General features: G+C 31.9%; 3 protein-coding genes across 19 annotated transcripts; 1 reads left to right on the top strand and 2 right to left on the bottom strand.

The window, feature by feature from the left end:
* Nucleotides 1–23359: 23359 nt before the first annotated feature.
* LOC118183590 (uncharacterized) lies at nt 23360–106632 on the bottom strand. 6 transcript variants are annotated; one of them, XM_085820374.1, is made up of 8 exons: nt 104589–106632; nt 95824–96496; nt 94986–95107; nt 80073–80185; nt 51519–51629; nt 33757–37515; nt 30185–30557; nt 23360–25723 (listed from the first exon to the last, which is right to left on the bottom strand). In XM_085820374.1, the coding sequence occupies exons 6-8, from the start codon at nt 34061–34063 to the stop codon at nt 25696–25698; spliced, it is 708 nt and encodes a 235-aa protein (XP_085676500.1). In that variant the 5' UTR covers nt 34064–37515; nt 51519–51629; nt 80073–80185; nt 94986–95107; nt 95824–96496; nt 104589–106632; the 3' UTR covers nt 23360–25695. The 6 variants fall into 6 exon arrangements, with proteins under 6 accessions (XP_085676500.1, XP_085676499.1, XP_085676501.1 ...); XM_085820373.1 differs by lacking the exons at nt 80073–80185; nt 94986–95107; nt 95824–96496; nt 104589–106632 and adding an exon at nt 76661–79677; XM_085820375.1 differs by lacking the exons at nt 80073–80185; nt 94986–95107; nt 95824–96496; nt 104589–106632 and adding an exon at nt 54608–54932.
* Nucleotides 106633–108118: 1486 nt separating this feature from the next.
* On the bottom strand, nt 108119–154975 carry LOC118183591 (zinc finger protein 131-like). Of its 7 annotated transcripts, none has more exons than XR_015042101.1 (5): nt 154377–154675; nt 146314–146521; nt 125577–125963; nt 121497–121646; nt 108119–108606 (listed from the first exon to the last, which is right to left on the bottom strand). XR_015042101.1 is itself a non-coding variant. In XM_085820381.1 (5 exons), exons 3-5 carry the CDS (start codon nt 146504–146506, stop codon nt 108523–108525), a joined length of 549 nt encoding a protein of 182 aa, XP_085676507.1. In that variant the 5' UTR covers nt 146507–146521; nt 151597–151799; nt 153487–154675; the 3' UTR covers nt 108119–108522. The 7 variants fall into 7 exon arrangements, 5 of the variants coding, with proteins under 5 accessions (XP_085676507.1, XP_085676506.1, XP_085676504.1 ...); XM_085820381.1 differs by lacking the exon at nt 121497–121646 and adding an exon at nt 151597–151799 and having other exon boundaries at nt 125692–125963; nt 153487–154675; XM_085820380.1 differs by lacking the exon at nt 121497–121646 and adding an exon at nt 153487–153670 and having other exon boundaries at nt 125692–125963; nt 154377–154667.
* Nucleotides 154976–174606: 19631 nt separating this feature from the next.
* LOC118179910 (uncharacterized) lies at nt 174607–242512 on the top strand. Of its 6 annotated transcripts, XM_035349076.2 has the most exons (5): nt 202083–202327; nt 203689–203836; nt 203950–204036; nt 227612–227734; nt 238960–242512. In XM_035349076.2, exons 3-5 carry the CDS (start codon nt 203967–203969, stop codon nt 239334–239336), a joined length of 570 nt encoding a protein of 189 aa, XP_035204967.1. In that variant the 5' UTR covers nt 202083–202327; nt 203689–203836; nt 203950–203966; the 3' UTR covers nt 239337–242512. The 6 variants fall into 6 exon arrangements, with proteins under 6 accessions (XP_085676511.1, XP_085676512.1, XP_085676510.1 ...); XM_085820385.1 differs by lacking the exon at nt 202083–202327 and adding an exon at nt 174607–174700 and having other exon boundaries at nt 203689–204036; XM_085820386.1 differs by lacking the exons at nt 202083–202327; nt 203689–203836 and adding an exon at nt 201755–202076.
* The last annotated feature ends 1281 nt before the right edge of the window (nt 242513–243793 follow it).

Here is a 243793-nt window from a genome sequence, read left to right on the forward strand (position 1 = left end):
CGAGGCAGCACCGGTCGTCTAATGCACCTACCAGTCGCTTGGGCGAGCCCGTCGCAGCGGGACATTACCAGCGACCCCGGGTTACTAGAACCACGCCGCGCTAGGACGTGCCAGACTCCGGGGCCGGCCAATAAGTGACCTTTCCCAGAGCCTTCAGAACCACCAAGTTCATAAATTTTATACCCCCGTGGCCGAGACTGCCTAGGTACAGATCCTAACCAGTAGCTTCGCAGAGTTCTCTACGTCGACCCCCGGGGGGGACCTTGGTTAAGAGGAAAACACCACCTACAACGTATCGCAGTAGAAATTATACATCAAGGAAAGCGCTCCCAGGGCCAGAGAGTCAGGTGCAAGCAAGGCCGCCGTTCCGGAAACTGAAACGGCAGCAGGAGGAACGAAAATACCAAAAACAACAGAAGAAATTCAAGAAGGACTCCAGACCGGAGGACGTCAAGACCAGCCGTCCAATGGAAAAACGAAAACGACAACAACCCGACGATTACTCCGCCAAGAGGCCAGCATGCAGAGGACGCAAAAGAAAAACTAATGTGGACGACACTCGGAGGTCAGTAAGGAGAAGATTGACGTCCATGAAACCTATAACATGGGAACAATTTTGACAGAAAAGAATGACGGAGTTTCAATCATCGAAAACTCAAAGATAAGTTAAAATCTTCTATAATTTTTTTTTCTTTTGTTCCGAAATGTTATGGATAAGTACGAAGTTCTATGTTTTGACGAAAGTCAGTATGTCTCGGTTGAGACTTAGTTTTGTTTTACTTTATTTAGCTAAGGCAAAAGTATTATTTTCTTTAAGTATAAAAGCTAAGAACAAGCATTTTCTGTTGGTCGAAAGACTAATTCTGTTATGTTAAAGCCAAAATTTGGCCGAAGATAAAAATAACTTCGTATTCTTGTATTAATAAGAATTTTAGTTTCAGTGCCGCCAGCTTGGCGAAGAATGAGTAAAGTAAAAATTTATTTTCTCTTATTCATTTTATGGTAAATTGTAAAAATCATATGTATTAAAATTTTGTAAATGTACGTAAATACTTGAATGTTATGTAAAAGTAGAATTTAGTCTAGAAGCATAAAATTTTAGATGCTAAAAGTAAAATGCTGAAAAGCAATGAATTCAGAATTTAAGTATTAAACTGTAGATAAAATCATGCTTTAGAGCGAAAGCCTGCATGTTTAAAGATGAATGAGGGGGAAGTTAGAATGAATGTGTTTTGTAGGGTTCTCCACCTACACTTGAATTTCTAAGAATGTTAAAGTAGCTCATCGTGTTGTAGAATGTCGAGTAAGGTGTGTCTATTTGGTCGTTGAATTCTAACAAATCATGGTGGTTAGGGGAAGTGTTGTAAGACTAAAACACGAATATTCCCGTTTGACACCACACATGGTGGAGAGCCAGGGTAAAGTTAAATTAATGCTTGAAAAATTGAATGAATGTGAATTAAGCAATAACTAAGGAAAACGAATCGTTTAAAAACAAAAATTTATTCAGTGTCATGAAAGTGTAAATTATAATGTATTTAGAAAGATACTGATACTTATTCCTTCCAAATGCTGGAAGGAAAAGAACAAGATTGATTGATGAAGTCCAGGAAAAGAAGAGAGATTTATAAGTATCAAGAGAAATTTAGTATACAATTTTTTTTTTTTTTTTTTTTTTTTTTTTTTTTTTTTGTAAACGAGGCTCTTGAGAATTAGTTCAGATTTATAGAAACTTTTCAACAGGTCGTTTGTAGGACCTGCTTTCAAGTTTTTCAAATTCTGGCAGCGGCAAATGTAGGGTTTATATTTATTTTAACTAACATTTATTTTAAGTTTAAACTATCTTTCCTATCAAGCCTTACTTTCCCCTGGAACTGCCAATGCCAGAGTATGCAAATTTTAGTAGAACGCGCAAGGATTCAAATTATCAGCGGAAGTATTCTGTTAAATAAGGAAACGAGTTCGAAGTGTGCTGTTCTTACTTCACGAGCGCGGAGATAGTTAGCCAGAAATTGAAGAACCCAGCGTTTCCGCCTGTATGCTTGCCTTGGAGAATTGTTAATCGTTCAACGTGATATTCAAAGTTTGCTGAATTAGCAGCGGTATTGTAAAACGCGGTGAGGTTAGTTACTTTTAGAGAGCCTCGTAGTTAGAGTCTTGTTATTATTTTCTTTTCAGGTTCTTATTTTTAATTTACCACCGGGTCGGCGTACTTTGTGAGCGTCAAGAGCACGCAATTGTAATTTATTAAGTTGAATAAAAAGGGACTTAAACCCTTAGCAAGACTCTGTCTGTTTTCCAGTTTCAACAGTCACCTCTTGGTTGCGTGCAAGTTGGAGGCGCGCAACTCTACAAGTTAGAGTTCGATCACAGGAAATTTCTATCAGTTATTCTTTTTCTTCACGAGATTTTTAAATTTAATAGGGAAAAATGCTTTGTTTCTTTGCGTATCACCTATTTTTCTCTTGCATACCACTGGTTGAGAAGCTATTCGACCTTGAATTATTAATTCGGCTGCTAAACTATAATAATCAAATAATAAGTCACATCAAAAGAAATTAATATTACGGATATATATTTGGCTCGACTCCTGATATAGCTCATCGAGAAAAAATGTCGCAAGTCTTTAAGTATGAAGATATTGATTTTATCAGCAGAAAAGTTTCTATCAAAGGATCTTTTGGAGATTTATTGAAGTACATGCTAAAGATGCAGCCTCGTTGAAAATCTGATTTAGAAAAATTAAATTTCGATCAGATTTCATTAACGAATGTTACAATGGAAATTAAAAACTGTATTACAGAAAATTGTTAAATATGAATCTGCAACACAATAGAGTGCCAGAGCACAAGCAATTAGTGTTACTGTCGATGAGCTGGAAGCATTAGTAGAACTATTAGAAAATTAGCACAGGACAATTCTGCCCATGTGACACCAGAAGTGAAGCTACAATTTTATTGCAAAATATACTGAACTTTAATTTCATAATTTAAGTCTATTCCTGGCGTGAAATCTTGAGGAGAATTAATCATGTGCAACTCAGATTACAAGATCCTGAAATGGATTTTAGCCGAAGCATTGCATGATCATCAGCAACTAAACTTGCAGAAATACAAGACAAGATCTGTAAAAAGATAATGTCTCTGCGAAAAATCAGATAGCGAAACAGCAATCAGTGTTAGAAGACGCCGAAAAATGATAGAATTGGCTATTCATATTGTTGGCCTTTCCACAGAAAGTGAAATTCTTCGCTCTATGAAAAGCCCTCCTGATCATCTGCAGCACGAAATAAGTATACGATTTACACGACTAAGTTATCTTAATTCCTAATTTGGATATTTATTGAACGCTGAAAATTTATTAAACAAGAATAAAATTGATAATTATCTTGAAAAGAGTTATAAAAACTTGAGTGAATTATATAATACAAACTTTGGATAGGACAGAACTCTATGTCGAAATATTTTGGCTCGAAACAGTTAGGGGATATTATGATTTTGGATATAACTGTGTATGAGGAAATGTTTTGGTGAGTGATATATGGTGTATAGGTGTTATCTACCTATAAGACATAAGAAAAGAAAGTGGAGCAATGAACAAAGAATAATTAAATTTTTTTTGGAAGAAATGTGTCAGTAAACAAAAAATGTGCACTGCGCAAAACAAAAAAGAGAGGACAGTTCTATATCTCCCGTTCTACTGGGCCGATTGACAAAATTCAAATTGCGTTTTTCATGTCCCAAAAGCGCGATTTAGGATATATATTAGATATATATATATTATAAATCGCGCTAGAACAATGCTGTATATATATATATATGTAGCATTGTTCTAACACATGTATTTTACGCAAAATCGGACTTTTTCTGATACAACTGTAACAGCTTTAATATCGTTATTAATCTCTCGTGCATTTGAAATAGATGAATAATAAATAATGTACAGATTACTGGCAATATTGAAATGCAGGCTCGAGAGCTGCATGCATTTTCTCCACGAAGCATGTAATTATTTTTTTTAAAAATAAGTTTATAGAATATGTTTTATCTTCTTGTTTGTATGTCGCCATTTTGGAGTGTTAAATAAAAGTTATTGCTGTGTTCCATCATTGGAGTTGCTTCATATCGCCAAAGAAGCATTACACAACGTACCAATTTTTTCCATATTTCGATTCAACGACTCAAATTATGCCTAGATATTAAATTTTGTAAAATGTGGTGCGAAATTTACGGAGAAATTCAAAAATTTATCTTGGCGCAATTTGTTCAGTTTCCGCCAAGAATAATTCACTTGGCGAATTTCTTAATATATGGAAATCAATTTTCCTTTCCCTTCCATTATGCCGGAGCGGAAAAAAAGGACTACTTTCCTAACTTTCTACATTGCGCATGAGCGGGGGAAAAAGTCCCATCGTTCTTACTTTCAGATAATTTTTAAAAAAAGTGGCTAAACCACATTTGATGTTTTATCGCTTTTAACAACAACGGCAATTTTCAAAACGCGCCAATATATAAATTCACGTATATCTTCGGAAATTTTGAAAAAAAAACTGTAATTTTTTGCAGATATGCTTAGAAATACGTCTACTTGAGATGAGGGTAAAATATTATAATTCAAAATTGTTTTTGAAAAATTTATAAAAATTATTAAAAAAATACAAATTTAAAAAATAAATTATAAAAATTGGGTGAATTTTATTTGAAATGAACATGAATTTCGAAATATGAAAGGAAGAATTAAAAAAATTCAATTAAAAAAGAGAGATTAATAAATATATATCAACTCAATTAACATTGAGGAGCAAAATTTTGAGAGCTAATTTTTTTAAAAACTACTCGTGCGATTTTTACAAAACCTGGTAGTTTGGCGAAATTGAGTCGTAGAAAAAAAAAAAAAAAAAAAAAAAAAAAAGTCATTTCAGAAAAAGTCTGATTTTGTGTCAAAATATCTATATTAGAACAATGCTATATATATAAATCTAATACATATCCTAAGTCGCGCTTTCAAGACATGAAAAACGCAAGTTGAATTTCGTCAATCGGCCCAGTAGAACTGTCCTCCCTGCCCCTTTTTTATGCGCAGTGTACAATTTATACATATTATACAAATAAACAACAACAACAAAAAAAAAAAAAAGTGTTTTCTCGGATACAAATGAGTTACAATAAGGGGTATGGTTTCCCTGACCAAAAGCAATGTCGCTCACCTACGAGGCATGGAATGAATTACATTATCGATGAAAGACTGGAGTATTCTCTTCCACTCCTGTGGAAGACAGTTTTTTAACTGTTGAATTATTTCTGGAGGTGATAAGCAACTAGAAACACTTCTCCCTAGAATGTCCCAACAAGTTCCATTGGATTCATCATTGAGAAATATACTGGCCCATCCATTCGAAGGATACTTTGGTCGAAAAAAAAATTATTCACTAGCTGAGCTGGATGGAGGCTGGCGTTATCGTTCATGAGAATGAATTCATCCCTGAATGCTGCAGCGTAAAGGAGCACAATTGATCTGAGAATCTCGTTCCTATTATCGCTGAGTCGTTAATGCTCCCTTCCTGATAATGCGCAGGTCGGTACGGCCATTGACAGAAATATCGGCCCAGATCATCACTTTGTCTCAGCCAAATAGAACACTTTCATACACAAATGGAGGAGTATTACGTACGAGGTTCTCTCTAGATGAGAATCCGATTATTTTGAGGTTGTACACTAAAGTGGGACTCGTCCTTGAGCACGTTGCTTCGCTAATCTCGTCCCCATATGACATGCTACTGTGCCCACCTTCTACCGATAGCACGATGGACCTGTGTCAACGAAACACAAACCATATGTCTGCGAGCATACAAACCACATGGTGGAAACGATTTCGAATAGATTGAGTCGAAACTCTGGTACCAGTAGCCCTCTGAAGGTACTTTTGCTAAAAATTGGAGTTCATAGTGTAGTTTCTTCTGGCCGTTAGTGCTAAATACCGATCTTCGTTTTGTGCTGTTGCAAGCATACGATCTTTTCCCGACCTTCGGCAAACATTTCCAGGTTCAAAACTCGATTCCATAGGCTGGAAATGACATTTTGAGAAACTCCTAACGTTTCCGCTACAATGGATTGCGTTTGACTCTCTTGTAAACAACCGATGGCCTTCCAGGCTACCGATTCAACTAAGTCATCTTGCTGAGATATCGTATTCACTGCCATAAAACATTCATTGCTTGTCACTTGTTTTTAATCTCTTACTACAAAAGGAATGCTGTAGATCGCTTTTTACTCTTTATCTAAAACGCATAGTTTTCGACGTCACAGACAAAATTTGCATATTCCCAACTTTGTAAATGTTATAATTTTCTTTTATAACCTCTTTTGTTTCCTTTTGTTAAAAAAGTTGTCGATTATAAGGTTTTTCATACCGAACTCACAATATCCCTTAATTGTTTTGAACTGTGTATGCAGGCGGGTAGCCGAGAGTGGAGGCTTTAGGCGCACGGGCACCCTTCCGATACACCACAACCTATGCTTAAAAAATGCTAAATAGTTTTTAATAGAAAAGACTTAAGTTTTTAAAATATTGCCTTCGAACTTCACAAAAATTTCATGTGATTAACAAAGAATGAACGGAATGTCTACGATTTTCCATTTAGAAGTAAGATCAGGATCCTTCCCCAGCAAACAAGTGGCAGAAAATACTTCGAAAGTTGTGACACTTTCAAGTCGTAAACCTTTTGTTCTTTTACAGCTTTGAATAGTCATCCGTATCTAGTCCCACTTTCCCTCTAGCTCCAGTTTAATGTCAGTAAACAAGAAAAACCCTTTCATTTCGGACCAAGTATGTAAAAGCATAAGGGTTAAAAGAAAATAAGTGTTTTTTTTTTTTTCCAAAGAAGAAGAAAGAAAATATTAAGTTAGGTATTTAATTTTAAGATTTGCTAATTATTGTTTAAATATTGTGCACGAAAGAGGGAAGGAAACACAGTAAAATAATTTCGAGTGATTGTTTTTAAGTGAATTTCAGTTAAATCAATAAATATGGCAAAAACATTAGACACTTTTTTGGGGGGGGATAATATGAAGAGCATGTCAACTTCGATGCTTTCAATACAATGAATTTTATTTTTTTAGTCATCTAGCAATTTGAAGTCTTGTTATCTAAAATTACTTAATAGGACAATTGTTAAATACGCAAATAGTTCATTCACTGTCAAGTATTTTATTTTAGTTCATTAGTTTTATTTTACTTTATATTTATTTTCTGTGCGTCTGTGTTTGGGACAAATAATCACATAATTACCGATTAAAAAGAAGTATAAAATAAGATAATTTAATAGAATGAAAAATGTACATAGCCCATTAGTGGGCAAAAAGTATAAGATTGCTGAACAGTGCTAGTTCGACATAGGTTAGAATATCAGCGAACAAGCTGAATGAGCTTTTATGGTTTTCCTTATGTATAGGTAAGTAAAAACCAATTTCCCTTAGAAAGTTCTCCACGAATGGGATGGCACCCCTTCCCAATACATGTCTACGGTTGTAGACAAAGATTATCTGTCAATGCGAAGGCATCCCTTCCATAGACGGATAACCTTTATATGGTTTGCCATACTGATTTAAACAAACAGTAACAAGTATATATGAAATACTAATTATAATGATAAAAATTTGATGTAAGTGTGAGATTATATATATCGTCGACATCAAGCCGAAACCATGAATAACCTCCTTTTCCGAGAGAAATGATTTTATTAGCATAGGCCTTTATTTTTCAAAAATCGATGTTCTACACTATACTTCTAATATGTTTATCAAAAACAAATTCAGTCTACTTATTTATCATAATGCAAAGCAGAAAAATAACAGAAAAAAATTCAATATGGATATCAAAAAGGATAAAAGGATTGGATTAAAGGGTATCCCGTTGTGCTCGGACGGGAATGCGAATATATTGTTTTTTTTTTTTTTTTTTTTTTTTTTTCCCTGCTTCGTTTGCGTCATAGAATAGTTTAGATTCATGGCCTAAAATTTTAAAATGATAGTTATTTATTTTTCAATTCCATGGCGTAGAACATCGATTTTTGCAAAATACTTAAAACTTCTCTTTTGCAGTTTTAGAGCTTCTATTCCTTTTTAAGCAAAAAAGTAAACATATAAAAATAACAAAAAATGTAGGCGTATACTCTTTGCACTCTTTTTCTGTTTATAAACAAAATAATGCTTTAACTTATGTTGAGTTAATGTAAATCACTTAATATGGGTTGCCCTGAAGAAGAAACCAAATTAGAAAAAAGCGTAAAAAATTTAGAGGTTCTCTTCTTCAAAATCGTGTACATTTTCTAACGAAGTGAACTTTACCAGAAGCATTTCTAATCTGGTAAAAGGTAAGCAATCTTCCCTGCCCCCTCATTTGAAAATTCTGGCTATTATATAATTATGACTATTATAATAATAGATAGAATTATAATAAATAAATAAACTTTTATGTCATTTAAAATTCATGCAGAATGTGCAATTCTGTATTTAAAAAGTACTTATGTAAACAGAAAATTTTGGTATGCTTGTTCAATTATTAATTACCTGCGGTTATGAGAATTGTAATCGGAACATTAGGTTCATTTGCAATACCTTAATTTTATTTAACTATACTATCCAGAGAAAATATTATATAGATAGTTAAAACTTCCATGTTGTGCAGTTAGAGGAAATAAGGAAAATTATTTCTTTAATGTACGATATTAATGACGGCACAGTTAATTTTAATTCTTATTTAAAGCTTTTCTTCAAAGAGCAAAACTAATCGCAAAGGAATGACTAGGTTAAAATTTTCTAATAATGTCTCAACTTCGCCGATTTTGTAGAGCTGTAAAAGGAAAATGTCTTACATTTATCCAGTATGGTGTTACATATTCATTGCTCCTATATCCAAGAGTTGAATTGATTAATCTCTTATAGCCTACTAAAAATTCTAAGACATGTGAGAATCATTCATTTAGTAACGGAAGAAAGAGTACAAAGGCCTCTTTCTAACTCTTTTACATTGAAGAATCAACTGTAAATAAGTTAATCTGTGCTGATTCTGTCAATTAAAAAAGACCAAGTCGATATGTAATTTGACTTATTGCTGATGAAAAAATTTAAATGTGATCGAGCATATCTAAAATGTTACTGATGCTTTCATAAAATCCTAATCCATAAACTAATAAACTCAGAATTAAAACAAAAGTTTAAAAATAATTTTATACTAAAATGATAAATCGAATGACGTAAAAGAAAATTAATAAAAAATAATAGAAGGCAATCATTTCTTTTGTAAGATATCATTATTGTTTCCAGCTAATCCACATATTCGAATATTGCTTATCAAGGGGAAAATATATATTCTACTTTCTGTTTTTAAAACAAATTAAATATAAAGAACTCTCTTCTGGTAACCATCTTCCGTATAAGACCATCCCTCTATAAAAGTGTTCGTACTTCTGAGATCAACGACTAGTGTTTTCTCAGAAGATCAAAATTGTCTGCAATAAACGATTGTCGCTTTTAAAAAAAGACTATCGTTTTTAAAGCATTCAAATTTTACAAAGTTAAAACAGTTGAATAATGTACAGACAAAATAATTAAATTTTATATTCAAGTTATAAATTCCAATAAATGTTTTAAATGAAGATTTCTAAGAGAAAAATTGTAAATCCTTCAGGGTGTTGACTAGAACAGGGGTTCTCAACCGGTGGTACGCAAGAGAAAAATAGGTGGTACGCAAAGAAGCAAATTATTTTTAATTCTTAAATTCAAAAATTAGAACCCCAACATCCTGATTGAGGTTTTTCTATAACACTCGTAAATTTATGCGATCTGAGCTTTGTACAAGAGTGGTGGTGGTAGTAGTACTATGTAGTGATGGTACTAAATGTTTTCAATTTTTGTTTAGACGGTACGCGTTAGTCAAAAGATTGAGAACCGCTGGACTAGAACATAAAAAGCGCAAAATCGCATTCTGTACTGCATAGCAGTCATTAACACTTATCTTGCGGATAAAGCATTGCCTGAAATCTATTTTTATTTGAATTCAAATTATTTTTTAAATTAAAAATATTATTTCTTATTTTGAGATAAAAATTATGAAATGAATATATCATACGATAAGTTTTAAACAGTGTTTTTAGTATTCTTATGCTGTTATGAGTGTATTTGCTCTTCTGTGTAATATTATTAAACGGCTAAGTTTAACTATGAGTCTATTTTCACCTAATAGTGTTTTACTTTTTGATGCTAATAAATTTGCACTTTTGGTTACATTAAGTCTATATTTCGAGTCACCCCATATGATTAAGGTTGACGCAAAGTAATATTATCACCATGTATTTTTAGAAACATTTCGTCTCAATAGGAAAAGAGGGAAGAGTTTATTATAAGACGACATTTCCAAGATTGTATGACTCATTACCAATTTTTAGAACCATGTCATCTCAATAGGAAAAGAAGGAATAGTTCATTTTAATGACAACATTAAAATAAACAAAAAGAAAGAGGGTTTTTTTTTTATTTATTCTAATTCAGATATTTTTTCTGAGAGATTTCCCTAACAGATAAAAACTTTCTCCCATTTTATTTTTTAAAGAATGACCAAGCTATATAAACGTTCCAAATTTCCTTCAAATCACTCGGTGCTGTTGAAGAATTCAATATTAGAACATGGTCCTCTAATCCGAATTCTATTTTAACGGAAAAGCCCCCCCACACACACTTTCTTTCACTTCAAATTACAAGATTTCCAAGAACTCTTCTAAGAACCAAAAGAAAATAATTTCTCAATGCTCTATCCAAGATTGGGTAAAGGAAGTTATAAAAAAAAATGGGTCGGGTAAAAAGGAAAAAGCACGTTGGAAAAGAGGATCCTCTTTTCGAATGTACCGGTTACTTTCACCAGCCCCATTTTTTTTATGAAAAAGGGGAAAAGTAGGAGGAGGTATATTTCTTTTTCCTATCCTATCATTTGGATCACTCGTATAGATGTAGAATTCTCCAGAATACAATTTGATACTTCCCCCGTTTTCTACAGAAAATGACGTCAGATTATCATTATAGTACACGATAAAAAAAAAAAAAAAAAAAAAAAAAAAAGTCCATTATAGATGGGAGGGAAGACTTTATACAAGTATTATAAAGTTAAACAAAACTGGATTGAAGAAGTTTTCAAAAATGGATTATCAAAAAAGGAAAAGAGTGCATTTGGACAAAAGAGATTTATCCTCTTTTTTACCAAATGTACCCATTTGCTTCCAGACCTATTTCATTTTCCTCCTCTTAAGAACCAAGCATAAGAGGTTTGTTTCCCAAAGAATTTGGAGAGGGATCAAATCTTTTTTTGTTTCCTCTCTCCTTTTCCAGATTACGGATGCAGTTCATCCATCGTGATGTTATACAGAAAGAGTTCCCTCATATTTTTCAAAAAGATACTTTGGGCGGATCGATCAAAGCTCATCTCCAGCACTTTCATTCCTTTTTCATTTTTTACCGTTTTCTCGTAGTGAGTTGATGTATAGTTGATGAATCTCTCATATAGTTGATGAAATTATAAATAGTTGTATTCAGTTTCGGCATCACGTATAAAACTTGTTCCAAGACTGTTTTGAACTCCATCTTCCTCTTTAGAAATATCTTTCCATTCCAACAGCTTAAGAAAATGAACTTTGAGGATATCCAGCGTTTCAGTCAACTGACTCTTGTTCATCATCATCATCAGATGTATAAGAGAGCACAAGTTGAAATAAATTCGAACCTCAATTCCAACATCTTCAATAAACGTAATATAGTAGTGCATGGCTCGTTCTGAAAGGAGATTTATAAAAAACTGATGCGACGGATCCTTTTATGTATACACCTGTCTTTTGGAACACTTCCTCCTCCCTCCCCTTACATAAAACAAGGTTAGCTTTACAGGATGACCTGTATATGACTTGAATAACAGCCCGTCCATAAACAAGTGTATTTAGAGGTCATGACATAACCTTTTCCCACGACCCTCACATATTTTTTAGACTATGAGTCAACTTTTCTTTAACAAGATTAGCTTTACAAGGTGACCTTTATATAACTTGAATAACAGCGTATCCATAAACAAGTGTATTTAAAGATCCCACGACCCTCGCCTAAATTTCTTTCATAAAACAAGACTGACTTTACAAGACTTGAATAACAGCTTATTCATAAACAAGGGTCCCAAGACCTTTATATGTTTTTTTAGATTCCAACAACGAAATTTCTTTTTTTGTTCTTTTTAATGTGTAGTCGTGTTATCAAAAGATATCTTTCATTTAACAAGGACAAAGTGTCATAAACAATATTTTTTATCAAAGCGTTTTTTTTCATCGTGATCCTTTTATTTTTTTCCTGATGAAAGTAAGTTTATTCGGCTAGAATAACTTTACTCCTATTCAAAAGAACGGGATCAACGAAATCAGATTAACCTCACTTCGGATGAAGTTGTCTATATCGCACAGAAGGTATTTCACAACGACTTTCTCTTTCCGTAGATATGCCATACATATCTTTACAGATCCTTTAACCAAGGTGATCGAGGACGGCGAAACTTTCATTTCATTAACCTTTTACATGCCACACTATGCTCTAGAAATAAAAGTCACAACTAAGTCATTAAATTCTCATTAGAATATACCCATAAAGACTATAAAAAAAACTTTGCCGTAAAAAAATTTCTGTCTATGCTTTCCCAGATGTTCAATTATCAAGACTTGTATTTTTCTTAATCTGCTTGCCAAACATGACGTGTCTTGACTAGACAGTGCGTTTGACTACAAACTATGTCCTATGGAGAGAAGGAGAGACGACAAGATGAGAAGGGTTTAATTACCCTTTATTTTCCACGAAATTATAGGAGCTTCCGCACTTCGGGATACAAAGACCAACCACTTGTGGTCTGAACGCAAAAATATGCAAACTACTAACTAACTAATAATAAGTGAAAACTTTACACAAGTGACTAACACTAAGACTGGCCTTTTAAATTATTACGTATGTAGTACGCAAACTGCGAAAAACTACAGTACGTCTTTAGCTTTCAAGAGGACTAAAACCTCTGGCCTTAAAGGCGGACAGCAGCTGATTGCAAGCTCGCGTTGAGTATAGTGGCAAGAAGGCTCACTCTCTTCCCATGTAACTCTGCTCTTGGCAAAAAGCCACAACTTAAACATCTAAGCGTTAGCGTTAGCAAGTACAATTTGCATAAACAATTTTACGCGTTTATTACGGCCGGAAGTGGAAAATAAGAGATGATTGTAAAGTTTTAAAATAAAATAAACGTTAGTAAAACTTAATATCCTTACACCATTTTTGAAACATTAGCATGTAATACTATCTTTTCGCTTTTTTTAATTAAATTTTATGCTGTGATAATGGTTTACCGAACAATTTGATGTAAAATTATTAAAATTTAAGTAAAACTCATTAAAAAATGTACATAATTTTTGATTAGCGTACTATTTTATAAGAAATGCAATAAAAAAAGTGTAAAGAAACAATAAAAACAAATTCACACTTACACAAGCTTAATTAACAATACACATAATACGAATAAATGCGATTTTAAAAATGTAAAATACATACCTTATTAATAAGAAATAAAATATTTTATCCTTTAGAAGGCACGTGGGATTTCAACCAGTAGGACAAAAAACGTAAAGCATCCTAAAACACTAGTTTTTTGTAATCCTTTTTAGTACTTTCTCAGTGTCCATTATATTGCGGGAAGCAATGTACAAATGTCAAAATACATGTTTGTAGCGTTTTTTTGCCACACTACACAACGCCCTTGTGATGATTTAATTTAATAATGTGCATCTGATTTTCTTGCAGATGTCGACTGACGGGCACGCAGTCTAGGTATAATGCGAATTTTATTTTTCGCTTGAAGCAAATTCAAAGTAATTTCTCTTCTAAAATTCACATGAGTCATTTCTAATGTGGTACTTTCGTGTAAATCAGTGTGCAAGGTCCGCCCAGCAGCCACAATCATATTCAGTGCGTTGATAAATAAGTTTCAGTACTATTTTTTGCTGCGAAATTTTGGTCCGTAACTCCAAGAAGTCGGTGCAACAGGTCTGCTCCACCCATTCCTTTAATATATAATTTTATAATGTAAGGTTGGAGAACATGAACCTTCTTTTTTTAAGCTCAGACACATTTTTTTGCTATTCCTCGCGAAAATTTTGATGCAATAGTTAAAACAGAATTGTCTTCCCAACGGCACATACAAACTTCTCCATCCCATCGGTAATCAAATTCTCCATGTTGAAATTTCGACATCTCTTTTGAAGTTCTGCTGTTTGCATCTCTTTTGCTTGTTACTGTGCCAATTGCCTTAAAGCCTTTGTTACCGAAATCTGTCAGCAGACTGTCCGTTGAAAAAATGTTATCAAAAAATACTCTGGATTGTCAGTAAAAGATAATTGTTTAGAGAAAATTTTCCTGTAAACGGCAAATTTTCATTTTTCGAACTTTTTGAAAGACCTAATATAAACAATGAAGCAGATGTGGTCATTTCTAACAAGCAGATATCGGAGCTCAAGACAAGGAAATACAGCTGAAACCAATTATCACCCCCCACTTGGTGAAAGCGGTCGTAACTCCTCCTTTCTACAGAAATAAACGACACACTATTAATGCCTCTAAAAAGGGCATGTTTACGAGATATGAGCACTGAATGCATTTAAAATCTAATAAAGAAAATATACGTGTGCTATCACTGATTTTGTATATCGTTACATGCCAATGTTCCTTTTTTGGAATATGTTCCAATGTTCCTTCTGTTATTAACTCATTAAAGTTGTCCTTCGCAAGTACGATGGGGAAATGTTTGGGTGGATTTGAATTTTTAGGAATTTTATAGAATTTTTTTCCTTAAGTACTGTAAAAATCGTAAAAATGCCGATTTTTAGAAATTTTTCTACGCTGAAAAATTCAAATTTGAAAAATAAATGTTATGTCAAAAATCAATTACTCCTTCTGTAATAAAAGGTAATTTTTTTCAAACTGACAGATATGACAATTTATTTTTTAAAAAAATATTAAACACAATGTTCCAGAAAAGGAACATTGGCATGTAAAAGGTTAAGAGACTCTACTGACGACATGGAAAGAAGAAGAAGTCCCGTCTTCTTCATAAGCCATTTCGGGTCCACTACATCCTCGAAAGAGTCAAACAGCAACAAGAATTAGGTGATACTGATGATGAGCAATACTCTTCTGTGGGACTGGTGAAATGGAAATGTTCTCCTCTTTCCCTATTTAAAATTCTGGAGAATTTGATTAAAAAAAAGGGGGGAGGTCTTGGAAGGAATGAGTGCATTTCTAAATGCATTCTATTCCTCCTCAGACCCATTTTTTTGGGGGGGGGGTTCCTCTCTCATCCAGTCTTGGAGAAAAACTTTTTCCCGGATTTAATCATATAAAGTTTTGGCATGAAAAGTAGAAATTGGGAAAGATCCAAAGCTATTCTTGGAGAAATCAATTTCTGCATCTCAGAAGAATCGAGGTGATTCCCTCCCTCCCTCTAAATGCAAGGGGAAACAAATTCAGTTGGGTGAGGCAAATTTCCTTTTCTAAGAGTTGGAAAGATATTTCTGTCAGAGAAAATATCTGAATGGTAAACAAGTAAACAAAACGGTAAACAAAGTAAAGAAAAGGGGAGAAAGTTTTTATCGGCTGGAAAAATCTCTCAGAGCTCAGAGAAAATATCTAAATGGTAAACAAGTAGACAAAACGGTAAACAAAGTAAACAAAATTTGAGAAAGGGAGTTATAAAACTATATAATAGCCATCACAGTTGTAACAACTTCCCTTTACGTTAACGCCGCAAAGGCTTCCAAGGGAGTTGTGAAACTTTATAATAGTAATCAAAACTCCAACCCCCCCCTTTACGTTAACACCGCAAGGTTTCCAAGGGAGTCATAATAAATATCATAATATACCTTTTCCAACTCCCCTTTACGCTAACACCGCAAGGTTTCCAAGGGAGTCATAAAATATATAATAAATATCATAACATATCTTTTCCAACTCCCCTTTACGTTAACACCGCCAGATTTCTGAGGGAGTCATAAAATACATTTTTTTGCAAAAATATCGAAGCACCAAGAAGGACTTTTGCGATCATGACGAAATTTGGTATGCAAAAACATCTTGATCGAACATGCAAATGTTCAAAGTTACAAGGCAAATGAACAGGAATTGCGATCATAGCCCGCATTTCTAGTGCGCAATTTGCAAAGTATAAAACTAGTAACAGAGGCGGAAAATTTATCTCTTTTGTTGCTGCCATTGTTATTCCGTAAAGAAGCAACTAAAGATGCCATTACGACGATATCGAAGACCTTGCAGACAACTAAACGACTTCGAACACGGTCGCATTGTAGGGTTGCGTGAAGCTGGGTGGTCATACCGAGCAATAGGCCACCACCTGCAGCGTACAGACACTGCTGTGCAAAGATGTTGGCAGCAATGGTTGCTACAAGGAAATTGTCGACGAAATGAAGGCTCTGGAATGCCAAGGAGCACAAATGCGAGGAAAGATAGGATGATTGTTTGCCAGGCTCGAACCGCCCCAACGGTATCATTGTCGACTATCCAAAGCACCACATCCACGTCTATACCTCCCGTGGTACCGTCGAACATCTCACGGCGCTTGTCTGCGGCGGGGTTACACTGAGAGAAGTCTTTAAGATGTTTGTTTGCCTTTGACCCCACAACATTGGCGGAGTCGTCTAGAGTGGTGTCGCAGCCGATCGTCATATCTGCCATCAGACTGGCATCGTATAGTGTTCAGCGATGAATTTAGCTGCACTCTTGAAGCATATGACAAACGTGTTCGAGTCTGGAGATAACGGGGCCAGCGGTCCCAATCAGCCTTTGTTTTACAAAGGCATACATCCATAACCCCTAGTGTGATGATGTGGGGCGCTATTTCTCATGACAGCAGGTCATCTTTAGTCATCCTCCGTACAGCTTTAACAGCCCAACGATATGTTGACATGTAGGGTAATGCAACCTGCGGCCGGTTGCATTACCCTACATGGCACATCATCCTGGGGCCATTTTCCAACAAGATAATGCCAGGCCACATACCGCTGTCATATCACTAGACTGTCTCCGTGTGGTCGATATTCTTCTTTGGCAAGGTCACCAGTCGAGCATGTCTGGGACATAGTAGGCCGCCAGATTCGGGCACCACAAAATATCGCAGATCTGGAGCGACAACTGATGGATGCCTGGCAGAATGTGTCGCAGGATGACACTAGGAACCTCTACCACTCCTTGCCTCGACCAATTCAAGCATATAATGCCGCCAGGGGCGGTTCGACCAACTACTAATTTGAACACTCAATGGGTGATTGTGAGCCGTGAACTGGTTTATGAACTTGATTTTTTAATCATTTTATTATCTGTGTATGAGCTATACTCATATTCAATTTCATCAAAAACAACCACTTCCTTCATGGTGCTTCGATTGTTTTGCAAAAGAGTGTGTATAATAAATATCAAAAGAGTGTATATAATAAATAACTTAACATATCTTTTCCAACTCCCCTGTACTTTAACACCGCAGCGTTTCCCAGGTGAGTCGTAAAATTATATAATGGTTACCAAAATTGTAACTCCCCTTTATGTTAATACCGTAAGGGGGATTTATAAAATATATAATAGCAGTCAAAATTCCAAAGTTGTAACATGAACCATGTTGAAGAGTATAGACATATACTTTGAAAGGAAACAATAGAAACCATTCATAAAAATCTTATCTGCTATGATGAAGCTTTTATCCAGGTTGGAGGACCATGTGTTTCAAGGTAATCATAAAATATATAATGGCAATCAAAATTCCAAAGTTGTAACACGAATCATGTTGAAGAGTATATATATTCTCTGAGAGGAAACAATAGAAACCATTCACGAACATCTTTTCTGCTATGAGGAAGCTTTTATCCAGGTTGGAGGATGTTGAATCTTCAACAGTACGCACTGATCTGAAGTGAAACAAGGACTGTTTATATAGATAAGAGATTCAGTCTTAAAATGAAAATGGTAAAGTCAAATAGGCTGGAGAAATCTCAAATACAAATTTAAAAAAAAAAAATCATTCATTTATAATGAAGACAACGTTATAAATGAACAAAAAGAAAGATTTCTTTTTCTTTTTGTTAAATTTGGATTTGAGATTTTCTCTTAGCTCTGAGAGAAATGTTTGCAGCCGACTTGATCGACGAGTCGTTAAAATTTTTGCAAAGAATGAACTCATTGTTATCTATATAAGCATTCCAAGTTTTCACTTCACTTCAACGCGTGTTGTTCAAGATTGAATACAATATAGTCGTCTCCCCCCAGTATGGATTTTTTTCCCACAGAAATGGGGCTAACATATTCTTTCCTTTTCAAATTTTTGCTTTCAAGAGGGTAAGATCAACTGAGATGTGACAGATTAATCTATAAAATCAAAACTTGATACGAATTTTTACCATCATGTTTCACGATTGTGTTGGGACTTTGGTTTTTCATTTTGAACTGAAATAGGGATCGTTCTTGCGTACTCGCAAATGATGAGGAAGGGGGGTGTAGAAGAAATTATGGTTAACTACTCAGGATTCTGGAGTCGTATATAAATAAATGAATGTCCTTTCAAACATCAAGTGAATAAAGCTCCCCCTATCCAGTTTGGTATTTCTTAGCGATTTCACTGTAGGGATACATTTTTCTAAATAAAACTGCAGCATGATCGGATGCATTCAGTCACAAGTTGTTCTCTTGTAAAAAGGCAGAGAACAGGCCATCTGCATTAATAACTTTTTGGTCCTTTGTTTCCCCAGAAATTTTTTTCTTTTCAATGGAAACGTTGTCCTTGTGTTTATGTGTATGCACACGCTTAACATCGGCCCTTCCACCCGGAGCGAAATCGAAAAATAGCAATGACAAACGGTACACATCGCAAATATATCACATTTCTTTCGGGAAATAATAGAAGGAAAGTCATTTGTTTACAATTTTTTAAAATTAAAATTTTTAATTGAGTAATTTTACCTTTCTCTCAGAGATAACAAAAGATCGTAATTTCTTAAACTATTTCTCGAAACCATGTGCACTCACACCACTCAGCGACATGATGAACGATATAACAACCTCGATCTTGTTTCGTGCTCGGTTAATATATGCCAGATGACAGGCAATAGCGCTCGATGCTTACTGGAGAAAACACGACGTTTTCGGACGCATGTGTTCTCACTCACAAAGCAGAAGCGCCCCATAATTTCTCATTGATGAAAAACTTTGGTTTTCTTTTATACGTAATCTAGAGAAAAAAACCAACTGCTTTCAGACCCATCATATGACTTTTTTTGACGCAAATAACAAAGTATTCAGCGAAGCTAAATGAAAATCGTGAGAAATTTTAAGAGTAAGAGAAAGTCGGGAGAAACATTTTGTAAATCGGGTTGGCGGGAGAACGGTCGGAAATCGGGAGTCTCCCCCCTAAATCGGGAGAGGCAACCCAGGCATAACAATCTTCACTCCGAAGCACATGGTCGTGCTCAGCGAGTCATGAAATCGGGCGAGCAAAAGAACTGTATCTGGTGGCACGCGCAATCTCTTCGACGTCCTACCTACTCCGTATCCCCATTACGAATGATGTGTAGATGCTATACACAGCCTTTGATTCGCATTAAACGCATTTTTACATTTCATTGCACCAATCGACATGAGCCTTCTTTTGAGCATTTGTCAGATTATCTGGGATCAAACGTGAAAAAATCTTCTTTACGGCCGAATGTTCAAGTAATATCTCATTGATTATTATCACACTAATGTCTAATTTTGTCCCACTAATACCCAAAGATGCCTCAGTCTCCCGGTATGTCACATGACGATCTTGTTTTGTCAGTTCACGCACATAATCGATATTTTATATTTTTGGCACAACTACCGATTTTAGAGACCTTCACAGAATTTGACCTGGAACTAACGTTGACCATGATTGAATTCGTTATACCAGTTTTTCTTACAGTGCAGTAGGATGATGCTTTATCCCTGTATAAAGAATTAAGTTTATAGAAGCATTCTTGTCTTGATAATCCACATAAAAAATTATGAAAAATTATTGCACGAAAATGTTCCATGTTTTGGGCCGAGATGAATTTTTTCAATTTACTGTAAACAACACAAAGCACTCTAAAAGGGCAAAATATTCTAAAGAAGTTATTGTTAAAAAAATATCAAACTTCCGATTAGAATTGTCTGCGGTCGCCTAGCAACACTTACTGTTGCCAAGGCCAGAAATATAAATAGCAACTTTCGAAGCGTTGCATGCGTCTCAAAAATGCGCACGGGGAATGATGATTTACGCCAAAGAACTGATTTCGCCTGTCTCAAAAGTGTTTTCTATCATCCCAACATTCTATTACAAAATCTTTTTATCTGGCTCCCTACTACTTGCCTTTACATTTTTTAAAATCACCCTGTACATCACACATATAACTAGAACTCCTTTCCACACCATAAAATTTCCACACCACAATAATTGCAACACTTCTGTATTTAGTTCTAAAAATATAATAACAAATATTTTATTATTTTCGTAATAATGATAAACGGGAATTAAAATATAGAATATTAATTTTTCAGTACTTTTTTTATTTACACTGGTTAGATATTTACAGACTTTTATCATTATTAGAGTGCAACTGCATCAAAAATAAGAAAAAATGCAATATGAAGACGACTAATTTTGAAAGAAAAGTCTTTCCATTTAGAACTTTAACTCATTAGCTGAAAATTCCATTAATCTAATTTTAAAATGGAGGAACTGTATTGCTGTAATGCTACCTTCTGAATACAAAATATTACAGCAAACAAACAAACAAACAAACAAACACACACACACACACAAAAAAAAAAAAAAAAAAAAAAAAAAAAAAAAAAATGAGAAACTTAAACTTTTTTCAGTGCTTTAATCTCTTGACTATAAGACATTTTTTTTGTTAAGTCAGGAATATACATGCATAGTGTAGCTGACTTTTACTGTTGAAATTTTAATTGATTAATTTAAAAATTAATTTAGCATAAGTAATGATATAAACTGTGAGAAACTTTACATATGTAAATATTTTAGGCAATAGTTTATAATTATACAGAGAAAAATTAATGATTATTATTAGACAAAAATATTATTTTGGACACAAAACTAATATTAGTATATAAGCAAAATACAGAATAATGCAGTAAAGCCTACATTATATATACAAATAAATTAATGCATGTAACATACTTAATACACAAGAAGCAAATGCATTATAGATTGAGGTTACATATAAATGTACTGAACTATACACCAATTCTCTTAGTTTATACAAATCAGGCTAAGCAAATGCCATTTTCATACATAACAAGGAAAAATAAAATATAGAGTTCATGATAAATATATTTATACGTGAAAAGAGAAATAATGCTCGTGCTTAAGACACAGGGGCGTAGCTAGAGGGGGGCAAGGGGGCATCTGTCCCCGGGCGCAGAATCCAAGGGGCGCCAAACTGATGTTACGACATTTTAGAATTAAATGTTTTCCATCCTTGGCAAGCACTAGGGGGCGCGAAATTTTCAGTTGTCCTTGAGCGCTGAAAACCCTAGCTACGACTCTGTTAAGACGTGCTCGTTCAGATGTCGGCGTAAACGGCATAGAGGCGTAGTCATAAGGGCATAAAATACGGGAATTCCGTTCACACTTGCAAAAACGGGGTGTAATCCGTGGCCAATGGGAGAAGCTAAATTTGCGTTTGCGTGGATGTGTCTACAACTTCCCCCGCGCTGTTCTCCTGCTCGATTGACTTCCCGCGTTCGCTCTGCTTGTTTTCTGACAGCGAAATCTTCTGTACAACGCCACTTCGTTTTAGTTTCGCTCTGATTGGTCGACGCTTATCCCAAACTCGGCGTAAAGTTGAAAACTTTGAACCCTATGCCACGAGCCTTAAACCAGATTTTGTGACGTAGCACAGACTGGTTGCCTTGGCAACGGAGCTCGGCTTTAACAACTTATGCCCTTTACGCCCCCGCCTGAACGAAGCTTAAGAGTATAAAACTGACAGGCCAAAGCATAATGACTATCCCCACATTTTACAATTAACTCGTGTGGATGACGTGAAGGGCATGTGATTAAATGAGAATGGTATTTAACTGTTGTTGGAGAAGGTAAGCAATCATTTTTGAGCTCACTTTTGCGAATGACGGAAAAGGCTACTGATTTAAGTGAATCTGGTAAAGCTCACATCATAATGGCCTGAAGACTTGGATTGAGTATCTCTATAACTGCATGATTGGTAGGGTGTTAACGATCTGCCTTTGTTAGTATTCATGCAAAATGGATAAATCATGGTGAAACCAGCAGTAGACGCCAAAGTCCACGGGCCATCAAAGAAAAAGGACGTCGGAGACTGTCCCACTTGGTATAGCAAAATCAGCGCCAGATAGTGGCCGAGCTAACAGCTCAATACAATGCAGGTCCAAGTGCAAGTGTTTTGGAACACACAGTTCAGCAGACACTGTTGGATATTGGTCTGAGCAGCAGACGTCCCACTCGTGTGCCTCTGTTGACCAAGCGTCACTGTCAACTATGCATACAGTGGGCCCAGGAATATCGCGACTGGACCATGGATAAGTGGTAGACAGTTGCTTGGCCGCGTGAATCACGATTTTTCATTCATCAGTCGATGGTCGTGTCAGGGTACGCCATCTTCCAGGCGAACAGTTCCTCCCCCTGCACAGCAGGTCAAACACAGACTAGTGGTGGCGGTTCTATGCTCTGGGGGGAGTGATCTCAAGGACAGCTCTGGGAACCTTAGTTGTGGCACAACAGACCATGAAAGCTGTTGACTATGCGAACGTAACTGCGAATCAGTTGTACTCTTACATCGCTCATTGAAAATGGAATCTTCCAGCAGGACAACGCCCCATGTTACAAGGCTCAAACTGTGATGGAGTGGTTCGAGAAGCATAAGGATGAATTCCAATTAATGTCCTGGCCACCTAACTCACTGGATCTTAACCCGACAGAGCATATTTGGGATGTTATGGAATGGCAGCTCAGAGCTCAAATAAACTATGTCAGAATATCTCGACTTTGCATGACTGCTGCTTACACATTTCGTACAACCTGTCTCTAGTAATCTACCAAGAACTTGCAGCATTCATGCCAAGGTGAGTTGCAGTTGTTCTGTAGGCGAAAGGTCTGCAATTATTGAGTAGGTGGTCTGGTCATAATGTTTTGGCTCTTCAGTGTATTTCACTGTGGTTTATAAAACACTATACTCCTTGCTGTCAACTTTTCATTAAAGTGACATTTATTTATTATTACAAGTTCATTTTGTTCACAATAAAATGTGACAATGAATGAATGTGATGTGTTTTAACGGATTATTTAGTTTTATTTCATAAAAGTTAGAGGAAAGAGCTGCTCCAAATTTTATTTATTACATAAATCTTCTAAAACCAGAGGTGGCCAGGTTTTTTCTGAATTTCATAGACATATTTTAATAGGGGTTGCACATTTTATTTGTTATATAAATGGATTATAACAACTAGTGAATTTTTATGAAAGTAGCATGTCTATTCAGTTTTCAAATATATTTAAATCAAAGCAAAATTCAACTTTCAAATGATCTCTCTTGAAATGCATTTTTCTGCTATTGTATGTCAGGCTAAGGTTGAATTTTGTTTTAATTTAAACTAGTCAAATCTCTACAAAACAGAAAAATATACATCACCATAATGTTTTTACTTGAAGCTTTAAATGAAAATAATCATTTAAATATTATGAATTATAAAGAGAAAAGTTATACAAACTGAGTGTCTTATTTATTTAAGATAAGGAAAAAGTCAATCTTAGACTGAAGTTTTCTTATAGAGCCTCAGTCAGTCTGTCTAAGGAACAGTCTACCAAGTTTTTAAAATCTAATATTAGTTTGTATCTCATCTAAACATTCTACATTTTTGTTGTCCCATGCATTTAACTTAACAAACGTCAGAGAAGTGTATCAGTTTAATATTTGATAGCAAATGCTATATAAGTAACTTTTTTCATGAAGTATTAAACTGATAATTTACTTCAAAAATAATACTAGATAATTAATAACATATTTTGTTAAATTATTAACAACAAATAGTCATTATTTATTCAACATTAATTTGAAAATAAACTGAAAAAAATAATCTGAAAGCTTTCAGATTTTACATCGCCTAAAGGAACTTGTGTGTTACTTTTATTTATTAAATGTCATGTTCTTCACACTTAAATCATAAAATTAAGTTCAACAGCAATATCGCGAAATAATTTTAAAATTAGCATATCTTTAGAATATCCAATATATGAAATAGATAATAAAACAAATTCCAGATTCAAAATTTGGGCTTCCAGATGCCCATATTTGGGTGGAAATGTACATTATTCAAAATTTGATGGCTCTAGATACCTTTGTTTTATCATAATGTGAGAAACATACTACATACATTTATGCAGATTCTTCATTATTTAATTTCTTTAAATATAATGCAGGGCTCTAATATTTGGTGGCAACAATTTGAAAAGTGAACCCACAATTATCCTGAACCAAGGCAAAATGCCAAAACGAAATTAATAGTCCATCTGGACAAATTGCCCTTTTGGACTAAAAATAAAAACTTCTATTTGAATTCATGAGGTTGGTTGTTCTTTAATTTAAATATATGATTATCTGATCCATTCCATTTCTTAGCTTAAGAAGTTTAACACAGTTATTCTTCATTTGAAAATATATTAAGCTGCTAGCAGATGAACTTAATATAGAATGAACAGCCAATTTTCAGGAAATTTTCTCTGAGATGTGTTGATGATTCATTCATTAATTTGATAATTACTAAAATATTTAGAAGGCCTAAGAACAAATATGCTTGCCATTTAAGTATTTTAACAATGAGCTAATTATGAACATCAATAATAATAAACAAATCAAGATTTTCTCTACATAAAGGTTGTAGATAGGAGTGACCACTTTAACTACCTAATGCATTTTTTGATCATTACATTTTCATAATTTCAGAATCACTATAGGTGAAAAGAGATATGATGCACTTTTTTAAAGTTTTCCGATTACAAAGAAAAATTGAAAAAAATTTGTCCCCTTTACATTTTTTACATATATTTTTATTTTTAAATCTCTTAGAATTCTACAAAAGTATAATATTAAACAATAAGTTGATTCCATTGTTTGGAAAAACACATTGTCAAAGAACAAGGAAACAAAATCCATATGATTTAAAAACAATAAATATTCTAAATTTATTTTTGAAATAAAACTAAAACCAAGCACAGAAATGGCAACTGACAATTACCTGTACATAGTTAAAGAGGTAATGTTATGCATGGTTAATATAATGAAGCCTAAGACTGTAATTTGAGACAAATTTCTTTCCACAAACTTTACACTGAAATGGACGTTCACCTGAATGTCTCTTCATATGAGTCTTCAAATTTTCTTTTTGGCTAAAACGTTTGTTACAAATTGTACATGAATGTGGCTTTTCACCACTGTGAATTAAGACATGTTTTACTAAGTTACATTTATATCTTGTAGAGTAGGTACAAACAGAACATGAGTAATAAATAATTTGACTGCATAAATTAGATGCAATGATTCCACCAGCATGTTCTGTAAATACAAGAAAAAGTTTATATTAAAAATCTTCAGAATATCAACATATATTTCACTGTACTGTAAAAGAAAATAGAGCTAATAAACAGGTGTCTGTTTGTACATCTTAAAATTTTCAAGAAAATTCTAACATTCACCAGTATCAGGTAGTACAGTAAAATAATAATTGTGATTTGGCAGTAAAATTATTGAAATTTATTCTGTAAATTAGAAAACTTTCAAAATAAATATTTTTAACTTAAATTTCATAGAATAATAGATACAATTAGATTCATCAGGAATAACTAGCAAATCCTTATTCAACAGACTTGACAACTTAGTATGTGAATATATTGCTAAATATCTTAGACGAACAAAATTTTACATAGTTAATGTTTGTACTTTTATTAAGGTTAATCAGCAAATCTTTATATTTGCAGATAATAACAAGGCCTATTTCAGGCCCATTAAGCAGTAGAACTACCACCTTACTACCTGAAATAACTTAAAATATAATAAACAACTAAAATATGAACTTAAAGTCTAGAAGCTGGTGAGATTTACCAGCTACACCAACAAAAGCACATTATTACATACTTTGTAAAATATAACACGTTACTTGCAAAACTGAATATAAAATTAGTACTTTCAGTTTTTCCAAAGAAATTCATGCTTCAAATCATGCAACACAAAAAAGTAACAATAACTTTTATTAAATCATTATGCACATGAATTTTTTTATTAGGTTAATATCTAACTATTCTAATATTTGTTTTCATGTGGAGTATTTGAATATATGTGTAAATATAAGTAATTTTTTTAATTTGTTCTCACATGGCTGTTTTGAAAAAACAAAGCAATAAACAAGATAAATTTAGTTAGCTTGCTTAATACATAAACTTTAAAATGAACAGCTCTAGCACAATTTAAATATAAACTCCATTTTATTTACACATTTAACACTGTAAAATTTAATCCGTTTTTCCAATAAAAATGTTTGAATTATGATTAACGACAAAATGAAAAATTATCCAGATTTAAGGTTATTTCTAAATAATTTAGATAATCCGGATTTGAAGTTATTTAAGAAAAAACTAATCCAAATGTTAAGAATGTTACTTGTTAAGAATGTCTTGGTAAAATCTCAAAATGTTGCAGATGTCAAATAATTCTTTTTCCCTTTAAAATTGATGCAGATTTGCAGAAGTGCTTTCAGTGATTCAACACTGTCACCCCATTTAATTGCAACTAAATGAGCACAACAGAAGGTCAAATTGACGAATTTTCACAACATACTAGCAACTAATGACGAATATGTTACTAACAACTCTAATGAAGGTGGAAAGGGAAATAAAAAGAACAAATGATGTTGTTCTCTAGGAAAAGAAACTGTAATCCATACTTATGGGTGGTATAAAGAGACTAGAATTTTGGGCACTGACCAATGCAGAAAGAATACTATCGATATGGAAAGTCTCCAGGAAATCTAATTCACCAAGTGAATATTTTTTTAATTGAATTTTTTTGCATAATTGTTGAGCTGAAAATCAAATTATTGATTTTGAAGTAAAGACTTCCTTTGACAGTTTGAAATCCTTGTTGAAAAGAAAAAGTTCGACTCTATGGCAAAGTGGAATGACCCAGATTCTAAAGGAAAATTCACTTATAAATTAATCTCAATTGTAAGTGAGAAAAGATGCCTAAGTGACAAGTATCTAAACCAAGCTTTAACTAATCATGGACACTTTCCCTTTTATTATAATAGGTTTTCGATTAAAAATTGTGCCTGTTCATGTGGCATGAGTAATGTCAATATTGAAAAATATTGTTCTAAGACTTAAATTTAATACCCTAAAGGATCTAAGTAAAAATACTGTGACTAAATTGAAATTGTCAAATTGCATAAAGTATATATCTTTAAATGAAATGAATTTATATATTGATTGTGTTTAAAATTTCCCTGTCTGTTTAAAGGAAAACTAGAATGTTTATGATATTCTGTTATTTAATTTCTTTGTATATGTAAATAACATATTTTTATGCATGCAAGTAACGTGTTATATTTTACAAAGTATGTAATAATGTGCTTTTGTTGGTGTAGCTGGTAAATCTCACCAGCTTCTAGACTTTAAGTTCATATTTTAGTTGTTTATTATATTTTAAGTTATTTCAGGTAGTAAGGTGGTAGTTCTACTGCTTAATGGGCCTGAAATAGGCCTTGTTTTAGTTTTCAATGTTTCTTTAATTAAATAGCTCCACTAAGCCCTGTTAAGCCTCTAATGGCGGTACAGGAAGTTCAACCAGTCATATAAAGTCACAGATGAATGAGGATGCGGAAAGATATATAAAAATTAAAAATCTTAAAATACTCAAAACTTCTGCAGCATCATAAAAGTAGTTATATAATGATGTAATACATACATATATATAACACTGAAAAAAATCTGAGAAATATTTTTCATTTGTGAAATCTAATACACTTTATGGCTACAAAAGAATATGCTAGAATTCCATTCCAAAACTGAATATAAAATTAGTACTTTCAGTTTTTCCAAAGAAATTCATGCTTCAAATCATGCAACACAAAAAAGTAACAATAACTTTTATTAAATCATTATGCACATGAATTTTTTTATTAGGTTAATATCTAACTATTCTAATATTTGTTTTCATGTGGAGTATTTGAATATATGTGTAAATATAAGTAATTTTTTTAATTTGTTCTCACATGGCTGTTTTGGAAAAACAAAGCAATAAACAAGATAAATTTAGTTAGCTTGCTTAATACATAAACTTTAAAATGAACAGCTCTAGCACAATTTAAATATAAACTCCATTTTATTTACACATTTAACACTGTAAAATTTAATCCGTTTTTTCAATAAAAATGTTTGAATTATGATTAACAACAAAATGAAAAATTATCCAGATTTAAGGTTATTTCTAAATAATTTAGATAATCCAGATTTGAAGTTATTTAAGAAAAAACTGATCCAAATGTTAAGAATGTCACTTCAAGTCTTTATTTTTTAAACAACAAAAAATATTAGTTTAGAGACATGAAAGCTATTATTACAAGCTAGAAACAGTTAAATTCTTAAATAAATTTTAAAAACTGTTATTTTCTCACTAGAAGATAAAATACCTGAAATTCTTCTTAAAATGTAGAATGATTTTCGGATATAAGAAGAATATTCACAGAATACACAGCAGAACTACATCAGTTTTTATGCAGTTATGACTTCAGGTAATAAAATTACTAACTGATTATCAAACATTCAGTATTTTATTTACATAAACTTAAAAACAAATGTTTAATTATAAGAATTAAATATATTTCTTAGCTAAATCAGATAATTTTTTTAATGCATAAATTTAAAAACTGTCACAGACTGAGCAGGGGACTTAATTTTTTTTCATTACTTATTTTATGTTATTTTTTAAATGGCAGATCAGTTAAATAATGGAACTTCTAAACTGAAGCACCATGGGGGAAACCATCATAGAAGTAATTACGACTACTAGCAAATCAACCAAACTACACTTTTCGAACTCAAATTTAAGCAACAGATCACAGTTAACAAGAAATAATTTTAAATTTATATTGTAATAACATATAGTTATTACAATATAAATATAAAATTTAAAAGAGAATAGCAAGAACTACAAAAAAGAAGAAAAAAAACTTTGAACCTCATAAGAAAATTTAAAAATTGAAAATAATTTAAAACTATTTTTGATCTCTGATTTTAATGTAGAAAATGCAATCATAAGATTACATAAAAATGCCTGCTGCAACTAGTTGCAACAAACAACTTTCCATTTGACTAAGAAAATTCAGCTATAGATTTAAACCTTTCAACTCATTAAGGTTTTTTAATATCATTAAAAAAATCATATTTGAAAGGAAAAAATTTAGGAATTTCAGAAGAAATTTGTTGATGAAATACTCAGATTAAAAAGAATAATTTTATACACAAACTTTCTATGAGAAGGTGCATTGGAATCTTTAGATTCTTTATCTACTTATTGGCAGACACACATCTAGAGGCATGACAATAATTTCATTTGTTAAGAATTACTACAGTATCACCACTAATCACATTCTGAAATTTCCACCGACTTGCAATATTGATTTTGAACAATGCATATTTTTTTCACTATAAATTTATACAAGGGAAAAAAAACACGCACTTTTCAGGCATTAATAAAAAAATTTGTTATATCTACAAGCGAGTTTTATTTACAGGAAAACAGAGGTTTCTTCTAAATTAAACTTTTACTAAAAGTCATGAAACTAAAAACAAAATATTAACATGTAACAACTAATAAAAATTATTACACAAATTTTTAAATAGTCAATCATTCTACATATAGCATATAATAGAGAGCTGCTTTCTAGCAAAATTCACAAATTAAAAAAAAATTATCTCCATATAGCACAGATTCATAATAATCACTCAGTGCATTAGTAATTACTTCATATGGGTAATTTGATGGTAACGAAGAGCTGCATCTTGTCTGAATTTCTTGCCACAAATGTGACATATGTAAGGACGCAATCCAGTATGTATTCTAAAATGACTTTGCAGATTTTGTTTCAAAGTAAACCCTTTATTGCATACATTACAAACAAATGGACGTTCTCCAGTGTGAATCTTTAGATGCCTATTTAAACTGCTTCTTTGACTGAAAGCTTTACAGCACAAGCCACAGGTATAAGAACTATTATCAAGCACTTGGGATTTCTGTACAGCAAGGGGAACACATACAGATGGTGAATAGCTGGAGCAAGAATACTGCACATTTTTACCACACATAACTTGAACTTCCTTTACTTCTCTTATTATAACTGAGAAGAAAAGAGAATACATTAATACTATTAGCTACAAATTTAGAACAATTTTAAATACAACACATGAATAAATTGCATTAAAAAATAACTAATCCAGAAATAATTTATTTTGAAACAGAGATTAAAGTAATAAAAATTTTCATCAATGATTGATTGACTTCCTTAATTTAAAAAGTATCAAACAGCAAATAAATCAGATAAAGGTATTAATAATTTTAACAATTCCTGTTTTGTCACTCCTACGAGTTTTTTTCAGAAAATTTTTGTTAGATGTATCAAATTATATGCAAGATCAAATACATGTCATTTCAATTAAAGTCATTAACAATGACATACCAAGCATGAACAGATAATTGAAATGTGATAACATTTCAATGACAACTGCAGCAAGACATTCATAACAGTGACTAATATAATGGCTATAACTATTGGTCTAAATTCATTTTTCAATGATAGCAAAAAGTAATTAGTACCTTTTAAAAAATAAATAAACATTAAAGTTTACCTCCTTCAAATTAAAATAAATAAAGCATAAAATTTTTCATTAAACTAAAAACATTTCATTTTAAAGTGTATGCTTCTACTCTCCAGTTCTTTCACATACGTGTAGAGTTGGTTATTTTCCAAAATCCTTCCAAATTAGCCCAATTCGTAAGCAGCACTGATAATTATAATTATTCCACAAAGGAATTTTTGCATAATTGTTTTGCATGTTTTTGTGAAAAACTTAATTTAAAAAAAATTTTTTTTAAAGTTTTATAAAGAAGCTTTTCGTCTATAAGATTTCTGAAAACTATGGTTTTCAGCAATATTTATATTCTTAAAGGTATAGTGACATTTGAAAAAGAAAATGGAAAAAAGAAGCGCATGCCATATAGCTATTGGATACTTTTCCATTTCGCCGGCGCAAATCTCGCCAAGCAGTCTTTATTGGCGACAACATACAGTACACACATAAAAAATGTTAACAAATGTTAGTTCTAAAAATTTTTTATTTTGAAGGCATAAACATTTTAACATCGTTTAAAATTCTGTAAAAAGCCAATAAATAAAGACAGTAAATTTGTAAAAAGACATTAATTTAAGAATTTACTATGCTTTCATGGTTCAGCATCCTGATTTGGTGGTTCTGATCAAAGTGATCTTATCTCACGTTAACTACACTACAAAAATCAAAGTCTTTCAGTAATTATCTACATTAATTTCAAGTTAAATCATAATTTTAAATAAAAATTTAAATGCAAGAATTATTTCAATTTGTATTATTACTCAGAAATTATGTAAAACTGCAGTGCTTTACTTCGCTACAGCATTCTCATTAGAATTGATGAATTTAATCTTTAACTTTGCCTTTTCTATATTCTCTCAGTAGAATTGATGAATTTAACCCTTGACTTTGCCTTCAGGTGAGCGGTGTGATTGCATCCTAATTGACTTAAGTACCGCGAATGGCCTTAACACTTTATGTCTCAAATTATGATATATTTAGAAAACTTGTGCAATATATTTTTTATGCTCAATTTAACTGTAGAAAGACACACAAAAATTGAGATTCATTTACAAGAATTATTTTTTATTGTAATAACACAGAATATTACACAGGACTTTAAAGTCCCGTCGGGATTTATGTTTATTACATTGCCGTTACTTCCATTAGTATGAAGAAGAGAAAATATTAAATATAAATGAAAAGTAATATATTTTTACACAATTAATTATGGTATTGATAAAAGCAGTTCTTTTTTTCATTAACACAAAGAAATACTTTGCATAATATGCACTGAGAATGTGGTCGTGACTCAATTTTTTTCGAAGTACAAAACTCGCACCGTTTCTATTTTTTACAAATACTGGCCAATGTGCACCTTTGTTTTGTTGTCTTATGTCATCAAAAACAGAAAAATTTGCTGTCTTGCGTTTTATTTGGGGGTGCTAATTTACTTATCTCACCAGCATCTCATCTAGGTCTTTCTCTTTTCCTCGAAGGCCCTTTTGACATTGTTATTAGACCTGGTGTTACCCTTCGTTTGTATTCTAGAAGGGGTATTTTATACTGTATGTCACAGTAGCAAATGTATGAGTTTACCATTGCAATTTCTATAATAATAATAATAATAAATAAATAAATAAATAAAAGACGATGTCACCACTTTTTGGCCTTTCTAGCTCTACCATATAGTGATTTTAGCATGTCACTTTTATCCACACCTCCCATATGACTGTTATAATCTCTTACTATTGTAGGAGCTGGTATATCCATAACTGAACCATCTTTTTATTTTCTTTGAATTTTACAATTTCAGTTCCATGGCAATTGGACAAGAAAAAAAACACAGCAATTGTCTTTCCATTTGAAGTATGAAATTCCTTGGTCTGTTATGCGACAGTCAAAATCACCCCTTTTCAAAGCTTTGTCTACTGCAAGAGACGGTAAACCTTTACGATTACTTTGTACAGTTCCACATGCATATATACCAACAGATTTTAAATATTCATACGATTCCACAGAGGGAAAAAAGTTATCCATCATTATGATGTGATTTTTATTTACAAGAGACTTGGTTAATTTCTGAACTATACTCCCTCCTAGACCAAATCTTTTAAATTCTGAATCATCTTTTCCCTGATATACTTCAAATTCATACATATAACCTGACATATCTGAACACACCATAGTTTGTATCCTCTTTTTATTGGTTTTTTAGGATTGTACTGCTTGAGCGTGGAGCGTCCTTTGAATAAAATCATGCTTTTGTCTATACTTTGTGTTTGATGAAGCATTCTCAGTGATTGAAAATTTTTATTTAGTTTATCCATAAGTGGTCTAATTTTATACAGTCTATCAGTATTTTGCTTTGGTATTACTTCATTGTCATTTACATGCAAGTTACCTAATATCTGGAAATATATTAGTTACATATTTCGTGAAAGAGTATCAGGAACAACAGGTACAGTATAATCTATATCATTGCTCCAATAATTTCGTACTCGAGGTAAACGGTGGTAGCTAAATAGCATATTTAGTAGGATTTTATATATGCTAAATAGCATATTAAAATCCATAAAATTCCTCTTTAAAAATAGGCTTTATATTCCTTTGTTTTTGATTTGAATAGAGGTTTGTTTGAAATACAATATTACTTATAATTTCATCATCTAAAAATGTTTTAAAAAAAATCGGTACGCAATGTTTTACCTTCGAAAGCTGATGCACATGCTCCATGGGATAAGCTAAATATAGGGACAGTTGATGTACAATCTCTTTTCTTCCAAATTCTTTTTGGTGTCATTTCTTCACTTTCAGTGTCTTCACTTGAATCGCTTTCAGAGTCTGAAATTTTATGAATGTTTGTCGTATTTAAACTTTGATTATTTGTTTTATTTTGCTCTGGTGAATCTTCGTCAGAACTACTGTCCTCTTCTGATGTTTCAACATCAGATGGTAATTCATGCCAGATAATTTTAATTTCTTCCTGCGTCAAGCCTTTTCTTCGTCTATACATTATTCTAAAAAAAAAAAAAAAAAAAAAACAGAAATCGAAAGTATTTTGTAAAAGGGAGAAAAACTATTTTATTTAAATTTAGATACCATATTTTATACAATAATGGATTTATACATAAAAGTAGTAGAACATAGAATTAACCTATTAGTGGGCAATTGTTATGTGAAACAATCACTGTTAATTACCACTACCGTATATACGGTACCTATCGTAAAATATGAACATGAAATAAATCGTAACATTTCTATCTAGCTAACAGTTTCTACAATTAGTGATTAATAGTAAATGTCTTTATTCACTGTTTTCATCACTGGAATCCTCGCAGCTCTTTTCGTCAGACGCAGATTCATTTCTTCTTTCCTCCTCATCATCATCGTCATCCTCGGCGTTCTAGAGCTCGTCATCTTCACTGCCATTCAATGAATTTGAAATGCAGCATTTCTTGAAAGATTTCACAATCTTTGGTGCTTCGATGCTTTTCCAGACAACAGAAATTCAGTGCAACAATGTGCGATGCAGCACGCTTAATTTTTCCTGTTGGGGTCAATTCGCTGTCATCGGCGAACTTTGCACTCAAATCTAATGCGCACCCCAATTTTGAATACTACATTTGGCCGAAAACGATGCGCATTAGATTCGCGTAAATACGGTATTCAACAAAACACAGCACAAAATCTGAGATCAGGAACTGCTGGAAATCTAAACAATTTCGGATTTTAGATAATTTAAACCCAGCAAGATAATATGAAAATTTATAAAATTAAAATCATGAAATAATTTTCTACGAAGCAATAAGCATTAAGGGAATCAAAATTTACCAAAAAAAATCAATATCTACATGTTCGTTTTATTAAACATTCTTTCAATGTAGTTTTTTAAGCTTCTTCCTTTTTTTTTTTTTTTGTGTGTATTCATACCTTCTTTTTAATTTTGCAGATAAACACAATTTCTTGTTCAATTATAAAAGTCCACTGTTCAGTACTGGAATTGTCATGCCTTGAATTCCACTAAACTGTCAACGGAAAACTTTTCATTTCCTAAAACCTTTCTGTCACTTTCTTCACTCTCAGTAGTGATATTTTCTGGATTTAAAAACCATATGACAGATCTTGCCATCCTTTGATTGACTGATAATCGGTGTACTGTCATTGCAATGGGAAATTTCTGTTTTATCATCTTAATTTATAATCACTTCTCCACAATTCTTAAAAATTCCCATAAACTGGAGAATTTTGCCTTCTAGGGCGTTTAAAATCTATGTCAAAATAACTTTAAAATTTACATCAAAATAATATAATTTTGATTAATTTTGAAAACGTAATTTAAGCCCAAATAGCACTGCAGCTCCTACAGAAAGCTAGTACCAAACATGCTTCCGCTCAGCAGATCCTACCTACTACAGCTCCAAAATTAGAATATCTTTTCATCATAAACGAAAACTTTAATAGATTTAACAATACTAGCTGGCAAAAAATAATAATCTGGGTCAAATTAGGAAGTTAAGGAAGAGCACAATTTGCTTTGCTAACTGAACTGAAGTTCTTCAGAATCTGATTCTTTCTTTTCTTCTCACTACTTTCTTAAAAAATGACAATCCTTTTTAGCATCTTCTTAAAAAATTACTATATCTTAGGATTTCGCATTTTGTTTAGGTCAAACAGTAAAATGTTCTCTACAGGAAGTGTAGTCGTAGCTAACATTAATCAATATATAACTCCTTAAACGAAAGCGAAATGCAAAGCTGCTACACAAGTGGCATTATCTGATGACCTTCAATATATTAAAAATAAAGGAGTAATTATTCAAATATTGGCCTTTACTCACAAAATTGGACTCACCACCTTATTGCTTCATGGACTTTCCTCAATTTTATATTACTGCTTACTAAATAATATCTAAGCTTTGTGTTGCTTTTCCCCAAGATTATGTACCCAAGGCTCTCTCCAGAAGCCACATCCACCAAATCTGGTTGCTGGCCTCTCTCTCCAACCGAACTTTACTCCTGACCAGTGTTGGTGGTCTAGATGTCCAGATATGAGATCAACCCAGATACTGGATGTCCGAATTTCAGACTTTGTGCTGTACTTCACAGTATTAAAATATTTAAAAAACACTACACATTGACAAAAAAATTAACAAAAAAATCTAAATACACTTTCATTAAAAAAAATATATTCACACATAAAAAATAGCAATACAAAAAGGGGAAAAAAATTATTTTTATTTTAAATGCAATTTTCTAATTAATGAGCATTTTACAGTGATATAATATTCCAAAACACAAATTTCATTTTGCATTTTTTTTTTTTATTTTTTTTAGAAAACTAGTCAATACATTTTAATATTAAGAAACGAAATAAGATCTGGTTGTAGGTTTAACAAGTCCTTAATTCTATGGCCATTAAGATTTATAGATAAATCACCAAAAAGCACACACGGGAACTCAATAAACTTATGTTTTTGCCAGGAAAGAAAATACACACATTTCAGAAAATAGATATAAAAAGATTACTCATTATCAAAACCATCTAATAATTAGAAGGGTTGGGGTTAAAAAAAAGTAAAACTTTTATTCCAAAACAATTTTCTTATCAAATATTTCAAAATACTGAAAAATCAACTTTCATGCTGAACTATTATAATAATCAAATATCAACTGCATCTTCGTATACAGCTTTCATATAAGAAAATAATCACTTCAAAAGCAAACTATTCAAAATGAATGTTCAGTGAATTTTGAATAGTCAGGCTGCTATGTAGACAGAAGAAATTGCATTAGAAATTTTGTGTTTACAGAAATATTTTAGGATTCAAAATGATGAAAATTTTCTGATTTTATTTTAATCATTTTTTTTTATCTACCTGGCATAAAATGTAATTATTTTGCTTTTTTATTTGTTACCACTATCAATACACTTTTACTATTAAAAAGAAATATATTTCACAGTTGACTTCTGAAATTCCTACTCTGCTTTACTTTAACAGAGCATGCCAGTTATTCACAACTTATAATTACAGTAAAATCTTACTTGACCAAAATGGTAAACAGAAACAACCATATTCATGATGGTGCTATTTTGAGTGTATAATTAAATGCATTTTTAAACCCTGTTTCAAAGTAAAACTTTTATTACATATACTACACACATATGGACGTTTTCCTTCATGAAATCTCATATGAGTTCTGAGGTTATCCTCCCTTATAAAGCCTTTACTACATACAGTGCATGAAAATGCACGTTCTCCAGTATGGATTTTTAAATGTCTGTGCAAATTTCCTTTCAGACTAAAGATTTTCTGGCACACTTGACAGGTATACGCATGACTACCAGGATGCTGAACTTGCTGCAGCAGATGATGATCATCAGATGATAGAAAAGTCTTATTAGAGTAGGAGAAGGATATTCTTTCACCATACATCATTTTAAGATTATTTCTTTCTTTTAGAAGTTCTAAAGAGAAAAATAAATGAAATAAAATTAAAACAAAAAGTCCTTTTAACCTATAATGTGTAATCAGGGTGAAAAACAGTAACAAATATATTAATAAACATCACTACTTTGGAAGTACCTTTTCCTCAGATAATAATAATAATACTCATAATTTTAACTACAACTTTAATCTGCATGAAAGAAGTAATTAATAACAATAATGAATTCTTAACAATAACAAAGCCTTTTAATGATGGATGATGGAAATGATAAGCAGGTTAAACAGAGTGACTGTTTTATAAGATGAGAAAAGCAAAGCAAAAAATCAAAACTTTTCACTCAATTGAAATAATTTATTTATTAACAATTATAGACATTAATTTCAATATATACTAAAATGACTTCATTCTGCCAATTTTTTATTCCACATGTAAAATATCCTTGCTAAAAATTAATATTTAATTTTAAAAAACTTGTAATTTTAACAAATAACTAATTCCATTCTATAGAATGATAAAGACAAGAAATTCTGATGCTTATAATGTTATGCATATTAGAACTGAAAATACACACATTTAAAGTAAAATCTGTAAATCTAGACAAATCAACTAAGTTCTCACAATGCTTTTTACTGTTACCGTAACATTAAAAACAATTATCAATTTTTGGAATATGCAAATACAGATTAAAATAAAAAAGCTTTACATCCACAGATCTGACTCATATTCACAAAGCTTTCTCTTTTCCATTTTATTTGTCAGTGGAAAAAATGAATAAAATTAAACTCAAGTTTGTACTCATCAAAAGGAAAAAGCTATAAAAAAATGTTTAATTTAAAAGAAGTTTCCCTATAATGCTAAAAAAATCAGCAGTTCTTTAGATGGTAGGGATACTTACCTTAAGCTGATTTATAAGCCAAATTTTAAGCCTTGATACTGAAGGTTTGTTAGATATCTATGAATTGGCTTGCAATATTTCCATAAATTACACGCATGCAGTAAACTTACCTGCATGCAGTTTGACTTGGAGTTTTTAAGATGTGTCATGCATGGCCATCATATATGATGGAGGTTGAGCAGCATACAATCAGGGAGATGCCTCTGAGCCATTCAAAATAGTTTGTCAATGTCCTTTCATAAAAACACGATTGAATAAAAAGAAATTAAATTTTATAATCTTTAGATTTTAGTTGATTACTAAAATATGCACTTTCAAACTCTTGCAAATAGCAGTTAGAAGAATTAGAGTACTAAAAATATCCACTGTTTGTATTAATTTGTAAATCAATTCTTTCTATAACTTTAAAATTTTAAATCAAAGCTGAAATCAAATTTAACTATAATGATAAAAATGTGAATACCTACAAATAAGGAACAAAAAACTACTACTATTTTATCAAGTTGCAGTAGAAATTGATAGGTACAGTACAAAGTCCGAAATCCGGACTCGTCGGGACTTTGGTGATTCCGGACTTGGGGTTTTCCTGATATTAGATCATCAGTTTAAATCTAGTAAGATCTAGTAAAATGGTATGTAGAAATTATAAAACTAAAAATATGAAATCATCATTTATGAAATAATGAAGTATTTATGATATAATGGTATCAAAATTTACAAAAAAAAAAAAAAAAAAAAAAAAAAAAAAAAAAGCTTAACATTTATTTGTTTACCTTATTAAACATTTCTTTCAATACAAGTTGTTTCGTTTTTTGTGCTAATACTTTCTCTTTAATTCTGTAGATAGACATAATCTCTTGTTCAGTTACATTGTTGAAGTCCTGTAACTGCTGTTTCGAGAATTCCGACCGACTTGTCAATCGAAATTTTCTTGTTTTCAGTAACTTCTCTGTCACTTTCTTCACTATCGGCAGCAGTACTTTCTGGATCTACAACCATACTACAGATTTCGCCATTCATTAATTGATTGATGATTGAGAAGAATTGTCCTCACAATGAAAAATTTCTTTCATATCATCTTCATTTATTACCGCTTCTCCACATTTCTTCACAAAATCCGTTAATTGGAAAATTCACCTTTGCTTTGCGATATCCAAAAACATTTAAAATTAGCAGCTATCATCATCAAATTTAGCTATCTTTCACTATACATATTTGGCTATGCATCATGAGCTTGGCGACTAATGACAAGTTGTTTCGTTAAATTTTATCTTGCTTCTATTGTGCACTGAGGCAATTAAGCCTGAATTGTATCAGTTTAGTTATTTATTATACTTACGCCTATTTCTTGCACATGCTTTAGTCTTATCAGAGTTCTGAATACATAAATTCAAACATATATTTAAGTCTAATTGAAGACCGGCACTAGATATCTTACCACCTGATGCAGTCTCTGCGAGTTTTAAATTCTGTGACTCGGTGCGGCCATATGAGCTCTGGCACTGGTTCTGGGTTTATGTGAATAACAAATCAATTATTCTCAATTAAAATAGCCCTAAATGTAATCTTTGGGTGTATGAATATCATCAACAAAATCTATTTTTAGCATATAGAAAGAAATTTTTGGTAATTTTTTCATCATCAGCATTTTTTAGCACATTTAACTTAAATCTGTAATCATCGCCAAGCATAATGTCAACATAAAAGGTTACCATACTCCTTTATTATTCAATTACTAACATAAAAAATTGTTTAGGCATCGCTACTTGAGTCATTACTCAAGTTGTCATGCTTTGATAAACATGTGGTGATAAAAGGAAAGTACAATAAATAATGATTCGACAGGTTGGTGTCAAATCAACGATGTATCTATGTGGAATGTTTCAGTTTGAGATATGTGCCAAGCAGATATGCAGCAAGAGAGCCAAATTACTGATCATAAAAATTTATGCTAAAAATGATTGTTTCTTCAATAACAAGGTATTTTATTGTGTCGAAATGAAACTAAGAATCAGAACTCTCTAGATGTTTTATTATGCACAGATAGGGGAATCAAATGTGCATACGCAAAGCCTACGAGAAAAACAGTGTTGGTGATTTTGAAGTCCAGATTTTAGATCATTCCAGATAACGGACGGCCAGATTTCAGACTTTGTACTGTATTATTAAAAATTTTAAACTTAAAACTTATCTCATATTGAACCTTTGCTCTTTTGAAATACAGTTTACCTCACATCATCTGCATATATATATATATTTTAATTCTCATATGGCTTATTTAGCTTTCTAAGCCATTTTGCATGCAAACTAATTCTATTTGATCAGTCTTGTTCACATCAAAAGTGTTGTTACGAAGAACACAGAAAATATATAAATCAAATATATTTAAAACAGTTCGTTCAGTTGCGGGCCTGCCTCTACCCGAGGCTGGGTGCATTATGAATAAAGACAAAAAAATTCTTAATAAATCATTCTTTATTTCCATCAAAACAGTATCACTCTTCCGAGATCAGCTTTCGTTCGTCCACACGCAAAACCATTCGAAAACACTCTTACCTGAATTCTCAAGACTTAATAAGAGATTAAAGTATAGAACTAAATTGTTAAATGATCTGAGACAACGATTTAGAAAAGAATACCTTAGTCAACTGGTTCAAATGCATAATGAAAAGCGATCTCGGGAACCTGTAGTAGGAGAAATAGTACTGATGGGGGATGATAACAAAAAACGTTTATTTTGGCCTTTAGCCCGAATTACAGAATTGATCCCTGGACGTGATGGAAAGATTCGTACGGTTAAACTTAAGACCCGGCATGGAATAGTTATACGACCAATACAACGCATCTTTCCTCTGGAGATACAGTCCAATGATAGAAACATAATTCCTGATAAGAAACTGGGTGCAGAGGAGTCTAATTCTAGTGCTGGGTGTACGTTAAAAAGGGGAATTGCACCTGATAAAATGGTGATGCAACAATATTCCTCCTCTGGACGACTTGTAAAAGTTCCAAAAAGACTTGATCTTTTAAATAATGTTTGTTATGAGTTTGAGACTCAACCTGAGTCTCAAGGGGCCGAGGATGTTGTGAAATGAACTGAAGTAATAACCGGCGCGAGGCGCTGCTGTTTTGTGACGTCAGCCTGCGTGCTGAATGTTTTCGAATCTTTTTGAGTGTGGACGAACGAAATCTGAGCTCGGAAGAGTGATACTGTTTTGATGGAAATAAAGAATGATTTATTAAGAATTTTTTTGTCTTTATTCATAATGCACCCAGCCTCGGGTAGAGGCAGGCCCGCAACTGAACGAACTGTTTTAAATATATTTGATTTATATATTTTCTGTGTTCTTCGTAACATAGTGGTACCCTCGGCGGGACCGGGTGCTTTGAATTAGAATTTTCCGATTGAACTTTTGATATTGAATTTCGATTTTGAATATACTTTGAAGATGGATTTGATCGCTTTAAAGGCCCAAAGAAAAGGACTTAGAATTGCGTTTACGCAAACCTCAAGAAAAACCGAAAGTGAATTAACTAAAGAAGTAAGAGATTTAAAAATACTTTCGATTTTGAAGTGTCAACTTTGTGATAAATTCCAGAGACTTGACGTATGCCAGAGTGCTATATCGCAGCAAATTCTGCAGACTGAAGATGGAGAAAAATTATTTAGTGATGATTTTCAAGAAGCGGAGAATTATCGAGATAAGTTTCTAGAACAGTGTGCTCAAATAGATGCGGAAATACAAGCCTCTTCTCCTTCAAATAATTCCGAATCTAGGAAATTTAAATTGCCTAAAATTGAGCTTAAAAAATTCAGTGGTGAAGCTAAAGATTACCTGACTTTTTGGAGTCAGTTCCAGAAAATCCACGATGACAAAAGTATCGCCGATGAAGATAAAATGCAGTATTTATTGCAGGCCATGGAACCCAAATCGAAAGCAGAACGCCTAGTCCTTAGCTTCCCGGCAGTTAATTATCCTAAAGCCATCGAACAACTAAAAGAGCGCTTTGGACGCGAAGATTTACTTGTGCAAATCTATGTGAGAGACTTGTTAAGCCTAGTGATGAAGAACGCTGTAACCGGAAGAGCAAAAACGGATCTACCCTCCCTGTATGATGAACTAGAAGGAAAATTGCGAGCGTTGGAAAGTTTGGGAAGAACCCAAGAAAAATATGGGGATTTTTTGACCCCCTTAGTGGAAAGTTGCTTACCAGAAGAAGTACTGATGGCATGGGAAAGAAGCAGAAATCACGACTCCGTTGAAACTAAAGGGAATCGATCTTTGAAATATTTAATGAATTTCTTAAAACAGGAAGTTAAGGGGGAAGAGATGGTTCTCCTCGCAAGAACTGGTTTCGCTTCCCAACAGAACCATCGAAAGAAAGATTATAACCACGAACAGGTAAAGCAAAATGATCCCGTAACAGCATCAGCTCTAGTAAGTCTTGAGAATTCAGGTAAGAGTGTTCCGAACTGCAATTTTTGTGAAAAGAAACATTTTAGTGAAAAATGTTACTCTGCAAAAAAAATGACTTTAGCTGAAAAACAACAATTGTTGAAAAAAGGTGCTTGTTTTTCTTGTCTGAAAAGAGCGAGTCATATTAGTAAATTTTGTCCTTTCAAAGGTAAGTTAAGTTGTTCTATTTGCAAAAGTTGTAATCATTTTGATGTAATGTGAAATCAAAAGCTAAAAAATAATGATCAGATAAATGTTTCAAAAGAGAGTTCTCTTTCTAACTGTAGCAGAAGCGAAACTGTATTTTTGCAAACGCTTTGCGTTCGAATTCGGTGTCAAGGTCGCGAGAAAATTATTCGCTGCATAATTGATAGCGGAAGCCAAAGTAGCTACGTTAGTGAAAATATGATGAGTCAGCTTAAAGCATCTCCACTTCGGGAGGAGACAGTTATACATGCACTGTTTGGGGGGGGGACGAAACGAAACCTAAACAGCATGAAGTGTTTTCGGTCGAGGTCAGCAATTTAAAAGGAACATTCGCATGTAGTTTTGAGGCATTATCGGAAAAAAAGATTTGCGGTTTTATTCCTAAGGTTAAAGATAAAGAGATTTTGAATGAATTAAAAGAAAAAGAAATCGAATTTTCTGATCCATTGCGAAAGGAAATTGAAATTAACCTTTTTTAATCGGAGCAGATGTTATAGGAAAGTTATTGACGGGAAATTCTATTGAATTACAGTCCGGGGTAACGGCTGTCGAAACGAAACTTGGGTGGACGGTATTTGGCAAACGAAATTCGGGTGAAAAGGATAATATTTTGAAAACATTTTCAATGCATGTCAGGAGAATTCCTCTGAATGAGTTATGGGAACTTGAAAAAATAGGAATATGCGCTCCAAACGAAACTGTTAAAATGAATGAAAGTTTTAATTTATCTGAATTTGAGAACAAAATGAAAATTCTTCCAGATGGAAGATATGAAGTAGAACTTCCGTGGAAATGTGATACGACACATTTAACCGATAATAAAGAATTATCCTGGAAAAGGTATCAAAAGATGATCTATAAACTCAGATGTAGTAAATTTTTCGATGATTATCAAAATGTGTTCAAGGAATGGGAAAGGTTGAATATTATTGAACGCGTACCAGAAAACGAATTGAATAATGAATGTCATTATTTGCCGCATAGGCCTGTAATCAAATTAGGAAGTGAAACCACGAAAATTCATCCTGTTTTTGACGCTTCTGCATCTGAGAAAGGGAGACTCTCTTTGAACGAATGTTTGTGTAAAGGAATAAATCTTATTGAATTAATACCTGATATTATAGATCGTTTTAGAATGTATCCGATTGGTATTAGTGCCGATATTGAAAGGGCTTTTTTAATGTTATCCGTCGCATCTAAAGATAGAGATTTTCTCAGATTTTTTTTCCCATGCAATGAAGAGCAATTAATTTATAGGCATTGCAGAGTTGTGTTTGGAGTTTCTTCGAGCCCCTACTTGTTGAACGCATCTATAATGCATCTATTAGAAAACTGTCCACGTCAATATAGTGAAGTTGCTCAAAAATTGAAATCGTCATTTTATGTGGATAATTGTTTATCTAGTGTTTTTAGTATTGATGAACAGTTTACGTTTATTGAACATTCCAAATTAATCATGTCAAATGGATGTTTTAACTTGCGCGGTTTTGAAAGCAATGTGGCTGGTACAAATGTTGACAAACATTCAGGGGATACTTCCGTTTTGGGGGTAATTTGGAATTTGGATAATGATACGCTGAGGTGCTGCACAGACACAGATACATTGACCTGTGATACAAAAATCACAAAGAGGACAATTTTGGCAATTGTGCAGACAATTTTTGACCCTATTGGTTTATTAACGCCAACTACATTGCTTCCAAAACTGTTGTTGCAAAAATTGTGGAAAGTGAAAATTGCATGGGATGATGAATTGTCTCCGAATGATGTAAATATATTTTTGAACTGGTTTAAAGAACTTAATGTTTTGAAAGATGTTACTTTGCCTCGATACTTGTTTATCAATGACACGTCTGAACTACATGTATTTGTGGATGCTTGCAAGGGGGCGTATGCAGCGTGCATCTTTGTTCGATCAATATTTAATTCTGAAGTAAAAATAAATCTCGTACGGGCGAAGTCTAGAGTATCGCCTTTGAAATCTTTAAGCATTCCTCGCTTAGAATTAATGGCCTGTTGTATAGGTTCTAGACTTGCAAATTCTATTATCAAAGCTCTCAGTTTGCCCGATTTAAAAGTTACCTTCTGGTCTGATTCAACCACTGCCTTTTGGTGGATAACAGAGCAAGGAAATTGGTTCGTTTTCGTCGAAAATAGGGTTAAAGAGATTCGAGAGTTGACGCGAGGTCATTCATGGAGACATATCCCAGGGAAACTAAATATTGCCGACTTGTTGTCGCGCGGATGTTTTGCGAAGCAAATGCTTCGGTCTAGATGGTGGGAAGGCCCCTTGTGGTTACGAGAAAGCCCTGAAAACTGGCCCACTGGTGAGATTATTTATTTGCATGAAGAAGTAGAATTGGAGAGAAAAAAGATAAAAAGAGTGAATATTGATCTATCAAAAGACGCACCCCCTTGGCATCGAATCAGTGTATCCAATTATGATAAAATGATTAGAGTATTTGCATGGATATTTAGATTTGTAAATAATTGTAAAGGTGGTTCTGAAAAGAATGGAAAGATTGAACTTTCACAGTATGAAATTGAAAATTCTGAGAAAAATTTAATTCGTTTGGTTCAAAATTATTATCTGACTGATAAGAAATCTTATAATTTTATTGAAACGCTCATTGATGATGATGGTATTCTAAGAGTTAAAACGAGAATACTAAATAGAGATGACTGTGAATCTTTTCTGTATCCAATACTGTTACCAGAAAATGTGATTTTACTAAGTTATTAATCAGAAATGTGCATAATAAGAACTGTCATGCTGGTCTTCAGATGATGCAATGCATATTACGAGAAAGATTTTGGATAGTCAGAGCTAGAAAGGCCATTAAAAATGTCCTCTTTAACTGTATCGTTTGTAAAAGATTTAAAACTAAGGCCATGTCAAGCGAACCGACACCTCTGCCGCCAGACCGAGTTACGGATTGTGCGCCATTTGAAATCATAGGGATTGATTTGGCCGGACCGCTGTTTTTAAAAAATGGAGGAAAGGTGTGGATCGCGCTGTTCACCTGCGCTGTGTACCGTGCCATTCACCTTGAACTCGTAAATTCTCTTTCTACTGATGCGTTTCTCCTGGCGCTTCGACGATTTGTTGCTAGGCGCGGACGCCCTAGAATAATCTATAGTGATAACGGGACAAATTTTCGGGGTGCGTCTAATGATTTATCAAAACTAAATTGGACTAAAGTAGTAAAGGAAACGGGAACTGAAAGTATAATCTGGAAATTTATTCCACCTACTGCAGCTTGGTGGGGTGGCTGGTGGGAGAGGTTGGTTCGTACAGTAAAAGAATTGTTAAAACGTACTTTAGGTAAATCAGTGTTATCATCTGAAGAACTTTATACTATTATTTGTGATTGTGAAACTATAATTAATTCTAGACCCTTAACTTATGTTTCTGAAGATCCGCAAGAATTAGTACCTCTGACACCCGCCATGTTTCTTATCGAGAACAGAAATTCCAATGTTGAAGATCTTGATGAATTAAATTCGTCAAGTCTTAATAAGATATTAAAGTATAGAACTAAATTGTTAAATGATCTGAGACAACGATTTAGAAAAGAATACCTTAGTCAACTGGTTCAAAAGCATAATGAAAAGCGATCTCGGGAACCTGTAGTAGGAGAAATAGTACTGATGGGGGATGATAACAAAAAACGTTTATTTTGGCCTTTAGCCCGAATTACAGAATTGATCCCTGGACGTGATGGAAAGATTCGTACGGTTAAACTTAAGACCCGGCATGGAATAGTTATACGACCAATACAACGCATCTTTCCTCTGGAGATACAGTCCAATGATAGAAACATAATTCCTGATAAGAAACTGGGTGCAGAGGAATCTAATTCTAGTGCTGGGTGTACGTTAAAAAGGGGAATTGCACCTGATAAAATGGTGATGCAACAATATTCCTCCTCTGGACGACTTGTAAAAGTTCCAAAAAGACTTGATCTTTTAAATAATGTTTGTTATGAGTTTGAGACTCAACCTGAGTCTCAAGGGGGGGGAGGATGTTGTGAAATGAACTGAAGTAATAACCGGCGCGAGGCGCTGCTGTTTTGTGACGTCAGCCTGCGTGCTGAATGTTTTCAAATCTTTTTGAGTGTGGACGAACGAAAGCTGAGCTCGGAAGAGTGATACTGTTTTGATGGAAATAAAGAATGATTTATTAAGAATTTTTTTGTCTTTATTCATAATGCACCCAGCCTCGGGTAGAGGCAGGCCCGCAACTGAACGAACTGTTTTAAATATATTTGATTTATATATTTTCTGTGTTCTTCGTAACAAGTGTATTGTTATACCCTTAAAAGACTCACTGTAGTGCATTATTTCATATTATTTAGTAATAAATGAATTAATATTGCTATATATTTCTATCTATAGCATTTTAGAACTATATGACCAGTTCCTTATGATTACATATTTTACAATCTTTATAATCCTATCTCTTTGGAAAACTTATTTTCACAATCAATTACATATTTTAGCAAAATGAAGTAAAACAGTTCTTCAATACACATACATATCTTTATTGAGATGCCCAAATAATATGAATAAAAAAGGTTTTCAGTTTGTTTATGTAAGTTGAATTACACATAATCACTTACAGAAGTAACGTAAAATAATTTTATTATTATTTTCATTATTTAAAACTCATTAAATAACTTATTATAATGGCAGATAAAGACTGAGATACTACATGACAAGGGTGATATTTTGATATTTAAGTATTATATAAGTAGTGCAGTAATTTATATACATTTTAATTTAATATTTAGCATTTTCCCGCTAACAACAATTATAAATTTTAAATTTGTAATATCTCTACCATATCATTCACTCAGCTCCATAATTCATAACAGTATAATACTTTTGTTTCTAATATTTACTTTTTTATAATGATTAATTCTATAGAGTTTTAATGTGATATTACAGATATATTTAAAACTTTATATAATCAAAATATGTCATAATTTTTTTTAACATGATAACAATTAGTGAAATAACTATTCTTTTGCATTTTAAGAATTTAAGAAGCAAGTACATAGACTACAGTCAAAAGTCGTTAATTCGGACACCCGTAATTCGGAATGATCTATAATCCGGACCTCAAAGCTAAAAACTTTCTGCGCATGTGCCGCGTTGACACATGCGCATAGGCGTTTACGCGTGCGCGTAAGACCTTTTATGACTGCGCATATGAGCGTGCGCAAGTGCAGAATACGTTTTCGCGTGCGCGTTTTATGTATAATGGACGTATAAGCTAAAATTATCTAATTATCTATTTCAGTTAATGTTGATGATTGCGTTGTTCCTTAATGTTCGAATTGGATTCGGCTTATTATTTTTTGCAGACTGTTACAGCAATTTTATAAAAGTAAGCTTAAACTTTCGATTATGTCAAATAGAATTTCTGATAGAAATTTACTAATATGTAAAGGAAGTATATTTCTACAAATAAGTCCATTAAACAAAAAGTGTAATTGCTGCAAAAAATGGATAAAGGCATATCCTTTGTTTATCTAAACTTTAACATTTGTTTATCTAAACTTTGTTTATCTTTAACGCCGTGGCGCACAACGAATTGGAAGTTGATCAGTCAGCACTATCCTTACCTTCAGGGCATATGTTTTTATTTTATTTGGCTTATAATTCCTTATTAAATGTAGTATTTCCGTCTTTGATATGATTTAAATCAAATTCCTCGTCATTATAATTCGCTTCCAATGGCGAAGAAAATGACAGAGGTTATTGAAAACGAAAAAAATTTTGATTGACAAATTAGTCGGTATTCTCGACACAGCAATTAAAGGACTTGAACAGCGGAACTTTGTAACTGAACAAGAAATTATGTCTGTTTAATAGAATTAAAGAGAAAGTATTATCACATGAAACGAAGCAAAACTTAAACAACTTACATTGAAAGAAATGTTTAATAAAGTAAACAAATAAATATTAAGCTTTTTCTTTTTGCAAATTTTGATACCCTTTAGATCATAATTGTTCTTTATTTCATAAATTACGGTTTCATATTTTTAATTTTAGAATTTCTGCATGCCATTTCCGAGATTTAAACTGATGATCTATAATCCGAAAAAATCGATAATCCGGAATCGCCGAAGTCCTGACGAGTCCAGATTAACGACTTTTGACTGTATATAAGATCCACACCATAACTTCAACAGCAACAAGTGAACACTTTTGAATTATTATCGATCACTGGCTAAGATAAATGAGCTACATATAGAAGTTCATACTGCAAAAAGGAATACCTAAAATGCATTTCTAGCATACTCTGGCTCAATGCCTATTATGTTTACACAGTTTAAAAAGTTAAAGGAAATGGCACATACAATTTGATAATGAGAAAAATGATGTTATTATAGCTACTGAATGCACAGACATACATTTCAGTGCAATTTAAAAATAAAAATCATTGAATCACCCAATAAAAAGACTTTTCACATCGTTCATTTCCTTTTTAAATGTAATATGAGTCATGACTTGAAATAATACAGAACTTAAAAAAATTATAAACAGTTATTCTAAATTTATTAACATTAAGCATCAATGACACATTAATTATAGAATTCTATAGTTCTCTTTAAAATCCAAGAAAAATTTTATGAATTTAAAATTTCATATTATCCATTAGGCACAGTAACAGATTTTTCTAAGTGATACTATATTCTGTAGAACAATGTTTTTAAAGCATCTTTTTTTTTTTTTTTTTTTTTTTAATTTAGGAAGCTAAAAATTAAATCAACTATGCTCCCCTTCACAGTGTCTTCGTGAGCACAAGTGATGTTCTGAATCATATTTCTTTGCAATTTTGAAAATTAAAAATTAAACTAATTAAGCCTAATTAAAATTGCTTTTATAATCTGATTTAAAGAATACTCTGACAAATTGTTTTAGTTAGCTGTGTACAGACCAGATGTTATAAACAGAATCTATAATAAAGAATTTCTGAATACTGAAATGCACTGTAGATTATACACAATTCAGACCAAAGCCTTGAAGGTAGAAATCTTAAATCTTTGGGTAAATAAAATTTTGAAATACTAGGAAAAACACTTGAAAAAGAATCTAAAAAATAAAAAAGCACTTGAAAAAGATTCATTTACACAAATTACTCCATCAAATTTATTATATGATAAAGAAATAAAAAGGTGACTGGCCTTTTCTTCAGGTAGAAAAGATATACATCCTTCTAGTTTTCATGATTTAGAAAATTAAAAATCAGACTAATTAGAATCAACAAAATAAGTAAAAAAAAAAAAAAAAAAAAAAAAAAAAAAAAAAAACACTAGCAAATGTATAAATACACTTATTATCTAAATGTTTAACAGATTAGTTAACTAATCATAATAAAGTATGCACGAACAATCTACCTGATGTCAGGGATACCATAAAGAAGGATGTAAGAAAAACTACGAAAGTCATATGCACTCAGTATGTTTGCTAACAATTTAACTCAAATGAGAAAAAAGAGAGTAAAAGAGGAAGAACTACAGTTCAATATTTTTTACAGTCTGACCATTCGTGATGGGCTTCTCTTACATAACAGTATCCATATTTTCAATCATTTTACATGCATTATTTGTTCTTGAAATAATTCCAGAAAGACAATTTTTCCTTCAATGCTTTGAAACTTTAGTAAGTGTAAAGCGTAGATAAATGGGTAAGCTAAATGACATTTCCTTGAAATATCATATAAAGACATTTGAAAGGTATGCCATATATAATCTATAATTTATTTACAAAAGTAAGTTATATAGCTAGTACACTGTGTTTTTTAAAATGTACATTCTAAATTTACATATATAACTACAATAGCTAAACAGTTAAAAGAAATTTGATGAAAATATCAGCAATGGATATTTAATGATTATTTGAATTAAAAAAAACTGGAAGATTTATTAACAGTTACCTTTACTTAATGTTAATACATACACCCTTACACACAGATTTGTAATAAAAGAGCTAATAATGTAAACAGGTGCAAAGGTTGAAAGAAAACATTATGCTTAAAAACACATTTCTGGGATACTCAGCGATCAAAATTTTCTTCATTATGCAGAAATTTTATAATTATTTAACAATTTAGACAAGTTTAAAACTACAATAGTTTATAAACATATAAATTCTTGCCTTTCAGTTTCCATAACTCAAATGACTTGTAAAATAAACATTTGTCTAAATAAATTTTTAAATGACTTTGAAGGTTTCCTTTCTGAATAAATTTTCCTGCCATAGACATCACACTTACATGGATGTAGTCCAGTAGGCATTTTCAAATGAGTCTCCAGGTTTTGCTTTAAAGCAAAACCTTTATTGCAAACCTGATATACAAATGAGAAGATTCCTAATGAAATAAATGCCTTTTCAAATTTCTTTTATATCTAAAACATTTACATACTTCACAACTGTATGAATAATTTTTACCAATAAATGTGGTTTGTGGAAGGAAAAATGAATCCCTTTCAGCAGAAAGATAATTCAAAAACATACAGTTTATGTCTTCATTCTCTGCAGATTCCTTTTCTACCAGAAAACCTATAAAAAAGTGTAGAATATTTTAAAATACTGATAGGATGCACAAATCTAAATGAAAGTATAATAGTTGGAGACAAGTGCATGGAAGTGAAAACTTTCAGTTTTAGTCCATTATAAATGACATGTTTAATAAATAAAAGTTAAAAGGCAGATTTTTCAAAGAAGGATTTTTGTTAAGAAACAGTATAATTACATGAAAATATGCTCGTTTCAATTTTAAGAGGCCCACAAGAAAAAAACTTATGCAGATTTCGAGAAAAACTAATTAAATATTAATTTTTGTTAATGCAAACTGAGAAATGTTCTTCCTTAAAAAAGACACAAAATTAGCACTAATTCCAATATGCAGTAAAATAAAAGAGGAAAAGAAATTAATAATAAACGATTATCAGATTGGAAGAAAAATATTCAAAAAGCATTTATTAGCCAAAACACATTATTTAGCAATAAAGGCAGAATAAAAACAAAATTTTAGTAAATAATATTATATTTTTTTTCTCAGTACGGATTAAGATAATACTTTAAAAATGGTCAAGGAAGGAATTTATATGTAAGATTTTCCCCATATCAGCTTTTTGAGGATACGTAACTGAATACAGGAGAATATAAGAAAAATGGTGAAACTTGCAGAGTATTTAATACATTAAGTTTTGCCAAGAGAGATATAGCTGATATTGAAAAGCTTATAATAAAACTACTGAAGAAACTATGAAAGGAAAACGCATTTTTCAATAGAAATTCAGAAAACTCTTTAGAATATCAGATTAGATTTGTAATTAAGCAAATGATGATGCGGACTATCAGCTTTCTTTGAGGAGACTCACTTTCCTGCTTGGTCTAAAAGAAACTGATGCGGAATGGGAATATATGCGCTTATACTAAGCATGACCACGCAATCAGTCTACCATTTAGGGAAACAAACCCTACGAGAAATTTACTTGGGAATTCATGGGCATACTTTTGAGAGGAAGCCAGAGAACTTCTTTATATTTTACACTACTGAATGAGGATCACCCTTTGAAATCTTATTTATGCAAAGAAAAGAAAAACTGCAGCAACAGAAGCCACTGTTGCTCAAGTGCAGTTCCAGGCTGAATATTTTTAATACAAGGTAACCAATAAAAGTTCTTGCCATTTTGGACAGTCAGAAAGACAAAGTCATAAAACAAATAATAATGAACGCTAATCCTCAGAGTAATCACCATCAGCATTCAGTGCCTTTTGCCAATGAGTGGCTAGATATGCGGTGAAACTGGGGCTCTTGGACGCATAGAAGTCCGTAAAGGCCTTTTCAAGGTCTGATTGGTTGTTGAAGGATTTCCCATGAAAATGGTTGTCGGGGGAATGGAAAAAGTCATAGTCTGTTGGTACAAAGTTTGGGGAGTATAGTGGATGGGGCAGTGTCTCCCAGGCCAGTCGCTGGATGGTGTCTCTGGCCTTCTGAGCCATATGTGGCCACACATTGTCACGGAGTACACCCTTACGATTGACAGATTGATTTCTTAATGCATCAGTGCCTGACGCACACATTCCAACTGCTACAAGTACAGACCTGCTGTGATGGTTTGGCTCACTGGCAGGAGCTCATAGTGCACTACTTGGCAACTAGTCACCAGATACAGAGCATCATCTTGTGTGGGTGGAGAGAAGGTCTCGCAGTGCGAAGCAGAGAGTCCCATGGTGACAACCAATGTCTGGAATACATGGGTGTATCATGCTGGACCCACTTTTCGTCACTGGTGAGTACTCGATCAACTATGGATGCAGTGCAGTGACACGTAAGCAATGACAAACAATCAGCAACGTACTGATTGCATTGGACACTTCGTGCTGATTGTTTGTTTGCATTGGACAGTGAGTATGATACCCACTTGCTCAGCTTGTATGCCTTTCCTATGCTGTGCAACTGCAGTCTGATCTTTCATCAGATACCTGGAAGTGTGCAGCAAGCTCACCACATGTTTGGCTATTGTCACTCTCTATGGCTATACATAGGGCCTCATCGGCCAGTGCTTGTGGCTGATCGCTGTGTGGTGCATCACTAAGAGACATATTCCCTGACCTGAACTTCTGGAACCATTGCCTAGCAGTTTGTACGTTAACGACATCATTCCTTAAGGCCTGGCGAATTCGCCGATTTGATTCTGCTGCTAACAGGCCCACTTTAAAATCAAACAGCAAACAACTCAGAATGAGCAACTTTGACATGTCCATTTCAATCGGTCACTGTGTGTGTTATGTTTGAAGTACCAATGCAATGTGATATACTCTTGGTCAATGTCTGTACTCCCATCCTATCCACTTCATCGCTGGGTCTGGCATCTATTTTTATGTTGGGGTTCACTCTTTTAATGTCATATCAGAAACGGGAAGAACATTTTTGGTTACCTTCTACAATCTGCAATGTTAAGCAAAATATATCAGTTGCAGAATAAAAATGCAAATGTACACAAGATTAATGTATGAGGTATTTGATGTAAAACTATTTTGAAGTAAAGTCTAAAAAATATTGACATTGGTTTTTATTGTGTAAATATGTTCACAGAAATATAATATAAATTACAAAGTTATGTAAAAGAAGGTACAGAATTTTATGAAATCAATTAACATTTTCAAGGAATTAAAGAAATACAAAATTTGCATTTTTATATGCCCCCCCAATACAGAAAAATTCTCAATATATATAATTTATAATTAGAAAATTTTTTATATACCATCTCCAAGAAACAGGAATTTAATTAAAACCATGAATTATTATATTTAAAAAATTTTTTTAGTCAGTTCATATATATTGTAGTGTCAAATGTATTTTTAGCATTAGCTTTTAAACATTCCTCTTGCTTATAAATATATATATATATATATGATGATTTTGGTAGGCAGGCACAGAATTTTCTTTTAGACGAAATTCTCCAATATTACATATTCAATGGTGATTTAAACTAAATAAGATTAACTTTAAATTTACTGCGTCATACTTTTCGAACAAAGGGAGACAGATAGGAAGAGCGGCAGATAAAAGGTCTGATGGCAGCAGGAGGAGAAAGCAGTCTGACAAGAAATGGCGTGAACTTTGTATTTATACTAGCTGTTACATAACATGCCAGGAAGTTCTCGAAAGTACTGGTCTAGGGTGAAGATCCTGAAATTGCGGAAAGTTAATTAATGGTTGCCCGTTCGCGTACAGAAAGTCCATCATATTTTACATATATAAATGTATACACATATTATTATTATTATTATAAGAGCACAGCCCCGATCCTCCTAGCCGGCCATATGATCAAAAAATGGGATTGGCCATACATATATATGTGTGTGTGTGTGTATACAGTGGTGGCCAAAATTGTGGACACTTTTGGAAATTTTTATGTTTTTGAACTTTGTATGCTTATAGAAAACGTTACGTGTCACAAAATACAAACTTTTATATTTATTACTAAATTCAATACAAAACACAAAATTCAATTATTTGAAATACAAAAAAAGTTAAACGATAATAGTTATCGATATACATTAGATAGTGATGATTGCAGTGAGTTATCAGTACTTAGTAAGGTATCCTTTATTTTTGATTACAGATTCACATCGACGTTTCATTGAGCTGACAAGAGTTTTAAGCTCTTCTTTCGTTATTATATGATGCCAGGAAACAATTATAGCCTCAATTAGTTTCCTTTTATTTGATGGGCGCCTCATTCGGACAAGAGTTTTCAAGCGCTGCCCCAAATTTTCGATAAGATTGAGGTCAAGACTGTTTCCTGGCCATGACAACAATTTAATGCTCTTTGTACGAAACCAATCTTTCAATATTTTGGCCGTGTGGCAAGGAGCAGAATCCTGCTTAAAAATAAGTAAAGCATTGTTGGGAAAGAGATTTCTGATGGAAGGTAGAAGTTTTGGTTCTAGAATAGTGCCAATGTATTTTCTGGCATTCAGTGTCCCATCGATGACATGAAGGCGACCAATACCATCTGCTGACATGCATGACCAAATCATAACACTAACTGGGATTTTCACAGTTGCTTGAATGCAGTCAGGATGTAGCTCTTCTCCTATTCTATATCTTACATATTTTCGCCCATCACTACCGAATAATGATATCTTAGTTTCATCACTCCATATAACTTGTGACCACTGATCATCTGTCCAATTAATGTGTTCCTTTGCCCACTGCAGTCTTTGTTTTCGCTGCTGAAAATTAAGATAAGGCTTTTTTCGTGGAATTCTACCTCTGAGTCCAACATCTGTTAATCTTCTCCTGATTCTTCTTGAACTGACAGAAACACCAGCATCATTCAGATCACTTCTGATGGCCGCTGATGACTTTTTCTATGTTCGAGACTGAGTTTTTTTATTCTTCTGTCATCAATAGATGTGGTGCATCTTTTTCGGGCTTTTCCTTCTTTGTTTTTTATTGAATTTGTCTCCTGATATCGTAAACAAAACTTTCGGACTCCAGATGTAGTCACTGAACCACCCACCTGCCTTGCAATTTCAGCATAGGAAAGACCACTTTCTCGTAACACAATAATATTACATCTCTTTCTAGGTGTCCAATCTACTCTTTTATTCGATGTCATTGCTTCTTGACTAAATATTAAAAATTTTTACAAAAATTCTTACTTGTAATTGCAGTGTATAAGAAACAGGTCCTCCTTCAACAGAACAAAGCAAAATAATTAATTGTTTCAAGTGTAAACATGATGTCAGCTTCTACTGGCAGTTACTAACATTTGATTGTTCTCAGAACAAGAACAGTGATTGGCCAGGAAAGCTAGACATTACAAACCACTTCATAACTGTGTTTTTTATTTATATTAAAGTACATATAACTTTTTTTGTATTGCAAATAATTGGATTTTGTGTTTTGTATTGAATTCAGTAATAAATTCTCTTTAAAATGATATATACAAGTTTGCATTTTGCGAAACATAACATTTTCTATAAGAATAGAAAGTGGAAAAACATAAAAATTTTTAAAAAGTGTCCACAATTTTGGCCACCACTGTATACACTGGTTTCCAAAAATTAAGGGAAAAATTACAAAAATAGCAATAACTCAGTCAAAAATAAGCCAATCTGTATAAAATTTAATTATGTTGCCAAATAAGAGTTGCTGAGTAAAACTGCAGCATACAAATTAGTGGCAGTGCAATCGGAATATGTCATTTGCGAGGAGCATAAAACTGCATGTTTCAGAGCATGCCTGCAAATTTTGCTGTGATACTGAGATAAAAAAAATCTGATGTGTACACCACATGACTTCCTTGCATGGAATATTAAATTATACGCATTTTTTTCTTGCATTTCATTTAAACGTATTGGATTGAACTAAATCTACTTCGCCGACAGCGCATAAACCACAGTAGAATAAATGTATTCTTTAAAATTCATTCTATTTGTTTATCATAGCGACATTCTGGCGCTAGGTTCACTTAACAGTATTATATTTCTTTCATATTATGACTCAGAATGCACAAAATTTACATAATTTAAAGAATTATCTAATTGTTGCCACATGTTCTATTCAAATACTATAATAAAGCTAGAACGAAGTATAAAAGAAATTAAGCAAACAAAACAAAAAGAAACAGTTTTTCACAGACGATTGAGTATTTCTCATTCAATTAATTCAGTTCTCACTTCGAGACAAGGCAAAAATACATGAAAACGCAAAATATCTGTATTAAAAATTACGAAGTAAATCTTAAACACTAATTTCCTCAAAAAATTCCAGAAAGGATTAAGCATGATTTAATTTGCAATAATAAATGAAGGCGTTATCTTTGTTGTTGTGAAACTAAGTTTCTCTAGTGTGGCAACAAATCTACCTATCCTGCTGTTTCTAATGTAAACAAGCAATGGCTGCCATCAAGAAAATTATTAGGCTTAGCGGCACTTAAACAACTTTAAAATTGTTCATAATTCTAAAAATATTCCATAGAGATTTACTAAAGGCATCAAAACCTTAACCGGAAGATAAAAACAACATATTTCAATCATTTTTAAAGCGAAAAATGTACAATTTGCAAACATATAAGAGTAAAGAAACTGAGATCACTGAGCCGGATAACAGAGTGGATATATATATAAATATATTTATATATGTTTGGTGCGGCCGATTGCAACCAAAATACTAGGTGCACATCTACATGTTATAGCAATCCTATATACAAAATTTCAATGTTCTGAGGCTACTCGTTTTTGAGTTATGCGAGATACGTACGTATATACGTACATACGTTCGTACATACGTACATACGTTCGTACATACGTACATACGTTCGTACAGACGCCATGAAAAATTATCTTCAGAATTCATTTTAAAGCAATTTTATAATTTTTTTGAAGGAAAAGAGTATTTTATTCTGTCCTTACATACAGATATCACGCAAAAACATCGTTAAATTGCATTCGATAGCAGTCAAAATGGATATTTTCATTGAAATATGCGGCCTGAAACTTCGCGATTACAATACTTCCTCTTTACTTCGTACAAGGAAGTAAAAATACAGTATAGCCAATTTGCAACAATGACCTCAAGGCGTCATCTGAACGAAGAATTACAATAGAGAGCTACTAGAAATTAGAGGCTGGGCAAAGTCAGATGGAAGACTAAATGTGTGTCCTCCTGTAGTTAATACACTTTGGTAACAATTTCTAAACACAGATTTGGCATCCAGGAGGTTCAGCGCAAAACGAACAACCACTACCACGAGTGCTGATAAACGATATTTGTTGTTATGCACACAAAGGAACAGAATGGCAATTTTGACTCAATTCAGGTCCTCCTTTGTCAAAGCCACCAGAAAGTTGGCCATCAGTGTCGGTAAGCAAGGCTACCAGCCATTTATATGCTGCTCATGTCATGCCATAGAAATGATCGTTTGAGTTGGGCACATCAACATATCCACTGGACGGCTGTTCTTTTTATGGATGAGTCCAGGTTTACCCTCCAAAGCCATAGTAGGTATTATTTGATTGGGAGAGAACCTGGAACCTGTTATCATCCCTCAAACATCCATGATAGAGATGCACATGGAAGCAGTGTCTGTGTTTGGGGCGGTATCCCTTTGAGTAGATGCACAGACCTCCCTGTCTATACATGTGGAATCGTGAATGCTTACGCCTATACAGATGATATCCTTGATACTTCTGTGCGCACTTAAACCAGGGCAATAGGTGATGATTTCCTGTTACAGGGCAACAACTATAGACCACACAAGGCTCACTCAGTGCATGGAGTGGTTAGCTCAGTCTCGGACTTAAATCCTATCGAGCATGTTTGTTATGCTCTAGGAAGAAGTATAGCTGCTCTCAATACTCCTTTTCAGATCCTTGCCAAGCCTACAACTGTTAACAGTTACAAGAGCAATGGTTCTCCCTTCCAACAGAAAATCATTTATGATAGACCATAAAATTAACAGCATCAAACATGATTGTATTGTTTCTAAAGTAGATCATATTTCATATTTAAGGTAATTTTCTCATAACAAACTGATACATCCCATTTATCCATTTCATACATATGCTAATTTCTATAACACCATAATTGTCTAGTAATTTGTTTTTGTGTTATTTTATACCTTGCTATCTGTTGTATACTGTGGGTTAGTTTCATTAAATTGTACATGTAACTTTTTCAGAAATCATCATTTTTGTTATTTTTTCTTAATTAACGGTAACCAGTGTATATAAATATGCATGTACACACAAATAAACTGATAGCCAGATAAACTCAAGAAGTTTTTTTTTTTTCTCCAGAAGATCACAAATCACTCCATAGATGGCAGTATCTGAGAAAATTTACCCTAACTGAAGAAAATAGCAAATCCACAAGAGAATGCTCAAGATGAATGCTGGTTTCTGGAAACAAAACTGATGCTAAAAATGCACAAAAACTTAACAGCAGATTACAAGAAATATCGTCCTTCTAAAACAATATCCTACACTGGCCAAAAAAAGGAAAAAAAGGTTTTACATTTAGGGAGCATTTTAGATCACATTTTTTTATCTCTGGGAATATAAAATACATGAGTTTGGTTTGATTTATTTGATTATGACAAAGAACATGAGGGTTATCTGCTTATGGGAAGGGATGCCTTCAAGGAAAACTTTTTAAGGGAAATGGCTCATAATCGCACATAAGGAAAACCATGAAAACGCCCATGCACCTGGAACTGAACTCAGGTTGAACTACCAGTGCTCAGTGACTTTATCATTTAGCCGAGTGAGCCTTACAATACACGGAAGACACTGTTTTACAAAACAAAAGTGGTAAATGTTGATGATAAAAGCTAGAATAACCAATGCAATAATTACTGTAGATATTGACATGCTGAACAGCATGTATCAAGAACGCATTGTCTTAACATTCTTCGTGCCATGAAAGGAGCACATCTAGAAGTGTTTTGATTCAAGACACAAAACTTTTTGAGTTTATATGTCAGCTTATTTGTATCTAGAATAGTTCCTGGTATGTCAATAATTTAAATTCACCAAAGATTTTGTGTGCACCCTGAAAACAATAAGATTCAGAACAAATTCCAATACATCATACTAGCAAAGAGGTGGATAACAAAGTCTTTAAATGAAAGTATGCTGATTTTTGATCAATTTCAATATTACTAATTCAGAAAATTCTCGAATATTAATTATTGCACAAATTAAATGCTAATAGTAAAGACTGGTCATGGATGACACAAAACAAAATATGACTCCTAGAACTACGCAAAATGTTGATGCATTGCAATGAGTCATTGATAACATCTTCATCTAGTAAACTCTCAGCAGGAGCACTCTTTAATTTGAAAAAACTCCAGGAGCAGAAACAGTACAGTTATTGTTTATTAGGTCCACTGTAGACTGCAATTCATTTCTATTTTGAATTATAGTTTTCTATAATCTAGTAAATAGAAATCATGTAAAAGTTTTATTTAAATTTAAAATATTTCAAAAATATTTTTTTCTACTGCCGAGATTTAAAATGCCTTGCAAAGGGCTAGACATAACTGATGCATTAGCTTTACTTGAAGAATTACCTTCAGATCAGGGCTTAATTTCTAAAATTAGAGCTGCCGGAGCCTTATGGAAGACAGTGAGGAAAGAAAGAAAAAATTAAACAAATGAAATAGCTAAAATTAAAATAATTAAATTAAGATTAATTTTAATTTATTTAATCATTTAAATAGTTAAGTAATTAAATTAATTAAATAATAAATTCTAAATTATTAATTTTAAATAATAAATAGGAAAAAAAAGTATCAAACCTTGTCTTATTTGGAACATTGGCTGGAATTACAATTCCACTTAGAGGCTAAGAAGCAGCTCAGTTGAGTTTAAGCCCTGATTATACCTATAATGTACTATTCCACGAGATGATGGGTAGTACTCCTTTTTTTTTTTTTTTTTTGGCAGCACAAGGAGAATACCGAAAATTCTAAAAACAGTATAAGGATATGGAAAAAAAATTAATGGCAAAGTGTAGCTTTGAAAATAAAGAGGCGAGAGTTTAAGAATTTCTGATTGCGATGCGCTATCGATATGATTCTAGACATCAAGCAGAAATTTTCCCTGAATATTTTTTCTGAATACAACATGCTACTAAACAAAAGACTTATCTGTGCAAGTGAAACATAAGACTTATCTGTACAAGTAACAGCAGTGGTTCCCCCCCCGTTTGGTTACATCATTCAGAAAGTCTACAGGAGCTCTGCAGTAAGAAGTAACTAGTGTGGAACGTGCACAACCAGGGTGTCACTTTTAGTTCTTTGAGAAATACAAAATTTACCCACTTTCATAATATCATTGCACATCCTGGATAATAAGCCTTTGACATATGATTGGGGAGGCTTTTTTTTCTTTAAAAGTCTCAACCTCTGCGCAAGGCTGAGTGCGAGGGAAATACAGGCCTGCATTCAGAAGATAGAATTGATCTTTAAGGCATGTTTACTATTTTAAAAAAAAATATGCGCTAAAATTGTGGTTCCTTTATATATAATAAGTGCCGAAACCCTTTTATTTAGGGCTCTGCTGCGCTCCAGCTGAATCATAATTCATTTCGAAAACTGAGAAGTTCCGGAGTCGAACTCCAGTAGGCTCCTGCACAATTTAAGCTCTGCTTCAGATCCAGAATCAATGGTCTCTGAGGATGTAAGTGATGAGAAAGAAATACCCTATTAATCCCTTTCCCTCCATCTTATGGAAATGTAGAAGATTAAAGAAATGATCAGTCAGAAAAAGATTTACCAGGTCACCATTATAAACACCTTCATTATATATCAAATGCTTCTGAAAGTGATTCCAGTTTAAAAATACACAAGTCATTCAGAATGGCTGTAATCAACAGTATGATACCAATAGGAAACGAAGGATTTGTACCAAAGCAAAAAAGACCAAGCCCCCTTATTAATTTACATACTTCATGTGCCAGATGAAAACAGACTGATGTTGGTCTATATCTGTGCATGTACCAAACAGACAAAAACCTGCATCTAGGCATGTACCAAAAAGAAAAACGTGCTTTGAATAGTTTCACAAGAAAATAATAATAATAATAATAATAACTTTGTTCTTTGACATAAAAAAAAACTGAGCTTTTTTTAATCCTTGCTTTATTGATTTTTTTTTTTTTTTTTTTTTTTTTTTTTTTATGTATCTGTCTGAACGTCCTTATTATGTATGTTCTTAGGTTTTCACTGCTACAGAAAAATTACATGTTTGTTTTTAAAATTTTTCGGACAATTTACTTTGTAAGATAATGTAAAAAATTTCCATATAATGCAATTTTTAAATAAAATATTTTAAAATTCACAAATTTCATTATTTACTGGAAATGCACATGAAAAGGTAAGTTTTTTTACCCTACTTCCCAAGTTTCAAAGTCCTAGACATGTGAGGTTTCACAGTGATGTTTAAAAAATCGTTTGCTTTATTCTTTGCTTGCTGTTATATTTTATTTAATATTTAAAAGTGATTCTTAGTCATCAAGAAACAATGGATAGCATTTGAAAATTGATAATTTTTCATCACAAGGTGGAAAATCAATCCAGAATAGTGTAAATTAGTAAATTTATCCCATTCTAAGGTGTAGTATGTGATAAAACTTTTTTAAAAAAGAAAATTGGAACGAAAATAATGAAGAGATAATCCAACAAAGTTAACTCAATGTGGCCAGTGATTTATAGTTAGAAAATTTGTGAAAAATCCACATTTGAGCACTGTAAAGATTTCCATAGAATTTACTGAAAAGTTTTTAACTTCACTTTTACCTGAAACTGCTCAATGAGTACTGATCAGCTGGACTGCATGTGCACTCTTCTAGAAGAGAATTTTCTGTAATGCAAAAAATAGAAAGCTTAGGATTTCCATTGTAAAGTCAATAGTAAATAAGCCTGAAGCGTACTGGAATCATATCTTATTTGCAGATAAAGCAAATTTAACATTTTCGTTTTCGATGGATTTATAATTGTATGGAGAAGGAAAAATGAGGAACTTAATCCCAAGACCTTGGTTGGAACAGAAAAGCATGGCATTGGAGGTGTCCTTGTGTGGAGATGTATGTCAGCATCAGGATTAGGTGATTCAGCATTTATTGATGGCATTATGAACCATGTTCTTTAGTTAATATTTTAAAAGATAATTTAAACTTATCAGCCCAAAATTTGGGTATTGGAAAGAAACTTTTTGATCAGGATAGCAATTAGAGGTTAGAATACAAAGACTCAACATTAAAATGAAACAGAACTAAAAACAGTAATGATGGAAGAACGGAGAAACATTGATGCAGATATTATAGTGAAATCTATATTCACATGTTTGAAAGCTATTATAGATGTGACAGGACAAAATATTAACTGAAAGAAATACTACAATATTTACTAATGTGCGTAGATTTCTTTAAACTATACGAAGACTTTTATGAGGCAACTTTTCTGTTACTTTTTTATTATTGATTTTCAAAAAAAGTTTTATCATGTTCATAAAATAATTAATGCAGTTTTTCTAAGAGAACTTCAGAGATATTATTAAAAATTTCTCATTCTCAACGACTAATTTTTATTAATGAATAAAGTAATATTTCACTGAAACTCGTAAGTGCATAAACACTTTTGGGAGCTACTGCATATTATTTGTCTCTAGGATCATAATAATGTATTTCTAGAGTTTTTTAAGAAAACATTATAAAAATAATATAATGCTCATCAAAGTGTTTATTAAGGGCTTCCTATTATAAAATGATCAAAATACGATGAAATTTGCATAAAAAGATTAAACAGCAAACAAATATTTTAGTCTTAAAATAATGAAATGTAAATTATATTTCAAGACATGATAATATTTTTGGATTTATGAGCAATCAAATTCTAAAGTCAACCATAAAAAAGCTGGAGAAAATCTGGCATAAAATTTGAAACTGCATGCAAAATAAAAACAAATATGTCTTTTTTCTTTGTGTCTTTAAAGTATTAATAATATGTTTAAACATGCCTTTCTTTTGTGAAGGTGATACCACATGAATTCAGCCACATAAGAATCTAAGTGGTATTGCCCAATGTTACGTTTTATTCTGCTATTTGGCTGGATCCTACAATCACTCAATGCTATATGCATGTACTCCAGCATCCAGATCTACAAAGTTACACCTATGATTAATTTTGAAATGCTTGAAATTAGCAGCTCTTATTTCGTCACTTTAATAAGCTTTCCATTAGTTCCAGTATATTGTAGAAACTTCTTCAGTGTTATCTTTTACTTCTCTTAACTATTCCAATCGATAACAGTCTTCAATCAATTCTAATTCTTCTTTACCCCCATTGAATACTATAGTTAATTCTCTACGCCAGCTGTAAAAAAATCTTAGAGCAGTCAGAAATGAAATGATTGAACTCTCAAACTATGTTTCTTTCCAAATGAGTATTAGGTTCTGACAAGTCTTAATATTACAATGCCACTGAATATGCATTTTAAATTACAGTGCCACATCATAGACACTAACACAATTTGTGAATGACAGTAAGTTTCCGTACCATTAAAAGAATTCAATGGCTTCTTCTTTGCAATACTTTGCAAGTCCCAAATTTTAAACATTTTCTAAATGCAGTGCTATGACGAAATTTTAAAACAACAGTTTAACTGCAAAAATTAGAAAGAAATTCTTATTAAGATCCTACTGACTGACTGGTGTGGTATAGCCGAGAATACCGCACAAGAGTGCAGTGCGTCCGGCTCAACTAATAATGGTGCAAGGGCACATCATGTGTACCTATCTGCATGTGGAATTCCAAAGGGGAATGGAGAAGGTAGGAAAGGATGGAGATTATTACATTGCTAGGCATGTGAAATTATCAGGTTCAATGTTCCGTCTTACTTTCTTCGGGAACATGCAAGGACCTGACTCGGAACAGAGAGCTTACTAAAGCTATGTTCAATAACTGTGGGAAGTAGACAGGATACACAAGAAGGGTATACAAAACCCTTTATTTTTCTCTATTTACAATAACTTCCGTACTTCGGAATACAAAGACCCACTACTTGTGGTCTAAACGTAAGAATATAAAAATATAACTAAACTCTTAACTTTGAAATAATAAACGTGGAAGATTGGCCTTATAATAACAGGAAGCCGTATGTAGTACAGAGAACTGTGAACACTACAATACGTTTAAAGTTATCAAGAGGATTAAACCTCTGGCCTGGAAGGCAACCAGCAACTGAGTAAAACTTCTAAGGTAAGCGGCCTGCTTCCACTAACTGCTTTCTCTCTCTCGCTTGGCAAAAAGCCACAACTTAAATACTTGGCGTTCGCCAGACAAACTTTGCATAAATACGTTAACGCTTATAATTCTGGCCGGAAATAGAAAATAAGAAGTGATAGTAAAGATTTAAAATAAAATAAACGTTAGTAAAACTTAAGATCCTTACATACTTCCCGCCAGAGTTAATTAGTTTGAAACTGAGGTCTAAAACGACCTTGTCGAAAACTTTTAGCTCTAGAATCTAACGCGAGGCCAATCTTTTACAAACATTTTTCGCTAGAAACTAGAAATTTAAAAGAAAGAAATTTGTTTTTACAATAGCAGCTCCCAGGACATGCAATTTTTCATCTGTACTGCATCTAAACAGGAGCTTTTATTCAAATCTGGTTCCTTCCAGAGATCTGGAAGGAAAACTAGTTTAATGAAATGTTACACAATGAAATGGCAAGTAACATGTATAATTATATTTCTCTTAACATTCTTATTTCATTCATGACTATTTTAATTATCTCTCCCCGTGCTCTCTGACATGTGTTGTAAAAGAACACCAAACACGAATGTGTTTGTGTCTACGTGTTCAACACTTCCTCCTACAATCAAAGCACTAACGTGTTAAAAATTCAACATACCAAGACCTCGTAACACACCCTAACTTCAACTCTAAACCCTGAGGTACTATTCTGAAAGTGGCTAACTCTGAAGTGTAGCGCCAGAGAGCATAACTACATTCATTCAACCTTTAACACATATTCACCATGATTTGGTCTTTTTACAGTCACACGAATAACAAATTTTTAACATTGCTTTCACTTTTACCATATCACGGTATTTCTTAACATTTGAAATAACAGTTCACATTGTATATAAGAACATATTAACATGCCGTTAATTTTACGCATTTGACAACATACATTAGTAGTACATTGTTAACTTCTATTCTTTTCAAAGCAAGTGCCAATTCTTTCTACATTGAAATACTACATTTCAAAAAGTCTTTCAGACTAAAACTTCTTTCTTGCCAGAAAGTTTTAAAATAAAATTTATACAATAACTTTTACAATATTTAAGTATTTACACATCGCTATTATACATCAACTTTAGTTTTACACGCGAGTAATTGCAAAACATAATACCAAAATCGGTCACAACTCATTTCTCGCCCTTTTGGCGATAAAGGTAGACCTCGCATGAGGTAAAACTTCTTGAAATCTGCCACTTGCAGTAAGAATGAAAGATTAACTTAAGTTTGCAAAGTAACATAAAATTTTACTTATCTTTGTGATATTCGGACATTCTTTTCTGAGCCCAGTCCTGGAAAGTAGCATAGATTCTTGTTTGATTTATCCTCCTTCGTGTGCGGGCTCGCCCTTCAGTGCCTTCCTCTAGAAGCTTTCTTTTTTTTCCAGTTCGGTCACCCTTGAAATACCTTCTTTTTCGCCTCTGCCTGTGGTCTTGGCCGTTTGATGGCAGCTGGTCTTGGCGGAACTGGGAAACTTCTTTCGTGTTCCTGCTTGGACTTCGTTGCTGGCCGTTCAAATTTTCCTTGTAAATTTTCCTCCGCCGCTGGTGGCCCTTCCGCAGTTTGGCGACATTTGCTGCGGAGAGTCCTGTCGGATGAGTAGATCTTCCGTTTTAGTGCCGGGTTATAGTTGCCGTTATTTCTCCTGGCTCTCTTTGCATACGTCGTCCTTCTCCCTTCTTCATTCTGGGGGTGTTCGTGAGCTCTCTTTTCTGGACGGTGGAACGGCTTCTTTTTCTTGCTACCTTCAATTTTCCCGCGGGGAAACTTTCTTTTCACTTGCTCCTGCCTCTTAATGGCTTGCCCTTGTACTTGTCGTTGTTCCACCTCTGGAGCTTGTGCCTGCAGTGTCTGCCGTGCTGGATCCTGCAAAAGATCTTTGAAAATTTGCATTTTATTACGATCATAGTAGGGTTTGATTTGATCAATGTTTGCGGAGCAGGTTTCCCCATTTCTGGCTTTTAACACTACTACAGCGTGGGTTATTTTTTCTATGACATATGGTCCTCCAAATTGTGGAAAAAATTTGGCAGTTTTATCTTCTGGTGCTGAAGAAAGTGAATGCTTAATTTTTAATACTTCATTCCCTACTTTATAAGTTACTCCCCGTCGTTTCAAGTCGTAATACAGTTTTTTTTTTTCTCTGTGCTACTTCCGTATTCTTTTTTTGCTTCTTTAATTAGTTTTTCTATATCACCCATTTTAAATTCTGGGGCTCTTTGTTGCACATAAAATAATTTATCTAACGGCGTTATAATCTTTCTGCCTAAAAATAACTCAGCAGGAGTTTTGCCCGTTGTATCATGTTTTGTGGTCCTAAGGGCGAAAGCAAATTCATTGACATAGTTATCCCAGCTTTTATGAAAATTTTTAACATAACTACGGATAATTTTCACTATATTTCTATTGATCCGTTCCGCTATATTTGATTGCGGCCGATACGGGACCATTTTTAAATGACGTATGCCCAGTTTTTGGCACATGTCTTCAAATACATTACTTACAAATTGAGGACCATTATCCGATATAACTTTTAGGGGCGCCCCGTGTTTTAAAATATATTTATTTAAAATAGAATCAGTAACTTTGCGGAGGCTCGTTTTAAGGGAACAATTTCGGTCCACTTACTAAAATGATCAACCATAACAAGGAGATAGCGACTTTTATTTAACTGACTTTTTGGGAAAGGGCCCAATAAATCGATGCCAATTACTTCATTTGGAAATTCGGATTTAATATTATTTAGAAACCCGGCTGGGCGGAAATTAATATAATTAACTGCTTGACATGTTGGGCAGGACTGGACATACGCCCTTGTTAACTTTTGCAGTTCAGGAAAATAGACTGCCTTGCGTACGCGTTGGATAGTTTTTCGAATACCAGTATGAGAAGCTAAAGGGCTGTCATGGAGCTCCTGCAGGATATTTAATCTAAGACTAGCTGGGATAACAGGTCGAAATTCGTTGTTGGAATTCGTAGTTTTTGTATAGAATAATAGACCATCTATTAGTTCGTAATGGGCCGCCCTATTTCTTATTGCCACAATACCTTAGTGGCTAAAATTTTCAGGATCCTTTAAATACTCATAAATGCTTCCAAACTCAGGATCCTTACCTAGTTCGGTTATTACAGTTTCTCGGGAATTTATTGTACATGCTGTGATCATTGCCACCTTTACGGTATTACCTTCTTCATCTATTTTAATTCTGGATAGGGCATCTGCTACGATATTTTCCTTTCCGGGGGTATGCTTGATTACCAGATTATATTCTTGTAGCTTGAGTGCCCATCTTATTAACCTTGGGGATAAGTTTTTCCCTGAGTACAATCTAGTTACCGCCGCATGATCAGAGTATACTGTTATTGGAGCCTTTCCAAAATAGACTCGGAACTTTTGCACTGCTAACAGAACTGCAAGTGCCTCTCTCTCGGTCGCGGAATAGTTTCTTTGTGTTTGATTTAAAGTTCGGCTAAAAAATGCCACGGGCTGTTGATTTTGCGAAAGTACCGCTCCTACCGCATAATCCGAAGCAACCGCTGAAATTTCTAAATTCTCATCCTTTTCAGGAAATTTCAACACAGGGGCTTGCGTTAATGCTTGTTTTAATTTTTCGAAAGCACTATTGGCTTCGGCCGTCCACGAGAATCTTGCCTTTTTCCTTTTTAATTTTAACAATGGCTCAGCAATAGCTGCAAAATCTTTTATAAAGGACCTATAATATGAACAAAGTCCTAGAAAAGAAGAGAGCTTCTTCGCTGTGTTTGGAGTCGGATACTTTTGTACAGCGATTATTTTTGATTCGTCTGTCTCAATTCCTTTCTGAGATATTTTCTAACCTAAATATTTTAATTCAGGGGCTGCAAATTTGCACTTTTCGACATTAACTTTTAGACCGGCCTCATTTAATAAAGAAAACACCTGTCTTAAATCCTGTACATGTTGGTCGAGATTATCACTAGTAATAATGATATCGTCTAAATAGATAAATGTGGACTTTCCAAGAACAGGCCTTAACACAATGTCCATATATCGCTGAAATGTTGCCGGTGCCCCTGAAAGGCCAAACGGCATACGCAAAAATGCATAAGTGCCAGACTTGGTTATAAAAGCAGTCTTAGGCACGTCCTCAGGCCTAACCCCAATTTGAAAATAACCAGTCGTTAAGTCTAAAGTCGTCATAAATTTGGTTGATTTTATGTTCCTTAGAATTTCTTCAATGATCGGTAACGGATATACCGGATATTTAGTTATGGAGTTTAATTTTAATTTACGGTAGTCAATTGCGAATCTCCACCTTTTTGGATGTGTCAAAGGATAGTCATTATTTTTCTTACATAAAACCACCGGGCTAGCATAACTACTTGAGATGGGCGTTATGATCTTTTTACGTAGCATATCGGTGATATGCCATTCTATAATTTTTTCCTTATTCTTATCATACCGGTATGCTTTGGGGCGAACTGGCATTGAATCTCCGGTGTCAATACTATGGTTAGTAACCTGAGTAAATCCTGGAATATCACTAAATAACAAAGCAAATTCACTTACCACTTGTCGGATTCTTCGTTGCTCGTCATTAGGCAGGTGGTCAAGATTTAACATCGGCGGTTCAGCCTTGCATAAGTGCCAGACTTGGTTATAAAAGCAGTCTTAGGCACGTCCTCAGGCCTAACCCCTATTTGAAAATAACCAGTCGTTAAGTCTAAAGTCGTCATAAATTTGGTTGATTTTATGTTCCTTAGAATTTCTTCAATGATCGGTAACGGATATACCGGATATTTAGTTATGGAGTTTAATTTTAATTTACGGTAGTCAATTGCGAATCTCCACCTTTTTGGATGTGTCAAAGGATAGTCATTATTTTTCTTACATAAAACCACCGGGCTAGCATAACTACTTGAGATGGGCGTTATGATCTTTTTACGTAGCATATCGGTGATATGCCATTCTATAATTTTTTCCTTATTCTTATCATACCGGTATGCTTTGGGGCGAACTGGCATTGAATCTCCGGTGTCAATACTATGGTTAGTAACCTGAGTAAATCCTGGAATATCACTAAATAACAAAGCAAATTCACTTACCACTTGTCGGATTCTTCGTTGCTCGTCATTAGGCAGGTGGTCAAGATTTAACATCGGCGGTTCAGCCTTGCATAAGTGCATAAGTGCCAGACTTGGTTATAAAAGCAGTCTTAGGCACGTCCTCAGGCCTAACCCCTATTTGAAAATAACCAGTCGTTAAGTCTAAAGTCGTCATAAATTTGGTTGATTTTATGTTCCTTAGAATTTCTTCAATGATCGGTAACGGATATACCGGATATTTAGTTATGGAGTTTAATTTTAATTTACGGTAGTCAATTGCGAATCTCCACCTTTTTGGATGTGTCAAAGGATAGTCATTATTTTTCTTACATAAAACCACCGGGCTAGCATAACTACTTGAGATGGGCGTTATGATCTTTTTACGTAGCATATCGGTGATATGCCATTCTATAATTTTTTCCTTATTCTTATCATACCGGTACTATGGTTAGTACCGGTCAATACTATGGTTAGTAACCTGAGTAAATCCTGGAATATCACTAAATAACAAAGCAAATTCACTTACCACTTGTCGGATTCTTCGTTGCTCGTCATTAGGCAGGTGGTCAAGATTTAACATCGACGGTTCAGCCTTGCATAAATGCATAAGTGCCAGACTTGGTTATAAAAGCAGTCTTAGGCACGTCCTCAGGCCTAACCCCTATTTGAAAATAACCAGTCGTTAAGTCTAAAGTCGTCATAAATTTGGTTGATTTTATGTTCCTTAGAATTTCTTCAATGATCGGTAACGGATATACCGGATATTTAGTTATGGAGTTTAATTTTAATTTACGGTAGTCAATTGCGAATCTCCACCTTTTTGGATGTGTCAAAGGATAGTCATTATTTTTCTTACATAAAACCACCGGGCTAGCATAACTACTTGAGATGGGCGTTATGATCTTTTTACGTAGCATATCGGTGATATGCCATTCTATAATTTTTTCCTTATTCTTATCATACCGGTACTATGGTTAGTACCGGTCAATACTATGGTTAGTAACCTGAGTAAATCCTGGAATATCACTAAATAACAAAGCAAATTCACTTACCACTTGTCGGATTCTTCGTTGCTCGTCATTAGGCAGGTGGTCAAGATTTAACATCGACGGTTCAGCCTTGCATAAATGCATAAGTGCCAGACTTGGTTATAAAAGCAGTCTTAGGCACGTCCTCAGGCCTAACCCCTATTTGAAAATAACCAGTCGTTAAGTCTAAAGTCGTCATAAATTTGGTTGATTTTCGTTGCTCGTCATTAGGCAGGTGGTCAAGATTTAACATCGGCGGTTCAGCCTTGCATAAGTGCATAAGTGCCAGACTTGGTTATAAAAGCAGTCTTAGGCACGTCCTCAGGCCTAACCCCTATCATAAATTTGGTTGATTTTCGTTGCTCGTCATTAGGCAGGTGGTCAAGATTTAACATCGGCGGTTCAGCCTTGCATAAATGCATAAGTGCCAGACTTGGTTATAAAAGCAGTCTTAGGCACGTCCTCAGGCCTAACCCCTATTTGAAAATAACCAGTCGTTAAGTCTAAAGTCGTCATAAATTTGGTTGATTTTCGTTGCTCGTCATTAGGCAGGTGGTCAAGATTTAACATCGGCGGTTCAGCCTTGCATAAGTGCATAAGTGCCAGACTTGGTTATAAAAGCAGTCTTAGGCACGTCCTCAGGCCTAACCCCTATTTGAAAATAACCAGTCGTTAAGTCTAAAGTCGTCATAAATTTGGTTGATTTTATGTTCCTTAGAATTTCTTCAATGATCGGTAACGGATATACCGGATATTTAGTTATGGAGTTTAATTTTAATTTACGGTAGTCAATTGCGAATCTCCACCTTTTTGGATGTGTCAAAGGATAGTCATTATTTTTCTTACATAAAACCACCGGGCTAGCATAACTACTTGAGATGGGCGTTATGATCTTTTTACGTAGCATATCGGTGATATGCCATTCTATAATTTTTTCCTTATTCTTATCATACCGGTACTATGGTTAGTACCGGTCAATACTATGGTTAGTAACCTGAGTAAATCCTGGAATATCATTAAATAACAAAGCAAATTCACTTACCACTTGTCGGATTCTTCGTTGCTCGTCATTAGGCAGGTGGTCAAGATTTAACATTGGCGGTTCAGCCTTGCATAAATGCATAAGTGCCAGACTTGGTTATAAAAGCAGTCTTAGGCACGTCCTCAGGCCTAACCCCTATTTGAAAATAACCAGTCGTTAAGTCTAAAGTCGTCATAAATTTGGTTGATTTTATGTTCCTTAGAATTTCTTCAATGATCGGTAACGGATATACCGGATATTTAGTTATGGAGTTTAATTTTAATTTACGGTAGTCAATTGCGAATCTCCACCTTTTTGGATGTGTCAAAGGATAGTCATTATTTTTCTTACATAAAACCACCGGGCTAGCATAACTACTTGAGATGGGCGTTATGATCTTTTTACGTAGCATATCGGTGATATGCCATTCTATAATTTTTTCCTTATTCTTATCATACCGGTATGCTTTGTGGCGAACTGGCATTGAATCTCCGGTGTCAATACTATGGTTAGTAACCTGAGTAAATCCTGGAATATCACTAAATAACAAAGCAAATTCACTTACCACTTGTCGGATTCTTCGTTGCTCGTCATTAGGCAGGTGGTCAAGATTTAACATCGGCGGTTCAGCCTTTTCTCCACGAACTGGTTTCATCGTCAGCTTAAGGGACGTTGCCCACTGATTCGCTTTGCTTCCGTAGCTGTGTGCTTGAGTTTGCTGTAGTCTTGGCGCACCAAATTGGTTTCGCTGTTGATATTGGCGTCTTCTTTCAATGTCCGCCGTTCTTCTACTTTCAAACTGGATTGCTAGCTCAAATAACTTTTCCAGTGTAGTCGGATTTCTTAATTCAATAAAGTCTTGCACTTGGGGCAGTAACCTCGGCAAAATCACTTGAATTATCTCAGGATCCGGACGGTTTCCATACAAGAGTTTGAAGACGTGAATTTTTCTTAAAATAAAGCTTGAGAGATTTTCGATTTTTTGCTGATATATACTAAAAAGTTCCGTTTCTAATTTCGCACGATCCCTTACAACAGGGAAGGCTTTTACTAGGACAGTCTTGAAATTCTCGTAAGTATAGGTGGGACTTCCTGCTTGACCCAAGAGACTTCTGCCTATACACTTGAACCAGTTAAGTGCTTGGCCCCTCAAAGCGCTGGTAGCTAAGGTAACTTTTTGAAATTCGTGCCCAGGGTAGAGCATGAAGTGGTCATCCAATTTTTCCAAAAAACTGGTTACCGGTGAGTTTCCATTAAATGTTGCTTCTGGTTTCATCGAAGCGCGCATGGTCTGGACGATGTAACCAAATCCTTCCAGGGCGGCAGCTGGCATTTCTGGATTTTGAGCCGCTTCTGCACGCAGCACAGGTTCTTCTTGAAACTTGGCCATGGTTATTCTTCTTCATTGGGCGCCACTATCAGGTTCAATGTTCCGTCTTACTTTCTTCGGGAACATGCAAGGACCTGACTCGGAACAGAGAGCTTACTAAAGCTATGTTCAATAACTGTGGGAAGTAGACAGGATACACAAGAAGGGTATACAAAACCCTTTATTTTTCTCTATTTACAATAACTTCCGTACTTCGGAATACAAAGACCCACTACTTGTGGTCTAAACGTAAGAATATAAAAATATAACTAAACTCTAATTTAACTTTAAAATAATAAATGTGGAAGATTGGCCTTATAATAACAGGAAGCCGTATGTAGTACAGAGAACTGTGAACACTACAATACGTTTAAAGTTATCAAGAGGATTAAACCTCTGGCCTGGAAGGCAACCAGCAACTGAGTAAAACTTCTAAGGTAAGCGGCCTGCTTCCACTAACTGCTTCCTCTCTCTCGCTTGGCAAAAAGCCACAACTTAAATACTTGGCGTTCGCCGGACAAACTTTGCATAAATACGTTAACGCTTATAATTCTGGCCGGAAGTAGAAAATAAGAAGTGATAGTAAAGATTTAAAATAAAATAAACGTTAGTAAAACTTAAGATCCTTACAAAATCATGAGGAATGGATAGGTAAGCCTAGATACAGTAGTGTTGTTTGTGATAGGAAGATCACTTTGCAAAAGCATAAGGAAATTAAAACTTAATATACAAATAAGAAAAATCACATATGGCACATTACATCATCATTGGCTAAAACTGAATAATGTGTTGCAGGTTCTATCATTATTACAAAAAAATAGTCTCTTGGCACTATTGCTTTTATTTGCAAAAAAAATTACCAACTGAATTTCCCATAAGTGCTCTTTTTATAATGATATTGCCATATATGTGCATACAACCTAATGTTGAATATATCAATCCATCAAGATGCTGGACTTTTGTTCTTGATAGACATAGCACCCATTAATCATCAACAGTTTTACAATAAAAGAGGCACACAGAAAATTTTTATGCATGTCTAATAATGACGATTCCAGATACTCATTAACTTTTAATTTAAAAAAGAGTATCATAGTATGAGGGGTTAACATAAATAATAACAGTTAAACTGTATACAATAGCTGAATAGCATTTAAGTAAATGGGTCTTTTTATTAGGGCTTTTTTTTAGAACTAGAAATAATTGTTGCATCTATTTGCTATACATGCTCCTTTAATATAATCTTTAAAATGAAAATACCTTTGTAATAGTTAAGAGAAGAAACTATAAATATTAAATTATATAACAAATGCGAGAACACAGTTTGAACTGATATTCATAATAAAAATCGTGAACGAAACTCAAATCTTAAAAATGTGGAACATCAGAAGATATTTTCAGAAATTAAGGTATTAGTTAATGCCTCTTTTACTATTTTAAATGAAATAAATTTTTGAATTCAAGATATACCATATTTTTTTTAATTTAACAAACATTGCAACCCCCCAATTAGAAACATTAAAAACATGGTTATTTTAGAATGAAGATCATCTTAGGATAATTTATGATTAAAAAATATTTCTAACATGTATTTTATTTTATTTATTTGGAGTCAAAATCTTTTTCTCTTTTGGTGGTATTGAAATTAATTCTAAGGTAGGGTTCACCTTAAAATCAAAGAAATAAAGTAATAAATATTTACATACAAAAACTGCTCAAAACAGAATTTTAATTTCTGAATAGAAAATGCACAACCTATGGTTTAAACTACTGCAGAGCAAAATTATGTATTTTGTATAGAACTCGATATGTTCCTTAAAACAGACTTCTAATAAAAAGCATTTTTACTTTTTAAACAATAAAACTTTAGTATACATAGCAATATCAGATTTGAAAATAATACATTAAGCTACATAATAGTAATAATACATAAAATTCACAACATTCATATTTTCCACAGATAAGGAAATGCACAAGATGATACTAAAAAGAGATGCATTAAGTTTCTTGCATTTCAAGTTTACTTTGAAGATAAATATGCTTTAGAAAATGGAATTTTATGACAATAAAATACATAACCAAGTTATTCTTAGTTAAGTCTAAAATTCCTTTGGGACTTACTAGGAATAACTGTGAATTAATATAATATCAATATGGAGAATACTGTTTATTGCATCAATGTGTAAATTATATCCCAAATATAAAAATATACAACATTAAATGAAAATATACAATAAATAAAAAGCGTAAATTCGGTTTAATTTTTATTACAGCTACATACTTAAATTAAGAAATATTCTTCTACGCAAATGCATAAAAATAATTTTTATTTGCATAATACAGAATTACACAGACCAAGAAATGATGGCCACAATATTAACTTTTTGCAACATGATAAGTAAGCAATTTAGAAAAAATATATAAACTTTGCAAATAAAATTATAACAAAAATGCACTAAAGAGGGGGGAAGAAGCTACAATGAAACCTTGTTTCATGAGCTTAAATTGTTTCTATTTGTCAACCAAAACAATTTTCCCCACTGGTGTTATGGTGTTAATGTGAAATGGAATTATTTGTTCCTGACCACATATGATTACTTACTTAAACTTCACAAAAAATAGTATCTGTAAATCCTAAGTTTTTTTTTCACAAGAATATAACCCAAGATCCATGGAAATTAAGTATACAAAAAATGTAAACAAAATATTAAACAGACAAAACAGATGAAAACATAATTTAATTTTACTGTACCTGTGCAAAGGAGAGCATATGAAGAAGACAGCATAAGCAGAAAATGATGAAGAATGTGTCATTGTTTGGATCTGAAATTTTCTACCATGTAAACATCAGATACTATCTTTTGGAAGGCCTTTTGTTTCACCTTTTTTTTCGGGGGGGAGGGGGGTTTCCAACCACTACTCGACTCTGCTTGAGACTCACTGGGCTGCTTTTTCACCCCAAATTTGTCCAACGTGATTTGTTGTGTGCATTTAAAAATGTTTCTAAAGTGAGATAAGACATTATCATCATTTAAAATGCTTATTTTTTTTTACAGCTGCTTTCTTAGGGTGATAGGATTATGAGAAAAATTTGCTTCTTACCCTATTTTTCACAAATTTTGTTGAACTAATTTATTTTCATTTCTTCTTCTTCTGATGACATTTTTTTTCTACAAAAGCTCTTTTTTGCTGCTTCAAAAGTTGTTTTAATTCATTCACATTAAACTCATTTTTATGGTCCTCTAGTAACTTCTCCACATCTTAATTTTTAACTCCTTAGCAAATGGTTTTATCCAGAAATGCAATATCATAGATAACCAACAGCATTCTAAGTGTCAAAGTTTCTGTTTGCTACGAAATCTGGTCATAATTTCTTCTAGGTTGAAGTTATGTTTTTAAATGTCTCTTGCTACCATGCTTTGTAAATAAGAGTCCAGCAACAGAAATTATTGAAATGATTTTTACAAAAAGCTCTGTATGTTAATTATGCAGCACAGGTTACCTCAAGCATATTTTGCCGATTTGAGAGTTTGCAACTCGAGAGACACCATTCATCATTCAAGGCACTTTTATGTTCAGAAAATTCGTTGAGCTGAATGTTTCATGATTCAAGGTTCTACTGCATTTTAAAAGTGAACAGTCATTATCAACAATCACAAAGAATTATTATCATTATTTTTAAAAGGGGAATATAGATGGCCTCATTCACTAAAAACTGCCTTTTATCAAAATTTCTATATAAATTTTCAAAAACAAAAAGTAATGTATTTGAAAGAATCAGCAGATTTATTTACTTAATAAATGGTACTGATCCTTGCACTGATGATAATTTGCTAATAAATTATCTATCTCAGTGCAGTATTTATGGAAAACTCTTTGGATTTCAATTTATTTTAATCCTCTCCCATTTTCAAAAAATTTTTCTTTTAGCTTTTTAATTATGAGTTCCCAAGACTTGTTAAATAATTATACGGCAAGTACTAGCATATTCCTCATGTACGGTCTTGAAAATTAATTAAATAAGTTATTAAAAAATAAAGTTTTCAAAATTTCTTCTATCATAAGAAATAAGAACAAAAGAATTTAAACAGATTAATTTTTCAGTCTCAAAACATATTTCATGAATACTTATGATGATCATTAACTAATGATTAACATACAGTATACAGATTATTTGATTTCAATTAATTGTTCATACAATAATTATCAGTGATTTAAAACTGAGTAAATAAAATTGCTCAAATTTTCCTTTAAAAAAATCATTCAAATAATCATAATGAATAATCGTAATATCACCATGCTACCATTTAAATTATGCATAGTATCCATTAAAAAGTTAAGAAACCATTTTTAAATATAATTCACATTTGTCATATTCAGAATTACCCTATTTACAATGTAAAATGTAAACAGTATTTTCAATACAAAAGTGACCACATTGTACTGTCATCCATAATATGTGTCTGTACAAAACTTGAGCTCAATGGCTTTTTCTAGGAGTAGTCTGCTATCCATTTTTAAAGTTTTGATCATAGTAACAAACACCATGAGCAAGTTAAATAAACAAAAACACAACTATTTTTAAAAAGTTCCAGACAGGCACCCATTTATTATTTTCTTTTCAGATGTTAGAATTTTAAAGTCCCCCCCCCTTCCTCAAAATAATATAATATAATATACCACAATACAACCATGAAAAATAAATCTTAAAATGAAATATTGAGAAAAATGTGCAGAAACTTATGAAATGGGAAAAATTAAAAATAGCATAGTGGAATTCATAGCAAATAATTGTAAACACAAATAAATATTGTGGTTTTTGAGATTTAAAAAAAATGAATAAAATGTAAATGCAAAATCTTTCTATAAAAATATATGTTATATATATATATATAATGACAGGTAACTTAAAGCAATCTTTTCTAGCAAGATGAATGTAAGTAATATATAAATATAAAAACATCAGTTTTAGAGAAATCTCTACAAAAGCATGAAAAATAGTGTGATGTAATGACATCATAACTTTGAAACTGAATAGAAATACTTCCCCTCCTGTTTCATAGAGCATATATATTTTTTAAGCAGGAAATTATCAAATTTAGATTTTTCTTATCATTCTTGTCCTATGAGGAAAAAAAATACTATTTCAATTGAAACATTTTTTCCTGCTGTATCTGATGCTGCAAACAGTATTTTTCTGAGATGGAGAATTTGTTCATCAAGTGAAGAAAGGTGGGAAAAATCATTTTAATATTAAATTAAAAATTAAAAGTCTAAATCGATTTTTGGAAAAAAAAAAAAAAATCATTTTTCCACATTTTATTGTCATCCACAAAAAGTGTATGTACAAAACCTGAACTCAATAACTTATTAGGAAGTTACTTAAAAATCACTGACAATGTTTTGAACATAGCAAAACACACTATTATCACACAAGTATTGTATTATGTGCCAGCTAAATGAAACCTAGCAAAAAGTGATAGCTAAATGAAAGCTAGCATAGCATGGTTATAAGCTAGATAAATGAAAGCTTATAATCACATTAGCTTAATTTAAACTTAAGTATTGGTTAAAATTTTCAAGCAGGACTACAGAAAAATTCAAAAGGTAATATTTTCATGAATGATTAACAATACAAATATCCACTAACAATTTTTTTAATGAACATGTATTTAAGGAATAGAGTTTATTTTATATAATAAATTAACAAAAAGAAAAAGATACAACTATATTTAACTTAATTACAAATAAAATGAAGAATTTAGCAACTTCTCTTGCATAGCAAGGATGTACTGATCAAAATGCAATTTTAAAAAAGTTAAAAGTATTTTTATGAAAAAAAAATTAAGGCATGATAAAGCATGATAGGGAATATCGATTTAAAAAAAATCTAAAATAAAATGAAAAACATTTTTTTTAATGATTCTCATTTTATAAATTGCAAATTACAGGAAAGACACAAAATTTGATATTCTATGATGTGCAAATGAAATTTATGTACTAAAACAATCTATCTGGCAATAAATCAGAATGAGGGAGCTCAATGAAATTGCAAATTAGTAATTTATTGAATGAATCTTCAAATGTCTTTTCAAATTTTGCTTTTGATTGAAACATTTGCTGCAAACTGAACAAATATATGGCTTTTCACCAGTATGAATTACCATGTGCTTCTGCAAATTCCATTTATACCGTGATGAATAGGAACATACTGAGCAAGAATAATCAACATTCCAACAATCAAACTTGGAAGAAAGTACATCTTGATGTTCATTTACTATAATAAAAAGATATATATTTTAAATTAGTTCAGTTTATAAAAATACAGATATTTCAGCATGATTTTTAAACTTTCTTGGAATGAAAGTTTTAAAAAGAACTTTTAACATCTTACTACTGAAAGAGAATAGTAAAAATAAAATCAAGCAATCTTTCAAACATTATGAAATAAATAAAATAAAACTGATACTGATAAAAGACTACATTTGACAACATATTTCAATTATTTACATCAGAGGGAAGGGATAGCATTTAATGCAATAAATCAAATAAATAAATACAGTCTCTTTATACACTAACTTTAAAACTTTTACTTAATGACAAACAAAATCCAATTCTGTATTTGAAATTTCATTAACATCATTAAAAATAGAGGCCTAAAATTATTTATTTAATAAGCTTTTTTTTTTCCATTTTAATATAGATAATGATTACAATAGGAAATTCAACTAAAATATCTTTATCATACTATACATTTTGATGTAGCTGCATTCATCAAAAACAATATGGTATGAGAATACCTGTTGTCCTTGTTTTAGTCACAGCAGTTAGTACTGGAAAACGAAACACTTGCATAAATTTGTAAAATATTATAAATCAACTACGACAAAAAATTTTAATTTTCATAAGATCTTCAGGCAAAGTCTTCATAACTATGAATCATATTTTAAATGCATTTGCCTGAAAAAATTAAGTGTCAATACATAACTGATTTTTTAATACTTAACCATTGCACTTAAGCTACAAAATTATTACACATTTTTTGTCACATTTTAACCATTTAAACTTATAATTTTCAATGATAGAAATACATATGATGTAAAAGATACATTTATTAATTAATCCACTGTTATCTCTTCATTGCAGTTCTAAGATTAATCATATTTAAAAAATATGCTATTTCTAAAATAACCCTTCTTTTAATTTAAAAAACTTTCTTATTTTATACCTTCAAAAATATTTTTAACATTAAACAGCATTTAAAAGATTCTGCAACATGTTGTTCTGTGGTAAACAATGCAATACATGCAAAATGCTGCATTGTATAAATGTTTAAAACAATATAATGACAAACTACGATGTATAATATTTCGGAAAAATAATTAATATTTATTCAAAATGAACAGAGCTATTAAAAACTATTTTATATGTAATATTTAATTCAGATTTATAGAAAGCAAATGCAAACATTTCTACTTTAGAAATTTTGTACAAAACCATAAAAAGTTCCCCCCCCCCAAAAAAAAATCCTTCATGCAATTAACATAAATAATAGTAACTGCAATATCTCAGCTATACAGAGCAATATCTAAGCCAGTCCTAATTATAAAGTGAGAAGTAAGAGGTAATGAGAAAGGATTCAATTACTGTTACATCTTAAAAATACAAGAAAGCTTCAATATAAAGGGAAAGAAAAACAAAGAAATATTATGTTACATAGATACCTTTCGTTTTGGTCCGAAAAGTGAAATCATAAAGAAAATAATTTAAATAATCTATTTTGCCACAAAGTTAACAAAGATGAACATAATTCACACATGTAGCATTATTTTACTTATAAATTCTACAACATTCTGCTCCATCACTTATCCCTACTTTAAAACATAAATGATAGAACACTGTGTAAATTGCAATCCAATTATTAAAAATTAATGAAATCATAAACATCTGTATCAGTTATTATAAATATATTAAAAGTAGTATCATCATTAGAATAAAAGCTGTTATTTTCTTTCTTCCACCATATAAAGTTATCTATTTCATCTTCAAGAATGGTAAGCAGAAGGAAGATTTTGGTAACCACTTTATTATAAGACTTATACTCGACTCTCTTGAAATTTCAAATTTTCTGCATAAATTTAGTACCTAAAACAGAATGTTATGCATTATCAGAACTAGAGAACAAAGTTTGCTGGCAATTATTTTTTCACTTACTGTAAGCAATTAGCTGCTCTATTCACAAAGACTTTTCCCTAATCAATAATTCTGCTTAACAACAGCAAGACTATTAGCAAGATTTTCACAGCTCCTTAAATTATAATTTGCTCATTATGAGTCATCTGCATTAATTATGCATTCATAAAAATATAATAAAGATCAAGTATATGAATACTATTCACTATGGCTGATAATAGTATTCTTAACATTCAGGAAAAGCCATTTTCTGCCAGACAAATAGGATGCCAACCTATTTGTTAATGAATTCAAATTTTATTCCAATAGTGATAAAAGTAAATGACTACCAATAACAGAGATTAATGAACATCAGCCCTTCTTATGGCATTATTTTCAGCTAAACAGCATTTTCTATGATAAAAAAATTATTTATCTATCAGATGCACCATCAGGGACCACCACAGGAAAGGACATGTTTACTAATACATCCTTTAAAAGTAACCTAAAGCTACATTAAAATAAATGCAATCAGAGTTCGTTGTAAAATAAAGTTAATATTCCAAGTTTTATTTCACATGGACAGGGAAGACTTTAAATACTTGCAAAAGAATTTACTGTGGAATAAATGCATTTATACAATTATTATTATTTGTAATACAACATTCTAAAAAATAAATTTAAAATAAATTTAGAATAATTTTAGGCACATATAAGTGATTTATGAATAATGAAGTAACACTTTCATTGCCATTATTAACAAACAGTGAATATTAATTTATTAAAGACTTTATAAAAATTGCAATTAGTACTAAGTTAAAAAAAAATACTTAGAAGGCTTTAAAGGTAAATAATTTATGGAAGAAAACATATCCAGTTCATGATGATTCTAAAGAAAATTTTTATTACTATATGTTATAAAATTTTTATGATTACAACAGGATTAATTTTTTTGGAGGTCATAGGATTTTTTTTTTTTTTTTTTTTTTTTTTTTTTTTTTTTTTTTGTTGCAGTGGGTAGGTGATTTAATGACTTTATGATTTAATGAATGTTTATGTTGACTCTTCATGACCATTTGCACTGATGTGATATCATATAAGCTTTAAACGAAAATATGAAAACTCTCTGTCTCTCCCGCATGTGCACATACACAGAAGAAAAAACAAATCTGAAAAATATAAGATCTTAATGGTTGTCCAAGAGGATTTATTTGTTACGACTTTTTATGCTCTCACTGAACTCGCAGTCTAACAGTCTGCTTCTATACTCTCTCCTACTATTTTTTTTTTAGATATACATTTTTTTTAGTATAATTTTTTTGCACTTATGCCATACAATTTAACAGCAAAATTACTAAAATTTTAAAAGCAGCATAGCATTATAGGTTTAGAACTCCCAATGCATTAACATTATTAAATGTCGGCATATAGTTTTTCTGTTTTTTTCAGTCATTTCTCAGTTCATCATATCAATATTCAGTTTTCTTTGCCTTTTTATTATTAACAGTTTGTATGTTAACTTCATTTATTTATTTAATATCCCATGCTTGGTGCTTATGCCACATAAAATCAATTCAACAGCAAAATTACAAGATATTTAAAAACAGCAACTCTTGAGAATTTTTGATAGGCAGTCTCATGCACTGGAGATAAAAATGTTTTATTACATACTGTGTTGCTAGTGCTCTCTTTGAAACTGTTAAGCTTGTTAATCAAAAATTCATTAAGTTTTACATAATATGAAAGAGATAATAAAACAAATTCGAAATTGAAAATTCGGGCTTCCAGGTTCGCATGTTCGGGTGGAGGACTACATTATTCATAATTTGATGGCTTATGGTACTGTTGTTTTTTCACAATGTAAGAAACATAACATACATCCATGCAGATTCTTCATTATTTAATTTCATTAAATATAATACAGCGCAATAATACTTGCTGGCAACGATTTGAAAAGTGATACAATGCATTTATGTGTTTCAACACAAAATGCCATTTTGAGATTAACATCCCATTCAGGACTACTCTAGTAATTCAGGACTACTCATTTATGTAATAACTAGTAATAGTTATTACATAAATGTCGAACAGCACTTATTAAAATAAGGCACAACAATCAAAATTTAGATATTTGACTGAATTAGTTAGGTTCTAAAATAGTTGACGTACACCTATCATGCAAAGTTTTGAATAAATTTAAAATGAGATTTTTCGTTCACTTCTACACACTTGATACTTGTATTTTTAAATTTATTTTCAGACTTGAATATTGGTTAAATAATTTGTTACATACCAAAGGGTCATAAGCATCTCTATCAATAATTAGATGTTTTTTAGATGTCATTTCTGAGCAAAATGCTTATACTGTGAATTGGATGAAGTGAAGAAGAGTAAGTTCATGTTTTAGACAACAGAAGAATAATTCAGATTCTTCCATCTTTTAAAAACGACACTAAATAAAAATGAAAATATTACACTGACTTAAGATAATTTGATCTACTTTATGACATACATTTTCAAGTTCAAGGATGCAGACTTCCTTGAAATTAAAATATATATATATATATATATATATATATTTGATTTTTAATTTAATATAAAATAATTTCAAACATTGGTACTTTTCTGTTCCAGAATATAGCAGCAAAAATGAGTACAATTTTTTGGCACAGTTTTGTGATTTAAGGTTGTAAGCATGCAAAACAACCTTAACTGTGCCAAAAATTATTAGGCACATTAACCCCTCACCGTAGATTTTCAGTGGACAATGACAAAAGCAAAAGAGTGTTTTCTTGTCATTCCTGATTGTTCAGATAAAATTTTAATGACTGAGATTACAGAGAACATCACAGATGGAAGTATATTTTCAGATGCATATAAGTTAGATGAACTGCAAGACTCCAGATATGAACATTTCATTGTAAATCACATATCCAATTCCATTTACCCTACTATAGGGCAGCATATTAAAACAGCTGAAAGATTATGGGCAAATACAAAATGGCATAACAAATGCCAGGACACACATAGTAACACAAAAATAACGTGTTAGTTAAAATGAATCATATAAAGACGAAAGCATACAATTCAAACTAGTATGTTCTGTGCAACATACATATTTTTATCTATTCTGTATTAAAAAGCAGTTTATCTATGTAGATTATTTTACTTTGAAACAGAAAATAGATTGAAAGCAGAGAATATGCATTCACGTTAAAAAGTTATATGTCTTAAACTTTATTGGAGCCATTTTTTTCCAATACATATTAAAGGAAATTATTACAGTCAAAAGTCGTTAATTCGGACACCCATAATCCAGAATGATCTATAATCCGGACCTCAAAGCTACAAACTTTCTGCACATGCGTCGCGTTTACGCATGCTCACAGGTGTTTACGAGTGCGCGTAAGACCTTTATGGCTGCGAATATGTTTGTGCGCATGCGCGTTTAATGTGTAACGGACGGTATAAGCTAAGCTAAAATTATTTAATTCAGTTAATGTTGCAGATTGCATTGGTCCTTAATCTTCGAATTGGATCCGACTTATTATTTTTTGCAGACTGTTAGAGCAATTTCATAAAAGTAAGCTTGAACTTTCGATTATGTCAAATAGAATTTCTGATATATATTTACTAATATGTAATTTATATCTATAAAGCGAAAGTATGGTTTGAAATCCGAAATCTGTTTATCAATTTCACACCCCCGATTGGAAGTTGATCTGTCAGCACTATCCTTATCTTCAGGGCAGATGTTTTTATTTTATTTGGCTTATAATTCCTTACTAAGTGTAGTATTTCATCTCGATGTACTCCGTCTTTGATATGATTTAAATCAAGTTCCTCGTCATTATAATTCGCTTCCAATAGTGAAGAAAGTGACCCAGAGGTTATTGAAAATGAAAACATTTCGATTGACAAATTAGTCGGTATTCTCAACACAGCAATTATAGGACTTGAACAGCGGAACATCTGAAACAGCTCTTGAACACATTTCAGAATATTAGTATTGCTGCTACTAATACTACCAAAAAATTTATATGTATGTGTATGTGTATATATATAATATATATATAAATTCAAGAAAAAACTACTTAAATCAATAAAGGTGTAAACTGAACTAAAGGGAAAATATAAATCAAAATTGAAACACACACTAAACAACATAATAAAATAACAGATAACTCAAAATTCTTTGGTCTTTCTCAAGAGTAGCCAAAAAATTTTCAACAACACATTTATGAATTATATATGGATGATTACGTAAATACAATAAATTAAAAAGTGAGTGTTAAAAATAAACAGATTTAATGCAATTTAAAATAATAATGCAAGGTCCCAAACAATTTTATAATATAGTATTGTAAGGCCATTAAAGAATGTCAATAAAATTAATATTGAACATTTTTTAATCAATCATCAAGATACAATCTGCACTGGTGTGATCCTAAACAAATCATACCATATAAAAATTAAACAATGTAAAATTATAACTTCTGAAATCAGAAACTAGAAAAGAAATTTTGTAAATTAATAAACCTCCAAGAAATGTACACTTAATCAAATTATTTCTTTTTTTGTTGATGAGCCAAATTGCTTTTCTAGTTTTTTTATTTTGGGACATTTACTTTTACTGTTTACTACTGTTGTTACGTCTAGTTACTAGCATACTGTTTATTTCATTTTGTATGATTTGTTTAGGGATACACTAGAGCAGATCATATCTTAATAACGAAGTAAAAAAAAAAATTATCTCAAATTTTATTAGCTTCTTTCAAAAAAATATTTTATATTTTGTATATCACAATATCATTTAAATTACAGTAATTTTTTTTATTGTTAACAATTACTATTTGATTTATTTTAGTAATCATTCAGACATAACTCAAAAATGTTGCTCTAGTGAATTTTTTTTTTTTTTTTTTTTTTTGCTGCTGCTTGAAAACAATTATAAAACTTTCAATCGTGTCACTTTATTATGTTGATTTTGATTTATATTCTTCCTATTTGTCAGTTTGCCACCGTTATTCATTTAATTATTTCAATTATCTCTTGATTACTTAACTAATTTTACAGCATACTGTGTGATATTAATAATCATAATTTTGTAACTTCTAAACTCCTGATTATATATATATATATACTTACTTTTGATAATAAAAAAAAGTTTTTGCATTTCTCTGCTTAATATGACCCAATTTAAAATTACAAATTAATAATATTTTCTTTACTTTCCTAATTAAAAAACAAGTACAGTACAAAGTCTGTAATCAGGACGTCCATTATCCGGAATGATCTATAATCCGAACCTCAAAGCAGAGGGGTAGCCAGGGTTTTCAGCGCCCGGGGACAACTGAAGATTTTGCGCCCCATTCTCTGCGCTAAGAACGGAAAACATTTCATTCTAAAATTTCATTAACATCAATTTGGCGCCCCCTGAATGCTGTGCCCGGGGACAGATGCCCCCCTTCCCCCACCCTAGCTACGCCACTGCCTCAAAGCCACAAACTTTACGCATGCACGTAGAGAATGCGCATACATTACGGATGCACATAGAGAACGCGCATACATTACGTGCCATAATGTATGCTTTACACATGCGCCCGTTGAAAGAAATGTTTAATAAAGTAAACAAATATTAAGCTTTTTTTTTTGTAAAATTTGATACCCTTTAGATCATAATCGCTCTTTATTTTATAAATTACGTGCTACTTTGGTAGACAGTTGTATGGATTTTTGGCAATTTACATTGCTGCAATAATTGGTGTGCTTTTTACAATCATCAGCCATCTTGAAAAACGGTGTTTTTACGTATTTTACGCATAGTAAAGTATTCATAACTTTAAAAAAATTAATACTGTTAAAAATAATGGATTAATTTTTTGTTGAAAATGTCGTTTTTTAAGATGGCAGGCAAATTTAAATAAATACATTTACTAGAGTATAAAATGCTAAAGTAAAGTTAAATTATTACTTTCATATAGCAAAGAAATAGAATAAAAACATTGCGTCAACGTTTAATTTGATTAAAATATTACTTAAATTGAATATCGAATTTAAAACATCATACCAAAAAGAATAAAAATATTACTTAAATTGAATATCGAATTAAAAACATCATACCAATGTTTAAAAGAATTAAAATATTACTTAAATTCAAATCCTTTAAAATATGTTTTATAGGATATAATTATTTAACATTAAAACACATGTGACAATAAATATCTCAGCAATTTTTGAAAACAGTGTATTAATTTTTTAATAAAAACTGAAGTATACAAGTATATAGTAAAAGAAAAATATGTACTACTTATATTTTTTTTAGTATTTAACCTGTCGTATATTGATAAGTACCACAAAAAAGAATCAGAATCATAATTTAGATATCAATGAAAAAAATTTGAAAAATGTAATCTAAGGAATTCGAAGAGATGAATAATAAAATTTTAAAATGGCGCAGTAAAGCACAAATATTCAGTAACCAATCAGGGAGCTGACTACAACTCGTTAATGCACAAATATTCTGTAACCAATCAGGGAACTGATTACATCACAAATAGAATTAAAATTATTTAAATAATCATACATAATAAAATCATTTTTAAAAAATGCAAAATTACATTGTATTTTAATATTTAACAGCCATAAATAATGTTTAAAACATTAGATTAAATTTATACATATTAAAACCAATTACTTTTAAAGTAATGTGATGTCATTCATTACATCATCCACAACATAAAATTCCATAAAATATCATAAACAATAAAAAAAAAATCAAATAAAAATGCAAAATTAAATTGATTTTTAATATTTAGAAGCCACAAATAATATTTAAAACACGGAATTTATGCGTAATAAAATGCATTATTTTTTAAATAAAATGACAACAAAGTATTGGTTACCATAAATAACTTGTCTAGCAATGGGTTTACCATAAGTCGTATCGCTCGCCAAAAAACAAATTGCCAAAATCCGTGCAACCGTCTACCAAAGTAGCACCAATTACGGTTTCATATATTTAATTGTATAATTTTTGCATGCCATCTTACCAGATTTAAATTGATGATCTATAATCCAGAAAAACCCCTAATCCGGAATCGCCAAAAGTGCCGACGAGTCCGGATTACGGACTTTGTACTGTATTATTTTTCAATTTTATTAAAGCAGCATTTCTGCTCTTGACATGGGTCTTTCCAACAATACACTCAACTTTTGTTTCTCACTTGGTAATTTCTTCTACACTCATGTAGTTAAGAATGTTGAATGCTGGTAGTTGAACTGAGATTAGAATGCAGGCAAACGGACTGGCCACACAGATGGTTTTTCCCATGCAGAACACGAATAAGAACCAGTTTCCATTGGAAAGTCTTCCACAAAGGCATCCTTTGTCTTAGGCAAGTAGCTCTCATGAGCTTAGCCATATTCAAATAATCTAACCTTTTACACTCACGCTGCAGTTTTTTGCTTAAAATCCAACTTAGGATTTTAGGACATAAGGTTTCTTTCTCTTATTTTAATTTTTGTCTGTTTTTGAAAATGTATTTTTAGAAACTTTTTTCTTAAATTCTAAGATATAGCATTCTGATAATTACTTTTTAGCTATTTCTGTTTATTTTGAAACTTCAGTTTTACAGATATTTTTTACAAAGCTTAGACAATTTTGATTTTTCCAATTGTGTTATCATTAGTAATTTACACATTTTATCACTCTGGTATTACAAGTTACAAATTTTTTAAATTAAAAATAATTTTACTATTATTTCAAAATTCTGACTTAACTGCCTTTCTTCTATTATTATTTTTTTGCATATTATGCTCAGATTTAAATTCAAATCCCGTCAGGACAGGATGTATCTCAATGGCAGCCTTTTAAAATTTCTTAAAATAATTCCTTAAAAGACAACTTTATATTTTGTATATTCTTATTTAATTACTTTTAAATTTAAAAAAGATCTACTTTGATTATTTTCTTTGAATTTACTGAGTACAAATAATACAAAAAAATAAATTTAAAAAAATGATTTTTTAAGGCAGGGAAAATTAAGACTGCTGATTAAAATACAGTCAAAAGTCGTTAATCCGGACTCGTCGGGACTTCGGCGATTCCGGATTATCGATTTTTCCGGATTATAGATCATCAGTTTAAATCTCGTAAGATGGCATGCAGAAATTCTAAAATTAAAAATATGAAACCGTAATTTATGAAATAAAGAACAATTATGATCTAAAGGGTATCAAAATTTGCAAAAAGGAAAAGCTTAATATTTATTTGTTTACTTTATTAAACATTTCTTTCAATGTAAGTTTTTAAAGTTTTGCTTCGTTTCATGTGATAATACTTTCTCTTTAATTCTATTAAACATACATAATTTCTTGTTCAGTTACAAAGTTCTGCTGTTCAAGTCCTATAATTGCTGCTGTGTCAAGAACACCGACTAATTTGTCAATCGAAATTTTTTCGTTTTCAATTACCTCACTTTTCTTCGCTATCGGAAGCGAATTATAATGACGAGGAACTTGTTTTAAATGATATCAAAGACGGAGCATATCGAGATAAAATACTACATTTGGTAAGGAATCATAAGCCAAATAAAATAAAAACATCTGCGCTGAAGATAAGGATAGTGCTAACAGATCAACTTCCAATTCATTACGCGCCCGCCGCGGCGTTCCCCCCACCGAGCAGCGTGAAATTGATAAACAGATTTCGGATTTCAAAACATACTTTCGCTTTAGATCCTTTACATATTAACAAATATATATCGGAAATTCTATTTGATATAATCGAAAGTTTAAGCTTACTTTTATAAAATTGCTCTTACAGTCTGCAAAAATAATAAGCCGGATTCAATTCGAAAATTAAGGAACAATGCAATCATCAACATTAACTGAAATAGATAATTAGATAATTTTAGCTTATACGTCCATTATACATAAAACGCGCACGCGAAAATGTATTCTGCACTTGCGCACACTCATATGCGCAGTCGTAAAAGGTCTTACGCGCACGCGTAAACGCCTATGCGCATGTGTCAACGTGGCGCATGCGCAGAAAGTTTTTAGTTTTGAGGTCCGGATTATAGATCATTCTGAATACGGGTGTCCGAATTAACGACTTTTGACTGTATTACGAATATTTTTATGCCATCAAACAAAATTCCATTTTTTAATCTTTCATTAATTCTACATTTTTATTAAAAAAAATTTAACATAAAAATATATACAAGTGGTCTGTTAAAACATCCCTGTTGCAGTAGCCTGGTACAGTAGCTACTAAAGTAGTGCTGACAGTAGAAAAAAGGACAGCTCATTAATCAGTCGACTATTATCAAGCTGTATCATTAATGAAACCAAAAGGTTAAATAATGCGGTAATCTTCATCACACTATTGGGGGGGGGTAAAAATCTTTGCCACATCCCCAAATAATTCTAATTGAACAGATATTTTGTAATTAAAAAAATTACTGGACAGCCCATGGACTAATCGCTTAAGCACTAATGTTTGGCATTCATAAAATAAATAAATAAGTGTAATTTAAAAAACAGTCACATTTTAAAATTTTTGTGCACTCTTCTTAAATATGGATCATTTATGCAAATGCACTTTGTTTGTTCCAGACTTCAATTATATATCATTCATACTTTAACGTTATTTAAATTCATTACTGTTGTGTAACTAAAATTACTTTTTCTGTACTTGATACGAATACTGAATAGTATATTGAAAAAAATTCATTATTATTTTTCCATGCATTACAATTATTAATAAATATATAACATTTTGAATGCTGATATACAGACAGTCTATTAAAACTGTCATCACAAATGTTTCATATGGAATTATTACATATTTAATTCCTCCTAAATGCTACTTTCATAAAATTTTATGTACTAATATAAATAATATTTAGAGAGCTTTTCTGAAAAATCTAGTACTCGACATTTAATCTGATATTTAAATAAACTACAACATGGTAAACATAAATAAATATCTTGGAGTATACTGCAATTATACGTTCTGAAAGAACTACAAAAGATACATAGCTGATGTTTCAAAATGTATCACTCATCTTATCAAATTTATGCACTGGTATAAACATTTTAGCAAACATAATTTAATATACAAATAAACTGAACAATTTTACATCATACAAAAATCTGTTTCAACTTTATACAAAATGTTAAATAAAACTGGAACTGTAATACTACTATACCTAAATTCTGAATACAGTGAACAACATTCATCATAATACAGGGAATTCTCTTTAATATACAAAATTAGTATTACAACAACCTTGAGTTTGGATTAGATTTATGTCAAGATCTCAATCGATTTTGAGGGCAAGTAGGTACAGGTCCCTCTTTGCCAGGAGCAAAGAAATATGCAAGACTGGAAAGCAGTGCATGCAAAGGTCATATTTATACTCCAAAGTAAAGTGAACAAGAAGGTAGCAACTTCTAGCGGGGAAAATATTAACAAAATTGAAATATTAAGTTAATAGAATTTTAAAAGCATTAGAAAGGGCTGGATTAGACTTAAAAGTCATTAACTAAACAAGATAAATCATTGTGAATATGAAAAGCTTCAAGAAAATCCAACTCATCAATTGAAGAAATTTTTGAATGATTTTTGCAGACTCAAAGTAAAATTATGATTAAATTTCTGACAATAATTAGCCACCGCAGATTTGTTAATTTTGCTTTTTCAGATATACGATACGTATTCCTTGATACAAAAGTTTAACGTTTGTGTATGCTTTAATCTAGTATAAAGTGACTAATATCTAATATACCTAATTTAACTCTAAAAAATCATATGTATTTAATAAATCAATTATTTTAATTTCTAGTTCTTACTATTTAAGTTATAAAGAAACTCTCTTTAAATGATTCATTGCATTAAAAGGCTATTTACATTATTATTACTATTATTTCTTTTCACTTCTTGCCTGCACAAGAGATAAAATTAATAGCAAATCAATGTTCAAGATGTGCCACAGCAACTCATTTCTGGTTACTGACATTATTACAATTGGTTGTGTTTATTTGAAACTGACAACTTATTTTCATAAATCTTAAGTGGTTAATTTTAGATTAACATGTTAGCAAAACAAAAAAATAAAAGCATTGAATTTAGTTAAGTTACTGAGACACTGCAGGTAGTCTATGGCAAAGGTAGTTAACACATTGTAATGCATTACTATTTTAATAAATGATAGATATATTTGATATTATTAAACACAATTTACAAATTAAGATTATAATATTTATTTCTTTCCATATTTTAAATATTATTCACAATATTTTAGAGAATTTATTGCAAGAAAAATTTTTCTTAATTTTTTGCTCTATATAAATAGCTATATATTTTTGTAATTAATTCACAATTTCATTTATACGATAATATTAACAAACAATACACCATACATGTGTATTTTTTCTTTAAGAGCATTGAATAGAGTAAATCACAAAATGCAGTTGCCAACAGTCATCTTCTCTAAAACAACCATTTCTACAGTATAGCAAAATTGTTTGAAACTTATAAAGAGGGTCCACTGCATATTTACACAAAAAGAAATATCTCTAAAAAACTAAATCAAATTACAATTTTGGAACTTTCAAAAAAAAATCAGCAACTAAATAAAAAAATTCCTTTTAAACATTCTAGATATTTTAAACAAATACCAAAAGAAATTATTTCATATAAATTTTAAGTATACCATATTATTATGCATAAAGTCAATAAAATGAAGTTTATTATAAACACAACACTGCAAAAACTTGTTTAATATTTGATTTCAATATAAAAAGAAAACTGAAAATTGAACAGGCAATTATAGTAAATCTTTTTGGTACTTACACATTTTCCTGTCAACTGTGAATGCTGGTTCCCATAGACTATGAAGGTTGGCAAAGATCCTGCTGAACTTATACCAACTCATTTTGAAGGAACAGTTATTTGGTTAGATAATCATAGATAACTCTTATTTAATTATATTATCAACAGATACAAATTAGTAATACAACATGCAAAAAATATAAACAGAATCTCAAGTTTTTAGATTATCTGACAAACTAATTCATTAAAACTTAAGCCAATCATTCTGGTGACTAAAAATTCCTAATGGTCTAATGACATTTAAAATAACAACAAAATAATCATTATTTTTGTTTACTTGGAACCACAGGTTTTTTTTTTAAGTATTAATCTAAATTTTGTTGGGGTGTTTTTATTCTGCCAATTTGCTGAGTTGCAGAGTTTTTTGCATATTTTGAGTATGATAACAAGATTAGGTAGCTTTGCAAATACTGCATGCTATTCTGTAGAATGCAGCATGCAATTTCATTCATTTTAATCATTTTCTTAGAATGCAAGAGAAAAGCTGAGAACCAGCAGTTAATTTAGTCATCATTAACACACACACACACATACATACACACAAACTGGTTTATTGAGAATTAACCACAATTAATAAAACCAAAACAAGGATCTTATAAGTGTGTTGTGATGTCACTCTTATCAATTACTGGTACTAAATTACACTGTTTAGTGACCATTTTTTGACAAAATAATTGACAGAAAAATATGTAAGTACCATCTTTTCTTGCTGATCTTTAGAATACAGCTCTACTTTCAAAAACACACACACACAATTTCGAAATCAAAATGATTTCATATGAGTGATATAGTGAGACCGGAGTGTTGTATCTTGTTTAAATCTTTTGCCACAATATTTGCATTCATATGGACGGTGTCCAGTGTGCACTCTGAAATGTCTTTCAAGATTTTGCTTTAATGTAAATCCTCTGTTGCATACACGGCACACAAACGGACGTGCTCCAGTATGAAATTTCAAATGCCTATTCAAATTTCCTTTTTGTGTGAACGGTTTATTACATACTTCACAAATATATGGAGAACTAGAAGCATATTTTTGTGACTGTGAAAGATGAGTAGAATCACCTGAACCACTTGCACATGTATACGTCATTCCAAATTCCTTCATGTCCTTTATCAAAACTTCTAGAAAAAATAATATGTGATAATTTAATTTGATAAAAATATATAAAGTTTTAAATTTTACAACTTATAAAATACTTCCTTTTTACTTCGTACAAGGAAATAAAAAGGGCACAAGTACAAAGTTATACATAAAAAAATTATATACAGTACAAAATCTGTAATCCGAACTCATCGGGACTTCGGCGATTCTGGATTATAGATCATCAATTTAAATCTGGTAAGTTGGCATGCGGAAATTATACTATTAAAAATATGAAACCGTAATTTATGAAATAAAAAGCAACTATGATCTAAAGGGTATCAAATTTACAAAAAAAAGCTTAATATTTATTTGTTTACTTCATCAAACATTTCTTTCAATGCGCGCACATGTAAATCATATGCGCGTAATGTATGCGCCATCTCTACGTGCATGCGTAAAGTTTGCGGCTTTGAGGTCCGGATTATAGATCATTCCGGATAATGGACATTCAAATTACGGACTTTGTACTGCATATAATAAAATAATAATCCAAATAAAAACAAAAAGCTGAGATTATATTTTTATATTATTCCCAATCAATTAAAAAGATAAAAATCACAATAATGATTTTCCGAGTCCAAATTATTTTTATTATATAACTTCAAAATACAGAAAAATTTTCATGCAAACAACTTTATACCAAAATGCATAAGTGAAAATACAAACAGAATTGAAAGATCATATATGCACATACTCTCTGAAATTATTTTGATACTTTCCAGTTTCCCACATCCTCATCAAAAAGGAGCATTAAATAATAATGAGACTATGCTCCACATCAAAGTATTTATGTGGGAAGCCAGGTATTGCATGCAGCATCCTCTTAGATGGCTTTTCCCTTCTCCAGATAATTTCATTAGTCTGATTCCAAATTATGATCTCTCCTACAGGAATTTCAGCATTTTTGCATACTGCAGTTACCATCATCGTTGTGAAATCTTGGACTTTGCTTTCTGCATGCATATAATATAATTTTTCTTGCTTAAACACATCATCCACATTTTTTCCATCTCATTTTACAATTTTGATACCAAGATTGTGCATGGTGCTATATTTTTGAAGTTTCCTATTTTTTTTTTTTTTTTTTTTTTTTTTTTTAGCAAAAACAGATCGTTGTGTACATGGGGAGAATAACAGGACAAAAAATCAAGAAGTATGCATTCTATATGGAAAAGAATGTAAAAAACAAGAAAAAGGAACACTGGATGTATTGTTGAAATAGACAATAAAGATACTTAAAGTTTTTGCCACCGAGTTCATGAATGCTCTCCAAAGTTGGTAACGGTTTCACAACTTTTCAGTGGGGATGCCGATAATCAGGAAGTACCATTATTTCAACAGAATGGTACACAGGAACTCATTGGTCACTGAAATATATTCAGTCTCAGCTTTTTATAGAAATCAACATTAAAAAAAAAAAAAAAAAAAAAAACTCAAAGCAGTTTATTATATAGTTTATGAGTATTTTTTTTTTAATCTAATAAATATATACATCAACTGAATTCAGTTCTTCATGCTTTTTTTTTTTCTGTACTTTGTTTTAAAATACACGACATTTAATAAATTATCTTCCTTTAAATAATTTCCAAATTCAGCGTTTATGTAATAACATTTTTTTCAAGGAAAATTTAATAAAATGTTTATCACTGACTACAGTTAAAAAAAGCTTTCAAATTTAAAAAGCAGCTTTTTGACCTTTTCTTTAATTCAAAGACATTTACAAATTAAATTGAGAATAATTATGTGTCTGCACCTTTTATTTATTTCATGAAATATTAAACATAAATTAAACACACAGTATTACAATTCTAAAAATACATTAAATACATATAATATCATTTAATCAAAATGACCTTTCATTAAATCATGCCCAATATACAAAAGATGTAAATGCATCTAAGAAATGACAAAAAAAGCAATTTTATGAAAATTTAACAAAAATTTTCTGAACACCTATGTGCTCACATTTATCAAAAAACAAATGTACGATAAAATCTCTCACAGTAACCACATCTGAGTAATCAGTACTGCTGTAAACATAATTAAATAACTATACTGAATATCACTAACAGTTATATTTTCTAAGGTATTCACTGCCACACATGGTCAAAATCATCTGGAACATGAAACATTTTAGCCAGAAGGCCACATTGGCTCTTTCACAAAGCTTCGAGAGCCAAGATCCAATTAATTCATCATATCACAGCGATGCAATTATAATAAATAGCATGAACATTTTTAAATGTGGCAGTGAGAATTTTGTAATTGGATCCATATGCTATGATCTTACGAAAAGCCTTGCTTTTTAGACTTCCATGCAGTTTCACTTACCATAAATTTCTTAAAAGCTATTTTTAAACATATTTTTGTCCCAGAATATTAGAGATTTCTTCGGTTTAGTATGTACTTTACTTTTCAATGGATTTCCCTGTTGTCAGAATTTATCAGTGCAATTTTTACATTTTGATCAGATGCAAACTTTCACTCATAAGTATTTCATACTTTGTGCAAGTTTTGCATGGAAAGAAAAATCTTCAAAATTAAAATATATTACAACATATACAGGCAAAAATTAAGGTTTTAAATAAAATCCCTACTGAAAATTTCTATGAACCAACCTAGAATACTACTATAAATGTAGGTAAGATAACACAAAAAACCTTTATTCTTGGTAAAAGTACGATGAGAATTTTTTAATTTCTTGTACAAAGTAAAGGAAGTAATCACGAAAAATGTTGGAAATCCATATTTCAACTAAAATATTTTTTCACATCTGTACATACAGATGGAATAAAGGACTCTTTTATCCAAAATGGCTTGTAAAGTGGATTTAAGAGAGAATTTTTCGTAATGTCTGTACTTATATATGTATCTGGTGTAACTCAAAAATGAGTAGTCTCAAAATGTTGAAATTTTGAATGTGGGACTGCTATAACATGTAGTTGTGCACCCTCTTTTTGCTGCAATCGGCTGTATCAAAAGTATATACATATATATATATGTTCATAAAAGTTGAGATCAATAACCTAATAGCTGTAAGAATATTTGGACTCTAGTAGGTAGAGTTCAAATATTCTTACAGCTACGTTAGGTTATTGATCTCGACTTTTACATTCATTTAAAAATTAAGAAGCACTGGGAGCTAATTTTGAACTTGTTAGTTCTTTTATATCTGTGTAAATTGAACTTTCACTATATCCCTTTTTCTTAGTATATGTGTGTGTGTGTGTAAGATAAAAAATATGTATATCAAAATTATAATTTAAACTAACCTTTAATTCTTTTTAATTCTCCCTCTCTGTTCTAAAAATCGTAATAACTTCTCTGGATTGTGTAATTTCTAGATCATTTCATTTTGCATGGCCTGCGCAGCGCTGATGACGTAATAATTGGGAACTGAAACTTTTAATTCAAAACAAAACCTTTCTTTTCGTGTGCTTTTATATTGGATAACTATACACTTTAGCTTCTGTCTATGCGGTGCTTGTAGGCAATTTCGCTGGGCTTGCTTCTTATCGCAATAAAATCAAAAATGTAAGTGTTCTTGAATAGGCACGACTAGAAAGCCAAGCAAACTGTGGCTACAAATGTCAGTTGCAAATAAAAATGGAATTAAAACTGCCTCAATTGCCAAGTTTCTCAGATATTACAAAGTCAACATATTAACATACTGCACAATCAGATTTCTTCCTCTTCAATATGGATCTACGTTGTATAATATCTAGGTATTACACATCGATGCTGCTTTTGTTTCTTGTTTTCATTGCATTAAAAAAAAAAGTAATAACAAGGAAAAGATGGAGCAGTGCTGATGTATAATAGTTATATAGTATAGATTGTAGATCCATATTGAAGAAGAAGAAATCTGACTGCACAGTATGTTAATATGTTGACTTTGAAATATCTGAGAAACTTGGCAATTGAGGCAGTTTTAATTCCATTTTTATTTGCAACTGACATTTGTAGCCACAGTTTGCTTGGCTTTCTAGTTGTGCCTATTCAAGAACACTTACATTTTTGATATTATTGTGCTATAAACCCACCCTGTGAAATTGCCTACAACCACTGCCCAGACAGAAGCTAAAATGCATAGTTATCCAATACAGAAGCAAACAAAGAGAAAGGTTTCGATCTGAGTTAAAAATTTCAGTTCCCAATTATTATGTCAGCAGCGCTGCACAGGCTATGCAAAATGGAATTATCCAGAAATGATGCAATCCAGAAAAGTTATTATGAGTTTTAGAACAGAGAGGGAGAATTAAAGGGAATTACGGGTTAGTTTAAATTATAATTTTGATTTACATATTTTTTTATCTTACATATATATATATAACTATTCTTATATTTTGGTGAATTGAGCATTTTTTGCTTTAGAAATAATTGAATTATGTTGTTCTTATGTTCTGGTTAATGTTTCTATGACTTTAATACACAAGCAATAGTTGTAGAATTATCAACAATTTAAAAGTTGTTTCAGTATTACTAGGCCAAACAAAGTTTAAATTCTTTTAAATTCTTTAAACGTTTTAAATTCTTGTTTTGTTTGAAAATGTTTTGAGTTTTTATGTCTTGCCGTGAAGTAAGAACTTAACAGATTGAATGAGAAATATATCTCTAATGAAACTGGAAGAAATAGGTTTACCTGAAGTGTGGCAAAAAATGTATGTAATTTAATAGAACGTATGAGGAAGTCATGTGTGTTTATATAAGATTTGTTATATAGAGTGTTCATTCATTGCAAATTTAGAAACGGTTGTATCATGTTTATAATATGTTTTATAAAAAACGTGCATGACAGGAAACACATTTCTAGATTGGCTGTTACATAAAATAGTTAAATAGTTAATGCGTTGTTACTTTAAATTTTATAATATTATTATAAAGAAACTCCTGGAGGGCAGGATTGCTTTTGGGCCAGGTTCTGGCCTCAGGCTGTAGTTTGGAGACCCCTGATCTAGAACTGTAAGTCATTTTCTTAAGGAGGTTTCACTAGAATATGTTTACAAGAAGGAATGAAACTAAAACATGATGTAGACAAAACTTGATAAACATTAGATAGCACGGGAAAAAACTAAATATTCAAAAATGAGAGTTAATTAGACTTTTAAGAAACTAAGCTTGAAAATATTTATGATTCCAATGAATATAAATAGATTTAACAATAAAAGATGTAAATTATTATATACATTAATTGCAATAAAAATTTTGAATCATAAAATAAAAAGCTTAAAAACCAAAATTAAGAAAACAGAATTTTCACTCAGAAATGCGAAGAAAATAATTACTGTTCTCTTCAAAAGAAGTGCTTAACATGTAAAATATTTCAACTAAGAAAGTTAAAGAGATTTGATTTATCAAGAAAAATTATCATCGATACATTTCATTGGGGAAGGGTAAGATTTGACATATCAGTATGTAATTTGATATATCAAAAATTTCATATCATTGAAACTCAAGTAATCAAAATTCTACTACACAACAGATTTCCAATTATCAGATCAGCCAACATAAAACTATTGATAGTTTTCACATTTCAAGCTATTTATGCAGTGACAAGCAATAGAAAAGTTAAAGAACTCAATCCTTATTATATAATAATAATAAAAATACTTGATACTCTTCACTATAAAGATCTGCATATTTGCTGTTATAAAAAACTAATTTTTAATTTAGAAAATTAAAAATTACTGATTAGAGAATTTTTTGAGTGCACATATGACACTGCCACTGTTTACACATACAAGAAAAAGAGTGCTCAGAAAAACGAAAACTGTATTATGAATAATGCTTCCACTAGGCAGTTAAGAAATCTTGAGTTAAAAAACTTATAATCAACTCTTCTGAGTTATTAAAAAACATAGTTAAGTCTGAATTTAATTCTAGATTTATTAATTGGAATCACAATTTTTACTTTAGCAAAAAGCACCGCCCAGGTGGTATGGTGATTAGAGGACCTAATTATGATACCAAAAGGCCCGGGTTCAAATCCTGGAGAAGGCATGGCTGTAACTGTCTGTCCTTTCATAGGAGGTAAAGGTGGCCCACCTATTAGGTGCCTCCATAATAAAGTGACCACCACTTCTGGCCTTAGTAGTGGCCATGGCGAAGTCGGCTGAGGGCCTGCCATTGGGGGGGGGGAGGAAACACTTTAACAAAACGGTTATATGACATACCAAATACTACAGAAACAATGATTGTTATTTTAAATCTATAACAGATATAAGTATCTGGGTACTTTTAAATTATATGCATTTCCCATGTAACTTAGTGAACAGTCAAAAAACATTTGTTTGGCTCATAAATACTGTTCTCCTCATAAATAATAATAAAAGGAAGCATTTTATAAGAAACAAGAAATTTTCTACGAAAAATCTATATAGCTGATACACTTATCTTCACAGTGGCAGATACTATTCAGCACAATGATTATTAACTATAAAGTGTGTAAATCCATGTGTACTCAAATAAGCATGGGTTAGCTATTGCTGCTTATAATACTCGAAAATATACCTAAAGCATGGAACTATAAAATTTTATGGAATTGCACGTATTACATTAAGAACACTTCTCTACAATGAACATTTAATTCAAGATAATAACATTATTGATTAAACTCAGCAAACTATCATCATTGATAAACATTTAATTTAGGAGACTATCATCATTAATTAACTTATCTACTTGAACTGAAATACAACACAAAAACCAAAATTGAGATGTCTAATAACCAGAATGATTTATAATCCAGGCATCCCATAAAAACTTCCCAAAATACTTTTTTAGCAAAAGGCAGGTATGGATAATGATACTAGAAAAAAAAAGTGTGCTGTAAATAGATTTTTGTTACTGTTAGCTGCAAAAGACCATTGCCCACTTTAGTTTTGAACCATCTTGAATAGTTTCATTTTTAAACAACCTGCTTTCCGGCAAACCACATTTAAATTTTTTATGCTTGAACGGAAGGCCCGGGGTGTGGAAGAAGCAGCACCTTTCTGTCTTATCTAGCCCTGTATGCAATAAGTGAAGCTTGAAGACCAATGTTTGGAATGAACATATTGGTTTTCTTTTGCAGAAAAGAAAAAAAAAGGAATAAAACTGCGATTAAGTTCAGCAGTACTTGATTTGGTATTTTGTTCAGTCTATTATCCCTCCCATCTTATTAAAAATTAAAGTTGTAGCAAAAGATTACTTTTCGACTTCCTTGAAAATGTACATTTATGAATAAGGCAATAGGTATCATAATTTCTCTATCTTGAAATCCATGTATAATAAGTAGCCTTTTTTAAATCAATGCAGCAGTAAGTCCATCCAAGAATTCTTAAAATATTTTAATATAAAATCTACAATGTGGAACATTGCAAGGCCACGACAGGACATATTTGCATATATTTTTAAAACTAACTCTCATTTTTGGATAACAATACAAGTAAAAAGCAAAATTTTCAGAATAGATGGAGTAATGAATATGTTTCAAATTAAGTCTGCCACTGCAATGATGCTCCAATCATTAATCAGCTACTCTTTAAATCATCCCAAAATCAGCAAAATCTATAGTGAGTCTAAATTGGGGGGGTCACTTCAGCTTAAAGTTACATTTTGATTTCATGAGATGATAATTAAAATACAGTCCTTTTTATGTGCAAAATACTTCTTCCTTTAAGAAAAATGATAACTAGTTATTCATTTCTTTGCAAACCTCAAATCATAAAAAATACATTTTCATGGGAAGGGAGCACTCTGATTAGATGAAAAATGGGGTTGCATCAGGAAAGAAGCAAAATGAAACTGGTGATGCATAATGCCAAGAAAAACATGCACACACTGGAGGGAGGGTAAGACAAATTTTCCAATTGATGGAATATATGTAAATGCTAAATGAAGATGATATAACTGAAGTCTTCATTGCGAAGACAATGCCCTAAACATCAATCACTTAACCAATGGGAAAATCTGTAAAATCCAAAAAAATTGTCATCAATAATGAAGAAACTTATAAAGCAATTATTGAAAATGATACGATTTTAACTGATTATTTAATGGGAATTCTCAACATGGCAAATACAGGATATCAGCAATGGAACTTTGTAACTTAACAAAATATTATATCTTTATATAAAATTTTACAGAAAGGTCTTAATGATAAAAATAAAATTTTTAAATAACTTATATTGCCAGAATGGTTTAATAAATCAAAATAAGGTAACAAAAGAAAAACAACTATTTTATATTTTTTATTTTATATTTTCTACAGTTATTTTATTAGACTTCAATTAATGATCTAAAATCCAGAAATTTTTTAATCTGAAATCACTGAGCTGCCAATAATTCTGGATTTCAGACTCCACTTGCATTGTAGATAATTGGACATTTGACTGGAATACTGTGTAAACAATAACATTAGAAAAGAAGTTTTTCATTTCAGGAGAAAGTCTACAATAAATAGTTCCAAAGATTAATATTCATAAATATTGGAAGCACAAATAAATTATTTTAAATATTTTCATGGTGAATGGTACAGGAACTTTAATTTTCAATTTTCAAAAGATAATAAAATTCTTTTCAATGCTAATTCTTCTCTTCTTGGATGATAAATAAACTTAATACATTTAAGAAAGTGTAATACGAGAGCTTAAGAAACCAACTGCAGCTACAAAACATTTCGGAATTTTGGAAAGCTAATCATAATAAGAGGACACATATATAATAGAATCTAAATAAAGATTTAACACCAACATACACTATAAAAATAGCATACATACAGAATACTCAGAAGGGTATGAAGAAAGATTTAAAAAAAATGAATAAATATTAATAGTCCTTCCTGTATTTCTTTCGAATAGTTGAATGGATTTGCTGCACAAATTTTGATTTTCCTCATATTTAATGTAAATACAGAACAAGATCCTTGATGTAGGTTTCTTTCCTCATAGGCAATCTGCATAATTGAATGTTGCCATAATTACATAATACCCACTCCAAGTATTTATGAAGGGATAACAATAAATTTTCCACTCTTTGATTTAAAATAACTAAAAGTACGACTGATAATGTTCAAAGAAAGTTAAACATAATGAATATTTATATAAGCATAATAAAAAAATTGCTCTATTATGAATATTCTACATTCTTTATATACTCACTTTTATTTTCTATACTCTATGTAGTTATTTAGGAATTAACTTTATCCACTGATCAATCCAATTAAGGTTAATCAAAGAACAGAGAACAGCAGTTTAAACTTTTACATAATGTGAACCTTCTAAACATAACAAAAAATCTGCTGATTTTAAAATATACAAAAACTCAATAAATTAAGACTCTTTACATTCTCCGTTTACAAATAATTATTTTAAAACTAAATAATACTAAAAAACAAACATTTTTACCCCCCCCCCCAAAAAAAAAGGTACAGGATATTTTAATTACTAGTAAACTAGAATAACAAAGCTAAAAACTTACACAGATATTTACAATGATATGAATTCATTCTGTGGCATGCAAATGAATTGTGTGAGTAGCAGAGCGCAATTTCAGAGGATACTTTTCATTAAATCGCATCCCACATACTTTGCACCAAAATGATTGATAATCCATATAAATCCTAAAATGTTGCTTCAGATTTTCATCTTGACTAAAACTTTTGTTACACACTGTACAGACATGGTTTTTCACCACTGTGAACCAGCATATGCTTCAGAATTATCTAAGTGGCCATTGAAAAGCTTCATTTAAATGCATAAATTCACTCATTTACTGTAAAACTAATTTTTTACTTGATTAAGTCTGACACTGAAAAACATGCAATAGACATTACTATTCTTAATTATGTTTATTAGCCCTAAATTGCTATATGCCTGAAAGAAAATTTCACATTTCACTTTTCATTTGAGTCTAAAGCCATTCCAAAAATTATTCTTTCATATTTAATCTAACAGCTAATAATTAACAAACTAAATTGGTACTTTTCCATTTCGGCGGCCCAAATCTTGCCAAGCAGACTTTGTTGGCGAAAGCATACAGTATAGACATAAAAAATAAAAAATGTTAGTTCTAAGAATTTTTTTATTTTGATATGGTTTGATTTTAATATGATTTAAAATTTTGTAAAAAGCCAATAAATAAAGACAATAAATTTCTAAAAAGACATTGATTTAAGAATTTACTATACTTTCATGGTTCAACATCCTGATTCACCGGTTCTTATCATGTGACTCAAAGTGATCTCATCTCGCGTAAACTCTGCTACAAAAATCTAATTCTCTCAGTAATTATCTACATTAATTTCAAGTTAAATCTTAATTTGGAATAATAGTTTAAATGCAAGAATTATTTCAATTCATACGAATAGCTTACTAAAAAATTATGTAAAACCGCAGTGCTTTACTTCGCTAGTGCATTTCTCATTAGAATTGATGAATTTAACCCTTGATTTTGCCTTTTTATATTTTCGCCTTCCGGTATCCTAATTGACTTAATTATCGTGAAAGGCCTTAGGGCATAAAATTTAACTATCTTGTAAAAATTCTATGTAATTGTATGCCAGTATTGAAAGAAACAATTAATCTGATAAGAAATGGCTACGACTTGTTTTGAAAATGAAGCGTAAAAGGTTACCAGTGAAGATATTCCATTTGGCATTAGTTGTACCAATACTGGCGACTTTATCGTCTGTGCCAGCAAAACGAAAAGTACCACTAAATTATTTAAAAGCAATAGATGCAGTTCTTAAGAATACTGTTTTATACTTTTTAATCAGATTAATTTAAATAAAAATGCATTTAATTCATGATATATCCAATTAAAAATGTTTGAATATTTTTGCGGAATTACATTTTTTTTTTTCACTTTTTAACTACACAGAAGATACACAACATTCTCATGTCTGATACTGCATATTCAACTAATATCCCAAAACATGTTTTGCTATTCTACTTTGCCATCGCTATTGATAATCTCTACTGATAAAATTAAAACTATATTAAGCTTTATAAAAGCTTTTTTGAGCAATTGTTAAAATTTGAACACTTTCAGATTTTTTTCAAAATTGTTTTTGAGTTGCAGTTTAGCATTTTTATAGCTAATATGGAATATAAAACAAGAAATATATATAGTAAAAAATATGTATTACATTTCTTTATAAAATGTAAAATATTTGGTAGGTCAGTTTTTTTAATAACTGATTATCTTTCATTTAATCACTTTTATATGTGTATATCACTATAAATGCCCACCATACTATAAATATACATAAATGCCCACAAATGGCTGTGGGGATAATACTGATAACCACTAGCAGTTCAAATGGGGTTCAAACCCTGATGAGTGGGCTGGCTGCATGGACTTTATCATGGTTTGCTCTACGTGTTGTCTGCCGATAACAATGCGGCAAAAACATCGCGAACGAAAATGTCGCAGAGAAAACAACGCAAGGCGAAACCATCGTGCTACAAAACATCGTCGTCAAAAATAAAGCAGTTAAAAAACTTCGCAGTTTAAAAACATCGTTGTCGAAAATATCGTGGTAAAAAATAAAGTATCTACAAATCATCGCATGACGATAACATCGCAGACATGCTTTTTTTCAGGTTTTAATAATTCTAAATGGATATTCCCATAATGATTTGTGAGCACAAGATGTAAAGAAGGATAATTTTTACTTTCACATTTTTTTATTAACTAATAAATTTTTTGCTGAAATAAGTAAGAAGGAAACTTAAGCATAGAAAATTAAATGTAACTTATACATTATACTTTTCATGAAAAATTACCAGTAAAAACTTTATAAAAAATTATTTATTAATGGCCTTTGTTAGTTAACTATGTCAGTTTAAAATTCTATTAAGTGCTATAAGTTGCATTAATTTTCTATGCTTAAGTTTCCTTCTAATTTTCTCAGCAAAAATTTATTAGTTAATAAAAAATATAAAAGTAAAAATTATCCTTCTTTCCATCTTGCGGTCACAAATCATTATGGAAATATCCATTTACAGTTATGAAAAGCATGTCTGTGATGTTATCGTCATGTGATTATTTGTAGATACTTTATTTTTTACCACGATATTTTTGACGACAATGTTTTTAAACTGCGAAGATTTTAAACCGTTTTATTTTCGACGACTATGTTTTCACCCATGATGTTTTGTAGCACCACGTTTTAACCTTGCGTTGTTTTTGGCCATAACCCTCTACGTGTAGAGACAGTTGCATTTAGAAGATCCTCCATGAAAGCATCCATTCTCTTAGGCAGACAGCCTTAAACTATCAAGCAGAAGAGTAACATGCAAATATAAAATTAGATTTTTAAAAAAATCTATTTATTTTAAAATAGGTATGTACATTATACAATTTCACCAGTAGCACAAATGTGATATAAAACATTATATATATAAGGACTTAAGAACTTATATTCTTTTTCTAAAAATTTAATTTGTTTGTTAATTAAAATAAATTAATTATTATAAACAAATTTTAATTTGTTAAATTAAAATTTGTTTATAATAATATAATAATATAATTAGCCCCCTCCCCCCAAATTAGAGATAAGGAAGAACAAATTTTGTGCAGTATATTTATGTATGTTTATTTCGTTTTAATTTCCTCCCTCTCTCTGAATATGCTTGACACATTAGTGCTGCAATGTTGCACCAATTTATATCTACAGGGGTAGGGGCCATTCTATACACTTCCGTCTAATTCATACTGATGTCTCTATCGTCCATTAATTTGAAGACTTTATCCTACATTAATTATAAATAACTATTTAGTGGAAGGTTTAGTACTCAGAATATAAAAAATGAGAGGGCATTTCTTCAGTAACAGAAATAGAACGATACACCATGAATAGCATACTCATAGCATTCTTTTCAGATCAGGACAACATTAATTTTTCTTAAGATTTGGAAAAAGATAAACAAAATAAATCACACAGTACAAAATAATGAATATTCTACAAAATGCTGCATTTATATGTATAACAGTATTACAGCATAGCAAATGTAACGTTTTTTTATTTAAAATGAGTATAAACAATTATAAGAGAAAAAATAGAAAACACTCACTGGGAAAATAATAAATAACAAATAAGATTTAGATAAAAATACTTTAACCAATTTATTATTTGAGAACAACAGTGAATCTTCAGTGGAATATAACAATTGAATGATTGTAACAAATTGTATTAAATATACAGTAATATCAATTAGGAACACTACTATAATTATTTTAAAACTTTTTACATCCACTTAATTAGATTATTATTACATATTCAAAATTATATGCCGAAATCTTCTATGAGTCATTAAATGCTTTTTCATATTTCCTTTTTCACTGAAACGCTTGTTGCAAACAGTGCAACCATAAGGACGCTCACCACTATGAACTCTTTTATGTCTGTTCAAACGCCACAGAGCCGGAGAAGAAAAGGAGCAAAGGGAACAAGAATAAATCTTTGTTTTAGATGCAACATTTTCCCACACACCTAAGAAAATTTATCAAAGTGTTAATGCGTCAGTGTAAAAACTAACAAATACAAACAGAAAAATTATTAAATAATAAAAATTTATCTCTTGGATAATCTCACTCAAAAGTACACTAATAGGTATCCAAAATTTAGACTACTGTTTAATTCAGAAACATTTATTTTTATATTTCAACCTTTCATCCTAAACAAATTACTGCTAAATAACAGCATATGCAGCTCAGGAATATAATTTGTTTCTGATATGTAAACCTTATGTTGCAAATTAAAATTTCATTTAATATGAATTTAATGTATGATAATCAATTAACCTGGATAAGTGAAATGATTCTATTTCCAACTCTATACAAGTGAGTACCCAGTAAATGTGAATTTCTTTTACACTGCATGATTTTTTTATGACCAATCTGCAGCAATAATTTTTCAAGTACTACTAAAACGTATTTAAAAAAAAAAAAAAAAAAAAAAAAAAAAAAAAAAAAAAAAAAGATTAGAAAGGTCTGGAATAATAAACATTCATGATACGTAGCGTATTCGGAAATCATTCTAGCGCCGTTGCAGCGCTGTGGTAGGCGTCCCGCGCATGCGCACTAGTCTTTCTTGTTCACTGACTTTCAATTGTCGCCATTTTGGTTGCTCTATGTTGTGTTTTCAGTTTGCTGTGCACATACAAAATGTTTAAGACAATTAGTTCACCCGCTGACTGTGAGATTCGTGCCGTGATTAAATTTTTGAACGCAAGGAATGTTAAACCGGCCGAAATTTATCGTCAAGTGACAGAAGTTTAAGGTGAATATGCGATAAGTGATAGAATTGTGAGAAAGTGGGTAAAAATGTTTAATGCAGGTCGAACAAATGTCCACGCCGAGGCTCGGAGTGGTCAGCCTTCTGTTGTCACCAATGATTTGGTAAGGAAAGTTGATGAAGCAATTCATGAGAACAGACGCTTCACAATGACAACTCTTTCAGAGGCATTTCCACAAATTTCACATACTGTTTTGTTTTAAATTGTGTTTGACCGCTTGAATTATCGCAAACTGTGTTTCCGGTGGATTCCAAAAATGCTCACTGATGTTCACAAAACAAAGCGACTTGGTAGTGCCCTGACATTTCTCACGCGGTACAGTGATGAGGGAGAAAACTTTTTAAACCAAATTGTGACAGGTGATGAAACTTGGGTGTGTCATTTCACACCAGAATCGAAACAACAATCGATGGAGCGGAGACACACTCATTCTCCGAAAAAACAAAAGTTCAAAGTGACAATGTCATCACAAAAAATCATGTGCACTGTCTTCTGAGATAGGAAAGGCGTTTTGCTTACTGAATTTCTTCCCAGAGGTGAAATCATTAATGCGGCACGATATTTTGAGACTTTAACAAAACTAAGGTGTGCCATTGAAAACAAACGAAGAGGAATGCTCAGTAAAGGAATTGTGTTCCTTCATGACAATGCTCGGTCCCATACTGCTGGTGTCACTCAATCGTTAATTCGACAGTTTCATTGGAAACAGTTTGATCAACCATTGTACAGCCGGACTTGGCGCCGTCTGACTATCACTTGTTCCTGCACATGAAGCGCGAGCTTGGTGGCAAGCGCTTTGGACCTGACGATGACACGAAAAATGCTGTGGAGTCGTGGTTATCGAAACTGGCGGGAAGTTTCTTTGACGATGGTATACAAAAACTGGTCACCCGCTATGACAAGTGTTTGATCATTGGCGAAAACTATGTTGAAAAATAGTTTAAGACATGTATTTTCATGTAAAAATAAAATTGGATTCGAAAAAATTGTTTTACTATTTTTTTTTCAAAACGGTACTTAGTTTCAGAATACGCCTCGTATAATTGGGATTACTCAATAAAATGCTAAAATATTGTTAATTTTGAATGATGGTTTAGTTTTAGAAATTAATATAATTTATTAGCAAGGTTTGTTATCACCACAATAAATGTTTTAACATTTTATTAAATTGTAATATTTCTTTTCTGTAATACAATTTCGGATCAAAATAAATCCAACACATTATGAAACAAATTTTTTGTTAGAAAAAAAAATTTATTTAGATTCTACACTTAAAAATCAATGTGACCCACAGGATAAGAAACTGTTAGCAAAAGAATTTGAACTTGTTTTCATAATTTGACTGAACATACTAAAGAAAGTTTATTTGATGCTATTCCTAATAAGAAGTTTTGAGCTGTGCTGTTAATCTTGATAAAACATCACCATCTACTGAATGATAAAGTACAATCTTCATTTAACTTTTTTTTAAAAATAAAAATGCAGCTCAAGTACACATTAAATAAAAATCTAAGAAATTGATTTTTGTAAACTTCTGTGATTTTATCTTCTAATATAATTTATATTTTTTTCTTTTAAATTTATGCTAATTGATAGATTGATTATAATTATTACTATTATTTATAGTATTCCTTTAGCACAATTTCATTTAAAGTATTGTATTGGGAGATTAATCAAGTAAAGTGAGATTTCCTGTAATTAGAAATAGCAAATAAAATAATTTTTATTAGTTGCATTACTTCAAAATAAGTAAAAAAACTAAAATGAAAATTTCATACACACTGGGAGAAAATACCTTTATATTACAAAGTCTAATGGAGCAGCATGGAAATCTATTAACCATACAGCTCAAAGACAGTATATGACATGACATATTAAACTTTATTTAAATTATGCAGTACTTTACATCAAAATGAAATTCAAATGTTTACAGATATATTTTTAAGACTTACTAACTGATTACTTACTAACCACATTGATTACTTACTAACTGATTACAAATTTAAGAATTAACAAATATTCATTCATAATTTTTTAACTGGACATACAAAACAACAATGATTTAAACTTACTTTGACTTTATAAGCTAATTTCTGCTTCTTTAAATGCTCTTAATTAATTTAAAAACAACATAATTTTCTCTTTTAACTTTCAAATAATTAATTTATTTTACAAGAAATTAGATAAAATAAATACACCTTCCTTCATACAACTGACAAAGTCTGAGATCTAGTAACATACGTACAGTTAAGCCAGACATTAAATTAAAATAATGTTAAAAAACTTTTGATTTAAACTTTTCTATTAAAATTCCATATGCATCTTCTCAATCTCCCAAATATCTCTTCGCCTTTCAAATGTCTAATTTTAACTTTTATAAGTCAAGGACAAATTATCTCACACTTCTAGTTCAACCATCATGAAATCATATCAAATTATATGTAAAAATGTTTATTATTTCAGTGTTTTAATTGATACTTCATTTCATTTACCACATAAAAATTTAAATACTTATTAACAATTCTGAATGAAAAAAATAAGGCCTAATCTAAGTAGGTTTTGCATATATGTATAGTAGTAATAAAAGCAGTAAATATCAATGCAATGAAAGAAGTATAACAGCTACTGAACAATATTGGTTTTATATTTTTTATAGTTACAATTTACATTCTACATCTGAAATGAGAACATAAAATGGATTTTACTTTGTTTGCCTCCCAATTTTACACAAAAATAGAGTTCTTATTAAATAGATTTAAATTAATACAATAAAAATCTCGATTAATGTGTACTTCCCTCTTCTCAGACAGTTTTTGAATCTCCAGACTTTTGAAGCAGGACAGCGATGTGCTTTATTTGGTGGATATTCCCTGATAACAGTCAAAAGTCTTACTCCCATAAGTGTACCCTAATGAGAGGTTTGACTGCACACATATCATTTTTATATTTTTAATAAATTTTCAAAATTGCATCAACAATCTTATTTTTCATAACGGTTTGACAGAAGAACCCTTTATAACACCTTCTTTGCTTGACAATATTCATTTATGATATTAAAGACATTTAAAACATGCTTGCGTTTATTTATAAGCGAAAAAAAAAAGTTCCACATATTATTTTTAAAAGAATATAGTTTACTGGCATACATAATTTCATTTCATAAAAAATATAATTATTACATCATATATGTTACAAAATACTAAGTGTCAAATGAAAATACTTAACCCTGCATTAAAGGCATATATTTGTATTGCACAATTAGAAAGTGCCACCCGCTATTAAAATGTATCTTGAATATGAAAATTCATTTTTGTGCTACTGCTGCTTCTGTGGTGAGAGCAACAGTAACAGACTGCCCATCAATGGGAATATCGATGGAGTTCCTTGCAATATGATCATTGACACAGGAGCTAATGTTACCATCTTTCGGAAAGATTTAACTCAACAATTTAAGGATAAACTCATTTGGACGTCATCCTGTGTTGCCCTCCAGACAGTGTTGGGGATAAAATCATAGATGGGAATTTAAACGTGAGCATCACGTTTGAAAATGCCACCTACCATCACACAGCATATGTGGCGAATGTTACAGATCAATGCATACTTGGATTGGACTTTTTAAGGAAATACAATTTTGCTTAGACTTCAAAAACAACAGACTGCTTACAGATTAAGAGGGCATAACTATCCATCATCAGAGAGGATCCTCATCTGATGCTGACTCCTTGTCCAAATGACCCTGTTTAGAAAGCTGCCAAAATCATGCTAGGGTCGAGGAGAAAAATAAGATTAATGGTTATTCTCCATTTCAGATGCTTTTCAGTCATGACCTTCATCTGCCTTGTGATCTTCTGTTTGGTCACCCTCTGAATGCACCTTCATCACCTGAGGAATACATTCACGATCTCCAGGCCTGGTTTGAAGTGATTCACAACTTTGCGCGAGAGCGTGTCAACTTGCCGACAGAGAAGATGAAGACTCGATATGATACAAGAGCTACCGAATATCAATTCCATGAAGGAGACAAGGTGTGGTTGTGCAACCTGATTTGACAAAAAGGAATCAGTCTGAAACTATAGTTGCCTTGGGATAGTCCTTATCTGTCCTAAACAGACTAAACAACGTTGTGGTTCGAATCCATAAGTCATCGAACTGTAAACCTAAAGTTGTTCATTACGACAGGTTTGCTCGTTATTATAGTCATAGTACATAGTGTAAATAATTGTAAATAGTGTAAGATTATGGTCCTTTTTGTTTGAAATGTAATTAGTAATTGATAGTATTTGAATTGTTTTAAGTTACCATTGCAATTATTGTTTATGTTGTTTATTATTGTAATGTAATGTTTATTATTGCATTGACGCCTTAGTTGCAAGTTTGGCTTCCTGGCCAGGGATTGTATTGCCCGGGTCATGCAGTCCTTGGGAAGGGGGCAGTATTACGGTTTTTAGATATTTTATTAAATTGTTTCATTTCCCCGTGCAATGTGCACGCGACTTATTTGAAGAGCACGCTCATTTAATAAATAGATATCTCGTAAATGTACATGTTTGCTTTTCAAGAAAATACCAGAATGTGTTCATGCACGATTTAAAAAGCTTATAAAAAGAGGAAAACTTCTCAATTCGTATTTGTTTTAAGAGTTCTTAGAAAACTACTGTTGTTTACTGTAGCTAATTTGCAGTGAAATCGGATTAGCTTTCCATGTTTTAAATTCAGTTCTGTTGAACGTTTGAGTAGTTTAAAAGATAACTTCTGTAAGATATTGCAATACTGTATGGATATCTGTGGAAATTTAAGTATTTTGTTTTATTGTGATAATAATAAATTTTTGCTTACTTCTCATTGGACTTGTGCATTCAATTTATTACAAACCTGTATGCACGCAACAATATATTACAGATTTAGCATATCAGACAAGTATAATAATTACACTCCATATATATTATATACAACATAAAATGTATTCCAATTATACAGTTTGTTATACACTATTTATACTTGCATTAACTATTTATATCAAAGCAGTACTTATTTTAGCTCGACATAAAATGCTTTTCCTTGTGCAGAAGAAATAAAATCTCTTAGAGACACTAAACTTATAGAGTACACAAACTATAGAATACACCATTTTTTATAATAAAACATTACAGAATTCAATCAAGTCTTTTGTGGATTCATTTTGCAATAGATTCGTGAAAAGCAAAATAATATTAAGAAAAGGGAGTCTAATGAATCACTCTTTGGCCAAAATACTAAAATTATTATCACCCACTTCCTGCATACACAAGTATTAACCTTTTTCCGGGGGGCTCGGGACAGTTTGTCGTCGGTGGCAGGGGTCGGAATTTTATCACTTGAGGCTTGTTGACTTTGACACCCCACAGAGTGCGTTCTTTTGTGGGATTCCGGTAATGGATTGGGGGAAATCGTCCTGTTCTGAAACCACGTGGATTGTCCGCAAATTTGGTATCTTCCAGGAAATATTGAGAAGAGAAAATAAAAAGAATAATTTCTTACTTCGACTCTCACGCGTTTGTGTTTTCAGGATTTTTCCTGTGCAAATACAATTACTATTTCTTTTAGTTGATATATAATTTCTTTGGGTTCAGTTTTAAATAATGGCTAAACGTAAAAGATACCTAACAAAAGAAATTATTTCGGATATCGTCGCACGGTGGGATGAGTTGGATGAAACATTTGCGGATAGCGATTCTGATTGCTGTGATGAAAGTTTTTGTGATGACAGAGAAAAAAGATTTTCTGCTTCCACAGATCTAAAAAATATGGAAGTGGAATTTCAAAGTTAATAACAGAATCAAGAAATTACTCAGAAACTCCTGGTTGTTCGTCTGATCAGATTGGTTTATCACTTTACACTGTAAATTATTAAACTTTTTTCAATAACGAACTGATAGATAAAATTGTATTGAAACAAATCGTTATGCTGCTCAAAACAAAACAAAAAAAAAAAAAAAAAATGTACCAGAAATTTCTCCCAAGAGAAAAAAATCACATCATGCTGATTGGAAAGATGTTACAGCATCTGAAATGTTTTCGTTTCTAGCACTGACATTGCTATGTGGACACATAGAAAAGGATTCAATTAGTGATTACTGGAGTACAAATGAATTGATTGAGACTCCATTTTTCCGAAAAATCATGTCTCTTGACCACTTAAAAAAAAAAATATTACGTTTTCTGCATTTTGCGAATAATGAAACACTGCCATTGAAGACAAATTTTGATTACGACCGCTTGTGGAAACTTCGAGAAGTATTTGAAATACTTAACTGCAATTTTAAATCAGTTAAAAAAAATATCTGGCAGTTTATGAAGTGATCGTGACTTTTAAAGGTCAAGTAATTTTCCATCAGTAAATCCCTAAAAAACATAAATGCTGGAGATTAAAATGTATGACGATATATTTATAAACTGTATATAACTGTATGACGAAAATGCCTATACATATGACATGAAAGTTTATTTAGGGAAAGATAAACACGAAAGATTTGAAGATTAAAGCTCATCAGAATCTGTTGTTCTACATTTAGTAAAACATGTGAAAGAAAAGGGCATTCCCTTTTTATAGATAATTTCTTTTCTACTTCTCAACTTTTTCTACAACTAAGAAATAATTATAAGATAAATTGCTGCAGAACAGTGCAGATCCGATGAAAAGATTTACATAAGGATTTGGCGGCCAGAAAAGCAGGTGATTTGGATATGAAATATTCAAATGGCCTGCTGGAAAGATAAAAGAGAAGTTTATGTTTTAAGCTCTATGCATGAACGAGACAGTGAACTCCTTCGAGTTACAAATAATTGTGAAAGAACTTCAAAACCTTCACTCATTCATGATTATAACAAAAATATGGGATACGTCGACCTCAGTGACAGAACGGCCAATTCCTACGGATTTTCGCGAAAGTCTCAAAAATGGACAAAAATAAACCTCTTTTTCTATTTCTTGAACATTGCCGTTTTAAACGCATATATATATTATTCAAAGAGAGAAACAAGATTGATCACAGAAGTTTTTGCATGAATTTAATTAATAAATTTTTCAAACATGCGATAGGAATAATTTGCCTACGATTGTTTCTCCAACCACTCAATCATTTCATTGGCCAGTGAAATCTGATTTGAGTAGACGGTGTGTTGTGTGCAGCAAGAATTATAAAGAAGTGAGAACTTGGGTTGCATGTAAAATCTGCAATGTTGGCCTATGTCTCGGAGACTGTTACGAAAACTATAAGTAATTTTATTTTCTTTTATTTTTGTTTGTTTCACTTGCAAGTATGCCCGCATTACTTATACAGTCAAAAGTCGTTAATTCGGACACCCATAATCCGGAATGATCTATAATCCGTACCTCAAAGATACAAACTTTCTGCGCATGCGTCGCTTTGACACATGCACGTAAGGCTGCGCATAATACGTTTACGCATGCACGTTTAACCCTTTGCAGCTCAGTGTTCCACTACATGGAACACCCAAATTGAATCGCTTCTGAAACCTTTAAATTCAACCGTAAATAGATAAAAATGCCTTTATAATATACTTTGAACTTTTCTTTTTAAACAGTAGATAGCAGCATATGACAAAAAGATGCAGAATTTTCATTTATTATGTGTTATTAAAATCCACTTTTTTCCAAGTAATTTTCTCTAATTTTTTAATGATATAAAAATTTTATTTGGAAAAAAATTTAGGCATAATTTTGCTGGCTGTACTCCAAATTATCTGTTCTATATTTTTTTTTAATCTTTCAGACAAAAACCATACGCAGAATCATTGAATAAACCTGGGTGTTCCATTAGCGGGAACACTGCGCCATTAGCGATCTCATGCTGTTACGAATCAGAACATCTGTTGTTTACGTTTTCTGTTTCCGCTGCTTTGGGGGGGGGGAATGATGAATTCAAACAAAGCAGTATTGAGAGGTGAGGTGTGTTTTGTGTTATGAAAGCCCTAATATTGGCATCTCGAATTCTGTGGGAGTAGTTTTAAGGCAGGAATTTTATTAGTAGCTTGACACATCTTTACTTAGACCTGCGCGAATTTTTTGCTGTCGCATTTTAGTCTCATTCCCATTTATTTTCAATAATTGTGTAGATATTTTTCATGCATGTATATATTATAGGCTTGTTTTTCTTTATTGTTAATATTAATCGTAGTTAATTTTTTTATTATTAATTTTCCATAAATGGCACAGAGAGGTCTAAGTCTAACTCTTTCTGACTCGCTCTTTCCGAAAATTTGTAAATATTTTTGTATATAGGACTTGTGTATATACCGTATTTATGCGAATCTAATGCGCCATCGTATCTAATGCGCATCCCCATTTTAAAACTTTAAATAATAAAAAAATTGTTTGTTGGCGAATGTAATGCACATCAATGATATGAGGAATTTATTGAATCTTATTTTATACAACAATGGATTTGTATATAAACTATCAATTAATGGTATGATAATTTTATTTAAATTTAGATACCATATTTTATACAACAATGGATTTATACATAAAGTAGCAGAACATAGAATTAACCTATTAGTGGGCTATTGTCATGTGAAACAATCATTGTTAATTAGCACTACCGTATATATGGTACCTATTGTAAAATATGAACACGAAATAAATCGTAACATTTCTATCTAGCTAACAGTTTCTACAATCAGTGATTAATAGTAAATGTCTTTATTCACTAATGTTTTCATCACTGGAATCCTTGCAACTCTCTTCGTCAGAAGCAGATTCATTTCTTCTTTCCTCGTCATCGTCATCCTCGGCGTTCCAGAGCAAGTCATCGTCACTGCCATTCAATGAATTTGAAATGCAGCATTTTTTGAAAGATTTCACAATCATTGGTGCTTCAATGCTTTTCCAGGCAGCAGAAACCCAGTGTGCAACAATGTGCGGTGCAGCATGCTTAATTTTTCCTGTCGGGGTCAATACACGGTTTGGCTCACAAAACCATTTTTTGTACTCCGCCTGAATGTACCCCTTAAAAGGTTTATTTATACTAACGTCCAGGGATTGTAATACAGACGTCATCCCTCCAGGAATGATAACAAGATCACTGCCTAGGCTGTGCATCTTCTTTTTTACGTCGTCGGTGAGATGACCACGAAATGCGTCCAGACAAAGCATTGATGGTGGATTAGAGAGCCCACTGGGACGGCGTTTCCATACATTTCGGAGCCAATCAAGCATTAATGATTCCGTCATCCACCCCTTCTCTTGGTTTCGAATCAGGACATCATCTGGGAACAGCTTTTCATTCTTAGGGGTTTTAGGGCATGTTTTCCATTTGAAGATTAAGAAAGGGGGAAGTTTGCACCCGTCTTCTGTTATTGCCAGCATCACTGTTATGCGTTGTTTTTCACATCCAGAAGTTTTGATGATAACTTCCTTAGTCCCCTTCTTCGTAATGGTGTAGTTACGAGGCACATCAAACCAAATTGCCGTCTCGTCAGCGTTGCCAATTTGCCCCATTGAAAAATTCTTTTCCTTCCGAAGTGTGATGTCATACCACTGAAATGTTAGTAGTTTTCCCTCAAAATCTGCAGGAAGCTTTTGGCATATTGTTGTACGGCGTCTTAGAGATAAACCCATCCGCTTCATAAACCGATCCACCCATCCACGGCTAGCCTTAAACTCTTAATTCGGTATTCCAAGAACTTCAGCCTCCTCTTTTGCTTTATTTCTTATGGTGTCACTAGTCACGGGTTGTCCATTCTTCCTCCTTTCACGTACAAATTCCAAAACTTTTTCTTCAATTTTAGGGTGTCTTCCTTTGCGAGGGTCAGTGAATTTCTTTCTACTAACTTTAGTTGCAAACAGTGCCAATTTCTGTTGCCGCCACAAGCGAACATTGCTCTCAGCTACGTTGAACTCTCTCCCTGCCTTTCTATTGCCATTTTTTTCAGCATAAAGAATTACTTTACGTTTGAAAGTAGCGTCATATGACATTCTTCTCTGTTTGCCCTCCCTTTCGTGACTCTGCAGTTTGAATCCTCTATGCAATAATGTGTTAGCGATAAATGTAACAGTAAATGTAGTCGAGAAATTTGGTTGACGTCATCGGCGAACTTTGCACTCGAATCTAATGCGCCATCGGATCTAATGAGCACCCCAATTTTGAATACTACATTTGGCCAAAAACGATGCGCATTAGATTCATGTAAATACAGTAGATATTTATCCGTATATATTCAAGAATATTGTGTATATCCAGGAAACCATGTATACAGCCATAATACAGAGTTTTTTCATTCTTATACAAACGCTTCTACTCATTTTCGTGCTTCACTGAAATGCTCGCTTAGCCGCACTTTTAAAAGCTCTGGCGGCGCAGTGTTCCACCTCATGGAACACCCACAGAATTAAAACAGTAAGTGCAATTTTTACAAAATTTTACCTGTATACTCCTTTAGGACTAAATAGACTGCATACAACTTTTTTTGTTGAAATTCCGACGTTAACGTATAGCGCACCGCAAAGGGTTAATGTATAACAGACGGTATGAGCTAAAATTATCTAATTATCTATTTCTGTTAATGTCGCTGATTACGTTGTTCCTTAATCTTCGAATTGGATCCGGCTTATTATTTTTTGCAGACTGTTAGAGCAATTTTATAAAAGTAAGCTTGAACTTTCGATTATGTCAAATAGAATTTCCGATGCTGGAGCACCCAAAGGATCTATAAAGCAAAAGTATGTTTTGATGTCCATCAAACAAAAAGTGGAATTGCTGCAAAAAAATTGAAAAAAAGGCATATCCTTTGTTTCTCTAACCATTCCGAAATCTGTTTATCAATTTCCCGCTGCTCTGGGCGGGAGGGGTGAAATGTCGCGGCGCGCAATGAATTGGAAGTTGATCTGTCAGCACTATCCTTATCTTCAGGGCAGATGTTTTTATTTTATTTGGCTTATAATTCCTTACTAAATGTAGTATTTCATCTCGATGCACTCCGTCTTTGATATGATTTAATCAAATTCCTCGTCATTATAATTCACTTCCGATAGTGAAGAAAGTGACACAGAGGTTAATGAAAACGAAAAAATTTCGATTGACGAATTAGTCAGTATTCTCGACACAGCAATTATTGGACTTGAACAGCGGAACTTTGTAACTGAACAAGAAATTATGTCTGTTTATAGAATTAAAGAGAAAGTATTATCACATAAAAACGAAGCAACTTAAACAACTTACTTTTAAAGAAATGTTTAATAAAGTAAACAACTAAATATTAAGCTTTTTTTTAATAAATTTTGATACCCTTTAGATCATAATTGTTCTTTATTTCATAAATTACAGTTTCTATTTTTAATTTTACAATTTCTGCATGCCATCTTACCAGATTTAAACTGATGATGTATAAACCGGAAAAATCGATAATCTGGAATCGCCGAAGTCCCAATGAGTTCGGATTAACGACTTTTGACCGTATTATATTAAAACTACGTAACTCATTTTGTAAAATCTTTTGAACAAAGTCTTTAATTATTAGAAAGGTTTGCTAAAATTGACTAATTTTTGCTAATTGACAAACTTTATAATGGCCGTAGTAAACTAGGTATTCAAAATTAGACTACTTTGTGTCCTCCAGATAGAGTCTGATACATTGTTTTTATCAGTTGGAAATACCCTTAATGTTGAAAATTACACTACTGAAATAAGGAATAAAAATGATATATGCAGAAAAAAATCAGCTGGGAGGTCCAATATCAAACAAACATTTTCAGAAGTTCGGCTGCCAAAATTCTTCAGAAATTATTATTCTTAGGAGCCTTTGTGTGCTTTACCATAATTGAATATGGTAAAGCACACGAAGGCTGCCTACCCAAAGGAAAGGATGCCTTCGAGGAGAACTTTTAGGGGAAATTGGCTAATATTCACGTTTCACATGGGAGAAACAACGAAAATCAATCATGCGACCAGCTCGATCACCTGACGTTGAACTACCAGCATTCAGTGGCCTTAACCACTCAGTTAATAATAGTGTTCAGGAAGTAATTAATTTTATGTGAGAATTGTGTTTTGGAGAGAATCAAACAAGATATCGAAATACTAACCATGTGTATAGGAATTGAGACGTGTACCACATCTTAGTTCCCTGAATTTAATCCTCAGTGCAAATCTTTGTTAATATTCATCAACTCAGTATGAATCTTCATTTCCAGCTTCATTACACCCAAAGAAAGCAGCAGTAAATAGCTCAAGATCTGAAAATTTCGAATAACAGTTTGATACCTCAAAGGCAATTTTAGCATTCTGAAAATGTATATCATAAAAAAAAACTGAAGAAATATGTCGCTATTCGACAAAGATGTTTATTTTTTTTAAGTTTCGATGCATTCTCGTATATATAATTTTGCATTAAAAAAATGTACCAGGAATATAAATCATCGAACAACTGTTCCCCTTATGTTTGTTCTAAGGTAAAAGTAGTATCTAATGTCTCTAAGTGATAAAATTAAATTTTTGTTACTGGATACATTAAAACTCAACAAGAGTTTTATTTTCTAAAGCTCCAGGGTTTGCATCTGCATTTCTTTCGTGAACCAAAAATTATGAAGTGGTTAAAAAAATTAAACATCTTATATCCCTGATGTAAAGACAGATCCATTCTGGGGCCGCTATTTGGAAAGGCACATGGAAGAAAAATAAATAAAAAAAAATTTTGAGTCATGCATTGTAAATTTTTGTTAGTGCAATAATAAATTAGTGCTGTACAAACGCAGTGACCAATTTCTATTTCTTCAGAAATGAATATTAACAGAGGTGTAAATGTAATAACATTCATTTGGGAATCCGGAAATGCTTTTTAAATGACACTTATAATAAATAAACTCTATTTAATTTGCTCTTAAATATTAGAATAATACCACTATTAACAATGAAAATGTATATATTGTTTGAATATTTTAGATCACTGAATTTTCGTTACGATGCCAAGTGAATATATTTAACTCTCATTGCTTCACTTATTTTTCAGATCATAATCTACGTGCAAGTTTAAAAATGTATTTTAAGCATAAAATGGAACACATTTTTAGAGCAAAATTTTCTAGGTGAAACATACATTGCATCTGAAGATAAAATATTTCTTTTCTTGGGAAAACTGCATCATCTAACTGCAGTATGAAAGCGATTCAAGTACATCCCGCATTCTAACGCCTAGAGCATTGGAACTGGATTGAAAGAAACCCTGATAGTTTCCCTGAATGCCGACAAAAGAGCACTAATCACCTAGTCGTTAAGACTCGATTCGACAATTTTCTCCCTCTTTCCATAACAGCTGAGCCAAGAGCCCCCAGTGAAGGTACACAACTGTTTTTCGAGCCCACGGGAAAAGGTTAAGTCATGACAGATAACTGATATTTTATTTATATGAACAAAAAATTAATTTTCTCCTTTAATGCAAAGTTTTACCTGAACTCAGTGTAATAATTACACTCCATATATATTATATACAACATAAAATGTATTCCAATTATACAGTTTGTTATACAATATTTACACCTGCATTAACTATTTATATCAAAAGCAGTACTTATTTAAGCTCGAGATAAAATGCTTTTCCTTGTGCAGATGAAATAAAATCTCTTGGAGACACTAAACTTATAGAGTACACAAACTATAGAATACACCAGTTTTTATAATATAATATTACAGAATTCAATCAAGTCTTTTGTGGATTCATTTTGCAATAGATTCGTGAAAAGCAAAATAATATTAAGGAAAGGGAGTGTAGTGAATCACTCCTTGGCCAAAATACTAAAATTATTATCACCCACTTCCTGCATATATTAACTCATGACAGATAACAGATATTTTATTTATATGAACAAAAAATAAATTTTCTCCTTTAATGCAGTTTTACGTGAACTCAGTGGCAGCCAGTTTAGCTCCATAGCCTGGCCAAATGCTATTTACATCTCAAGATGAAGTTAAAAAAATTATTATTATTAATTATGACCACAGACTTACTGCTATATACACATTTTCATGTCTTCCCTTAGTAACATATAATGCACATGTAAATTTCTGATAACATACAGTTGGAAATAGATTTTAATAAATCTGTTGCTTTGCATGAGCACTCGAATTGTTCTCATCAGCCAGCACTATTTTTAAAAGCAAAGTATTTTGAAAATGTACTCAAAATGACATTACAATATTCTAATGAGTTTATTCTTTTATTTAGTTCCTCCCCCCCCCCGGATCAACGTAGAGAACATTGTGAAGCTACTAGCTAGGATCTGTACTTAGGCATTCTTGGTTATGGTCAAATTATGAACCTAATATTTCTGGAGGCCCTGGAAAAATCAATCATTGGTCAACCTGTGTGTCTGGCAGATCCTAAAACTGAGGGATCTAGTAGCACGGAGTTAGCATCCCGGGTTCGTTGGGTAACATCCTGTGACAAGGAGCCTGAGCGGCTGGCAGGTAGCAAATCATAATTGTCAGTGTTGCGAAAGTAATACGTCTCTTTCTCCAGTGTGAGAGGGCAGGGTTGAGTCCCTAGCCTGGTTTAGGAGGGCAAGAGACCTCTTAGTGCCATTTATTTAGAATAAAGGGGAATGCCCAGATATGCTTATATTTAATTTGAGTGCAGCTCTGGTGCAAAACTATATGCAGAAGTCTATCGAAATCTTATAAATAGGAGCGTAAGATATCTTAAAAACATGATTATGTCCTTGCCTTGAGATGCATGGATCTTTGAGACATAGGTTCAATAAGTTAATCACTACATTAGAATATACGGATGTAAATTGCTCACAAAATAATTTGCAAGGAAATATATACACACATTTATATTGTGCAGCCTACTATATTAACCAACATCTCAAGCTATGTGGTTTAAAATGCAACAAGTAATTATCAAAGTTGTTCACAGCAATAAATAATTACCAAATAAATAAAATCATGACAGTCATTACACATTCCAATCTCTTTCTCAATAATAATTTTATATAAACTACGAATAGCACTGAAAAACATTTTGTGATCTTCATATTTAAAATTACAAAAAGAAGCTTCTCCCACTTTACAGAAGTAGGGCATTCATATGAAACCTTTTACAAGTCAAAATAGCATAAAGCAAGGAGCCAACTATAGTTTTATAATGAAAGCTGTTTAAAATACTCTCAAGTTTGTAATAAAAATCTGACAAATGATATCTTAGAGGTAATGGTCATAACTTACCTCTAAGATATCATTTGTTAGAGTTTTGTTAGAAGTAATGGTCATAAACTTAGAGGTAGTAGTCATAACAATAGTATGTTAAACTGAGCCACTGGAGATTGATTTGCAGAAAATGAATACAGAGAAAAGGCAAAAACCATCTACTACCACTTTCAGAGCATTTATATCTATAGTTACTATATTTGCATTAACATGAATTGACATTACTACTATATTGATTAACATGAATAGTTTAAAATATAAAAATATGTTTTTTGACTGACGTATTTTCTAAATTAACCTCTACAGACAATTAAGACATCATCAACTGCTCTAAACGTACTTGCCCTCTCACAGTTCATGAAAGCATGACTTATGTAATGAAGTCATGCTTCCATGCAATATGCATAAATTGAATTATAAGGATGTCTTTCCTCCTTTTAATTAAAAGTTATACAGCTAGTTTTAATTAACATGTTTCTGATGATATTTAAATATGTCCTATGCTTTTACTGTTTCTTTTGCTTCCGACAGAATATGTAAATAAGAAAAATAAGAATAAGAACTAAGAGAATGAGGACTGACATCACCAATGGGTCTTAACGTAATTCCTCATTATTACTTATTTTCTCCAAGTAAGTACGCTTTTCTTTACTGCATACTAAGCATAATTTGGAAAATTTATCAAGCCAGGATAGAAATTAACTTGTTACATAAAGTTAAATTTAAAATTTTTCATAACACCCACAAGAAGCAGCTGAAAATTCACGTTCTGTACATAAAGTTGATGACTAAAATAAATTTCAGTTGCTTTTATTCTACTTTTGTGTTTATTCAGCATTCTGAGAATGTAGCAGAAGCTGGGATGAAAATCTGTCTCTCATGCCTGAAGGTTAAGTAACAGTGAATTTACTCTTACAAAGAAAAACTCCTATTTATATTTCTCTTAATTAAAAACTACATACCAATATAATCCTTTCATAAAAGTTGAAATGGCACAAAATACACCTGTTGTAAAGCATGGAAGAATCCTGCAATATTATTTACTGTTGCAATTCACAATGCAGAATGTACTCTTACATGTCGAATTAGATGCTGCTTTAAAGAAAAGCCTCTACTGCACACATGACATACAAATGGACGCACACCGGTATGAAACTTCAAATGTCTTGTCAAATTTCCTTTTTGATTAAAAGACCTACTACATATATGACAAGTAAATATACTGGTGCCTAGTTGATGAAAAGAATCAGTAGCAAGATGAGAAATAAAAGATGAGGAATTAGAGCTTAAATACAGAGCATGGTTCATGTCACACCTTGTGCCAAAATTCTTTAGCTCATTCAGCAACACTGTAGGAGAGAAAAAATATGTTATTAAAACAAATTTATGATAAAGAAAGATTTTTCAAAAATTTTTATAAACTAATCTGTAGGTAAATAACAGTGCGCATACATATAATATACATATGCACACACATACATGCTTATTTGAACATTTTTTTTACTTTCCAAGTATAATATTACTTTAGAAGAAACAGTATCTATTAAATACATTTGTTACTTTCCAATTTAATATTAAAAAAACAATATGTGTTTTAATCCATTTGTTATGTCAATTTTAAAGCAGAAATTTTTCTTAACATAATGTCCTAAATACAAATAATGGAATAAAGATCATATATATATAAGCCCCTGATTAAATGATCTCTTGAGAATTAGACCTTAACAAACACTTAATTAAAAATATTTGGGGGACTCTTCTATAGCTCTTGTTCTAGTTGGTCCATTGACAAAATTCAACTTGCATATTTCTTGTCTTCAAAGCACTGCATACAAAGAAAAGATACATATTAGATTAATGCATAGTATTGTTTTAACATATGTATTTTGACATAAAATCACACTTTTTCTGAAATGACATAATTGTTTTTTAAATACAATTCTACATCTTAAATTACACCTCAATACCAAGTTTTGTAAAAATTACATTTGTAAAAATTACATTAAGTAGATTTTACTTTTAGCACAACATTTACAATTTTAGCTTTGTAATGTTAACTCAATTTGATTTATATATCATATCACTTCCTTATTAATGATTTTCTTGCCCCTTGTCCTGATTTAAATAGGGAAAAGATTGATAGTCCATCTTTCTGTTTTTTAAAATGTTACTGTACATTTCTGAGAACTTGAGACCAAAATCCAAGAAAGTAGATGATGCTCTTTCATTCTTCTATTTGCAAAACGCCCAAGTTTTCACTCAAAAATTTTGTTTTAAAAATGAAACTAAAAAAGCATCTTTTATGAAAAGCTTTGGACTATTCAGCAAAAGTATGTGGGGGAATAAGAAGGAGAGAGAATAAAAATATCCATTTATCAGAGATTTAAATTGCAAATACATTAAAATTTAGCAATTTAGCAACTTTACTCATAACAATTACTCATTTCCTAATAGGATTGTTAATGCAGACTTCTTGATAAGACTTCAAAGACGACCAAAAAAAAAAGGGGGGGGGGCATGGATGAAAGTTAAAAAAGAAATACTTAACAGTATTTTTAAAAATATTCCAAAAGAATTTTTTTTTATTAATAAGACGAAAGGAAGGGAATCAGAAAGGAAGAGATCAATAAAGATCCACTTCAGAAAATAGGGATCCCTATTTCCAAAATGTTAAAACATTACCATGCAATTAATGAAGAAACAAGAAAACAAGAAAAGCAACAGAATTTTCTGAAGAATATTTATTGAATTATATTAAAAAATGAGAGTAAAATGTAGAAAAATTTCCCATTTTCTGGATAAACTATGTAACACATTCAAAAAATGTCAAAAATTTCTTGCCATTGAATTCTAACTCCAAAGTGTCAAAGTGTTTGAGCAGTATTTTCCAAACATATGGTGCACTCACTTTCACAAAACAAAGAAATCAGTAAAAAAAAAAAAAAAAATGAATGTGTTAGAAGCTATATATTTTATGATGGCAGTATGGAAATTTATTATTTCAGACATCACTGCAAACTGCTTTAATACAGTGGGATTCTCTCAGGGTAATATAACCAAGGGGCATGATATTGACATTGAAGGAAATGATAGGAAAATGTTACAAAATTAAGTGACTTTTGGTGATTTAGTAAATGACGATAATGTTAACTTTGCATAAATGTTAACTTTGCATAAAATATCTGCAGAGCAAACATGCTAAAATGATGATGAAAATATGGTTACAGAGAGAACAGAGATAAAGAACAACCAAGAATGGTTTCCATTTATGAAGAGATAATAAACAATTCAGAAGTATTCTGCTAGTATATGTGAAAGTGAAGAAAATGTTCCTGAAACTTGTTTTCAGGAGTTGAGGACAGTTTGAATGTTATTACTTGCAGTTTACTAAAAACAGAAACTATTTACTTTAGATAATTTCTTTTCTTACAAAATGAATGAATGTTTTTAATTCACAAAAAAAAAAAAAAAAAAAAAAAAAGGTTTTATTTATGAAAGAGTTAAAGAAACAAATGTGATAAAAATGTTAAATAAAAATTAATTTTGTTCAGTTTTGCATATGTCAAGTTCTAAAATTATTTATTCAAAATTAATTTTAGAATGAATTATTTAAATGCCTGCAAAAAATAAATTAATTCTCAAACAATTAATAAAGTCATAAATTTAATATCAGAAATATTAGTCTTTTCACTTGTATTTCTTTTATTAGCTATTCATATTAAAGTATATATTAGTACTAAAATTATTAGTCACTCAAATTAATATCTAATATTTAAAAAGGGGGAACTGTTTTATATCTTTGGTTCTAGTAGGCCCATTGACAAAATTCTACTTGCATATTTTTGTCTTGAAAGCACCACATATAAATATAGAATACATATTAGATTAATATATAACATTGTTTTAACATATCTATTTTGACATAAAATAACACTTTTTCTGCAATGACATAATTTTTTTCCATACGTCAGTTCTACATCTTAAATTACACATCAATACCAAGTTTTGTAAAATCACATTAGTAGCTTTTTATTTTTTAGCATAATATTCACAATTTTAGCTTTGTTTTTATTTAAAATTAAGTAAGGTCATCTTAGGGAGATGACCATGAGGATATATGAATCCTTATAGATTCTGTTAGTAGAATTTCACAGTAGAGTAGTAGTATAGTAGAGAGTCACAGAAGAGGGTAGAGTTTCACAGTAGATTCTGAGTAGAATTTCAGAGTCTGGATATATTTTGACAGAACTTCTTTATTCCATTTTTTTCATAAATACTTTTGTCATGAAATAGAATACTGCATGGATTAACTGTTTAACTGAAGGAAGCAAATTTTATCTAGCACCAATTATATGGGTTCAAATTCAACAAAATTTAATTTAAAACAATTCTTCTTTACAAGAAAGAAGAATTATTTTAAGTTAATATTTTTGTACAATAAAATTATTTTAATGTTCCGCGCTTCATGAATCTTTGAATCTAACTTTTATTTAAGGGAAATATGGCTGACTTAATTAAACAAATTGAATAACATACTTAAATAATAAAACTGAATTGAATTTTTTATTTTAAAATATTTTTATTTAATAATTTAATATCTTAATTTTTTTAATTATCATATATTATAGAGCATTCTAATAGTGCATTTTCTTAAACAGTGATTTGCTTACTCTTAGGAGTGTTCATATATTTATAACTAGGCATGAGTGAATGAATTTTCCAACGAGAATTTGATTTATTTCATTTCATAATGAAAAAGATGATCAAAATGCCATGCAGATAATGCCTAGGAGTTTTGCAAAATGCAAATCATATAAAAAGGTTCTTAAATTCTTTAAAAACGATTAGCTGAGGAAAATTTTCAGGCTTTGGGAAAATATATTAGATAATACAAAAGATAATTACAAGCAGATACAGATAATAAATAAATAAAATACATTACTCATAATTAATGTAAAATAAATATTAAAAAAACTTTTAACAAATAACATCAAATTTATCTGATCAGATAAATTTTATGTTGTTTAATATTTCATATATAAAAATATATACGAAAACACTTTTTCTTCTTATATATTTAATACATTTTTCATTCATAAAAAACACAATATTTAAAATATTATTAGCCACATTTCATTAGGAATGTAAAATAAAGTGGACCTCAATAAATTGAGACATCATGTAATGTGTTAATTTGAGTTACAAAGAAATTGAAATACTAGAGTAAAATTAAAAATAGTATCTAATCATTTAGTTTTTCAAAGAACCAAAATATAAATTAATTATTTCTTACTTCAATAAAAATAATTTTAGTGTTTTTTTATTAATATAATATAGTGAATCACAAGTTACTGGGATAGAACTTATTTATAATAATGCAGATTTTTAAATATATTAAAAAAAAAGACCTCTAAATATTTATTTTGGTATTGCATCTTTATTACTGCATTAGAGTTTCAAAGCCGCTTATGTACAATTGTCAAATCTGAGAAATACACAATTTTCATCCAGGACTTACAAAGTTTAATCAAAAGATGATTTAAGAACCTATAGTATGTCCAAAATTTCTGTTATTTATTACCTCTAAAGTGAAAGTACTAAATTTCATTCATATAACAAATCTCTATTTGGAAATTGATATCAGGCCCACTAGTGACAGAATGATTAGACTTTGATGAATCCTAATTTAATCTGCACCAGTTGTATATAGGATTTTCTTGTGAGTAACACAAATATCATATCAGAAAGTTTCCATTGAAAAATCCTCCGAAATACATTCCACTTATTGTCAAATAGCCCTTATGTTCTTTGCCGTAATTACTAAAGATACAAAAATACAGATATTTAATCAACCATTTTCTCTTGTTACAAAACATTAGATAAGAGAAATCTTGTTAATGACAGTTCAATTCATGTTGACTTCAGGAGTAATCAAATTTGCAATGTTAAGTTAGGTTAGTATTGACAACACAACACAAAGAATTTATGGAAAGATCAAGTTACCCAGAACATTAATTGGTCCGAAAATCAGATAGCAAGATTTCTCTGTAGTTCATAATTAAAATTTTGGTATTATGAATTATTATTTTGATTTAATAATAAAATTTCGGTACTAAATAGAAATGGATACACAAATATAAAGAAAAAAAAATTTCAGTGACTTTTTTATAATAATGCCCAAAGCAGATAAGACTCTGAAAATCAAGTTAAAAATTTTCCAGACTCATTCAATTAACTACATATCTTATACGGTTGAAACACCTTCTTGGCATGCATTCGTGGTGTGTTGGTCTGCATGCTCAGCGCGTAACTGAGAGGTCCGCAGTTTGATTTCCGGCAAAGGCGTTGCATATTTTTCATCTTGCCTGCTTCCAAAAAATTACCTAAAGTCTCTACAGTGGCACCCTAACTAAAAAGGGTGTTGGATGACGATTCTCCTCACCAAGGGTTTGGTGATTGAGTCCCCTAAAAAACCCCAGTCACCTTTTAAAGGAGGAGTACACTGACTACCGATAAGTATTTGGACACCTGTGATAGAAAAGAAAAACTAACTTTATTCAAAATTAATAGTTGGTAGAGCCTCCAAGAGAGGTAATTACAGCGTGGACCCTCCGGGGCATACTTTCCACAAGTCTTTGTATGACAGCTAGTGGTATTTTCTTCCACTCGGCTTGAAGAAGACAGAAGTTCCTTCACCGATTTTGCACGGGTAGTGCACCTCCGAATTCGGCAATGCAACTCATCCCAGAGGTTCTCGATAGGGTTCAGGTCTGGACTCTGGGCAGGCCAGTCCATTCGATGAACTCCATTGGCACCATACCAAGCCTTGGTTAACATCGAAACATGACAACTGGCATTGTCGTCCTGAAAGTAACAGGGGTCCAACCCAAAAACTGCCACAACGTAGGAAGCAAATTGTCATCCAAAATAGTGCAGTAGGCATCTGAGTTGAGCTTACCATGAATGGGAACCAAGGGTCCCAGCCCATACCAGAAGAAACATACCCAGACCATAATTCCACCTCCGCTGAACTTGACTGTTGGCACAATGCATTCTGGCAGGAGACGTTCTACAGGTAGACGCTAGAACCAGACCCTGCCATCCGAACGGTAAAGGGTGAACCTTGATTCATCACTCCAAAGAATCCGTTTCCACTGATCTAGGGTCCAATTTCGATGTGCTTTGCACCACATTAACCGAGCAGCGCGGTTGGACTTTGTGATCAAAGGCTTATGGGCAGCAGCACGACCATCAAAACCAAGCAGATGTGCTTCCTTACGGATGGTATTCATTGAAACAATACTCCCGGATGCCTGTTGAAACTCCTTGCGGATGAGGGTCATCGGTTGGGTGCGGTTCTTCCGAATTTCTCTGGACCGCACTCGTCGGTCTCTATCTCCTAGTTTCGTTGGTCTGCCGACTCGGGGCACATTCCGACAATCACCGCTCACCTTCCACTTCTTAATCACATAGGACACTGTCGATTTTGGGTACTTCAGATCGCTAGATATGTCTCTTAAGGATTGGCCACATTTGTAATACCCGATAATTATACCTCTCTCGAAATCAGAGAGCTCCGAACTGTGAGGCATCTTGCATACGACTAAAGCCGATGCTGTTTCCTACACGATACATACCGGCAGAGTCTGTGATGTACCTTAGAACCGCAGATATCGTCATTTGCATAGGTGTCCAAATACTTATTGGTAGTCAGTGTATATAAGGTGTTTCTCCCGCCTAAACTAAGCGACCCTTCATGGTGTAGTGGTCTGCACGCTCAGCCCGTAATTGAGAGGTCCGCAGTTCGATTCCCCACGAAGGCGTTGCATATTTTTCCTCTTTCCTGCTTCCAAAATACCTAATGTCTCTACAGTGGCGCCTGAAATAAAAGGGTGGTGGATGATGATTCTCCACACCCAGGATTTGGCAACTGGGTCCCCTAAAAACCCTAGTCGCCCTTTAAAAAGAAGGGAAGTATATAAGGTATTTCTCCTGCTTTTTTGGTGTGGTGGTCTGCACGGTGGGCACATATTCCAGAGGTCCGCGATTTGATTCCCGGCAAAGGAGTTGCTCATTTTTCATCTTGCCGGCTTCCAAAAAATTCTAATGACTCTACAATATAACGAGCAACCACTTTCGCCGGAAATCGAACCGCGAACCTCTCAATTACGCGCAGAGCGTGCAGACCACCATACCACAAAGGCATGCCAAGAAGGTTGGAGAAATACCTTATAGTCTTTATTCATCAATGTAATTCCTCAACATCTCTGCTTAGAGAGAAAGTTTAACTACAATTGATGATACCATAGTAAGACTTTGTAATTAAGCTAAATTTCACTTGTATTGTAATTAAGCTAATAAAAGAAAATATTTAATGGAAAATATATATTTACAAATATATATATATATATATATATATATAATTCCATTTTCCCCCATTAAATTTGTTTTAATCAGTTTTCTTCTTATTTGCCACATTTTATTAAAGATTTTTATCACACTTCATAAATAATAAGACAGATTTCCTCCGAAATTCAAGTGAGTTTTCATATGCCATAGCACATTAAAAAGGCATTTTCTTTACTTATTTAAACTAATGTAAAGAAGTTCTTTTTAGATGAATTTATTCAAAAAATAATACAATTACACTCTTCTCAGTTTTTAGTTCCAAAAGTATAACAAAATTCCAAAATTTAACCATCTTTTTAAAAGAAACTTTAAAAAAATGTAAAGCAAAGAGAGAAGGAAACTGTTTTTAAAAGGATTTGAATATGGAGCTTCAATATATTCAATGAATCCCAAGTATCATAAACAACAGAGGAAATATTATCAAGATTAGATAGAAATCATAAAATAAAGAAACTTTAAAAAAATTACTTAAAAAAATATTTTATAAATTCAGAAATATTATAAACATAAACCTAAATATGTGCTTCACCAAAATTTTTTGACTTAATTAATATGGAAAACTTAAGAGCTCAGAATTTTTGCATTTTTAGTACACGTACATATAAAAGATTATTTGTTACCGCTACATATACTTGTTTATTATTTTCAGTTATAGTTTATTCAGTTATCTGAAAAATAAAGAGAAACAGGGTCGTTATAGTTTAGTCAATTTAGATTTTAGACTTTCTGAAAGCTTATTTGCAAATATTAGCTGAAAGATGGTAAAAACAAGATTTTGAGAATCTCAACATTTAGGATAACCAGTGGAAAAGTCTTAATGCTGACTGCAAAGTGTATCAGTTATACTCTCTGTTTGTCTCTCCCAAGATAAATAGATCTTTCAAAAATATTATAAATTTCAAATGTTAAAAAAAGATTTTAAAAAAATCAATTAATCTCTTTCTTCCCACGTTGCATGCTTCAAATATCTAAAAAATAAATAAATGATGCATACATTACAATACAAAAATCTAAATCCTTAAGAAAGTTGATTTTTTTTAATACAAAATCAGAGATACTTTTTCTGTAGAATTTTTACATCTTAAAATTAACAATTTTCCTTTTAAGAAATTAAGCAATACAAACTTTCATCAAACAGACCTATAAAAATTGTACGAAGACCAAAATCCAGATGTCCAATTGTAAGGATCCTAAGTTTTACTAACGTTTATTTTATTTTAAAACTGTACTATCACTTCTTATTTTCTACTTCCGGCCAGAATTAAATGCTTTAACTTGTTTATGCAAATTGTCTTGCTAACGCCCAAGTATTTAAGTTGTGGCTTTTTGCCAAGAGAGAGGAGATTTAGGAAGCAAGCCGCTTGTCACTGCAGTTTTACGAGTTTTCACTCGGTTGCTGGTTGCCTTTAAGGCCAGAGGTTTAGCCCTCTTGATATTTGTAAACGTACCGTAGTTTCAGTAGCTCGGTGTACTACATACAAAACCCTTTTAAATAAAGGCCAGTCTTAGTGGTAGGCATTTGTATACTAATTCAAAGTTAGCTTTTAGTTAAAGTTTTATATTCTTACGTTCAGACCACAAGTGGTTGGTCTTTGTATCCCTAAGTTCGGGAGTACTTGTAAAAGTATAGAAAATAAAGGGTTTCGTATACCCTTCCTACTTGTGTCGTCTGTTACACACAAATCTTGAACATAGCTTGAGTAAGCTCCCTGTTCCATATTCAGGACACATCATGTTTCCAAAGCAAAGAACAAGTCCTGATACAGTATCCAGACCTATGGACTACCAGACAAAAAATTTTAAAAAAATCCCTTCCCTTGTTAAGTCTAGCAATAATTCATATAATATTCAATAAAAGGAAGCAGGTGAGCTGTAAATGTCATTTTTCTTTGGACTAATTGAGATTCCTGCATGCCACTTTCAAACACTTGTTTGGAAAGGGAGTCACACTGTGGCCAATGACAATACATTGACTGATGTTGGCCACAAGCACACTTTTGGCCTTTGAGTGGTTATGTGTATGTTGGGTAGCATTCAATCTATTTGACCTAAACAATAAATGAAAACCCAAATTTTGCCATGTCTATAAATTATTATTTTATGACAAAATAAAAACACATTTTAAATAAGCTTAAATTTGCGCAGAGAAACTAAGGTCAATGCAGAAGTTATAATATGTATAGATAACCATCAAAGAGTTTAATGATTACATTTATTAATTGAAATAAATATAAATAAATAAATAAAGTAGTAAAAGAAATAAAAAAATAAAAGAAACTTAAAACTTCAATGATTCAATAAAGGATTTCAAATTTCCTAGGAAATAATTTACAACTTGATTGCTTTCACCAACTATACAAAAAGATACCAAAGATATAAAAAAAGATATTTATAATTTGTATATTTCATAAAAATTATATACATATAAAAATCGATATTCAAGTTGAAATTTTATTTTAAACATAACTTGTAGTCTATGTTAACATGTTCTCAGCAGCATTAGATATTGTTCTAGATGCCCTTTATCAGAGTGTTCTCAGACAAACAGCATAAGCACATGAATTCTGACCACTGCGTGTATGTATATGTTTAAACTATTTATGTCTGAAACTATTATAGTGGGAAAAAATACAATGATCCAAAAAGACTATTTAATTGAACTGAATTCGCAAGTGCATTTTAGTACATGTGTACAGAATATGTTGCTTATCCAAATTTGTATTGGCATAAAGAAATAGAAAGCAATAAAGAAAATTATTTACTACTTAGGAAACATACATGGCTGTTAACATAAACTTTTACTGTAAAAAATTATATGCATGCATAATCATGTGAAGCACGAAACCTGTTTCTAAATAAAAGCTTTAATTTGTTTAGCAAAATCATGAAATAAATATTTTGATGAGAGATTTAAAAAAAATATGAGCCAGTCTCAGTACTACAAGTCATGGAAATCTACAGTAATTGGCTGCTGTCAATTCCAAGAATGACTGCAACTGCTTTTTATGCCAAAAATTACATACAACAAAGAACAATTCATTATAAAAATGTTTAACAAACTTAAAAAAAAGGAAAAGAAAGTAAAGGAAAACAATTTAAGAGAAGATGAAATTTAGCCTGCACCTATTTTGAAGAAAACAAATGTAATTTTTATACAAAAAGGACGTTATTCTATTAGTATATATTACAAATCCTTAATTCAATTGATAGCTCTATACATATGTTTATTATTTTTGAGGCATACTTGACACTCCACAAAATGTAATTAAATTTTTTTTAAAAATGCATAAGTGTTAAATAAGTTTAGCACAAGTTACAGAAAATATAGCATAACTTAAAAAGGTTTTAAATGAAACTATTTGTATTTATACATTACGACATGATTTAAATAGAAAGAAATCATTACACATTTCATCACTTTAAAGTTATATTAAATTAACATTAAAGTTATATTAATTAATTCACTTTCTTTTCCCAAAATCTCAATATAATAAAACCAAATAATTACAATTAAAATTAGTTATACCTAATAATCCAAGTATCACTTGATAACTGTAAAATTCTGGAATAGGTAATCTTACAGAAAAAAGTAGACAGAATTCAGTATTCTCCCAAAAGGCAATCTACCTTACTTAACTACGTAGTTACTTTATGGATCAATAGGTGGAGTCACTAAAATTGTTGTTTTCACATTTTTTTCTTAAGCCATTTTATTCATTATTATTAATATGCATGATCAGATATATTATTATTTAATATTAATAACTGTTTAAGTTTTGCAAATTATTTTTTTTGCTGTTTATAAGAAAACTTTCAGTGTGCAAATAAAAGGGTGATCTTTTTTAAAAATTAGATTAGCTGGTTTAAATATTTTAATGAATTACTCAATAGCAACTTAACTAAAAGTGAGTCTCTAAATGTTATAGATATAGATTACATCAAGAATTCCATGCATATAGTGAATGAAAGATATAAAACGTAAGACAAAATACACCTGATTTTATACTGCTATATTTAGTTGTTTCAAAACCTATTTACAAACAATTTGTTGTCAGCAGAGTATTAACAAAAATAATGAATTTAAGAGAGCTAAATTAAACACTGTTGCCAATTAAATAATAGATATCTCATTTGCTTCTTACTGCAACTCTTTGTAATGTAAATGCAAAAAAAAAAATTTTACTTCAGAGTAAATTGATAACAAAGATTCAAAGACAGCATTTTGAAAACTCTTTTCAAATTCAATGAAAAAATTGCAAGTGAAAGGAACGATAAGAACAAACATTACTTTTACAAATAAAATAGTCTGAAAGAGAGGTGGTGCCATCTAGTACAAAACTGATTAACTAGCTAACAAAATTCGGTAGATCATCAGTTGGGACAATACCGATAATTCTACATAACATCATTAAAACAACTTGCCCTTTATCAAAAAAAAAAAAAAAAAAAGATAAAGTTAATTCAGTTAGGAATATTTTTTTTAAACATACATCACTATTAATTAAAAACTTTAAATACTTAAATAGTTAATGTCACACCCACATGTACTCCAAGTTTCTTCACTCTATTTGATCCTAACTATAGTCAAAAGTCGTTAATCCGGACTCGTCGGGACTTCGATTCCGGATTATCGATTTTTCCGGATTATAGATCATCAGTTTAAATCTGGTAAGATGGCATGCAGAAATTACAAAATTAAAAATATGAAACTGTAATTTATGAAATAAAGAACAATTATGATCTAAAAGGCATCAAAATTTACAAAAAGAAAAACCTTAATATTTATTTGTTTACTTTATTAAACATTTCTTTCAATGTACATTGTTTAAGTTGCTTCATTTCAAGTGATAATACTTTCTCTTTAATTCTATTAAACAGACATAATTTCTTGTTCAGTTACAAAGTTCTGCTGTTCAAGTACAATAATTGCTGTGTCGAGAATACCGACTAATTTGTCAATCGAAATGTTTTCGTTTTCAATAACCTCTGTGTCACTTTCTTCACTATCGGAAGCGAATTATAATGACGAGGAACTTGATTTAAATCATATCAAAGATGGAGTACATCGAGATAAAATACTACATTTAGTAAGGAATTATAAGCTAAATAAAATAAAAACATCTGCCCTGAAGATAAGGATAGTGCTGACAGATCAACTTCCAATTCATTGCTCGCCGCGGCAAGATGGAGGAACCATTGTGACAGACATTTCTAGATAGAGTAATTTCCCGTTTTGATGACATTTCTTGGCCGCCTTGCTCACCTGATCTTTCATGTGCTGACTTTTTCCTTTGGAGCCATCTGAAGCAAGAAGTTTTCTGAACACGTTGTGCCACCATTCCTGAGTTGAAGGATCGCATCAGAACTGCCATCGGCAATGTCTCACGGAATACATTACGCCGAGTTATGGCAAGCTTCCAACGCCACCTAGATGAATGTGTTGTGCAGAGGGAGCATCATTTGACAGGCATCATATTCAAAAAGTAATCCATGCAATGGACAATGACTTACACATTAGTAAATGGCATACCTTTTAACTATTAATTGACATACGAGGTAATAAATAAATTACTTACTGCCTTATGGTGTGTTTATAGTATCCTACTACAAACGCTGCCACACCCTGTGTATTAAATTAAATGAATTAGAATTCCATAAATATGGATTAAGCATATATAACATTCTTTAAAAAGGCATAAAAGTATGTATTTTTACGCATTTCTTTAAAGTGGTCTGTGAGACCGTTCACATTAATTATGCCGAAAAAATTGTCACAGCAGTTAAAGCTTATTTTCTCAAATGTGAATTTGAATTTTAAAAGGTTCTCAAAATCTTTCAAACAAGAAAAATAAGATAATGAAAACTTTTAAACTAATAAAGGAAAATTTGAAATCTAAGTTTAATGAAAAATAAATTTTTTAAAAAGATACATTTATTAAGATAAAGACGAAATTTTTCTAAATCTTAAAAGATTTTTTTTCAATATAATTTGATAAAAGATATTTGATTAACATTTCAAACCATATTTATGTGTTAACACATACCAAAAAGCTACTGGTGTCATTTATCAATGAAATATACCCTGGTTATCATAAATTAAGGAAAAATCAAAAAATAGCGATAACTCCCCTCAAAAATAAGCAAAACCGTGTAAAATTTGAATATGCTGCCAAGTAAGAGTAGCTGAGTAAAACTCCGATATGCAAATTAGTGGCGCTGCTTTTGGAATATGTCATCTGCCAGGAGCATAAAAGTCCATATTTGAGAGCAAGCCCACATATTTCACTGTGACAGTGACATCAGAAATCTGAGATAGCCAATTCGTAACAATGACCTCCAGGCATCGTTTGCTGCAGAACTGCGATGAAGAGCCATTGGGAGACTAGAGGCAGGACAAAGGTCAAACAGAAGTGGCCAGATGGCTAAATGTGAGTCCTTCTGTGGTTTATATACTTTGGAGGCAATTTCAAACCACAGATTCGGCATCTAGGAGGTTCAGCCAAGGACAGCCAACTGCTACGACGAGCGCCGATGATCAATATTTGACATCATGCATACGCAGGAATAGAACCGCTACTCCAACTCTTCTTAGATCCTCCCATACTGCAGCCATGTCATCTTTATTTTAAAACTAGTGGAAGTACCCAATGCCAGTTAAGTTAGATTGAGAGTAATGTATTTAACAACAGAGAGAACGATACTGCTGTAATCATTCTCTAATAACGATGCAAAAAATGCAATTAATATTCATACATTTTTCAGCCTGATGCGATATGGAACCCACATAAAAAATTTCGATAGAAAAATAAAACTAATTCTCTCTCATTATATCAGCAACAATAGCATGCAATTTTTAATGATTTTTAACATTCTAATCAAATGGTTGTAAAAGCTCAAGTTCTATCCAATATTTTACCTACATTCAATTTTAGTTGATTAAATGTGGCAAGAACATTTATCATAACTGATCAGAAATCAATAATGCAAACAAACAAACACACAAATAGACATTCTTCTTTATATATGTAGATTTTGTAAAACTTATAAATTTTTTATTAACAAATTTTACGATTTGAAAGCAAGCAGTAGCACATTTTGAAATAAAGCATTTTTATCTAAAACGCGTGAAACAGTTGCCAATCGGAAAAATAAGTGCAAAAATTAGTGTTTTCAGAGTTTTTAATTAATATCTTGGCTGATTAGAGTCAAACAACAATGGGAACAATCAAAATGGCTTCTCACAAATTTTTGGAATTCGGAATAATGTATTTAATGTTTGGCAATGCTATTTTTATTTCATTGTAAAACTTGGAAATTTTTTATTAACAAACTCTACAATTTGAAAGTAAGCAGTGGCAACACTTCTCAAAATAAAGCAGATTTTTATCTCCATCGTAGAGACTGTTGCTACTCTGAAAAATGGGAGTAGCGTTTTCACAATTATTAATTTTTTTTTTTTTTTTTTTTTTTTTAAGTAGACATTGACCTTTTCCAGGACCCAGAAAAGAACTATAGAAAGTTTGGTGATGTTAGCTATAGCAATAACTGAGTTTATTGTGAACAAACACACACACACACAAACAGACATTTTTCTTTATATATATAGATGATATACATAATACAGAGTGAAAACAGCTTCAGCTGAGAAGGTTGTAAGACTACCTTGGACGGCGATACACAAAGCAAGATGTCTAGATACAGAGTCAATGAGACTACAAATGGTGTCCTGAGGAATGGCTCTCCATTCCTTGTCAACTCTTTGCAATAGTTCGTCTTCTGAACATGGAAATTAGCAAGGCCTGCAAATGTTATCCAATCACATCCCAAATGTGTTCGATTGGTGAGATATCAGGAGAGAATGGTGGCTGACGCGAGCAGTGTGTGGTCAGGCGTTATCCAGCTGATAAAAAGCATTGGGCATGCCCTGAAGGTAGGGAAGTGTCACTGACTGCAGCACATTATCCATGTATCATCAGGCCATCATAATGCCCTGAATACAAATAAGAGGTGACCTGGAATAGTACGCAATTGCATCTCAAACCATGAGGCCGCACTATCATTTGGGGGGGGGGACATTCCACAATTGCTGCCGGATATCCACATCAATGCCACACTCCTATGTGACAACTACCATCGGAGAAACAGAAGTGTGACACATCTGAGAACACGACTTTGTGCCATTCCGTTGTCCACATTGCTCGAGCCCAGCACCACTGCAGACATTAGCATCTATGATGTGGGGTCAATGGCAGTCTTCTTAATAGATGCCCAAGTGTAGGCTGCTAGCCAACAATCAAAGGCAAATGGTTCTGGTCAATATGGCAGCAACCAGGGTGTCTTGAACGTGCAATGGAATGGAGGAAGAAGTGGTCGTCGCTTGTCGGTGGATTTGTTGATCCACGCACATTGATGTCATTCTGGCTGCATTGGCACCCCTCAACTCGTCACATTTCCTTGTTTAGCAGAAATAAAGACACAAAAATTGAACATGCTGCAGGCTCCTTATCTTATTCCCCTGATATTATTGCCTTTTCCCCCTAAAGCCCTGCCTTATTGCACAGAAATTCGCATAATTTCAGGACCACTCATTCTTGGTGTTGCATTTTCAATGTCGGATGGTGTAGCATTATAGTTTTCCACTCATATCACCAAACTAACACAGGAATAAAATTTTACATTAAAGAGTATTAATTGCCTAGGGGGGAAGAAACCTTTATAGCTTATTATTATTGGTCTCCAAATCACATTTTAGATTACAGTTCTACTGAAATAACATTAAGAAAAATTTTTTAAAGGCTGAATTAGACTTGATTATAACCTTGAACATCTACCAGAATACCCTAACTTTAGTTAATGATACTAATTTCAATCCTCTTTTTCCTAGGGATTTTAAAATTATAATTCTTCAGCATTTTATTCTTTTTTCCTCAATTTTACCTGATAAATGTTGTCATATTTCTTCATTAAATTATTTAGACAAACCCACCCACAATACAAAATATCTTTACTCTGTGAAAAAGAAGGGTCTCTACCATATTTTCATGAGACAAAAACAGCCCACTGCAACAGCACATATGAATGAATTATGATAAAGATATCAAAAATTTTAGGACACAAATATGTTGAGCTTACCATTTTTCTTTAGCTACAATAATATAAAAATTTTAAGTGCACCTTACCCAGGTTCATACAATGTATATTTATTTCTCTGAAAGAATTAGCTTACACAGCAAATTTCAGTCTTTCAAAACTTTATCATAAACTTATTACATTCCTCGTCATAATTTTGTTTCAAAACTATCATCTTCTCAACACTTAACATGATTCCATTTTTAACATGATGTACAATTTGTTACAAGTAAAGAAAACTTGACACACTAATCATCATAAATAGAAATCACAAACCTAGAATTTCTAAACCATACGCATTATCACCATGACCAAGACAGATGGTGGAATTATAAGGGCAACCATTAGTTAGTTGCCAGACAAACATATTTCTGCAAAATTTTTGGTTGCCTACTTTGGTAACAAAGTATTTTGTTCAGTGATTCTTATAAGGATTTGGCAGACAATCCATAAGTACCATTTACAAAAAAAAAAAAAGGCTAGTGAACTTTCTGTTCTAAATATTGCATACAGTGCCTCTTCTTGATATTCTAAATAACAACAATTTTCAATGCATCAATTCAAGACTGATTTGTCTAATTTTATTTATTTATATTCCTATTAAATAATAAATAGTTATGTATACAAATATATACAGTCAAAAGTCTTTAATCCGGACTCGTCGGGACTTCGGCGATTCCAGATTATCGATTTTTCCGGATTGTAGATCATCAGTTTAAATCTGGTAAGATGGCATGCAGAAATAATAAAATTAAAAATATCAAACCATAATTTATGAAATAAAGAGCCATTATGATCTAAAGGGTATCAAAATTTACAAAAAAAAAAAAAAAAAAAAAAAAAAAGCTAAATATTTATTTGTTTACTTTATTAAACATTTCTTTCAACGCGCGCATATGTAAAGCATACATTACGCATAGTCGAAATTAGAAAATTGCAACCAGAAAACTATTTGATGTGTACTCACAATATTTATTATGAGGAGGAATTTGATTTAAATCATATCAAAGACGAATACATCGAGATGAAATACTACATTTAGTAAGGAATTATAAGCTGAATAAAATAAAAACATCTGCCCTGAAGATAAGGATAGTGCTGACAGATCAACTTCCAGTTCAGGAGGGGAGGGGGGAAATAGGGACAGTTCTCCCATTCTACTCGGCAAATTGACGAAATTCAACTTGCATTTTTAATGTCTCGAAAGTGCGAATTATGCATTAGATTTATATACAGCTTTTTCTAATGTATGTTTTCTGACAAAAAATCGGAATTTTTCTGAGATGACATGTCCGTCCTTTTTTCCCCATATTTTGATTCTATGACTCAAATTATACCAAACTGCCAAGTTTTGTAAAAAATCGCTCAAGTGGTTTTTAAAAAATTAGCTCTCAAAATTTTAGCTCCTCAATAAGTCTTAAATTCTAAAATTAGAAGAGCCGAAACCCTACTGTAGACCCTCAGGAAAGAGGAACAAGAATAAATAAATAAATAAAATTATTAATCATTAAAATAATTAATGATTAAAGTGATTAATAATAAATTTATTTATTTAGTGATTTTAAATATAATTTAGTCTAATAAATATATTATATATTAGATTATTAGTCCAAAGGGGCTTTGTCCCTGAGGGGCTACTGTTTTCGTCTTGCGATTTTGCGTCGAATCACTCTGAATATCCGTTTAACTTTTCAACCTGTTGCTACCAAATATTATCACTCTGTATTACATTTGAAGAAATTAAATAATGTAGAATCTATATAAATGTATGTACGTTTTTCCCATTGTGATAAAACAATGATACCTAGAGCCATCTAATTTTGAATGACGTAATCCTACTGCGAATATGGGCATCTGAAAGGCCAAATTTGAAATTTGTTTCATTATCGATTTCATATTTTGTAAAACTTTAACGAATTTTTTATTAACAAACTCTACGATTTCAAAGCGAGCAATGGCAGCATTGTACAGAAAAAACATTTTTATCTCCAGCGTGCGAGACTGTGTATCGGAAATACTAAAGATATGCTCAATTTAAAATTATTTTATGGTATTGATCTTGAAATGAATTTTATGGTTTAAGTGCAAAGAACAGGGTATTTATTAATTAGAGGTAACACACAAAATGTTAAAAAAATGCTCTTTGGACATAATTTAAAATCTAAAACCTTTTTTATTTTTTTAAAAGATTTTCTTTTTTTATCTTTTTTTAAAATTTATCTCTAATTTTAATAAATCTAATAAGTAATTTTTAATATAATTTTATTGCTAAAAATAAAATTTTCGAGATCAAATATCTAATGAAATTGTTGTTCAATTCCATAAAAGAAGTACCAGAGCCTTCTTATTTAGGGCTCTGGCTAGAATTATAATTTATCTTAAAAGTTAAGAAGTACCGGCACAGTTTAAGCCGTGTCCTCAATGCTAATGGAACTTGATATCTATTTGCTAATATCTCTTTTTTTAAAATTAAAATTACTTGATTCCTTCTACCAGAATTCGAAATTTAGTTCATTCCAAATAAAATTCACCCATTTTTTATGATTTATTTTTTAAATTTGTATTTTTTAATAATTTTTATAAATTTTTTCAAAAACAGTTTTTAATTATAATCTATACAATTTTTACCATCATCTTAAAGTAGACGTATTTCTAAGTATACCTGCAAAAAATTAAAGTTTTTTATTCAAAATTTCCTTGGATATACGTGAATTTACACACTGGCGCATTTTGAAATTTGGCATACTTGCAACAGAGGATCAGAAGGCATAAACATGGTGTTACCAGAACATGGATAGAGAGTTTGTTTATTGCATATCACAGCAGAACGCTTCATTTCATTCAGAAAATCTGTCATGGAAAAATATATATTTAGAACCATTCAATACCCAGCACTTTTTATGGTCATATCCGCTATAAAGGATAATAACGCCAAATGTGGTTTACGCACTATGCTAAAATTATTTGAAATAATGAACGATGACTTTTTTCTGCTAATTTACAATGAAAATAAAGAAAGGAAACTACATGGTTATAAAACAAGATTGCTATAAATTAAGAAGTTCACCAAGTGAATTATTCTTGGCACAAACTGAAAAAAAAAATGCACCAAGATAAAATTTTGAACTTCTCCATAAATTTTGCACCAAATTTTACAAAATTTAATATTTAGTCATAATTTGAGTCGTAGAATCGAAATATGAAAAAAAAACTGGTATGTCATTTCAGAAAAAGGTCTGATTTTGTGTCAAAATACCTATAGTAGAACAATACTACATATAAATCTAATAAATATCCTAAGCCGCGCATTCGAGACATAAAAAACGCAAGTTAAATTTTGTCAATTGGCCCAGTATAACGGGAGATACAGAATTCGTTCCCCCCTCCCTCGTGCAGTGTATATGCTAATTCTTCAGTTTTAACAAGCAATATCATCCTTTTCATGCATGTTCTTTTTGTTGCATTTCAAGTTCCAATGATTTTTATAAATAAATTATGATAGTTTTTACTTTTTACTAAGTCATTTTTAAAGTTTGCATTTGTGTGATTTACCTGCAACTGAAGAAACTGCCATAAAATTTCTGCAGGAATACATTATTTTGCACAAAACTGCAAAAGGAAACAACTGTTCTAAATATATTCTTTAAGTGATCAGTACAAAATGTCTACCTAGATTTTAAAAAAGGTCCACTTGTAAATTAAAATTACTTGATTCCTTCTACCAGAATTCGAAATTTAGTTCATTCCAAATAAAATTCACCCATTTTTTTATGATTTATTTTTTAAATTTGTATTTTTTAATAATTTTTATAAATTTTTTCAAAAACAGTTTTTAATTTTAATCTATACAATTTTTACCATCATCTTAAAGTAGACGTATTTCTAATAGGTTAATTAATTGACTTTGGGGATAAATACCTAATTAAAATGTAAAATGTGTATGCATATAATAAACATTTTTTTTCAATTGTTGACCTTTCTTGTTTGTTTTCTATAAAAACCTGCAAACTGTGTCAAAATGGTTGCACTAATACATAAGCACCTTGTACTTTATGTAGTGTATATTATTCAGGAACAAAATCCTGCAGTATGAATGCTTTACCAAATGCTGTTTTAAAGAAAAATCTTTACTACATATACCACAAATAAATGGGCGCATACCAGTATGAAAATTTAAATGTCTGTTCAAATTTCCTTTTCGGTTGAATTGTCTATTCCATATGTACCAAACATGCAAATCAACATAGCCTACTTGAGAGGTTGGCAGCAACAGAGGATCAGAAGGCATAAACATGGTGTTACCAGAACATGGATAGAGAGTTTGTTTATTGCATATCACAGCAGAACGCTTCATTTCATTCAGAAAAACCTGTCATGGAAAAATATATATTTAGAACCATTCAATACCCAGCACTTTTTATGGTCATATCCACTATAAAGTTCAAATTTATAACTCCGGTTATATAACTTTAATGTGCTATAAAATAAGAAAGGACATATTAATGTGCAATTAAATATACATATTTCATTTAACTATATATTTATACATCACTCATTTATTATAATACTAAATGAATTAGTATTATAATAAATGAGGTATAATAAATTGTATTAAAATTAAAGGTAGTTCTTTTAAGCGGCAATGGGAAAAAAACTAATATGCAAAAAAAAAAAAAAAAAAAAAAAAAAATCGCATTTAATAAATCAGCATTTATATAAACAGCATTGCTTTATGAAGAATAATAAATTAGAACAAATGGCATGCTAAGAAGTTTACAATGTTTTACTACTGGCATACTGTAATTGATAAATTAAATTTTCAAATGGATTTTACAATAAGAAAATTTATTTAATAGTCCCCTAGCACACAAAATTTAAAGCATATCTAAGCTAAAAAATGTTAACACTGAGTTTAGTCCACTTTTTAAGACAAAAAGCATCTCATCTTGAAAGTAAAGGCACGTTAATATAAAAATGATTTGATTGTTTTAACACCACAATAAGTTTTATAGTGAGGGAACTACAGCCTGTTTAAACATATTGTTACTTTCTTTCTAATGGTGAAATATTAGATTCTAATGTTAAACATATTGTTATTCCTTTCTAATGTTGAAACAGTAAAAGATTCCTCCCCCCAGGTACCCATAAATCTCTTTTTTTTTTTTTTTTGCTACAGAGTTGAATTCAAGATAGCAATTCCATTCCAATATTCCCGTTCAATACATATATATTCGAATATAAAATAATAATCGCAAGCATACTCTCCCAATATTCCCAAATATATTATTTCAATGTGTTTATTTTTGCATTCTTAAAAAACTAGAATTAAAATTATTATATAAAATGAATATTATTATTACATTATCATTATAATTTAAACTCATATTATTTACCACATTATACTGTATAATGTAATATAGATAGCTATTAAAATGAATACTACCAATTATCTTTTATTTTCATAATTTAATTTTTGCCTTATATTCATTACCACATTATATCATTAAATACTTAAATAAATTACACAAAACAAATCACTTTCTCCCAAAAGTCATCACATCACTTTATTGGCTTAAGATGTTTATTCTTTTCATATTATTTGCAAAAACACATATTTTGCTTGCTTGTTATTTTAAAAGTTATCTTTAGTAGAACATGAAGAAAAATTCAATTTAGTGCACATATTATAGATTACAACAAAAGATATTTCTTTCAATTATCATAACAAATTCCAAGACACGAAAATTATGCCATGTTAATAAATTTCAACATAAATATAATACAATAAAAGAACAAGATGCATCAACTTTCTGGTATAATGAAGACTTCACAAACTAAAAAGGGGGACATTTTCGCCCTTATATTTTGAATAAAATAATTGAAAGGAAAAAAAAAAAAAAAATTTCCCGACATGCAGTTTTATTTTTTAAGATAGTATATCTGAAAAAATTCTTGAGTAAATTATTTAATGACATTTTCCAACAAAGTTAACAAAACTGTGGACATTTTTATGTCATATTCTGCATAATATAATGCAGTTTGATCACTGCACATTCTAATAGAAATCTAAATGATAATTCATAAAATACAGCAGAACTTTGTAAAAAATTTTCTTAGCACAAGAGGGTTAGATATTAATTAAATGAAAAGATCTATTTAGAGTGAACTTGTGGCTTTTAGTGACTAAAAGCCACAAGATTGTAACTGGTAGAACTGCAGTTAGGGAACAATTAAAAAATAATCAATGCTCTCAAAAGAAATAACTTAAAATATTTCCACAATGATTTATAATAAAATTCATTATATAAATATTTTCAATAGTTATTGTAAAAGAAGACTTTTACCATATTATACATAGTTTATCACAATTCCAGCAGTTTCCCAGAACATATGATTCAATAAGTAACAAATACATGCAGATTAATATATATTAACACTTATATAGTGATTGATTTTATCGGTTATTTCACTGTGACACTGCTCAGGCCATATCAGCCATTCAACTGAAAAACACATGAAATTTTCAGAGAACACGTGAATTTTAATCTTAAGTTATGCAAGCAAAGATTGATCATAGGCTTTATACTGATAACTCAATAGTCAAATAAGACAGTAAAATAGACTGTAGCTTAAAAGACTTTTCTTTCTCGGGAAAAAAAACTGCCAAGATAAAATCTCTAAATACATATTTTAAACACTTGCTGAATTATTAAAAAGCAAATAACATGATCTTGGTATCAAGAGAGAGGACTCCTTAACTGTTGAAACTTCTTACTCAAAAAAAATCAGTGTTTATCTAATGAATTTTATCTGGTTGTAATGAAAGTTTTCAGCCAAAAAAAAAAAAAAAAAAAACGTTCTTAATAAAGTTAGAGGGAAAAAAAAAAAAAAAAAGCATGAAAGCAGTTCTTTTAGTGGGGGTAGTAATCACTTCCTAAATCTATGATTTTCTGGCAGTTTTTCAAAGCCTTCGGCCTACAAACTTGGTGAGAGCAAGTCCAAAAACAGATCAACCTCATTTTGGAAGACAGCAAGATATAGCTGAAGGTTTTAAATAAGGTAAAAGTCTGAAGGTGCAATGTCTGGGCTATATGATGGGTGTGGCAAGAGATACCATTCGAGTCCACACAGAGTCCAGCCGGTGAATGCAGACACATGTGGTCTTGCATTATTTTTCTGTGCCTGAAGTCAGTTCGACGTTTTTCTTGATAGCAACATCAACATAGACTAGCATCTCGCTGTACACCATACTGTCGAGGGTTTTACCTTTTCCCAGATACTCTTTTTATTGATAATACCATAGCAATCCCACCACATACAAAGCATTTTTTTTTTTTTTGTTTTGTTTTTTGTTAGTCAAACTGTGTTTTGCGACACTGCTGACGGGCCCCCTGAGTGCAGACAAATCCCCTTTTCAGGTTACGTCATTGAAGTAAATCCACTTTTCATCACAAGTGATGATCTGGTCGAAAATTTTATCCTGGTGTTGATATTTAAGCAGATTAGTGCAGATCTGAACACATCTGTCCTTATCTGCTTGAGTTAGTTCATGCAGCACCCAGTGATCGAACTTGTACGTTAAGTTTATGCAATGCATAGTGTGACTAATGAACATGGTACCAACATCTGACTCCTTAGCAAACTCTTGAGTCATTGCATACTGATCTTCTTCTACAAGTTCTCGCAGGTGTTCCTCATCAACATCAGTAGACAGGCCAGAGCCCTCTGCTTCTTGAATGTCATAGTCCTTGTTTTTGAACTTTTGGTACCAAACCTCCACAGTCATACAATTTAATATTAGTACCTAAAGCTGTACACATGATTTGGTGACAGTCTGTAGCTGACTTTTTGCAACAGAACTGGAAGTAAATGATGGTTCTAATCTGGCAACCAGATAGTTCCATTTGAGATACCTTGTACTTAATGAAAAAGATATTTTTTTACGAATTTTACAACAAAATGTTCTAAAGTAAGTCTCTTTCTTTCAAATGCCAAAACTCGTTTGAGAAAACATGATTTAACAAGCCAATGTGAACTGTTTGCGTAGAAATTATTTACGGTGGCAGGAAACTTTCGTTAAAACCCCGATATTTTGAAATGAAATATGCCTCTTCAAAGAGAAAGCTAATTTTGAAGGGATTCTTTATTTAGATTCTACTGAAAGCATTATATATTTCAATCATTGGCAATGTATAAATATTGAAGCATTACTTATAATTTATGAAAAGAAAGGGAGAAAAGAGAATAAAATAATTTGAATCAAACTGAAAAATAAAATCACACATATTACATAAAATCTGTGCAAATTCTAATCTGGAATATAATACTATAATTTTCTAAACTGTACTAATTTGGTCAATTAAAGAGAGAAAAAACCCAAGAATAAATTTAAAAAAAAAAAAAACTATCAAAAGAAGCAAAATTCAACCCCAATATAACTAAGCAGAAATAAGTAATTTACATATGAAAGGCCTAGTTAAAAATTATTAATGAGGTCGAAAAACTAACATAAAAGCAAACCAATGGTTAAGATTTTTAAAACTATATAAAATATTTTTTTAACCGATCAAAAAAAAAATTTTAATTTAAAGAAAAAAGGTTTTGAGTTTTATAATAAAATATCTTACAGTTAAGATCATTATTTAGTAATTACTGAATTATTATTAATTGCATGCATGCATTCTTCAAAAAATATTTACATTAACATCTTTCAAAACATACTAAATGGTCTTTAAATTATACTTCACTACTATGTATGTAAGCCCAAAAGCTATGTATTATTAAAGCCCAAAAAGAAGTAAAGTGACACTAGCAGAAAACTATTTCATGTTTCATAATTATTATTTTCATATAAGAAATCAAAAATTATTATGTAAATGTAATGTATTATGAAAAATGCATGGTATGGCCATAAAGTTCTGGGACTATTTTGTTTAACAAATCTCAGTAAACCTTCCAAATGATAACTGACAGAATTTATTACTATGACATCTCAGCTTGGTTTTCCTAAAACATTGTTTGCTTATGGACCAAATTTTCTAAGCAATAAATTTTATGTTCTGATCTAGCCAATATTTACTACCATGGATTTGGAAGTTGAGCAAAGAGCAGCAACAAAGTTTTGCTGTAAAGCAAGAAAAACAACAGTAAAGACATTTGAAAAGTTGCACACAGAATACAGGGATGAAACATTAACATGATCTAATGTTTTTCTGTGATGCAGATGATTTTATTAGTCTTGAATAGATTTTCACTCTTTTATAAACTTAGCCCTAAAACTTTACAGACACAGTGAGATTTCTGGAAACTTCTCTGTGCCCATTTTTAAATTCCAATTAAGAAATCATTAAATTCTATTTTTTTTTTTTTTTTTGGATAATATTTTTTGCATAAATTTACAATTTTTTTTTATTTTTGTTTTAGACTAAGAAAGCACAAACTCACGTTACTAACACGCAATGAAATTTCTGTAGGTGACTGATTGCCTCTCTAAAGTATCTGCTTACATAAGTAAATTCTTATCTCAAGAACTTGTTGTAAACAAGACTTTGTTGTAAAGAGTCCCATAGCCAGACTGTTTATAGATGTAGCTTTACTTCATGATTGTAATCACGCTTTTCATGCTTGAATCTTTCAATTGAAATAATCTGTATTTGTAAAAGAAATACAATGTATATTTTAATATTAAATTAATTACAAGTAAAGTGATTTGCAGATTTATAAAACGTTATACAGCTAAAAAGTAATCCTGTGCTCCACTCAAAAGAAACATCACACGAGTACAATCCTACTCACTAAACATCCGTAGTCTTATTCCGCTGTTGTTGCGCGAACACAACACAGGTAAGAGCATTTTTTTTTTTTTTTAAATTTTCAACGTAAATTTATGTTATAAATGCTTAATTTAATATTTGTTATTATTTTCATGAGAAAAGAATCATTCCTTGTAATTTTGGCGGTCAACGGGTTAATGTAGCAGACTGGGCTGCTCCATGATCTCAGCCTCCCAAAGGCCTCCAAAGTGAGGGGCAGCAGGAGGATTGAAGATCCATTGAAAATTTTCACCGCTCAGGTAGTTTTGAAATGCTTCTTCAGAGGAAAGTGTAGCTTTGTATCTTCTTAATTCTCGATCAGCCCCAACAAAGTTGGTTCCTCTATCTGAAAAGATTTTCTTGGGTTTTCCTCTGCATGACACAAATCTTTTCAGAGATGCTAGGAATGCTTCAGTTGTTAGATCACTGACTACTTCTAGGTGAATGGCCTTTGTGGTGAAGCATATGTAAAGGCAAACGTAACATTTATATCTCGTTCCTCCTCTTCCTTTCCTAGCTTTAATTAAAAAGGGGCCTGCAAAATCTAGTCCTGTATTCGAGAATGTTCTATCCGGCAATACGCGAGAAGCAGGTAGGTCGCCCATTATCTGACTGGATGTGCTTGTTCGATTTTTAAAACATTTTATACATTTCCAAATTATTTTCCTTACAATTTCTCGGCCATTAACGATCCAATATTTCTGTCGCACAGCAGATAATGTTAATGTGGCTCCTCCGTGAAGGTTCGATACAGCTTATTATTTTTTGCAGACTGTTATTATTACGGCAATTTTATAAACACTAAACTTGAACATTGGAGTTGCCTAGGATCTACAAAGTGAAACCATGTTTCGATGTCCATTAAACAAAAAGTGGAAATGTTGCAAAAAATGGATAAAGCATATCCCTCTCAAAATTATGCGAGGAGTATGGCATTGGAAAATCCACTGTATATGACACAAGAAAAAAGAAAAAGGAACATTTTGAAATTTTTGTGGAAGCACCTTAAATAACTTTCATCGAAAGAAATGTTTAATAAAGTAAACAAAAAATATTAAGCTTTCTTTTGTAAATAAAACAGAATAGGAATCAAATTTATTGCCTCTTTCGGGTCTGTGCCACTTAACTGACGGGACACTTAACCAACACCAGTTAGCCGACAGGACAGCTAGCCCACAGGACACTTAGCCGACACGAACACTTAGCCTACAGGACATTTAACCAACAAAGACACTTAGTCGACAGGACATTTAGCTATGGGGCACTTAACTGTCAAGACATTTAGTCAACAGCACACTAAGCCGACAGTGACATTTAGCTGACACAATAATTATTTAAAGTTACTACGAATTACAAAATTTCTCAACTTATCCAAAAGTTCAATATTTAAGCTACATTTTTACTTATCAGTAAAATTCATTTTTCAATTCTTAAAGATCATAATTTCAGATCATAATTGTTCTTTATTTCATAAATTACGATTTCATATTTTTAATTGTATAATTTCTGCATGCCATCTTACCAGATTTAAATTGATGATTTATTATCTGGAAAAATCCCCAATCTGGAATCGCCAAAGTCCCGACCGGTCCAGATTTCGGACTTAGTACTGTACTAAAATGGCACACTTGTGTAATGTCTATAGATGTGATGTCCGCCTTTAATAATCTTTAACAGCCAGGTCTACTTGCCACACTCCAAGATCTCTACAATGGAACAAATCTCTAGAATTTAAAGAAGAATTATCTTCATAACAGAAAAGTCATCTACAAAAGAAATGGTGTGAATGTCTTCAAAAATTATTACAAAAGTGCACCTCAAGTATCTAATTTAGGTTCAATTTTGTGGAATATTGTGGCTAATGCTGCATAAAAGTTAGACTTAAGATGTCACTCTTCAAGGATATGCCAATGACTTCACCATCATTGTTGGCAGAAGATATAGAATAGAATTAGAAAGAAAAGCAAAGAAAGCATTAGAAAATATAGAAAAATGGAGTGATAATAATAAACTTAGTTTTAAAGCACTAAAACAAAAATGATAACATTTCATAAGGGTCCAAAACTGGTAAAAAATCAACCAAGATTAATATGGAAGAATGACCCTACTCGAAATAACGACACATTCAAATATCTAGTATTTGTTCTTGATACAAAAATTAAACTGGATTCTGCACCTCTCGGAAATGCGAGATTGAACACTTGTAGTTGTAAATTACTTAAATAGTCTTATGATGCACAAATGAGGGCTTAAAAGGAAAATATAGAAAAAATTGTATTTAAGAGCAACTGAAAGATTAATGTTATGTGGTTGTCCTGTATGATAACATTATAGCAGCATGGTAAAAGCAACAAATATGTTTCCACAAATTCAATGAATAGCATTACTACACATAACTAAAGTGTTTCGTACTACAACAACTGCTCGTCCAGTTCTTGTTGGTGCACTTCCACTAGACATTAAAGGCCTCATTCAATTGAAACAGGGATGATCGCTCAAACAGCGATCGTTCTATCCAGCATTTAGCGATCACTTTTGAAAACGAATGATTTTTCGTATTCATTTGAAACACTTCCCTACCAGTCGAACTCGTAGGGGTTGCCAGAGGTTACTTGATGCGCGATGACAAGCGTCTAGCCCCTCAGATACACAAGCGCCTAGACATTGGGTTCTCATCTATCCCAGAGCTCCCCACTCTCGGCTGCTCGCCAGACGTCATTTCCGTTTGAGAAGATGTAAATAAGTTGGGAGGGGGGTTGAACCAAAGATAACGTGGTTGTCGTCTTTCTAAGAGCCGTATTATTCCATGCAGCTCTTAAATATCGTGTCCTCTCAAAATATACATTTTTAAATGGTTAATGAAGTAGTGTTTTTTACTTCTGTTGTTATAATGTTACCTGTAATATTAAGCAGATAAGTTTTTATGAGTAACATTATAATGAAATAATATATTTCAAATGATATTTTTTTTTTTAATATTTACCTTTCGGAAGATGTTAGGTGTTACAGCCAATAAATGATTTCAGTAAAATAAAGATTATTATCATTTTATTGGCTCTGTGAGATGACTGAGAAGTTTTATGCACTCCCAGAGTCACCAAAATTAACAAACTGGTGTGGTGTAATCTAAATTCAAATGACTTCAAACTGCATAAAGAAAAATGTCTTTAAAATATAGTTTGGGAAAAATGAATATGTTAACTGTGTTAAGTTGTGAATTCATTAACGCACTTCATGTACTATAACTAGCACTGATAAAGTTTTCTTAATATCGATAAACAAAGTACATAAAAACATATTCCTACATATCATTAAAATATTAGTATTTTTCATGAATTCCAGAGAAAATATGCTAATAAATAATAAATACCATGGTCAAGAATTACCTAAACAAACAGCAAAAAAAAAGATTCCCTGCCTTGATACATAAGAAAGGAATATCACCATGTAACACATTGTTCACTTGTGTCAATATCATAGGCATTTTCTTCAGATTCTCCATTGACAAGTTGTATCTGTTAAAATGCCCCTGAGGCAGGAAAACAATCATCTGCTGATGGGACAGGTGCATATTTAAAACATAGAGATTCACAGGATTCGTAACGATATCAAACATGTTTTCACAATGCTTGAACCTACACCTTTTTCAACGTAAATATGGAGACACATTTTTCATCAAATCAAATGCATACAAAGAGGCTACTAAATTTAGATTCTGTTTCTCCAGGGAAGCTTGTATTTGAGAGAAATATTAAGCTATAAATGTGAAACTCTTATTTAGAGATGCCTTTTTAAATAACGCCTAAGCATTTTAATCGAAGAACATAAAAAATATTGACAGCATCTGTGGTTTTGACAAAATACTAGTCATTAGGGCCAACCTTACTGTATTTTCTGCCCACGAAAGCATACAGAAAGTAAAAATCTGTTAATCACCCTTCACTGAAACCAGAAATAACTGAATAAAGATAGAACATTTCACAAAGAAATCTATAAAAAAACTTCAGTATTTGGCATTCTGTGCAATCACCCTACCTCCACCTCTTAAAAACGCTACTACTCGCCAAAATAGCAAGCTCACGCTACCATATTCCTCACTTTTTCAAAACTGGATTTAAAGGCAACAATATATCAACTGCAATCTCTCTAAAGACTTTTGCTCTAGCAGGTAATTCTAAAAACATCCTTTTTACATTAGAAATAAGTTTGCAATTGTCTGTGAACAATTCATGAAACTTTTCGGCAAGGTGTACAGGGTGTGCATTTTAGATGCAGTATTTTGAGAAACGACCATGTAAATGCCTCACCTTTTTTATACATCTCATCATTCAGGAAAAGAATGGCATAGTCATGTTTACTTCTATTAAGACGAAATAAATTCTATTGATGAAACTTGAGACATACCGAAACTGTTGGTTTCTTTCTACATCTGCTATCAGAAGGAATATATCTGATATTTTAGGGTGTAAGGTTTTAGTTGCAATGTTACATATGAATTTTACCACAGCATTCATTCATGAAAATGAATTGCTGTCCAAAATCACACTTTGGATATCCTAAACTGCACCAATGTAAGCAGTATGTCAATATGTTCTTCTTAAAATAGATTTATAGGGAATTTATCACTTTCAAAATATCTTTTTGCAGATGGACTTTTAACTTTCCAAAATGTCATTCAATTCAAATCATTCATGAACTACTTATGACATGACATGCAGCTGTAAACACTAGTAAATGTTCTGTTGTTTCATTGGCATTACACTTCCTCTTAATTGTATGTTTGTGCTATGCTACAAAATAAAATTTTTGAGCACTAAGTGGTTTTTCTGGTGCTTATGTATCAATAAAAGTGTCTATTCCAAATTCTTTTGAAAAATTGTTCATTTTCCCTATCATTGAAAGCTCTTTCTTAAGCTTGGCAGTATAGCACATAAGGCAAAGCAAAGAAACAAATGAAACTGAGAGAAGAAATTTTGACAGAACCTAGTCATCACTCTGGCATTCATGCTGCTAAGTTCGTCAAGAATAACCTTCTTGAAAAGGAGCATTTCATCCATTTATTTTTTTAGGTAATTTCTAATTATCACACCCCACCACCACCAAAAATTATAAATTTGTTGCCAACTTTGGAGAGAGATGTTTATTTGAGTACTTTTGTGTCTATTTTAATAATGCATCCATTGCCACCTATTTCTTTTTTTCTACAATACACACATACTCCTTTTTTTTTTTTTTTTTTTTTTTGTGCTACTGTTTGATGTCTTGGACACAGCATTGGAATCAAAATTTTAAAATAAGAAGGTAAAAAAAGAGGTCCATAAAGCCTTTAACCCTTTGATGGGCGGCGGGACGTCTTTTTTTATCAGTTTTTATCTCCAAGATGACAGCTGCAAAATTCTGTTTAAAATACATACAATAATACCTTTCAGTTTCCTAAATATATAACAGATGGTGGCACTAGTAATTCATAGAAATCATGTAGGAAAAAATTCTTTGCAGGTCTAATTTTGAAGCATTTTTTGTTTTAATTTCTTATGCAATTTAAATCATTTGGACAACTTTTGGTATTAGAATGAATATTTTTTTTCTTGCAGATAAAAAGTATTATTTGAATTCATATATATATATATTAATTAAAAATGGTTGAAATGAAAAGGTGGGACAAATTTGTCCCATCACGCATGTAGGAAATACTGCTACTAGGGGACAGGACTATTGAAAATGTTTTCCGAACATTTGTTCCATTGTGATTTTGTACATTCGGTTTAATATTCTGAAATTTTTTTGGTAGGTTTATGGTTATTTCTAAGGTATCACAAACTATAATAATCATATGAGATATGTTGATTAATTTGACCACTTAAAAATGTCTATATCAGACTGAGAGAAAAAGTGTCAAATGGTGGCACAGAATTTTTTTTCATTTCCTTGATGTTTGTGTAGTTAATTCATTCATATTGTGTAAACAGTTACCCACAGAGTGAGAACATTTAAAATCTCTAAAATTGTTTAAAATGTGTATAGCTGGAAATTTACTGAATATGAGTTCTATAAAGAGAAAAAAATACCAGAGTCCTGTACATGTAAAGTAATAGTAAAATTAATATAAGTTAATTTTACTAAGACATAGGTCATCAAATGAATTTTCAATATAATGTAATTTTTAAACAATGAAAATTTTAAGAAGAATGTTGCCAATGAATATTTGTCTTGTTATTTATCATAACTGTGAGAGGAAAATTTTGTACTGATGTCCGAATTAAATTTTTCATTATTTTTCTTCTTTTTGTTTGTTTAAAGGTTCTTTGCTGTACAATTTTTTTATTAGCCGGTATGTTTACAGTTGGAGGTTCAAAGTGTGGTATACTCGTATTTATTGCAGATTTATAAATTTTCTCCATTTTAGTTACTTCATTAGGTGTTGTTATTGAGTTTAGTAAGCTTGTAAATTTATTCTGCAGTGCCATTTTTCTTTCTGCTAATGTCAAAGTTTATGATGTACTTTGCATTAATTCATTTACTATTACTATATCATTTGTGTCGTCTATTATCAATGAAGTCTCATTACAGGAATCATGAACTGTATCTGCTGAACTGTTTTTCTGCATCTGGCATAAATAATGAATATGCTTACACATATTCCACTTAATTGAAGAATCTATACATGTGCACATATATGTGTGTATGCATACATTACATTCAGTACAGTTCAATTCACAGTTACCCTCACTGATCACTCTTTGTATGGTATACAAATCTAAATTGCTTTCTGATGAAATAATCGAGCCACTTTCATTTTGTATAATTTGTGATGACAGTGTTAAGCTGGTTTTATATCTGTTTCTCAAGTCTCTAATTTTACTTGTCAATTTTCCTTTATTTGATGTAATGATTCTATCAAACATTTTATCCCTAATAAATTTCATAATTGCACAGCCTTATCAAATCTTTTAACATTTTTTCCATGTAAATAAATATATGTACTTTAATGTTCGATGCATTCTTTCAATATGTATATTTGTATTTAATCCACAATGAACTCTGTGACAATAAGCCCAAGTAGTTGCATCTTTTAAATAATGTGTCGAAAAATAATTAGCAAAATCAAGTGTATCAGGATCAGTTTTCAAGTAATTTAACACAGCTTCTGCTGCAGTATTAAAACTCTGTATACACATTCTTGTAAAGAAGTGCGGAGAACTTGATACTCTTGGGCTTGTTTTTCTCTACCACTGACTTTTTTAAAATTCTTTCGCCATGCACGGTCAACATGCCATGCACAAAAGAGGCGTTTTTCACGTGTGCCCATCTCTGAAACCTATACATTAAAAAAAGAATCAGCCATATCTGACATGAAAACTTTTGGTTGTAATGTGCCAATGCTTTGCTTGATTATTGAGAAGAATATAGACAAAACTGGTTGGTCACTTCGATTCGAAATTAAAAATGCACAAGGAAATCCTTCTCTTAAATTGTTGACAGTTAATAAAACTATAAGCTCAAAGCCATATGCATTCATGCCATGAGTGCCATCTATACATACAGTTAGTCAATAAAGTCTGCATACATCAAGAAAAGTAATATCAAATCCAAATTTATGGTGCGAAAAGAGTAGTTTCTTAAAGTTTTTTTTTTAAATATTTAGTTTCAATAAGAGACTTTGAAATTATTTAACTGTAATATTTTCATATCTAATAATTTATGCGCACTAAATTTTAAAAGATAAGTGGTCAGAAATCAAAGCCAGTTTACGTACAATGCGAAGGAGGCGGGGTATTTCTTATCTAACTTTTTTAAACTTCAAACTTGAGAATGCAAAGAAGGTTACACTTTCAAGGTCATTGACTTCCGAAGCAAATTTCACGTTGATTGGAAGTTGTTATTTCTATTTTCTTTGACGAAAATGACAACCAATAAAGAAATTCCTTTAGTTACGAGACAACTAATTATCAAATTGAGAGATAAAGATAAAACTCTTTGTTATATTGGTAAAACCATTGGAAAACCATTTTCTAGTGGGCAAAGAATTATTCAAAATTATCTTGACACTGATAGTCTTGCTGTAAAACCAAGATGTGGGAGACCGTAGAAGCTAGCGCAGAGGGAAAAAAGAAAAATTCTTTTACGAATTAAACAAAATCCTAAACTTTCTGCTGCAAGCATTGCAAAAGACATTTTTTTAACTAGCAACAAGAAAATTTCTCCTGAAACTGTACGAAAAGTGCTGCAAAAGGCTGATTATCATGGACGCAAACCTAGGTCTAAGCCATACATTTCCGAGACAAATAGAAAGAAAAGAATTGCTTTTGCCAAAACATATTTAAACTCTTCGCAGGACTTCTAGAACAATGTAATTTGGTCAGATGAAAGTAAATTTACAATATTTAAAGTTAATGGCCACCCTACTGTATGGAGAAAACCAGGAACAGAACTGAATCTGAGAAATTTAAATCCAACTGTCAAACATGGAGCTGGCGGTGTAATGGTATGGGGGTGTACGTCGTCGAAAGGAGATGGAAATTTTCACATTATTGATAAAGTCATGGATAAGTATGTTTATCTGGATATTCTGAAGAAAAATCTACGAGACGGTGCCCGAAATTTAAACCTTTCTAATACCTTTATTTTCCAACAAGAAAACGACCCGAAACATAGAGCTAAAATTGTGAAGGAATATCTCCTCTATCACACTCCAAGACAATTGCGTACTCCTCCACAGTCACCAGACCTCAATCCAATCGAACATTTGTGGGCAAAATTGGAGAAACGAATTCGAAAACACAATATTACATCGTGAAGTGAGCTAATTAGTAAATTGCAGAAAGAATGGGCGAAATTTATGTCGGATGACACTTAAAAACTAGTTCAGTCAATGCCCAGACATCTGCAGGCTGTTTTGAAGAATAAAGGATATCCTACAAAGTATTGAAGTAATGTAAAAAAACTTATATTTAACTTTTTTTTTGAAAGTGTACGCAGACTTATTGGATGGAATTTCTGAGTTTTTTGAAAAAATTTAAAAAGTATTACACTGATATTATTTACTTTTTATTTAAGCTTACAATTTTAGCTAATAGAAGAAAAATATGCAATGATTAAAAAACATTTTTCTATGCTTTAAATTTTAAATTAAAAAAAACACTTAGTCTGTACACAGACTTTTGTAGCTAACTGTATGCAGTCTGAACTAAATTTTTTTAGCATTTCACTTTGTGATTATTGTCATCATATTTGTCATTATGATGAGAATAAAATCTTCATCGTTAAGGAATGTATGTGTTGGGGATATTACACCTTGTGCCTTATAATATAACATGTATGAAATCTGTGAACTAAGCATTTCATTCACTTACATGTCAACCCTCACATAGTCATTACTATGCTTTAGCCGACCAGTAAAGTCGCTGAACACTGGTAGTTCAGTCCGAGGTTCGAATCCCGCGAATGGGCTGGCTGCATGGGCGTTTTAGTGGTTTTTCCCATGTGTAATGTGTATACGAGCCAGTTTTCCTTAGAAAAGTCCTCCACAAAAGCATCCCTTCCCTTAGGCAGATAGCCCTCGTGTGCTTTGCCATAATTAAATACACCAACACCATTACTATGTTTTACTGCACTGGAAGCTAACTCAAAACTTCGTTCAATGTTTTGCAGATCTTTTTTTGTTGTTAGATGCAATCGTTTGAGGCCAGAATCAGATATGGAATCGTGAATTTCATCCAAAATTGCATCAAATGGTACTTTAGCAGCTATTTTTGATGCAATAAAGGTTCTATCCTTACTTGAAAGGAAAAGATGACGCATATCATTTTCATGGCCTACATGTGTTTTCTGGAAATATGCATAGTATTCCTCTCGTTTTGATTTGACCAATTTTATTTTTGCATGACAATAAGCATTAATTTTTTTACTGCCCAGTAGCTTTATGTGTTGCTTTCCAGAACTCTGTGAATGAAAATGCCCTGAATGATGACATGTAAAATATGTAACTGTACCAGTGGCATTTGGTTTTCAGATACATGTATTATAAATTTCGACTTTATTTTCTAAATCATCTTTCCATTCATGAAAACTTTCATAGGATTCAGATTTTAATTCTGATGTTTCAAGTTTTACATCATGAACTTGTAAAAAGTGTTCATTTATCAACTCATTTTCAAAATCCCCTTTACACAAAGGACATTTGTACTGTCTCTTAGTTGAAATGTGATCACCATTACAACTAGAGTCACATATTTTGAGTTTGGATGTTTCACATACTTTTAAATTTAGAGACTGCAATATGTGTTCATCCATTGGATAGCATTTTATTACATGCCTTTTCAAATTAAATTTGGAAAAAACGAATTTCCCACGTCCGCATGGAAACTTGTTTGATGTAATCATATCCGTAGAAATATCCGAATTAGTTTATTTTCATCAGATTGAACATTTGGCTCTGAAAAGGGCCCTTTACTAAAGTGATCATTTGGTTTATTAAAGTGATCAGGACCGTTTTGTTTTAAAATGATCAGAGATGTTTGATCAAATTAGCTTGTAAACACTCGACTACGAAAAATGCAATGCGTGGATTTCCGTTCACTAGAGCTGGAGCAAACCGCATGTATTCGTTACTGAGTAACGGGTACATCGGTTGACTCGAAGTACCGATTCGGTACTCACAAATTCATTTCGTTACTCGCATCTGTCGTACGATGCGGTTTGTTCGAGTACGAACGATGCGGGCTTATTCACAAAGCCTACAGACCGTTTCTTCTGCTCTTTGCTCCGATTGGTTAAAAGAGGTAGGGTTACAGAATCTAGTGCTTGGCGACTTTTGGTTCATCGCCTTTACAATTTGTATCTAAGCGTGGTGTACCAAAAAGTGAGCATAACCCACCGGAGAAACCGCAGACCTGTGGTAACGAGCGCGAGAATAATTCTCAGACTTCTAGGTCGCCGGATCTATCCCCACTCGTAGCTTTTATAAACTCTGCTTTATACGGATTTATTTTTATTTTAACTTTATTGAATGACTTTGTCATTATTTTTCTTTTAGCATTCGGGTACGGTGTTAAAAATTAAACGCCTTTATTTTCTCTATTTTTGTTAATGTTGATTTTTCTTATTTTTATTTACTGTTTTGTACTCTTTGTAGTAGGTACCAGTAAGCAAGATTACGATCCAAGATCCCGAAAAGCGTTTCAATAGATATAGCCCATAATGGAATAAAATATAATTTTAGTTATACTTACTCGTAAAAAGAATAGGTATCCGACACCCTTAAATGTTTACTGAATGTTTTCATTAGGTTAATTTTTTAATATTCCTTTATTTGTATAAATTAATGTGCTATGAAAATTTACATAACAGGCTCTTCCTAAGTGAAATAACGAAAAAGTGCATATGCTGTCTCGATATAAACACCTTTTCTTGTAAAACAATTACGTACTTTTAAAAGTTTAAATTCAAATACAAATAAACTATTAATAAGATCAGTAGGTTATTTAAGATATATTCCACACAATTCCTCTAAGCTTTCATTCATAAACTAAAAAAATATTGAATGAAATAAATGCTGTTTCCGTTTGTTTGCTGTTAATTACCACTCCTACAGGGCGATAACTCGCCATTCCAAATATGACCGCCAAGCAGATGTTTCCTCCAATGAAGAGCAGCCCGTAGCGAAATTGTCTGTAGGCTTTGTGAATATGCACGATGCGGTTGCTATACGAATACGAATGATGCGATTTCTATGCGAATACGAATGATGCGGTTTCTATGCGAATGCGAATGATGCGGTTGCGTTACAATGTGCTCATATTTTTCATAGATAATTTTGAATTTTTTTGGACATCGGGCAAATTCTTGTTTACATTATGTGTTTTAGTTGAAATACTATTTAGTTTAGTTGTTGATATTTAAGAAGATGAGCAATTTTGATAGCGGGAAGCGTTATTTTGTATTTGCTTTTTACTATTGCTATTTATGTTTGTAATTTGAAAATTTAGATGATTATTTATTTATTTATTTTCTTGAACGTGCCATAGTGAGATTTTATTGATTTGAAATATTTATATACTGCACTTAGGTATTGTTTATATAAGAATATGTAGGTTAATATAGGTTCTTTACTTCCTTGTATTAAATAAAATGGTAGTAATTATTGTAATCGAGAAAACTTTGGGTATCATATTTTAACGGAAATATCCGTTTTTGACGATTACGGAATCCATGTGAATTATTTTTTGGGGTGACGTATGTACGTACGAACACAATGAAGGACTCTCTCTTTTTTTTTTCAAAAAAAAACTTATTGTTAAATGTAATCCCATTTACTCTAAGCTGATACTTATGACTAATGATTATGACTGTAAGTTGATACTTGAAAGGGATTTTTTTCGTGATGTGCAAGTACGTATGTATGCATTTTGCATAACTCAAAAACGATTAGTTATAGAACGTTGAAATTTTGTATATGGGTCCGTTATAACATCTAGATGTGCACCTCCCTTTTTATTGCAATTGGTAATGCTACCAAACATAAATATGTATATATATATCAAATAAATTATAATTAAATGTAAAGCACATATATATATATGTCCTTATAATTAAATTTAAAGTACACACACACACACACACAAACATATATATATATATATATATATATATAATAAAAGCTTTGGCTTTTATTTTATTTAATTATCACTAAATAAGTTACTTGACTTTTATTTTCGCAATCATTGGTTGTAGTCAGGACTTAATTTTTAAAATTAGAAGTGCTGGAGCTCTATGGAAGGCCATCAGGAAAGATGAATAAATAAATAAATAAATAAAATAACTATTACAATAATAAAATAATTAGCAACTAGAATATTAAATGATTATTATTATAATTCAATAAAAATTTAAAGACAAATGAAAATTTAGTTAATTCTTAAATTAATGATCAATAACTAAATAATGAAATAAAATACCAGACATCGTCTTGTTTGGGGGCTGTGGCTAAAATTGCAATTTAAGAACTAAGCCGAGCATTAGCTAAATTTAGGCTTTTGATGAGAAAATAATGTACTGTTTACCAGAGTATAGATAGAAATTTGGTTATGTAGCCCATTCTTCTAAAACGACGTTTCGTCGCTGCCTTCCACCACCAATTCTCTTTTTTTTTTTTTTTTCCCGGTTTCGGTTTATTCGGTTACAGCAAAGCACACTAGGGCTGTTGCCCCTACGGGGAGGGAGGCCTTCGTGGAGGATTTTTTAAAGGGAACTGACTCATATGCAAGTTACACACGGGGAAAACCACGAAAATTGAACCCCGGACCGAACTATTAGTGCTCAGCGACTTTACCGCTCGAACTCTGGTGGGCTCTTTTTTTCTTTTCATTCGCTGTTTGAAAAACGGGTGTTCACTTTACGATAAAGTAAGCACCTGTTTACTTCAATTAAAATGTGTGAGACGATATGACTCTTCCTACTTTAATCTCACTTAGCTTTTGATTTCTAATATTGATTCAATGTTTTCTGTAGACAAAGTATTCTGATTAGAATAATGGATATCAAACATGTTCAAAAGGTGTTTATCTGAATATAATTAGGTTTTTATAACATAGGGCCCATTTTATTAGTTTCACATAGTTCTAAAGCAATTGACCGCAGTATCGCTGTTTTGAAAGAAAGTAAAAATGTGAGAAATGTATAATGAACATTAATATACAAGCTTTATTAAAAGTAGTCAGCCTTTTAAAACGTGACCGTCTATGCTTTTAGATGATTTTTGGAGCTCTGTGCATTTGCTCTGGCATTTTAAAAAAGTGATGTTCAATATCAACGTATGTTTATGTTCTCAAAAATACAGGTTTCTTTCAGAAAGCGACCTCTTAGAAGTCGTCAATAAATGATTCAGTATAGTTATTTTCTAATAGAATATTTAGCTATGCATTCAACAAATATACAACAAATGGAAGACAAATCATTAAAAAAATTAAAATTTGGAACATTAATAATAATTTTTTTGTTATACATAAAATATTATTAATGAATGATGAATTTATATCATATTATATATAAATCAAAATTTAACTCCTATACCTTTATAATAAATTGGAGAAAAGCTATAAAGTGAATTAATTTTTAAAAACAAAACGAAAATTAAAAAAGAAATTTTTTTGTCATATACCTAGAATCTAAAATTGACGAATACTGAATTTTACGCCTCATGTGTGTATGCGTGTGTTTAATTATGGCAAAGCACACTATGGCTATCTGACTAAGGGATGGATGCTTTCGTGGAGGAGTTTCTAAGGGAAACTGGCTTGTATACACGTTATACATGGGGAAAACCACGAAAACACCCATGTAGCCGGATCGTTCGCGGGATTTGAACCTCGTACCGAACTACGAGTGTTCAGCGACTTTACCGCTCGGCCGCTGGTGGGCCATTTTACGACTCATATAATAATAAATGCATATTCATATTGTAACAGAAATTTTGTTAGAAGTCTAGCATATGTATAGTTATTTGTGATCTTTTAAAAATGTCGTAACATGATGCATATTTATCATTATTGTGAACCAAAACAGTATGCTTTACATCTTTACAAATATACGTGATAGATTTTAATATTTATTTCTGCATATACTTACGTTTCCCAAAGACACGAAAGCAAGTCAAGCAGATTAAGCAGACTTAAGTTCTCTGTTAGCTAGTGTAACATAATTTCGGATTCTATGAGCCTTCCAGAATTATTAGCAAAATAGTGGAAATGTCTTTACAAAGTGTTTTTATAAGCAAACAGCAGCTGTACACTGAGCAGTGATCAACTGATATATTTCTTAAATGATTTGGTTTAGTTGATTATGACAAAACACACTGGGGCTATGTGCCTAAGAGGAAAAATGTCTTCGTAGAGCACTTTCTTAGGAAAGCTGGCTCGTATGGTACGTGGTATGCTGGCTCGTATGGTACGTGGTAAGCTGGCTCGTATGGTACGTGGTAAGCTGGCTTGTAAGCTGGTACGGGAAAAAAACCACAAAACGCTTATGAAGCCAGCCCGTTTGCCTGAGATCGAACTCAGGTCGGAACTACCAGTGTTCAGCGATTTTACCGCTCGACCGCTGATGAGCCATTTCTTAAATGAATAAAGGTATACTCATTGCATTATGAAATAACATTGATTGAAATATTTAGTGCTTCACTATTATCTCTAATAAAGTAACATAAAAATGTCCTTACCTTTTATAGATTTCTAAATTTCTTTTAAGCTCTTTCTTAATTCGTACTTAACCTATGCATGTGCGAATGTTTTTATCGATTATATTGTTAAGTGTAAAAAGCAAGTTGACATTTATAACATAGCATTCCTTGTCTTAACAAATAACAGTCTCAACTAGGAGTTTTTGGAAAGGGGATGAATCGGGGAAATTTCACCCTTTCGTCATTAGCGGTTCTGATGAAGGGAATGGGGGAAGCAGCAAACGAAATAACGAATAACGGACAAATAACGAAAGCTAATCTTTAATGCGGTCTTCCAGTTTCTGTATTTTTATTTGGGAAAGTTTTATGGTCATTATGAAAAAGTGAAAATTTGATATGGATTCCTTCTACGACTATTTAAATTATGCTTATTTTTGCTGCACTTCATTTAAACTTATTTCCTCGAATTATTCTAACTCAATTAAGCGATACCCGAAGGCAAGTTACAAATGGCACCAAACATTGCAAATTTTGAAACTAAATTTCCCGGTCAATCTTTGTCCTACGGAACTCAAACTTCTTGCATTTTTATTTTTTCATAACAAGTATAAAACTTTGCCAGATATAAATATAGAAACCAGAAGACGACATTAAAAGTTAGATTTCATAATTTGTCCAAAATTAATTCTTTTTTAAATTTGATATTGACAAAATATGAATATTTTCGTCATTTAAAATACTTCTGTATTTTTGTTGCACCGTATTTAAACTTGCTTCCTCAAGTTATTGACATTAAATTACATTAATTCCATTATCTATTGGAAAATAATTATAGCAAATCATCTATTTACAACATCTCTAAAAGGTCACCTTTTAAGAGATCTCTATTTTGGGAAACATAAACAAACATTGGTAGTGAACATCATCTTTTTAAGACCACCACATGTAAAATCCTCTAAAAGCATGAATGGTTGCATTTAATGAAGACCTATTACTTTTAATAAGGAATGTAACATTAATCTTAATTATTCATGTTTTTGATGTGTGTGCCAAAATAGTGATACCGTACTTCCGTTGCTTTAGAAATGTGTGAAATTAAAAAAAATGGATATTATACAACAAAAATGTTATTATATTCAGATACACACCTTTTGAACACGTCTGAAATTCATTATTCTGCTCAACATAATTTGTCTGCATAAAATATTAAATATTATTAAAAAATCAAAAGCTAAGTCGAAGTAGAAACAGTCATCTCCAAGGATAAATAAGTCCTGAAGTCTTCTAAGTCCTGAGTCATCTCTTCTAAACCATTTTAATTGAAGTAAACAGACGTTCGCCTTATCGTAAAGTAAACACTTATTTTTCAAACAGCGGATGAAACGGGAAAGAGGGAATTGGTGGGGGAAGGCAGCGAACGAAATAACACTTTTTCGAGCTGGGGATGAAATGAGAAAGGACGAAACGATACTAAGCCAATAAGACAAGATCTGGTATTTTACTTTATTATTTAATTAATCATCATAAACTTAAAAATTATTTTAATTTTTATTTGTTTTTACATTTTTATTAAATTTTACTTATAAGTATTTTATACTTCAGTTGCTAATTATTATGTTACTTTAATTATTCATTATTTTAATCACTATTTTTTATTATTTTAATTATTAAGTTTTTTAATAAGTAATTTTTTGTTATTTTAATTATTAATTAATGTTATTATTGTAATATTTATTTCCTTTCTTTCTTTATTTTTTCCTATTTTCCTGACGGCCTTCCGTAGGCGCTTCTGACTTTAGAAACTAAGCCCTGACAGCAATAGAAAATTTAATAATGAATCATATCCAGTGCACAAAAAAATAATAGCCAAAATAAAGTGAATTATTTCTACTCAAAAATGCGACGCAAAACTCCCTATCGCAGCACTACCCAGTTCCCGCGGGGTAGAAAAGCTCACGTGATTCAATGCGATGCGACGTTTCAAGGCCCTTTTTAGGGCCGTAGACCGATAAACTAGGCTCAGGATACGGATACCGATGGATTTTACCGAAAGTAACGAGTAACGATACGATAGTAACGAGTACTGGTTCACCGAGTAACGAATACATACGGGTACTTAATTTCTCGTTACTTCTACAGCACTACCGTTCACTAGCTATTCTATCATTTGAGATCCCTTCCCACAACCGGAAATGACATACTGCGAGCGAAGAGAGTGTGGAACTCTGGGATAGATGAGAACCCAATATCTAGGCGCTTGTCTCAGACACTAGTTTCCTCTCCTGTCGCTGAGCTCCTAGAGACAAGACAGGGATTTTTCAGCTCCTGCTTGCTTTGGTGTTCGCCCTTGCATTCCAGCACCGAACCGCCTCGTTTCGGTTTTCTCTCGAGGACTCCGGCTGCGGACCGCTCCTTGGACTACAAGCTCGGACCGACTTCTGCAAAAAATGCGGTAAGATCTCTCCTTTTGTTCTCTGTACGTCAGTGCAATGGCAAACGGTCAGATTACTAAGCATTTATTTGAGTTATGTCAATTCTCCAATTTTGGTATCACTGATACACATATTGAGGAATTTGATTTAAAAAATGATAGTAACATATCCGCTTTTATGTGGATAGTCACTAAAATCGGCAAACCCACATTTGAAACTATTTGTAAACTTAAGGATCAACTCTTAGATGAGTTCAAAATTCTAAATGCAGCCCCACAAAAAAATGAACAGATCGATAACGATCTCGATACTATCTCAGCGAAACTAAAAATCTGCGACATGTTTATTAGCCTGAATAAACCCTTAAAAAGATGTAATAGTAACCCGGCAGTAAACAGCAACCACATAAAAGGATCTGAAAAAAAAAAAAAAATGCAACTCAAACAGTAATTCACCACAGAAAGCTACTTTGAATTCCCAACCACAAAAGCTAATTGTTCAACAGTATAATTCTGTCCCCAACTCCCCACAAAAACAGAATCAACCCACGAATGACCTGGAAAGAGATATCCCACAAAACAACCCTATAAAACGCACACATAGCGACAAAAACAGAAAAAAGAGATCAGAAGTTGACAGCGAAGGCTTCAAAACCCCTCGCATCACAAATAAACGAACATTTTCCGAAACGGAAATCACACCTCCTCTCCAACAAAATAAATACGAAAAATTAAACAATGAAGAAATGATGGATCAAAACAACGAAAATAATACAGAAGAATTTATCATCCCAAAGAAAACTGCCTCACACATCCCCCCTATCGTCCTACAGGACTTTACGGCGAATTGGGACAGAATGAAAGAAGAATTTGAAACAATTGGAATTACAAAGATTAAAGGAAATTTAAAAGGGGACACCCTTACCATAAGAGTATATGATCCCGAAGATTATCGTAAAGCCACCGAATTGCTTACTAAACGGGATATTCCATACCATACGTACAAACTTAAAAGCGAAAAACCTTTAAAATCCATAATCAAAAAACTTCCAAGAACCTCAAACCCGGAGATCATAAAACAAGAAATCGCCAGTATGGGCATCCCCATCACAAAAATAAAACAAATAGAAAAATTCGAAGACGGCAAAATTATTAAATTACCTGTTTTCCTCGTGGAAACCAAAAGAAACAACGAGGGGAAAAAATATTTAACATCACTTCACTACGTGGACTTGATGTCTTGGTATGCTCGTACAAAAGCCGCCCAGGACCAGTTCAATGCCATAGATGCCAAAGATACGGGCATATAAAGTAAAAGTGCAATTACAAACCAAGATGCCAAAAATGCGCAGGCCCTCACGAAGGATATACATGCAAACAAGACAAAAACTTACACTCAGCAAAATGTGCATTATGTGGTTTAGACCACGTAAGCTCCTCAAAACTGTGTAAATTCCACCCTAATAATATCAAAAAAGCAATAGAAACTCGTAAAACGGAAAATGCTCAACCTCCGCAACCTACATTCCAACTCACTCAAGAAGATTTCCCTGCTCTACCAACGGCAGCACAAAATACCAGTACGCAAGCGGCTGTATCCGCTCCTTCAACTCAGAAACAGACTCAAGAACCGGAACCTCCCTCCTTCTGCGAATGGATCAAATTGCAGCTTACAAAAGCAAAAGAATTTCTAAAAAGCTTCAAAGAAGCTAAAAACATTATGACTAAAATCGAGGTTGTTATGGCAGCCATAGAATATTTTTCATCTCTAAACTATGATTTCTAGTCCCTTAAGTAATGCACACAAGATTATCACCACTAGCAAGTGCTTTCTTAAAGTCACTTTCTTCAATGCTAACGGTGTTCATAAGCAAAAGGAGGAAATCAAAAACTTTCTCATCACCCATAACATAGACATCATGCTGCTCAACGAAACACATCTAAGGAAATCACATCGGATAAATTTCCCTGGATACCGGACCATTCGAGACGATAGAATTCATAACAGAGGTGGAGGTACTGCAATAATTATTAAAAACTACCTTCGTTTCGCCAAATATGAAATACCTAACACTGGCAATATCGAAAAAACAGCTGCAATAATTTATAGTGGACTGAATGAAGCCTATTTATTCATCTCAGTTTACAACCCCCCTGGCAATAGACTAAACAATAATGATCTAAATAATCTTACAGCTGCTAATTTTCCTACTTTAATTGCGGGCGATCTTAACGCTAAAAATCAAGCTTGGAATTCAAGATTCAACAATACAAATGGAAATTTCTTGAACAACTACCTATTAAATCAAGACCTAAAAATTGTCGCACCTTTCACCCCCACTAGAATTCATCATGATGGCTCCGGAGACATCCTTGATGTTTTATTACTCAAAAATATTAATCAAACTCCTTCTCTGGAAGTTACTTATGACCTTAATTCTGATCACCTGCCAGTCACCTTTGACTTCTATGGATTCTATCACCCTTTAAAAAAACATCTTACCAAAACTAACTGGAATCTAGTCAATAATCTTCTGCAAAATTATACCTGCAATAACAATTACCCCCATAGCTTTGCAATAGAGAACGAAATTCATAAATTTACTACTACCATTCAAAACGCTATTTCCACTGCTACTTACTCAGTAAAAGAAAATAAATCTCAAACCCTTCCCACCCAGATCAAAAATACAATCAAGCTCAGAAACGAAGCCATTAAGACCTGGCATCAGTCTAGAAATCCAAATGATAAAAGGCACCTCAATTACCTAAACCGCAAAATCAAGACTGATATTCAAGAATACAGGAATCAACAATGGGATCACCTACTTGAAAATTTGGAGCCGAACCATGAAAATGTTTGGAGAATCGCGCGCTCCCTCAAAAATAATAACAGTTATACCCAGCATGCAATTGAACACTCAGGAACTAAATATTATTCGGACCAAGATATTGCTGACCTCATGGCAGAAGTACAAGAAAATATCTATAAACCCCTCCCGTCTAATAACTCGGAAACTGAAAATGAAGCTAATGAGGCAGTCAACTTCATTCGCAATTTTACGCCTCAAAGGCACATACAGTTTACTTCTCCTAAAGAGGTTAAAAACATTATTAAAAACCTTAAGCCAAGAAAAGCGAAAGGTTACGACCAAATAAATAATGAAGCACTTAAAGCCCTGCCAAATAGATGCATTATCAATCTCTGCAATATTATTAATGGTTGTATTAGACAATCCTACTTCCCCAAACAATGGAAGCATTCTATCGTAATATTCATTCCCAAACCGGGCAAAAACCCAAAGGATGTCAATAGCTATCGACCCATCAGTCTTTTGCCTGCTATAGGTAAAATTTATGAGAAAATCCTTAACAATAGACTCACAGACTTCCTAGAAAATAACGACATTATTGATAACCTACAATTTGGATTCAGGAAAGGCACACATCAAGTCTTAAATCTTGTGGAAACTATTGCTCTTGCGTTTCAGAAAAAAAGTGCAGTTGCCGCATGCTACCTCGATTTATAAAAAGCTTTTGATCGAGTGTGGCATGCTGGGCTAATTCTAAAGCTCATCGATCTCGAAATTCCAAAAAATTTAATCAAAATTATCTTCTCTTTTCTACGTAACAGAACTTTCCAAGTCAGAATAAGAAATACCCTCTCCAAAAAGAAAAGGATGTTTTGTGGCGTCGCTCAAGGTAGTGTTTTGAGCCCAAAACTTTTCAATATTTATATTAACGATCTTCCTCAACCACCTAACTCCAAAGTACTCAAATATGCAGATGATGCTGTTGTACTCTCGGAATCAATTCAACCTCAACTGGCCATTAATAATCTCCAAATGTATGTAAACAATATCGCACACTGGTGCACAATTTGGAAAATAAATCTCAACGCTCACAAATGCAATACTGTTCTCTATAGACGTTATAAAAAACTACAGAATGTCAACACTGAACTTAAAATCAATAGCACTCCTATCCCACATAATGATGCTTATAAATATCTGGGTGTCTATATAGATAAACAGCTGAACTTCAAAACCCACCTTCAATACATTGCCAATAAAGGGAATTCTGCTTATATGGCTATTTATCCACTTATTGGACGTAACTCCAAACTTAACTTAAATACAAAAAAGATTCTATATACTTCTCTCATAAGACCGATCCTTACATATGCCGCCCCTGCTTGGGCTATTGGCAATAAAAATGAAAGAAAAAAGATTGGTATTTTACAAAATAAAATATTACGATCAATCACAAACGCACCCTGGTTTATCAGGAATAAAGATATCCAGAAAGACCTTAAAATTCCTGATCTTATGGATCACATCCCCACCATATCTCACAATTTCTTTGAGAAAGCTAGGAATAGCGAGTACCAAGCAATCAAAAACATCATTGATTATGATCCAACTATAGAATATACGGTAAAAAGACCGCGCACAATACATCACAATCCTAGATGGTGATTGTAAATATGTAAATAGTGTAAATATCTTTTCCATTTATCCAAGATCTCATTTATTCAAGTTTATTTCTATTATTTTAATTTTCATTCAATTGTATCAATCATGTGACCACTCTGGTCAAATAGAACTTTGCAAAATAAGATCTTCTCTGATTTGCTGACCCACATCACGTGGGTCTCACTTGTTGCTTAGAATTCTGAGTGCTCCTCCCTCATTCAGGGAGTGGATGCCGAGGTTGAAGGATTGCTTTTCCGATCTGACCGCCATGCCGCCTGACTGCATGAGACCTGAAACCACTGCCGTAATAATTGCTAAATGCCAAATTGCTTATCACACGTTCAGCTATAATCGCAGGATTAACTCCTATAAATTTTTCGCCTCTGTGCGGGTGTTATACACCATTATCTTCTTTTACCAACCGGCTGATACAGCATGACAGAAACCGAATGGATTAAGGCTCTTAGTAGCCAAGGCCATTTTTGTAACAGCAATAGAATAGAATAGACACTAGTTTCCTCCCGATTCCTCCCTGATCATTTGCGCAGATTCACGCGCAGCTTGTTTACTCCAAGGAGCTCGGCGTGGTCAAAGCCGATTTTTTTTAAAATGCCGTGTGGTTGAAACGTTACGAACTGGGTGCGCATTACTGAGTGTAAATTAATTTCTTTAGTTAGTTTTTATGAAATAGTTTTCTTTTTAATTGGTATACATATTTATTTGTTCAGATGTTTTATTATAAATCTTTACATAAAGGAAGAATTCATGATTTATTCACCTACAGCCCAAAGCTATTAGAGATACAGATATCAAAACTTAGGAGCTTATTCCTTTTGTACCGAAGATATCATTTAAGAAGCGATTTTTTAAGATTCGGTGGGCAAAACGTGTTTTTATGCTTTTTCATATAAGGAAGAAACATGTACATAAGGTTATTGCTTTAAAATGTATGGAATATGAATACCTAAAAACCAATTTCAAACGTTTTCAAAATTCAGCCCCGAAGGGGGGGGGAAACGTGTTCTTCACATATTCCTTCACACATCAGATATCCATAAGACAAACTTATGAATTATTGCTGTAAAATGTAAGGAATACGAATAAATGCTGACATCAACATGTGTGGGGAGGGGGACTGATTGGCATAAAATACAAGTTTATATAATGTACAAGTAAGCCTAATTAAAGGTACACACCAGGTATATAAAGCTAGTTAGTATAAAAAAAAGCTTAAGGTTTCTATTATTTAATGTTATTAATAATTAAAACCCCAAAATAAAAATGTAGCAGCATGTGGCAATTCAAAAAACTGTGATGAGATTGTTACAATGTTCAGTTAATTTTAAACAATTCTACACATAATAAAATGGCCAGTGCACAACATGTGAATGAACATGGGGTTGAATAATTAGAAAATAAAAAACTTGACAAATATGAAATAGTACAAAATATTGCTTACTGTTCAAATTTGGGATTGACTCAGTTTCTCCAAAATATATTTATCTACATTAAAACGTTTGGTAATAATCTATTGACTGAATAGTATAAAAGTCAATGAATGATTGATTATATGGAAAATATTTGGTATTGTTGAACTTGGGGGGGGGGAAGGAAGACAGTAATGCAAGGAGGATGAACAAAAATAGACTTACTCATTAATCACAGAATACATCAGCCTATCACGAGGACCTGAGATAAAGGTTCAAAACCCTGTTCTGACCTTCTACATCTGTTCCTGATCATTTTAAGGATCAGAGTTGGAATTATCTTATTATTAAAGAGAAGTTCTGAAGAATGAGAGTGTATTATATAAATAAGAAAAAAATATCATCTGACACATATAAAACACATACAGGCATTCATTATTTGATGTATAGATTTTGAGCGTGAAGGTGCATTTGCCCCTCGCTCCCTATTTTAACTTCTCTAATTTTTCTTGTCCTTTATGCTTGATCAGATAGCCTGGCTCAGTAAAAGTAGGCGGCCAGTGCAACATTGATTAAAAATACAGTTATAACCACGTGCAGTGCTGATAAGGACCACGTGTTTCTGAGACTCCTTCTCCTTTATTTTCTTATATTATTTCTTATATTTATTATAGGGACCTTTAGCTGCCCTCGAAATCAATTGTTTCACTATACTTACGCTAAATACAAGGTTGTTTTTACGATTTTGATTCACTTACAGGCAGCTGAAAGATGATATTTTAGATCATAAAAATGGACAAAAGGAATTGTGAATAGGTACTAATGACTATTGTTAAAATACAGTGGCTCCCAAAAGTGTTAGTACACTTATGATTTTCATTGAAATAGGACTCTATCCATTAATCAAAAGTAAACTTTCTGAATGAGACTCACAATGTTCAAGATTTATAATCTATTTGTAACAAAATTACATGAAATATTTTTTAAATATAGCAAAAATTCATTTTTAAGAAATTAATAATCAAAAAATGACAAACATTTTATCTCACAAAAGTCTTCGTACACTTCAAAAAAAAATCTTGACATATTAGTAAATGTTTTCATTTTTCGTTAAATTAATATTAGTAGGATATCCTTTAGCATCCACAACAGCTTTCAAACACCTGGGAATAGATTTTACTAGTTTTTTTTTAGGGGGGGGGTAATTTCTGTATCAATGTTCACCCATTCTTTCCATCATGGCTGTTTTGAGTTCGCTTTTCATTTTGATGTTGTGATTTCGTATTCTAACCTCCAGCTCTTTCCAAATGTGTTCTATGGGGTTTAAATCTGTCAACTGAGGTGGTGTTTTCAAAACCTGTGGACAATTATAGAGACACTACTGGCAAACGTTTAGAGCCGTATACTTAGGATCGTTATCATGATTAAAAATAAAGTTGTTTCCAATACCCAAATTTTGGGCTGATAATTTTAAATTGTCTCTTAAATATTTAAATTAAAAGAATGATTCATTATGCCATCAATAAATACCAAATTACCGAGTCCTGATGCTGTCATGCCCCCCCCTCCCCACAAGAACACCTCCACCGCCATGCTTAACTGTTCCAACTAAGTTCTTAGAATGAAGTTCCTCATTTTTTCTTCTCCATACAGTTATTCGACCATCGGAACCAAAAATGTTAAATTTGCTTTCGTCAGCAAATAGGACATTATTCCAGTGCGTTTCGGGTGTATTTATCATTGATTCTTGCGAATGCTTTCTGTTTGCCTAAGCTTTCTGTTTTTCTCACTAACAAAATTATTTTTACGGGTAGAACGCCCATGTAATCCAGTTTCTCTGAGAACTCGTTGAATAGTTTCAGGTGAAATCAAAGTAGAAAACTTTGCATTAAATTCTTCAGAAACTTTTACAGAACTCAAACGCGGGTTTTTTACAAATTTTCTAAGAATAAATCCCTCATCACATTTAGTTAACTTTCTCGGTTGACTTTTTCTTACCTTGCTTTCAGTCCAATTTTCTTCTTTAAAGCGTTTTATCACATACTGCACTGTAGAATGGGGTAAATTAACTAATTTATTGATATTGCAAATTTATTTAATATTATGATATTGATATTGCAAATTTATTCATGATCAATTTTCGAATGCTGTAATTTCTTTATGACTGCGACCTATTTTTCAATAATAAATAGAATATTATGAAGTAAACAGTAAACAATTAAAGCAAACAATTTTTTAAATTCCACCAGAATATAAAAATTAAAAAAAAGCAATTGATTATTCTAATTTTGATTTTATCCAAAAATATTTCAGTGTACGAAGACTTTTGTGAGATTGTTTATCATTTTCTTATTATTAATTTCTTAAAAATAAAGTTTCGCTATATTTTAAAAATATTTCATGTAATTTTGTTACGAAGATATTATAGATCTTATTATTAAAATCTCATTCAGAAAGTTTACTTTAAATTAATGGATAGAATCCTATTTCAATGAAAATCATAAGTATACGAAAACTTTTGGGAGCCACTGTATATATTTTTCACTAGATGTGTTAAGTTTCTTCAGTGAAATTATGTGTAAAATTTTTGTGATCCAAAATAATTTTTAGAACTGTATTTTTGTCTTCATTCTGTGAAGTTACTGTAGAAGTTTTTGTCAATTAATTTTTTGTTTTGTATTTGAGAATCTTTTGGGTATTATATTTTTATTAGGTGGAATATCTTTATTAGCAGTTTGGGAAATGTATTTCTTGCGCATTTAACATATCAGCAGCTTCTAGTTGTAGTGGTGCTTATTTTAGAATCTTGTTTAACACATCACATTGTTTGTCATATTTTAATGAATCTACTAATTCTAAACATGTTTGTTATAGTTCATTCGGCTAATCTTTGGAATATGGTAACAGGTAGTTTGGCGACATTTTGGTAAGGCGATAAAAGTTACTAGCTAAGACTTTAGCAGTGTACATGGATAAAGTCAAGAGTTTGCGCAATGCCATTTTTGTGCAATTCTGGGATTTTTTTTAAAGTGAAAATAGGTCGACATGTACATGGATGATACCGTGTATGTGCAGTTCTTAAAAACGCGGCAAGCAGCGGGTGATTCTGCACTTTCTCTTAATTTCGCACCTAATCTTCGTCATGATTAAACATTTTTGTTCCACAAAAGTTCTAGTATAAGCGTAATTCGGCTAACAGATTGTTGGAAAAAACGTTAAGTAAAAAAAAGCCTTTACTTCGTGAAAACAAAATGGCGTCCAAAACAAAACTAGCAGGTTGCTGTAGCAGAGTTGGTCGCCAAATTTTCGCCAAGTTACCATAATCCAAAGATTAATCGTTCATTTTTTCTGTGTTCCACATCACATTGTTTGTCAGATTTTAATGAATCTACTAATTCTAAATATGTTAGTTCATTCTTTCTGCGTTCCAGTGAGAGGGTCTGCAATTTTTTTTTTTTTTTTTGGCTACTTAATTCAGAATTCATTTTCATCATCTATACTAAGTGGATAATTTATTATGCATTGTAGTTATAGTATAAGTAGTAATATTTCTAGTGTGCTGATATAAGTAATGTATTTAATAAGTAGCAGTATTTCTAGTGTGCTTGCACATACTCCACCTAACATATAAGGTATTTCTCTCACCTTCTTGGTGTGGTGGTCTGCACACTGGGCGCATATTCCAAAAGTCTGCGGTTCAATTCCTAGCGAAGCCATTGCTAATTTTTCAATCTCTCTTGCTTCCAATGTAAAATTCTAATGTCTGTACAGTGGCGCTCGAACTAAAAGGGTGTTAGATGATTGTCCTCCACACCCAGGATTTAGTGATTAGGTCCCATAAAAACTCCAGTCGTCCTTTAAAAGGGGGAGATAAAATATTTCTCCTACCTTCTTGGCATGCCTTCATGGTGTGATGTGTATCCAGAGGTCCGCGGTTTGATTCCTGGCGAAAGCGTTGAATAGTTTTCATCTTGCTTGCTTCCACAAAAATACCTAATATATCTACAAACTGATGAATTAATCTACAACAGCTGCATACATATCAACGAATGCATATATTACACTCGGTGCACTGTATGTGACATGTACAAGTTTTGTTACTTTCATGTATAGTGTATATTTCTGTATTATGTGTTTATGAAACAGACCACCCATTCTCATTCTGTATTACTTATAAACATAGTGTTTCATTTGTTTTCTGTCTGATTCTTAAATCCCAAATCTTACTTGTTAATTTACCTTTATTTGCTGTAATTAAGCGATTAATCATTTTATCTCTTACAAATTTCATAATACCATATATAGTGTTATCCAATCTCTTAAATTTTTTTGCAAATATATTTGAATGATCGGTGCATTCGTTCGATGTGCATGTTTGTGTTAACACCACTGTGAAGTCTATAACAGTATGGCCAGCTAGATGTATTTTGTAAATAATATGTTTCAAAGTAATTTGCAAATGCAATAGTGTCAGGATCTTAAGTAATTTTATTGCTGCTTCTGTCAGTATATGAAAAGTATGAATGTCTTGTTCTTCTAAGAGAGATCTAATAATTTTATATGTTTTTGCCTGTTTTTCAACACCATTGATTTTTTTAAAAATTGTTTCTCCAGGCTCTATCAATATGCCATGCACAAAAAAGACGTTTCTGTAATAAACCCATTTCAGACTCCCAAGCATTAAAAAAAGATTCAGCCATATCAGACATAAATATTTGTGGTTGTATCTGCCCAACGTTTTCTTTAATACATGAAAAAAAAATGATAGCACTGGCTGATCACATCGATTAGAAATTAAAAATGCACACAGGAATCTTTGGTGTAAATCATCTATTGTAAGTAAAGTTATGAAATCTGTATGCATTCACCCCATGTGTACCATCAATACATATACAAGTCAGAACAAAATTTTTTCAGTATCTCTCTTTGTGCTTCTGTCATCATTATCAAAACAAAATCATTTCCTTTTAGAAATGAATATTGTGTACAATATTCACTCATGCTTTCTTGATCCCTGGGTTTTATAAAATGAAATACATGGATGTTCAGGATTTTGCATTTGAGGTACCCACGTATCTACACAAACCTAATCATTTTCATGTTTAACAAAATTAGAAGACAAATTGAAAGATTTTTACTGTTATGTAAATCTTGTTTTGCAAGTAAATGAACCCTCTCAAGCCCAGCATCTCATAGAGAATTTCTAATTTCATCTAAAATATTATCCAGAGAAATTTTTGCTGCTATCTTTGATGCAATATTTTTTATTTCATCTGTTGTTAAAAATAAGTGACCTAAATCATTCCAATGGCCAATATGTATTTTCTGATATGACACTACACATTTGTCATCTGTATGTTCTGTTACTTTTAATGCAGCTGGGCAATATGCATTTATTTTATTGCTATTAAGGATTTTTAAGTGACGCAAACCTTTACTTTCTGATATAAAATTTCTTAAACAGTGGCATTACACCATGTATATTAAATATGCCTACTCCATAAGAAATTTTGTCTTCATATAATTTTCAATTTCTGCCTTCCATGCCAAAAAATCATTAAATGAATTAAATTCTAGCTCAGTATGATTCAAATCAACATCAGGAACATTATTGAAATGAAATATTATTTCTCGCTTTTCAAAATTAGCATAACATACAGGACACACATAATTACCTGTTAGAAGTATGAATTTTATTTTGATGATATTTACAATTTTTTATGTCATTAAATTTCAGATGGCAGTCCTCACATTTGTAGCTTGGTGATCGACCACTTTTTAAAGAATCATTAATGTAGTATTATTAGAGTGTAATATGTTGGTATGCCGTTTCAAACTGCATTTATTTTGGTACGTTTTTAAGTAATCAGAGCATACAAAATTACTCTCAGCCACACTAAAATTATTTGCACAATCAACCATACTATTAGAACTCTCAGTTTTCAGAGACTCAATTAATGTAGTATTATTGTAATGAAATTTATACGCATCGCGTTTCAAATTGTATCTATAGTTGAAAGTTTTAAACAATCACGGCAAACAAAATCACTGAGCTATACCAAAATCATTTGCACAACGAACCATATCACTCACAACACAACCAGAATTATCATACTGAATTATCGCTCAAGGATCTTACTCCTTCCTAATTTTGATTCGATTTAGAATCAAAAATACCTTCTGAGGAAACAGAAGTATTTGGCCCTGAAAGGGGCAGTTTTTCTTGATTTTGTGCAGAAAATATAATAATCGAAGCAAAATAAAAAAGAGAACTGTATCTGCAATCACACGCTACAATACATAATGTTTGCTACCACAGCAGGGCCAAAGAATCTTCTTTGGCAGGGCAAAGAGCAAAGTAAATAATAGGAAATACGAGGCGCCTTCAGGGAAATGACGACATGCGCAATAATCTGCGCAGATGTTCAGGGAGGAACCAGGAGGAAACTAGTGTCTGAGGGGCTAGACGCTTGTTGCGCGATGCTGTTTGTCACGTGGTCGGAAGTTGCGTTTGTTTCGAAATAACCAATGAAAGAGCTACCAGATGTGCAGGTTGACTCCTCGTAACCGTTCTTTAGGTTTGCAGTTCACGTTCGGTGTGCCATCTTTGGCTTTTCAGCGCTATTGTTTCAAAGTTTTATCTATGAAAATTCTTCAAAGGTATTATTTTATTTTAATTCCTTTATGAAAACAGCTAACCTAAAAGACACATTCCATTCACATAAATCATATACATGTGAAAAATATAGGTCAAGTAAGTTTTGCATACTGAAAAAAAAAAAAAAAAAAAAAAATGATTCAAAAGACCTTTTAAAGCAAAAGAAAAGAAAAATGTACCTAGTTCTATTAACAACTCAAAAAATACAATGTAATATATTCTAAAAGGAAAATTATATAATACACAATGATGTAGATTACATATATTTAATAAATACATAAAACTCTATAATGACTCTAATGTTCATAACTATATAATAAACGCCAACACATATAACATCACGGTACATAACACTGCTATGAAAGGAAGAATTTTTAATTAGAAACATACCTTTTATATTTATTTGATAACATAGACGAATAAAATATAAAGATGGCAAGAAGTTATCAAAACACGTTATGCAACTTAAGAAACAGTAAGAAGCCTTTTAAGTTATTGCAATATCATAAGGCACTGACTAGGAAGTAAATATCATTTTTTCAGTCTTTTACATCAGTAATACTTTTTTAATTAAAAACTTTAGCAGTGAAAGCCAAAACAAATTTATTATTGGCGCCTCTGATGCAAGGTCACACAGAAATAAACTTGATTTAGCAAATTTCTAAAACATTAAAATCAAAAATAGTAAATTACAGTAACATATATTATTAAATTATTTTAATTACACATAAAAAATTGTCTGAATTAAATTAAGAATCACTGACTAAGCTTGTACAGCATTTTAAAACATATTTTATGTTGATACATTGGAAATAAATAAATTGACAACAATCGCAGTTAAATGAAAGAGATGGAAATACAGTCTACATGATGTATAAATACAGTCAAAATTATTCGTTAAATACCTAAATTGATGCTTACCTTCTTCAAAATGAATACAAATACGATATATTAATGTTACTTTGGGAAACATTATATAATGCATAATTTCAATCATATTATCCAATGTTTACTTTTTTTTTTTTTTTTTGGAGACCGACTGACAGATTTGGCGACAATATAATAAGGTCAAAAAATAACATACGTTTTTAAACCATGAACCCCGCATTAAAATTTAAATAAAAAGTGCACTTCACAGTTATAATCACGCACAAAATTGAAATCAAATGTATAATATAATTATTTAAACTTTGTCCTTTCGCGATAATAACAATAAAGAAAATCACATCAGCATCTACTTATCGCCGTCGATATCTGTGTATTGACTATACACATTCTGATATTCATTTTGTACATATAAATCAGTTTGTCATTATTTAGCAATACTTAAATGATAATACACATTTCGCTGAAACATGAACACTTATTTTTTTAACAATTATGAAAACATACGAAGCTGAACTTACTTCCAAAGCGCACGGTCTTGCGATCGGAATCTATTCCAATGGACAAGAATTAATTACCCATTTTTTTCGTATTTCTTCATTTCTCGGGAAATAGAACATACTAAAGTTATTTCTGGAATGATATGAATAATTTGATGCAGTGCATCTACGCATATTTCTCTGAATTAGGTAGCAATCCATCAACACAAATGTAAACAACACAACGCTAAATCAATGTCCACTAGCAACAAGTGCACTTAATTTGGATACAACACAGATGATGTGTCGGCTGCCCTTGCTAGGATCCTCATACACCCTATACTTTGATATAAGTTGCTGCTCACTCAGCAGATCTAAAGCATTTTCTTTAGCACACTTGATTTCTGTCCTCGTGAAAGCACAAACAACACTGCCGCCATAGTGATTCGATCGTTTTTCGCCGCGGAATGATGGGTTCCAAGTGATCGCTATGAGAACGAGCGATCGCGAGCTCAGAGTGATCATTGCGTTTCAATTGAATACCAAAACAGCAAAATCAATCGCAACTGATGACGTATGACGACTAACGATCACTAAATGTTTCAATTGAATGAGGCCTTAAAGCAGAATAGGAATCAAGGTTATTGCCTCTTTCGGGTCCGTGCCACTTAACTGACGGGACACTTAACCAACACCAGTTAGCCGACAGGACAGCTAGCTCACAGGACACTTAGCCGGCAGGACATTTAGCTAACACGAACACAGCCTACAGGACATTTAACCAACAAAGACACTTAGTCGACAGGACATTTGGCCGACACAAAGAGTTAGTCGTCAGGACATTTAGCTATGGGACACTTAACTGTCAAGACATTTAGTCAACAGCACACTAAGCCGACAGTGACATTTAGCTGACACAATAATTATTTAAAGTTACTACGAATTACAAAATTTCTCAACTTATCCAAAAGTTCAATATTTAAGCTACATTTTTACCTATCAGTAAAATTTATTTTTCAATTCTTAAAGATCTCATATGTGCTTTTAATCATTGGGATAATTTAGCATTGTTTGATATGTATCGTGCTGTTTGGTGTATATTGGCCAAATTAAAAAAGCGCTGAAATTTCTCGTCAGGCATTATGAATTAAATTTCGAAAGGAAAAAATTATTTTTTTAGCTAAGTACAGCGGTCACTTAATTACATTTGGGATCTTCAAAAATTATCCGTAAAGCTTCTTCATTTAATCATTTGCTGATATGAAATTCCTTTGAACACTTTCCCATCATTAATAATTTTTCTTCTTTATTTAACACTTAGAAGATGGGTAACCTAAAAATCGGCCAGAGCTGCAGTGTCTCAAAAAGATGGCTGTGGCTGAAATTTCGACCAGAGAAATTCTTGCCCCCCCCCAATCCTTCAGGGTGCAGAGATAGTCATTGTCCGAATAACTCCCTTGCCACTTATGCAATGACCTTCGCGCCTCCAATCTGTGGGGTTTCATAAATTCCCTTTCGTTGCCCTCAGCAGTGAAATCTTTCAGTTGTGTCAAAGGATATCTGCTCTTCCTATATGTTCTTTGGTTGTGTTTCGCGTGATTCATTTGCTTTCTAGAGTATTGCACCTGAGACTTATACCAAGTATATAAATTTGAAAATAACAAAACAAAACAAAACAAAAAAAAAAAAAAAAAAGGAAAATGAATAAAAAAAATCTGAAAGGTTTCACATTTTAAATTATGACCAAAGGGGCATTTTTGAACATTGTGTATGTTACAATTATTTATTAACTATCACATTTTTTGCCCTTAAAGCATAAAATTCAGTTCAACAGCAATATCACAAAATAGTTTTAAAAAAAAACATATCTTTAGAATTTCCAATACAGAGACTCGCGTGCTGGAGGTAAAAATGTTTTTTCTGTACAACATTGCCATTGCTCGCTTTGAAATCCTTGAGTTTGTTAATCAAAAATTCGTTAAAATTTTGCAAAATATGAAAAAGATAAAACAAATTTCAAATTTGGTCTTCCACATGCTTATATTTGTAGGATGATTATGTCATTCAAAATTCGATGGTTCTATGTACCATTGTTTTATTACAATGCAAGAAATATGCATAATAAATACAGCAGATTTTTCATTTTTTAATTTCTTCAAATATAATGCAGGACTCTAACATTTGGTGGCAACAGCTTGAAAGAAGATTCGCCTTTTATAGTGACGCAAAAACGCAAAACAAAAACAATAGTCCTTCAAGAATAACCATACTAATACGCCTATGTGTATGATATATACATATGTAAATGACATTATGTGATCATATACAGTCAAAAGTTGTTAACCCATAATCCGGAATGATCTATAATCCGGACCTCAAAGCTACAAACGTTCTGGACGAATGCGCATAAGCGTTTACGCGTGCGCGTAAGACCTTTATGGCTGTGAATATGTGTGTGCACATGTGCATAATATATTTGCGCATATGCGTTTAATGTATAACGGACGGTATAAGCTAAGCTAAAATTATCTAATTCAGTTAATGTTGCAGATTGCGTTGCTCCTTAATCTTCGAATTGGATCCGCCTTATTACTTTTTTACAGACTGTTAGAGCAATTTTTTAAAAGTAAGCTTGAACTTTCGATTATGTCAAAAAGAATTTCCGATGTATATTTACTAATATGTAAAGGATCTACAAAGCGAAAGTATGTTTCGATGTCCATCAAACAAAAGTGGAATTGCTGCAAAAAAATGGATAAAGGCATATCCTTTGTTTATCTAAACTTTGTTTATCTTTAACGCCGCGGCACAGCGCGCAATGAATTTTAAGTTGATCTGTCAGCACTATCCTTATCTTCAGGGCAGATGTTTTTATTTTATTTGGCTTATAATTCCTTACTAAATGTAGTATTTCATCTCGATGTACTCCGTCTTTGATATGATTTAAATCAAGTTCCTCGTCATTATAATTCGCTTCCGATAGTGAAGAAAGTGACACAGAGGTTATTGAAAACAAAAAAAATTTCGATTGACAAATTAGTCAGTATTCTCAACACAGCAACTATAGGACTTGAACAGTGTAACTTTGTAACTAAACAAGAAATTATGTCTGTTTAATAGAATTAAAGAGAAAGTATTATCACATGAAACGAAGCAACTTACATTGAAAGAAATGTTTAATAAAGTAAACAAATAAATATTAAGCTTTTTCTTTTTGTAAATTTTGATACCCTTTAGATCATAATTGTTCTTTATTTCATAAATTACGGTTTCATATTTTTAATTTTGTAATTTCTGCATGCCATCTTACCATATTTAAACTGATGATCTATAATCCGGAAAAATCGATAATTCGGAATCGCCGAAGTCCCGACGAGTCCGGATTAACGACTTTTGACTGTACTTGAAAATCAGATTTAAATTGAAATATTATATTAATTTATATTTTTTCCCCAGCATTCGGCATAGAAATCTTATTAAAAAATATGAAAGTGATGAAACAGTTCCAATTACGGATATTTTATGGAAAGAGATTAATTCCCCTTATAAAATCAAGACTTTCTGTGAGGGGGATATGTAGTAATTACTCTATATATTGCTTTCTATATTTCTTTTATTATAAATATTTGCAAATCCAAAATGTGGCAAGAAAGCAAAATGTGGGAAAGTATATTAAATTACAGTTTTACAGCATTTACTAAGATTTAACTTATAAAAAATCTCTCATTAAATTAGCACTTACTCTTCGTTTCTTAGGAGATTATCAAAATGAATATTAATTAAAATACATATGTAGCCTTTTGCTTCAACTTTTCTTATTAGATCAGCAGTACCCGTATTCCAGTACTGATAACAGTCAGGTCATACCTTCGGTCAATTGAATATCACGTAATGGCATATCAGTGAAGCTGATATACACTGGTGGTTCTCGAGGTCTGTTTCAGCTAAATAAAGCTTCTGTTATTTCCTTCACGTACACATGTACAAGGAATATACGGGCCAGTTTCACGCACAAAGTCCTTAACAAAGGCCTATCAGCAGCTGAGCGATAAAAGCCGCTGAACACTAGTAGTTTATTCCAGGATTCAATCCCAGCGAAAGGGCTCTCTGCATAGATGTTTTTCTCTTATGTAACATGCATACCAGCCTGGGACTTATCATATCAAATATATAAATTTGTAAATAACAAAAAAAAAAAAAAAAAAGGGAAAATGAATAAAATTCTGAAAGGTTTCAGATTTTAAATTATGACCAAAGGAGCATTTTTTTTAACATTGTGTATGTTACCATTTATTTATTAACTATCTCATTTTTTGCTCTTAAACCATAAAATTCAGTTCAACGGCAATATCGCAAAATAGTTTTAAAATAAGCATATCTTTAGAATTTCCAATACAGAGACTTACGTGCTGGAGATAAAAATGTTTTTTTCTGTACAATGCTGCAATTGCCGAAAGGGAGGGACACTTCATGGAAGACCCTTTAAAACGTCTTCCATGAAGTGTTCGGTGTAGTGCCCTTTCGATGTAGTGCCTAATATTTTACTGAGAGACTGAATTAATTTTTGGCATAAGCTTTTATTTAAATTAAAAATGAAATTTTCATCTCTATGGTAAAGTAATAACGAGAAATGCTATTTTAATAATGTTTGTAATTTCAGTATTCCTCACTTTCTTATGCACAATGAAAATACGAGCTAAATTTCTGCAGAAGTGACCTGCATAACAACATCAATATTTTGGCAAGATTATTTTCCGTTTATAACACTTCCAGTCTTTATTTGCTTATATCAATAAAAGTGGGAATATTTGGATTACAACTAGGGCACAAAGGGCTATCTACCCAAGGGAGAAGGGGTTTCATAGAACAAATTTTAAGGGAAATTGGTTGGTACTCATGTTACACATGATGCCACACGTAGCTAGCTAATTCAGTGAAATGTGAACCAAACCTAACTATCAATGTTCATCGAATTTACCGCTCGACCTCTGGTAGGTCTGTATAAATAAATAAATAAAGTTTTTAAATCCGCTTGAAATTTTACATTAATATTAATTTTACCAATTTTTGTGTCATTAAAAATGTTTTTTTTTCCTTTATATTTCCCTTTTTATCGCAATTTTTGTATTTAATAGTGCTGTTTGAAACATGCAAAATGCAATGCAATGAAAATATAATCAATAAAACCTGTATTTATAGTAAAAGAGAATTTTAAAAAAACACGCTAAAGGGGGGAAAAAAGCTTTCATCAGAAAACTGGAAGAAAGAACAATGAACAATAATGTAGTTGAAAGATGAAATACTTATGATACAATGGGGGTCAAAATCAATAAATTATAAAAAGAAACTGAATAAGAATACTAATGAAAAAGGTAAATGAAACTAATATAACAAAAAATACAACAGGATTTGTTTAATATATAAATATAAACTGTTACACAATGCTTGGAAACAAATGAAAGAGAACTGCCGATTTATACAAGAAACAAATAGTTAAACATCATTTTCGAGTATAAATAAAAATGTTAATTAATACATGTAATTCTAAACTAAATTCAGTTTGAAAACAAATAAAAACTGATTAGACTAGTACTAATATTAGGCATGCATAGGAGGTATTTGCTGTTAAAGCGTATATGTCAAATACTAATATTCCAATATACAACAATTATATAGCTACGAAATATCACCATCATATGTTTCCCTAGTTTAGAGAAAAGAAACAGCAGAAAAGAGAACAAATTCCTTTATATTATTCCCTAGACTCTTATCTGAAATTAACAAAGGAGACCCCCAAAGGCGACCTAAAGGAAAGGATTTAAAAGAGTAGTAGTTTCCCTTTACAATGGCAGTTAAAGGGGGTGGAAATGCATTTGGATCTCCCATCTTTTTAAGTGAAACCTTTCCAAACTACTCAGTCTCTTAAAAATTAACACAGTCAAAAGTCTTTAATTCAGACGTCCCTCAAAGCTACAAACTTTCTGCACATGCGTTAACGCATAATGTGTTGACGCATGCGCATATGACTTTCATGCATGCATGTTTAATGTATAACGGACGGTATACGGTAAGCTAAAATTATCTAATTATCTATTTCAGTTAATGTTGCAGATTATGTTGTTCCTTAATCTTCTAATTGGATGCGGCTTATTATTTTTTGCAGACTGTTAGAGCAATTTTATAAAAGTAAGCTTGAACTTTCGATTATGCCAAAAAGAATTTCGGATTTTGGAGCTGCCAAAGGATTTACAAAGTGAAAGCATGTTTCGATGTCCATCAAACAAAAAGTGGAATTGCTGCAGAAAATGGATAAAGGCATATCCTATGATTCTCTAACCATTCCGAAATCTGTTTACCAATTTTATGCTGCTCTGCGTGGGGGGGGGGGCGGTGACACCGCGGCACGCAATGAACTAGAAGTTGATCTGTCAGCACTATTCTCATCTTCAGGGCAGATGTTTTTGTTTTATTCGCCTTATAATTCCTTACTAAATGTAGTATTTCATCTCGATGTACTCGGTCTTTGATATGATTTAAGTCAAATTCCTCATCATTATAAATATCACAAATACATATCAAATAGTTTTCTGGTTGCAATTTTCTAATTTCGACTATGCGCAATGTATGCTTTACGCATGCGTGCATTGAAAGAAATGTTTAAATAAAGTAAACAAATAAATATTAAGCTTTTTTTATGTAAATTTTGATACATCTTAGATCATAATTGCTCTTTTTTTTTCCATAAATTACGGTTTCATATTTTTAATTTTATAATTTCTGCATCATGCCATCTTACCAGATTTAAACTGATGATCTATAATCCGGAATCACCGAAGTCCCCACGAGTCCGGATTAAAGACTTTTGACTGTATTAGTTTTCTAATCTTGCTCTTCCAAATGCTTTCAAATTTCTAATACCTTTACATTTGATTACTATTTTACTCAAGACATCATGTTACATTCTTTTCCTTACAAAATCGTATCGCTCCACCCACTAATGAAATTTCTTTTCCCTGTCATGAAAAATCTGAATAATGCAATAAAAATTATTGTTTCTCTTGAATTATACTTTTTATAGAAACATATGTTCCTGAAGGGTTGGTTTTGAAATACATATTCTCTTGATATTAGAAACAATTAAAAAAAGTAAATTTATAAGACAAGCAAAGGTATAAATTATTGACCTCTATAACAAGCTGTTCATGCCACCATTCTTGAGATAAAAATTTCTAAACATTTTATAGACCACGCCTCTCGCTGAAAATACTTACTTAGGTTAATGTTTATAGCACTAAACTGGTGCATTATGTTTATATTAGAAGTAAAATATCCTTCAAGGTTTTATTTCATTCATAACTGAATACATTTCTGCAAAAACTACATTTTTCACTCTTCATATATCGAAAATGTTGCTGATATGAGATTCCGGAAGCGGGAAAATCTCCGAAGAGAAAGCGGAGGAATTTGCAGAAGGAGTGGCACCAAGAAGGGCGGAGCAAAGCGAGACATCTTAAAAAGCCACCATAATGTGGTGCCATCTATCGATGCTAGATTTAACTAGATCAGTCATGTAACTAGATAACATTATGTGCTCTGTTTTGAAAGTTGTGATGTGTAATTTTCAATATAACATATTATATTGTTTCATGCTTTTCTAATAAAATGTAACTTTCTCAATATCTGTTAAAAATGTATAAATTTTCATTTCACTTTTCATTAATTTTATTTACTGTAATTTCCGGAAGAAACGCCGCGGCGTTTACGTGTTTAAAACTTAAATTTTCAGCAGGTGCGGCGTTTCTACCCATGCGGTGTTTAGGTGCGCTAAAAATAAAATATTTCCTATGATGGTCATTGTACATAGTTTGGATGGCCTTGTCAATTTGCATAAACTGGTGCTATTCCCAGACAAAAGATCACTCAGTTGCTTTTTGCGAACGTTATTTTTTTTACATTCTTTCCCTTGAACGGACCTACATGCCTTATTCACCCTAAACGAGATCTCAGAACAATAACATTCTTCCCCCTTTCAAATCAACATTCTCATCAGTTCGAATAGTCTCTCTCCTCTGCCATTCGATGAATCTTCCAGGACCTATCCTCTCCCCACCCCTGCCTTTTCTGCAATTTTTTTCAAAGGCAGACACGACTCCACCTTTTTCGCAATAACGAACTCTGACGTATTTCCCCTTCAGCATGAATGGATTTTTCTTGGAATTCTGCCAGATACAGATCCCATCAGTTTTTAAGACTAGCGTCTACATCCCAAAACGGCAGCCTACGAGAGAGGCGATTCTATTATTTTCATCGGGGAGTAGGGGAGTTAGAATGGTTTTCTGAGGAATGCAACGGCAGTGGACTAGATGTTTGCTTACATTTGGAAGTTCAAAAAATCGCTAAGGTGGATTGCCTTAGTTTCTACGTTTATTTACAGGGAAATATTAGGCAGTTTTTTCAGTTTGCTGATAGAGGGCAAATAGACAATTTACCTTTATAATCCGCGTTTATCTATTTAAACTTCAGAAGATTTAAGATGAAGAGAATATATTTAACACAACAGAATGCAAGCTTAAGACTTGCAAATCTTTTAAAAAACAATACATTGATAATTTAAAATATTATTTATAGTTCATTATTAAAAACTTAACTGGTATGTCATATATCAGGACTTAGGTTGCGTTTTTGCATCTATACGGCCCACGACGATGACACGCGCAATTTAATCTATTGCAGCGTTTCTGTGTAATTTTAATTTTTTCCCCGCCAATTTTCTCGAGTGCCGCCTTTCTTCCGGAAATTATGGTATTTATTTTTTCTCTTTCATTCCTTCTCTTTCTCATTTTTGCTTTAGCTATATAGTAATAGGGAAACTTTTGGTGCCCATTTCCCTGAATGCATTTACAGTCAAAAGTCGTTAATTCGGACACCCATAATCCGGATCTCAAAGCTAGAAACTTTCTGCGCATGCGCCGCGTTGACACATGCGCATGAGATCTTTACGACTGCGCATATGCGGGTGTGCAAGCGCAGAATACGTTTTCGCGTGCACGTTTCATGTATAACAGACGATATAAGCTAAAATTATCTAATCATCTATTTCAGTTAATGTTGATGATTGCGTTGTTCCTTAATCTTTAAATTGGATCCCGCTTATTATTTTTTGCAGACTGTAAGAGCAATTTTATAAAAGTAAACTTGAACTTTCGATTATGTCAAATAGAATTTCCGATGCTGGAGCTCCCAAAGGATCTACATAACGAAAGTACGCTTCGATGTCCATCAAACAAAAAGTGGAATTGCTGCAAAAAATAGATAAAGACATGAAGAAGGTGACAGAGAGGTTAGTGAAAACGAAAAAATTTCGATTGACAAGTTAGTCGGTATTCTCGGCACAGTAATTACGGGACTTGAACAGCGGAACTTTGTAACTGAACAAGAAATTATGTCTGTTTATAGAATTAAAGAGAAAGTATTATCACTTGAAATGAAGCAACTTAAACAACTTACATTGAAAGAAATATTTAATAAAGTAAACAAATAAATATTAAGCTTTTTTTTTTTTTGTAAATTTTGATACCCTTTAGATCATAATTGTTCTTTATTTCATAAATTACGGTTTCACATTTTTAATTTTAGGATTTCTGCATGCCATCTTACGAGATTTAAACTGATGATCTATAATCCGGAAAAATCGATAATCCGGAACTGCCCGACGAGTCCAGATTAACGACTTTTGACTGTATAAAGTTCTAGCTTAAAAAGGCAATTTTCATTAAAAGGGACTGGTTATATATTAAATAAAACGGTCATTCTATTTCTGTTAGGCCCAGCGGTAAAGTTACTGAACACTGGCAGTTCGGTCTGAATTTGGAATCCCGCGAACGAACAGGCTGCATGGGTGTTTTCATGGTTTTCCTCATGTATAGCATGTATACAAGCCAGTTTTTCTTAGAAAGTCCTCCACAAAGGTATCCCTCTGCTCAGGCAGATAGCCCTCTGCCTTTGCCGTAATTACATAAAGCAAACCTACTTCTGTTAGGTGGCCGCAGGGCTGGAGCCCTATACCAGATTAATAAATATGCAATGTCTAACCTGTAAGTAGCATTCTGAGGGTGCAAATAGCATTTTAGATTTTAAAAAAAGTAGTTCCAAAGTGGCGAGGAGTAGGACGAATCACGCTACATCCTGACAGGGAAAGGAAATTTCATTAGTGGGAGGAGCAAAACGACTTTATTCAGGAATGAATGTAGACTGATGTGTTGAGCAAAGTAGTAATGAAATGTGAAAGTATTAGAAATTTAAAAGCATTGGGAAGAGTGAGACTCATTGTCGACTAAGTGTCTTTGTTGGCTAAGTGTCCGTGTCGGCTAATTGTCTTTGTCAGCTAAATGTCCTGTCGGCTAAATGTCCGTGTCGGCTAAATGTCTTGTTGGCTAACTGGTGACGGTTAGATGTCCGCGACTGGTCTCTTTCACTTTTAAAAGGACTGTACTGTAGATGAATTAAACATACCAAGTTCTATAGTGAAGGTAGAAGTCCCAAAATTGAGCAACCATGCAGCTCAATCCACACCAATCATATGGCACATGAATGTTCCCAAAGAAAAGGGAACAGAAATTTTTACAGATGGATCAAAGATCCAAGATAAAGTTTCAGCTACATTTGTAGCTTATGAAGATGAAAAAGTTATACAGTACAAAGTCCGTAATCCGGACTCGTCGGGACTTCGGCGATTCCAGATTATAGATCATCAATTTAAATCTGGTAAGATGGCATACAGAAATGATACAATTAATAATATGAAATCGTAATTTATGAAATAAAGAACAATTATGATCTAAAGGGTATCAAAATTTACAAAAGAAAAGCTTAATATTTATTTGTTTATTAAACATTTCCTTCAATGTAAATTGTTTAAGATGCTTAAACAAAAAATTCAAAGGTACAACTCTGATATACGCCCTAATTTCACCAAATGTGGCGGCGATATGTGTTCTGCGCTGGTTTTTGGCGTGACTGCGTGTTGTAAGGCAACCCTGTTGACGTTGAAAAATCTTTCGCTCGAGCTCGTTGGTTCGCAGCATGCTCTGTGTCTGAGAAGATAGGGGGAAAGATAAAATGGTGGAAGTTGTTGAGTTGAAGTCCGGCAAAAGAAACTATCATCGTGGCCATCCTGTTGAGGGGCAGCGGGTATTTGGAGGTGTCAAAAGAGGGTCTGGGAGATTATTTTCAGTGACTGTGCATGATAGAAGTAGGGATTTGTGATTTTATTTATTTGTGAACCATAGTATGAATTTTCTGGATAGTGTGTCTGGCTGTCATACAAATACGATACTGATTACGTGGCAGCATGTTAAAGGCGGTATGAAATTGGTATTTTTGCTGTTCGAAAAAGCATTAATTCATGGTAAATGCATTTTATTTTATTCTTGTTCTTATTTTGTAGAATGTTATGTTCCTTGTTTTTTTAGTATGAATTTCTGTCGTTATTTTTTTTTTTTTAATTGTTTGAAATTTATTTTAGTTATTTTAATTTATTTTGTTGATTAGTGCATAGCGTCTAAATTGTGCAATTCGTAGATGTCTTTTAAAGTTGAAACAGAACTCTGTGTACATGGTATTCTTTGAAATTTATTGTTATGTTAATTTATTAAAGCGAGGTGTGCATAGTTCGTAGATTCGTTTGTTGCCTAGATTGTGCAATTAGTAAATGTTTTTCTAAGTTTAAACAGGATGCTGTGTACATGGTATTCTTTGAAATTTATTGTTGTTATATTAATTTATTAAAGCGAGGTGTGCATAGTTCGTAGATTCATTCGTTGCCTAGATTGTGCCATTCATATATGTTTTTTTAAGTTAAAACATATCGCTGTGTACATGGATTCTTGTCAAATATTTTTGGTTAGAAACTTTACGTTTTTACTATCTAAATTTTTTGCTTTTGTTTCGGCTTTTTAGCTTAAATTGTGTGTTCAAAGCGTGGTTTTTTGCGCAAAAACCGTGTTTTTGGAAGACATTTTAGGCTTAAAGTTCAAAATGTAGACAAAAATTTAGATAGTAATATGGCAGCGGGAGAAATTTGGCAACTTGAGGGCGCATATCAGAGTAGTTCCAATTCAAAAAGTTCCTTTTTCTTGTGTCATATATAGTAGACTTTCCAATGCCAAACTTCTTGCATAATTTTGAGACGGATAGGTCTTTATAGATTTTTTGCAGTAATTCCACTTTTTGTTTGGACATCAAAATATGCTTTCGCTTTGTAGACACTTTGGCAGCTCCAGAATTGGAAACTCTTTTTGGCATAATTGAAAGTTCAAGCTTAATTTTTATAAAATTTTTCTAACAGTCTGCAAAAAATAATAAGCCGGATCCAATTAGAAGATTAAGAACAGTGCAATCTGCAACATTAACTGAAATGCCTTAGGTAATTTTAGCCTAGCTTATACTGTCCGTTATACATTACACGCGCATGTGTAAACGCATTATGCGCATAAAGTTTGTAGCTTTGAGGTCCGGATTACAGACTTTGCACTGTAATATGTAAATAATTTAGACTAAATGATTCAAGGACAGTTTATCAAACCGATGCAATAGCTGTGAAAGAAGCCTTTCATGGCTAAATGCCTTTCTCAAAAATAATATTAAGTCACAATATGCGAGCATTTATACAGACAGCTAAAGAGTATTAAAGGCATTATGTTCTATAAAGAAAACACCTTTACTCATTCAAGCTCTTCAAGAGACAATCAATTTGAAAATGAATATTTGTCCTATTAGCTTACATACATAATGACATACAAGTATAACAGGGAATGAAGCCGCTGATACAATAGCTAAGGAAGCCACTTTAAAGCCATCTTCCTATTTCAAGACCTATTCAAGTCGAGAATAAAATTTCTAAACAAGTTTTAATAAAATAGCAAATAAGATGCAATGAAGCAGACACAGGAAGATAGACTCAAGAATACTTCCCAGAAAAATTTCCTGCAAGTACAATTAGCAACAAACCACAGAAAGTTTCCACTTTATTTCCAGCAATTCTTAAGAAGAAATGTAAGATAAGGGTGTGGAAAACCAGCACATCTAGCTAATGCTAAACATTATATTTGGCAATGTCCATTTCTTTTAATTATTAGAACAAAGGGTTAATCTTTGGATTATGGTAACTTGGTGACTTTTTGGCGACCAACCCTGCTACAGCAACCTGCTAGTTTTTTTTTTTTTTTTTTTTTTTTTGACGCCATTTTGTTTTCACGAAGTAAAGGCATTTTTTTTTTTTTTTAACTCAACATTTTTTCCAGCAATCTGCTAGTCGAATCACGCTTATGCTAGAACTTTTATGGAACAAAAGTGCTTAATCATGACGAAGATTAGGTACGAAATTGGGAGAAAGTGCAGAATCGCCCGCTGCTTGCCGTGTTTATAAGAATTGCACATACACGGTATCATCCATGTACACGTCAACTTATTTTCACTTAAAAAAAACATCACAGAATTGCACAAAATTAGCATTGCACACACTCTTGACTTTATCCATGTACACTGCTAAACTCCTAGCTAGTAACCTTTATCGCCTTACCAAAATGTCGCCAAACTACTTGTTACCATATTCCAAAGATTAGCTGAACAAAGCATTTACCAGAATTCGCAACAGAAATTCCTATGAAAGATTTATTCTGCAATACAAAATGTGTCTGCACTTCAACAAATTATAAAATATACAGTACAAAGTACATAATCCAGACTTGTCAGGACTTTGGCGATTCCGGATAAGGGGTTTTTCCGGATTATAGATCATCAATTGAAATCTGGCAAGATGGCCTGCAGAAATTATACATTTAAAAATATGAAACTGTAATTTATGAAATAAAGAGCAATTATGATCTAAATGGTATCAAAATTTAAAAAAAAAAAGGCTTAATATTTTAATATTTATTTGTTTACTTTATTAAACATTTCTTTCAAAGTAAGTTGTTCAAGTTGCTTCGTTTTTTTGTGCTAATACTTTTTCTTTAATTCTATAAACAGACATAATTTCTTGTTCAGTTACAAAGTTCCACTGTTCAAGTCCTGTAATTGTTGTGTCAAGAATACCGACTAACTTGTCAATCGAAATTTTTTCGTTTTCCATAACCTCCCTGTCACTTTCTTCACTATCGGAAGAGCGCATGTGTAGCCGACGCGTGCATTAAACGCGCATGCATAAGTTTGTAGCTTTGAGGTCTGGATTATAGATCATTCCGGATAATGGATGTCCGGATTACGGACTTTGTACCGTATTACTGAAAAAGAAGGTACAATTGTAAATAACTCATCATATTACATGAGTGAATTAGCAAGTATTTAAGAGCAAGTAAAGACTACAAGTTCTGTCTACATTTGTAAACAGCAAGAAAGAAAGAGAAAATCATGTCAACATACATATACAGATAGAAAGTGTCATAACATATACAAATGGAAAGTCTTCTTTCCATCTGTATATGTAATATATGGTTTCCTTACTTACTCTATTATTGTATTACTTTATATATTTTACAAAGGACCAATGGGTCCTATTGACGAGGTCAACCAAATTTTCTGTCAAGTGTGGTTAATCGATAATGCTCTCAGCTTTTATGGCTGCATATGCTGGGGAAGAAAAAGTATATGATGCCTTACATTATGTCCTATGCAGAAAGATTAAACAAAATTTTATTGGAGACTATGAAAACTGCCCAATGTATCCATTGCTAGGCTAAAATGGCTTAAGGCTTATCTTAGTCCTAGATAAATAAATTCCCATATAAACTTAAGGCTCATCCTGAGCTAATGCTTGTGCCTTCCCTAAATTCTGAAGATTTTGCCATTCCTCAGTTTTGGTGCTCAGTATTTCTCTAAATTTTTAAAGTTTTGACTACCCTAGATTCTGCTATTTGGTGCAGCTACAGCAAATCTGGCACTGGTGCAAAACCTATCTGAATAACGAATCAGTTATTCTCAATTCAGATAGCACTAAATGTAATCTTTCATTCACAAAATCTACATTTTGGATATGGAAAGAAGTTTCTATTAAACTTCTCGTCAACACACTCAACACTTTGCAGCAAAGTCAGCTGAAATTTATAATCATTGCAATCGTAACGTCAACATAAAAAGCTATCATGCTCTTTGGTATTCAATTATTAATATTTTTTTTAAATGTTCGACATCGCTGTGCGAGTCATTTCTCAAGTTGCTCTGTGTTAACAGTCACATGGTGAAGAAAGCAAACAAATAATAAATAACAATTTGCCAGTTTGGCTTCAGTGATATAAATTATTTAATAAGTTTATAATGAACAATATTTCAATATAGAAAGTTTCAGTTCGAGATGTTCGCCAAGCAAAAAGACAGCTACAGAGCCAAATTATTATCATGCAGATTTATGCTAATAATTATTGTCTCTTTAATATGGAGTGAGGCTGAAGTGAAAATAAGTGCTGAAATGAAATTAAGTGCTGAAGTGAAATTAAGAATTGGTATTCTCCATGTTTTATTATGGAAAAATATTAAATGCATGTGCTTAAAGGTTGCTATTGATTTGGATGTTTGGATTTTTGGTCTTTCTAGATCCTGGAAGTCTGGATTTCTATCTTTGTACTGTATAAACAACCACCTTTAAAACTTCTAATCAAATATAAATATGGCATTAAATTATCTTCATGATTAATAGATCATGAAAAGATTAACAAATTAATCATATAAAATAATTCAAATTTATTTTGAACAATACAGTTCATTAGAGAATTAAAAATTAGGAAATAACATTAGCAAGGATTCATACTGTTTAAACATAATATTTTGAATCTAAAATAACTAAAATCGAAGTATTATTAGGTACTATGATAGGATCAGTTTATATTTGATTCTTTTAACATACAACCAGTTAATTTCTATCATTTTTCGGTAAACACAGACGTACAAAAAATCAGAAGAGATTTAGTACAAACTAACAATACTGATTTAAAAAATACCAAGCCAAAACATACAGAAATAAAATAGCAGTCAGAAACTGTAATATATATATATCAACAGACATTTAACAAAGACTGCCTATTCTCATGCACTTTTAATGAAATTTAAAGTGGTTAATAAAAAAATCTGATAATAAAAATTTAAATTCAAGTTAAATCGTGCTTCTGCCTTAAAATACTTTTTCTGACAATATTTAAAAACCAAATTAATTTAAAATGTTCTAGTTACACAATTAAAAAAAATCTTTATATTAAAAGCATTATGTTGCATTGCTTCAGTTCTGAGAAGCATCCTTTAATTAAAGAATTGCCATAAAGAACATAATGCATGACTGTAACTTACACATTTAAATCTTTTCTTAAATAAATAAACACAAAATAATAATTCTTAAATAAACACACAAGTTTCCACTGACATTAATTTATGAGCATGAATTTATGACATTAATTTATGAGCACTGTTATTTTAAAAACCTCATTTTAAATAAATGATTTTAGAGACTATATCGTTAATGTCTAGGGATTCCTTCTTAAATTAATATGCTATTGTTATTTACTTAGTTCAAAACTTTCAGGCACTAAACTGAATACTATGTTCAGACTGCATATTTTTAATCCTCTCTTGTTTTTTTTTTTTTTTTTAATTTTAAAGATAAACTCTTTTCTTTTTTTAAAGTATTAGACTATAACTTGAAATTTTAGATTGCAATTTTCTTTTAATTAACAATCATAATTATTAATATACATGTACTAATAATTATGATTGTTAATTAAAAGAAATTAACAGTAAATTACAGTAACTAATCAATTACAGTAAAATATTTAAGAACTATATCCTAAGAAATGCTTTAGCACATATTTCTCTAAGGCAGTATAGCTTACTTTCACATTATATACATTAAAAAACACACACACACACACACAAGAAAACTAATTGCTGACATTACAGATAACTAACAGAGCTATTAACTGTATGGTTACTAATGAACTCAATATCAAAAATAATATTACTAGGTATTTCCAAAGTTCATTCAAGATCATATATGTTGCAATTTACTTAATTAAATTAACAAAAATAAAAAATCAAATATGTAACCAAGCACTTTTAATACTATCAAATACTTTTAATAAATTAACAAATTAATTTTAAAAAAACTGTAAGTAAATTTTCTGAAGATTTAAAAACGACAGAAAAACATAAAAGGACATTTGTAAGTAACCTAATTTTATTTGAAGTATTTAAAATATTGTCAAAATACGAATCCCTCCTTTGAGCTACAAGTCCAGCTGGGCACATTGGAAATACCCTATCTCAGTGTGATCTTAAGATAGGCTAGTAATATAATCCTATTTTGTAGGAAATAAATTATCTTTAGTAGACAAGTAGCTGGAGTCAAGCATAACTAGAAATAATAACTAACGAGACATTAGGGAAGGGTAACACAAGCTACTAAAGTACGTAATAATGAAGGCAAGGCTCTTTTACTGTTGCATACAACACAAAAAGGTCAGACGAAATTTCAAAACAGGAAAAGAGAACTGGGGATGGAATAAGCTTACAATAGCAAAAACTGAGTTTATGGGGGGTAAATTGGGCTGCTTTCAATACAAGTAATGAAACAAAGAAAGCATTAATATACATTTCAAAATATTAAAAGTTATGAAAACTGGTTAGCACAGCAGCGAAACTCGCATAGCATCTCTTTTATTACACTTGCCATACTAGTATTAGTAAGCCAAAGTTTCAGATATCATGTGAGATTCAATGGAATTAGAAAATGTTGCTGTTCTCATACATTTGTTGAATATCAAGCGAATCCTTTACTAAATAAATGAATGGAATATTATTTAAGTTTGATACACATTACAACATTAAGAGGAAAATAACTTCCCTAGCGTTGACAGAAATAAAACAGGTAAAGCCATGGCTGCGTTGAAAATGCAGAATCGCCCACTGCTTGGCGCGTTTTTAAGAATTGCACATACTCAGTATCCATGTGCACGTCGACCTATTTTCACTTAAAACAACATCCCAGAATTGCACAAAATGGCATTGCGCACACTCTTGACTTTATCCATGTACACATCGTCCTTTGTCACTTAAAAAGTCAAACAAAATTGACAAAAATCTAATTCTTCTTACTCTTGTAAAAAGCGCCAAACAAATAAGTGGGCGATTCTGCACTTTAGCTGCTGCTTTTAAAAATGCTTTCAATTACATATTTAATAATTCTAAACATCTACTACCCAATTCTAACAGTACGGAACTACTTTCGTCGCATTGTTTACAAACAGCACGACCCCGTTACACGCCTACGCTCAAATACCGAAGTCACATGAACGTTGTTAAAAAGCATGGTAGGGCACACTCAGCAAAGAAAGTCTACACAGTGCATATTCTTTGTCCTCAGTCCCGTATGCAGGGAGAGAAAATTTTGGTGTAGCACCAGCAAATATGTATTATTGTACATAGAACGTTCTTTGGCACCAGGGCAAAGAATATGTATTGTTCTTTGACCAGGGCGACTGGGTCCAAGCAAAGAAGTCCAAGACCGTACCCTACACTGAATAATAGTGTAGTTTGCGAATGGTACAGGAAAATAACTTGTTTTCGTCAAAGAATCTTCTTTGTTTTCGTCATAAAAGAACATCCAAAAGTAGCGCTATTTAATAGTTCGAGTAATCGCGGCAAACAGCGGAATTTGGATTAGTTACTTTTCGTATCACATGTTATCGGTAACCGTTGTACATTTCAGTTTTGAGTAGCGTACGGCGCATTGGTGCGGTAAATCATCAAATTTAATGTTATGAGAAGATTTTATCGAAAATACTTATTTTTGTGTTAGTATTTTATCATTTCAATGCATGTTAAATTTCAAAATTTTTACTGGGTAGAGGTGTGTTTTAATTTTAATATTTGACTTCTAGGAATGGATTTGAGTACACTGAATACATCGCTCAAACATAGAAATATGTTTCCGATCTTTGAATTTAATATACCGTTGCAAATATGTTTTAAGCATGTTGCTGTATGCCGTCATTGCTTATGTTATTAAAAATAAAGAAAATTTTAAATTTTTGATTCAAAATAGAATGGAGTGCACCTAAATTCGTTTGACTATTTCTAACGGACTTTTACCAGTTTTTTTTTTTTTTTTAATCAAAATTACAAGAATTTCTTTTTCCTACAGTAAATTGTATATTTGTATTGAAAAGGTAGCCAGGAAAAAGTGCTTTTTACGTCCATTTTAATTCATGTTTTATTTTATTTTTTTCGTTTCCTTTTTGTTATTAAATATGCAGTTACATATTATTTATGAGGTAGCATTTAAGTTTGGGGAAAAAAAACAAAAAAAAAAAAAAAAAAAAAAAAACAGCTTTCTTTTCTTTAACCTTTATCATCATTATTACTTGGCTTTTCTTCCATCAGTATGTGACTGATTATTTGAAAATTTCATTCCTGGTGTATTTCTGAGGAGCAAAACATCTTGGTTGTGAAATGACTTTAAGGTTATCGAGAGTGGGATGGGCTACCTGTATTAAATTTTGCAGGGCATAGTTTAATAATGAACCATATAATATTAAACCTAGCTATAATGTTATTACTGGACATTAAACTTCAACGAAAAAAGAAATAATAAATTTGGGATTTAACTTTTTTCTAAAGTTAGACCATTTAAGAATTCTGCCTTAATATTTATATGAAATACAATAAAATATCATTGATATGTATTTCGAGATACTGTCTAAGAAAGTAATGCCTAATTTTCAGTTGAATTTTTAATCTGGGTGTATGACATTAACTTTAGTAAATATTAGTAGTGAGTTTCTTTTTTCATTATTGAAGAAAGCTACTGTATCTTTTTCTTTATCGCCTCTATAATTATTGCCTAATACCAGATTTCAATACCTATATCAGAGACTTCTGAGAGATATGTCTTTTGATTTAATTCTATATTATAATCGGTACACTTATTAAATCTTGATATTTTCATTGTGATATCATTTAATAAAAAATTTGCAGTTAAGAAATAAGAAACATTAAAGTATGTTTCTTATTTTTTAACCAGATTTAAAATTACTCGAGTGACTGTAAGTACCTTTGAGTTAAGCAGAGTTCTTATTGTATGAGTGTTAAGAAATCTGAAGAAATTAAATCATCATGTATAATATGTGCATTGAAATATACTTTTCTTTTACAGGTATAGAAGGTTTGAAAAATTTTAAGTCATGGTGTTGTAGTGCAGCCTTAGATGCATTCCAGCTGAATTTCATTTGCATTGAAGCATATAATTATTTCATCAAACAAAATTGCAATTATTTCCTTTTTCATGCAGACATATTTTTAGAGTGACTATGATCATCTTTCTGATATTATTCTTACTTATGAGTATTTTGCAAAGTGTAAGAAATTAACTCATGTGTAATACATGTATTGAAATATTCTGTCTGTTTCTTTCTAGGTGATAATGTGGCCTATATGCAGTTCAGCAGGATTTCATCTGCTTCTAAAGCTACTGATATATCAGAACAAATGAAGCATCATAGTGGTAATCTGTTGTATGTTTGTCAACTATGTAATAAATCGTTCAGTCTGAAATGTAATTTGAACACTCATTTAAAGCTGCATATGGGAGAACGTCCATTTGCATGCCATCTGTGTAATAAACGCTTTAGTTTAAAGGGAAATCTTAAAATTCATCAAAGGATTCATACTGGAGAACGACCATATGAATGTAATGTTTGTAAAAAGAGATTTACTCAATACAGTGGCCTCAAAAGCCATTATAGAAAACATATAAACTGATTTACAGTCAAGCAGTTATTCCAAATGAAATTAGTTTTTATTATATTATTTTTGATGTTTTGGTACTTTTCTGTTATCGGGATTGGATTCAGATATCGCCAAAAGCTGATGATCTGGTGAAAAATTCAAAACATAAAAATAGTTGCCAAAATATTTATGATAAGGTTAAGTTGAAAAAAAATCCAAGGAAATATATCGTGATGGATAGTAATAAAATTGGAAATTTTTATTAAACATCTTGCCAAAGAAATTGGGAAAGAAAAATTCAGTTACCAAATTAAAATTAATGTGGATGCATGAAATTGTGGATATCATTTAAAATGTCTGAAAACATTTACATTTAAAGACGCTGCTGCCATAACTTAAACATAATTAAATAAGAATCTAATTGTTTAGGGGCAATGCCGCATTTGATGCAAAAGCAGACTTTTGTTAACTTCAACAGTATTACTAGTGATGCTTATTTTATCTGACAGCCTGGACATTAATGCATAGTCAAAGACTTATCTTATATAATTGCCCTTATCAACAGCGGTGAAGTGATTCATATCAAGCTAATACTGACAAAATTCTGTGAAAATTAATTCTAAACACCATGCGTGAAAGAAACATGGTTTTTTTTGTGATCTTTGTTTCAGAGTGAATAATGCTTTGTTCCCAAAGAAACTGATTGAAAGATGTTTAATCATTAAGTCCCAAATTTTCATATCCGGGTTAAAAAAAAAATAATAAAACACAAGTGATCATGTTATCTGTAGAATTTGTATTCTCATTGCCACTTTTAAAAAGACATTCTTTTACTTAAAAAAAAAAAAAAAAAAAAAAAAAAGGCATCAATATTATAACGATTTGATAAATAAATATTGGCAACTTCATATGAATCAATGTTTTGTTTAGTGAAACATTTGGTGATGACTCTGGTCCCAATAACAGAACAGTACCGATATTTTTTTAATCATAAAACAAAATCTGATATTTGCTGATTATCTGCACCCTCTCAAAAGTCACATATTTGCCAAATTGTGAAATGGTAAAAAAAAAAAAAAAAATTGTTTGATTATATTCATGCTCTGAAGTATTGTCTGTTCATTATGACTATAGTAATACTTAACAGTTCATGTTGGAATGCAGTTTGAAGTACCAGGTGCATAATTAAATATCATTATTTTTGATGAATTATGTGTATTCAATAAACATACTATTTTATTTATCTGTTTTAAGTAACTAAACAAATAAAACATTTTTTATGATTATTTTCTCTACAAAATTTTTAAAGGACAGGCAGGTTTAAGTTTTTGATATTAATTGTGGGAAAATTACATCTTTACAAAAGTAGTTTAATGGTGAAATTAGGGAATGTGGATAATCAGGTATGAAAATAAAGCAGAACTTAATAAAATAAATGAAAGAAAAGAAAATCAAGCAGTATAATTAATTTCACAAATGCAAATTATAATTTTATTTAGAAGTATGTGAGATTGAGCTGTTTGATATTTTAAATCATTCAGTGTCTTAAAATGTTATTTTTTGTTAAATCAGTGCTTTCATATAATATTTCTGCTCTTTAAAAAATATTATTAAATATAAAGGAAATATTTTGGTAACTTTCATTATCTATTTTAAATAACCATATGCTCTTTAATTCTATATTTGATCCATATGATTATTCCTTTATCCCGTTTTCCTCGAGTATTTTTATCAGTTTTACTGGGTATAGCATCAGAACTGAAATTTATTGCTAAAACATTCTTGATTTTCGATCTGATTTCATCATTCTAATGTATTTGTATAATTTTCTTTGTTAATAAGTATGCAGTAATTTTTATTTTGCTTTGGTAAGTATAGCAGAATGCAGATTATCTAAAATAAATGGGCCTGAATACTATGTGGTTGATCTTTGGATTAAGGTAACTTGGCGAAAATTTGGCGACCAACTCTGCTACAGCAACCCTCTTTTTTTTAATTTTTTTTCCCGCCATTTTGTCTTCACGAAGTAAAGACATGTTTCTTTTCTTTTTATTTACTGAACACTTTTTCCAACAATCTACTAGCCGAATTACACTTATGCTAGAAATTTTATGTAACAAAACTGCTTAATCATGACAAATATTAACTGCAAAATTGGGAAAAAGTGTACAATCGCAAACTCCTTGCGCGTTTTTCAGAATAGCACATACACATAAACCATTTACACGTCGACTTATTTTTACTTAAAAAAACATCCCAGAATTGCACAAAAATGGCATTGCGCACAGTCTTCACTATATCCATGTACACTGCTTTTTTCTCATAAATTAGAAAAATTTCATGAAAATGCATGAAAATTTTGTGAATCTTTAAATCCGGTAAAAAGAACATATATGAAATTACCTGATCGCAAAAAGTATATACCCTTTCCAAAGCTGAACATTTCCACGTATAAAATAAATAAAATATCCAAAAAATTTTACCTCTAAATTATCTATTATATTATAAATGTCACCAACGAATTCATACCGCAAACATTACATATGATTACAAATACTTAGTGTCAAATATTTAAATTACTTCCATGCACGTTTACTTCAACTGAAACATATACCAAATTCCTACAAACATAAAATTCACAAAATAACTATCATTTAATTAAAATATCACTAAACCATGTACACGTCGACACAGAGCAGCGTGAAATTGATAAACAGATTTCGGAATGATTAGAGAAACAAAGGAGCCTTTATCCATTTTTTGCAGCAATTCCACTTTTTGTTTGATGGACATCGAAACATGCTTTCCCTTTGTAGATCCTTTTGCAGCTCCAGCATCGGAAATTCTATTTGACATAATCTAAAGTTCCTACTTACTTTTATACTCTAACAGTCTGCAAAAAATAATAAGCCAGATCCAATTCGAAGATTAAGGAACAACCCAATCTGCAACATTAACTGAAATAGATAGTTTTAGCTTAGCTTATACCGTCCATTATACATTAAATGCGCATGCGTAAAGGTATTACGTGCGTGCATCAACACATTTATGCCTTGACACAGAAAGTTTGTAGCTTTGAGGTCCGGATTATGAGTGTCCGGATTTACGTCTTTTGACTGTACATATAAAATTTGTTATTAAAGTGCAATTTGTTGAATGTTGTATTAGAAATATAGTTTAATATCTATAATGTATTTTCATATTACTTTTAGTTTTGCTTAGTATCAAAATTTGACTGTAGCACAGATGTTTTCCATTTTAATCACGTAATATGCTGCTGAGTGCATATTTATTAAGTTTTTTAAATAGTCTTAAATTCTTTTATATTTGTTATGACAAATTTTTAAACAGCTGATATTTTCATTTACAAAGATGTAAGAGAAACACAACAGCATGGAAAATAAAACAAGCAAATCGACAACCTTCTATTCGGCAGAGATTTTGTAAAATTCCAATCGATTTCAAGGGCAAAACGGGTCCCCCTTATGAGAGGCTTTTTTGCAGAATTTTTTGCTCGTGATGAAGGGGGATTTCTTATAGTTTTCTACCTAAAGAGGTTAAACCTGTTTAGTTATGGGCAAAAGTTTTTCCACTAGGAGTTAGTATTTTGCAATGAAAACTCTAAATACCTGTTGTGCTTCATCAGTATGATATTAATTACAAAAACTAACATTTTAAAAGTAGCAGTTCAGAAATATTGAAGCATAGGATTTATTTGCATATTAAGTAATTTGAATGTCTTTTTGAAACTTGCATCTAATAAATTCATTATAAATGTAATGGTATATATTTGGTATAACATCATACATAAGTTGCTGGCAGTATGCTGCAAAAGTAAAAAAAAAAAATCCTGAAAAATAATATAAATGTTACAAAAAATGAAGGACTGTAACAAAATTACATTTCTTCCTTGCATATAGTTTCTTGTGGCCTTCTTACATGTAATTTCTGTAATTGTTTTTAATATGACTTCAAAAATTTTTTTCCTTTTTTATGTTCTGGCACCACGTAAGTTCTGCTGTGTATGTTTTTAAGTGATGAAAAGCCATACGTAGTATTCTTTGAAAAATAAGGCCATTTTATTTTGTCATAAAATATGCAAGAATGATCTGGAAATGCAACTTTATATCAACGATGAAAGCATCTGGAGATGCTGTGTTAAAACTTGTGAGAAGGAAAAAGGCATTCCTCTCAGAAATTGGTTTTGTATTTTTCAGCTACCATTCCTAAAACCATTGCAGTTTATTTACAATTAGACAGAGCAATCACTCATTAAATAGTACGAAAAGGAGTTACAAGAATGTAAAACAGTTGATGATTGAATAGTTATGCTGAGCGTATGATATGTTAAGTAGGATTGCTTTTCTGTTAGTGATAAACTTTATTGTGTGATTAATTGTGCAAGAGGTGATTTTCCTCCTTTTACAGTGCCTGTTGTAACAAACAAGCAAAAAAAAAAAAGATTCCCAGTAAATGAGTTTTATGTATAGATGATAAGTTTACCTGTTTAAATTTTTTCTCCCTTCATATTCTGCAAAAGTCAATCAATAAAACTTTTCTCTTATTACATTACTGTTGTTATGATTCACAAATTGTTAGACCTAGTATGCCATATTGTTTCTCTTTATCAATTATTTAAACATTCACTGAAGGAATATTTGTTTTTTGATATTTATCTGTACACTGCGCAAAAAAAAAAAAAAAGGCACGGGGACAGTTCTACATTTCTTGTGCTACTGGGCCGACTGGTGAAAATCAAATGGCGTTTTTCATGTCTCGAAAGCGTGGCTTAAGATATACTCGTATATTAGAGTTATAGCAAGCATTGTTCTAACATACATACTTTGAAAAAAATCGGACTTTTTCTGTAAAACATACAAATTTTTTTCTATATTTCAATTCTACAACTCGAATTATGCCTAGATAATAAATTTTGTAAAATTTGGTGCCAAATTTACAAAGAAATTCAAAAATTTACCTTGGCGCAATTTTTTCAGTTTGCACTTGGTGAACTTTATAATACAGTCAAAAGTCTTTAATCCAGACTCGTCAGGACTTCGGCGATTACGCATTATAGATCATCAGTTTAAATCTGGTAAGATGGCATGCAGAAATTATAAAATTAAAAATATGAAACCGTAATTTATGAAATAAAGAGCAATTATGATCTAAAGGGTATCAAAATTTACAAAAAAAAAAAAAGCTTAATATTTATGTGTTTACTTTATTAAACATTTCTTTCAACGCACGCATGCGTAAAGCATACATTATCCATAATTGAAATTGGAAAACTATTTGATGTGTATTCGTGATATTTATAATGACGAGAAATTTGATTTAAATCATATCAGAGTACATCGAGATGAAATACTACATTTAGTAAGGAATTATAGGCCAAATAAAAACATGTGCCCTGAAGATAAGGATAGTGCTGCACATCAACTTCTAGTTCGTTGCGTGCCATGACTTACCCCCCCCCTTCCCGCCGAAGAGCAGCGTGAAATTGATAAGCAGATTTCGGAATGGTTAGAGAAACAAAGGATATGCCTTTATCCATTTTTTGCAGCAATTCCACTTTTGTTTGATGGACATCGAAACATACTTTCGCTTTGTAAATCCTTTGGGAGCTCCAGCATCAGAAATTCTATTTGACATAATCGAAAGTTCAAACTTATTTTTATAAAATTGCTCTAACAGTCTGCAAAAAATAATAAGCCGGATCCAATTCGAAAATTAAGGAACAACGCAAACTGCAACTTTAATTGAAATAGATAATTAGATATTTTTAGCTTATACCATCCGTTATACATTAAATGCGCATGCGCAGTCATAAAGATCTTACACGCATGCGCAGAAAGTTTATAGCTTTGAGGTCCGGATTATAGATCATTCCGTATTACGGGTATCCGAGTTAACGACTTTTGACTGTATATGGTTATGTTACATTGCAGTTTTAATAATTAATATTTATATATTAATTTAAGACTAGTGTTTTTTCTGTCTTTTGGATTCAGGGCCAACTGATATACAAATTATTTGAAAACGCTACAATTTCGTATGTTTGTGCTTGTTATAAGAACAGTGGTTGCATATTAGTTGGCTCAGAAACAGATTAATTTTGTTGTGCATTTCTTTAGACCCAACTTCTTGAAGATGTCCTAGGAGATGTAAAAACCATTTGCTTTAATTTTTATAATAATTTATTCTTCCTATGTCAAAGTGAATATGATATCTGACTTTGCATTAACATTTTTAATTATATATATATATAGTCAAAAGTCGTTAATCCGGACTCGTCGGGACTTCGGCGATTCCGGATTATAGATCATCAGTTTAAATCTGGTAAGATGGCATGCAGAAATTTCAAAATTAAAAATATGAAACCGTAATTTATGAAATAAAGAACAATTATGATCTAAAGGGTATCAAAATTTACAAAAAGAAAAAGCTTAATATTTATTTGTTTACTTTATTAAACATTTCTTTCAATGTAAGTTGCTTCGTTTCATGTGATAATACTTTCTCTTTAATTCTATTAAACAGGCATAATTTCTTGTTTAGTTACAAAGTTCCGCTGTTCAAGTCCTGTAATTGCTGTGTTGAGAATACCGACTAATTTGTCAATCGAAATGTTTTCGTTTTCAATAACCTGTGGGTCACTTTCTTCACTATCGGAAGCGAATTATAATGACGAGGAACTTGATTTAAATCATATCAAAGACGGAGTACATCGAGATGAAATACTACACTTAGTAAGGAATTATAAGCCAAATTAAATAAAAACATATGCCCTGAAGATAAGGATAGTGCTGACAGATCAACTTCCAATCCGCGGCGTGAAATTGATAAACAGATTTCGGATTTCAAAACATACTTTCGCTTTGTAGATACAAATTACATATTAGTAAATGTATATCGGAAATTCTATTTGACATAATCAAAAGTTCAAGCTTACTTTTATGAAATTGCTCTAACAGTCTGCAAAAAATAATAAGCCGGATACTATTCGAAGATTAAGGAACAACGCAATCTGCAATATTAACTGAATTAAATAATTTTTGCTTAGATTATACCGTCCGTTACACATTAAACGCGCATGCGCAAAAACATATTCGCAGCCGTAAAGGTCTTACGCGCAGTCGTAAACGCCTGTGCGCATGCGTGAACGCGACGCATGCGCAGAAAGTTTGTAGCTTTGAGGTCCGGATTATGGGTGTCCGAATTAACGACTTTTGACTGTATATTGTCATGAAATGTACAGGCACTGTGGGATAGCTTCCCCGCAAAGCAGTTATAAGGTTGCCGTAAAATGGCAAGGGAAGGCAGGGTGACAACATTTGGTGAGAAATTCGTCCAAGAAAAAGTGGAAGCCAGACAGGAGAAGTTGAAAGCCAGATATGCTGAGATAAAAGTTGGATATAAAGAGATGATAGCTGAGATCAAAGCCAAACTAGAAGAGAAGAAAGGACAAGAAGAGATAAATGGTGGCCAACAAAATGTGCGAGAGCAACTCCAACAGCTGAAAGTGAAGCTTACAGAAGAAACTAGAGCCACAAAAGAAGATATGAAAATGACAGTAGTGGCATCTGAAGAATCCAAGGATGAAGAAATAAAGGAAGTAGCTAACGAACTGCCTGAGAAAGATCCAGAAATGACCAATGAAATATCTAACGGGATTAAAGAAGGAAACATGAAGAAATAAAAGACGGGAAGGAAGATTTTTGATTCTTACGTGCCTGAAGTTGATATAGAAGAATGTGAAAATGCGACTGTCAATTTCGTAGAAACTGATAGTAAAGTTATGATAACGCAGTCAGCAAGTGTTGAACCATCTGAAAGTGCATGTGATTGGGAGAAGCTGATGTACAGCTTAAGCAGTGGGCTCCAGTATTGCAAGAAAATTCACCCACCTTCACAAACTATAAGTACATCTCATAATGCAGATTTTGCAGATGCAGACTTGATTCTGTTTGTAAAAAATCGGGTTCCGTTCATGACTCTGATGCAGAATTTGAAGCTACTTCTCAGGAAACGGGGGAAAACAAGTATGTACCAGCTGCTAAAAATACCGAGGTGAACTGTATGCATTCTGCGAATGAACTACAGAGTGGTGATCTTCCTGTGGATGACAAGTCTGAAAGAACTTTATCTTCAGATTGTGATATGCAAAACAGAAATGCATCTGAGAACTGCAGTGGAAAAGTATTTGACCTGGGTATAACTTATGAAAAGACTGAGACTGAAATTAATTCTTAACTTTAATTTGTATAATCTAAAATTGTTATGTGTTTAATATGTGTATATAACTTGTACATAGTGTAAATATTTGTTTCTTTAGTTATGTTATTTGTTTGTTTTATAACGTTTTGTTTCTATCGAATTTGACTTCTGACTAAGGATTGTACAGACCGGGATGTGCAGTCCTTGGGAGGGGGCAGTGTTATGAAATGTACAGGCGTGGTTGGATAGCTTCCCTGCAAAGCACTTTTAGGGTTGCCATAAAATGGCAAGGGAAGTCGGGGTTGCCATATTTGGCGAGAAATCGTCCATTTGGTGACAAAATTGGCGATATACCATGGACGTTTGGAGAACCTTCTGGAACGAATTCTTACCGGTTTAGCCCAGAATGTTCTCGAACGCAAGACGAAAGCTATATAAACCATGTTAGTCTGCAGTCAGTTAGTGTGTGTCTCTCATCGAATGTGTGCCTCATCTTGAGAGCTGATAGTCAGTTATTGAGCAAGTGTCTCGAAATCTAGCGCCGAGTTGGCCATCCAGTGCATTGACAGTCTTTTAGTGCTTCGTCGAGTGCATCGCGTGGAGAGTCTCGGGAGTACGTGGAGTTCCGAGAGCGACCAAACAGAGTTGGAAGCTGTACTCTGGTGCTTTGCAGTGAAGCTATCTCCACCGTTATTGCCTGACAGTGTGAAGGCGGTGTCGCTGATTGTTCCAGCGTGTTTATAGTAGATCTCCGACGACTGTAAAAAGTGTTTTTAGAGCTGTCCTGATTAACAATGGCTAAATAAAGTGTGTTTTGATACTTCATCAAGTGTTGTCGTTATTCACTCCAAATCTACACGAACCCCGTACAAACGTGAACGAAGAAAATAATACCACAACTGATGTCAGAAGAATAGGAAGAGGAAAAACGTAACAATATGTAAACCTAAATGCATGTAAGTTTTCCTTAGAAAGTTCGCTGGAAGTGAAATATTCCTATCTTAGAAGATAGATATCGCGTGCTTTAGAAAAGTTAGCAAATCTAAATACAGGGTCGACAGTAATATGTTTGGGGCCCTATTCTAAAAATGAAAAGTAGTGAAAAACGAGCGCATCGAGTCTTTTAGTGCATCATCAAGTTTTGTCTTGGACTGTGCCGAGTCGAGAGCTATACTCTTGTGTATTGTGCATCACGTGGAGAGATTCAAGAGTACGTGGAGTTCCGAGAACGACCAAGCAGAGTTGGGAGCTGTACTCGGGTGCTTTGCAGTGAAGCTGTCTCCACCGTTATTGCCTGACAGTGTGAAGGCTGTGTCACTGAACGTGTCAGCGTGTTTAAAACAGTTCGACGACTGTAAAAGTGATTTTGGAGCTATCTGATTAATATTGGTAAATAAAGTGTGTTTTGATACTTCATCAAGTAGTGTCGTCATTATTCATTCCAAATCCATACGAACCCCGTACGAACGTGAAGGAAGAAAATTAACATAACAACTTTTGTCAGAAAAAAAAAAAAGAAAAATGCAACATATACAGTGGTGGCAAAAATTGTGGACACTTTTGGAAATTTTTATGTTTTTGAACTTTGTATGCATATAGAAAATGTTACGTTTCACAAAATGCAAACTTGCATATATCATTTTTAAGAGAATTTATTACTGTATTCAATACGAAACACAAAATTCAATTATTTGCAATACAAAAAAAAGTTAAACGATAATAGTTATCAATATACGTTAGACAGTAATGATTGCAGTGAGTTATCAGTACTTAGTAGGGTACCCTTTATTTTTATTACAGCTTCACATCGACGTTTCATCGAGCTGACAAGAGTTTTAAGCTCCTCTTTCGTTATTACATGATGCCAGGAAACAATTATAGTCTCAATTAGTTCCCGTTTATTTGATGGGAGCCTCATTTGGACAAGAGTTTTCAAACGGTGCCACAAATTTTCGATAGGATTGATGTCAGGACTGTTTCCTGGCCATGACAACAATTTAATGCTGTTTGTACGAAACCACTCTTTCGATATTTTGGCCGTGTGGCAAGGAGCAGAATCCTGCTCAAAAATAAACGAAGCATTGGTGGGAAAGAGATCTCTGATGGAAGGTAGAAGTTTTGGTTCTAGAATAGTGTCAATGTATTTTCTGGCATTTAGTGTCCCATCGATGACATGAAGGCGACCAATACGATCTGCTGACATGCATGACCTAATCATAACATTAACTGGGCTCTTCACAGTTGCTTGAATGCAGTCAGGATGTAGCTCTTCTCCTATTCTATATCTTACATATTTTTGCCCATGACTACTGAATAACGATATCTTAGTTTCATCACTCCATATAACTTGTGACCACTGATCATCTGTCCAATTAATGTGTTCCTTTGCCCACTGTAGTCTTTTTTTTTTTTTTCTGAAAATTAAGATAAGGCTTTTATCGTGGAATTCTACTTCTCAGTCAAACATCTGTTAATCTTCTCCTAATTGTTCTTGAACTGACAGAAACATCAGCATCATTCAGATCACTTCTGATGGCCGTTGATGACATTTTTCTATCTTGGAGACATAGTCTTTTTATTCTTCTGTCATCAATAGATGTGGTGCACCTTTTTCGGCCTTTTCCTTCTTTGGTTTTTATTGCATTTGTCTCCTGATATCGTAAACAAAACCTTCGGACTCTAGATGTAGTCACTGAACCACCCACCTGCCTTTGAATTTCTGCATAGGAAAGACCATTTTCTAGTAACACAATAATATTACATCTCTTTCTAGGTGTCCAATCTACTCTTTTATTTGATGTCATTGCTTCTTGAGTAAATATTAAAAATTTTTACAAAAATTCCTACTTGTAATTGCAGTGTATAAGAAACAGGTCCTCCTTCTACAGAACAAAGCAAACTAATGAATTGTTTCAAGTGTAAACATGATGTCAGCTTCTACTGGCAGTTACTAACATTTGATTAGTTGTCAGAACAAGAACAGTGATTGGCCAGGAAAGCTAGACATTACAAACCACTTCATAACTGTGCAAATAATTGAATTTTGTGTTTTGTATTGAATTCAGTAATAAATTCTCTTTAAAATGATATATACAAGTTTGCATTTTGCGAAACGTAACATTTTCTATAAGCATACAAAGTTCAAAAACATAAAAATATCCAAAAGTGTCCACAATTTTGGCCACCACTCTATATATATAAATTGGGGGTCATTAAAAAGTTTCTCTGATGTAACCCTTCACAGCCAACTAACCAACTTCACTGAACCAACCACAGTGAAATTTCAGATATTGTTATTTGAAGGTATGTGCTCAAGTGTGTAATGATTTAAAACAATAAAGCTCTCATGGTTCTGGTTACAGTGAAAAAATTTCAAATTTTTCAAGTGGTAACGTACACTTTTTTGTACACAAATTGATCAGCACATTGAAAAACCGTAAATAGCATTGAAACAATATATGTATGATGAAAGTTGCCAGCTTAAAATATTTGCAAATAAGAGCATTGTTAAGGACTAGTGACAGCAGATAGAAGAGAGAAAAACCTTTTATTGGAATTGTAAGTTTTCAACGTGCTTACCATTGTATACAGTGATGCACTGCATGTGGAAGATTATTTACAGCAACAATCAGTGTAACATTACAATCTGTATAACATCACGTTTTATGACATCTTCCAAGTTTAGCAAATCTGATTGATATAATGGGTACATGTTAGATTTCAGATAACCCCAGGACCGGAATTCCAATTGGAGTGAGGTCAGGGAATTGCAGTGGCCCCAAAACTGCAAAGTTACAGGAAATAGCTCTTATCTCGAAACTGTGTGCATTGGAAACTTGTAATTCCAATGAAAGTTTTTGATCTCCCCTCTTTTGTGTTGTCATTGGTCCTTTACAATGCTATTCTTTGTGATGGCAGTTTTCATCATATTGTATATCGTTCCAGTGCGATTTATGGTTTTTAAATATGCTGATCAATTTGTGCAGAGAAAAGTGGGTTTGAAAAATGGATTTTTTTTCACTGTAACAGTAACCATGAGAGCTCTGTTTTAAATCATCAGAATTTCGAGTGTATGTCTTCAGATAAATCCATTTCAGTTGGTTGATTCGATTGGCAGCTAGGGGTTCATATATCAAGAAAAATTTTTTATAGTCACCCTATATGTGTATATATATGTATATAATATACATAATTGGATTTTGTATGACGTAGTTGATATTGGGAAAAACTTTTTTTGTTCTGATTACATTAAACACTTTGCAGTCAGCTTGTTCATTATTTTTTAAGTTGAACCTACAAGTATTGGTAATACAGTACAAAGTCTTTAATCTGGAATGATCTATAATCCGGACCTCAAAGCTACAAACTTTCTGCACATGTGTAGCATTTATGCATGCATATAATATGTTTATGCTTGCCCGTTTAATGTATAACGGATGGTATAAGCTAGGCTAAAATTATCTAATTATCTGTTTCAGTTAATGTTGCAGATTGCGTTGTTCCTTAATCTTCTAATTTATTATTTTTTGCAGACTGTTAGAGCAATTTTATAAAAAGTAAGCTTAAACTTTCGATTATGTCAAAAGAGTTTCCGATTCTGGAGTTGCCAAAGGATCTACAAAGCGAAATCATGTTTCGAAGTCCATCAAACAAAAAGTGGAATTGTAGCAAAAAATGGATAAAGGCATGAAGGAAGTGACAGAGAGGTTAGTGAAAATGAAAAAATTGCGATTGACAAGTTAGTCGGTATTCTCAGCACAGGAATTACAGGACTTGAACAGCGGAACTTTGTAACTGAACAAGAAATTATGTCTGTTTATAGAATTAAAGAGAAAGTATTAGGACGTAAAACGAATCATCTTAAAGAACTTACATTGAAAGAAATGTTTAATAAAGTAAACGAATAAATATTAAGTTTTTTTTTTTTTTTTTTTTTTGTAAATTTTGATACCCTTTAGATCATAATTGCTCTTTATTTCATAAATTATGGTTTCATATTTTGAATTTTATAATTTCTGCATGCCATCTTACCAGATTTAAATTGATGCCTTTTTACTGTACAGGGCAGTCTAGAATTTATGGATATCAATCTTTGAAAAATTGTAGAAATTCTAAAATAGGTATTAAGGGCAAATTGTTTCAATGGATTACATCCCTGTACTAATGCAAGTAATATATCATTTAAAATTTGTATTCAAATTTATGCTGCTAATTTTAAAATTGAAGACGAGGTTTTCCCAGGCAGATATAAATTTTATGATTGAGCATTACTTTGCAACATTTCTTATGAAAAAGTTCTTGAAGCATTTAAAGTAACCTTTCTAAATATTCTTGAACCTGATAGTGATTTTCCACATTGTAACTTGATGTTGAGGAATTTGAAGCCTTCACCATTAGAGACAACAGGGTCTCTTCTGATTTCAGAGTAAATGGACAAAGTCAAGAATAAAATATTGCATTCACCACAAAAGGTCAAAGAAATATGGCTTTTAAAGTAATGGTCAATTGTAAAAATTCATTTTACTTGAGAATAAACTGATCATATTAATCAGCCTATTAATGCAAATACATCAATGGCTAAATGTACAAAATGCTGGTTTGATGCTTGGCAGGTGAATGAACTACCTGAATGAAGTTTTCTCCATGTAAGTATGGATGTAAAAATTGAGTTTAAAATCAGTCAATTGTTAATAAGGAATTAGCATTCACATTTTTTAGAGGTAACCATGAGACTACACTAACATTTTTAAACCCAAATATTATATACCTTGAATTTAGTTTTTATGTCAGATAAATTAATTTTTCACTAAGTGAAATAATAGAATTTTTGGAAAAGACTGAAAGGAGCTTGCTACAATGTGCTTCTAGGAAGTCCGTTTAAAGCATCATCATCATCATTTTAAAAAAAAATCTCTAAAAATAATCTGCCACTTTATTATTTAATAATACAGTAGCAGATTATTTCTAGAGTTATACATAGTAGTTGTCCAAAAAAGATTTCTTTGGGGATCATGATGTGAAGCTTCATTTCTTTTTTTGTATGTTTGGGACTTTTTCGCATTTGAAATTTGGAAGGGTTATTGAATGGCCTGAAAACTTATATCTATGTATATGAAGGAGTGATATGAAATTGAATAGCTAAGAAGCGAGTTCATTTTTTAAATTAATCTTCATTGTAACCCAAAAACTTATAATTTATGTGTTTGAAGCAATGTGAAGTTGAACAGCTATCCAAGTGTGTCAATTTTTTAAATTACTAGTTTAAATCATTGTCATCCATATAAAAATTTATTAAAATATTATAAATGTAATTTTTTTTATTGAGAGTGATTATAATTAATTTATGTTAGCTCAAAATACTAGAAATATGCAATCTGTATTTTATTTAAAAAATAATTAGGAAGGAAAATGTTTGTATATGTACAAATGCATAAATATACGATTACATACTTATCCATCATTATCATATCCCTTATTATCCACCATGTACATCCTTATTTTTCTAGACATATTGTTGTTTTCATGCTTGGATGTTCAGAAGGAATTTTTAAAATCAGTATCAATTTTCAGAAATTTGAGTTATCGATAAATGCTTGGCTTTTAAACATTGAAACCTGGCAGTTAAGGTGTGGAGGAATAAAATAAGCAATTCTAAAATGCTTTTAAAAATCAGTGCAATAGTTGCCGAGAACATCTGGATATGTTGATTATGCTGTTTAAGGAATTTTCTTATTTTAAACTGTTTAAATTTGAGAAATCCCCATGTACATAAACAATTAACTATCATTCTTGTTTAAAGAAAGAATCAAATAAGTTCAGTTTCAGTTTTATGGAAATTTTGAGCCTAAGGCTCTTTTTAGTAAAATAAAGTCAAAGTTCTGTTTTTGTCTGGGCCCCTTAAAGGTGCAATGGATTGCAAAGAGAAAACTGTTTTCTATAGCCAAGTTATCAAACAAAAGAAAAAAATCCATATTCATATAGTCAAAATATCCAGAGATTTCTTAAACTGCTATTTTGAAGACTTAAATTGTTGACATTTTGTTTATAAATACTACTACAGATGGCTAAGTATTTTTATTCTTTAATGGAGATTTCTGAAAAGTACCTTTTATGTTTGGAAAACATGAATTTAGTTTCAAGTTCTTATATGAAAAAGTGTTAAAATTCAGAAATTTGTTATGTAATGCAGCTCAGATTTTATAGCCTCTGGAAATGTCTTGTCTGTGGATGAAGATAGTTTCAATCATGCAATTGTCACTATTCTTTACTGGCCAAGTTTGTATATTGCAAAATTAAACGTTCTAGAAAATTATCTCCAATAAGGTGAGACTCAATTTATAAATTTGAACTTGCTGTGTAGAAAGCATATTCAAAATCTAAATTCTGTAATTTTTTTATTAAACAATCTTGTATCACCAAAATTATAATGTGAATGTTCCTTGATTCCTTTCTTAAATTGGAATCATGGATCGACAACCATGGGTCTTCAAAAGATATTTCATTGTTTAGCCTTTCTGAAACGTTCCTTATTGACATATATATAAGATTTATCTGACCTGACATTGCGTATTTGATTTAATATTGTTTAGTGCATTTGCATAATCATTTGACTTAATTTCAAAAGTATTTCTCAAAGTTTTTTTAAAAAACATAATGGGAAAACTAAGCCTTTGGGAAATATTTGTTTTTCAATACTTCTCAGTCAATATGTCGAAAATTTTGTAAGCTGCAAAATGATTTCATGGTATGTAGGACAAAGAATGTGATAGATTGTCATGGATATGATAGGAATGTGATAAAACTGTATTTTTTAATTGCAAAATATATTTAATGTCAGAATTTCCTTAACATGTAAAAAGTTCACAACTTCTTAAAGAAAAGTCCCAAATTTTTTGTGTGAAAAATTAAGAAGCAATGCTTATTTGAAATGTTTTATAAATGTAATATGGTTAAATATAGATATTTCTACAAAATTTCTAAAATGACAAGTTTTGATTTGTGGCTAGTATCATAAGTTTTAAGCATTTGAATGTTATTTGTTGATTTATCACTTGAAATCAACTAATTTACAAATATGGAGGAACTGCAGTTTTGTTTTATCTTCTATTTATATTAAAGTAAAATTGAATTTGTTTTTTATTTAGGTAATTTAATATAATGTTAAGTTTTAATTAAGCTATTAATTTATACAGTTATTCTTATATCATCTCATTTCTTATGTAACATTCTGCCTTTAGGCAAATATACATAACATGGTAAAATTTAGAGCCATGTGACAATGGTTAAAATGCAAACTTGTTCATATAGTAAGCTGAAACTGAAATTGTGCTTAGTTATGCATCTAGTAGTGTGAATTCTTGAATTTTATGCTGTTTAAAGCCATAACATGAGAGGAAGCTGAAAGCACTTATTATTATTTGAGTGATAATGAGGAGAGACAGTGTTTGATACCATCTATTGGTATTAAATTCTGGAAAGCAAGTTGGCATGAGATTTGTTTGATTATTTACATTTCATATAATCATTATCACTAGTTTTTCTTCACATAATGGCAACAGTTCTGCAAAACAGCTGAAACTGGCCTTAATATGGATGCCACAAGTTCTTGGTAGATGACTGGAGACAGGTTATACCAAATGTCTAAGCAGCATTCATGCAAAGTCGAGATACATGGTGGTGTTTGAGCTGCTGCTCCATGACATCCCAAATGTGCTCAGGATTAAGATCTGGCAAGTTAGGTGACCAGGACATTAACTGAAATTCATTCTTGTGCTCCTTGAGTCATTCCAACACAATTTGAGCTTTGTGACATGGGACATTGTCCTGCTAGAAGATTCCATTTCTATTTGGGAAGATAGACGCCATGTAAGAATGCAGCTGATCTGCAGTTATATTTGGGTAGTGGGCAGCTTTCATGGTCTGTGCTACCACAACTAAAGGTCTCAGAGCCACCCATGAGAATGACCCACAAAGCATAATACTGCTACCATTAGCCTGTGTATGACCTGCTGTATGGGGGGGGAGCAACTGTTTGCCTGAAAGATGGCATACCCTGACATGATGAACAAGAAATCATGATTCATCCAACCAGGCAACTGTCTTCCACTTATCTATGGTACAGTCTTGATGTTCCCAGGCACACTGGAGGTGCAATTGGCAATGACACTTAGCAACAGAAGCACATGAGTGGGATGTCTGCTGCACAGTCCCATACCCAACAGTGTCTGCTGAACTCTGTGTTCCGAAACGCACTTGAATTGCATTGCATTAGGGCTGTCAGCTGAGCCACTATTTGGTGCTGATTTTCTGTAAAGCGAAACAGTCTCCGATGTTCTTTTTCTTTGGTGATGTGTGGACATCCAATACCTTGGCATCTACTGCTGCTTTTACCATCATTTATCCACTTTGCTTAAATACTAACAACAACAGATCGTGAACACCTACCAGTTGTGCAGTTTCAGAGGTACTCGGTTTGAGTCTTCGGATCATTAAAATCTGCCCTTTGTCGAATTTGCTTAGATCAGCAGCCTTTCCCATCACTTGCAAAAGTAAGTGCAAGAATGATTCCTTACTGTCTCCAAGCAGCAATTAAATATATTTCCACTTAATCACGTGCTCTCCATGTCATCCAGATGAGTTCACCATTGAAAAATATAAGGATGGTCAAAATGTTTTGGCCAGTATATTGTAGAACAGTGGCGGCTGCTTTATTTGTGCACATGAATCCCCGAAGAAATAAATTTATGAACAAATTTACTAAAAAGTGCTAAATACACTTCCATATTTTTTTCAGGATGAGTTTCTCTCTCTACCCCACTTTTAAATGCCCTAATACGTAGCTAACTTACTGTATTATAGGTTACTATAACACACAGCTCCTGTTTCTCCCTCGATTGCATGTGCAGTCAAAGAAATGCCACTAAAAACCATGATAACTTGGATAACCAATGTACATGACAAGTTGGATGTATCATGTGCGATCAAAGAAATGCCATTGGAATTTGTGGGGATTGAAGCAGAGAGAGGAGTGGGAGATGAAAGGCATCACTGAAAGCATTCCATTCGCATATCTTCAGTATGTGGGAGCTCGCACTGTTTGCAGTTATCTCATCCGAAATGAAATATGATCTCCCTTAAACAGCCCCAAATTTCACAATAAATTATAGAATAAGAGTGTTATAACTGAAATTTTAATAATTCAAATGGTAGCCAATTTTTAGTCTAATATTTTTTTATGTGTGCATATTTAATACAAATAGTTAACAGGTTGTGCAAATGACAAAATGTATTTTTAATTATATTATTGAGAAATTTAGAAATAATCATTGTAAAATGTAGTGGTGGTACTAAAGTTTTCAGCTTTTGTTTAGATGGTTTGTGTTAGTCAAAAGGTTGAGAATTTCTGCTCTAGGCAATTCCTTGTTTCACCGAGATTTAAACTCTTGTATCAGTGTGAGATATCCACTGGTTTTGTTTATTCCATATCCTCATTTGTAACTTCCAGATGCTAATAAAAGAAAGAAGGAATTTCTGGGAAAACTAGTATTTAAGTAGAGGAAAGAAATGTTGATGAATAAATAGAAAAAATGACACATAACCAAAGCTATGCATGATGAAGTATTTTGCATTAACATGAATCAGACTAAAAAGATCATATGAACTGTAAATGTGAAGGACATGAATGGTCCTTTACTGTAAATGCAAACTTTCTCTTTTCTCGAGGTTCTCTCAGTTTTCTCTCTCTTTTTTTTAGTCCAAAGGGGCTTTGTCCCTGAAGGACTATTGTTTTCTTTTTGCGTTGTTTCACTATAAGTGTCCGTTTCACTTTTCAAACTCTTGCCACCAAATGTTAGAGTCCTGCATTATATTTGAAGAAATTAAAAAATGAAAAATCTGCATAAACGTATGTATATTTCCCGCATTGTGATAAAACAGCGGTACATAGAGTCACCGAATTTTTAATGACGTAATCCTCCTACGAATATGGGCATGTGGAAGCCCAAATTTGGAATTTGTTTTATTATCGATTTCATATTTTGAAAACTTTAACGAATTTTTTATTAACAAACTCAAGGATTTTAAAGCGAGAAATGGCAACGTTGTACAGAAAAAAGATTTTTATCTCCAGTGCGCGAGTCTATGTATCGAAAATTCTAAAGATATCCTCATTTTAAAACTATTTTGTGATATTGCTGTTGAACTGAATTTTATGGTTTAAGTGCGAAGAAAGTAATATTTAATAAATAAATGTAACACACAAAATGTTAAAAAAACGCCCGTTTGGACGTAATTTAAAATCTGAAACTTTTCAGATTTTTTTTTTTTTTTTAATTGGGTAAAATAAAACTCGTGTACTACTTTTTGTGTGTGTGTGTAAGCAGAAAAGAGTTTTGTGTTAAGGTAAATAAAAATAATTTTATTGGAAAAAAATGTTTTAAGTTTTTCTTTGTGAAATCAAGTTTTTAAGTGCTACTTTGGTAGACAGTTGCACGGATTTTGGCGAGTTTTTGGCAATTTTTCTTTTGGCGAGTAATACGACTTACGTAAACCCATTGCTGGATAAGTTATTTATGGTAACCGATACTTTATTGACATTTTATTTAAAAATAATGCGTGTTATTATGCATAAATTCCGTGTTTTAAATATTATTTATGGCTTCTAAATATTAAAAATCAATTTAATTTTGCATTTTTATTTGAAATAAAAATTTTATTCTTTATCATATTTTATGAAATTTTATGCTGTGGATGATGTAATCAGTGACGTCACCTTACTTTAAAAGTAATTGGTTTTAATATCTATAAATTTAATCTAATGTTTTAAACATTATTTATGGCTGTTAAATATTAAAATACAATTTAATTTTGTATTTCTTTTTTAAAATGATTTTATTATGTATGATTATTTAAATAATTTTAATTCTAGGCGTGATGTAATCAGCTCTCTGATTGGTTTTAGAATATTTGTGCAGTAATGAGCTGTAATCAGCTCCCTGATAGGTTGCTGAAAATTTGTGCATTACCGCGCCATTTTAAAATTTAATTCATATCTTCGAATTCCTTCAAAAATGAATGTTGTTTTTGATAAGTACCAAGAATTTTTGGTTTCGGAATCAAAAAATTGTCCTTTGAGACCATATTTTCGCCAGCCTGGCTTTCCTAATCAAAGATTAATTTATAAATTCTTACAAGGGTCAGAGGAAATTTATTTTAAATTTTTGAAGGAAACGTCGCTAATTGTTTCTTCAATGAAGTGCGAAAGTGTAGATCACAGATGAAGACCGTTAGAAGAGCCGATTCTGAGACGGCCGTATATGATATTGTGGTCATGTTGGAAGAAATAACCGCTGTAACGGTAAGAAAATTATTAGACATTCCTCCTTTTTTACCAACAATAAACTAATTGCTGTCACTTTAGCTCTAGTGTACGAAGCGTTCTTATTTACTTATTTTAAAGTATTTAATTTAAGTAATATTTTAATTCTTTTAAACGTTGGTATGATGGTTTTTAATTCGATATTCAATTTGGGTTTTCATCCGCAGAGACCCGTTGGCGCTTCGGGAAAGAACCCGTTGGCGCCGTTGCATTTTTACTCGCCAAGCTCGCGTTTCATCGGCGATGAGCCGAGCCGTAAACGTGATTTTTAGTGCATGTAAATTCAAGTTAGCAGACAAAAGAATATATTTAGCATATGGTAGTAAAAATTCACAGATAATAAGCATGTATATGTAAAACTAACTGGTTAAACGTGATATACTAAATAAATTTGTATTAAATTCAAGTTAGCACAGAAAAGAATATATTAAGTATGAGACAATATATAAGCATTTATAGCGGAAATAAAAATTCATTTGAAAATATAAATTAGTATTAATGTACTGAAATTAACCGGTTAAACGTGATAAACGAAAAACATTTGTCTTAAATTCCAGTTAATACAGAAAACAATATATTCCTTACACCAGCAGTGGTTTGCTAATTTTGATGACCATAGTGATGCATCAAACTATTCCGTCATCTTAGATAATCAATAATATTTTTTATTTCAATTTAATCATCTGTTTATGTCACACCAGCCATCCTCTGAAAGGTTATTGTTAGAAAAGCATTAACAAATATATTGTTAAAATTTAAGACAGAAAATTGATTTATTCTCATTTTAGATGACAATAACCAATAATAAAAATAAAAGCATTACTTAGTTATTTAAATTGCTGGTTCTTAGAGCTGTTAATAATTAAGAACACAACAGCCGTGTTACAAATTAGCATTCACCCCTCCCGCCGTACTTTCTTCCTTTCATCCCGAACCGAGAACCGGCATCTATATACGAAAATATTTCTATCCATTCGTTGTTAACAAATTCAGAAAAAATAATAATAAATAAGAGAAGAATAATATAAAGCTGCAAATGCGAACAACGACAGTAATAATTCAACAAAATGAACCCAAGAGGAATGGTTGCAAACTTCGAACAAGCGAATAGCATAAATCCGCTGGGTTACCAGGTTTGAACTATTATCGCCAAAGTTGGCGATGTTTACATTTACCGGGTTCTCTGCGGAAGTGCTTCCTTCAATTTACGTAATATTTTAATCCAATTAAACGTTGGCGCAATGTTTTTATAGTGGTATTTTTATTCTATTTCTATGCTATATGAAAGTAATAATTTAACCTTTCTTTAGTATTTTATACTCGTAGTAAATGTATTTTATTATTAACTAACTTTGCAGCAATGCGCAAGTAATAATAACTTGTATTCGCACTAAATGGATTTAAGTTCATACAATATTCTATATAATATATATATATATATATATTATATTCTATATAACGTATTTTAAAGTATTTAAATTTAATAATATTCTAATTCTTTTAAATGTTGGATGATATTTTTTATTTCGATATTCAATTTCAGTAATATTTTAATCTAATTAAACGTTGGCACAATGTTTTAATAGCGGTGTTTTTATTCTCTTCTTTGCTATATGAAAGTAATAATAACCTTACTTTAGTATTTTATACTCACAGTAAATGTATTTATTTACATTTGCCTGCCATCTTAAAAAACCACATTTTCAACAAAAAAATTAATCCATTATTTCTAGCGATATTTATTTATTTTTTTTTTTTTTAAGTTTCGAATACTTTACTATGCGTAAAAACAGCGTTTTTCAAGATGGCTGACGTTTGTAGAAATCGCGCCAACGTAAATCGCCAAAAATCCGTGCAACCGTCTACCAAAGTAGCACCAGTTTTTATTTCTACCATTATAATCTTTGTTGAAGTAAAATATAATAAATTTAAAAAGAAATTTCATAAGTTGCACAACAATGTATAGTGGAAAGGAAAAGATACCCTAACTATCCAGATTTTTCAATTATCGCAGTTGACCATTGCCCATGTCAATCTCTATATTTCAATTTATTGTCTATATATTCTACTTTATGAAGAATTCTGTACTTATGCAGGGGGAAGTATCTACAGAATAAAATCCCGCTATATTTGTGACTGTTTGAAAAGTCTTCTCCCCCTTCCATTTATTATAAGTTATAATTAATCACTTTTGCTATTGTATTTCTTACTTCACTGATTTGTAAGCTATTATTTCCAGTTATTTGTTATTTGCTGATTTTTAAATGCTATAATAAAAATTAACATTTATGTTCTCTTTTAAATTATTAATATTATTTAGAATAATCCTTCAATTAAAGTTATTACCAGAGTTTACAAAATGTAAAAAAATTAAATTATATGTGATATAGATTAAAGTAATTCTTTTTTCTATCAATTTGCAGAAATTTATATCTGAGTGCAATAAAGTTGTGGCTTACATGGATTTTAGAAGTATTTGATATGCATAAAAAATACCTTGTTATTTGTCTTTAATGGCAAATTTGATGTGATTGTGTAAATTTAACATTTACCTTTTTTCAAGCAGATATAATTCAGAGTAATTGTGATCATTTTATAGTTACATACAGACAGGTATGTTATTATTCAGAATAACTGGATCGTTTCATAGCTAAATACAGATCGTATTTCTCAGTGCTCAAAAAGTGAGGACATAATGGAAAAGTGAGGTAATATATAATGTAGTTATTGAAATGTACTTTTTTTTTCTTTGTAGGTGTAGAACACTCAACAAAATTTGGATTGATATGTGACAAAAATGTGGACTGTATGCATTTCAGCAATATTTTATCTGCATCTGAAGCTAATCCATTGTCAGTGCAAATGAAACAACATAATGGTAATCCTTCATATGTTTGCCAACTGTGCAGTAAATCATTCCGTCAGAAAGGTAATCTAAACACTCATTTGAAACTGCATATGGGAGAACGTCCATTTGCATGCCATCTGTGTAATAGACGGTTTAGTTTAAAAGGAAATCTCAAGATTCATCAGAGGATTCATACCGGTGAACGACCATATGAATGTGAAGTTTGTAAAAAGAGATTCACGCAATATACTGGACTTAAAAGCCATTATAGAAAACATTTAAACTGACTTATGACAAACAACTAAGTTTACTGAAAAATAAAATTAGTGCTTAGTTATATTATTTCTATTGAAATGATTTCTTGTTCATTAAAAAATAGACTTAATGTGTTTGTGCACTTTAACAGAATCATTACACTCTGTACAGAGTTCTTGAATGTACTGAAAGTGGAACTGTGAAACTATCATCCACTATCAAATGTTGATAAATATTATGGTGAAACTCAAGTGTTTTGGCAAATTTTATCCAATTTTTTTCTATGTTATTTTGTGTTAATCCTTCAATCTCCATCCCATTTCTCAAAATATCTATTGATATTGCAGTGAAATTCAAATTTGGATTTTTATCTGAAAATCTGATTTCTGTGGTATTTGTTATTTGTTGATTCAGCCTTTGTACTACTTTTCAAATAAGAGATTCGTAAACAGCAACTAGAAAATGTGAAGTAACAATCTGATTGCTTCCCTTCCAGTTTGTATTCTACTGAAATCTAGTCTTTTCCTTACTGTATTATATAATACCACTGTAGAAATTACTTTTAATGATATATTGTATATGGTATATAATTTTAATGATTACTGTTTCAAATAGTGTAAATGAAAAATCAAAGCAAATTGAAAAGGAACAAGAAACTGATGCAGCAAATATGAGGGAAGTATTTAAACTACAAAAATCAATTACATGCTATTAATTTTCAATCCAATTTATTTCAAGAGGTAAAATGGATCTCTTATTTTGGAGAATATATTTCTGATTTGGAGCTAAGAAAGACCTTATAAAGTCAAAAGTTTTTAATTTGGACTCATCGGGACTTCGGTGATTCCGGATTATAGATCATCAGTTTAAATCCGGTAAGATGGCATGCAGAAATTATAAAATAAAAAATATGAAACCGTAATTTATGAAATAAAAAGCAATTATGATCTAAAGGGTATCAAAATTTACCAAAAAAAAGCTTAATATTTATTTGTTTACTTTATTAAACATTTCTGTCGACGCGCGCATGCTTAAAGCATACATTACAAATAGTCGAAATTAAAAAATTGCAACCAAAAAACTATTTGATGTGTATTCGTGATATTTATAATGACGAGGAATTTGATGTAAATCATATTGAAAACGGAGTACATCGAGATGAAATACTACATTTAGTAAGGAATTATAAGCCGAATAAAATAAAAACATCTGCCCTGAAGATAAGGATAGTGCTGACAGATCAACTTCCAGTTCATTGCGCGCTGCGTCGTCGTCCCCCCTCCACAGAGCAGCGTGAAATTTATAAACATATTTGGGAATGGTTAGAGAATGCCTTTATCCATTTTTTGCAGCAATTCCACTTTTTGTTTGATGGACATCGAAACATGCTTTCGCTTTGTAGACCCTTTGGTAGCTACAGAATCGGAAATTCTTTTTGACATAATCGAAAGTTCAAGCTTACTTTTATAAAATTGCTCTAACAGTCTGCAAAAAATAATAAGCCGGATCCAGTTCGAAGAATAAGGAACAATGCAATCATCAACATTAACTGAAATAGATAATTAGATAATTTTAGCTTAGCTTATACCATCCATTATACATTAAACGCACATACGTAGACGCATGCGCAGAAAGTGTGCAGCTTTGAGGTCCGGATTAAAGACTTTTGACTGTATTAGGTTTTCTGTTGTAAAGTGTGATAATTTTAACTTTTAACTAACATAGATAGAGATCCAAGAATCATATCCCAATGTCACATTTTAGCTAATGGCTTTATAAGGATGAAAAATATTTTAAATGTGTCTTGGTTGCTTATTTATTTTACTTGACTATATTGAGTATATATTTTATTTTGAAACATAGCTAGTAATTGTTTTTATGAATGATGTATTATGTATATGTGATGTATTGTGTGCTAGCACTAGACATATTGCTGCCTGGTGCAATCTCTGAAGGTCCTAAGTTTAGCTGCCTGATGCCTATCTAAATTTTGTCATCCCAAAATCAAGCAATCCAGTGCCTTCCCTAAATTTTAAAAATCTTACCATTCTTAGATTTTGCTGCTTGATGTTTCTCTAAATTAAAAAAAAAATTGCCACCCCTAAATGTAGTTGCATAGGCTGTGATGCCAGCCTTGGATGTATCAATAAAATATATAGTTTTATGTACAAGTCTGGAGAACCCAACCATTCTAATCATACACAAATTTTTCACCATATGAGTGAAAGATTAAAATAAAAGCCAACCGAAATTTGAGTGTCTAGGCTAGTTAAAAATATCTGATAGCTTGACACATTTAGCTTTTTGCTCCTGATTGGCAGAAATTTTTTCTGTTTGATACTTCGTTGTGACACCCTTTCACTATTCAGATAAATGAGGGATGTTTTATGTAGTATTTAAACACCTATAATATGTTATTTAAACTGTCGTTAGGTGTATATTATTTAAGCTTTATTTTTATTATATAATTATATGTGTAGTATATATTATTGAAGCTGTTAAGATTATTTATATCTTATATTGGATACTTGAAAGTAATTTATTCCATTTTAATTCTGTAATCTTCCAGCTGAAATTTAAAATATTATAGTTTTGACCCTGAAATTTAAAATTTCTCAAAGTTTTATGAATAAGTTGTATTTTCTTAATTAAAATACTAAAATTACCCACTTGCTGTGCATTTTGATTCCTTTCCTCCTAATATATGTATCACCTGAAATCAGATTCGTCAGCAGCTGACCAATTTTTGTGTGTAATGAATTGAAAAGCCATCATTTTAATCGAGGGGTTTTTTTTCAATCAGGGAAGTATTCCCTGCCTGAGCGAGAATTTTCTTGTTTCAGGATTTGAATTGGGTCACTTTAATTTTAGTGTATAAAAAACTACTTTTATTCAAGTTTTGATATTTATCAACACTACCTATATATGGTGGAAATCTTCATTGCAGTGAGTGGCAAAATTCATCTTTGCTGCACAATATGCATATGTGCTTTTCGTAGCGCCGAGGAAAAAAACCTGAATTTTTTTTATTATTTAATTTTTTTTAATAGTTAGCTGAAGTTTGTGATTCTTTCTAATTACCTTCTGATGGAGTTTAATGGCAATAAAACATCGCCATATTTGATGACCTAAAGCACTGGTGCACGTTACGTTGCAGCTATACCTGCCTAGAAAATAGTTGTGATTTTGCCTACGTATTTTGTATGGAAGGCGCTTCTCAATCTTGTGGCCCAGAACTTATCATACATCTTATTCTGTATAGTCCTAATTTTGTTGAAGAAAGAAAGATAAATGAAGTATGCTGCAGCTTCATGTGCTCTTGGAGGAAGTTTTGGAGCAACATGGATGGATTTTGTGATTTCACAGTGTTATTACTTTAGTACGAATGATTCTCAAGAATATTTTGGTGAAAGTTTTCATCAATTTGTGTGTTGGGGCTGAAGCTGGATTACTTATTTAATTTATCAATTTTTTAAATGCAGGTAGATTTTTTTTTTTTTTTTAATTTAAGGGTGTTTTTTCAAGGAAAAAAAAATTAACTGGTAATTTTATTGGATTTTTGAAAGATTTTTAGAATATCTTTAAAGTGTACTTTTTAAAGGAAATATTTTTATTGTGCATTCTTAGCATTCATTGGAGTCGGTTTTTCCTTATAATATGTACAGTATATTTTTATGAGGTGAATATTTTACATTTCATTAATATTCATGTATTTTTTGTTCTCATGTGTATTCCTAATGGTTATAGATACCTCGTAGGTCTTCCATCTTTTTATACCATGCTTTAGTGTTGATTTTTTTTTCCGTATTTGCAGTTAGAATCATATATTTTTCTAAAATTTAATAGTCATGGCATGGAATGAAAATTTTGATGTTTTTTGAACTATAAATGTAGTAGCTATGCAGGTATCGCATGTTTCAGTAAAATTGTCCCTGTTTTGGAAAACAAGCCCTGCATTATGGCTTGTTAGATTGAAACACAGCAGTTTTCTCTTTCCAATACAACTTTGGATTTAACAAAACTTAACCATGTTGTTGCTGCTGTGAATTCTGATATACTTAATTCTGTTAGCAATATTGTTTTAAAACCTCACACTGCTGGAAATATGATATCATAAAAAAATACATTGCAATACAGTCTGAAAGCGAAGAATAAAAAATTTGTACTGTGTTGCGGAATCTTTAGCTTTGCAGTTAGCGCCCTTCTTTCTTGTTGACTCATATGCATGCTTTAGCAGGCAATGCTGTAGGTGAACTTTTGTTAAGATCTTTGTGGCTTGCAAGGCTTTCCGATAACACACAGTCTATTTTGGCTGCTCTAAGTGAAGAGGATTTGAGTAAATCAGTTACAGTTGCTGATAAGATTACTGAGCTCGCATCTCACTCTTATGTCAATACGGCTATCGTGATCCCTGAGCTAAGTGAATCTGCTACGTTTTTTGGAACTTCAGGCAGCGCAACTGATAATGCAAGTTAGTGGGTTAACTTCTGCCTTGTGATCTAATTCTTGCAGTCATAAGCACAATTTTAGCATTCATACTGGCATAGGAATATTGCCATATGAATGCACTAATTGTTATATAAAGAGTGAACAGATGACCTTTGTTTCTACCATGTAAATTTTGGTGAGCAAGGGCAAGGAAATGTCTGTCTCCATGTTCCTTTTGTAAAATGGAAAATATCAAATTACTTGCTGGCCAAGGTGGCAATCTTTGAGTGAATCGTATACTTTTGGCCGACCCCTTATCAGAATTAAAATATTTAATCGATACCAGAGCAGATGTGTTGGTATTACCGAGAACATAAGCTCAGTGTTCTAATGCTTCTCAGGATTTGGTCTTGTTCGCTGGAAATATAACTAAGATTCCCATGTTTGCCATATAATGTCTTACTTTTGATTTAAATTTATGTTGTAACCTTACTTGGTTATTTGTCATTGCAGATGTAAATCAACTGTTTCCTTAAGAAATATTGATTACTTGTTGACGTTGCTAGAAACTGCCTTATTGATTGTGGGACTGGTTTGTCATCGCATGACAAATTGTTTAAGAGTTTGTTTAATTTAGACATATCTTGGTGAGTCTTAAATTTGATAAATTAGTAGCTGAGTATCCTGAACACACTATTCCTTCTTATAAAACCAATAACAACAAAACTTCAACAATTATCTGTCACCAGTTTACTTCAGGCAGCAGCTTGACTATAGCAGCTTGAATACTGTACAGTCAAAAGTCTTTAATCCGGACCTCAAAGCGACAAATTTTCTGCACATGCGCGTAATATCTTTACATATGTGTTTATGCATGCGCGTTTAATGTATAACGGGTGGTATAAGCTAAGCTAAAATTATCTAATAATCTATTTCAGTTAATGTTGCAGACTGCATTGTTCCTTAATCTTCTAATTCTGGCTTATTATTTTTTGCAGACTTTTAGAGCAATTTTATAAAAGTAAGCTTGAACTTTCGATTATGTCAAAAAGAATTTCCGATTTTGGAGCTGCCAAACGATCTGCAAAGCGAAAGCATGTTTCGATGTCCATCAAAGAAAAAGTGGAAATGCTGCAAAAAATGAATAAAGGCATATCCTTTGTTTCTCTAACCATTCCCAAATATGTATATCAATTTCACGCTGCTCTGCGCGGGGGGGGGGATGCCACGGCGCCCAATGAACTAGAAGTTGATCTGTCAGCACTATCCTTATCTTCAGGACAGATGTTTTTATTTTTATTTGGCTTATAATTCCTTACTAAATGTAGCATTTCATCTCAATGTACTCCATCTTTGATATGATTTAAATCAAATTCCTTGTCATTATAAATATCACGAATACACATCAAATAGTTTTCTGGTTGCAATTTTCTAATTTCGACTATGCGTGATGTATACTTTACGCATGCACGCGTTGAAAGAAATGTTTAATAAAGTAAACAAATATTAAGCTTTTTTTTTTTGTAAATTTTAATACCCTTTAGATCATACTTGCTCTTTATTTCATAAATTATGGTTTCATATTTTTAATTTTATAATTTCTGCATGCCATCGTGCCAGATTTAAACTGATAATATATAATCCGGAAAAACCGATAATCCAGAATCGCCGAAGTCCCGACAAGTCCGGATTAAAGACTTTTGACTGTATTGCTGACCATATCCTGTACTGCATGTTCAAAACTGTATGCAGATTTTTTTTTAAAGAAATTTTTTTTTTTTTTTTTTTTTTTTTTTTTTTTTTATACTTGATTTGATTATGGCTTACCCAGGGCTTAATTTCTAAAATTAGAAATGCTGGGCCCCTATGGAAGGTCATCAGGAAAGAGGAACAAGAATAAATAAATAAATAAATAAAATGATACACTTAAAAAAATAATTAATTATTAAGATAATTAAGTAATTAATGATTAGAATTAAAATTTTAACAAAATGTAAAGAGATAAATAAAAATTTATAAGTTATTAAATAAATGATAGATAGTTAAATAATAAAATAAAATACTTGACCTTTACTTATTTGATCTTCCTGCTGGAATTACAATTTCACACAAAAACTTAGAAATAGCTCAACCATTCTCCAGTTAAATTTAATCTCTGAACATAACTTCTACTACTTCTTCAATAGATGATAGAAATAAAGATGATTCTTTTTCCAGCAATGCCAATAAAAATGGTTAAAGTGTCATTAATATGACTAGAGACTATGCTACAAACATTAACAGAGTACAGAGAAAATTTAATGGAGGATGTATAGGTTTGAAAACAAAGAGAGTCTAATATTTTCTAACCATGTTCTCCTGACACTATAATTCTAGCTATCAAGCAAAAAGTGACTGGGGAACAAATTTTGGTACTCTTTTGTTATCAGGACCAGAATCAGAAGTGTATGCATCTATATGTGCATATGCACACACATACATATGTATGTACGTGCATACATGAGCATAATTTGGTCCTGATAACAGAAGAGTACCCAAATTTTCCCTGAATCTGAGGGTTAGTTAAGAATTGGATGTGGATTATTTAATTATGGCAAAGCACATGAGGGCTATCTGCCTAAAGGGAGGGATGCCTTCGTGGGGGACTTTCTAAGGGAAACTTTTACACGTTACACATGGGGAAAACCACGAAAACGCCCATGCAGCCAGCCTGTTCGTGGGATTCGAACCTCAGACCAAACTGCCAGTGTTCAGCGTCTTTACCGCTCGGCTGATGGTGGGCTTGTTAGTTAAGGAAAAAATAACAAGTAACAATTTTTATTTTCCATCTTCAGTTACATCATTCCAAAAAGTCTGCAGGTGCTCTTTTCCACAGGAGGGCACTAGCATTGGAATAAAAAATGTGCACGCTGCCATACAATCATTGTACTTTATGGTGAATGAACTTCTGGCAAGTGGGTAGGTGGGCGGTTCTTCCCTTAAAAGTCTCGACTTGCATTCAAGGGTTTGTTTCCCAGGCAAGGATAGACATGCATTCAAGTGAGGACAAGTGAGGATCTATTTTTAATATAATTTTTTTATTAAAAATAAAACTTTTGAGATCTAATTTCTGGTGAAATTGCTAAGTTCCCCAAAATAAGAAGTACAGGAGGTGAGCTCCACCACAGTTTAAGCTCTGGGCATACCATTAAATCTCTATTAACTCCGAGGATGTGCTTAAAACACCTCAAATAATCCAAATGGGTTACATTAGGATTATTTGAATTCCTTGAAACCCCACTTGGTTTGTGAAATGCCGGTCAAACATTCCAAAGATTTATTCATCAAGTACTTTTTGGCTTAGACTTTTGTGCTCCATGCTTTGATGATTTGCTTGTGGCTTCATCAAGTGAAGATGAGTACAAGAGCCATATCTGTTTGATTTTTGATAGATTGCAAAAATTAAAGTTAAAATTAAATCTTTCTAAATATATTCTGGGAAAGTCATTGGTATAAATTCTTGGCTGTTTAATTACCCCTTCAGGTGTTTGGCATCTTCCTGAAAAAACTGCAACAATTTCTAACTTCTCTAAATCTAGACTAACATCTGAATTAAAGAGGTTTTTGGCAATGTTGAATTTTTATTGATGATTTTTGCCTAAGGCAGCTACTACCCAAGCTCCACTTCATTCTATTTTAAAAGATTCTAAGAAGAATGGTAAACATCTTGTTTCTGACAGCTTAAACAACTGTGGCATTTGAAAAATGTAAAACTCATCTAAAAGATTCAATGACACTTGTTTACCATGCCTGTGGTCAGCAGTTGTCATTGATCATCAGTGTATCAGTCGTGGCTATTCAAGTCATTTTGCACTTGTAACACGATAATGGCCTTCAACCTTTTTTTTCTCCCCAAAACTGACTCCAGCTGAAAGTAAGTACAATATATACGATAGAGAATTACTCACTATCTACTGTATTGTAGGGCATTTTCAACATTCTCTTAAAAGACAAGTTTTTACAATATATACAGATCACCGATCTCTAATATTTGTTTCAAAAAACATTCAGATTCTGCATCGTCCAGGCAGATTAGGCATATGAATTATGTTGCCCAATTCAGTACCGAGATACAATATATTCTTAGATAAGAAAATATTATGGCAGATACATTGTCATGAATTACTGCTATTAATAATCTAGATATAACAAGTTTTGCACAGATTGCTAAATTTTATCATAATGATTGCAAACTGAATCATCTGCTGCCCACTGAAAGCAGCTCATTAAAATCACAAAATATGGAATTGTTCCCTGGGCTAAATATATATTGTGACATAAGTGGTGACAAGACATGCCCTTTTGTTTCCAGCCAACTCTGAAGACCAGTATTTGATTCTTTCCATGGATCTTTCTCATCCAGATATACAACTGACCAAAAGACTGATTCTTTCTCATTTTGTTTGGCCTTCTGTATCAGAGGATAGTGTTGTCTGAACTTGTGCTTGCATCAACTGGCTACTCGTTGTGGTGGAAAGCTCACGTTTAACACAAGATATCTATGACCCCTCTTGCCTCCAGCACGTTGAGAGGGAAATACTGTGATGGAGATACTTTTGCAGTAGGTGACAACATTTATCTTTGCTATGCAGTATGCATATGTGCTTGCCATAGCAGGAAGATTAAGAACTTGAACTTTTTTGCCAAGACTTACTACCTACTTCTCATCTTTTTTCGCTCGTTCATGGGCGATGTTTGGCATCAACTCGTATGTTTTTTAATGTTTAAATATTTAGCCTTTTGCAAGATATGCTTTCCTTTTTTGAAATATTAAATAAGGTTGGCATCCATTGTAATTATTGTATTTATCCATCCAACTGCAAAGTACCCATGTAAAGTAAATCATAGTCAATGTTGTCTGCAATGCAAATTATGCACCATTAATATGTAACTTTTATGAATGCTGCAATGTAAACAAATGCCTGAGCGAGGTGCACTTCCATAGATGGTTACAGTAAAATAAGATCTTCCACTATTATTCTTGGGGTCTCCTCTTCTAATTATGTTAGAATTGTTCTTAGAAACAGAAAAATATCATGCCATTTCAAGAAAAAGTTTAATTGCATGTTATGTACATTAGACTATGTAAATGCAATAGTCTAATATAAATATGAGTAATATATATACCAGGGTTGGCCAAACTTTATGTCAGTAAGAGCTGCACGTTTGAATTCAGGAATGTTCGAGAGCCGCATCTAGATTTTCTAAAAGACACAAGTTCATATTTACATCATTATAGAAGTAGTGGAGAAGGTTTTAAATACAAAGAAATCCCTGATAACTTTGTAAAAAGAGTCTAAACTAATTAATTACTTCTTTTAGGACACTGAATAGTTTCAGTTTACCATATTTCATACATATATTTTATATGCACGAGCCGCACAAATTGACTGCGTATGAGGCTCGCGAGCCACACTTTGGCCACCCCTGATATACACCATAAAATTCTCTGATAATTTATTGGGTTGCTAAGAAAGCAACCATACAGATTTTTGTTGCTGTAATATGGTCACATGTTTGCTGTATGTCTACTGTTAAAAAATACATTTTCTTTTCTTGGGACTACAATAGGCTATTAATAATGAAGTTTTGGGGGAGGCAAACATTATAATTGAATAACTGCATGATGTATTGGCACACTTTATTCCTGTTAATTCTTTATGCTATAATTATTCAAAATAATACTATGCTATTATCTTAGTATATTTTTAAACTTTTTAGAAACATGAGATGTGTTTATGTAGGCATGTGTATATGTGAGTTCATATGTATGTATGTGTGTGTTCACACACATATATATGCACATACATACATATACACATACATGCATACATTTCTGAATCTGGTCAATCACAAACATTTCTAAATAAGATTGCCTACTTTTCTTTGCATTTTTGCATATCCAGTCTTTGTTGATATTTGCTTTTAATGTGAAATTTATTATAAAATTTCACATCTGATTTCCAAATTGTGAATGAATTGTTTAATTGAGCTTGTTAAAAATGATATAAAAATTAAAACTATTATTGTAAATTAAGTATTTAATTTATATATTGCATTTTAATAATTGTCATTATTAAGTACATTTTAATATTTTTAGGCTACAAAAACCATTTAAAAAAAAAAATGGTTAAAATTTATTTAAAGCAAACGTAGCTAAATTGTTTTGTGGTAGTTAGTTTCATATTACGCTTTGTTTGGAAAAATGGTAACTATTGCTAATTATTTATTATTAAAATGTAGTTTCGTATGGTATGTGTGCTATTTTGCATTTTGGCAATTTTTCTTTAAATATTATTTTATGAATTATATATGCTTTAAATAACTTTTTATTTGCTTATAGTTTGGGATTTTATAGTGTTTTATGTGTTAATCCTAGGACTAATTATTATTTTTTATATTTTTTCTAAAAACATTTTTCAATATATTTATCATATAAGCTCTGCATTTATTTTTAAATAAAATATTAACTATTTAATATAAATTTTTAAATTTTATATTTCATTTTATTGATTATGATTTTTATTTGGCAGTACTCTTCAAGGATAAAAAAGGATGTCATGAGATATGCTCTGAAAATGAATTTTATTCAAGCCTCAATTCGTTATCAACATCTGGAAGTCATGGTGGCATACAGCAGTCATTTATGAGAGATAACGAAACATATTTTTGTGAAATATGCAGTAAAACTTTTTGTGATGAGTGCAGTTTAAAAACCCATTTAATACTTCATAGAGGAAAGCGTGCATTTGTTTGTCCTGTATGTGCAAAATGCTTTGCTCAAAAAGGAAATTTGACAGTCCATCTGAGAACTCATACTGGAGAATGTCCATATCAGTGTAACATTTGTAACAAAAACTTCAATCACAGTTCCAATCTTTCAAGACATTATCAAGCCCATCGCAAATAAGTTTCATCAGTAATTAATTAAATGCCATTGGTCTTTGGTCATGAGAAATAAGTGCTGAACTGACAAAAGCACCTTTGCTTGTTTATCATAGTTCATTTTCCCTAGGGAATAAAAGTGTTTAAAAGCTATTTAAAGCTGATGGGTTTTTAAAGGTCTGTACTGACATTTACCATACATCAATTAAATGCCAGCAGTCCTTTGTTAATAAGATCATTTCAGTGTCATTAGAAATGTTTTTTATTAAAGCAAAACTGACACATAGACTCCAACCTGCAGCAGTACTTGTCAGTAGTCAACGTGCGAACGACATTTTCACAACTTTGAAAATGCGCGTGTAACACGTAATTAACCATTCATTAATTTTTAATTAATAATTGTAATCAATTTAAAATACATATACATATAAAACTGAATAATTAAAAATTACACTATGTACTTGTAAAATATATGCACATTTAATTAGAAATTTTCATTTAACTCCTCACACATGTATATCACTAAATTTACTATTATATGAAAAAAGTATTTTAAATCACTACTAATCAGAAAAAATCAGAATCCATATATCATATATCTTTATTCTGGATTTGATTTCCGCAAGGAAATAAAATTTAAATAACCAAGAGTAATACATATTAGTATTAAAAAAATACTTATAATTTACAAATGCAAAGATTTATATGTAGTATGCTTAGCAAGCTTAAGTTCTGATTTTAGGATGTTCTTTATAACACAGTTCTTAATTTCCCTGCATACTTATTTTTTCAATCAAAACTGCTTCGAGAGTTTTAGGACCTAAATTTGGTCGAAATTCGGTCTGATTTTTTTGTCAAAGCGCATTAGGGCTATCTGCCTAAGGAAAAGGATGCCTTCGTGGAGGTCTTTTTTACGGAAACTGGTTCGTATACAAGTTACACATGGGAAAAATATGAAAACATCCTTACAGCCATTTGAAAAAACATGATGTCTAATCGAAAAGTTTGAATTACATCTGAGATATTAATTAATTCAATAATTATCTTTTTTCTAACTGTGCTCAGATTTAAATATACTAAGATAGCGGTCAAAATGATCTCTCAGCGGTATACCTGAAAGCAGTGTTCTAGTAAAATGATCTCAAGAACTTTTTTTAATAAATAATAATTTTCATGAGTTATATCTCTGTACGATGCTGCTTAAAGAAATTGTCCAAATTGACCATTTAAGAGGATAAAGTACTGATTTGTAGCAATTATTTCAACGGAAAACTGTTAAAAAAATAGATTATTAAAATCGCAATAAACAATATATAATAAACCTTGAAAAATTTGTGAAAAAGTATTTTGTTTCTTAATCGGGAACAATAATTTTACTCGCTAAAATTCCCAATGAAATTCAGACTATCCTTGATGTGAGATTTAGTAACTGTGTCATGTGTCAAACAGCACTATTATAATCTGTTGCTTTAAAATAGGAGCTTCAAAGTTATCTTCCTCCGCCCAGTATAGCCAAATACTTCGAAAATATTCTTTTTTGATATTGTATTAGAAGTCAATGAAACTAATTTTTCTATAGTTTTAAGGTTGAGATTCAGAAGAGTCAAATAACAAAAAATAAGTGAGAAGTTTTAAGTTCAAGAATCTCTAATTCAAGCCCTAATGGGATTAGATTGTTTTACCTTATAAATAATATCAGTAAAACACATAATAGTGTTTAGTAATTATAAAATAATGAAAGATGATTGATTGGCCTAGTTTGAAGCGTAATGTTGTTTGTATAGGAAACGTTAAGTTATATACATTAAGAAAACAGTGCGAATAATGCATTATATGCACATCTATGTGAATCACTTATTTCACTTCTAACTACTAACTACTTTTTCTCTATATCATATTCTGATATCATATATTAAGTATAAAATGTGTTTCTCTCGAAACACTTTGCAATATTTACATCTAGGAACATAAACAGGTGATAGTTCCAATTACTTTGCATAAAATCTAGATAAGTGAATTGCTAGTGTAAGAATTCTATACAAACAATAGTTATATATTTAGTTCAATTGTATGCCCTAATACGTGAAATATAATTCTAGGTATCACTGCGATTTTTTATTACTTATCCATGCTATACCTTAATAAGGAATTAAACTTTCATAAATAACATATTTCATATTAATATCTAAGATGGTTATGTCATATTTCGAAAAATAATGTTGATATGAAAAAATCGATGCCGTTTTTGAAATGCAGTGTATATCCAAAAACAAATTTCACTTCCAAAACGCCAAGAAATATGTTTCTTGTAGACTAGCATTAGTTATTATGAATGAAAATTTAATTCAACCATAGAGAATAAAGTTCTTTCTGGGGCACATTTAACGTTTACACGACTTCGCTGTACTTCGAACATCTCCCAGTTACGGAAATATCGAACAAGATATATGCCTTATTTTTCAATATGCACAGTTTAAAAAAGCAATAATTATAGAAATATTTGTTTCCATATGATTTGAAAGACATTTTGGCCACTATATTGTTGTTACGAATTGTGTACATAGTAGATAGATGATTTTAGTGCAATTATGAGTGAAACTATTGTATTTGTCTGTGTAATGTAACACGGAAAATCTAAAGAGAGAAGCTATGCAGTAAAAATCAGAATATAGGAAGGAACAAGTCCATTTATCATTGAATAAATGGGTATTTCGGTAATTTGGCGATAAATCGCCAAAAGTCGCCAAACTTAGCGACCATTTGACTACATTTTTGTCCATTCCCTATATTACCACAATAGGTATTATAATTGAATAAATGTAATTGATAACTATATTAGCTGCAACCGTAATTCGACCCTTTTATTGCCTTCCAGTAATTTCGAGAAGCAGAAAGTACTAGAAATATGTCATCGGCCGGGTGAAAACTATATACGGTCGAAGAGAGAGAGCACATGTTCTTAGTTTTGTATAGTTATTGTTGTTGCGAGTTGTTAGTTCAGCGTGAACTGAGATGTCTTTGGATTAGCTTTCTCTTTAGATGCATTTCGCATTGCATTTTGTTTAAAGTTCTTAGTAGTTTTAAGTTTAACTACTGATTGTATTACATGATACTGTGAACACTTGTACGGATATTTCTGTGGAACGTTCTAGAGCTCTGAAATATTTATTTTGATAAAAATTAAATTTTATTAATCTATAATCGTATCTGTGTGCATTCGGTCTATTACGATCCCGTACGCTTGCAACATTATTATATTAAAAATCGATGAAAATAATTACATTTAACATTTTGAAGGAAACGTAAAATCATAATTGAATAAATTTATTAATTCGTAGTGAACTGAACAAAATAAATAATAATAATAGAATATATTAGCCAGTATTATGAAAATGTACATTTAACTAATTCCTAGTAATTTAAATATTGTTAAATTAATCAAAAACCATATTATAAGAAATGATGAATTTTTCAAAATTATGTTTAAAGGAGGTAACCTAATGATAGATAATAGTAGTATAAGCCTGATGGACTCTGGATAGAATTTTACTCTCTTTAGTGGCGATGGTGGTTTTACTCTCTTTAGTGGCGATCGCCTCGATGGTGGCGATCGCCTCTTTAGTGGCTATGGTGGTGATGGTGGTTTTACTCTCTTTAGTGGCTATGGAGTCGATGGTGTGTAAGGAAACTTGATGTTGTCGGAGTTGAGTTAAAATATGTAATAATTTCAGATTATTATGATTTTGAAATGTTTAGTCATGTCATATATTTTTTTTTCTGTGATTCCTACTTTTATGAAACGAAAGATATGCTTTTTATGGGAGAAGTCAAAAAAAATTTTTTTAAGTATGTAAAACGGTTGTATTGTTAGTACATATGAGTTTTGAACGGAAACAAACTTCAGGGGGGTGAGGATGTCGAAAGTGTGTTAGGAATCGGAGGATATGTAGATGTGTGTTGGGGAGTTGTCGGAGATGAGTTAAAATATGTAATAATTTTCAGTTTATTATGATTTTGAAATGTTTAGTCATGTCATATATATTTTTTTCTGTGATTCCTACTTTTCTGAAACGAAAGATATGCTTTTATGATGTTTTGGTGTATATACATTGATTTAATTCGGTATCGAGTTGACACGTTTATATATATAATGATGAGACGCTATGTGTTAATAATTATTCGCTTCCCTTGGAAAAAGGAAGGAGGAAAAATCCATTTTAGAACTAGAGGAAAAAAAAATGAGAACACACGTTCGAACGAATTTAGATTACAGGATGTTTTTTTGTTAAAAGGATGACAACTAGATTGGTGTGGTTCTTTATTAAGTCTATATGAGTATAATGACAGAATGATATATGGTATTTTTTTTACTTTCGGAAAAGAACAGAAAACGTTTTTAAAAGGAGGAAGGAAAAAGATTTAAAAAAGAATGAGAAAAAAAAAAAACTCGAGAGAATTTAGATTACAGGAAGGAACAGTTCT

Source organism: Stegodyphus dumicola, chromosome 7, assembly GCF_044657685.1.
Source record: "Stegodyphus dumicola isolate Sdum_Otavi_A_Nest chromosome 7, ASM4465768v1".
NCBI classification, from domain to species: domain Eukaryota; kingdom Metazoa; phylum Arthropoda; class Arachnida; order Araneae; family Eresidae; genus Stegodyphus; species Stegodyphus dumicola.

Coding starts and splice junctions, on each gene's coding strand:
- LOC118183591 (XM_085820378.1), bottom strand. CDS start 154,436: ATGAGGCCTTTAATGTCTAGTGGAAGTGCACCAACAAGAACTGGACGA. Junction 146,522..154,376: donor CTGGACGAGCAGTTGTTGTA/GTACGAAACACT, acceptor TTTCCATGACAG/GTTTTTCTGAATGAAATGAA. Junction 125,964..146,313: donor ACATTTAAATTTTCATACTG/GTATGCGCCCAT, acceptor TCTCTCCTACAG/TGTTGCTGAATGAGCTAAAG.
- LOC118179910 (XM_035349071.2), top strand. CDS start 202,294: ATGAGAAGATTTTATCGAAAATACTTATTTTTGT. Junction 202,328..203,949: donor TCGAAAATACTTATTTTTGT/GTTAGTATTTTA, acceptor GTTTCTTTCTAG/GTGATAATGTGGCCTATATG. Junction 227,735..238,959: donor GCAAATGAAACAACATAATG/GTAATCCTTCAT, acceptor TTTATTTGGCAG/TACTCTTCAAGGATAAAAAA.
- LOC118183590 (XM_085820374.1), bottom strand. CDS start 34,063: ATGTATAGACGAAGAAAAGGCTTGACGCAGGAAGAAATTAAAATTATC. Junction 30,558..33,756: donor ATGTGCATCAGCTTTCGAAG/GTAAAACATTGC, acceptor TTTTCTTCTCAG/TTATAATAAGAGAAGTAAAG. Junction 25,724..30,184: donor CATCAAATTACCCATATGAA/GTAATTACTAAT, acceptor TTGTATTTACAG/AACATGCTGGTGGAATCATT.